The following is a 251,492-nucleotide window of genomic DNA, read 5'->3' as shown; positions in this document are numbered from 1 at the left end:
ACCGGCATGAAAACTATTATTGTTGCTGTTGTCAATATTTATATGCCGCTTTTCGACAAGAGATGCTCAAAGCAGTTCACATACAAAACAACAGCCACAAATAAAACGCTTCCCTGTCTGCAATGGGGAAAGAAACTCTAGGGAGACATCGGCAATGGATATCTCTAGATATGTCACTAGAGGTGGGCTGTAGAGGGACATTTGTCCTCCCCCTGCTAAATAGAAGAGAGCCGCCATTTTGAGAAGGGGCCCCTTGGCCCAGTTAGGACGGAGGGGCGGCTTCACGAGGCCGACCTTGGCCTGAGGGGGCCGCTTATTTATCAGGCATGATTGGAATCGGCCTTTTGGACCCAAAACGGTTACTTTGCAAAAGGAAGAAGAAAACAGCTCCCTGCCCCAAGGAGCTTCCAGTCTAGGAAGGCAGGAGTGACCCCAGCAACAGCCACTGGGGTCTGAATAGGGACAGTTGCTAAAACGTCCTTGCTAAATAGAAGAGAGCTCCCACTGGAAAAGGTGCTTCTCTTGGTTCAGTTAGCAGGGATGATGACACAGGAAGCTGCCAACTATGGAGTCCGACCCTTGATCCGCCTAGCTCAGTATTGCCTACACTGACTGGTAGCGGCTCTCCGTGGTTTCAGGCAGGAGTGCTTCCCAGCCCTACCTGGAGATGCTGGAACTTCTGGAAAGCAGGTGCTTTACCATGGAGCATCCAAAACTATGTGCCACAAGAAGATGGTTCCCTCCCCATAACTCCTGTGGCAGTTGCTGGTGTCTCCCTTAGTTTTCCTTATAGATTCTGATCCCTTTTGCAGCAGGGAGCCATCTTCACTTCTTCTGGCACACACTGAGGGACACAGGAAGCTGCCAGAGTCAGACCATTGGTCCATCTTGCTCAGTACCGTCTACCCAGACTGGCAGCAGCTTCTCCAAGGCTGCAGGCAGGAGTCTCTCTCAGCCCAATCTTGGAGATGCTGCCAGGGAGGGAACTCGAAACCTTCTGCTCTTCCCAGAGCAGCTCCATCCCCTGAGGGGAAGATCTTATAGTGCTCATACTTCAAGCCTCCCATTCAAATGTAAACCAGGATGGACCCTGCTTAGCAAAGGGGACAATTCCTGCCTGCTGCCACAAGACCTCCAGGGATCACCGAGAGAGCCTCCGCTTTAAAAGGCTCCTCTTTCTGCAGTTAGCAGCGGGAAACGAAGCTGTGGGTAGCTTGTTTCTGGGGAGGGATAGAGGGTCCCCCCGCCCTCCGACTGGCCTGGGCCACACGTTGCAGGCAGGTGAGGTGGGAGAGTGCAGAAGGTATGGAGTGGACTGTACCACTTGACACGCCAAGTGGGCACGGGCATTCTGAACACACACACACACACACACCCCTGCGTTAAAGACCCCCTGTGAACAGGAAACCAGCACAGTTGGCCAAGAGCCAGGACGCATCCTGATATGCTACCTTTCTATTTCCAGGGAACCTTTAAATGTGGGGAAAGAAGGAAAAAACACACCTGAAACTCTCCCCCCCCCACCTCCATCACCTGCAGCCTGGAGTGCTAGAGTCCATTCTATTCCACCACTTCATTCTCCTCCATGTGCAGCCCAGCCCAGAGGGATCACCTCTGGGGTGGGCTAGGGGGTGGCGGTGGGCGGTGGGGGGAGAAAGAAGATGCCAGATTCTTGAATCCCCCCCTTTTGAAAATGAGTCGAGGGCGCCGTGCCAAGCCTAAAGCTCCGCCGACTGTTTTCTTGGCTGAGGTGGAGCTGCAGGAATTCCCCAGCCGCGAAAATGTTCTGTTTTTGCTAAGGAAACAATGCCGATCTCTCTCCTGCTCGGCTCCAGATGTTAACAATGTGAGGCTGCAAGGAGGCCGGCGGGGGGGGGGGGGGGAGGCAGAGGAGGAGGTGGCCTCATCCACCCCAGGGGCAGGGGAGATCTTCGGATCCTGCAGCCTCTTGCAGTTGGAACCCAGCCATCTTCACAATGTATCCCGCACAATCACACACACTCCCCACCTAGCTTGCTCCTCAGGGCTCTCCCCGATGCCTTCCAGACATTAACCATGTTTGGACTTTCATGCCCCATTGGCTGCCCAGAACCTTCCGTCCTCGTCCAGTCGACGTTGTCAAGGAAGATCCACATGGTTTGCAAAAGACTTACAGCCCTATTCAGACATGATGCCACCTGGGTGCCCAGGGGGGTCTGTAAAGTTTCACGTTGTGTTTGTGTGAACGATTGTGCCGAGGTTCATTTTGAAAGTGAACCTGGGAGCAGACCCCCTCAGGTGCATGGGACAGGTAAGAAGGGAACTGCTGTACCTGTGCTCAACAGAATGTATGAACAGCTGTTCCTGTGTACGGTGCACATTCATGTTCGAGTGTTGAACATAATGTCTGAACAGGACTTTAGCACCGGGCAAGGCCCCGGGTCCCAAGAACCTAAGAACAGGCCCAAGGTCTAGATAGTCCAGCATCGTATTCTGCTCAGTGGCCCACCAGATGCCTCTAAGAAACCCACAGGCAAGAGCCCTCTCCAGCTCTTGCTCCCCTGCAACTGGGATTTAGAGGCATCCTGCCTCTGAGGCTGGAACTGGCCTATAGGCACCAGACTGGTAGCCATTGATAGACCGGTCCTTCATGAATTTATCCAAACAAAGCCATCCAGGTTGTTGGCCGTCACTACATCTTGTGGCAGAGAATTCCAGAGGTTAATTATGCATTGTGTGGAAAAGTACTTCTGTTTGCTTGGCCTAAATTTCCCTGCAATCAATTTCATGGGATGACCCCTGGTTCTAGTGTTGTGGGAGAAGGAGAAAAATGCCTCCCTATCCACTTTCTCCACACCATGAATGGTTTTATCGACCTCTATCATGCCTCCTATCCCAGTGGGCCTCCAGAAAGATTTCTGGACACTGCCTCGCTACATTGGCAGTGGTGTGGTGTAGTGGTTAGAGCAATGGACTCGGCCAAGGGGAGACCCAAGTTCAAATCCCCATTCAGTCATGAGGATAAATAGGACCATGGGCTTGGAAGACGAACAGGATGTAATTGTAGTAAACAAATAAAAATACAATTTCGGGGGTGGTGGTACAGGGACATTTAATCTGTAATCCCCCAATTTATATCTGAATGGGTACAGCCCAGACACACATGGACCGCCCCCACCAGTGAGGATCTAACTAGACAAGGGAATCCAACTAAAATTCCAGATGTGGTTTCCTTTCCCCAGACAGCAGACTTTACGGCAGGTTTTCAGAAAACAGCAGGTTTTCTGCAAGGCTTTACTGTGAGTTTGAAGTTGCCCCTCCAGAAGATGCAAGAAATAGATTCTTTTACCCCAGATATAAATCAGGCTACACTCTAACGGACGATGAAAAAGAAAAAACCGAATGGTGTGTGAAGTGCTCCTTGATAGTTCCATGGAGCAGTAGACATGGTTATGTTTTTCCTCACAACAATCCTGTGAGGTAGGTTAGGCTGAGAGAGAAGTGACTGGCCCAGAGTTACCCAGTAAATTTTCATGGCTGAATGGGGATTTGAACTCGGGTCTCCTTGGTCTTAGTCCAACACTCTTTCCCACTGAGCTAGCCACCAAATGGTGCAGCGGGGAAGCAACTTGCCTAGGGAGCAAGAAGTTGCCGGTTCGGATCCCCGCTGGTATGTTCCCCAGACTATGGGAAAGACCTCTATCGGGCAGCAGTGAGATAGGAAGGTGCTGAAAGGCATCATCTCAGACGGTGTGGGAGATAGGGCTGCCATATTGTGGCTTCCCAAATACAGGTGCCTAGTTTGCATATTGTGTCAATTGGCTTGAAAATAATTTTTGAACAGAATAGTGACTCTGAATAGTGACTCCGCTTCTACAAGGGCTAGAACGTAGCTTAAAAAGAAAGAAAGAAAGAAAGAAAGAAAGAAAGAAAGAAAGCAAGAAAGCAAGAAAGCAGGAAGGAAGAAAGAAAGAAAGAAAGAAAGAAAGAGGGAGAGGGAGGGGGAGAGAGAAAGAAAGAAAGGAAGGAAGGAAGGAAGGAAGGAAGGAAGGAAGGAAGGAAGAGAAAGAAAGAAAGAAAGAAAGAAAGAAAGAAAGAAAGCAAGAAAGAAAGCAAGAAGGAAGGAAGAAAGAAAGAAAGAAAGAAAGAAAGAAAGAGGGAGAGGGAGGGGGAGAGAGAAAGAAAGAAAGGAAGGAAGGAAGGAAGGAAGGAAGGAAGGAAGAGAAAGAAAGAAAGAAAGAAAGAAAGAAAGAAAGAAAGAAAGAAAGAAAGAAAGCAAGAAAGCAAGAAAGAAGGAAGGAAGAAAGAAAGAAAGAAAGAAAGAAAGAGGGAGAGGGAGGGGGAGAGAGAAAGAAAGAAAGGAAGGAAGGAAGGAAGGAAGGAAGAAAGAAAGAAAGAGGGAGAGGGAGGGGGAGAGAGAAAGAAAGAAAGAAAGAAAGAAAGAAAGAAAGAAAGAAAGAAAGAAAGAAAGAAAGAGGGAGAGGGAGGGGGAGAGAGAAAGAAAGGAAGGAAGGAAGGAAGGAAGGAAGGAAGGAAGAAAGAGGGAGAGGGAGGGGGAGAGAGAAAGAAAGAAAGAAAGAAAGAAAGAAAGAAAGAAAGAAAGAGGGAGAGGGAGGGGGAGAGAGAAAGAAAGAAAGGAAGGAAGGAAGGAAGGAAGGAAGGAAGAAAGAAAGAAAGAGGGAGAGGGAGGGGGAGAGAGAAAGAAAGAAAGAAAGAAAGAAAGAAAGAAAGAAAGAAAGGGAGAGGGAGGGGGAGAGAGAAAGAAAGAAAGAAAGGAAGGAAGGAAGGAAGGAAGGAAGGAAGGAAGGAAGGAAGGAAGGAAGAGAAAGAAAGAAAGAAAGAAAGAAAGAAAGAAAGAAAGAAAGAAAGAAAGAAAGAAAGATGAAATCTGGGAGAATCTGGGTGGGATAAGCAATCTGGGTGAGATGCTCAAAATCCGGGCGAAACCCAGAATTTCGGGAGGCATGGAAACTCTAGTGGGAGATGGCCAGGGTAAACCCCTCCTGTATTCTACCAAAGAAAACCACAGGGCTCTGTGGTGGCCAGGAGTCGACACCAGCTCGACGGCCACAACTTTACCTTACCCCCTCCGAACCTGCTAGGGTGCCCTCCCTAGAAACCGGCCGGCTTGGTGTCCTTGCCACGGAGTGTTAAAAACCAAAAGCCGAGAACACTCTGCAGGATCCAGCCGGCACTGGCAAAGGTGGTTGGTAAGATGACTTCATCCCTTTCCCCCATCTCCTATTTTCCGCCGCTCTGGTTTTTTATTTCATTTTTTGGCAGGGCCATAAAAATCACACCTTTGGGCTCTCTGGTAAAGCCGTTGTTTCTGTTCCGTCAGGAGGCTCCTTTGGTCCAGTGGAACCAGTGGGAAGGGAGTCCTCCAAGCATGGGATCGGATGTCACGCCCTCTTCCCACCCGCTAACCTCCCCTTTTCACCCACGCCAACTCGATTGCGCACATCTTTGGCAGCCCGAAGCCTGACTGTAAAATTCCATTGTTAAAACACGGGGAGTCCAAACCCAGCCAGGATGAAACCGGGCGGCCTTTTCCCGCCTTGCGGGCTGAGCACAGACGAAAGCTGGAGGGACTAAAGAGAAAGGCATGATTTATGAAATAAAAGTGAATGGCTCCTCGGGATCTTTGCCTTCCCCTGTTTTTCTTTCCCAGATTTTTGGGGAAACATTTGTGGGGCGGGGGTGGGGAGACCCCGACGCTTGTTGCAAAGCGGGGAAATGTTCCAATGTTTTGCTCAAGCCTTGCCATCGTTTGCAGGTGTTCTCCAGTAATATATAAAAAGGGAGTTGAGAAATTAAAAGGGATGATCATAACAAGAAGGAAAGGAGGCTTTCTGTAAGAGCATTTCTTGGCGGAGGGAACCAGAACAGTTACGAAAGACGAGAAGAAAGCCAGCTCCGGCTGCCAGTATCTCCAGGAACAGGAGTGGGCAGATTTTAGGTTTGTGGGATCTATTTTCTTTTTGCTGTTTCTAGAAACCTGAAATCCCCCACCTGGGCCCAGGTGCGAAATGGGGTCTCAGGGGGTGGGACTAATTGTTTCCTGTGCCGAATGAGCCATACACTGGGGAGATCTTTACACACAAGTAAAGACCTCCATCTGAATTACTACAGACCAGAAGTTACAATGCAAAGCTCTGAAACTGACCAGCAGGGCAGAAGAAGGACCTGGCCAAAGGCAGCTGGGACATACAGGATGGGGTTGTGGCTCACTGGAAGAGCATCAGCTTTGCACGCAGAAGGCCCCAGGTTCAATCCCTGGCAGCATCTGCAGATAGGGCCGGGAAAGACTCTCGCCTGAAACCTTGGAGAGCTGCTGCCAGTCAGTGTAGACAACAGTTAACTAGATAGACCGTGGTCTGACTCAGAAGGCAGCTGCAGATGCTCAGCAGCAGCATCCGTAGCTTAGAAGTAGAGCATCTGCTTTGGATGCAGAAGGTCCCGGGTTCAATCCCTGGCAGCATCTCCAGCTAGGGCTGGGAGAGACTCCTGTCTGGAACCTCAAAGAGCCGCTGCCAGTCAGTGTAGACAAGACTGAAGGAAACCCAACGCTACTCCAGCGCTGGAACTCCAGACGGGCCATACTAGGAGGAAACTGGACGCATCTGCTGTGGAAATTCGACTGCTCACTTCTACAAGTTAGGGTTGTCCACATTTCCTGCCCATGAGATGGGGCCACAGCTTCTGTGCAGATTCCAGATCAGCGACCCAACTCAACTCCAGGGCTGTGCACGCACACACACACACACACACCCCGCAATCCTCTCGCCCGCCCGCCCCCCCGCTGCCCCGCCCGCCCGCTCGCTGCGTTAGGAGGCCATCTGTTTTTGCGAACTTCTTCGAATGCTGGAGAGAGGACGACGCAGGCCCATGTTTCTGTAGCAAATAGTTTTATTAAATTTACTGCAGATGTTGCTGCAGCTCGGTGGAGATTTACAGAGGCGAGTCAGAAACGGTCTCGGAGTGACGCTGGGAGGCTGAAATTCCGAAACCTCAGCTTGGGTGTGTCAATGAGCGCCAGGCCTTGCCGGTTGTAGACTGACCCCACCCACCCCCTTTCCTTTTAATTGATGGCTGCAATGCAGTTGTGATCCAGGAGTCTGTCTCCGGGGATTGAACTGTTGCCTGGACTCCATGATCCCTGTCCGTTGTGCTGAGATCTCAATTAGCTGACGATGATCCCCAGAACATAACCACATCAGATGTCGCGGGCTGGGCTGAGGCCCTTTGGTTCTGCAGGAGCCTCTTTCACCCCACTCCCAAGTCCAGGAATGTGGGGAGGGGGGCTGAATGTGAATTTGGGATAGGCCAGAGTCAGGCTTGGAGCTGGCCGGGGAACACAGGAAGCGGCCTTCTACCGAGTCAGACCCTTGGTCCATCCAGCTCAGGGTTGTCTACACACACTGGCAGTGGCTTCTCCAAGGTTGCAGGCAGGAGTCTCTCTCAGCCCTATCTTGGAGATGCCGCCAGGGAGGGAACTAGGAACCTTCTGCTCTTCCCAAAGAGGATCCATCCCCTGAGGGGAATATCGTATAGTGCTTGTACATGTAGTCTCCCATTCAAATGCAAATCAGGGTGTCCCCTTTGCTCCTAAGCAGGGCCCACCCTGGTTTGCCTTTGAATGGGGGACTGCATGGGTGAGCACTGAAAGATATTCCCCTCAGGGGATGGGGCCACTCTGGGAAGAGCAGAAGGTTCCAAGTTTCCTCCCTGGCACCTCCAAGATAGGGCTGGGAGAGCCTCCTGCCTGCAGAGGATGCAGCCGTAGCTCAGCGGAACAGCATCAGCATGCTTGCACGCAGGAAGTCCCAGGTCCAATCCCGGGCAGCATCTCCAAAGACGGCTGGCCAAGACTCCTGCCTGCCCCCTTGGAGAAGCCGCTGCCAGTCAGGGTAGAGGATACTGAGCTAGATGGGGCGAGGGTCTGATCCGGTAGAAGGGAGCTTCCTCTGTTCCGGCCGAAAACAAAAAGGTGGGATCCATGCAAAGCTTCCCCTGCAAGTTTCAGCCCCTGCCTTTCCGATCATCGGCATGGGCTTCCGCACTCCTTCCCAGCACCGTCTCCCAGAGCGACCACCCCCAGGAACCAGACACTTCTGGCATATAGCCTACTCCAGCTATGCATATCCCCACCACCACCGGTGCCACCCCCATGGTTTGCTTCAGTAAACAACCATCTCACCCACCGTGGCTTAGACTGGGGCATCTCTTTGACTAGCGCATCCCTCGCTTAGGTTCTTGGCCAACAAACCAGATGGCTATTTATAGTGTTCAATAATAATAATAACAACAACAACAACAACAACCCCCCCACACACACCCCACAACAACCCATGTACCTTACCATGGCAACCACGGTGAGTGTCCATGTGCTACCTCCGAGACAAAAAGGTTCTGCCTTGTAGGGAAACACACACAAGCACACACCGCAAAGGGATGCCAACGTCTGCCTTTGGAACAACGTGTTTCCTGGCTTCGAAGTACATCCCCCTCCCTGCTCTTCCCTGCTCGATCAATGCAGCACACACGTTATTTTTCTGATCCCGCTGCAACGACCCTGCGTTTCCTTCTTTGGATTTTGCCACACTGCCGGGCAGTTCGCGGGGCCGCAAAACTGGGTAGGAGATGTGTTCTACCTGGTTCGGGGAGTTAGCCATTGCGTGATTGTGTGTGAGAGGAAAACAAGGATAGGAGGCAGGGAGTTTGGTCGTCTGTCCGACCCCAGCTTGAGTGGGAACATAGGAAGCTGCCTTCTGCTACCGAGACAGACCCTTGGTCCATCTAGCTCAGTATTACTATTGTCTACACCAGGGATTCTCAACCTTGGGTCCCCAGATGTTATTGGACTTCAACTCCCATAATCCCCAGCCCCAATGGCCTTTGGTTGGGGATTATGGGAGTTGAAGTCCATCAACATCTGGGGACCCAAGGTTGAGAATCTCTGGTCTACGCTGACTGGTAGGGATTTCTCCAAGGTTGCAGGCAGGGCGTTTTCTAGATTAACCCTTACCGCAGTGTCACGACAGATCTGCAAAGTGTGCTTCAGTACTTCTTGTGTTGTGTTGTGTTGTGACACCGCCGTCCCTGCGCCGACAGCAAGGTGCCGTTCGCGTTTCCGATGCCTGACTTCGGATTTTATCTTTGCGGTTTAGTGCTACAATGTTCCCCAGGGTAGGAGTTTGAGATTTGGGGTATCGTTTTCGATACGATCCTGCCAAGCCGAAGCATTTTCCTGCTGTTCTAGGGTGTGATCTGGAAAGTGCCCAGGAGTCTCTCTCCAGCCCAATCTTGGAAGTGTTGCCAGGGAAGGAACTTGGATCCTAGATGCTCTTCCCAGAGCGGCTCCATCCCCTCAGGGGAAGATCTTCCAGTGCTCACACATGCAGTCTCCCATTCATATATGCAACCAGGGTGGACCCTGCTTAGCAAAGGGGACAAGTCATGCTTGCTACCACAAGACCAGCTCTCCCTCACTTAAGGAGAGCTGGTCATAGGGGTGGAGACCTTGTCAAAAATCACAATCCCCCCCCCCCCAATGTGGGACTACCCACTTACCTCTTAGGAACCAAGGAAGATGCCTTATAGCATTGGTCCCTCTAGTTCAGTACTGTCCACCCAGACTGGTAGTGGCTTCTCCAAGGTTGCCCTGTCTTGTAGATGCTACTAAGGAGGGAACTTGGAATCTTCTGCAGGCAAGCAGGAAGGTGTTCTTCCCAGAGCGGCCCCATCCCCGAAGGGGAATCTCATACAGTGCTCACACGTAGTCTCTCATCCAAATGCAAACTGGGGCAGACTCTGCTTAGCAAACTGGATGATTCATGCTTGGTACCACAAGATTAGCTCTCCTCACTTAGAACATGCAGCCCCCCCACCCTACAACTGGGAGCCAGCCCGGCCTGCCTGCCTGAGGAGGAGAGTGGAACGCAGAAAGCATAACTGCATTTTAACAAAGCGGCACATATTGGGGCTCCGAAACGGCTAACAGATCCCAGCTGTGTCGTACTGGCTGAATATTGCCAACAGATCCATGTTTTCCACCCCGATTCGAAGAGAAGGGCTGTTATCTCTCACAGCAGAATCCCATTATTGTCGTGGGTCTCGCGGCTCAGAGGAGGCCCGGCGCGCTGGATCTGGGATGGATTAGTCTGGATATCAGCCAGGGTGATGCCAGACCTCTCCATGGGCCGACAGAGCCCTCATTGTGCCGAGAATGCAGATTTAGGCCCAGATTGTTGACGTTATTATCATCATAGAGCGAGAAAGATGGAGGAGATCTTTTTTAATCTAAAAAGAAAGAAAAGCCTGACAGGATGGGGCATGGCAAGGCTAGCATTCAACCAGATGAAAGAAATGTTTATGGACATCTGTTTTCTTTCTATGTGGCCATTTCTGAAAGTCTTTCACCTACTTTACTCGGCGGGGAAAGCAAAAAAAGAAAGAAAAAGAGGATATTGCCCTGCGTTTGGGTTAATCCCCTGAAAATAGGTTTCGGGAGGAAGATGAGTAAAATATCTGAGCAAAATTTGTCGGCCAAATTCGCGTCGTCTCCTCGACCTTTGGCTAGAAGGCTGGGGCTCCATGTTGGAACTGGCCTCCAGTCTCTGCTCATGCACTTTCAATCATGAGGACTAGCATCTTGCATGAAACAAGATGCCACAAGTTTTTAAGCAGCTGGGTTCTACAGCTATGCAGGATTGGGACGCTTCCATGCTCCTTGGGAACTGTGGGGTACATGCAGTCACTGGTCATAATCCTGGAGGGGTTTCCATCCTGCCCCATGGCCTTTGGGTTGGACCATGGCCAGTGGATCCCTGACGCATCTTTATCAGAGACCGTCAACTCAGCATAAAGCCAGGAAGCTGCTGATAAGAGCTGGCAACGGACGAGGGTCCAAGACTTGTATAAACTGTTGCTTACTCTATTTACTTGTTATCGGTCACTAATAATGTGTTTTTAACTGAACGGGCCTTCTTGAGCAGAAGTCATTGTCATAGCCGTGGAAAAATAGCCACAGGTCTCTCCCATGTTCTCGGCCATCCGGCTGCAAATACCAGCAATAGCGTATGTGAGGTTTCCATCACACGTCTCTGTTTTGGTTCTTTAAACAATCGCGGAGAGGAGGGCAAGTAGGTCTGGCAACAACAGCAGCTGTTTCTGGTCACCGGGAAGTGTACAGGAGAGCATTCTGGGATATTGTCCAGAAATCAGAAGGGGGTGAGCCATCATAATACTGAGACCAGTTTAAAACCACCATCATGCAACTCGACTTCCATCTGCTTTCTATCTAGGGTAAATCTCTAATTTACCCAACTTTTGCCTAATAATAATGACAAGGAGTCGTAGCGGACGCTAAATTTGGCCTCTTGGTTTGCCTTACCGATTCTGTGCCTTCCAAGGGTTCAGCAAGACTCATAGGAACATCGGAAGCTGCCTTCTCCTGAGTCAGACCCTTGGTCCATCTAGTTCTCTATTATCTGCACAGACTGGCAGCGGCTTCTCCAAGGTTGCGGGCAGGAGTCTTTCCCCGTCCTACCTGGAGATGCTTCCAGGGATTGAACCTGTGACCTTCTACATGCCAAGCAGATGCTCTACCACTGAGTCATACTGGATTAATTTAGCACTGTCATCTTTAAGTGCAGACCAGGAGCTTTCCCAGACAGCAGGTTTACTGAGGGGCTTTACTGTGAGTTCAAAGTTACCCCCTCAAAACCGAAGCAAAAAGTGGATTCTTTTTTACCCCAGATATAAATCGGGCTATATTCTAATGTGTGTGTGTAGTCAACATGTGTGTTATGGTTGCAAGGTTTAAAATCCTGCTCTTGCAGATTGATTGATTGATTGATTAATTAAGTGCCGTCAAGTCGGTGTCGACTCTTAGCAACCACATAGATCGATCCTCTCCAGGATGATCTGTCTTCAATTTGGCCTTGAAGGTCTCTCAGTGGTGCATTCATGGCGGTCGTCATCGAGTCCATCCACCTTGCTGCTGCTCGTCCTCTTCTCTTTCCTTCCACTTTCCCCGGCATTATAGATTTCTCAAGGGAGCTGGGTCTTCGCATGATGTGTCTGAAGTATGATAGTTCCTTGCATATAGTCCAGATTAAATGGTGCGGGGAAAGGCAGTGAATTCTCAGAGCATTTGCTGGGGTCGCTTCGATAAACCCCACAATAATCACGGCACCATTAGCAGTGCAGGACAATCACTCTTTTTGAACCAAGAGGGCTGGAGTGCATAGCTAGTATACAAGCCCATCTGCAGGGCTGCACAACTTTGGCCGTTGGGCTGCAACTCCCATCACCCTAGACCACTGGCCACTGTTGCTGAGGATGATGGGAGTTATAGTCCAACCATAGCTGGAGGGCCGAAGGTGTGCACGAATTACGCCGGGTCCTTTCTTGTTGGGGACTGGGAGTACCCATCTCCGAATTCCCAGTGGAAACAGATGCAACTTGTGTCTCTTCCGTTAGAGCACGGGTAAGCAACCTTGGCTCTCCAGCTGTTGTCAGACTACAACTCCCACCATCCCCAGCTGTTCTTGGACTACAACTCCCACCATCCTCAGTGGGGGACGATGGGAGTTGTAGTCCAACAACAACTGGAGAGCCCTGTGCTCGGGAGAGCGCCCCTATGATATCTGCATCCGTTAAGCCACGTTTGCCACATTCAGAACTTCGTTTCCGGTCAACATTGAAAATATCGCACCCTTGAAGGCAACCTGATGTGAAGCCGCCCTTTGTCCGTCTGGGTAAACCAGGCCCTGCAGTTGTTTTTGGACTACAACTCCCATAATCCCCAGCCACAGTGGCCAATAGCCAGGGATAAAGGGAGTTGTAGGCCAACATCTGCAGGAGGGCCAACGTTGAGCAGCCTTGGAAGCCTGCCTCCCGCGTCCGGGGGGGCAACCACGGCCCCAAGTTCTGATGAATAAAGGAGTGTTGAATTCTATCTAGTTATCTTTTAGGTGGTATTGGTGAGAAGTTTCCTCCAAACCTTTCGTTAATCTGCCTAAGATTTCCTTGTGTGTATGGGGGAAGCCACTCTGAAACAAGGTTAAGTAAAGTTGTGCCCTCGAGTCGGTGTCGACTCGTGGTGTCCACAGAGCCCTGTGGTTGTCTTTGGCAGGATACAGGAGGGGTTGACCATTGCAATCTCCCACGCAGTATGAGATGATGCCTTTCAGCATCTTCCTATCTCGCTGCTGCCCGATATAGGAGTTTCCCATAGCCTGGGAAACGTACCAGCGGGGATTCGAACTGGCAACCTCTGGCTTGCTAGTCAAGTCGTTTCCCCATCCACTCTCGCCTTGCAGAAGCGGTGGCTTTTGGAAGCCGCCTCTTCCTGGGATCTTCTGCCAACCCCACATTCTTTTGCTCGGTCTCCATTCTGTAGTGGTACATTTTGGGGGTTTGGGTTTGTTTTTATTTAAGTTTTTAAAAACGTTGTATTAAAAAAAACCCCACCAAAACCCTTTCTTTCCGACACGCAATGCATATTCATAAGGTAACAGCAGATGTTAAGAAGGGCCACCTGGTATTAGCTGCCAGGAGGATTTGGATAAATCTGGAGCCACCAAGGTAATATATCTGCCGTTTCTCTCCAAACTCTGGCGGTGGAGAAGGAAAGCACAGCTGTTATTGCTCACAACTTGTGGCCTTCACCCTGCCGAATGCGGTTTGCTGTTTTACCAGTTATTCTTTCGCGCCTGCCAATGGGCGCGGACGTTTTTGGACTCCGCTCTGGTATTCTGGAATCCTACAGAATCCTACAGAAGCCTCGGCGGAACTGGCAGGCTGCTCGCCATCGAACACAAAGCAAGGAGGGAAGCGATGTGAAAGGTCGCAGATGACGTAAGGCCTCCTCCGTGAAAAGCGGCGAGGGGGACGTCCCAACGGGAGGGAGAGCCTGCCAGCAGATTCGGATCCGACCAGATTCGGATCCGACCAGCTTCAGATCCGACCAGCTTCGGATCTGAACCCCCAGGAAAACTGGCTTTTCAGCGGACCCAGATCTGAAATCTAAAGGCAGGGCGAGGCCACCTTGGCTGACTCTCCAGCTGTTTTCTAACTACAACACCCATCACCCGCGGCTACAATTTATTATGCCTGGTAACGACAGGAAATGTAGTTCAGCCACAGCGGGAGAGCCAGGGTGGCTCACCCCTGATCGAAAAAGACCAGGAGAGCTGGTCTTGTGGTAGTGGGCATGAATTGGTCTCGTTGCTAAGCAAGGTCTGCCTTGGTTTGTGTTTGGATGGGAGACTTCATGTCAGCGCTGCAAGAGAGTTCCCTTAGGGGATGGGGCCACAAATAGCTCAGTGGAAGAGCATCTGCATGCCGAAGTTTCCAGCTTCACATCTCCAGAGAGGGTTGGGGGAGACTCCTGCCTGGAACCTTAGAGAGCCGCTGCCACTCAGGGTAGACAATACTTAGCAAGATGGACCAAAGCCTGACTCAGCATATGGCAGCTTCCTATGTTGGTTACCTCGAAACTGAAACCAAAGCCCTAAGCAGAGAAAGTGGAAACTGGTTCCAAATAAGTGGAGGCATAAGCAAATATGCAGGTTTCACTTTATATTATCAATTGACAATTTTTCTGGTTTTTATCCTGTTTAATTTTGTTTGTTAAAATATTATTTTTGGTGGCATTAATTAATTAATTAATTATTACTATAAAAGCAGTTTTAATTGGTTTTTAAAATAGTCCACTTGTTTCTCCTCAAGTTCAATAGCTATCATGGTATTCTTTTTATACAATACCATACATTATTCTTTTTAAAAAATAAAATAAAATAAAATATCATAAATTAAAATCACGGTTAGTTGTTTTAATTGTGTTTCTGTTTGTTTTATATCAGTGTAAACCTCCTTGAGCCATTTGGGCTCAGCAGGATTACAACTGCAACTGCTCTGGTGGAAGCAAGCATGAATTGTCCCCTTTGCTAAGCAGGGTCTACCCTGGTTTACATTTGGATGGGAGACTACCTGCATGCTTGCATGCGGAAGATTCCAAGTTCCCCTCCCTGGCAGCATCTCGAGATAGGGCTGGGAGAGATTCCTGCCTGCAACCTTGCAGAAGCCGCAGCCAGTCTGTGTAGACAATACTGAGCTAGATGGACCAAAGTCTGACTTGGTAAAAGGCAGCTCTCTATGTTCTTACTACACATGTTTATAAACCACTTTTCAACTAAAGTTTTCAAAACGGTGGACACAGAAACAAACAAACAAATAAAATGGTTATTTTAAATAAAACAAACAAAAATAAAATACAATGCAAAAACATAACAAATAATAACATGATCTCTCTCCTTTGCTACCTAGTATGTATAAAACAATCGCAAATGTCTCTTTAAACGCAGATGGAATTTTTGCCACCACTCGCTGTAACAGACTATCCTTATTTTCAATCTGAAGAAGGGGTTATAACCCACAAAGCATCTGTTGGTCTAAAAGGTTCTACCTTGTTCTGTTGTTGTTGTTCTAATAAAATACTAGATTGCAAGTAAAAGTTGGATATTCTTCTGCATGCTTCGTATCGCAACTTTTTAAGGCTCTAAACTGATTATCAAATCCCATCTGATGTCTAAGTTGGAAGACGGGTGACTCTGTGCTGTCATAGCTTGACATATGATCTCACATAGACCCAGGAGGCTTGGCCTGTGCTGAAATGTGTGTGCACACACTAAAAAGTGCCCCTGTAATTCTCTGCTATGACCAAGGGTTCCTTAGCAGATAAGTTCCCAGATAAAGGATCTTCTCCATCTCAAACATTTGAGAATGGCTGTCTGAATATTTGGGAAGGCTCCCGGACAATTTGGAAGTGCTTTTCATTGTTTTTAAACGTCAGAAAAAGTAATTCATCTGACACACACGCCCGAAAGAAGAACTCTTAATGGACTGAAACTTTTGAATAGACCTGTTTTAGGCAGATCCCATTCTAAATTTTGTCTTCATAAACTCCAGATGTACTGTAACTGGCTCCAATTGGCTTGCCCATCAAGAAAGCTTGGACGCTACAGCCGTTGTTAAATGGGGCATTTCCCCCACAAACAGAGGTGGGCTTCCAAGAGCACACTACACTGGTGCTCTAGAATCTGAACAGGCTTACCAGACATCCTTCCGTACTGGCTTACCATACATCCTTCCGTACTGGCTTACCATACTTCCTTCCGTACTGGCTTACCATACTTCCTTCCAGGGGCTGCCTTTGGCCTATGAACTCTAAACGGCTTCCTTCTTTCAGAAGTCAAAGTGATCCTTTTCAGACCTCCTTTCCTCCAGAGAACCTGTTCCATGTCATCATCTGCAGAGGAACCTGCACATATCAGCTGAGAATGTTCTGCGAGCTGTAGAAGATTCTGCAGCATGTTCTAGGTTACACAGTCTGCTCACAGGAAGCACGGAAGACGTTTTGTGGCCAGCACAACAGACTTTATGCAGGATCTAACCGGGTGCAAAATAGTTCCTCAAAGAATGGGGCTTTGGAGCCTTCCCAAAAGTAAAATTCAACAGTAAAATTGTAGGCATTTTTGCACAGAGGGTTAGGGTGAGGGTAACAAATGGTTGTCCTCACTCCATGGAGTCATCTTTGGAGGACAGTCCTGCCAGTTTTCATTTCCAGTCCTCTAACAACATTGATAACATTTTATAGTATTTTTTGTGTTTCAAAAACTTTGTCAAGCTTTGAAAACCATTGCAGATCTGGATGCTGCAGACCCAATGGTCAGGGCACGATGAGTGTGCAAACACACTGAAACCTGGAAGTCTTGCAATGCAATTGTCTCCCCCCCACCCCCATCTCTAGGAGGGCAGACCCTGTAGAAAACCACAAGGACCCTTCGTCCCCCTGGATGGTACCAACCACCCCTTTGGGCTCCTCTAGTAAGAGTTGGGAACCCCTGTTGTAGGCAATTGGTAACTGGTGGCACCCTTGGGGTCACCATGTTGTACCCGGCTCCAGTTGCTGCGCCTCGGGGGATGATGGGTGTTGTAGTCTAAAAACATAGGAGGGCCCAAGGATGGGAGCCTCTGCTGTAAGTAATTGGTCCCTGTTGTGCACTTCCCTGGGGCCACATTCTCCAAGTTTCTCCCTTCCTCTGCCTCTGTTCATAGGCTGTAGGAGGGGCCTCAGAAGTGCTGGGGAGGGGGTTACTTGTCGCCCTATTCCTCCACCAGCCGCCAGGGAGAGGGATCAGACCGCTCCTCACCGGGAGCCTCTAGGGCCAAGTCACTCCCGTCTCTCCAGACCTCCTCATCCCTGGCCGAACCTTAAATAACAGACAAACTTTCTCCCCTTCGCCACCAGGAGGCAACCTGCTGGCCCACCCAAGGTCTGTTGGTTCCTGGGTGCCTCGGCTCTCCCTGGCAACCGGGGAAGGTACCTGCTGGCTTTGCCTGTACCCAGGAGCTGTGTGACTTCTGTCTTCTCGGCCCCACGACTGGGTGAGTACTCTGGCAACATCTTCAGGGAGGGCTGGGAGAGACTCCTGCCCGAAACCTTGGAGAAGCCGCTGCCAGTCCGGGTAGGCAATCCTGAGCGAGATGGGCCAAGGGCTTGACTCAGTTTGGCAGCAATGTGTTTATCTAAGTTATCTGCCACTCTGTTCTAGTTATATGGTGGCTTCCTATGTTCCTGAAGCGCCACAGTCCCGGAGATCTTTCTCGCGTGCGTCTTCCGAGCCCGCCGCTCTGCTCCCTCTTGGCTCTCGCTGCCATGACACACGATTGAGTCTTCTGCTGCTCCCCCAGCGTGGCAGAGCACGGTGAGTCTCCAACACCGGCTGCTGCCAGACACAAATATGTTCCAAACAGATCCACTCACCACGCCTCCTCCGCCATTACTGCTCAGCTACGTTCCTGGCCCGTTCCGCGCTGAGGCTTTATTTTTGAATCATTAACCCGGCTTTGGATCCTCTCGCGCTGATGACAGGAGACACTGTTTGAGATTGCTGGCAGCCTTCCGTGTGTGCCATCTTGCAGTGGGCGAAGAGTTTTCTTTTCCAGTGTACTGGATGAACAAGAATTCTCTCCCCCCCCCCCCCGCCCGCCCCGCGAGCAAAACGATACAGTCACAAATGTGTTATTAGGGAGGCAAGCGTGGCATCATAAATGTAATCTGTGATCGACGTTCTTGGCCGTTAGCTGACCATCTGGTTCACTGGGTTTTATGGTCCACAGTTATCAGACTAAACTGTTGCACAAACTCCAATTTATTAGGACAGGGTTGTTCGTGTGTGTGTGTTTTTAAAAACAGAAATCAAAGACACAGCTTACTTGGTATAAAGAAATAACGAAAAATACTGCTCGCTAGCAGGACAAAGGTCTTTGGCCTGTATGAATGCAATCTGAGATGTCTACAATTTGTCCCAAATGCTGGCTGACAAACCAATCATGAAGCAGGCTGTGGGTGGGTATTCTGTGTGGCAGCTCCCTTAGAACCAGCTTGTAGGGCTGTTTTCACGATTGACATGAGGGTAAGAGAAGCCTCTCGCCCTAATTCCAAAGCTGGCTGGGATCCTGAGTGGCCACTGTGAGGATTCTACCAGCAAGGCAGGAGGAGGGGAAAATGCTCACCTGTGAGCTGGGTATAGAGGTGGAAGGTGTGGGGTATGCTTCCCCGCAACCCTCCCTCTGGAGCTGGGCTCCAGATCTGGGCTCACCTCTGCCCCCTGCCTCCGCACCCAGCTCTCAGACAATTATTTCCCCCTCCTTTTTCCACGCTTGTAGAATTCGCATGATGGCCACTAGGGGTATGCACGAATTAAAAAATGCAGTTCGGCTCGAATTCGAAACCCGTTCAGTAGAACTAACTGGCCGTTTTGGTCTGTTTGACCAAACCATTCTGGCGGTTCAGCGGCTAATAAAGGGGGATCCTTTTTCGGTATCCAGTTAGGGTTCCCCTTTACAAGTAAAGAGGTGGGGGTCCTGGCTCCTGTGAAGGGGCAGCCGGGGGGGGGGGCAGGGAGGTTGGCAAGAGCGGTAGATAAAAAGGTCTTCTTTTCCTTATTGTCCAATGTGGCTGCTGACACAGCCGCTTGCCCCCGCCCCGTGCAGCCCATATCCAAAGCGTGCGTGGTCCTCCCGTTTTTAACAAGCCACCAGCACAGAGGTCTGCCCAAACCAAGCTTGGTTCGGTTCGATTGCGGACTGAACCTCCCTCGGTTCGGTCCACGATCAAACCTCCAAACTGGCCTGGTTCAAAGCGAACCAGTTTGGCGCCGTACCGTTTGTGCACACCCCTAATGGCCACTTGGGAGCGCGTCCGGTTCTCGAATTAGGTAGGAGGCTTCTCCTACCCTATCTCCAATTGTGAGAACAAGCCACATGTGTCCTGGGAGTGGGATGTGGAAGTTACTGGGGGTGGGTGGGTGGTTACATAACTAATCAATTCTTGTGCTACTCAAAGGACACATACTTCCCCTGAGTTCTGTCGGGAGTTGGTGGTGCTCCGTCTTTCTTTGAACTGCCAAGACCTTGTTGAGTTTCCTCCCCGGAACCCGTGCGTTTGCCTCTCTCTGACAACACCCTCAAGAGCTTGAAAGCAGGCGGGAGACGCCGGCCTAGAAATGGCGGTGAAGTCACGTCACGGACCATAACTACATAGTCTCCTGAAAGATATAATGGGAAAGCAGGAATTAAAGGACAGGACCAGATTGATAAACACACTGTGCATGCTATGGAGTGGGACCCCGATGAATAATTTACCTGACAAGCAACGTCTATGGAAGAATGCTCTTTTACCATGGATTAATCATCATGTGCAAAAGGAGCAAGCTTCCTCTTGTTTTTAGGAACGTCGGCAGCGGCCTTATACCAAGCCAGAGCTCATTACTGTCTACATTGACTGGAAGCAAGGTTTCGGGCAGGAGTCCTTCCCAGTCCTATCTGGAGATGCTATGAGGGATCTGGGGTCCTCTGGGTGGGAAGCAGATGATCTACCACTGGGCAATGCTCCTTCCCATTGTCACACCTGCCAGGAGTTCACTCACTCAGCTCCTTGGCATTTCCTCCAATCACGATGTGCGCTTCCGGCCGCCTCCGGTCCAAGGAGGCAACGGGGAGGAAGGGAAGGACGCTGCCGCCCCACCAGAGTGAGAAAAGGCTCAACATCATCTTAAACTCAGGGCCATCTTCTCTTCGGGTAGATACGGTCTAAAATGAAACCCTGCTGTATAGTGGAAATTAATAACAGCAATTAATTAATTAATGGGGCACAGTTTCCAGCTTGATTGCCTGGGCGCTGGGGGAAACACGTGGGAGCATTTGCGTCTTGGATTAGATGAGAAAGCCCTCGAAGGAAGAGATTTATTTGCCCCACTGTACGGGCTGCAAAATAGCTGGAGGGTTTTCAGACAGCAGGCTTTACTGTGAGTTTGAACTTGCCCCAAAGAGCTCGCAGGGACTTCAGGGCAAATTGGGCCGATGTGTGAAAGCACACCTCCATCCCGGAGGCGAGGCGAGCCAAAAGCCCTGTGTGAAAAACGCCCTGGAGAACATCGGAGTGGCAGGAATGACGCGAAAATAAAAGTAAATAAGAAATAAAAAGCAAGGAGGGAAAATGTTTTGTTGCCCTAGAAACTGTGCAGTCAGTTCTTATTACCTTCCCTTTGTGACCTGTTAACCTTCTGCATATTTTGGCATGGCGCAGATGTAAGAAAGGCCCCACAGACCTGGAATCTCACAGTATGTGGAAAAATCCCAGTAACTAGGGTTAGGGTGACAGCTCTGGCTGGCTTCTAAATGGGGCTATGACGTCTCTTAAGTCTCCGTCCTCCAAGCAGGGACGGGAGCTTGCTGGCACTGGGGTTTTTTGTTTTTTTTTAAATAGAGTCTCCAGACCCTCTGGGGCAACAGGGCAATTGCCCACTTCCTAACAGGCTTTCTAGACGATGTGCATTGTTTGTTACATTTTCCACCCGACTAACTTGAAACGTATAGTTCTCCTGCAATGCTGCGACCAGGTTTGGGCAAAATGGGAGGGGTCTTTCGGGCAATTTTCCAGAGGGGGCAAAATGGTGGCATTATCAATAGCGGTAGTGTCTGTTGCGACCAAAGCCGTTTCCCCCACAGAACCCCCTTGGAAGGATGCTGTATTATGACGTAATATTGTCCTGGAGCTTCCATGGGAACATAGGGAGCTGCCATATACTGAGTCAGACCACTAGTCCATCTCGCTCAGTATTGTCTTCACAGGCTGGCAGCGGCTTCTCCAAGGCTGCAGGCAGGAACCTCTCTCAGCCCTCTCTTGGAGATGCTGCCAGGGATCTTGAAACTTCTGAAACTTCTGCTCTTCCCACCCCCTGAGGGGAATCTCTTACAGTGCTCACACATCAAGTCTGCCATTCATATGCAACCAGGGAGGACCCTGCGGACTAGTTACGCTTGTTCAGCTCTGGATGACCCTACTGAAGCTGCTCACTGAGTCAGACCCTTGGTCCGTCTTGCTTAGAATGGCCTACACGGACTGGCAGCAGCTCTCCAAGGTTTCAGGCTCGGGAGTCTACCCGGAGATGCTGCCAGGGATTGAACCGGGGACCTTCTGCGGACCACGCAGATGCTCTGCCACTGAGCTATGGATGCATCCCCGATCATGAGATCTCTCAGCTGTAGTCTGAAGTGGCCCCAATCCAGAAGACTGTTTCGCCCTGAAGGGATCTCTGCCTCCCAGCTACATTTATTACATCGTCCTAATATACAACTGTGTGAAGGTTACGCTACTCGAGTGACTGTATTGCTCAGGAGGCAACAGGCTTACAAGGCCACTCTGCCCAAGTCATGCACGCATGGGAAGGGCCCGGTGCTTTGTTAAATAAAGCATGCCGGTCTCAGAAATGGCTGCCAGGAGCCGGGTGGGGAGCTGGTAACTCCAGTGATGTCGACGGCCGTTCTGCGGCGGACTGTCAAACTGTCTTACAAAGTGCAGGGTGAGCTCGGGGCTCGAATCAGGCCTCCTCTGGTGTGAAATGCAACCCGGCCGCCGGATCGTGGCCTCAAGGCAAAGAATACTGTAGGCAATCAACATTATACGGGGATTAAAGCGAGGAATATGTTATTACCGGAGCTGGATCCAGGCCAGGACACCTGGGCTAAGAGTCCCTTAACTCAGAGGGGGTGGGAATGCAGTGAGATTTCTCATATTTAGACTAGAGTTAGGCTGCTAAAGGGGACCTCTCAGCAACTGGAGCGGGGGTCGGAAATGTCTTTTCGTTCTGCTCCCTGCAGAATCCAAACGAGGCCAAGAATTCTGCCCAGAATGAAAACAAGCACAGTGGAGTCGCTTGGCTTAAGGTTGCTTTGGCTTGATAGCTGATGGACATAGGCCATCATTGCATCCTATATGCAATGTCTTGGGAGTCAGCTCCACTCAACTCGGTGGTATATACTTTCAAGTAAACGCGCACAGGAGCAGGCTGCCGAAGCACTTTTTGCAAAGTGAAATGGTGAAATGGGTGAGATTCTTGAATCGAATAATTCCAAAAGAATGGGAAATGTTATGTTCCTTACGGATACATAACCAGAATATCTGCGGGTGGGAGGGAAGAACTGGCAGACTTGACGTAACCTGTCGATACATCAGTTTCACAAAAAATCTGGTGGGGGGGGGGGAATGAAGGAGCCAAAAAACTGCCCCGTGTAACTCAATGGAGTGGAATGTTCACAAACCCACAGGACAGTTAACAGACAATCAGGTGGGCGGGACTAATAGAACTCAGCGGTGAGGAGGAAGGAAGGAGGTCTTGAACAAGAGCAGGACATTTCTCAGCTTGAAGAATACTCAATGAAGACTTCAAAACTCCTTCGGTGTCTGAGGGGGGAAACTGCCTACAACTTTTACCATCCTCAGGTACAGGCTCAGGTAACACATGCACACACCAGAGTTATATGCTTGTCTCTGTATATTTGTAAAATCCCTGTCTGCATGCCAAAGATCAATCCTGACTATTTTGCATGGCTGAAGACTCCTCTCTCAGTGCGGTATGCTCTGTTTACAATGGATTAGCCTGTCCTACACAAATTTATAAACAAAGACGTTGCTTGGATAAAGATATATTCAAAATACTTAACCGCCTTGTAAGAGGGCAGAAGGGAGATCAGGATAAGGCTAGATGGGCCAATGGTTTGATATACAATAGTTTCTTAGGCTCTAAGTTAGGGTCTTGCAGCTGCAAACAGAGCAAAGCTTGAGGCGAGCAAAGAGGGGGCAGATAATGTCATTCAGGGAACAAAGATTTTGCTATACTCGAAATACTTATAGAGGTAAGGGAATTCATGTTGTGAATTTATTTACCTGGCTATTGCAGCTTGCTTGGCATTTTCAAATTATTCAGAAAATGGGTCAGATTCCTCTTAGGGTTTTTTTTTTTTTTTAACATTTTATGTCCCGCTCTTCCTCCAAGGAGCCCAGAGTGGTGTACTACATACTTGGGTTTCTCTTCACAACAACCCTGTGAAGTAGGTTAGAGGCTGAGAGAGAAGTGACTGGCCCAGAGTCACCCAGCTAGTTTCATGGCTGAATGGGGATTTGAACTTGAGTCTTCCCGGTCCTAGTCCAGCACTCTAGCCACTACACCATGCTGGCTCTTAGCAAATATTGTCTTTTTGGATTAGGACACACCTTCTCGTCTGCTTTCCAGGTTAGTTTTCTCTTCCTGTCCAAGACCACAGGGCAGGAAAGACTACATTGGGAAATCAGTACTAAGCCAGCTGAAATCTGTAGTGAAGTCAACCCTGCACCCTCCTGCACACGTGGTCTCACCCAGCCCAGTTCCTGGCCAGGAAGGAAGCGAAGGGGCTGGCCTGGCTCCTGAGAGGCTGGCGGCGTCTCCTGGCTCCTGGGAAGCTGGAGGCGTCTCCTGGCTCCTGGGAGGCTGGCGGTGTTTCCTGGCTCCTGGGAGGCTGGCGGTGTTTCCTGGCTCCTGGGAGGCTGGCGGCGTCTCCTGGCTCCTGGGAGGCTGGCGGCGTCTCCTGGCTCCTGGGAAGCTGGAGGCGTCTCCTGGCTCCTGGGAAGCTGGCGGTGGCTTCTGGGAGGCTGGCGGCATCTCCTCCCTACCTGGCTGCACTGGCTTCTAATGCTTGTTCTGGAGCAGAGTAGCGAGTGAATGAGGTTCCTTTAAACAACAGAGGCCATTTAAAACAACAATTTCAAGCTATAGAACCATAATATATTATGGTTGTGAATTGTCTATATTGACTGTATTGCTGCCAAGTTCTGGTCTGGTGGATGGCAGAATGGGAAATATTTAGGCGTGCCCAAGACCCCGTTGAGTCCCGCCTGCAGGAGCACAGTAGGTTGTTGAGTCCTCGGTTTAATTCTCAACTGCAGTGCAACCATTACTTTGGTAAAGGTTCTCACTTGTGGCTTTACATGCTAGGCTTTTAGGAACTGAAGCCAACCTGCTCAACCACTAGCACCACCACCAAATCTTTTCTAGACACGTGGAAACGTGTCCTCTGTTGAGAGACTGAGCGGGCACGCTCTTTCCATCTGCACAACTGTCAGCAGCGTTCGTTCCCCATCAGAGATACTTTCTCCCTTTCCTTCAGTGGGCCTGGATCCGAAAATGCAGACCCGTCCTGGATTTACATTCCTCTCCCTCCCTCCGCCCCCTTTCAACAGAGCCATGAGCTCATTGGCGATCTTATCGAGAGATTGCTTCCACACTTCCATTTGCATTCCCGCCCCCCCCACCCCACCGCTTAATTGATTACATGCACAGGCCTCTTCTGAGATTTTCCTGCTCCACTTGCCACTTTCCTCTTGCCCATAAATAGTCTCCAAAAAATGCTACCAGAGAGGAGAACATTTAAGTTGAGGCCTCAGACGCGTCTCTGGTCTCCCCCACCCCACTGAATTCCTCGCGGTGGGTGAGAACCATCCCCCCTTGGCTTTCACTTTGGGCCCGTTGACAGTACAATCCGATAAAATGGGTTCAAACTGGTTTACAGCATCAGTGCTAGTCTGGTGGTCTCCCCAGTGCTGGGGAGGAGAGCTGGTCTTGCGACAGTGAGCATAAATTGCCCCCTTTGTGAAGCAGAGTCTGCCTTGGCTTGCATGGGTGAGAGATGGATGGAGCTGTAGCTCCGTGAAAGAGCACCCGATCTGCAGGCAGATGGCCCCTGGCATCTCCAGGTAGGGCTGGGGGAGACTCCTGCCTGCAACCTTGGAGAAGCCGCTGCCAGCCTGTGTAGACAATGTTGAGCGAGATGGACCCAAGGCCTGACTCAGTATATGGCAGCTTCCTATGTTCCTTCTACCAAGGGATTTGTGCTGCTAGTTGGGAAGTGAGGACCACATGTAGGCCATTTTAGGTTTGGAGTTGTTTTTCCCTTCCCACATTTGTTTTCAAAAATCTTGCTTGTGGATGCCACCCGATCCTCAAGAACCTCAAAGAGCGCGCAGAGTTTCTTCCAAACGGAGGATGTGTCTGTCGTAATGAGGAACATTTGACAAAGCGGGCTCAGGCACCCAAGCTGTGTGGCAGACGTTTCTCAGAAACCCAGAGATCGCCCATATAAGTGGGCTTCTTCCTCACAATATGGACCAAATGAAGCCTGCGGGCGATATGCAACTCATGGGAACAGCTCTTGCCACAGGTAGACAAGGATAAAGCCCGTGGTCTGGTCTCCTGCGGTCTACCACCCAAACCAAACTCACAGATGCAAGTCTGAAGGTGTGTAAACTAGGTATATTGTTGAAGCCAAGCTGATCTGGTCCTGGAGGTTGCCTGGACAGAGTTTCTTCCTGGAAGCCATATACCTGGGAGCCATATACAAGGTATGCCGGGTTTTTGGAGGAAGAGCCATGCATATGTGAAAGAAACAGCGTCCCTTGGCACAAGCGCTTAAGAGAGCCTGAATTAGTATCTAGGAAGACATTCCCTTAATTATCGTAAGAGGCTGGGTACACTATTTGCTTAGGGGAAGAAGAAGAAAAAAACCACTCTAGATTTTGTGCCAAGAAAAAGCAAAGCGGATTTCTATGACCTCAATAAATTATGCAAAGACACATGTTTAGATTTGCACGCAATTTGCATAATTTATCTTGCTGCTGCTAACCACCGGGAGGAGCAAGCAACGGCGAGATGAGCCAACCTGCATGCCCTGACCATTGGAGGGCCTGCTCAGGTCTGCTTCTGGCTTCGGGCTGTCGGAGATGTCGTGGGAGAGCCCACGAAGTTTCCAGCCAGGCGCTGCAGCTGCAGAAGTCTAGAACGCTTGGGGTCTCCCATGTTGAAATTATCAGAATGGAAGATGCCGAATCGGACAAGGTTCAAAGACAGAAGCATACAGCCCTGGACCAAAGGGAGAGGATGTTCCCCTTGACCCTCTCGAACAGCCGTGCCGGAAACAAAAGATTGGTTTGGATCAGGGGTGGGCAAACCTAGCCCTCCAGCTGTTCTAAAACCACAACTCCCCTCTTCCACAGCCACAATAAATTGTGGCTGGTTTTTGCCTCTAAAGCCCTTAAAGGCCAAGGGTATTTAAGAGAACGCCTTCTTCATGATGAACCCCGCCACCTATTAAGATCTTCAGGGGAGGTTTGTCTGAGAGTGCCTCAGGCTCATCTGGTGACGATTCGAAGGCGAGCCTTATTCATTCATTCATTCATTCATTCATTCATTCAATTTCTGTACCGCCCTCCCAAAAATGGCTCAGGGCAGTTTACAGCAGAAAAATAATAAATAAGTAAGATGGCTCCCTGTCCCCAAAGGGCTCACAATCAAAGAAGAAACATAAGATAGACCCCAGCAACAGTCACTGGAGGGATGCTGTGCTGGGGCGGGATAGGGCCAGTTACTCTCCCCCTGCTCAATAAAGAGAATCGCCATGTTAAAAGATGCCTCTTTGCCTTCTCTGAGGTTGCCCCAGAACTGTGGAACGCACTTCCTGCTGAGATCCCTGTTGGCTTTTAGGAAGCAACCGAGAGACACCTCTCTTCAGCCGAGCTTTTCCGCTAACTGGTAGTTTTTGTGGGTATTTTTGATTTGATCTTTTTATATGTTTCAACTGTTCAAATTTCTTGTCCTGTTTGTATTCCTATGAACCGCGTAGAGACTTTGGTAGTGGGTAGTACACAAATATGCTCAACAAATAGTCCAACAATCCCCGGGGACCCAAGGCTGAGAACTCTTGAGATGTCTAAACCGACATCTCGTTTCCAGTGGCAGATGCTTCGGGGGAGCTTGTACAGGGCAGGAAGGCCAGCGGCCCACTCAGTTCTGGGGGTTGCGGTTGTGTGCTTGCAAAAAGCAAGGTGGGAGGTGGGGAGCAGGATGGTCTGCGGAGGCCCAGCTGGGTAGGGCGGCTCCCCCTCCTACCTGGTTCCGAAGAGGGGGACGGAATCCGAGTCAGAATCCGAGTCGGAATCCGGGTCGGGAGTGCTCCACCTTTCCCGCTGCGGCTTAACATCATACCCGATTTTTCAGGCACACGGACGAAAATCAGGAGTGCACCCGGTGTATGTTCATCTTCCTGCGATTCTTAAATCCACCCTATTTACTGCCTTCCCATCGTATTAACGGGACACCTCATCCCAAGCCCTGCCAGGACCTCCCCCTACCCAATCGATGCTTGGGTTTGATTTTGTTTGTCAGCCGTTTCACCCAACACTCGGAGAAAGGCTGCAGTGAGGATTTTGTGTACGCCAGCCTTCCTCTGCCTCGTTTCCCCACCCATCTGTTCCCCAAACAGGCTGACATTTAGAGGATGGGGAGAGAAGACGTCATGTGGCAGCGAGCGGTGCCAAGCCTGGGCTCAGCCTCTCTGGGCCTTGCAAGGCAGGGCCGTGCGACTTTCCAGACAGGAGCTTGCACAGAGGGGCAAAAGCAGGCTGCCCGCGATGCAAGCGGCGTCTTCCAAGGTGCTCCCGACATGGTGAGGAACGCTGGTCTTGGGGTAGCAAGCATGATTTGTCCCCTTTGCTAAGCAGGGTCCATCCTGGTTTGCATTTGGATGGGAGTCAACATGTGCCAGCATTGTAAGAGGTTCCCCTTAGGGGATAGGGCCGCTCTGGGAAGACCGTCTGCCTGCTTGCAAGCCACAGTGACCTTTGGTTGTGGATTATGGGAGCTGAAGTCCAGTAACATCTGGGGACCCAACACTGAGAATCCCTGGTCTAAAGAATACTCCCGCAACACAGTCACTACCTTTTCTGCTTCTGAGGGTAAAAGATGCCTAAAACTTTCATCAGGCACAGGTTCGGGTGATAGGCTGCAACATTCTGTTGGAAGTCCATACTTTTCATTTATATAAGTTCCAATAGAGTACATGACCTTTGAGGTCCATTTTGCACCCTGCCTGTATTCCTGGATTCCCTCACCTGCATTCTGGAATGGTCCAGGCCCATTCAGACCAGACCATAAGCTTGCCCCCTGCATATGTGAAAAGTCACAGGTCCCCCCTCAGATGAGAGTGGAATTTAATAATGTCCAAGTTAAATGTGTTTAGAATTGAGGTGTTCACTAGTTAGAGCTCTTATTACAATTACTGGAAGGCATTAAAGTGATCTACAGATTCAGTTCCCTACATTATTATCTCTTTTTTTTTCTTCCCATGGACATCTTCTGGGAGATGGTAAATAGTGGTAAAAGTATCATAAAAGAAAATACAGCTGTAGTTAAAGAAAATCATTATGTAAAGGTTTATGAAATTTGTGACCACTAATAGTCAAAGGTAATGGGCCACAGGCTATGCAGAATACGGCATGAGGTTTTATTTTCCCCGACCTACAGATGAAAGTTTTAGAGATGTAAAAAGCTTCAGAGGTCACTAACTTCAGGGGATAAATAGAAAAGGGAAAGGAAAAAAGGGGATATTACAGATTCAAGATAATGTGGGGGGAAGTCCAGTTTTCTTTTGGGGTCCATAAGCCGAACTGTGTGCTTTGTACAAAGAGGAAGAACAAAGAAACAAGATTATGTACCAAAGGTATCAGAATGCAGGGTATTCGTATGGGTTCCATTCTCTGGATACGGAACCCGTGAACAGCGAGTCATTTGGGCAATGAACCAGTTCGGTTCCTGGAAGCCCAAAAATTGCCCCCCCCAATGCCCCAAAAAGGTGTTAAAAGGGCAAAATAAAAGTGCCCCATCATGCTTTGCAGGCCTCCAGTGATCTAGCAATGCCCCCCCTGAAGCCAGAAATCACCCATTTTTTCACCCCCTCCCTGTGGTTTTTCATGGTCCCCCCCCTCCAGAAAATAAGTCATAAAATGGCGGCCAGAAATGATCTCCAAGGTCCACTGTGGATACGAACATCCGCAGATCCTGGATCTGCGAATATTGAGGTTCTGCTGTACTCTAACATGTAAGCCAGTGTGCCATCACCCACAAAAGCTTAGGCAGTATTATAACTTCCATATAATCCTTTCGATTGGACTCTGAGTGCTGACTGTTTCTTTGCAAGTACTTCCTAACCTGTATGAATCATGCAAGTTGCAAGAATGGCTTGGTTCCCACAAGTGTTTGAATCGAGGTCTCATGTGGGTTTACTGACATTAGTGGGATTGGGTGGACCCACACAAAGGCGGGAATCTCAGGTTCTTCTCAGGCCATCAACCACCTCAGGGTGGGTTCACACAATCACAATAATGTGGGTAACCCACATTAAACCGAGATTTGAATGACTGATGACTAATATTGACATGAAAAGCCTAATTCAGGCTAGGGTAGCCCTGCATGGTGCACTGAAGGATTCCTGGAGGCCATGGAAACAAGCAATCCGCGCTGCACAGAGCAGCCCGGACTGTGTGGGTGCATGCCAGCCTGCTGAAGATTTGGGGCAGATCGTCTTGGGATGGGGGATGTAGGTGAAACCATGCCTTCCCCGCAGCCCCCATGAGCATAGCCTTAATGTGTGGACCAGGCCAGCGTGCAGGATTGACTAAGGCAGGTCACATGATCAACACTAGGGTAGGAGAAGCCTCCGATTCTAATTCAGGAGCCCCGTGTGTTCCCGTTTTAAGATCACAGGTTAGGAAAAAAGCAAGGCCGGAGGCTGGGAACCTGAGCGTGAGCTAACTCCCCGCTGGGTCGGATGATTTCCCCTCCTACCTCGCCTCGGAGCTGGGGATGGGATCTGGGTTGGGCGTGCTCATCACACCCAGATGGGCTTCAGCTCCTGATCAAGCTCCCATCCTCCGACCTTGTTTTTATCTCACACACAATCTGAAAACAAGAGTGCACGTGACTTCCGGATTCAGGCAGGCCAGTGTCTACCGTGTGAAATGCCACACTGTGTAGAATGTCTTCTGCGTAGCCATGGGGAGGGACAAGAACCTGAGGCCTGGACAAGGAAACCCCCCACCCTGGAGCCCTGAAAGTCTCAAGAAATTGTGGGAACAGGGTCTCTGCACTTCCAGGAGATCGCCTGCCAGGCTGGTGCTTTCCCATGTGCAACTCGGTTTGCTCCTTCCGATTCGAGGAATAGGAAGTGAACCGGTTCCCACACCCTTCCTTACGATCAGATGCAAGAGAAAATTAAAATCACGGAGAATGCCAAACAAACAGTAATCCAAGAATGAGGGGAATCACGATTCTTGAGCCTAAAATTAACATGGAATGATGAATGAATCACCTCACCAAGACACCGAAACAAAGGCGCTTTGAAGCGAGGGTTGGGGACTGCGCGCGGCAGATGTCGGCAGATTAACACAAACATGTTATTCACCCTCACGTCGTCATGACCTCTGTGACTTTGCTCTGGAAATTAGCCACCCCGCTGGAAAAGCGATCCACAAAACACGGCGATGACGCGGAGAGCGTGAAAACCATACCTGGCAGTGCCCCGAGGTCTCCCGGGGGATCTCGACTCGCGCCGGGGTTGCACCCTGCAGCCGCCACCTTGAACCTGCAAGAGATGATGCAGCAAAGGAGGTCACGCTCCGCCACTTCTGGCAGCAATAACTAGGGTATATTCCCTGCAGCATAAAGGCAGGCCTGCCTGAAGGGGGACCTGGGAAAGGTGGCTGCTTACAGGGCCCCATGATTCAGCAGAGCAACAGAGACTTCTGTAGTTCTGACAGGGCTGGACCATACTGATGAGCTACGGACCTCCATAAAGCAGGGATTCTCAACGTGTGGGTCCCCAGATGTAATTGGACTTCAACTCCCATAATTCCCAATCAAAGGCCACTGGGGCTGGGCATGATGGGAGTTGAAGTCCAGTAACATCTGGGGACCCACATGTTGGGAAACCCTGCCATAAAGTATAACACACAAAATGCGGAAACACAAAGCGGCCGTCAACTGGGCCAGACCTTTGATCCATCTAGTTCAGTCTTGTCTACACTGACCGGCAGTGGCTTCTCCAGGGTCGCAGGCAGGAGTCTTCCCCAGTCCTACATGGGAACAGAGGAAGCTGCCTTCTACCCTTGGTGCATCTCTTTCAGTGTTGTCTACACTGACTGGCAGCAGCTCTCCAAGGTTTCAGGCAGGAGTCTTTCCCAGCCCTACCTGGAGATGCTGCCAGGGATTGAACTTGGAGAGAATCTATCGATGTGGTCACTAAGAGTCAACACCGACTTGACGGCACTTAATCAATCAATCAATCAATCAATGCTAAGTTGACTGAGCAAGGGGAAACTGACCTGCACTGACCTGGGGAAAAGTAAAACAGGCTGGAATGAGCTTACTTGTGAGCAGATTGATAGAAAGATCCTGTATGTAGCACTATATGAAATGTTGCATGGAACCTTTGTTTTAATTCCACTTCTAGCTCATTGCAGAGAAGCAATGCTTAAGCTGCAATATAGGGCCCTAGAGTGGGGTTTCCCTGATTCAGCAAATTCCACCAGAAAAAGTTACTGGAATCTTTTGCTGAACAAAAAGGACACCAAGCCAAACAAAATGAAGGGAAAAAATGTAGATTTTCATTTGCTGTCCTGGGACAAGGCAATGCATCATCACGTCTTTCTTTGTCAACTTCGTTTGAAAGTGAACATGAGCAAATCTCTCTGTGTGTCGATTGCTTTTTGTTTTTGTTTCAAATCGTCAATTCAAAATATGTTTCTCTCCAAGTTCTTACTCAGTGGAGAATTGTAATAATATCTGCAACCACCACCCAACGTTGCTGCATTAAAGAAAATGACTGTGCCGAGTTACAGAAATGGCTCATCGGAGCTGAGCAATCTAATAAAAGGAGTCATCCAGATGGGCCAGGGAAATTCACATATACATGCAGGGCAGGGAGTGATCACCTCCCTTGGTCGCTTCCCCCCAGAACATGCTCATCAGTGTGGGAGGAGAGCTGGTCTTGTGGTGGCAAGCATGAATGGTCCCTTTCGCTTGCTTATTTATTTATTTATTTGATGTCTATGCCGCCCTTGCAAAAAAAAAAAGAAAAAAAAAGGCTCAGATAAATCCAAATAAATAAATATAAATTATTTATTTTTATTTTATTGAAAATATTTATACCCCACCCCTCCAGGGCGGCTCACAACAAAACAATAAAATAGATACAATGTAAAATAAAAGTAATAAAATTAACCAAATTAAGTAAACAAGTGCAAAGTCAGGTGAAAACCACAATCATAATTAAGTTGCATTAAAAAGCCTCTTAAAAAAGAGGTGTTTTTAGTTGTTTTTTAGAAACACTGAGGGAGGGAGCATGGCGAGGCTGTTCAGGGAGGTCGTTCCAAAACCAAGGGGCCACAACCGAAAAGGCCCCGCCTCTAGTCCCTGCCAACCGGATCTCTGTAAGTGGCGAGGTTGAAACATCAATCAGAACGGCCATCGCTGTTTTATAAGTTTCAAATTAAAAGTTATTTAAAAAGCTAAAAACTAAGAACGAGAAAAATGGAAGAATCTGCCAGATATAGCCAAAGATGGAACATTACAAATCCTCTTCTAAAAGATGTGTTTTCAGTTGGTTTTTAAAAAATCACCGAGGGAAGAGAGCATGGTGAACTTCTTCAGGGAGGGTGTTCCTTCCAAATCCAAAACCAAAGGGCCACAACCGAAAAGGCTCTGTCTCTAGTCCTTGCCAACCAGATCTCTGTTAGTGGCGGGGCCGTGAGAAGGGCCTAAGATGATGAGTGGAGGGCCCTGGCAGATTTATATGGGCGGATACGGTACCCTCAAGATCAGCCCTTGTTGCTCACAGCGGCCAACCAGATCCTTCTGGGAAGCCCACAAGCAGGTCATGACAGCACCCCCCTCCGGCAACTGGTATTCGGAGGTAGACTGCTTCCAGACATGGAGGTTCCATTCCCTATAGCCAACCTCTTATGGAAACAAATTCCAGGCATTGATTCAATGGCGTTTCCTTTCTCTTAAACCTGCTACCTACCAGGGGACTATTCCTGAATTTATTTATTTATTTATTTTTGAGAGGAGGGAGAGAGGACCCAATTAACGTTCATCTTCAGAAACTGGGCAAGTGTTGACCTACGGCAAACTCCTCCTTTGCTCGCTGCGAGGCCTGCTTGGTGAACGACTTCAAAAGCCGAGCTGAGATCAAGTGATTATTTGTGTGCTTGGTTTGTAGGGCTCAGAGATTTATTTAGATTCCTTGCTACAGTATGTAACCTTTAAGATGGACTTAATTGCCAGCTACAAATAAACGCATTGTCTTGTAATAAAAACAATTGGGCCTCTATTAGATATTTAATTGCTCTCACAATGTTTGTCCAGCACTTGCTTATAAACCTCCGAATAATACCGCCCTAACTTATCGGATGAAATTCTCAATTCCCTTACGAAAACATACAGAAAGGCCGCATTCCACGTTTAACTTTTCCTGGCGGACAAATTAAATCTTCCAGGGGGCAGACTTTCCCTTTTTTTCTTTTTCTTTTAATTTCGGTTCGGCGATGACCTCTTTTTCTAGCACTCCATCTTGTGCCCTTCGACGGCTACTGTGGCGTGGGGTTAAATTCTGGGCAGCGGGGATTGCAGGAAAAACCCCATGGCTCTGGCCTCCAAACGCAGCTGAGGCCAGTACTGCAGAAAGACAAGCTGGAAGGATTTTGAGCCACGGGGTTGCGAGGCTACAGCTGGGAAATGTCGCTCAGAGCGCCCTCTTCCCGTGCGGACGTTAGGGCCTGGTTCAGAGTCCTGAACGACAGTGGGTCTAAACTGTGAAGCTCACTCCGCAGGGCACATTGGTCCTCATAGCCATATCACACACGATGCGAAGGCCACACCCATGTCCCAGCTCCATCTGCCCTCCAAGGGTTCTTCGAGGACGTCGCTCTTCATTGCGTGGCCCACGGGTCCCGGGCGGCCTGCACAGTGGTGGCCCCTGGCTGCATCCAGTCCCCTCAGCCGCCGTCTCGCTCTCGCTCAGGAGTGGACCCAGCCGAACGGTGGCCTGTGCTCGACCCCGCCCGGCAGACCCGCCAGTGACGCCCCGCGCGTGGGGCTCGGGCTCCGGAGAGTCCCAAGCGAGCTCTCCCTGTCTCGTTTCAGGCACTGTCTGCTGCCCGACAGCATTTATTTCCCTTCCTCTCCCTCGCTAGAGAGAGGAGATAAACGTGGCCTACAACTCCCAGAATCCCCAGAGGCAATGGCTTCTGCTTGGGGATTATGGGAGTTGTGGTCAACACCATCAGGGAATCCCTGTTAGAAGGAACACAGCTGGGGTGGGCCTTCGGGCAATCGGGCCACGCCCCTTTTGTGCGCAATGTCACGTGCAACTGGGGCTCTGGCGGCCCTTTTCATTGGCGGCCCGGGTTCTTTGAACCTGTTCGCTCAATGATGGCTCTGGCCCTGCTCTTGCTCCCCTCCTGCCTTCACGTGCTCTTTCTCTCTCCACCGCTGCCACCTGCAGTCACTGCACAAACTCTCTCTCTCTCTCTTGTTTCCCGCCTCTTGCCCCCTGCTACCATGGTGTCTGCCCCCAGGCTCTTTCTCTTGCCCCCCTCCTTCTCCTGCTGCAGCCGTGTGTTCTCTCTCTCTCTCTCGCCCTGCTACCACTGCCACAAGCACTGAACACGCTCTCTCTCTCCTGCCACTGCAGCAGGGACAACTGCCTTCTCTCTCTCCCTCCCTTCCCCTCCCCTCCCCGGAACGAGCCCCCTCAATGGCTGCAGCCCCCACTTTATACAAAGTGAAGGTCACTGTACTAGGATTCTGTGAGTTGAATCCTTACAATCCATGGCGGCGTGCAGAAGATACCCTTGGCTACACCACCACAACAGGAAATGGCCACTTGGTGATGAGCTGCATAGTAACTACCCCCAGAAGAAGCATCAGATGCCGGTGTAGCCAGGTAGGGAGAAGGCTCCTCCAGCCTCCCAGGAGCCAGGAGACGCCTCCCAGGAGCCAGGAGACATCTCCAGCCTCCCAGGAGCCACGCCAACCCCTTCGCTTCCTTCCTGACCAGGAAGTGGGCTGGGTGAGACCATGTCTGCAGGGGGGAGCAGGATCATCTCCCCTGAAGGTTTCAGCCAGCCTGCTACTGACTGTTTTCCCCACCCTAGTCTTTCTGGCCTCATCATCTTAAGAACATAAGAACAGCCCTGCTGGATCAGGCCCAAGGCTGCTGGAAGCCTACAGGCAGGAGTGGAGGGCATGCCCTCTCTCCTGCTGCTGTGACTCCCTTGCAACTGGTACTCAGAGGCATCCTGCCTCGGAGGCTGGAGGTGGCCTGTAGCCCTCCAACTAGTAGCCAATGATAGACCTCTCCTCCATGAAGTTATCCAAACCCCTCTTCAAGCCATCCAGGTTGTTGGCAGGAAGAGGAAACGAGTCTGGAAAGCAGACTGGAAGTTGGCCTTTTGGGGTTGGCCTAACCCCCAAAGGCAGTATGTCCTAAAGCGAATCCAGTCCATTGAGTTTGAAAATATCAAGAGATAAAATCTCTTTAATGCGGTAATAAACTAACGTTAATTGCCTTACCTCTATAAGTATTTCAGATATAGAAAAACCCTTACCCCCCTAATAACATTCTTTGCCACCCCATAGCTCCTCCAAAGTAGGTGTTTAGAGACGTCCCTGGTTTAGATCCAACTCCGACCATAACGCAGGGAGAGAATCCCACGCGCCCCCGAGATGCCTTCCAGGTTACTATTCAAAAGCTTTTGCTTCTCTCCATAGTTAAGCATCAAAATCCCAAGAACCGACTGACCTTCCCAGGGCTGGGCCCATTCCTAGCTAACTACGTTCAGCCTTCCTTGTAATGTAATGCAGGGTATTTTTTGATCTCCTCCAGATTAATTTTCCTATGGTGGGGCTTAACTCTCCATTAGCATGGCGGGTGTTTGCAAAGGAGTGGTCCCTTCAAGACGCAGATGACTGCAGCTGGCATATTAGCTTCCTAAATCATATTTAAACTCTGGATTAATAGAGGGCTTTATGACACCATACTGCAACTCCCTGAAAAAGGGCTTGAAAGAAATTAAATGGCTTTTCACTCATACGTTTGGCCAAATCCTGACCTCACATAATAGACCCCCACCTCCCTTCCCTCTTGATGAAATCATTCTGGACCCAAAACCAAAATCAAAGGGGCAGTGGTTGAGGGCATTGCACCCCAGAACCCGGGTCAAATTCCAGCTTAGCTATAGGCTAAGGGGAGCAATACTTACAGCGCAAGCCTATACATGTTTACTCGGGAGTAAAGCTCGCCATGCTCAACGGTGTAGACTTCATTGGTACGTACGGATACAGGAAGCTGCCTTATACCAAGTCTGACCCTCTCGTCTGACCCTTGGTCCATCTAGCTCAGTATTGTCTACACTGACTGGCAGCAGCTCTCCAGGGAATCAGGAAGGAGTCTCTCCCAGCCCGATCTTGGTGATGCTTTCAAGGATCGAACCTGGGACCGTCTGTTCTGGAGTATGGGATATAGTATAGGAAGCTACCATATACTGAGTCAGACCATAGGTCCATCTAGCTCAGTATTGTCTACCCAGACTGGCAGCGGCTTCTCCAAGGTTGCAGGCAGGAATCTCTCTCAGCCCGATCTTGGAGATGCTGCCAGGGAGGGAACTTGGAACTTTCTGCTCTTCCCAGAGCGGTGGCTCCATCCCTTGAGGGGAATATCTTCCAGTGCTCACACATCAAGTCTCCCATTCATATGCAACCAGGGCAGACCCCGCTTAGCTAAGGGGAGAAGCCATGCTTGCTACCACAAGACCAGCTCTCCTCTCTATCTCCTTCAATTCATACTTTATTCATATGCAGATGTAGACAGGTTTGGCAGATTAAATAACCAATTCAAACTCATGATTAATTGATGACAGTGTCTATAATTAAAGGACAGCTCTACCTTTAGGCAAGTCACTCTCTTAGCCTCATTGCCTCCTTTGAAACGTTCAGTGAGTAAGACCATAAAAGAACATTACTGAGACAGCATCAATACGGAGGAGAACGTTAGGAAAAGAAGTGACTACAGAGAGACATGATAGAGGTGTATAAATTTATACATGGAGTGGAGCGAGAGAAATTTTTCTCCCTTGCGCACAACACTAGAACCAGGGGTCATCCCATGAAACTGATGGCCGGGAAACTGAGGACCGGCAAAAAAAGGAAAGTACTTTTTCACACACTGCATAATTTATCTATGGAATTCTCGGCCACAGGATGGTGGTGATGGCCACTAGCCTGGATGGCTTTAAAAGGGGCTTAGGCAAATCCATGGAGGTCAGGGCTATCAACGGCTACTAGTCTGGTGTCTGTAGGCCACCACCAGCCTCAGAGGCAAGATGCTTCTAAATCCCAGTTGCAAGGGAGCAAGAGCAGGAGAGAGGGCATGCCCTCAGCTCTTGCCTGTGGGCTTCCCAGAGGCATCTGCAGGGCCACGATGTGAAATAGGATGGTGGACTAGATAGGTCTTGGGCCTGATCCGGTTGGGCTGTTCTTATGTTCTTAAAGTGATACTATATCCATGCTAACCTGTAGTGTCGAGATGAAATGCTCCTCAATTCCAGTGCCCCATTCACAGGTGGCAAAGTGGGGGGTTATATCAATGATTTTCCAGGGCGGGTGGGTGAGAGTCAGTGAGCCTACTGGATGCAGTTGTCAGAGGCGGCCCTTTCATGAGGCGAGGTGAGGCGGTCACCTCAGGCGACAGGATATTGAGGCACCAGTGGGGCAGCAAAATGGCCCTTCAGGGAAGCTCTTTGGGACCAATCCGATTCTTGCAGGCTTTGTGAGGAATGCCTCACTTCGTGAGGCTTGCAAGACAAACGGGGAGAGAAGAAGTGGCTGCTGACAACCACTCCCGGCTCCATTTTCAAAGCTTGTAAGGATTGGCTTCAAAACAGGGTTGGGCCCAACCAGGGGTGTGAGGCAAGGCAGCGGTCTGTGTCCTCAGCCGCTGCAATACTTTGGGCCACCCTTGGTTCTTGTGCTCCACCTCAGTGGTTCGCAGTCGCCATTTTTGTCCACCCAGAATCCTCTTCGGAACAGTAGCTGCCATTTTGTCCACTCAGAATCCTATTCGGAGCAGTAGCTGCCATTTTAGTCCACTCAGAATCCTCTTCAGAGCAGTAGCTGCCATTTTGTCCACTCAGAATCCTATTCGGAGCAGTAGCTGCCATTTTAGTCCACTCAGAATCCTCTTCAGAGCAGTAGCTGCCATTTTGTCCACTCAGAATCCTATTCGGAGCAGTAGCTGCCATTTTGTCCACCCAGAATCCTCTTCAGAGCAGCAGCTGCCATTTTGTCCACTCAGAATCCTCTTCCGAGCAGTAGCTGCCATTTTTGTCCACCCAGAATCCTCTTCGGAGCAGTAGCTGCCATTTTGTCCACCCAGAATCCTCTTCGGAACAGTAGCTGCCATTTTGTCCACCCAGAATCCTATTCGGAGCAGTCGCTGCCATTTTTGTCCACCCAGAATCCTCTTCGGAGCAGCAGCTGCCATTTTTGCCTACCCAGAATCCTCCCCGCCCATGAGATTCGGGTTCCAAGCCAGATACAAGGGGCCGATCGAGGCTCGTTTGTCAAGAGCCACCTGAAGCCTGGAGCCATCCCTAGCTGTAGCTTGGTCATAGAGGACCCACTCTAAAAGCAGTAGGTCCCCGGTTCTCTCTTTGGAACCGACAGTGAGGACAGGAAAAGACTCCTGCCTGAAACCTTGCACACCGGACTGAACTAGACGGATCAAGGTCCTGACTCGCTATATGGCTGCTTCCTTGGCTGGTATCTTTAGGTCGGGCTGGGAAAAGCCCTTGTATGAAACCCTGGAAATCTGCTGCTGCCAGTCCGTGAAGGCAGTGCACTGAGCTAGACACACCAACAGGCGGACGTGAACATAGGAACATAGAAAACTGCCATATACTGAGTCAGACCATTGGTCTATCTAGCTCAGTATTGTCTTCACAGACTGGCAGTGGCTTCTCCAAGGCTGCAGGCAGGAGTCTCTCTCTCAGCCCTCTCTTGGAGATGCTGCCAGGGAGGGAACTTGGAACCTTCTGCTCTTCCCAGAGCAGCTCCATCCCCTAAGTGGGGGAATATCTTCCAGTGCTCACACATCAAGTCTCCCATTCATATGCAACCAGGGCGGACCCTGCTTAGCTATGGGGACAAGTCATGCTTGCGACCACAAGACCAGCTCTCCTTGGTATTGGGCTGCTATATGCTATCCTCAGCCCTAGCTTCCCGGACAGAACCTCTTTCCGCCCGGAGACCTCTGGGGATATGGACACACGGATATGATGGAAAGGCGACTGGGTGGCTCAGAAAGGGTTAACTCAGCCCCCCCACACACACACCCCTGCCCCTTGCCCAGCCATTAAGAGAATCCCCCTCCATATGCTCTGCTCCATTTATTATTTCTGCTTTGCATCAGGGGGGAAGTATTCACACTAAGCCGCGGGGATTAAAGACTGAAGCCGTAGGGAAGTCGGATCACATCCGTCATATCCATCTGTTTTCGATTCCAGCTCTTCACACCTGCTTTTATTTATTATTCCTCACTTAGACAAGACAGGGCTCATTTTTCAACCCTTAAAACCTTTCCTTAACAAAGTCTATGAAGGCAGGAATTATTATGATTCCTCCTGCTTCTTTTTGAAAACGGACAAACTCTACTCTCCCTCCCCTCTTAGGAAAACGGCACGCCCAAGGAGAGATTTACAGATTATTGACATGACAGATCTGGATCTAGTTGGAGGCCACGGAAATCTTAAAGGCTGGACTTCAAAGTACCTCTCGGGGGCGGGCAAAGTCACGGCCACAGAGCAGAAGCTGCGTCCATCAAACGCACGTTTCCATCAGCAGGTATGCACAGAAGAACCCATTCAGCTTCCACACTGAGTCCGGCCACGGCCTGCCTAAGCCAGTGTTGCGTGCTCTGGGTGGCAGCAGCTCTCCAGGGGCTGACAGCCATGCTAGAGGGAGGAGTCAGCTGGTGACTGACCCTGGAGTCCTTCTGCATGAATGCAGCTCTATTGCTGAGCCTTGTCAGTTGCTGTGATGGCGGGGCAGCCCCCTGACCGGCCGGTCTTGGATGAACAGCTCATGCAAGTGAGCCATGCAGCATCTATCCGCATTATGAGTGGAGATGAGGAGGGGAACCAAGTTCGCAACGGCTGGTCCTACCCCCCAGGCGTCCATATATTCAGTAAAAGGCAAGCTCTGGGCATGTACAGAGCTGTATATGCAACGGGGTCCTGCCAGGAACTCCTGGAACTAGAACCGGCAACCTCAACTCTGCGTGCAGGCTGCCCATGTGTGGTCAGCCACCAAGGTATGGGCGGGAGTGTCCTGGGGCAGAGGAAGCTGCCAGAGTCAGGCGCTTGCTCTGTCTAGCTCGGTATCTCCAGCACTGACTGGCAGCAGCTTCTCTAAGGTTTTCAGGCAGGGGTCTTTCCCAGCCCTAGCTGGAAATGCTGCCAGGGACTGAACCTGGGACCTTCGGTATGCAAAGCAGATGCTCTGCCATTGAGCGATGGATGCTTTGACGAGGCTGCCAAATGGAGTCAGACCATTGGTCCATCTAGCACAGTACTGTCTACTCTAACTGGCAGCAGCTCTCCAGAGTTTCAGGCAGGAGTCTCTCCCAGCCCTACCTGGGGGTGCTGCCAGGGATCGAACCTAGGACCCACTGCAAGCAAGCAGATGCTCCAGAAGAACATAAGGAGCTGCCAACCTGAGCCAGACTCTTGTTCCATCCAGCTCAGTATTGCCTACACTGACTGGCAGCAGCTCTCCAAAGTTTCAGGCCCAGGGGCCTCTCTCAGTCTTACCTGAAGATGCTGCCAGGGACTGAAGCTGGTCCTTCTGCGGACAAAGCAGATGCCCAACCACTGAGCGATGGCCCCACATCTTACGTTAGACAGAGCTCCTCGGCAGTCACCCATCCAAATGCAAACCAGGCCAGGCCCCGCTTAGCAAGGGGATAACCCGTGCTCGCCGCCACTGGGCCAGCTCTCCTCCCGAGTCTGAAAAACCCCACATATCCTGAAAGAAGGCAAGGCAGATTGGGTGGGCAGAATCCGGAACCATCAGGCAACGGCCTGAAACATTTTTGCATTTTGGGGGGGTGGGCGGGCGGGATATATATTTTTTTGTTCAGAACAAGAATGGCAGATGGGCAGCCGCACACAACAAGCGCCACTCGCGGGCAAGCCAATGGGGGGGGGGGCAGAACGCCAGGCGAGCATGTCCACTGGCGTCCGCATCGGCTGTTTCCGCAGCATTTCCCCCCCGGTGTCCAGAGGACTTTACAGCTCTCTTTCTCCTTGTTAAATAGAGTAGAACTGTGAGCCACCATCGCAATGCTCCAATTCCTTTCCCCAAGCTCAGCGCCCTAGGCCTCCTTAGGGAACCCTGATGGTAGGGTTTCAGGCCGCCGTTTCCCGACCGTGGGCTGGCTTCCTCCTAGCGGGGAAGAGAGCTGGTCTTGTGGTCGTAAGCAGGAATTGCCCTCCTTGCTCAGCAGGGTCCACCCTGGTTAGCCTTTGAGTGGGAGACCCCACGTCTGAGCACTGGAAGTTATGCCTCCTAGGGGATGGGGCTGCTCTGGGAAGAGCATCTGCCGGCAGAAGCTTCCAAATTCCCTCCCTGGCATCTCCAAGCCGGGCCGGGAGAGCCTGCTGCCGGCAGCCTTGGAGAAGCCGCTGCCAGTCTGTGTAGTAGACAATCCCCCCCCCCCCCAATTTGTAATTTTGCAGGAAATGACCTTGGGCCGTTGCTCTCCTGAAACTGGTATTTAGAGGCATCTTGCCTCTGAGGCTGGAGGTCTTGTAGCCCTCACCCCTTGACAGACCTGTCCCCCATGAATCTGTCTAAGCCCCTTTTAAAGCCATCCAAGCTGGTGGCCATCGCCACATCCCATGGCAAAGAATTCCATAGATTAATTATGCGCTGTGTGGAAAAGTCCTTCCTCTTGGCGGTCCTAAATTTCCCAGCCTTCAGTCTCATGGGGTGACCCCTGGTTCTAGTGCTATGAGAGAGGGAGAAAAATTTCTCTCTGTCCACTCTCTCTACTCCGGCATCGTTTCATACACTTTCATCATGTCTCCCCTTAGTTGCCTCTTTTCCAAACTAAAGAGCCCAGATACAGTAGCCTAGCCTCATAAGGAACGTGCAAAGTTGGACCATTGGTTCATCTAGCTCAGGACTGTCTACACTGACTGGCAGCAGCTCTCTAAAGTTCCAGACAGGAATCTCTCCCAGCCCTACCTGGAGATGCTGCCAGGGATTGAATCGGAGACCTTCTGCATACAAAGCAGATGCTTCTGCATTGAGCAGTGATCCTTCCCTTAACCCCCCCCCAACCCCTGCCCCCTGCTTTATACGACGTCGGACGATTGGTTCATCTAGCTCAGGATCATCTACACAGGCTGGCAGCGGCTTCTCCAAGGTAGCAGGCAGAAGCCTCTCTCAGCCCTATCTTGGAGATGCTGCCAGGGAGGGAACTTGGAACCTTCCGCATGCAAGCAAGCTTCTCATTTCCACAACCCAAAGGGGTGCAAGTGATAACACGATCACATGGCACTTCCCCTTACAGCTCTGCATTGGTTTCCTGGGTCCTGGACAAGTCTCCTATTTGTACCTTCAAACCCTCCACTGCTTCCCCTCTTAAAACTCTGATGTTAGATTTTGACACATTGCTGCCTGCACCTTGCAGGTATAGTGCCTCCATAATGATAACAACAGATTGCGCTGAGCTTGCAGGAACAGCCATGGACGTTGCTCCCTCTCCCGTCAAGAAATCATTCAGGATCCAAACCAGAAAGTCAAATAAAAAAGAGGGAACAGAATAGCCCAGATGAGTTCAGAGGTAAAGTCCAGTCTGGTGTGGCTTGCAGGTATATAGCACTCCAGCCTCTACAGCAGGCCTGCTCAACTTCGGCCCTCCTGCAGATGTTGGCCTACAATTCCCATAATTCCTGGCTATTGGCTGCTGTGGCTGAGAATTATGGGAGTTGTAGTCCAAAAACAGCTGGGGGACCTAAGTTGAGCAGGCCTGCTCTACAGTGACAACAGATTGCGCTGAGCTTGCTGGAGAAGTCATGGATGCTGTCCTGCAAAGCAATCGCTCAGGATCCAACCCAGAAAGTCAAATAAAAAAGAGGGAATAGAATATCCCAAATGAGTTCAGAAGTAAAATGTGGCTTGTGGGTATATAATACTCCAGTCTCCATAGTCATAATAACGGATGGCGCTGAGCTTGCCAGAACAGCCCTGGATGCCGCTCCCTCTCCCAAATATCACTCAGGACCCAACACAGAAAGTAAAGTAAAGTAAAATAAAATAAGAAAATGTGTGTATCATTTTGCAGTAGCATCAAGTGTCTATTCAAGTGTAAAAAAAAATTAATTGACTCCATCTGTATTGGCCTAATGACTGATTAAATGACTAATCAAGGAAGCCTTAATTAAAACACTTTTTTCTGTGCAAGAAGAGCACAAGGGAGGGTGGAAGGGAGAGAGGAGGAAGGCACTCATTAATGCCTCACAATGCGTGTCGGGTTCCGTTTGTGTCATTTGCTAACAGTCGTCAAATGAGTAATTATGCACAAGGTCATTTTCTGTTAAAAAAAAATTTTTTTTTTGCATACATCATCAAGCTGATTGGATTAGGCGTCGGAGCTCGACTGGGTTCTGCAAGTGGCGGCATTTTGCCGGAGACAAAACAGGTAATTAAAGGCTGCCGAGCACGAGAGCATCGGAGAGACGGCGTTTCCTCTGCTGCTGTCAAGAGCCAGGCCGGGGTTGCGGGCAGCTGCGCCCGAGCCGTAGAGGCAGCTGGCCAATCCAGAGGCTTCCCCCTGCTTGTCAATCAATATGGCAGCCTGCATTGGCCATCTCTGTGCTATGGCGGCGGGGCCTAGTCCCCTTTGCTAAGCAGGGTCTGCCTTGGTTTGCATTTGGTGGGACACGATATCTGAGCATTGTAAGGGATGGGGCCAGAGCTCAGAGCAAAACCATTGCATGCAAAAGAACCAGAGGTGCACCTAGGTCATTTTGGACCTAAAGGTCTTTGGAACCGCCACCCCCCAGCTGCAACTTAAGCATCATTCCCCTACACACACAGACACAGACACAGACACACAGTATTTTTAACACATGGATCCTTGAGGGCACAAACAGCAACTGAGCTCGCGAGAAGGTAAGAATATAAAACTGGTACATTTACGCAAACGTGCATTAGCAGAAACCTTTCAACACGCAACTTAACATATTCGGTCTGCCTCCTCCCTTCCAGCCTTTAAAACTTTATTGAAGACATTTCTTTTCCGCCAGGCGGTTGCCTTTTAATTTTGTTTGTTTGTTGGTTTGTTTTCAAAATCTCAGCTAGTTATTTATTATGTATTTATTCATTCGATTTCTATACTGCCCTTCCAAACATGGCTGAGGGCGGTTCAGTTTACACAGCGAAATAATAAAGAAGATAAGAGGCTGTTCTTGTTTGTACACCGCCCTGAGTCATGTGGGTTGGGCGGTATATTAAATCTCTTAATAAATAATAAACAAATAAATTTCCTTCCCACATATTTCTTTCCCCACTCCCCCCTCTGTCTCTAAAGCACCTGGCACAGGTCACAATTACACTCAACCGCCTGGCATAGTGCAGGTCAGTGGTGACCACACCACCCAGGACAAACTAAAGAGGATTTGGGGGACCCCCAGGGGTGCTGAGGCCCTGGATTTTGGCCCCAAAATCCAGGGATAAGAGTGCCTCTGAAAGGGGCCGAGGCTCCCTCCTCGGCATCTCCAGGCACGGCTTGGAAAAACTCATGTCTGGAGCCTTGGAGAGCTCTTGTCAGTCAGAGTAGACAATACTGAGCTAGATGGACCAATGGTCTGACTCTGTTTGGCAGCTTCATCAAAGCAGCCCACCCGCTGTATACTGTTATATAAATCGTGATGTATCTTAAATGTGAAAACCAGGTATTTATTTTCCACTATATATCCAATAACTTGAATAAAAACAAATAATCTAAAATTTATATCAATTCTCATCCAAAAACTGCATAAAATCACAATAATAAATCCAGTGAAATAGAACCACACGGACCAGTCATTCTTCCATTGTTTCCAAATGTCTCACTTTCCACAACGTTCATGTGGAGAAAACACACAACTGTTGTGTATCTTTGACTTTGCAGCATCTCCCGGTAAGGCTGGGAGAGACCTCTGCCTGAAACCGTAGAGAGCCGCTGCCAGTCAGTGTAGGCGACGCTGAGCAACGACAACCAAGTATCTGACTCAGCAGACGGCGGCGTCCTAGGCCCCCATGACGATCCAAGACAGCCGCCTGGCTCAGCAAGAGATTCGTCTTGCTGGGTAAAGCACGGCCTTCCCTCCGACCTCTCCCGATCCGACGCTTATTCAGCCAGCCTCCATCCACAGCAGCTGCGGCTATAACAGCGCTTGGGAACTCGCTGGGTTCTCGATCACATTACAAAAATTCCACGGGACCCAAGGAATCTGCCTGCTTGCATCAGATGGCTGAACTCCGTGTGTGTGTGAGTGTGTGTAGCAAGGGGGAGAGAGAGAGAGAGAGAGATCCCATTTTCATAAATAAAGCAAGATGGCAGCATCAAGCTCAGAGCCGGCTCGGGACTATGATTGCCTCCACATTGCGATGCTTAGCAATCTTTGCTTTGGAAAAAAAAACAAATGCCCTCAGCTGCCACAGCTGACTCCAATTTACTTAAAACAATATATGAAAATAAGGTTGGGAATCATCTCTCTCTTTTTAATATCTGGAGGGGGGAGACAGCACGCCTTGGGGATTGTCCGTGCCAATTTTCCATTCGTCTGCGACTCACCTCTAAAAAGAGGCATGCTTTTGGAACAGGGTAAGTTGCCTTGGGACAGGCGGCTGCCCGGCCAAGAGAGACTTAGTCGTGACTAAACGGCTTGGGGCCCTGTGTGCGGAAGAGGCTGTTTCCGTCCCTCGGCCGCTGGGGCATCGAGATCAAGAGTGCATCGAGATCAAGACTCAAGTCCTGGCCCCATGCATTTCGGCCTGAGGAGAAAAGGCAGGAAGTTTGGAGAACTATCGGATCAGATATGCTTGCTTTCTGGCAGCTCTCATGTTTCTCCCAAGGATCTCCTCTTGGTGACACTCCTGTTCTGAGGAGATGGGGTTCGGGGAGGAAATATGGCCGCTACTGGAAAGAGCATTGGTGCCACCACTGGTAAGGCTCTGTCTTGCAGCCCCCACCCTCCAAAATTGCCAAAATGACACTCACACACCCCAATTTTGCCACTGGTGAATAGGGTGGCGAGGTTGCGGGGGCCATTTTCAGCTCTGATTTTACCAACATCCTCCACACAATGGTGTCAACAAGAAGAAATCTTGTTCGCTCCCGATTTCATGCTCACCCATCTAGTATTGCAGGGGTCTGAAGAACATAGTCGAACAATAAATAAATAAATGAACAGGCAGATAGGACGTTGCCGGCACAATCAATGTCTGCACAAGGAGCCTGCTTCGAAACGTAAAGCACCGAGGGCGCATGATGTACTTGCCACCGTCTGTCGCATGGATCCTCTTCCCCCATCACCTATCGCAAGGTTTATGAGCTTCACCTGCATATCCTTCTTGGCCCGTTTGTTCTTTGCAGACAATGGCAGTGATTGAAAGAGGAGCCCCCACATTCCCGGGGAGATGAAGAGTGACACATCACCCTGTAATTTTGGGCGTTGTGCAATAGATTTCATTTGCATGCAAAGGGTGGGAGGAGATGGCGCTGCATTGTTCCGCGGTATATATATTTTTAAAAAGAGAAAGAGGGGTGTGGGGGGAGAACCCACTTCATTTTAACTTTCGAAAGATCTTCTTTGACTCATAGGTATTACACACTTCTGAGAAGTTATACCGGTGTGATTTTAGAAACACTAACTTCTCTTCTGCAAAACGAAACCTGGTGTCAGAATTCGGTGCACGACGGAGTTCTGTCACTTCACCAGTTTTATACGGATTTATTTTTGCATGTCTGTCCTCTTCCTCCAAGGAGCCCAGAGAGGTGTGTGTGATTATGTTTATCCTCATAAAAACCCTGTGAAATAGGTTAGGCTGAGAGAGAAGTAACTGGCCTAGAGTCACCCAGTGAGTTCCATGGCTGAACAGGGATCTGAACTCGGGTCTCCCCACTCCTACCCCAACACTCTAACCACTACACCACACTGGCTCTCATTCGTTTCAGTGTTAACACTCCGGATTGCTGTATACTTTGTATTAGCAAAGCTATTGTATTTTTATTCTTTAAATGGCTGTGATCCAGAGGCATGCGCACACATCATATTATAAGGCAGCTTTCTCTGTGTGGTGCTGATTGAAGGGTGCTGTTGAAGCAGCAAAGAGCCAGCAAGGTCTGAAGGCCTTTACGGCTTGCAAGGGCCCCATCCCTTCCTGAGCTCCGAGGGCGGCCCTTCTCTCAAGAAGACAACCTGGCCAGTCTCCCGCTCCTCCCAAGGAGACCCATTGGGAGGGAGGCCCCAAGAAATCAGGGATGTGCCCCTCCTTTGGAGCGAGAGTTCCACCCTGGCCTGGTGTCGCCTTTGGGCAACTCCAAGGGTAACGGAATCAAGCATGTTACCACTTTCCCGATGGATGTAGATCTAAGCAAATTTTCAAGCTGATATTATATATACCCACTGGCAAGAGAACGTCTCCTACAAGGCCACATTTTACAAAATGCTTCAATATTACAGATAATGTCTGAAATGTGCCAAAAAAAATGTAGGTAACAGACTCAGAAACAATGTCTCGACATACTGATTCTACCGGCATATTGTATCTACCCGAATTGAAGCCGACAACTGAATTTAAGACAATCCTCTTAAAAAGTAGAGGTTATACCTGCATTTACTTGAAAGGAAAAGGACTCTGAATTTCAGACAACCTCTTGATTTCTAATGTCAAAAAACTTGAGGGGAAATACCTTTTGATTCAGGTAAATACAGTATTTTGCACGTTTCGGACACTACAATATTTAACGGTTTTGTAAAAATGTGGCTGGAACGTGGGAGGTGTTCTCTTGCCAGTGGGTACGTAAGGTACCAATCTGAAAATGTGTTTCTGGCTACAGACAGTGAAGAAGTGGTAACATGCCTGATTCCGTTACCCTTGGAATTGCCCTGGGACTTGGAGGAGGTGGGGATTGATCCTGGGACATTTTGCATGCAAAGCAGATGTGCTACCTTCTCAGCAAAGGCCTCATCCTGGTCAGCTGAGCATTACCTTCTGCCGGTTGCACTCCAGGCTTCTGGGCTCTAGCAAACAACCTCGAGCAACGCACCAGTCTAGATCTAAATGCAGGAAGAGCCGCTAATGGCTTAGTGTTGGTCTTGATGGCTCTAAACCCAACAGCCACCTCTGTTTCACATTGATCCAAGCGAAATGCCAGGTCATCAGGTTTGGGAGGCCAAAGGCAGTCAGCTGACATACTTCTGCACTGTTCTGGGACTTCAGGCTACAGACAATCGTACACCAGCCACGACCCTAATCCGAAAAGTCAGACCCGACCTCAGTTACTCATGCTTTAGTGACACCCAGACTGGACTACTGCAACACACTCTACGTGGGGCTGCCCTTGAAGAACCTTCTGCTGGTCCAGAATGCTGCCACAAGGATGCAGGTGGGCGTGAATTGTTCCAGGAGTATTACACTCATCATGCGGTAGCTTCATTGGCTAACAGCTTGCTGCGGGCCTAGATTCAAAGTGCTGGTCTTGACTTTTAAAGCCCGACATGGTTTGTGCTCGGAGTACCAGTTGGACTGCATCCGCCCATACGAACCTGCCAGGGTCCCTCCGTTCAGCATCTCAGGCCCTGCTCACCGTCCTACCACTAACAGGGATCCAGATGGCAGGGACTAGAGACAGGGCCTTTTCGGTTGTGATCCCTCGGCTGTGGAATGCCCACCCGAAAGAGCTTCATCATTCTCCCGCCCTTAGGATGTGTAAAAAACAGCTGAAGACTCATCCTTTTAGAGAGGCATTTAATCCCCCCCCCCACCAAGATCTGCAGCTCATATCCGGCGAGTTCGTAACTTTTTAACTTGCAAATTTTTAAATGTGGCTTTGATGGGTTCTTGTTTTTCGTTCATGTCGACTGGCGTTCTTCCTTTGATATCGTTTTCTTTGTTTTACTACTTTTGTGAGTCCCCCCGAGCAGTATCGCACTGGAGGGGTGGGGTACAAAGTTTTCAAATAAATAATAAAATGGTGTTCCTTAGTCACGCTCTTCTGTGGGAGTCCGTGACTTCAGGATGCGATTTGACCTCATGTTTCGAAACCAGGCCTAGCTCAGCGATCTCGTTGTGCCCTGAAGCGCTTCAGAAAAACTGAGGTCCACGCGGGGAAGACGCTTGACCCAAGCCCGTCCACACCTCCTGATATCCCACATTCCTGCTTCCGATCTTTTTAAAATGAGATCCATTCTGTTATTTACATTTCCCCCCTTACTGTCGCCTCATCCATCTTCCCAAGTGCCCCCACACGTCTGTATTTCTAAATTCCCTGGTACTTCCAGTCCCTTTTCTAGAGAGACATGCTTCCGCCCCACACCTCATTGCTCGGCTAATCTCTATGTAGATTTTTAAAGTTTCCCAACGATTTTTGATCTTCCGGACCACATTCCGTTGCAACCCGATTCTTCCCCGCAGCGATTGTCGAGGGCTGATGGATTCCTTTTCCCCCTTTGCGCCCGGCTCCTCCACCATTCCTCCTCCATCTGTTGAGCATTATCTCCGCTAAGCAGATTTGCAGCCCCACGTTTTGGCTGGGTTCTGCCGGTTCATTTGTAATATCGGGAAGCAGGACAATAGTTTATGCAAAGCCGAAGTATTTTGGCAGCCCCGCGCCTTAGGATGCGGCTTTTTTCTGCTTCCAACACAGCTCGGGAAGATGTTCTGCAGACGGACCGTGAAGCGCCCGGGAGACAGCATCACTTGGAATGTTGCTCTTCCCTTGGTGTGGGGCTAAAGCTGTGAACTTCGCCCACAGAAGAGGGTTGTCGTGGCAGAGAGCCGGTCTTGCGGTAGCGGACAGGAGTTCTCCCTTTCGCTGAGCAGGGTCTGCCTTGGTTTGCACTTGGGTGGGTGACGACATGTCTGCTATAAGATATATCCCTTAGGGGACAGGCCCGTAGCTTGGTGGCAGTGAATCTGCTTTGCATGCAGAAGCTCCCAGGTTCCATCCCTGGCAACCCTACATAGGGCTGAGGAAAGCTCCTGCCTGAAGCCCAGGAGGGCCACTGCCAGTCAGAGCAGACAATCCTGGGCTAGATGGACCAATGGTCTGACTCAGTAGACAGTAGCTTGCTATATTCCTAATACTCGGAACCAATCTCTCTCAGGGGATGAGCCACCTTTGCCTTCTCATTCGCCAGGGGCTGCTATTCTCCCCTCTGCTCCTGCTCACCTCACCTGCTCACCTGGCCTCACCTGTTCTTTGGGCGTGGCGGCTGCCACCCAGCCTTTCAGGTGAGGCCCATTCGGCCGTTCTTCATCTGATGGGTGAGCAACACCTGGGCACCCTCTTTTTTCGCTCCAGTGCCGGGGACGTCCGATTAGCCCTGCAGAGCCAGAGTTGCTCCAGGTTGAGGACCACCCCGCTTACAAGAGCAAGATCAAGTTGTCCATTGGTCCGCCTTACTCAGGCGAGGAGAGCCGGTCTTGTCATGGTAGCAAGCATGACTTGTCCCCTTAGCTAAGCAGGGTCTGCCCTGGTTGCATATGAATGGGAGGCGACATGTGTGAGCACTGCAAGACACTCCTCTCCAGGGATGGAGCCCTTCTGGAAAGAGCAGAAGGCTCCCAGTTCCCTCCCTGGCGGCATCTCCAAGATCAGACTCCTGCCGGCAACCTTGAAGAAGCTGCTGCCAGTCAGTGAAGACAATACTGAGCTAGATGGGTCTGGCTCGGTAGAAGGCAGCTTCCCATCGTCCTGTCCTGTGGCCTTTGGTACCCAACGCTGATGCTCTTCCTCTGAGCGAAGTTCCTTCCCTCTTCCACTCAACGACAGTCCTGGAATGAAGGCAGCAGGACGATGAGGGGCCACGTTCTCCCCATCACCCGTAGGAAAGAATCAGTGCGGCGCAGGAGGTGCCCCAGTCTGAGAAGAGCGACTTGTAGTGTCTACGGAGTGGAGAATCGAACCAGTCCTTGCTGGCGTCTGTGGATGCTGTGCGCATAACGATCCATCCTGCCTTGCCTAGGAATGGAGATGACCTCCTTCACGGGGCTGTTGAGATGACGACTGGGGGGTGCCTTGCAGAGGGAAAGCAGCAGACGTGACGGATTCAGCACAAATCCATCAGGTGCAACAGGGTGGCAAAATGAAAGCCAAGAGATCGCCGTGTTGTCTCCCCCAAAGCAGGGCTTGCAGGGACCGCTGGACTTGAGGCCCAGAGAGAAAGCCATTTGGGCACCTGCTCCAAAAGGAGGCGTCTTCCACCTCTGTTGCTACGAAGAGAGGCCAGTTCGCTCTGCTTGGGGATTGGTGTGCCTGCGTACGTGTGCAGGCGCTGTACAGAGAACTTAATTGTAGCGTAATTGGAGACGGTCTCGTAAATGTTTAAATATCTATATACATTTATATACATATTCTTCATCATCATCAGAGTTGGGGTGAGGCCATAGCTCAGCGGAAGAGCATCTGCTTTGCATGCAGAAGGTCCCAGAGTCACTCCCTGGCTGCATCTCCAGGTAGGGCTGGGAAAGAGCCCCGGAGAGCCACTGCCAGTCAGAGTAGATCGTACTTAGCCAGATGGACCAAGGGCCTGACTCAGTTTGGCAGCATCATCTGTTCATCAGGAGTACCCACAGCTCCTGCTACAGCATCTGCTTTGCATGGATCTCCATGTTCAACCCCTGGCTGCAACTCCAGGTAGGGCTGGGAAAGACTCCTGCCTGTATCCTTTGAGAGCGGCTGCCGGTCAGAGCAGCCAATCCTGAGCTAGGCGGACCAATGGCCTGACTCGTATACGGCAGCGTCCTATGCTCCGAATTTCTTTTGTCACGGGGCGTCTTCTGCAGCCACAACCAGCAGAGCTGCCATTTTGCACTTTGGAAAACGTGGTGCTCTTGAGTAGGGACCACGTTTTCCAGCACCTTCAAGCTTCAGCAGATGCACAGACCTGTTGATCATGGTGGGGGTGTGCTGTGTGGGCCCACCCGAAAGTTCACTGGCACCACTGCCTTGATCTGAAGCGGCAGCCATTTATTGTATGAAAGCCAGAGTTTCAGAGCAACCAACGCATCTCTCTGCATTCCCCACACAATTGCTCTGCATTTCGACGGGTGGCATGGGGTGCGTTTCCACACACTCGGGACTTCCACACCCACGGTCAAAAGTGAAGTGGGACAACACAGTTGAAGGTGATGCTTTGCATCTGAAACCGAGGGGCACAGATTTCGATCTCGGACGTAAACAAGGGTGCAGGAGGGATTTAAATGTGGGATGAATGATCCAAAGCCCTCCTGAGCTCGTCTGTGGAAAATACACAAGAGAGAGAGAGCGCTGGAAAGAAGAGGGAGGATTTCCGTGAATGAGTCATTGACGAGGAAAGAGCTAAGCAGATCTTCTCCGCAACTATAAATCAAACAAGTAATCGCGTTGGTCTGTTGATGTAAATCAAGTTGCTGCTGCGCAACCTCCAGTAAGGATTAGATCAGGATTGGATGAGGCCTCCTCAGAGTTCCCACCGCTGCCCTTAAGAACCTAAGAAAAGCCCCGTTGGATCAGGCCGACGGCCCATCCAGTCCAGCATCCTGCCTGACGCAGTGGGTGTATCCGGGAAGTCTGCAAGTGGGGAAAAGAGGGCTCTCATTGGTTCATCCTAGCACCTGGAGTTGGGGGTATTCCCCACTGATACAAGGGCTAGTAGCCAGTAACAGGGATTCCCAGATGTTGATTGCAACTCTCAGTATCCCCATCTGTGTCCCCTGCTAACTGAGCAAAGAAGCACCTTTTAAAAGCAGCGATGCTCTTTCTTGAGCAGAGGGGAGAGCAATTGGCCCTCTCCGTCCCCAGCACAGCATCCCTCCAGTGGCTGTTGCTGGGGTCTATCTGCCTTTTCTTTTTCAGACTGTGAGCCCCCTGGGGACAGGGAGGCATTTTATTCGTCTCTGTAAACCGGTTTGGGAACGTTTGTTGAGAAGCAATATGTAAATATTCACCGTATGCGTCTTTGTCATATTCGTATCTGCAGTGGACTTGGGTTGGAGATGCTGGGAATTGTCGTCAAGAACATCTGGGAACCCCTGTAGCAGGGAACACAGCTAGTAGCCACTGATAGACCTCTTCTCCATCAATTTGTCCAATCCTCCACTCAAAGGATTGGCGTAGGTTTTGGGCGGTATAAAAATGTTTTAATAAATAAAATAAAATAAAATAAAATAAAATAAAAAAATAAAACCATCTACCATATTTACCCAAATAGAAGCCGAATCTGAATTTAAGACAATGCCTTAGAAGACAAAGATCAAATACAGGTCATACCTGCATTGACATAAAAGAAAGAGGGCTCAAAGTCAAGACCACGCCCTATATTTAACAGGAAAGAACTGGGGGTGGGGGGACCTCATCTTGGACTTGGGTAAATATAGTAGATTAGTGGCCATCACCACATCCGGCGGAAGTGAATTCCATTGTTTAGAAACACATGGTGTAAGGGAGAACTTCCTTTTGTCTGTCTTGAATCTCTTGCCATTTAGCTTCCACAGATCTAGAGGAAGGCTGCATAACCTTGGCTCTCCAGGGATTGCTGGACTACAACTCCCATCATCCCCAGCCACAGAGGCCAACAGTCAAGGATGATGGGAGTTGTAGTCCAATAACAGCTGGAGAGCCGAAGCTGTGCATTCCTGGTTGGAGGGAGCAAAAGGAGTCAGGGGATGCTGATGAGAACCCTGCCCCAAACCTCCATCCGGACAGATGCCCCCACTGGGAAAGCATCTGTGGGGGGGGTGGTCTGCCACATCGTGATTGTTTCATTTCCTGGCTCCAGGTCCACCAAAACCATCTCTGGGACATTGGAGCAGAGCTAGTAGAGAATGTGAAGAGTGCAGAAGCAAGCATGAATGGTCCCCTTTGCTAAGCAGGGCCTGTCTTGGTTTGCATTTGGATGGGTGACTACATGAGAGCACAGTCTGCTGTAAGATACTCGCCTTAGTAGATGGGACCATAGAGTATCTACTTTGCACGCAGAGGGTCCCAGGTTCAATCCCTGACAGCATTTCCATGCAGGGCTGGGAAAGAGTCCTACCTGAAACCTTGGAGAGACACTGCCAGTCAGTGCAGAAAGTACTAAGCTGGGCGACCCAATGATCGGACTCTGTATTTGGCAGCTCTGTATATGGCAGCTCATTAGGGCAATCTTGCGATTCCTGGAAGCCAACAGCTTGAAATTCCAAGGTCGTTTGTGCGTGATCAACGGAGAGTGTAGGGCTACAGGTATGATGAAGAAAGCCTCTGTCTGAGAAGCAGGTAAACCTCAAACATACCTGGTATCTCCAGCCATCTCCTGGAAGGTTGTCAATGGTTCAAGATGGGCTTGGTCACTTGGATTCGTGTCTCCTTTCTGTAGGGGTGGAAAGTTAGAAAACAGGTAAACGATCTATTTTCGATGCAGTGTTTAGAGGGGCACTCAAATTCCAAAGTGATAATGGGTTTCTTTTGCTCTATTTTCGGGCTCTAGTGTTCAAAGCAGTTGTGTCAGTTAAATTAATGGTTAAAAAAACAAAATCAAACCTCAATTAGAGCACCTAAAAAAGGTGTCACAGATAAACTGGCAGCAGGTTTTTTTAAAAATATGATTTTTAATACAGTTTTGATGGCAACCAATATCTCAAAAAAGGCCTTCCATTTTCTTGTGCATAGGGGGAGTGAGTGCCTCTTTTGAGCAGAGGCCGGTTACAGCACGTGTAAAACCCCTCATCGTTTAAGAGGCTCCTTGCTTCAGAGCCATGGCTTTTATGCCCATGCAAATGGAATTGACTGATTAAGCAAACTCATAAGATTAATCCATGAGATTCAAGAAATCTAGTTGATTAACCTTATGAGCTTGTTGATTAATCAACCAATTCAACATGACTGGGTGAGAGCCCTCCTTTTTCCCCTAACTGGAATGAATAATGGCTCCTCATGGGAACCAAGAATGGCACTGAGAATGGCTCCTCACAGGAACCGAGAATGGCTCCTCACAGGAACCGAGAATGGCACCGAGAATGGCTCCTCGTGGGAACTGACAATGGCTCCTCAATGGCTCCGCAAGGGAACCGAGAATGACACTTTGAATAGCTCATCACGGGAATTGAGAATGGCACCGAGAATGGCTTCTCACGGGAACCGAGAATGGCTCGTCAGTGGCTCCTCGTGGGAACTGAGAATGGCTCCTCAATGGCTCCTCACGGGAACTGAGAATGACTCCTCACAGGAACTGAGAATGACTCCTCAATGGCTCCTCACAGGAACCGAGAATGGCACCTCGAATAGCTCCTCACGGGAACCGAGAATGGCACCGAGAAGGACTCCTCACGGGAACCGAGAATGGCTCCTCAATGGCTCATCACGGGAACTGAGAATGGCTCCTCATGGGAACTGAGGACGGCTCCTCAATGGCTCCTCACAGGAACTGAGAATGGCACCTCTAATAACTCCTCATGGGAACTGAGAATGGCTCCTCAACGGCTCCTCACAGGAACCGAGAATGGCTCCTCAATGGCTCCTCATGGGAACCAAGAATGGCTCCTTAATGGCTCCTCACAGGAACCGAGAATGACTTCCTAAGGTCACCCAGTGACTTCGCAGCTGAGCAAGTATTTACACCCAGGTCTCAATCAGACACGCTGTCCATTAACTCTCACCAGTCCCTCAGGTGTCCGCACCGTGGACACGCTGCCATCCCCAGGCGACTGCTAAAGCAAGTGGGAGTGCCCTCATAGAGCAGAGGGGAGCATCTGGATTGTCTTACTTGGGGGGTCTCGCCCGACGGGACTGTGGGGCGGGGATCCTCCAGAGGAGGTACAAGGCGGATGTTCTTGAAAACAGCACGGCCGCACTCAGTTCTCTGGAAACCTGGAGAGCGGCAGCTTTCATTCCCCACGCCTGTATAAAGCAGAACAATGTGCAATTAAGATCACATCTTTCTTCTCGTTTGGTTTGATAGCAATTAAAAATGCAATACATTATTAATTTGGGGGTTTGTTTTTTTTTTAAAAAAAGGAAAGGAAAGGAACAATGTGCCAGTAACGTGTGCTACTCCTTATGGAATCCAGAAGGCGAAGAGGCACGTAGGGGACGGGGCCGTAACCAAGGGGTCGAGCATCTGTCTGGCATGCAGAAGGTCTCAGGTTCAGTTCTTGGCAGCATCTCCAAGTAAGGCTGGGAAAGACTCCTGCCTACATCCTTGGAGAGCCGCTGCCAGTCAGTGTAGACAATACTGAGCCAGAGGGTTCAAGGGTCTGACTCACGTTGGAACTGGGGCCTCAGTATTCCATTAATGCTATACATTTCTAGCACTTATAGGCACACAGGAAGCTGCTTATACTGAGTCAGACCCTTGGTCTATCTATCTGGGTAGTTGGCAATGAGGGCAAAGCAGAAGGGGTGTTGTGGCCCACAGATCCTGGGTCCGGGCCTGTTCTCTGGGGGTCAGGACCTGCCAGCTCCCAGACGCAGAATTAGGTCAAGACCTCCTTCTCAGAGGACTCTGCTACAGTCCCAGGCATGAGCCAGGGATAAACTATAGCTCGGTGGCAGAACATCTGCTTTGCATGCAGGAGGTTCCAAATTCAATCGCTGGCAGCATCTCTGGGTAGGGCCGGGAAAGACTCCTGCCTGAAACCTTGGAGAGCTGCTGCCAGCCAGTGTAGTCAATACTGAGCCAGACAGACCAAGGGCCCAACTCAGACTGGCAGCTTCATGTATTCATCGGAACCATCCATGGCTCAGTGGCAGAGCACCTGCTTTGTGTGCAGAAGGTCCCAGGCATAATCCTTGGCAGCATCCCTGGGCAGGGCTGGGAAAGGCTCCCTACCTGAAACCTTGGAGATCTGCTGCCAGTCAGTGTAGACAACAGTGAACTAGATAGACTATGGTCTGACTCAGAAGGCAGCTGCAGATGCTCAGCAGCAGCATCCATAGCTTAGAGGTAGAACATCTCCTTTGCATGCAGAAGGTCCCAGGTTCAATCCCTGGCAGCATCTCCGGGTAAGGCTGGGAAAGACCCCTACCTGAAACCTTGCAGAGCCGCTGCCAGGCAGTGTAGACAATCCTGAGCTAGATGGACTCAGTTAAAAGCTTCCCCTGCTCCTAGGACCCGTGGGGGGAGAGGAAGTCCTGGAGACAGACCCCAGGATGATCCCCCTCTCAGGGAATGTGCGGAACTGGGTTCCCAATGATTCCCCCCGAGTGACAGCTACAGGTCTGACTCTCAGCCAGAGCTTGGGTCCAGTGACACAGCACTCGCTGGGCGTAGGAACATTGGAAGCTGCCTCGGTCTGCGGACCCGTCTAGCTCAGGACCGTCTACTCTGACTGGCAGCCGCCCTGCGAGAGTCTTTCCCAGCCCTGCCCGGAGATGCTGCCAGGGATCGAGCCTGTGAGCGTTTGCATGCAAGCAGATGCTCCACCTCTGAGCTGCAGGTCCAATCCACAGCCAGTCCGGAGGGAGCTCAGTCGGGCAGCTCTTCCCTCTCGAAGGGGGCGCCAAGTAGCATGTCGTCTAAATAGAGGGACACAATACGCTGCCTTCTGCTGAGCCAGGCCCTTGTCTGTTTAGCTCAGGACTGTCTGCCCTGACTGGCAGCAGTTCTGCAGGGTTTCAGGCAGGGGGTCTTTCCCTGCCCTACCTGGAGATGCAGTCAGGGAGTGAACCTGGAGCCTTGAGATTGTTTTTAATGAAAGGCGGTATATAAATTTAACAATCAAGCAATCAATATTCATGCCAAGCAGCTGCTCTGCCACTGAGCTATGGTTCATCCCAAAGGCCGCTCATCTCTAAGAATCACCACTTTACTTAGGAACATAGGAAGCTGTTTTCGACCGAGTCAGACCCTTGCTCCATCGAGTTCAGTATTGTCTACACCAGTCCTGCACAGCATAAGGCCTATGGTCAACACTGACTGGCAGCAGCTCTCTAAGGTTCCAGGCAGGAGTCTCTCTCCCAGCCCTACCAGGAGATGCTGCCAGGGAGTGAACCTGAGATCTTCTGCAAGCCAGCCAATGCTCTCCCTTTGAGCCACAGCCCTACACCCTATGGGGAATATCTTACAGCAGACAGTGCTCACATGTAGTCACCTCCCCAAATGCAAACCAGGGCAAATCCTGCTTAGCAGAGGGGACAACCTACTCACTACTGGAAGGTCGGCTCTCCACCCCAGTTTTCTATAATGTACAAAATCAAGGTCGCACCGCAAAACCAGCAATTGGTCGATATACAATAAAAATAGCGAGACAGTTCAACCCAGGATCAAAAACAAGAAGAAGTCAATAAACAGTGGATAAAGTTACCCCTGCTGACTGGGCAAAGAGGCACCTTTTAACGTGGTGATTCTCTTTATTGAGCAGGGGGAGAGTAACTGGCCCTCTCCACCCCCAGCACAGGACCTCCAGTGACTGCTGCTGGTGTCTATCTTATGTTTCTTTTTAGATTGTGAGCCCTTTGGGGACAGGGAGCCATTTTGTTTCTCTTATTTATTTGTTATTTCTCTGTGTGAACCGCCCTGAGCCATTTTTGGAAGGGCGGTCTAGAAATCGAATAAATAAATAAATAAATAATAAAAATAAAGTGTTGGGGAGTCTTAGAAAAAGAGTCAACGTCCTCCCTGGAACCCAACTGTTCCTCTTTCAGAACGTCCCTCCCTCCCAGGAGAACCAAAGCCCTCGACAGAGGGAATTAAAACAAGGACCTTCACAATGCGAAGTGGTGCACTCCTTTTGACGGCGTTCCCCACCTGATCATTAAATAGCCTTATTAAAAAAAGGAAAAGTTTGCCTTCTACTTTTGCAAGGACGTTCTTAACACCTCTCTCTTCATTAGCTTTTGCTGGAGTAGCAGTATTTATGTTCTGAGCAATGAATGGGAACCGGATTGCTTACAGCATAATTTCCAATTTCTTAATGCACTAATAGTTTTCAATAAAGACTTTGCAGCTGCTAACTTCTGACCGCCTCGTCTCGTGGATGGCCGTGCGATATGCTTTTTGTCAAAGCGTCCATACAATGTGGTGATATGAGTGCGCAGAAATCAGGGTGACCCCGTAAATGTGAAGATGGATTGTGAGGAAAACTAGATGTGTGCGAAATCCATTAGGGGTGTGTGAATTGGCATGGTTCGAGCCGGGCTCAACGTCGAACTGGCTCGGCTTGACAAGTTCGGGGTCGAACTGGACCGGTTTGATGCTCTACTGGTAAAGGGGAATCTGGTGAGGATTTCCCTTTACCGGTAAAGGGGCAGGGGGCTTCCCTAAGCCTAGAAGGGGCAGGAGGGAAGTCAAAGGGATATAGGAAGCTGCCATTTACTGAGTCAGACCCTTGGTCCATTTAGCTCAGGATTGTCTACACAGACTGGCAGCAGCTTCTCCAAGGTTACAGGCAGGAGTCTCCCCCAGCCGTATCTTGGAGATGCTGCCAGGGAGGGAACTTGGAACCTTCTGCATGCAAGCAGGCAGGTGCTCTACCCAGAGCAGCCTCATCCCCTAAAGGGAATATCTTAGAGTGTTTACACATGTAGTCTCCCATTCAGATACAAACCAGGGCAGCTCCTGCTTAGCAAAGGGTTAGTCATGCTTGCTACCGCAAGACCAGCTCTCCTCCCAGTTAGTACTTAGAAGTACTATCATCAGTGGCGGCAGTACCGGCTCCCTCCCTAAGCCCCGCCGGCTTCCTCCAGGGTATCAAGAGCCACTTTGGGCCTCTGCGCATAGGCCAGGCTAACACAGAGAGGGGAACCCGAGGTTTGGTTGAACCACTGGAGTCCCTCATGTGATTCCTACTTCCAAATCTTGGGAAGGAGATGCCAAGTTTGGGTATGGCGTGCCGTACGGACCCGACAATCTCAGCATATCGTATTTTACTTGGACCTTCTGCATGCAAAGCAGATGCTCTTCCACTGAGCTATGGATGCACCTGACACATCTATGCAGTTGCCTTCTGAGTCCAACCCTTGGTCCATCGAGCTCAGGTCTGTCCGCACTGACCGGCAGCAGCTAGTCAGGGCTCTGCACATGGGCCTTTCCTTACCCTACTTGAAGATGCCAAGGATTGGGACCGGTGTCCCCTCTGCGGCGTGTGCAAGTGTGCACACACACACACACACACACACACACACACACACACACACACTTTTTAAAACGTCTGCTCAGTTAATTTTAGATCCCACTCAGGTTGAAGCAGGAAGGCCCCACTCTGAATGTTCTTATCGGCTACTAGTCGGAGGGCTACAGGCCACCTCCAGCCTGAAAGGCAAGATGCCTCTGAGTACCAGTTGCAGGGGAGTAACAGCAGGAGAGAGGGCATGGCCTCACCTCTTGCCTGTGGGCTTCCAGAGGCATCTGGTGGGCCACTGTGCGAAACAGGATGCTGGACTAGATGGGCTTCCTTGGGCCTGATCCAGCAGGGCTGTTCTTATGCTCATAAAAACTTAAGAACAGCCCTGCTAGGTTGGTCCCAAAGCCCACCCAGTGAGTAGGATACTGACTGGCAGCAGCTAAGTCAAACATTGGGTCCCTCTAGATCTGCATTGTCTACACTGACTGGCAGTGGCTCTCCCAGGCTTCAGGCAGGAGTCTTTCCGAACCTTATCCAGAGATGCTGCCAGGGTTTGAACTTGGAGCCTTCTGCTTGCGAAGAAGATGCTCTCCTCCTGAGCCACGGATGCTCCAGATGAACATATGACGCTGCCAAACTGAGTCAGACTACGGGCCCATCAAGCTCAGCAATGTGTACACTGACTGGCAGGGTTTCACACGGGGGCTTTCCCAGCCCTACTTGGCGATGCTGCCAGGGATTGAACCTGAATCCTCCAAGCCGATGCTCTGCCACTGAGCTACAAAAGCCCCATGCCTGGGCAAGGGGTTGCTGAGGAAAACCACCCAGCTCTCTGGGTGGCCGAGCCTGGCCTTCAGCCGGCCTGTCTGCCACGCTGGCCCACACGTGGGTCCTGTTTCCCCCGGCCTTGGTAAAGCCAAGCGGAGCTGGCAAACCCCACAGCGGGAGTGTCGCTCCTCAAATCCTCCCTCTGCGTCTATTTTAATTACGGCAATTATGTCTTGATCAGCGCGATAAAGGTCATCCCGTCACCTTGGGTGGGGGAGGCGGGGAGAGGAGCGGGATAGCAGCACCGGTGGCGGGTCTAATGACCGCAGGAGACAGGGCAGTTTGACCTCGCTGGGAGTGAAATGTCAATTAATTATCTCTTTACAACCCACTCAATTACAACATGCTAATCACCTGTGTAGGGCATAAAGACGGGGAGGAGGAGAAAAGGGAAGGAACATCCGTCCGCTATAAGTCCCGACAACTTAGGGCGGCAGAGTCATTATCGTTAAACTGTATAATAACGGGACATAAAGAGTTATTAGCTGTTGATGGGTTGGCCTCGGTGTTGCGATATCTTTTTCCTGGGAGGGGGGGGAAATAAAAAGAGAGAGAAGGGGAGTGGAAGATGTGGCCCATTCAAAGGTGACCAGACACAGTGCGTTAGCCTTTAATGCTCAATTCAATTACCAATTAACGGCAGTAATTAATGAGGGAGGTGAGAGAAGGGGTGGGGAGCGTGGACTTAACAGAGCCGGGAGGCTGGAGGGAAGTAAAGAAGAAAAATTGGCTGGAGCAGACTCCCCTCTTTTGGTTTTTGAGTCGCTGCGGGAAGAATGATTCTTAAAAAAAGAAAGAAAAAAGGACACATTTTTTAAAAATGTTGGGGTTCCCAGCTCTGAGATTTTGTATAACTAGTGTGGGTGTCCCACCCTCACTTGGGCACCGGTGCAAAACTGATCCTGACCACCCTTCAGATCAAGAGTTCTCTTCCCTAGTAGGGCTTTGGCAGAGCTCAATGGTAGAGCGTCTGTTTGCATGCCGAAGGTCGAGGGCCCAATCCTCTGGCAGCATCTCCAGGGAGGCCTGGGAAAGACTCCTGCCTGGACCCTTGGAGAAGCTGCTGCCAGTCATGTCCGAGTGGGCCAGGAACCATGACGATCTATGGGGGTGGGCAATGTAAATTTTTAGTGCATTTTTAATTGCAGTAAAATGAATTTGAAAGATACAAATTGAAGCAATTACTAGTTAGTTGTGCCCTCCCCACCCTTCATGGGCCCACAATTTTAACCAAGAATAGAGGACAGAAAACAAGCCCCATCCTTGCTCATTTAGTGAGCACCTGACATTTCCAGCCCCACACAAATGCCAAATTTTGGGGACTCCTGCTATGGCTGGCTACCTGAGCCATCAAAAATGTCCCCATGGGCTGGATCTGGCCCCTAGGCCTTATGCTGTGCAGGACTGGTGTAGACAATACTGAACTCGATGGAGCAAGGGTCTGACTCGGTCGAAAACAGCTTCCTATGTTCCTAAGTAAAGTGGTGATTCTTAGAGATGAGCGGCCTTTGGGATGAACCATAGCTCAGTGGCAGAGCAGCTGCTTGGCATGAATATTGATTGCTTGATTGTTAAATTTATATACCGCCTTTCATTAAAAACAATCTCAAGGCTCCAGGTTCACTCCCTGACTGCATCTCCAGGTAGGGCAGGGAAAGACCCCCTGCCTGAAACCCTGCAGAACTGCTGCCAGTCAGGGCAGACAGTCCTGAGCTAAACAGACAAGGGCCTGGCTCAGCAGAAGGCAGCGTATTGTGTCCCTCTATTTAGACGACATGCTACTTGGCGCCCCCTTCGAGAGGGAAGAGCTGCCCGACTGAGCTCCCTCCGGACTGGCTGTGGATTGGACCTGCAGCTCAGAGGTGGAGCATCTGCTTGCATGCAAACGCTCACAGGCTCGATCCCTGGCAGCATCTCCGGGCAGGGCTGGGAAAGACTCTCGCAGGGCGGCTGCCAGTCAGAGTAGACGGTCCTGAGCTAGACGGGTCCGCAGACCGAGGCAGCTTCCAATGTTCCTACGCCCAGCGAGTGCTGTGTCACTGGACCCAAGCTCTGGCTGAGAGTCAGACCTGTAGCTGTCACTCGGGGGGAATCATTGGGAACCCAGTTCCGCACATTCCCTGAGAGGGGGATCATCCTGGGGTCTGTCTCCAGGACTTCCTCTCCCCCCACGGGTCCTAGGAGCAGGGGAAGCTTTTAACTGAGTCCATCTAGCTCAGGATTGTCTACACTGCCTGGCAGCGGCTCTGCAAGGTTTCAGGTAGGGGTCTTTCCCAGCCTTACCCGGAGATGCTGCCAGGGATTGAACCTGGGACCTTCTGCATGCAAAGGAGATGTTCTACCTCTAAGCTATGGATGCTGCTGCTGAGCATCTGCAGCTGCCTTCTGAGTCAGACCATAGTCTATCTAGTTCACTGTTGTCTACACTGACTGGCAGCAGATCTCCAAGGTTTCAGGTAGGGAGCCTTTCCCAGCCCTGCCCAGGGATGCTGCCAAGGATTATGCCTGGGACCTTCTGCACACAAAGCAGGTGCTCTGCCACTGAGCCATGGATGGTTCCGATGAATACATGAAGCTGCCAGTCTGAGTTGGGCCCTTGGTCTGTCTGGCTCAGTATTGACTACACTGGCTGGCAGCAGCTCTCCAAGGTTTCAGGCAGGAGTCTTTCCCGGCCCTACCCAGAGATGCTGCCAGCGATTGAATTTGGAACCTCCTGCATGCAAAGCAGATGTTCTGCCACCGAGCTATAGTTTATCCCTGGCTCATGCCTGGGACTGTAGCAGAGTCCTCTGAGAAGGAGGTCTTGACCTAATTCTGCGTCTGGGAGCTGGCAGGTCCTGACCCCCAGAGAACAGGCCCGGACCCAGGATCTGTGGGCCACAACACCCCTTCTGCTTTGCCCTCATTGCCAACTACCCAGCTTCCCTGTCACCCGCTCCTCTCCGCGCGCCCGAGGGTACACCTTGTCTCATCGATCTGACGTGATGCCACCAGAATAAAATTTGCCCCCAGAACAAACAGATCCTGGAGTGACTAATTGCTGTCTGTTTTTCCTTTCCTTTTCAAATCAAGTCATCCATCTGGTGCAAACTGCACAAGAACAGTAGCATAGGGGCCTGGGCTTCGTTTGCCGACAGCCCCTCTTACCAAAATGTAGATTCTGTCTGGGCAGTGGTTCACAAGGCAAAACAGGCATTATATTAAATGTTAATGGATGATACATAAATGCAAGCTACAAAAGGAAATAAAAGGAAGGTGATATCAGAAGCTGCTTCTACTGAGTTGGGCTGGCCCTTGGGCCATCTTGTTCAGCATTGTCCACACTGAATGGCAGCAGCTTCTCCAATGTTAAGGTAGTCTCTCCCAACTCCTGCCTGGAGGTGCTGCCAGGGACTGAAACTGAAACTTCTGCATGCAAGCTGATGCATTTCCCCCTGCTAACAGAGCAAAGAGGCACCTTTTTAAAGTGGTAATTCCCTTTATTTAGTACGAGGAGAGCAACTGGCCCTCTCCGTCCCCAGCACAACATCCCTCCAGTGGCTTTTGCTAGTGTCTGTTTTATGATTCTTTTTTAGATTGTGATCCCCCTGGGGACAGGGAGCCATCTTTATTTTATTTATTTATTTATTTATTTATTTATATCTATGTAAACCGCTTTGGGAGCTTTTGTTCAAAGGTAAAAGGTAAAGGCGTGCCGTCACGTTGGTGTCGACTCCTGGCAACCACAGAGCTTTGTGGTTTTCTTTGGTGGACTGCAGGAGGGGTTGACCACTGCCATCTCCCGCGCAGTATGAGATGATGCCTTTTAGCATCTTCCTATATCGCTGCTGCCTGATATAGGTGTTTCCCACAGTCTGGGAAACATACCAGCAGGGATTTGAACTGGCAACCTCTTGCTCATATTTATATACCAGCGGTATATAAATATTATCGCCGTCTTCTTCCACTAAGCTACAGCCCTATCCCCTGTTTTTTCACCACCATATGAATGGAACAAGCTGCTTTATACCAAGTCAGACCATTGAGCCATCTAGCTCAGTATTGTCTACACTGACTGGCAGCAGTTCTCCAAAGTTTCAGGCAGGAGTCTCTCCCAGAACTGCTTGGAGATGCTACCAGGGAGTGAACCTGAGACCTTCTGCTTGCAAGCAGATGCTCTTCCACTGTGCTACGCCCCCATCCCCTAAGAGGAAAATCTTACAGTGCTCACACGAAGTCACCCATCCAAATGCAAACCAGGCCTGAAGCTGCTTAGCAAAGGGGACAATTCATGCTCTCTACCACAAGACTAGATCTCCTCCCTCAAGCCCAACTCTAGATTTTATGTTTTGATACGAAGTAAGGAGGGCGGGGGACCACCGAGTGGATGTTAAGAAAACAACGTCCACAATCCCTAGAATACGCATGGACCGAGTTGTTCGGCTTTCCACAAGGCAAGCACGCTCCACATTTCCACTAGGAAACCCCAACCTTCCCTTAATGTAAAACACAGGCAAGAGATTTAACCAAATAGCTGGCATTTCAGCACTGGCGGAGAAAGCAGCGAGCGACGCAGGCCGAGATTTCAATCAAACATCTCCCTATAAAATTACATTCCACCGAGTCGGAGAAAGCCAACGTCAATTAACGCACAAAAGAAACCTCAGTGGTACGTCAAAGCAAGGGTGTAACTTTCTTTGATGAAAGCAAGGAAACGTACGGGGCCAAAACTGCCATACCGTCCTTATAAAGTGCGGGTCTTATCTAACATACAAAACTTAAAACAAGGCAAGAGGAGAGAGAGACAAGAATGAATCCGTTATGGGTGCTAATGCAATCGCCGAGAAACGAAGAGAAACGAAGGGTCAATGGAGAAACGAAGATGGAGAAACGAAGGGTCAATGGCACAGTGGGGAAGTAACTTGCCTAGGGAGCAAGAGGTTGCCGGTTCAAATCCCCGCTGGGATGTTTCCCAGAGTATGGGAAACTCCTATATCGGGCAGCAGCGATATAGGAAGATGCTGAAAGGCATCATCTCATACTGCATGGGAGATGGCAATGGTCAACCCCTCCTGTATCCTACCAAAGACAACCACAGGGCTCTGTGGTTGCCAGGAGTCGACTCCGACTCGACGGCACAACTTTAACCCCACCCACGAGCATCGTTTCCTGCACACAGAAATCTAGCTTGTCAGGGAGAAGGGATTTCTGCATGCAGAGAGATTTTGTTTTTCTATCCGGGAGGGGGGAATGCAGCCCTCCCCCCCGCGGCAAACAAAACCGGAAGTAGTACATCATGGCTGAGTCAGAAGTCCTCTGGTAAGAACTCTCAGCTCAAACAAGAGGAGGCAGACAGGGAGGGAAATGTATAAAGCTTCTCACTGAAGAGAAGCCTACGAACGGAGCTGGTGGGGTGCACTGGTTAGAATACGGGACTAGGACTGGGGAGACTCGGGTTCGAATCCCCATTCAGCTGTGGAAGTCACTGACTTTGGGCAGCCATTTCTCTCTCAGCATCGCCTACTTTGCAAGGTTGTCGCGAGTATAAATATAAGCCATGGGTGTTTGGCAGAGAGGAACAGGAGACAATTGGCCCCTTTCCAGATTGAGACAGTCCCACTGAATTTGATAGTCCCACTGGGAATTGACAGACTCCCAGGTACATGGTTATAGGACAGCAGGCTTTGCTGCCCCCCACCCCTGCCAGAAAGAGACCCATGGATGCCCATGGACATAACCAGGTAGGGTTATAAACAAAAACCTGCTCTGGGTTGAAGCTTTGTCTAAGCAGGCTGAAGTCTAAGTATTCAGGCTCAGCTGAGGCTAAATTTATAATCTCGCACCCACCGAAGCAGGTGGGAGTGTGCTGAATAGCCAGTAGCCACCAGCTCCTATGGGCCGTCAATGCTCAATTCGCAAACACCAGGAGCTTTCCCAGACAACAGACTTTACTGCAAGTTTACTGGGAGGCTTTACTGAAAGTTTGAAGTTGCCCAAAAAAAACAGACACAAAAAGTGGATTTTTTTTTTACCACGGATATAAATCGGGCTACACTCTAACTCGCAGTGAAAAACCCGAATTGTGTGTTATGTGCTCCCCGATAGCTCGCCGGACTTCGGGGTAAATTTGGCTGATATGTGAACGCACCCCCTCCATTACGGAGAAGATGGGAACTGAAAGCCAGGTGTGGAAAACTTCCAGTGCTTTGTTCAAGATACGTCTTCTAGTGCCGAGCTGAAAATTCCCAACGGAGAACATGCAGCAGTGAATCTGTGGTGGCAGGCAAAATTCTGGGGGAGGCAAATCGAGGGGTGATTTCAAGGAGGGATCAGAGAACGTTTGGGGGGAAGATTACTGCCGGTTGGTAGAAGGTAGCTGTCCTTTCATCCTCTCCCCGCTCCCGCCCGAACTCATTGCCTTTTGGTGGTGGCTACCCTTGGCAGCCAGCTGCCATGAATTTCCCAGCATGCCACATGAGTGATGCTACATCATGATGTAGTCTTATTCCCAGAGGGAAATGGCAGCTGTGAGGACAGGGGTGGGCAAACTGGACCCTCCAGCTGTTGATGGACTACAACCCCCATCATCCCCAGGCTGGGGATGATGGGAGTTGTGGTCCAACAACAGCTGGAGGGCCACGCTTGCCCACTCCTGTCTTAGGAGGTTGAGAAATCTTTAGAATTTGTCAGCCTCCTGGAAAAATCGCCAACATCCCCCCACACCGTCCCATTCCCACCACCTGAGAATGAAGAAGAAGCATTCTGGATCGGCCTCCATCCACTATTCCAAGAGGAAGCATTCTGGAGAGGAAGTATTCTGCAGAGGAGGCATTCTGGACCAGTCTCTATGTTGGATGACAGTCCCCATCATCCAGGAGCCAAAGTGGCTTCTGGCCATCGTGGCTGGGGACTGGGGATGATGGGAGTTGGAGTCCCATCTGGGGACTCAGGTTGGAGAACCCCTGTGCTATGGGTTTTTTGTTTTTTTAAGGTAGAGAAGAGATCATTTGATGGACCGTAACGCTATTCTAAGAGTGTGTTTTTAAAATCTTGCCGACAACTGTGAGCCCCTCCCGACGGGAATCGAAAATCGAGCCCCTCGCGTGTGGGTGGACTCATCTATCAAAGCCGAGCCAATTTTGTTATGGCTATAAATGCCAAAGGAACTGAGCTGAAAATGCATGTACCGCCTCCCACACACATGAGGGGTTTCGCGTGTTCGCCACATGTGAATTACCCCTTTCTTGCAAGAGAATCAACCAGCGACAGGACCACACCAGAGATGCTCCCCCTCTTTTAAACTGGAAGCTAAAGTTATCTTTAAATTGTGGAATTTCCTCCCCCTCCTAACGGTCTCAAATCCAATTTGCAAGGAATTGTTTGAAATATATTCACCACTGCCAGCAGAACAATTCCAGGCCTCCAATTATCAGCACCTGCATTACGATTCAATGAGCTGAAATTGCTAAGGGGACGTGGCTGATACCCTACTGACAACAATTAGCATTTTTAATTTTTTTTTTTAAAAAAAAACCCTCTCAACATTCTGCAGTTTAAAAGCAGTGGGTGGGAATTACAAAAGGTTAACAGACTAAATATAAAAATCTTTTTGAATATAAAATCAAAGCGTTTTGTTGCTAAAAATCTGGGTACTATAATTTAACCAAAATAGGGTTTAGAGTATCTGGCAAGCTTCCAGATGCAAGAGAGAAAGAGAGAGAGAGAGAGGGAGAGGGAGAGAGAGGTTTCTTTCTTTCTTTTCTTTGAAAGAAAACTCAAAACAACCAATCGGAGAGTTTCTGCCAAGAGGGAGGTAGAGGCAAAGCGGGGGGGGGGGGGGATAGAGGAAGGGGTGCTTTTTTCCTCTTTAAAAAAATGGTGATTACGATCTGCTTATACAGAATTCTCGAGCTGAGATTCCTCCCAGTGCTGGACATCTGATACAGCCAATGCTAGTCTCCCAGTTTGACAGGGAACAGAGGGACGGAGATGTGAATCTGTGCAGGGTTAGCTTCCTTGGTTCAGTGCAAAAACCAAAGCAGCAGAGCTTAGCAGATGCTGCTCTCTTAAGGGGAGGACCAAAGCGGAGGCTGGATAAAGGCTGCTCGGCAGTCCCCCGACCCACCCATGGAAATCGCCCCCCAAATTTGGGCCCCGTGCATGAACTACGAAGAGAGATGTGACAACAGATCAGGTGGGCTCTTTCCTAGTCCATCTGGAGATACCGGGGTCATAAGAACATAACAGACAGTCCTGCTGGATCAGGCCCAAGGAGGCCCATCTAGTCCAGCATCCTGTTTCACAGTGGCCCACCAGATGCCCCTGGGAAGCCCACAGGCAAGAGAGGAGGGCCTGCCCTCTCTCCTGCTGTTACTCCCCTGCAACTGGTACTCAGAGGCATCCTGCCTTGGAGGCTGGAGGTGGCCATTGATTGACCTCTCATCCATGAAGTTATCCAAACACTTCTTAAAGCCATCCAGGTTGTTGGCTGTCGCCACATCTTGTGGCAGAGAATTCCACAAGTTGATTATGTGTTGTGTGGGGAAAGTACCTCTTTGTTTGCTGGTCCTCAATTTCCTGGCAGTCAATTTCATGGGAAGACCCCTGGTTCTAGTTTTATGGGAGAGGGAGAAGCATTTCTCTCTACCCACTTTCTCCACACCAGGCATGATTTTATAGACCTCTATCATGTCACCCTGCTGGGTCTAGGTTGAAACCCAGACCTGACACCTGCTAAGGAGATGCTGTACCTACAATCTCAGGAGATGATTACCTACAATCATCAGCAGGAGATGCCAGCATCATTAGGAGTTGCAGACACCAACAAGAGATGCTTTACTTACAGCATCATTTCCAAAGTCTCATTTCCAAAAGGATAGGGACATAGAAAGCTGTTTTATACTGAGTCAGAATATGAGTCCCAGATTCCCTCCCTGGCGGCATCTCCAAGACAGGGCTGAGAGAAACTCCAGCCTGTAACCTTGGAGAAGCTGCTGCCAGTCTGTGTTGATGATCTTGAGCTAGAGGGACCAACGGTCTGACTCCGTATATGGCAGCTTCCAATGTTTCTATGTTCCTAAAGCTCAGACCTAGCCAGAGTGTTTGGGTGTCTTTTCCTAAATGGCAAAAATCAGCAAAGAAATTAATCACCACTTTATAGCTTTGCTGTTATGGCAGAGGAAAGGAGGTGAACCAAAGTGTCTGAAAGGTCGCAGACCGGGAAACGCTTGCAAATTTGTTTGGATGTTGAGTCAAATGGAGAGAAGACAAAGGCGGGTGCAGCCACTGCTGAAGGTGCTCTGGGCTCCGAGGTGCAGAATCCTTTCAGACAGCTTTGCGGGCCCTTTCCAGACAGAAACCCAGATGCTGAGGTTCTCCTTTCCTCTCTAGACAGATGGTTTGCCTCTCACTGCCCTGCACTGATTTCAACAAATGCTGCGACCAAACCAGCCACAGATGGATGGCGAACTCCTTAACCCTTGAGAAGTCTGAAGGCAAGGAAAAAGGAGAGAGAGAGAGAGAGAGAGAGAGAGAGAGAGAGAGAGAGAGAGAGAGAGAATCCGAAAAGCGTCCACCCTTTGAAATAACAAGTTGTCATGCATGAAGGGAACTTGGAATCTTCTGAAGACATTTTCCTCAGGGGATGGAGATGCTCTGGGAAGAGAAGAAGGTCCCAAGTCCCCTCCCTGGCAGCATCTCCAAGATAAGGCTGAGAGAGACTCCTGCCTGCAACCTCGGAGAAGCCCCTGCCAGTCTGTGTAGACAATACTGAGCTAGATAGACCAAGGGTCTGACTCAGTATACAGCAGCTTCCTGTGTTCCTATGGAACCCTCTCTTCAAAAGTGATTTCCATCGAGTTTATCACATCAAAAATATTTCTGATGTTCATTATTTCTCATTCGGCCTTAAAAGGAGACATTTAATCTACTTGCTTTTTATTTGTTTATTCTCTGAAGAGGATTCTGGGTGGGGGGGAAATGGCAGCTACTGTTCTGAAGAGGATTCTGGTGGGGGGAAAAAGGCAACTGCCAGAAACTTGAGGCACAGCACAAGAGCCAGGTTAGTCCAAGGTACTGCAGTGCCAGAGGCAAGGCACCAGATATTGCCTTGCCCCATCCCTCTGGTACAGTCCATCCCCCTTTCAATGCTGACCCCTGGAAGCTCTGAAAGTGAAGCGGGGGTGAGGAGGAGAGAAAGTTGCCAGCAGTCTCTTCTTCTCTCCTCATGCTTCTTGCAAGCCTCGTGCAGAGAGGCACTCCTTACAAAGCCTGCGATAAGCAGATGGCTGAAAGAGAGCTGTTCTGAGTGCGATGGCAGGAGGCATTTTGCCGCCCTGCTGGCGACTCAATATCCTGCCGCCTGAGGTGACTGCCTCACCTTGCCTCATGGAACAACCGCCCCAATCTTACTGCAGGCTGCCAGAAGGCAGGAGATAAGCTTAGCAGGCAGCCTGGCCCTTGGTGGCATTTCCGATGGTCTTGTTGACTTAGTACTTCTCAGAACTGCTGCCTTTGAAGCCGCTTGCCACATCTGCCCCAAGGCTGGCCCGAATACGAACAAATCTGCATGTTCCGAAGCCCTGGTTTCCACCAAAGGCCGATTTCCCAAGTCTCGTAAATTCCACAGAATTTAAGACATGTAACAGAATAGCCACCTCTGGTCCAGAAGTATGAGAAGTATTTGCGCTGATGCGGCAGAAAATGCAACGAGACCAACCCAAAATATTAAAACAGATGGGTTAAAAGGAGCAAGGGCAGCCAGAAAAATTAGGTTGCTATTGTCAGTGCTTGGAAACGGCCGGCCGTGTTGCACGTTGTTTTGTAAGATACAAAGACCGCAAGGGGAATAGTTCTCCTCGGCCCGTGTGTCTCATTCCACTTGGGCTATGTCAGAATAAAACAAACAGATCAGCATTGTTGCTGGGAGTCCATTTGCGGACGGGGCGGTGCCGCTGTAAACCATAATTTATGGTCGTTTCAGAACTGGAGAGAACAAAACATCCAAACGGCAGGAGAACGCCGAACGTTTCGCTGCTCTTATAAAAGTCAAAGCAGGAATGGGTTGCTTCACGTCCGCGCCAAGGGCCAGCAGCTAGGATCTAACACCAGGATAGAGTTTGCACAGCATCTGGTATCCGGTACAGAACTGGAGACCCACCTGGAAGGCTGATTTTAGAAGGTGGTTCTGGGGAACAGTGGCTAGGCTCTCGGGAAACTGTGCCATGGGACTCCACGGGGTTCTGCACTGCACCCCATGCTTTTTAACTTCTGCATGAAAGCTACCGAGTGAACATATCCAGAGGTTTGGGGTAAGGGGGCATCAAGACGCTGCTGACACCCAGCTCTACCTCTCCTTTACATCTGATTCAGGTGAGGCAGTGGAGATGCTGAATTGGTGCCTGGGACTCAGAGAAGACTTCACAGGGTAGCAGGCACTCCTGCTTTGGCTCCCCCATCCACCAGAGTGAAGCTTTACAGCACAATGTCAGACAATACAGTCCAGTTACTAGACTCTCGTCTATTATGGTCCGATAGCTGGAAATGACTACTTTAAAAGGCCTCCGTTATTTAAAGAGGCCACGTTCACTCATTACTCTACCCTAGAACTAGTAGCAGAAGCTGATGGAGCCAGGAGTGTTGTAGGATTTGTATCTAATCTAAAAAGAAACATAAGATCAATACCAGCAACAGTCACTGGAGGGGTGCTGTGCTGGGGGTGGATAGGGCCAGTCACTCTCCTCCTGCTCAATCAAGAAAATCACCACATTAAAAGGTGCTTCTTTGCCAGGTTTGCAGAGTATGTCCGATTAGCAGGGAATTGGTCCCTTCCAGTGGCAATCAAGTATACACTGGTGGGATCTGAGCTGTCGGTGACTGACCAGGAGAGGGATCTTGGGGTCGTGGTGGACAGCTCATTTTAGGACCCAAGTTCTGGCCCTATCCCTCTTTCATCTGGCCAAGGGATAGATTTCTCCCTTTAATGGAGAAGCTTCTAAGAGTCCAGCAAGGGAATCAGGAGCCCTTTAAGGAAAAGCTTCCTGGAATTGTTAGATGCAACTTCAAGTTCCCTTTCAGGGCCCCGTTGAAATCTCAGTCCCATCGTTCCCCCAAAGTGGCACTGAGAATACACGACGTGGCCACCTCCCTGGCCGCTTTCTCCGCTTCGAGTATTTTCCTAAACAAGGAAACTACATTTTAATTTCTGACCTGAAATATTACTATCAAAACATGCTGGAGGGGAGAATCAAACCCAGAGAGGGCACGTTTATTTACTATCTCGAATCTTTTGGTAATTCAATAGCGGGGGTCAGGTGTTAAATAAGGTCTCTTATAAACATTTATGTTGGTTCAAGGCAAAAAAAGAAAAGAAAAAGAAAAGAGAGAGCAAAACCCAACCCAACTGAATATGATAAAAACAGAGCTGGCCAGTGGGACCAGAGGCCAGCATGACACACATGTGGGGCTATCAAAATAAACGCTCCGGACGCCAAAGATAGACACTATTTTAACTACCGCTCCGTTCCGCTCCGCTTTGTTAGCGAGTGGAGTGTATTAAGATGCAAATGGTGTATTTACAATGTATCAAGTTATACGGGGTGGATTTAATATTACGGTTCACAATAAACCAAAGTGATTAAACTTTGATTCAACTCCCAAGATCTCGGCATTCAGGCTCCTATGAATAATTCCGCGAATAACTGGCCTGTAAAATAATACCGGCATATTTATAAAGAAAGTGTTAGCTCATCTGTTACTCCGTGTCCTCTAGGAAACCAAAACAACAATATAGACTTCAAATGTATATATGTAGAAGATGAGTAGGCAGCTTTGACTCACTGGGACTATAATAAACCTTGAGATACAATTCCGAGTAGGCGGATTTAGCTAGAAAGATCGATGAGACCCTCATGGCGTGGTAGTGATGAGTACATCAAGGGTGTGCAGATCTTTCTGCCACTCAGAAATTTTGCTCAAGTTGTTTCTCTTTGGGTGCTTCTCTTTCTCTCACAACCCCTTTGGTTACTTCGCCAAAAATTTTGCTTTGAATTTCCCATCTCAGCCTTGGGTTTTTGCTTGCTTGGCTGAGGGGTAGATGGTTCCTTTTGTTTCTCAGTGGACTGCAAAAGCCGGGCACTCCAGCTTAAGCCGTTGTTATCTCGACTTACCATCCCGGTCGCCAAGGGCGTCTCCTGCACCATCCCAGGGTTTTGAGCCGGATTTCGGTCCCAGGCTTCCTTCGGGGATTGGCAGCTCCGAAAGGGCAAAGCCAGACGGGCCAACAGCGGGGAGGGAGGCTTGAGGCTCCTGGCTTCCAAACGCGGCCATCTTCAAAGGATAACTAATATGCTCAGATCCACTGGGGAAGAAAACGGGATCGGGTCTTTATTTTGCACGGGTAGGCTTTTATAATCTGAGAGCAAATCATCCAGATAAAGTGGGGACGTCCGTAATCAGGGACGAAAGGAGGGAATCTTGATCTATCTCGCCCAATCTATCTTCACTGTTTTTCAAGTGGGGGTCACTTGGGCAAAACGCCTTCAATGCAAGAGCCATTTCCCAGTGTGCTGGCCACCACACAATCCTGTGCTGCTCTCAGGGCTGGGAGGGCCCTGTAAGAGAGATGGAGGAGTCCTCTCTTAAGAGCTCCAGGAGGAAAGTGCTGGGAAGGGCTACGCTTCCCAGCACTCTGTGCACACCTTCCAAGATGGCGCAGGGGCTCAAGAGGGCTCCGTTTCCCTTAGAGGAGCCCCCCAACCCCACCGGCATTGACCAAAGCACAGCAGTGCATTGTGGGAATGATTACCTCTGCATGGTGCTGGCTACTGTACAGAGTTTTTAGCTTTGGCCGAAGCAATAAGCAGTTAATCAGGAGCCATACTTGGGGTTGATGAAGGCTGCCACTGGCCACCCAGGCCTTACAATGAAGAACACTGATCTAGCGGACTATTTTAATATATTTAGTGGGTGTACCAGCACTTCGAATCTAGCCCAAAAGCGGACGAGTAACCAATGAAGCTGCCGCAGGATGGGTGTGACACTCGTGAAGCGACTTGCGCCCACGCGCATCCTTGCAGCAGCGTTCTGAACCAGCTGAAGCTTCCGAACAGTCTTCAAGGGCAGCCCCACGTAGCGTGCATTGCAGTAGTCCGCTGCGCTCTACGTTGCGACTACTACATAGCGACTACTTTGATTGGCAGCAGCTCTCCCAGAGGCTGGATGTCCCTTCCAGAAGCTGCTACCTGAAGGTCGCCTAACTGGATTTTGGATGTTGTGCCTGCAAAGATGATCTGCCACTAAGTTTTCACCTTTTTACCTGGTGAAAATAAATGAATGTTAGACAGACAGGCAGACACACACACAGAGAAAACATGGTGTGTCTCTCTCTCTGTCTCTCTCTAGCCAGTTAAGGCATGCAGGCCTCACTTTGAAGATCCAGGTTGTTGGGATAACCTGTCTGTTGTGTGTGTGCGGTCCTGGGGACCTGCTGCATAGGGCAACGACTGAGACCAGAGCTGCTAAATCTCCCCTCTTCCCAGCGGATGCATCTACAAATCCTTGCCTTTCGATTTGACAGTGAATTCTGCTTAATAGAGTGGAGTGCTGTCATTTCCTCCGTGGTTTTTGAAGTGCTTTCCAAGTTGATGGCCCTGCTGGTATTCTTAGGGGGGAAATGAGTGAAAGAGGCATTTTTCCAGCGCAGAACAATGTCGCTGGCTTATAAATCCTCTCTGCCTGAGTGCCTGATATTAAAGAACACTGTGATTCACAGAAACTGGAGAGCGACAGTCAGAGGGTTATTGCCATCCTTTCTAGCATGGGACCTCTGAAGGCACTTGTCACGGCTCCATGACTTAGAACATAGGAAGCTGCTTTATACTGCGTCTGGCCCTTGGTTGATCTGGCTCAGTATTGTCTACACAGTTTGGCAGCAGTTCTCCAAGGTTTCAGGCAGGCGTCCCTCACAGCCCTACCTGGAGAGACTGCCGAGAAATTTAGGAGTGACAAAAGCAAGTACGTCTTCACGCACAGTACTTTGTGAAATAACACTTAGGTTCATTCATAATTAGCCTATGGGATTCTCTGCCACAAGATGTGGTGACAGCCAACAGCATGGATGGCTTCAAGAAGGGCTTAGACAGATTCATGGAGGTCAAGTCTACCAACGGCTACAAGTCTGAGGGGACAGGCCACCTCCAGCCTAAGAGACAGGATGCCTCTGAGTCCCAGTTGCAGGGGAGCAAAAGCTGGAGAGAGGGCATGCCCTCATCTCTTGCCTGTGGGCTTCTCAGAGGCATCTGGTGGGCCACTGTGTGAAACAGGATGCTGGACTGGATAGGCCTTGGGTTATCTTGGCTGTTCTTATGACCTTCTACATGTAAAGCAGATGCCCGACTGCTGAGCTATGGTTGCTCCTGATACACATATGCAGCTGCCTTCTGAGTCTGGCCCTTGGTCCATCTAGCTCAGTACCATCTGCACTGACTGGCAGCAGCTCCCCAACTTTTCTGGTGGGAGTCTTTCCTAGCTCTATCTGGAGATGCTGCCAGGGAACTGAACTTGGGACCTTCTGCATGCAAGCATGCAGATGCTCTATCACGGACCTATGGCTCTACCCACTAAGGGGAATATCTTGTAGCACTTGCATGTGGTCACCCATCGAAGTGCAAACCAAGATGAGCCCTGCTTAGCCAAGGGGGCCGTTCACACTGGCGACCACAAGACCAGCTCTCCACTCCTAGTCTCACAGATTTCAACTAGAGAAGGCATTTAGCCACTGAGTCCCAAAACCTAGGACCCAGATTTCCCTGTAACAGGGATTCCCAGAGGCTCTTGGCTACAACTCCCATAATCCCCAGCCTCAGGCCATTGCAGCGGGGGATGCTGGGAGTGGTAGTCAACAACATCTGGGAACCCCGGCTATAGGGGGACACTGCTTGGGACCCAGAATGGGTCCGAGAGAAACCAAACGAGATGGAGGAAGCATTTGGAGCCGTTCAGGGTATTGCTTCTCCGCACCAGAAAACAGAGACTGAGCAAAAGGGTTACTTACAGAGAGCTTTCAACCGGCTGCTCCTTGCTTTGCGCAATGAACTGGGGAAGGCTGTTTCTGCCGATCGCCGGAAGTGGCTCCTTTCGGATCCCGGCGCTGATTTCCAGCAGCCGGCCGCTCTCACCTGCCCAGAAAAGGGAACAGGGGATCAGCTGATTTTCAACCAGCGCCTCGAGAACAGGGGGGGGGGGGGGGGCGAGCCCAGATGGCTGCCTCTGGGGCTAGTTTTCGGCTTGCAAGGCGTTTTTCACGGCAGGGGACACTTCAAAAACGATGCCCAGAATCTCTCCAGCAATGAACAATATTCAGAGTGTCGGACCAGGACCGGGAAGACCCGAGTTCGAATCCCCACTCAACCATGAAACTCACTTGGGTGATTCTGGGCCAGTCATGTCTCTCTCAGCCTAACCTAGCTCACAGGGTGGTCGTGAGGGTAAAAATAACCATGTCCCCCTTTCTGAGCTCCTTATCCCAAGGCGGCATCCCCCGGCAGAGCTGGGAAAGACCCCTGGAGAGCTGCTGCCAGTCAGTGCTGGTAATAATGAGCTCGCTAGAGCAAGGGTCTGACTCCACATAAGGCAGCTTCTTGTGAGGAGGGGCCGCAGCTCAGTGACAGAGCACCTGCAGTGGCAGTGCAGGGGAGAAAACGCAGGAGAGGGGGCAGGCCCTCCCCTCTTGCCTGTGGCCTTCTTGGAGGCATCTGGTGGGAAACAGGATGCTGGACTAGAGGGGCCTCCTTGGGCCTGATCCAGCAGGGCTCTTCTGATGTCCACCTCCTTTATAGGCGGAAGGTCTCAGGTTCATTCCTGGCCTCTGCAAGTTGGGCTGGGAAAGACTCCCTGCCTGAGACCTTGGAGAGCTGCTGCCAGTCAGTGTAGACAGTCCTGAGCCAGATGGTCCAGGGGTCTGACTCAGCAGATGGCAGCTTCCTAGGTTCAGTTGCCAGGAGGGACAAAGGAACGGACGTTTTGCTTTCTGAGGATGTTCCCGCACCAGCTGAGAAGCCAGGAAAGAAGGTGAGCAAGCACGCCTTTCAGAGCTGAGTTTTGCTTGGATTCGGAGGGTTTTTTGTTCGGTTTTTTTGGTGGGGTGGAGGAGGATAAATACAACCAAAAAACCCCCGCAGGTGACATAAATGCTGTCATTTCTGGGAAATGTCCCCGGCGGCATCCATTTAATTACAACGTGCTCCAGGTAGCCTTGACTTCGGCAGCAGCGATTTGAAACGGACGGTGGTGAAGCCCCCAACAGCTTTCGCTTGTAAACAAACAAACAAAAGACCTTTCCCTCTTTGGGTCAGAGCTTTCTTTTCTTTTTTAAAAAAACCCGGAAAAGTTGGCGTTTTAAATAACAGTTTGTTACAATGAACGCGAATATATATAAAGGGCAGAGAGGCCACAGACAGTAAACACCTGGAACAGATGGAGACTCGAGCATCTGATAGCAGGCTAGTTCACACCGGGCAGGATCAGGACAGGAGAGCCGGTGCGATTCTGATCCATGGTCGTGTGAACTCAACAAGCAAGATGGGAGGAGAGGGGAGTGATCGTGTGGCAGGTGGGTGCTTGCTCGGAGGAGCACACGCTCTTCCCAGCGTTTGACCGAGAACTGGCGAAAGACGCAGCTCCCACATGACGGCTCTCCCCTCCTCCTATCTTGCTTTTGGGGGTTTACATGACTCCGGATCAAGGAGCTCTCCGACCCTGTCTGGGCACCCCTCCTGTCTCGATCGGCACTGTGCGAACGACCTGAATCCGCAGCACGGCTGGAGAGACCAGAGAACACACACAACGGGAAGCCCCCAAAGCTTGTAATCATGGGAGGCAGGGGTGGAGAAATGTTGATTCCGTTTATCAGCCAGACCAAAACATTTTACTCGTCAAGCTATGGTGGTACATGGCGCGTCAGGACCTTTTCCACCTGCCAGGTGTCATTTTTCACTCGTCACTGACTAGTAGACTAGTGGATTTCTGCAGCCCTGACAGGAGTGGTATGTGTTTGAATGGAGAGGGGGTCGACAGCAGGATCATGGTAAGTGTCTAAAGAAGTGGGAAATGGAAAGCAAGGCTTGTAAAAAATTGGTGGTTCCCCAAGCCTTCAGCTGTCTGAATCTTAACATGTTCATAGGAACATAGGAGACTGCCTTATGCCGAGTCAGACCATTGGTCCATCTAGCTCAGTATTGTCTTCACAGACTGGCAGCGGCTTCTCCAAGGTCGCAGGCAGGAGTCTCTCCCAGCCCTGTCTTGGAGATGCTGCCAGGGAGATAACTTGGAACCTTCTGCTCTTCCCAGAGCGGCTTCATCCCCTGAGGGGAATCTCTTCCAGTGCTCACACATCAAGTCTCCCTTTTATATGCAACCAGGGCAGACCCTGCTTAGCTAAGGGGACATGTCATGCTTGCTACCACAAGACCAGCTCTCCTTCCTTCATTGGTATGTGTCCCATATTTTAGCCGTACGGTTCCAGAGCAAGAGACTTGGGTGACCCCTCTTTGCCCACCAGTGAAACTTCCACGGCCAGTGAGAAAATGCAAAGAGGCGCCCTACGTGGCAACAGAGGATTTGGAAAGCCAAAAAAAAAAAAAAAAAAAAAATCTCAAAAGGAAACATAGAATGTTAGGATGTGGTATCACTAACAGAAAAAGAAAAAGTCAGGAGTGCATGCATATTATACATTTAAACTAGCCTGAAACCCCACAGGAACACAGGAAGCTACTTTATACCGAGTCAGACCCTTGGTCCATCCATCCAGCTCAGAGAGGTCTACACTGACTGGTTCTCCAAGGTTTTAGGCAGGGGACTTTCCTGGTCACACCTGGGCCCATCTGCATACAAGCAGATGCTCTGCCACTGAGCAGAAGGTCCTGGGTTCCCTCCCTGGCAGCATCTCCAGTTAGGTCTGGGAGAGATTCCTGACTAAAACCTCAGAGGACTGCTGCCAGCCAGTGTAGGCAAGACTGAGCAAGATGGACCAATGGTTGGACTCCGTAAAGCAGCTTCCTATGTTCCAATGAAGCAACATCACCCCCCCTGAAGACAGTCACGAGAGTGCTCTGCCCCCCACAAACAAATGATGGACAAAATATTGTCAACAAAATGCTGACAGACTACGCATCTGCAAAGCCAGTTAGCTTATATGCTTGTTTTTCCTACATGCCAATTCCATTTCAAAAGGGTCCTCTTGAGGGTTGATGGAGAACAGCATGGGTGCCAAGTTGTGTCTTTGAAACGCAAAGCCCCGTAAAAGCCGGAGAACAAAATGTAATAAGTTGATTGCATAGTATCCCCAATGAAGGTGTGTGTGTGGTGGTGGTGGTGGAAATAAATGCGGTGCTCTCTCGTTGGCGTTTTGTTTTCTGCTCATCCTTGGGAGCAATTTTTATACAGCACCACAGACCTATAAAAATGTCCTTACTTTCGGAAAGCTCTCCTTCTTCGTCTTGCAGCTGGACGTGAAGTGTGTGAGCATAGCCTGGAACGGTATCAATGACCTCTGGTCCCAAAATCACGATCTTCTTTGCTTGTCCTACAAAACAGTCAACATTTCTTGGTTATATCCCTGTTAAAAAACAAAACAGAACTGGGACACACACACGTCCTTTCCTTTCTCCACTCAGTCAATTCTGTTTCTTATATCGTACATGTTTCTTATATCGTACATGAGATAACTGGCGGGGGGGGGGGGGGGATACCATCTGGTGATTGGTGATCTGCTCACGCTGATTTTTCACACGGTCTGCCCCCACTACAGATGGAAAAGAGGTGATCGCATTGCCAGACTTTCAGCTTTCAGTGCATTCGCGTGCTACGATTGTCCCGACCTTCGGGCCCGCAGTCGCCAAATTTGCAAGGGTGCTTTAAAGGCTTTGATGAGTTCTTAAAACACAGAGACGACTATAAAATGTGACCAACGTTGTCAAGGGCATGGAAAATGACAATTTGCAGGAATATCCCCCAAAGATTACTCCAGAGAGAGAGCACAACAATAGGGTTCAGTGTTATCCTAACCTTAATCCTTTCCTCTGCAAAAATGACTGCCATTTTGCACAAATTGTTTGGGGGTAGGGATAAAGAAGGGGTTATCACCACTGTACCCTCTAACAGGGATTTCCCGATGTTGTCGACTACAACTCCCAGAATCCCCAAGCACAAGCCATTGCAGCTGGGGATTCTGGGAGTTGTAGTCAACCACATCTGGGAATCCCTCTTAGTGGGAACACTGGTGGATAACCCTTCTTTATCCCTACCCCCAAACAACTGGCGCAAAATTGCCCTATCTTGAGATGCTGCCAGGGACTGAACCTGGGGCCTTCGGCATGCAAAGCCGCGCTACGGCTGTGTTCCCTAAGGGGAATCTCTCGCAACGCTCACATGTAGTTCCCCATCTGGGCACAAACCAAAGCAGGCCCTGCTTAGCAAAAGGGGACCGTTCACACTCTCGGCGACCAGACCGGCGGTGCTCTCGTTTGCGACTCCTTCACCCATTCCCGCCTCGGCCGGCCACCTCCCCAAAGAGTTCGCGGGTGCCTTTATTTCTCCAGACGCCGCATTCCAGGCATCCACAGGGCCCATGCCTCCGCCTGACCGTACTAATCAGCGGGGTGAAAGGCAGCGGGTATTATTCCGAAGCCTCATTATTAACCTGGCCGCATAATCGGAGTACATACCGACGGGGTAGCCATTGAGCCAGCGTCCTGCATAGGTAGCACCCGAACAATGGATTATAGAGCCTTGTCCGTTGAACTTGTCATTCCTCCACTGTCCCTTTGAGGAGAAAAAGGAGTGGGTAAAATAAAAGTGGGGGGGGGGGAGAAGCGCACGGCTTTCAAACGGAGACGGCAAGCTAGAGAAAGGAAGGATTAGGCCCGGCGCCCGCAGGAGCAGAGTGGGTGGCCCGGGAGGGCTCTTTAGAACGGCTCTTCCCAAATTGGTGTGATGATGTCAAGCAGGGGAGGAGAGACGGCGTGGTGGTGCCCAAGCACCAAGGGGACGGGATGATGTTGCCGCTCCGGTATGCCCTCTAAACAGGCAGGGGCTCCCGGAGAACCAAGGCACTTGGGGGTTTCCTGCGGCATGCGACCCGTCAAGAAACGGCCACGGGTTGCGGTGCTGCCCCGCAGGAGGACAAGGCACCCGTGTTGCCGCTCCCCCAGCTTTAGACACGTTCGCACAAAAGCTTGTGGAGAATGAGATATGGGGAGTAGCTGAGATACGGGGAATGTGATACGGGAGCGGATACGGGCAGCGGATACGGGGAGCGGCTCGTTCCACCTTTGTTTTTGGCCTTATACTTTTTATTCAATTTTCACAACACAAAAGGACAAACACAAATGAGACAAGCACTCACCAACACACACAATAAGGACTTCCATCTCATCACTGGAACAAGTGTTGTTAACAATAACCGTATCTTGCCTATAGATTAAACATTCTCTCCCCAATTCCCCCATTCTCTTTCCACCTTTGTGACCTTGAATGCTTGACGCTGCCTTCTGCTGAGCCAGACCCTTTCGTTGACCCCAAGAGAAGGCGACTCTGAATTTAAGACGACCCCCTTAAAAAATAGAGGTGAAATACCAGTTGGACCTCTTCTGAACCAAAAGGAAGAGGCCTCTGAATGCCAAACGACTCTCCAATTTCTAACATCAAAAGCACTTGGGGAGGGCCTGGATTCAGATAAATCCAGCGCGTTCTTGGATTCAGGTAAGCCCAGGACGTTCTGGATGCCCAGAGTTTAGTGGGTTTCCCCGCTCTCTGGCAAACGAACTGGAAGTGCCTGGAGCCGAGAACCTCTCTCTTCGCCAACCGCGGTTTTAATCCTGCTTTGATTGGCTAGTTCTCTCCGCTCAGCTAGATTCAGCCATATGGATTGACAGGGTCTACTCTGGGCCAACGTGATACTGCCCGTTGCCCGTTTTATGACATTTGTTAGTTGCCTCGTGGTGCCACATTGGCGAACGACAGGCAGGCAGGCATGGTCCCCTGGTAAGCATCCGTTTCACGGCACGCGTCCAGGGCCACGGGAGGCGATAACGACGGAGTCCCCAGAAGGGAGAACGCCTTGATATCCTTGGGACCGGGAGACCGCCGTGCCCGTTCAGGAAAGTCAGGCAGCATAACGCTGCGGGGCAGAGGGGGCCAAACACGGAGGCTTTCGAAAGAGGGCAGCCGGGCGCCAAAGCTGTGACAGCTGTCAGAGGAAGCAGCTCAAGATTCCAGCAGCTGGAGCCAACAAAAGCGAGACATCTGGGCGTTGGGGATACACCTGTACAGTCTTTGCCAACCTGAATATGTAACACAATGGGGTGGGTGGGGGGTCGGTGGAGAGCCCTTTGTGGTCATGGTGAGCCCGTGGCGGAAGGTGGCCATCTTACTTACGTATTATAAATTTTTTCTATGTTAAAAAATAGTAATTTTTTGTTCCCCCCCTATGAAAAATGTTTTCTTTCTTTTTTCCCCTCTGAGAACTTTGGGTCGTCATCGTAGGAGGTGTGCCTTTCAGGGAAGAAGGCACTGTGTGGAAGAGGGCAGCAAGTGTGAATGGCCCCTTCTGCTAAGCAGGGCCTGCCCTGGTTTGCATTTGGATGGGAGACTACATGTGTGAGCACTGGAAGATAATCCCCTGAGGGGATGGGGCCGCTCTGGGAAGAGCTCATGCAGTTGAGGTCCCAAGTTCCCTCCCTGGCAGCGTCTCCAAGACAAGCCTGAGAGAGACGCCTGCCTGCAGCCTTGGAGAAGCCGCTGCCAGTCTGGGTAGACAACAGTGAGCTAGATCGACCAAGGGTCTGACTCGGTATATGGCAGCTTCCCATCTTCCTATGCTCTTTCTACCCCTGCAGTACTAGATGGGTGAGCTTAAATGGGGAGCTAACGAGATTTCTTCGTCTTGACACCATGGTATGGAGGAGGATGGAAAAATCAGAGCTGAAAAGGACCCCCTGTCCCCAATGCATGTGTGAGCACTGTAAGATCATCCTTTTAGGGGACGGGGCCGCTCTGGGAAGAGCAGACAGTTCTGTGTCCCCTCCCTGGCAGCATCTCCAAGAGAGGGCTGAGAGAGAGACTCCTGCCTGCAACCTTGGGAGAAGCTGCTGCCAGTCTGGGTAGACAATCCTGAGCGAGACGGGCCAAGGGTCTGACTCTGTATACAGCAGCTCCCTATGTTCCTCTGCCACCACCTTTGCAGGAAGAAAGGTGGCCAGGGGCATCCAGTGGCCCCAGGGCAGCTGGAGGAGCTGGAAGCCTCTCTGCTCTCTTTCATTACGCTCTAAAAGTCTGACGCTCTCTCCCTCCTGCTCTGCTGCCTCAAGAGTCAACGAAAACCGTGCCGTGTGTGTTTGTGTGTCTGTGTGTGTGTGTGGGTCCGCCGGGTTCCTGGCGATGCCGCCTCCTGAGCGGTGGCTTGCGCGGAACAAAGTGCTACTATAACTCTAAATTTATCTGTGCCACCATCAAATCCCAGATGGATCCGGAGACTCAGATGCTGCCACTCGCTCCTTTGCTACACCCTTAGCAACCAGCAATCTGAGAGGGAGGTAGAGAGAGAGACTGACTGCCTGCAGGCCGGGGAAATGTGTTAACCGCGGCAGAGCGGATTCTGCTCTTTCCATCCCGCCTTGCAAGCCTTCCGTGGGAATACTTCTGCTGAGAAGAGCATCGCCTTGCAAAGAGGCGAGCCCGTTTCTCATGTCTGCACAGGCGGCGTGTCCACTCTGCAGGGGTGGATGCTCGGGCGGAAATGCCAACGCTGTTCCTGCCAATGGACCGCAACAAGGGATGGGGTTATGAAGTCTCCTCTTCAGACCCCAAGGCAGGGTCCCTATTTTGGTGAAGGGGAGGGGAGGGGGCGGGCCACAGAGATCCGAGGGAAGGCGGGAAGGCCCTGCTCTCGGGATAGATTCAAGACTGTTTGGGGGTTATTTTGGAAATGCTTTCCAGAAGGGTATGACAACATTAGTAACTCAGGGCAAAGAGGCACTTCTAGGAACATAGGGAGCTGCTTTCTACCGAGTCAGACCACTGGTCCATCTAGCTCAGTATTGTATACACTGACTGGCAGCGGCTTCTCCAAGGCTGCAGGCAGGAATCTCTCTCAGCCCTCTCTTGGAGATGCTGCCAGGGAGGGAACTTGGAACCTTCTGCTCTTCCCAGAGCGGCTCCATCCCTTGAGGGGAATCTCTTCCAGTGCTCACATGTGGTCTCCCATTCATATGCAACCAGGGTGGACCTTGCTTAGCAAAGGGAAGAAGCCATGCTAGCTACCACTAGACCAGCTCTCCTCAACTCTCTCTCCGCTCTAACCACTACACCACACTAGCAAAACAGGGCTGTCCCAAAATGAAGCAGTGATGATTTCTATATACTCACGGGGCCTCTCCTATGTAGGTAGTCAGATTAAAAGAAAAATAAACGGTTGCATGTACACACACACACACACAGAGTCCTATGAGCTCCTAAGACTTTATGTTGAGGGCACAGAGCAGAGCAGATTTGAGAGACAGAAGGTTGAAGGTGTCTGTTGAAAGAAAGAATGTAGAAGGGGGGGGGGGAATCACAGGGCCACATCAGAATGTGCTGTCACTGCAAGCGTGCCTCATCGAAAATCTGAAAAGGCCTGGCCGCTGCCAGTTTGTGCATTCCCTCGCTGCGTGTGGGGCTGCCCCCCCCCCGCCCAATGTGGCCACCGCCTCCTCCTCCTCCTCCTCCTCCTCCGTCTCTCTCTGGCGTGCTTGCCGAGACCAGCCTCTTCTCCCAGATGGCAGGCGGGGGGGGGGGGGGAGTGAGGGGAAAGCGCTTCGGAAAGTTGCTTAGCAATGCAAGGCAGGGAGAGATCTGGGCACACTGACGTTCTCGAAAGCAGCCCCTGGGCCAGCCGCGCGTGGCTACGGGGGGCCGAGCCCGTGAGCAGCCGGAGCAACGGAGGGGCTCCTGGGGAGGGGAGGGGGAGGCAGAGGTGCAGCGGGCGGTTAGAACCTTGGCCTCTTTCCGACGGGTCCTCTGCAGCCCCCATGAAAAACACACAGCCAAGGCCAGGTCAAAACTGCACGCCAGTTGCACGGCCGTGGTCTGTCTGTCCATCTCTCTGAGCCACCTAATGGCGCAGCGGGGAAATGCTGGACTAGCGAGGAGAAGGTCGCCGGTTCGAAGCCCCGCTGGGACCATATTGGGCAGCAGCGATATAGGAAGATCTGTCATCATACTGTGCGGGAAGAGGCAACGGCAAACCCCTCCTGTATTCTACCAAAGACAACCACAGGGCTCCATGGTCGCCAGGAGTGGACACCGAATCGACGGCACACTTTTCTTTCTTTCTTTCTTTCTTTCTTTCTTTCTTTCTTTCTTTCTGCATAGGGCAGGGGCATAGTAGTTCAGGGAGAGAGCATCTGTTTTGCATGCAGAAGGCGCCAGGTTCTATCCCTGGCAGCATCTCCAGGTAGGGCTGGGAAAGACCCCTGCCTGAAACCTTGCAGAGCTGCTGCCAGTCAGTGTTGACAAGGCGGAGTTCGGTGGAGCAAGGGTCTGACTCAACGTGGCAGCCTCCTGTGTTCATCAGAAGCACCCACAGCTCACTGGCTCCGCGTGCAGAATGAAGGAAGAGCTTTATTAAAGTCATCAGTCAGACACAGACATGTCGCACTGGGAGGATGCCTCTGGGTACCAGTTGCAGGGGAGTCACAGCAGCAGGAGAGAGGGCATGCCCCTTTCAACTCCTGCCTGTGGCTTCCAGCGGCATCTGGTGGGCCACTGCGTGAAACAGGATGCCGGACTAGATGGGCCTCCTTGGCCTGATCCAGCAGGGCTGTTCTTATATTCTTATGAGGAAAGGGGAATGATCCAAGGCAAAACAGGAGCTGCCTGGCTCAGAATGGAGGAGATAACTCTTAGTCCCAAACCCCGGCTTCTTGCTCCATCAGTGGTGACCTCCAATCTTCTCTTCTGGGGTCCTTGAAGTAACAGAAATAACGGATTTGCCCAGATAGCAGCCGACTCTGAGTTTAAGACCCCCTCCTTAAAACACAGGAGGTAAAAAGGGGGTTTACCCGAAAGGACGACGACTCTGGATCAGTGTTTCCTCTAAGGCCTGCACACATGCGCATGCTCACAAGGGTTGTTTTCTTTTTAATGTCCACTCGGTTCATTTTAGATCCCGCTCAGATTGAATCAGGAAGGCCCTACGCTGAATGCACATGGTGCGCGCACACTGCCTCGATACTGCCGCCCAGAACAAAACCCATTCCGCACAGAGACGGGGCGGGGGGGGGAATTAGAGGGACCACTGCTCTGGATTTAAGACGGACCCCCAATTTCTGACCTCCAAGAACTTGGGGGGGGGGAATCTAACCTTGGATTCAGGTCAATACGGCACAGCTGTTGTGTACGGCCCTGACTTGCGGAGAGCGACACATACAAGAGCCATCATTTCTCACTCCCTTGAGTTGGTCTTCCTCTCAAGTCTGTTCACCCTCCTCCCCAAAAAACCCACACACCCACCTCAAGTGGCTACCAGCTGCAGCGGAAAACTCACTTCACTTTGTTGGAAGTGAGGCGGGGAGAGCCAAACAAAACCCCGAAACCACGAGAGAGCCTGCAGCGACTCAGGGAGGGGTTCGCAGTTCGCTGAGGCCAAGTCGCAACACACCTTTGCTCCAGAAAGGCTCCCCAAAGCCGGAGGGGTGGAGTCAGACGCTTGTTCCTTCTAGCTCAGTGTCGCCTACACTGACTGGCAGCATCTCCTCAAGGTTGCAGGCTCAGCTCTACCTGGAGAGGCTGCCAGGGGCTGAACCTGCAACCTTCTGCATGCAAAGCAGATGCTCTATCACGGAGCTATGGCCCCATCCCTGTGGATGAGGGAGTCAGACCCTTGGCCCATTGAGGAACAAAAGGAGCTGCTGCATCCCGAGTCACACCATCGATCCCTCTCACTCAGTATTGTCTGCACTGACTGGCAGCAACTCTCCAAGCTTTCAGGCAGGAATCTTTAGGAACATAGGAAGCTGCCTTAGACTGAGTCAGGCCCTTGGTCCATAGAGGTCAGGATTGTCAGGTGGGGCTGATGGGAGTTGTAGTTCAGCAACATCTGGAGGCTCCCAGTTTGGGAACCACGGGTCTACACTGACTGGCAGCAGCTCTCCAAGGTTTCAGGCAGGAGTCTCTCTCAGCCCTACCTGGAGAGGCTGCGAGGGATTGAACCGGGGGCCTTCTGCATGCAAAGCAGATGCTCTACCACTGAGCTATGCCCTATCAGCATAGTACCACCAGACGTATCGGTTACCACCGGTACGTCTGGTGGCGACTCGGAGCCGGGCCTTCTCTGTAGCTGCTCCTGGCCTATGGAATGCCCTCCCGGCAGATATCCGCAGTTAAGGCTCGCTGTTGGCCTTTAAGAGAGCCCTGAAAATTCACTTGCTTGGCCTGGCCTTCCAAGGTTTTAAAATTGTTTTTAAGTATCTTAATTGGATTGAAATGGTTTCGAATGGTTTTAAAATTGTTTTTATGTGGTTTCAATCAGTGTATTTTAAATGAGGTTTGTTTTTATGACTTTTTAAACTTGTTGTGCACTGCCCAGAGCCTTTGGATGGGGTGGTTTATAAATGCAATCAATCAATCAGTCAATCAATCAGAAAGCTGCTTTATACAGAGTCAGAACCTTGGTCCATTGAGCTCAATATTGATCCTAGGACCTGCCATGTGGCAGCAAAGCAGATGCTCTATCACAGAGCTACAGACCCATCCCTATACTGGAGTCCCTTCCAGCTCCACCCGGAGATGCTAAGGACTGAACACAATCCAGGTGATCTCATCAGCTTACTATGACTACTATGAATACTTGTATACCGCTAAGTTCTCAAAGTGGTTTACATAGAAAACCAAGTTACATAAACAAGATGGCCTCCTGTCCCCAAAGCGCTCACAATCTAAATAGAAACATAATAGACACCAGCCACAGCCACTGGAGCGATGCTGTGCTGGGGTCAGATAGGGCCAGTTGCTCCCCCCCTGATAAAGATAAGAGAATCTCCACTTTAAAAGGTGTCTTTTTGCTCATTTAGCAGAGATTACTTTCCTTAAGGAAAGTAGATGGAAAATCCTGAGAGAGAGAGAGAGAGAAAGAGAGAGTCTTCTCCCTATTCCTATCTAGACAGCTCTAGATAATATACAAAACTCTCTTGTTTGTTTGTTTTATTTATTGCTAAATTTGTATACCGCCTTTCATTAAAACAATCCCAAGGCAGTTCTCACGGAAAAAACAACACAAGACTATAAAAGCGACAATTAAAATATTGTGTAACTCTTGTAAGTTTTAGGGCAATGCTACTGATCTCTCCATCTCTCTCCTGCGGTTGGATTTAGTCCGGCTTTTTCAAACATCGCCAGAATGCCGCTAACTTCCAGGAGCGCGTCGAACGAGAAGTGTGTGTGTGTGGGGGGGGGCTTCTGCTTATAAATAAGGCAAAGGTGTTTTGAAATTAACGGCAAGAAACATGTATTTAACTTTGAGGAAGCAATTTCCACTTAATTGATAGTGTTTCTGTTCCTAACTGAGCAGCTATTATACCTCTTATTGCAATTAATTTTGGTTACTTCAGGCTCATTGTGCATGCCTTTGACAGCATATCATTTCCATGCGCTTGGGTTTGATGGAGCCAGAGCCCAAACAACTCCCGTTATCCGGCTTCCGCCTCTTGCTCCGCCTTCCCTAAAAAAAAAAAATCTCCAAAAAACCACACACAACACCCCTGTTTTTGAAGAGGTCCCATTCCGGGCCGGTGAGCATAAGACCCCCTCTGAAGCTAAGTGGGACAGGACCTCCATGGGGTTCAGTCCCTGGCCGCATCTCCAGGTAGGACTCTTGCCCGCAGCTGCCTTATACTGAGTCAGAACTTCAGGCTATCTAGCTCAGGATTGCCTACACAGACTGGCAGCGGCCTCTCCAAGGTTCCCGGCGGCAGTCTCTCGCAGCCCTACCTGGAGGTGCTGCCAAAGAGATGAACCTGGGCCCTTCTGGATGCAATCAGATGCTCTACCCCTGAGCTCTGGATGTGTCTGGTGAACCTCTGCAGCTGCTTTCAGAGTCAGACCCTTGGTCCAGCTGGTTCAGGATTGTCTACACTGACTGGCAGCCGCTCTCCAAGGTTTCAGGCCCAGGAGTCTCTCCCAGCCCGACCTGAAGATGCTGCCAGGGATGGAACCGGGGACCTTCTTCATACAAAGCAGGTGCCCTGCCACTGGGCTATGTGTGTGCCTGACGAATAGACTAAGCTGTCTGTTGAGTCAGGCCCTGGGTCCACCTAGCTCAGTATTGTCTGCACTGGCTGGCAGCGGCTTCTCCAAGGTCTCAGGCAGAGAGCCCTCCCCGGAGATGCTGCCAGGGATTGAACCTGGGGCCTTCTGCATGCCAAGCCGATGCTCTGCTGCTTGAGCGGTGGCCCCGTCTGCCCAGGACGGTTCCAGCCGGCAACCCCCCCAACAATCCTGACCCAGGATTGGTCTCCGGCTTCTGCAGGATTGGTCTCCGGCGGTCTCCGGCTTCTGCACGGCTTCCAGTCAGCAGCTGCCGGGCTGCCGTCTTCCCCTCTCGCTGCCGCTGTGTGTGTGTTTTGGCTGCTTTCAGCATTGTCTCCTTTCCCGGAGGAAGGCCTGCTGCTTGATACACCTGTTAACGGCACCGAACAGGTGGCTCACCTTATGGGCTCTCCCCACCTGCGGAGAAGGCGCTCGGGCGGAAGACCGGCCTCGCTGCCTGCTCCGGCAAAGGGAGCCGGCTCAAGGACAGCAAGCGGGGAGGATTCGTGGGCCGGTAGCAGGCAGGCCGGGGAGGCTTTCTGTGCTTTTGGAGTCGGCCGGAGGGAAAGCGGGGAAAGAGGAGGCTCCCCGATACCGTCAGGTCAGTGGTCCAGCGAGCTCAATTGCACATTCGGAGAGCTGATCTTGGGGTAGCCAGCAGGACTTGTCCCCTTAGCTAAGCAGGGTCCACCCTGGTTTGCATTTGAATGGGAGACCAAAAGTGTGAGCACTGTAAGATATTCCCCCTAAGGGATGGAGCTGCTCTGGGAAGAGCATCTAGGCTCCAAGTTCCCTCCCTGGCATCATCTCCAAGCTAGAGAGACTCCTGCCCGCAACCCTGGAGAAGCCGCTGCCAGTCTGGGTAGACAATACTGAGCTAAGATGGGCCAAGGGTCTGACTCAGTATATGGCAGCTTCCTATGTCCCTATGACAAATGTCACCAAGGCACTTTCAAGATTCCCCGCTACAACAGATGAGTTGATGAGCGGAGGTCATAGCCTAGTGGAAGAGGGGCAAATGCAGTCCGACAGGTACCCTGGCCCCACACCGTGTAGAGCTTCAAAAGTCAAGACCAGCCCCTTGAATCGAGCCCTTCTGGGGTTCGTCCTTCTGAATTTCCTGGGCTTTCCCCCTTATTAGGAAAGGCCCACTCTCCCACCTAATGGCACAGCGGGGAAATGACTTGACTAGCAAGCCAGAGGTTGCTGGTTCGAATCCCCGCTGGTATGTTTCCCAGAAACTCCTATATCGGGCAGCAGCAATCTAGGAAGGTGCTGAAAGGCATCATCTCAGACTGTGCAGGAAGTGGCAATGCTAAAGCCCTCCTGGATTCTACCCAAGACAACCACAGGGCTCTGTGGGCGCCAGGAGTCGACACCAACTCGATGGCACACTTCCCCCCCCCCAGCAGTTTCTCTAAGCGGGGCCTAGTCCTCCCTCAAATCCTTCCCATCACTACAAGCCTATACCCTCAAAAAAGAAAAATACAAGCATTGCTGCCATCACCGCCCCTCACCCCAAAGTATGAGGACCAGAAACTTGCTGAGTGTCTTTTTAAACGGAGAGAGGATCTCTGCGCACCGGCTTCCCTCAATTATCCCGAACGATTATTGCTGTTGACAGACTTGGGAAGCTTTCGATCACACACAGACGCGGCGGTGGAGACGCAAATAGGATGATTAACAGACCCCGGAACACGCAATCCCCAGAATGTTTTTAATAATGTAAATCCATGCAAACACGAGCTAATTTTAACTGAGCAACGTCCTGCCGCTTTAAACAACACTAAGAAACGGGCAGCAAATATTCCGCTCCCCCCCCCACACCCCGCCATATAGAACTAATAAAAGCATCACAGGTGGTGGGCGTTGCTGGAAGGAAGAGCGTGCGCGTTTAGACTGCGAGCGCCTTGGGGCAGAGACCTGAGCGCTAATACTCTGGATATTGGTGAAGGTTCCCTCAGTTGGCTAGGCAATGGCGTGTACTTTATTAGGTGGACGCTTCTTATCTAAATGGGGTTAACGCGATAGAGCGATTGTACTGACTGCACGCTGTTATGAACTGTAATTGCTGTGAATTGCATCTGGTCAAGAACCATCACAAAGTTCTATGTCTGGAGAGCGCCAGGCACACGGCAGGGCAAATGACTACAGCAGGGGCTTTTTACCACCTTGCTGGTCTGCGGAAAAGGCGACGACAGGTCTGCGCAACCCGGGTCCTAAGAAGCAACCTCAGCACCTGGTGTATTAACTCAACTCCCCTTGGGAAATTCCAGATCCCACGGTTTGTGGCCTTTTCCTGCACACTTGAGGGCACATCTATGGGCTGCCACATACTGAGTCAGACCCTTGGTCCACCTAGCTCAGTATGGTCGACACTGACTGGCAGCAGCTCTCTACGTTTTCACAACACTGACTGGCAGCGGCTCTCTAAGGTTTCAGGCAGGAGTCTTTCCCAGCCCTACTGGGAGATGCTGCCAGGGATTGAACCTGGGACCTTCTGCATGCATAGCAGAGGCTCTCTCACTGACCTGTGGCTGATGCTTCTGAATATACACACCTACCTTCTGCCGAGTCAGACCCTTGCTCCATTTGGCTCAGTATGGTCGACTCTGACTGGCAGCAGCTCTCTAAGATTTCAAAACACTGACTGGCAGTGGCTCGCAACATGTAATATTAGCCCTGGAAACCTCAAGTTCCTCCCCGGTTCAATGGTGTCAGTAGTGACTGACTGGACAAAACGATAAAGGGGATGGGTGTGTTAGCTAAGAGAACAGGAAGCTGCCTCCTACTGAGTCAGACGCATGGTCCATCTAGTTCACTGTTGTCAACTCTGACTGGCAGTGCCTCTCCGGGATTTCAGGCGGGAGTGAGCAGAAATTCTGGGTTCTCGAAGCTCAGCCAGGGCTTGCTCATTCTGATGAACCTTTTTAACTAGGAGCCTTGTGGTTGTGCGAACCAAGCTGCAGTAGGGAATATTTCCCAACTCCCTTGCCTGGCCGGGCCTGCTTGTATGCGGTCTGCACATACCCTGTCCAGGCCAAGGCACACCGCCTCTTCCCTGGGACGCCTCAGCCTTTGCTTTCCCCACGACTGCTACCTGCAGGCTGCGAGGTCAGCTATCCAATCCCCACAATGACCTCGCCCCCTTGCTGATCCCGCCCCCGCTCCCGCGACCCCCAAGCTAAGTATGCCCCACTTCGAGGCAGAGGTGCTAAACAAGTCGGAACTGGAACACAGACGGACATGCAAAGGAAATGTTAGAGAGCCATCAAGTGGCAGAAAGCAAGAAGGAACAAGCCATTCACTGCCAGGAACCCAGGAAGCGGCCTTCGACCGAGTCAGACCCTGGCTCCATCCAGCTGGATATGGTCGACTCTTGACTGGCAGCAGCTCTCCAAGGAAACACGGGTTCCGGGCAGGAGTCTCTCCTCCCAGCCCTACCGGGAGATGCTGCCAGGGACTGAACCTGGCCAGCAGATGCTCTTCCACTGTTGTGACCCCCTCCTTTAAGGGGGGCATAGATATTACAGCGCTCACATGGAGTCGCCCATCCAAATGCAAACCAAGGCAGACCCTGCTTAGCAAAGAGGGCCAGCCATGCTCGCGACCACAAGACCAGACACAAACAAAGGAGATGCCGACATACTGCCTGCCAGTCCGTGCCGACAGTGCTGGGCGAAGGTCTGATCCGGCAGGTGGCAGTTTCCTCGTCCCCGACGTTCCGATGTCCGGAGACACCAGCCACCGACTCTGGCTGTGGTAACGCTCTCTTTCAAGCCTTCGGACGCTTTCGAGAGAGGATGCCGGATCTCCAGAGCCGCTGAATTTGGACTTGGATGTAAGATTTTACCCTCCACAGGTGACCACGAGATTATATCTGTTTGGACAGAAATGTCCCGGCTTCACCGTGCCGCGTGCATGTCCGGCAGCCTCCGAATGCATCTGACATCTTAACAGACAGCTCACCGGCAGGGGTCCGGCTTTTAATTTCCGACATTATTACGCATGAGCGCCATTTCTGCGTTTTTCTGAACCACGCAACGGGACAGACATGTGTTGCGATGGGCGGGCGGGTGGAGGGGGGTGGGAACAAACACCGAACCGGGGGACCTAAAGATGGATCTAGGGAACCACAAGAGATGGGAAACCCCGTGACAACATGCCATGAAGAAAGAAGACCCATTCTCCATTTCCAAAAGATCTGGAAAGGTTGTTAGCCTTTTGGACGCATAACCGGAGCACCTGCGGGCAGGAGAGAGATACTGGCAGACTCGAGGTAACCTACAGAAACATTGGCTCGCCATAAAGCGGAAGGAAAAAAACGGCCCCACAACTGCTTCAGTGTAACTCAATGGAGCGGAATGTTCGTGGACTCAGAGGGCAGTTAACAGACAACCAGGTGGCCGCAGCAAAAGGGAAGTGTGGTGGGAAGAGGATTTGAACATAAAGAGCGTGAAATTTCTTAGCTTGAAGAATACTCCCTGCAAGACAACCACAACCCCGTCTGCTTCAAAGGGAAAACAATGCCTAAAACCCTTACCAGCCGCAGGCTCAGGAAACACACACACACACCAGGGATATAATGCAACCTTTTGTTGTGGGTCCACACTTGTTGTGTATATAATGGCCAGATCTGCCTGGGAGGAACAACATCCCGCTGGCATTTCAAACAGACAACATTCACATCCAATAACACATGAAAACTCAATCCAAAATGTTTATAATTAAGGTTGCAATGTTTAGTCAATGAGTTTAGTCAGTGAGACTGCCTGATTATTATTTTTCTTTAAGCAACAAACTCCAAACATCAGCTAAGAGGCACCCTCGGTTAACTGGTCAGCAGATGTTACATTTAAAAAAAAAAATACATTTTTAATGCAAGTACTTCGAAAAACTGCAGATGGTGAGCGCCATTTTAAAGGAGGCACTCTGCCTACATATCCAGCTGTTGTGACAGAAAAGGAAACACAGCAATGTAAATCCGAAAAGGTTTGTTATGGAACTCTTTGTCACAACAAAACGGAAGCCGCCAAGTCATAATTTTCTGATTAAACATCTCCTGAAAACAGAGAATCCGAAGAACTGACTTCGCCTGCTCAAATCGCCAGTTGAGTGGGGTTGTAAATAAGGGGATGGGGCTGCAGCTCAGTGGTGAAGTATCTCCTTAGTAGGGAGAAGGTCCCCGGTTCAATCCCTGGCAGCATCTCCAGGTAGGGCTGGGAAAGGCTCCTGTCTGAAACCTGAGAGAAGCTGCTGCCGGTCAGAGCAGACATAACTAAGCTAGGTGGTCAATGGTCGGACTCAACAGAAGACAACACAGAACTTTTGCTCAGTGGGAGAGCATCTGCTTTGCACGCAGGCGGTCCTAGGTTCAATCCCTGGCAGTATCTTCAAGGAGGGCTGGGAAAGACTCCTGCCTGTCTCCTTGGAGAGCTGCTGCCAGTCAGTGTAGACCAATCTGAGCTAGATGGACCAATACTTTGACTAAACAGAAGGCAGCTGTATATCCTTATTTAATTGTTATTTCCCTGGGACATTTCATGTTTAAAGATCATGCATCTCTGAAATAGGTGCGTGTCACTTTTCCAAGTCACATCTTTGGCACACTTGCTTAGATCAGAGTGTGCAACCTGTGTATGAACAGAGTATGTTTAGACCAGAGTGTGCAACTGAGAGATGGAATTGGCTCTGTGTAAACCACCCTGAGCCATTTTTGGAAGGGTGGTATAGTAATAGAATAGAAATAAATAAATAAATAAAAGATTGAGGACCCGAAGTTCAAAGAAAGAGCATCTGCTTTGCATGCAGAAGGTCCCAGGTTCAATCTCTGGCAGCATCTTCGGGTAGGGTTGGGAAATAACCATCTGAAACTCTGGAGTCACTGCCAGTCACTGTAGACAATATTGAGCTAGATGGGCCCAAGGTCAGACTCGGGAGAAGACAGCTCAATAGACCATAATAAAAATTCCGTTCTATTCTACTTTATTAACACACAGACATTTCCTCCCATGAGGCTCACCGTAACATCCTTAAGGACTAGAAAATTGCTTTCATTTTTAAGTTTTAAAAAAGCTGAGAAAGGCTGCTGAATTATACACCCAAGACCATTTCCTTGCTCAGAATCTCCCATAAGCTGTGTGACGGAGAAAGGACAGAAGACTCCCAGTTATGTAGATCTTCGTGAATTTTCCATATGTACCTCATATATAGTTCCATCAGCACAGCGGAGCACTCCATGGCCCTGTCTCTGATCCAGGATCCAATCTCCTTCATATTCATCCCCGTTTCTAAAAATAAATCGCCAGGAGAAAAAGCTGGCTTAGAGATTTAGCTGGGCCATCGCTGGAAATTCAAGGACTCTAGATGAATACTTATTCAAGGATGAATAAGTGAGGAAGCATGCAAGCTGGCACGGAAATGAATTTGGAGAGACGCTCAAAGTTTGTATCAGAGCAGTTTGCCAATGGACTGGAAGCATGTCAGAGACTTTTTAAAAAAACCCAACTGATTGGAGCGATATTGCTTCTGAAATCAGCATTTGACCCCACAATTTGTAGTGGAATTGAAACATAAAGGTTATTTGGAACATGTTCTCTGGAAGCAAGCTTCCCATGTCTAGAGGAAATGGAGTTCAAAACTGGAAACGCCACAACGTTTGTATTTTCAGTCTAGCAAAATTCCATTCTCCCATAAACAGGCACAACTGAATATGTATACTGTGTTTAATTAATAAGGATCCTTTTTGTATAATTACTCTTCTTCTTCTTCTTAAGTCACACCCTTCAGACAAGCACAGGGCTCTGTGGGCGCAAGGAGTCGAAATTGACTTGACGGCACACTTTATCTTTTATCTAGTTCCTTGTGCTGGCACGCAGCACAGAACAAACAGTTCTCTCTTGAAGTGAAAGCAAAAGCTTTCACTCTTCCTCTCTTGCATGGGTAGAGAGAAGCAACGGAGAGCATGTGAGCTGGACTCATGCTACGGCTCGATGGGGTCATAGTTCAGAGGTTAAGTACCTGCTTGGCACGCTGAAGGTCTCAGGCTCCGTCCCTGGCAGCATCTCCAGGTAGGGCTGGGAGAGACTCTTGCCTGAAACCTCAAAGAGCTGCTGCCAGTCAGTGCAGACAATACTGAGCTAAAGGGACCAAGAGTCTGACTCGGTAGGAAGCAGCTTCCCACGTTCCTAAGAATTTAAACCTGATCCGGGCCTCTGCCGCCTTCAAGGTTCTGCCGCTCTGTCTTGCCCTGGCTAAACCTAGCTCTACTTTCAATCCGTCACAACTTGTCACCGGCCCTGGATGCCGCTGCTGACCTTTGGGATTGGAGAGCACCAATTTCAGAATGGCTGCTGGCAGAGTTACGGGGAAAAACGGGAGAGAGAGACAGTGATTTATAAAAGAAAAGGAGCTTACTTGAAGACCATTTTTCCTCCACCGTGTCTTTTGTTTTTGTGGTATGATCCTTGATACGTTTGCCCATCCTTGTCAGTCAGTAACCCGTGGCCTAAAAGGAAGACAAACCAGAGAGGAGAAACTGAGTGGAAAACCCAGGAGAGGGCATTTGGAGCAAAAGGAAAGAGCCCTTGGACTGAGAAAGAAGTGGCACATTAGAACAGCCCTGCTGGATCAGGCCCAAGGCCTATCTAGTCCAGCATCCTATTCTGCAAAGTGGCCAACCAGATGCCTCTGAGAAGCCCACAGGCAAGAGCAGAGGGCATACCCTCTCTCCTGCTGTTGCTCCCCTGCAACTGGTATTCGGAAGCATCGTGCCTCTGAGGCTAGAAGTGGCCTATAGCCACCAGACTAGTAGCCATGGATAGCCTTGTCCTCCATGAATTGGCCTAAGCCCCTCTTAAAGCTATCCAAGCTGGTGGCCATCACCACATCCCATGTCAAAGAATCCCAGAGAGTAATTATAAGACGTTTTTAAGGCAGTTTTAAAGCCATGTAGGGCCAACTGATCCAGGGTAACTCTCACAGTGCGCTCTCACTCGTCTGTGAGTGAAAACCCTGGCCAAATGCGCCAAAGGTGAGGCACAACTTCGCCAGCCATGATCTGATCTTAGATCAAAAATTCCAGCCAGCTCACACCAGTGGCCCCAGCACATGACCGCTTCCGGGTGAGTTAGCTGGCATTTCTGCTCACAGACGAATGAAAATCAGGAGTGTACCAGGTGAATTATCCTGGGTAAGTGGCAAATTAGCCCAGCTCTCAGTTATGTGAACCGGCCCCAAGGGAATCAACTAAAAATGACAAGTGCTTTTCTCAAGCGAATAAAGGAGCCAGGGTCCCAAGCTGTGATTTTCCAGATGTTGCTGAACTACAACTCCCATCAGTCCCAGTCTCAATAAATTGCAGCTGGGGGGGGGGGATATTCAGGGCTGCAGAAATCCACTAGTCTACTAGTCTGTGACAAGTGAAACATGATGCCTGACGAGTGCAAAAAGAGCTGGGCTCTATGGAAGCTTCCTGTGACCAGAGGAGAGCTGGTCTTGTGGTAGCCAGCATGACTTGTCCCCTTAGCTAAGCAGGGTCTGCCCTGGTCACATATGAATGGGAGACTAGAAGTGTGAGCACCGTAAGATATTTCCCCTCAGGGGATGGAAGCACTCCTGGCTTCTCCAGGATAGGGCTGAGAGAGATTCCTGCCTGCAACCTTGGGGAAGCTGCTACCAGTCTGTGAAGACAATACTGAGCTCGATAGACCAATGGTCTGACTCAGTATATGGCAGTTTCGTACGTTCCTAACATAGCTTGGTGAGCAAAATATTTGGAATGGCTGATAAACAGAGCCAACATTTCTCCACCCATGCTGATGCAGTAATGTGCAGAGGACAGCAGAGTGGGAAACGGCTCTCAGATTGAAGCATGCATTTATTTTCTTTTTTTGCCCCAGTGGGCCCCACGTGAAAAATAGCTACGATCATTGCAATAGAGCGCCATACCTTCGCGCACGCCATAAACGAACTCGCCTTCATATTTCCCACCACATTTCCACTGAAGGACTCCGTGTCCGTGCAACTCTCCGAGGAGGAACTGCCCAGAATAAGTATTCCCTTGAATCAAATATATGGCAAAGTAAAACACGAGGAGGAAAATGGCCCGGGAGACAGCGGCGTAAAAAGCCCTGGTGGTGCCCATAAAAAGATTTTTTGACCAGGCCTTTCTTGCAGGGTAGAGATACAAGACATTACAAGAGAATAATTACCAGCTGCTCTTTATGATCAGGACAGCTTAATGAAGAACAAAGGAAGTGCTTATTGGGTCTTTATCTTGCAAACTAATGGAAGCGTAATCCGTATTCCTCCAGGTCTTTAAAACCCAGGTATCTTAAGAAGACGTTAGTGCCACATTAAAAGGGGGGCGGGGGGGGGAGAAAAAAATCATAGTGCATTCTTTATGGTTAAGGGATGAGTCAGAAGTACTTTCATTTCATAGTCAACTTAACAGCTTTTTGATGGCATGTCATCATTCAAACCTTTCATTATGAGAGTAGGAGCTTGCCCTAGGAATAGAGTGAGTTCTTCTAAGCAGATGTACTGGGAAGCAGTATGGGGAGGTGATCTGGTCTGGCGGTAGAGAGCAGGAATGGTCCCCTTTGCTCAGCAGGGTCTGCCCTGGTTTGCATTGCGATGGGTGACTGCCTGTTAGTGCTGTCTGCAGCGAGCTCTTCCCCTTAGGGGCTTGGGCCCTAGCTCAGTGAGGGAGCACTTACTTTGCACGCAGAAGGTCCCAGGTTCAATCTCTGGCAGCATCTCTAAGTAGGGGCTGAGAGAGACTCCTGCTTGAAACCTCGGAGAGCCGCTGCCAGTCAGTGTGGACAATACTGAGCGAGATGGACCAAGGGCCTGACTCAGTGAGTAGCTTCATATGTTCATCTGCAGCATCCATAGCTCAGTGGGAGAGGATCTGTTTTGCATGCAGAAGGTCCCAGGTTCACTCCCTGGCAGCATCTCCAGGTAGGGCTGGGAGAGACCCCTGCCTGAAACCTGGGAGAGCTGCTGCCAGTCAGTGCAGACAATACTAAGCTAGCTGGACCAAGGGCCCGACTCAGAATCAGGCAGCTTGCTATGTCCCTATGAAGCAAGTTCTCTTGGGCTAAACTTAGAGAAAATCTCCTGTCACCTAAGCCACTTCATGTTGTTTGAGATTTATATATAGAGCCAGCATGGTGTAGTGGTTAAGAGTGCTGGACTAGGACCGGAGGGACCCGAGTTCAAATCCCCATTCAGCCATGAGACGTGCTGGATGACTCTGGGCCAGTCACTTCTCTCTCCGCCTAACCTACTTCACAGGGTTGTTGTGAAAGAAAAACTCAAGTCTGTAGTACACCGCTCTGGACTCCTTGGAGGAAGAGCGGGATATAAATGTAAAAAATAAATAATAATAATAATATTGTAAAAGCCTTTGGCTACTGTGGCAGGGGTTTGTGGTAGCCCCACAACCTCTGGGGACCCAAGTGTGAGAATTCCTACCTGAAGTAGTTTTGGACCGGGGGGGGGGTCTGGAGGACTGCCTGCTCCCACATTAATCTGCTGAGTAAAGAGGCAACTTCTAAAGTGGTGATTCTCTTATATAAAGCAGGGGGAGAGCAACTGGCCCTGTCCAACCCCAGCACAGCACCCCTCCAGTGGCTGCTGCTGGAATCTCCCTTATGTTTCCTTTTTGGCTGTGAGCCCTTTGGGGACAGGGAGCCATCTTATTAGTTTATTAATGCTTTCTCCATGTAAACAGCTTTGGGAACTTGTGTCGAAAAGCAGTATATAAATATTTCTTTGTTTTCCAAGTGCCCCCCCCCCACAGGTGGTAACTAGGGGGCAATTCCAAGGGTAACATAATCAGGCATGCTATTACGATGACAAATATTTATCTACCACTCTTTAAACAAAGTTCACAAAGCGGTTTACAGAGAGAGAGAAGACCATGTTACCACCTTTCCAGTGACTGTGGCCATTAGCAAATTTTCAAACAGAGCGATGGCCCTGCCCTCTAAGTGGAATATCTTACAGGACCCACATGAAGTCTCCCATCCAAATGCAAACCAAGGCAGACCCTGCTTAGCATAGGGGACCATTCACACTCACTACAACAAGACCAGCTCTCCTCCCCAAACCAGTGGCCAGTTGCTTTCCAAGTTCCGCCCAGCTCCCTCCTTTCCTACCCTCTTGCTCAGCCAACGCCTTTGCCCAAGTAACTCAACCTCCTCTGCCCATCTCCAGGAGACAGCAGCACGCAGAGTCCATGGGGATGCAAGAAGCTCATCCCACAGGAGCCAGAAGCCCTTCTGATTTGTCCAGCCCTTCTGTGATATGGAGGCAGGCAAGCCAATCACTGGCAAGGGTTTCATCCACTGCCTACACAAAAGTCCTTTAGAGCATTAGAATACGGTTTCCCAACCAGTGGTTCTCCTGATGTTGCTGAACTACAACTCCCATCATCCCCAGACAAAATAAATTGTAGCTGGGAGTGATTGTCTTTCCCGCCAGCAAAGCTAACCTGTAGATGCCCAGTATCTGAGTCCATTGCCCACGATTTCTCCGTCTGTAAACTCGCCCTCGTAATAACTTCCGTCCTTAAACAGCAACTTCCCGTGACCTAGAAAAGTACAAACATTAAAAGGTATTCCCAGCTGCTCTTTGGAGCTCAGTTGGGTCTGTATTCGAACTTTACCCCTGTGGAGGTTGTCCAAATCAAATTTCTAAGAATGGTTCTTCAAATGCCAACTCAGTCTTAAGGCTGGAGGCTCGGTGAAGACCAGAGTGAATAAGGCAAAGACCAGAGTGAATAAGGCGAAGACCAGAGTGTGACGGGCAGTCCTCAAGTACTGGCTAAAGCTAAAATTTCAACCAAGCAGATTGGCCCCCACTAGTTCTGGAGGATCAGACCCACTCTAAGTGGTTACCCAAGTTAATGGGAAAACTCCAGACGGTCAGACTCCTTTCTGAATCTTTAATTCCTGTGGGGGTTTGATAAGGCAATACAATTCTAGAACAGCGTCTTCTAGATATTGAATCACAAGAAGAGAGAAGCAAACTCCCCAACTGTATTAAGAATTGGTGAGTCACCTCAATTTTAGCTCTGGCAAGCTATCTTTATAATCTGACATGTCCAACCCATCGGAGAGCCTTCACCTTAACTCATTATAATGTTTTCCCATCAGCTAGGTTGGAGTGGAGATATGAAAAGATACCCTATCACCTGCGCCAGTGTTCCTGTGGATCAGACGAAATTGATAATTTGGCTCACATTTTACTTCATTGTAAATTTTACAGCACTCCATGTAGCAAACTGATTTTACCTCTTTTCGTGAACCTTCAGGGAAGACCAACGGACTTTTATATAACCTGTCTTCTTGCAGACAAGACTGTATTTATTTCTTGTGTTGCTAGATTTTGTGCCATTGCATACAAGATCCGTCAAGCAATGGCGAAGGCCTCCCCTCCCATCAGTTAGGTAAGGATGTCCCTGATGGGTAAACTTCCTCAACCTAAATGCAACTGTGATATCTGACAGACTGTACCAACTGCATTGAATATTAGCTTTGTATATAATGCTGAAATCTGGTCAAGTACCGTAATAAAGATATTGTATTGTATTGTATTGTATTCTCAGCAAGAAAGAAGGAATTGTCCAGTGTGATTCTGAGAAACTTGGTGGATCAGGGGAACAGATAATTTTATCGACTGGGTGTTGTAAAGACTGCAGATTAGCAGCATTTTTAGAATCTGGTACAGGATGAAGGCCACCTTAAGTGGCACAGCAGGGAAATGCTTGACTAGGAAGCAGAAGGTTGCCTGTTCGAATCCCTGCTGGTACTATATCGGGCAGCAGCGATCTAGGAAGATGCTGAAAGGCATCATCTCAAGACTGCGCAGGAGGAGGCAATGGTCAACCCCTCCTGTATTCTACCAAAGAAAACCACAGGGCTCTGTGAGTGCCAGGAGTCAAAATCAACTTGACAGCACACTTTACTTTACAGGATGAAGAGCCTTGTATAACTTCAAAACTTGCATGATCAATCACCTACAGAGGAGAATTCATTGAAAAGTTGTCAGCCTCTTCCTTCACATGACTTTCTAAATAGGAGAGTTCTACAAAGCCATCACTCTTCTGCCATCTAGTGGCAAACCCTACAGATACTGTATCCTGCCATGAGATTCATTTCCCCCCATTTGGAAACATGAGAGGCAGAAGCACTCAGTCAGCAAGACTGGGCAATGAAGCAGGAGAGGATTTAAGATGGAAATTTGAAGTCCTCACCTAACTAAGAGGGCCTTCGCTCAAATAAATTAAAGCCAGGCCCAGCCAAAGAAAATTATGGACTTCAGTAGTTCACTCCAGAGCCTGTTTGGCTATGGAAACTCAGCAAGTGGTCCAGGGCCAGCCATAAAAGCAGATGAGGCTGCTTTAAGGGCAGTGCTTTTTGGCCCATCGAGCTCATTACTGTCCACGCTGACAGACAGCAGGACCGAGGATCTCACTGGAAGAGCATCTGTTTTGCACACAGAAGGTCCCAGGTTCAATTATCCCTGGCAGCATCTCCAGGTAGGGCTGGGAAAGACTCCTGCTTGAAACCTTGGAGAGCTGCTGCCAGTCAGAGTAGACAATCCTGAACTAGATGGACCAATGGTCTGACTCAGTGTAAGGCAGGTTTTTTGTTTGTTTGTTTAAAGGGAGGGATCATAGCTCAAGGGGAAAGCATCTGCTTTGTATGGGAAACTCCTATGTCGGGCAGCAGCGATATAGGAAGGTTCTGAAAGGCATCATACTGCCCGGGAGGAGGCAATGGTCAACCCCTCCTGTATTCTACCAAGAAAACCACATGGCTCTGTGGTCTGCAGGAGTCGACACCGACTCAACAGCACAACCTTTCCTTTTTTCCTTTTGTATGCTGAAGATCCCTGATTCCATCCCTGACAGCATCTCCAGGTAGGGCTGGGAGAGACTCCTGCCTGTAGCCTTGGAGAAGCCGTTGCCAGTCTGTGAAGACAATACTAAGATAGATAGACCAATGGTCTGACTCAGTATATGACAGCTTCCTATGTCCCTATGACCAGAATCTATGATGTTTAATAAAGCCTCCCACAAAGCCACATAGATACACCACACATTTCTGGAAAACTACCTTCGTTTTCCTTACCGTGTTTTTTCCCTTGTTTCCATTCTCCTTCGTATCGGAAAAAGGAATTGGGATAAACGTAGACTCCATAACCTGAAAGCAAGAGAAGCAGAAGTATAAGGTTCCCAGCAAGGTGGGAAATCAACCCCTTAATTTTTTGCTCATGCTCAGACCTACCACCATATTTGGGACAAGGAAGGACCTCCCCCCTCCCCTAAAACACTCAACTGGCCTCCTCTTTACAAGCACTCCAACAATCAGGTAAAGCTGTTTCATTTCATCAGGCCTTTGAATTGGAGTAGGTTTTTTTCATCCTGGATTACTGTTTTGACTCCATGCTTCACAGATTTGTTTGGGTTTGGGTTGGAAATGTGTATGCAACATTTGCAACAATATGCAACATTTGTTTACTGATCATTTCATTGTGTTTTTCCGGTATTGCATTGTATACAGCTTTTAAGGCCTCTGTGGGAAACGTATAACCCGCAACAGCAAGAAATAAGGCCCAGTAAAATCTGTTACCCTAAAACCAACGAAAACAATAAAGTCACACTCCTAAGGACACTTATCTGGGAGTAAGAACGCTCCCACCACGCACCCAGCTGACATCCAGTCTAAGTTATGCCTGAGCAGTCCTACTGAAACTAATGGGACACCTCATGAGTAGTTAGCCTGGATGTCAGCCAGTGGAACATACTTTTATGAGCAGGATTGTATTGCACAGCTGTGTGGCCACTCAAATGAGAATTTAGCAAGTCTGGGAAGCACAATGGAGCTCACGATGGTGATCCTGGGCCAGCCATACCCACACACTTTCTCCCTGCCCCAACCTTTCCCCACCTCACACAGTTGTGGTGAGGACAGGCTGGGTGTGGGGCAGTGGACGGGAACCACAAACACAGCCCTGAGCTCCTTCGAGAAGAGGTGGGATAAAAACGTAATACTCGCACATATGTAAATGAGTAATTATCTCCCCCCGAGGTAGACTGCCTCTCTCCATGGAGGCTCTACCTAACTCTAGGCGACCAACAGCCGCTGATGCGCCTCTTCCTGCACGAAAGTATTTAACCCCCATTTAAAGCCAGCTGCAGACAACCACATCCCGAGTCCTCCGTCCTCCTTACCATCCCGCGGCGGCTCCTTCTTTGCCTCGAGGAAAGAACCCACCGTGGAGACCGCCATCTTTCCTCCCCCCACCCCCTGCAGGACGCTACACGCTAGCAACCCATTCCCGCCGCTTATTGGCTCCCTGGTCGCTAAGGGCGGGGCTTCTCTGCCAAGGCCCGGATGTCTTGCCATAGAGGTAGGGAAATGGCTAGAGCGGCTGCTCTCCTGGTCTTCACAGGAAACTTCCGGATGACCTTGGAGGGACAGCCCCTCCCACCTCCAAGATCATGGTTAATTGGTTTGGTGGAGTTAGTAAGCGCTCATTGTGGCTGTGGTGGTTTTTTAATTCGGGACTTTTCATCTGCTGCAAGTTTGTGGATCCCAGGGCTGAGCTAGGTGGATCAAAGGTCTGACTCAGTAGGCAGCTTCATATGTTCATCGGGTGCATTTATAGCTCAGTGGCAGAGCATCTGCTTTGCATGCAGTAGGTCCCAGGTTCAATTATCCCTGGCAGCATCTCCAGGTAGGGCTGGGAAAGACCCTTGCCTGAAACCGTAGAGAGCTGCTGCCAGTCGTTGTTGACAATCCTGAGCTAGATAGGCAAGTTACTCATTCTCAGCCTGACCCTACCTCGCAGGCTTGTTGTGAATATTAAAGGCAGGGCCGTTCTATACACCACTATGAGCACCTTCAAGGACCTGAGTTCAAACCCGCCTTGAAGGGCCAGCTCAGCCTGACTCTACTTTTGGAGCTGGTCTGGTGGGAGCCAATATGGATTGTCTCCTTTGCTAAGCAGGCTCCACCCTGGTTTGCATTTGAATGGGCGACTGCATGTGAGCACTGGAAGATATTGCAGATATTCCTTTTAGGGGATGGGGCCGCTTCGGGGAAGAGCACCTGCCTGCTTCCACGCAGGAGGTCCCACGTCCCCTCCCCTCCCTGGCTGGCAGCCTCTCCAAGATCGGGCTTGGAGAGACTCCTGCCTGCAACCTGGGAGGAACCGCTGCCAGTCTGGGTGCATATAAGAAGGTGATTTCGACTCCTGGCATATAATACTAAGGGGCATCATAATACTGAACGAGATGGGCTGACTCATTCTAAGGCCGCTTTTTTTTTTCTTTTAAAGGGGTAGGGCCGTAGCTCAAATTGCAGAAGAGGAGGGTGGGTGGCTCTGCTGCGCGCGTGCGCATTTGGGGTGGCGCCCGGCTCGCGGCCCTCTCCTGCCTCGCTTCGCCGTCGTCACCGCGCACGCGCGCCCCGGTAGCGGAAGCGCCTCTCCTCCCGCCGGCCTCGCCGCCGCCATCTCCTCGGGAGGAGGAGGGAGGAGGAGGAGCCCGAGAGTCGGCAGCCGAGCAGGGCACAGCAGCAGCTCCGCCTGGGCAGGCCGGGGGCGGGAAGCGGAAGGAGCGAGACCCCGCCGCGGCGGCCTGTAAGTCACCCCCCCCGCAGGAGGGCTACCTTAGCTGGGGAGGCCGTTGCCCTGGCAACCGGGCCTGCCGGGGAAGGCCTGGCTGGGAGGGGCGAGGCCCCAGGATGACGTGGAGGGAGGGATGGAGGGAGGGGGGAATCTCTCTCTACCGCCCTGCCTCAAAGGCTCCTTCATGGGGAGGGGCAGGGCCTGATGCCCCCTCTCTACCCCCCCTACCATTGGAAAATGAGTGGCGGGGGGAGGTTTCCGTGGGGAGGGGGCCTAAATGGGAAAGGCCGGTCTAAATAGCCCCCCCGCACACACCGTTTCCCCTGGGGTCCCCACCAGATGCTGCGGGACCACAACTACCATCATCCCTAGCAGGGGGAGGTGATGGGAGTTGTAGTCCAACAGCGTCTTGGGGGGGGGAGGACTCAGGAGGGAGGGAGCCCTGCTTCAGACCCCCTGTGTGTGTGGTGTGTGTTAGAGAGGGAATTCCCTTCCACTTTTAGAGTTGCCAACTCTCACTGGTGGTGCTCTTTCCTCTCCCCACCCTGCTTAATACCAAGCCCTGCAAATCTTCCTGGGGTGTGTATATTGGTGTGTGTGTGTGTTAGGTTCCTTCTGTCCTTAGAGTTGCTGGCTGTGACTGAAGCTCTTAATCCCCCCCCGCCCCGCGCCACCATTCTCCCCTCCCCAATATCAAGCCCTGCAAATCTTGTTGGGGTTTGTATTTGTGTGTGTGTGTGTGTGTGTGTGTGTGTGAGAGAGAGAGAGAGAGAGAGAGAGTGTTTGTTTGTGTTTCCTTCTGTTCTTAGAGTTGCCTGCTCTGACAAGCTCTCTCTCAAACCCCCCCCCCATCTTCCCCAATATCAAGCCCTGCGGATCTGTTTGGGGTGTGTGTGTGTGTGTGTGAGAGAGAGAGAGTTTCCTTCTGTTCTTAGAGTTCCCTGCTCTGACAAGCTCTGTCTCAATCCCCCCTTCTCTCCCCCACCCCCATCTGCCCCAATATCAAGCCCTTCAGATCTCCCGGCTTGCTTTCAAGAGCCGCCTGGAAGCTGAGCCTTGGAGACTCCAGGCCCGTCCTGGAGAGCTGCTGTTCCTCCTTCCCTACTTTGCAGGATTGTTGTGAGGGTCAGGTACCGGGGAGTGCCTTGTATGCCCTCCTGAGCTGGTGAGGAGGCATGGTGGTAGCAGGACTGAAGCGCTTCCTGGGAGGAACTGTGTTTCCTTCCAATATTGGTTCCCCCACTATATTTTGCAAGAGTGAGCCATTCAGATCTCCCAGATGGCTTTCAAGGACCACCTAGAGGCCTATTCCTGGAAGGTTGGTAACTGTATCTGCTATGGAAGCGAACCCTTGTTCCAGAAAGAGCTGCCAAGTCCGACTGGAGCTCTTCCTGGATGACCCCCACCCCTTTGGTATTCTCCAATATCAAGCCATTCAACACTTCAGACATGCTTTCAGGTCACTTGCAGATTCGATGCCGGTTTCCTGGAAACTCCAGGGCAGTCCTCACAGTTTGGCAACCTTTCCAGGTCCTTTGACATTTCCCTCTCTTGTGTTCATGCTAGCCTAGGTGAAGTAGGCGTCTTTCCTCTCCCTTTTCCTGCAGTGCAAACCTACAAGGGTTATTATTTCCCTTTATCCCTCCCTCAGATCCTGGCTTTGGTAAGCTCTTTAGCCCCAGCCTCAAGGCTCATTTATCCCCCTTTGGCCCAAATTGCCATGGGGGTGGGTGGGTGACTGTTCTTCCCCATAGAAGCTGAGCCCAAGGCAGGGTGTGATCTTGTCCTGAAAGCAGGGTAGGGCCATAGCTCAGTGGCCGAGTCCCCGTTCTGCATGCAGAAGATCCCGGGTTCAGTCCCTGGCAGCATCTCCAGGCCCGGCTGGGAAAGGCTCCTGTCTGAAACCCTGGAGAGTCGCTGCCAATCAGTGCAAATGGTCCTGAGCTCGATGTACGAAGGGTCTGACTCGGCATGAAGCAGCTTCCTATATTCCTCTCCTAGTTTGTCAGTATTATATTTGGGGATTGAAGTCCACTTCTGAAAGCTTGAGCAGGGTGTTGGGCCTTGATGCCATTTCTAAAGAAATTGCTGAAATCATTTTTGCCTCGCGTCTTCCAACCTCAAGTGTCCTCGAAATGGCTTATGATTTTAGGATTAAGGTTGAATGCATGGAGGAGATGATGTTTCCAGGACATTGTGGGTGGGTCAGCTGGAGTGGAGAAGTGTTGGAGCAGGTTAGCTTCCATCTGCAGTGATTTTCGTTTTTACATTTGTGTCTGGCTCTTCTTTCCAAAAAGCCAGAAGTGGCTAATAACAAAAAAGTAATTGTAGGAGAGTGGAGAGTACCATGGAAAGTGACGCCCTGTTCTTGACTTGGCTGTGGGTGTGGGGTGGAAAAACTGGTGTGTGTGTGCGCATGTGTATGGATTTTTTGTGGGGAAGGGTGCCCCTTCAAGTGGTGGGTGGGGCACCCCTACCTCATAAGGAGGTCTTACGGAGGTAATATGGATCAAGGAAGTTGAGGCCATCTTCCGAGGACTGAGAAGGAAGTTGGGCCTGTTATTCCATTGGCTGTTGGAATGAGGGTTGCTCAAGTTTCACTTGTCATCTGTAAGCTGCTGCTGCTCTACCTCCCTTCAAAAGGTTTCTGGATGGGGTGAGTAAGCAGGGCTGTGGACAAACTCTTCAAGCCTGAGAGATTTTTTCAGATCATGTGCTCGAAAACTTTCCAGGGCTCCAGAGAGTTGACCCAGCGTTCTCTGTAGATCAGGGCTATGGCCCTCCTGCAGATGTTGGACTGCAGTTCCCAAAGTCTCTGACTATTAACCATGGTGGCTAGGGATGGGGGGAGTTGTAGTCCAAAAACAGCTGGAGGGCAGATGTGCAGCCCTGCTGTAGAACATGCTTTGCCCAGCTTATCTTCAAAAGAACCATCATAATGTATCTGTTCATATCAGGCCGAATCTCTTGAGTTCTGTAATGTTTTCAGAGTATTGAGAGTGCTACCCTGCTACTATTAGTTCTCCTTCCTCCCTCTACCCGCCCCAAGCACTTTCCTGACATTATGTTGTACAAGTGTACAGATGTTTGTACACTCGTGTGCATTTTTGGCATGAGTGACAGTATCTGTGTTCATGTTAAAGGTGAACCTGGATATAGGCCCCTCAAATGCATGGGACAGATAAGAAGTGTACTGCTCTTCCTGTGTTCAGCATAACATGTGGATATCTGTACCTGTGTATACTGAACACTCGTTGTACAAGTGTTCAACATAATGCCTGAATAAGGCCCGAGAGAGGCACCATAGCTAATTCCCCTCTTCCGCCATTTCAGGTCTTTCTGTTCCTTCTCCTTCTCATCTGAATAATCATAAGAACATAAGAACAGCCTTGCTGGATCGGGCTCAAGGCCCATCTAGTCCAGCATCCTGTTTCTCACAGTGGCCCACCAGATGCGCCTGGGAAGCCCACAGGCAAGAGGTGTATGTACGTGCCCTCTCTCTTGCTGTTGCTCCCCTGCAACTGGGACTCAGAGGCATCCTGCCTTTGAGGCTGGAGGTGGCCTATAGCCCTCCAACTAGTAGCCGATGATAGACCTCTCCTCCATGAAGTTATTCAAACCCCTCTTAAAACCATCCAGGTTGTTGGCTGTCACCACATCTTGTGGCAGAGGATTCCACAAGTTGATTATCCCTTTTGTGAAAAAATGCTTCCGTTTGCTGGTCCAGCTGGATCAGGCCCAAGGCATCCTGTTTTCCACAGTGGTTCACCAGGGCATGGTGGTCCATTCAGGCTATGGGCTGCTTTCATCTGAGCCTCTACCCAGGGCCCCACAAATATAGTTGCTGACCCACACCTTTTGTTGTGTTGATGGCAAGACCGCTTGCGTTTAGTCTAGGCCCCGAAAATGTATGCGGGTGTGGATCCGTGGGCAGTAAATTGCTAGGCTAAGGCTAGCAGAACATACAAGTTCTATCCACTGTAGGAAACACTCTTGACCGAATTTGTGTTTGTGGCAAGCAGCTTGCACGGTTGGTTTGCCGCTCGACCCCCAAACTGGACGCAAGCGGGATCACCTCCATCGTAAGAGTTGTGTGGATTAGTAGAGAGACGAGGGAGAATCACATATAAGGACTGCAGTTGGTTATTCTACTACTACTGAAGTAAGTAGCTGTTTTTGCCTGAACCCAAAGCAAGTGTTTGGGCCGGAAAGGCTATTGCAGTGCTCTCCCCGTTGTGCCTGAAGCTTCGCCTGGCCTCTCCTGGTTATTTTAGTTCTTTATCACATGTATATTTCATCCTCCTCCTAAGGAACTTAGAGTGACAGATATAGTTCTTCTCCCTCCGCACCGCCCACCCTTTTCATTTTAGAGACTCCGAAAGACCCAAATCCACCCCTGATTTCCATCGTTGAGCGGGGATTGGAATCTGGGTCCAGTCCTCTAACGGGTGTTCCCTCTATTCCACCCCCACCCCCCAATCTGTGTAGGTAACGAGTCTTGTTCTGGGCGGCAGTATCAAAGCATTGTGTGCGCACCAACATTCAGAAGGGGGCCTTCCTGATTCAACCTGAGCAGGACCCAAAATTAACTGAGCAGACATTAAAAATACCTTGTGAGCGCTCACACTTGCACACACCTTAGAGGGAGCACTGCAGCACACTGGCTTTCTTGGTGACTGGCAGCCAAACACAGCCTGACTAGCCCCCGTAATGCAGGTTTTGTGACTCCCCCCCCACTCCATCCAAGGCCTCCCACTTCGACCAGCTGGGCCACCATCTGAAGACAGGAGCTTCTGGCTGGAAAAGTGTTTCCAGGAGCTCAGATGTCAGAAGATTTGATTCTGGTGCCTGAGCTTTTGAAATACTACTTCAGGCCTGGGATTTTGGCCTCAGGCTTCCTGGCAGTGTTGACGTCTCCTCCTCCTCTTCGGTCTTGTAAGAAGTGTGTTAAAGGCATTTGTATGCCATTGTTGATCCCCTAGAAAGGGAAGCCTTCCTATGGCATTTTCATCTCTGGAGCCTTTGTGCTTTTGGCTTTTTAAGGTTTTTTTTTTAAGAAATGGAGGTGGTTGAGAACGGAGAGGAAGTTTTTTACAGAGAATTTTCCTTAAGGGAAACTTTATGGTGTTTCCATTGTGCCCTGCAGGGAGAAAGAAAGAAAGGATAAAAAATTCGGATCCTCTCCCCTCTTATGTCAAATTTGCTTTTCTGGTTCTCTTGGAGTGTCTGTCTAATATGTCCAACTATGCCTTTTGGAAATTAGTTTTTTTTCTATGTACATTCGAAGCTGCCACATTCTGAGATTGTCGACTCTGCTCCCCAACATCTCGGGCAGAATGTCTTATTCCAGTCTTGCTACCTGCAATCGTCTTAAGAGGAGTTGGCAGGGACTGAACTTTGGACTTTGTGCATGCAAAACATGTGCTGTGCCCTGAGTAATGGTCCTTTCCCAGGTAGCAGGTTGTCAGCATTTTTATACAAGGAGGGTCAATTCACCTGATTTGCAGACCACTCAGGCCTGGCTGGCTTGACCGGAAACCAGTCCAGTTGCCTTGTTCGGAGTTCAAGAGCGTTCAAGCTGGCTGCGTAGTGAAGTTAAGGATCTGTCTTTTAATGGGTGTTAGCTGTGATAGCTAGAAGGGCAATTCCAAGGATAACGGAATCAGGCACGTTACCACTTTCCCAACAATTGTAGCCATAAGGAAACTTCCAACTATATAGCCAATGGCAAAAGACCGTATTTTTTTTTTTTTTTTTTACAAAACTCTTAAGAATTATAGATAGTGTACCAAGCTCTTAAACAATATAGACCAGGGGTGGGGAACCTTGGCCCTCCAGCTGTTTTTGAACGACAACTCCCATCATAGTTCAAAAACAGCTGGAAGGCCAAGGTTCCCCACCCCTGATATAGACAGACTGAAACATGCAAAAATATGTTAGTAGGAATCAGCATTTTTTGACATCACTTCTGATTCTGTTGCCAACGTGTTTTGCATGTTTCAGACGTTACCTATAATACTTAAGCATTTGGTAAAAATGCAGTCTTATAGTGGGAAATGTTCTGTTGCCAGCGGGTATATATGATATCAACTTGAAGACTTTCTTATGGCTACATTCGCTGGAAAAGGGTAACATGCCTGATTCTGTTACCCTTGAAATTGCCCCAAAGAAAACCGAGACAGTGTCTTGCATTCTCTTGAAATTCTTGCCTTGTTGCTTCCCATCTCCAGTGCACATGGAGTGCGTTAATCGTTTCTTCTCACAGAAGAGGCTGAAAGTTGATCTGGCTAGCAGGGGTGGAGCATCTGCTTTGTAGTCCGAAAGGTCCCAGGTTCAATCCTTGCTAGCCTCTCCAGGTAGGGCTGGGAAAGACTTCTGCCTGAAACCTTGGCGAGCTGCTGCCAGTCAGTGTAGACGCTCCTGAGCGAGATGGGCCAAGGGTCTGACTCTGTTTGGTAGCTGTATGTCCCACAGGTTTATCTGTAGCTCAGTGTCGGGGCATCTGCTTTGCCTGCAGGAGGTCCCAGGTTCAAACCCTGGTGGCTTCTCCAGGTAGGGCTGAGAGGGATGCCTGCCTGAAACCTCAAAGAGCCGCTACCAGTCAGTGTAGGCAAACCTGTCTCTCCAGCGGTTACTGAATTGCAGCTCCTATCATCATAAAGTCGTGGCTGGCGATGATTTGCCGTTGTCGTTCAGCAAGTACAAAGACAGTACTGTTGTAGACAGGGCAGCGCGAGAGGCACCAGGGATCTGTCTCGGTGTGAGGCAGCTCCCTATGTTCCTGCGCCCAGCCGAGCGACCAGCTGTCCTCTGCCACGTGACCAGCGGTAATATTCATTCAGCTTATTGGACAGCCAGAGCTGGTGTTTTGGAGGGGACCCATGCCAGCCAATGCCATGTCCCATTATGTTTCGTGCAAGTCTACTGGTTAAATCTTTGTGCATCACTCGACTAATAGGTTAAAATACTTAATGCTGATCTCAAGACTGCCTCCTCCTCCTCCTCCTCCGTTGCTTATGGCCCCTTCTTTCTTGATTTTCCTGATCGCGTTTCCCTCTCCTGTAGTAGTCCGTTCATGCTGCCTTCAGATGCCCGGGGGGGGGGGGGAGTCGAATTACTTTCACTCTTGCTCCGGGTGGTAGCGCCCTGCCCTCCCGAGATGACACACCAGGAAGTTGTGTCAGGTATTCCTTCTGGTGATGTGGCACAGCCGCGGCCACCCAGAGGCTTCGAAACGCCCGGGGAAGCCCAAGCATTTCCTTCACCAATCAGTATTAACCCGCCTGAGAGCCTGGACTTGGCGTCTCGGTTTGCTCTCGAAGCACTTGCATTTTCGAGTGGTGGAACTCTTGGCGGTGGGAGCGGAGGGCAGGGCAGAGGTTTCCAATTCCGGTGTCGTCCCTCTTTTTGATGGACAGCAAAAACTGTGGCAGCCGGCCGTACTTCAGTCGGACCCACAGACTGCCATGAAGTTGTCTGAATCAGCCCTTTATATTGCGTTACTTTGCCGCCTTCAAAAAGCTGTGAGTGACGCTCGTGTGTGTTTGGTTTTTAACTCGGGTTCCATGCTTCACCTTTGGATCTGAGGCAGCCGGCCATAGATGACAGTAATATAAGGATAAAATGCGAAGCTGTTAGATCAGCTGAAATGGGCAGAAGAACCTCCACGTGGCAATGAGTGCGGTGACACGCTGTTAAAAGTCCCAAGCAAATAAAGCTCTTTTTCACCTGGCACTGAAGAGAATCAAATGGTTGATAGGTGACTGCGTTCGGGGAAGCTGTTCTGTAGCTCTGCGCCCTGGTGCTGCCCATGCAATGATTTCCTGCGCTTGGGGTCCCTCCCTTTTCTCTCTTCACCCTAGATTTTTGCCAGCTTTTAAAAAAAAAACTGGTGGTGGTACTGCTACTACTACTAGCGCCACCAAAGTGGTTTACATAGAGACTTAATTAATTAATTAATTAATTAATTAATTAATTAATTAGATGGTTCCCTGTCCCAAAGGGCTCACAAAGACACATAAGATATGATGTGCTGGGGCTGGATAGGGCCTGTTGCTCTCCCCCTGCTAAACAGAATCACCACTTTTAAAAGGTGCCTCTCTGCTCAGTTAGCAGGGGACTAACTGGCTGGCCCCATGCTTACAACAGCTCGTTTGATAGCAGCACAAACAGAAATCTGTGCAGGTGATGCTTGTTGTGCATAAATTTCGCAAATGAAGCTTCCCGCCTCCACTGATCTCCCAGCAAAAGTACCGTGTTTACCCAAATCCAAGATGAACCCTCCCCCGTCCCCCTGCCATTCTTTCCTGTCAACTATAAGGGGGTCTTCTTGAATGTGAGTCCAATTTCTTGTGCTTGAATCCAGATATAACCTGCATTTAACCTCTGTCTTTTAATGGGATCATCTCAATTTCAGAGACGCCGTCTATTCAGGAAAATACGGTAGTCATGCACAAGATTGAAAGAGCAGTTGAAAAGCTGTTTCCTAGTCCTCGCACCACTGCGCGCACACACACACACACACGCACACACACACACGCACGCACACACACACACACACTTCCTTAAAGGGAGCCCCTGTCTCTTTTCCCCAGCAGGGAGAAAGGTAACTGGGGGTTGGGTTTTGACTGAAGAGAGAGCCGGAGCGGAAAGACTTAAGCAGTCCCTCCCTTCCGAGTCGTGTCTTCAGAGTCTGCTTCTCATGTCACAGCGTAAGTTGGGGGTGGGAAAAGCCATGCAGTTCTGTGTTGTGTCAATTCTGACTCTTTGCTGATGTTTACAGTAAAGAAGCCGAGTCGGCGAGCCATTTTTGACAGCCAGCCTGACCCAGTCGTGTCAGTGTAATGGGCAAACAGCAGGGTTAAGAACATAAGCACAGCCCCGCTGGATCAGGCCCAAGGAAGCCCATCTAGTCCAGCATCCTGTTTCCCACAGTGGCCCACCAGATGCCACACCAGAAGCCACAGGCAGGAGTTGAAAGGGGCATGTCCTCTCTCCTGCTGCTGTGACTCCCCTGCAACTGGTACTCAGAGGCATCCTGCCTTGGAGGCTGGAGGTGGCTCATAGTCCTCCGACTAGTAGCCGCTACTGTTACTGTTACTATTGGTGTGTCCTCAACCCCATTCGTTTTCAACCTCTTTCAGACTCTGAGCTCATTGTTGGCCCCAATCTGCAGTGCAGGACCCACTTCTAATGTTGTTTTTTTTAACCTTAGGAATATAGGAAGCTGCCTTCTGCTGAGTCAGACTGTTGGTCCGTCCAGCTCAGTCCTGTCTTCACAGACTGGCAGCGGCTTTTTTGAGGTTGCAGGCAGGAGTCTCTTTCAGCCCTATCTTGGAGATGCTGACAGGGAGGGAACTTGGAACCTTTTACTCTTCCCAGAGCAGCCCCATCCCCGAAGGGGAATATCTTCCAGTGCTCACACATGTAGTCTCCCATCCAAATGCAAAACAGGGTGCAGCCTGCTTAGCAAAGGGGACAAGTCATACATGTTACCACAAGGCCAGCTCTCCTCCCTCCTTGTGCCTTCCTTTCTTCTTTCCCTTCTCTTTTTCTTCTGCCCATTTTTATTCCTCTCTCCTTTTCCCTTAATAAAAATAATCCTGCACAGCAACAATCCAGCATGTAAGCATTGGGGCATTTATAATATGCCAAAACCTGGTTGTATTTCATTTTTTTGCTTTTTGCTTCCACAGCAACCATGTCAGAAGGGGACAGCACAGGCGAGTCCATCCATGGCAAATCTTCAGTGGTCTATAGATTTTTCACACGGTTCGGACAGGTGGGTTTCACCTGGGTGCCTAAGAAACAGACCAATCCAGGAGGTGGTGCTTCCAGCGTGGTCATTTCAAGATGCTGCTTCCAGGGAGGACCAATGGTTGCATTACCTGTCTGCCCTCCACCACTCCCGTAGACGATGAACCAAGCCCACTAATTTTGCTTCTTATGAGTAACTTAGCATAGATGTGAGCCCGTGAACTGGAGTAGCCTGTTTCATAACTGTAGCATTTAAGTGTGCGCGCGTATGTATACACATATATACATAAAAACACAAATTTGAGTGTTACCGTTCTTGAGACAGGCTACTCCCATCACGGGCTGACATCCACACAAGGTTCCTCATAAGCCATCTTATTGAAATTAATGGGACAGGTTTACTTGACTGCAGCAGACACATCGCTGAGGATGCAGCAGCTTCAGGCCAACACTCCTCAGATGGGGAACTGTGATGGGACGGGGGTTCCTTTGTGCTTTCCTGGGATCTATCAGTTGAGAGATTGCTCTGATCCCAATTTAGGAGCATGCCCCTCTGAGGTAGGCTGCCATCAACTGAAGACGGATCTAAACAACAACAAATATTTATATGCCGCTTTTTAACACAAGTGTCCACAGCGGTTTACATAGAGAAAGAATGAATAAAATAAAATGGCTCCCTGTCCCCAAGCGGCTCACAATCTAAAAAGAAACACAAGATAGACACCAGCAACAGTCACTGGAGTGATAGCACTTACTTACATTTATATACCGCTCTATAGCCGGAGCTCTCTAAGCGGTTTACAATGATTTAGCATATTGCCCCCAACATTCTGGGTACTCATTTTACCGACCTCGGAAGGATGGAAGGCTGAGTCAACCTTGAGCCCCTGGTCAGGATCGAACTTGTAACCTTCTGGTTACAGGGCGGCAGTTTTACCACTGCGCCACCAGGGGCTCCTGGTGATGCTGTGCTGGGGGTGGATAGGGCCAGTTGCTCTCCCCCTGCTAAATAAAGAGAATTACGTTTAAAAGGAGCCGCTTTGCCTAGTTAGCAGCCACTGACCAAGCTTAGACATGGCTTCAACCACCTAGAACTTTCCGGCTTGGGACTTCAGGGACTCTGCACTCTTCCAGCTCTAGACAAAGCATATATCATTCTAAAAACAAACTAGCAGTAGTGCATGACCTTATGCGGGGAAGCAATGGTTCTTAAACCTGGGTCCTCCCCCCCCTTGGACTACCGCTCCCATCATCCTTAGCCACAGTGGCCTTTGGGATGATGGGAGTTGTAGTCCAACAATACTGAGGGACCCGGGTTTGGGAAACGCTAATGTAGAGGATTTCTGCTGTAGTGCATAACTGCATGATGCTAATGCAAATGTGTATCTTTGACCCTTGAGGGAATGTCCCCGATCTAGAATCTGATGCCTGTCTAACCCTTCCTTTCTTCTAGGTTTACCAGTCCTGGTTAGACAAATCTACTCCTTACACTGCCGTGCGATGGGTTGTAACGCTGGGTTTAAGTTTTATCTACATGATTAGAGTTTATCTACTACAGGTAAGAGGTCTGAAGATCCGCTGCTAACCCTGCCAGGTGTTCTGGAGTCCTTCTGCTTATTAGTGGCTCTACTCATGGCTTGTCGTGTTCGAGGATGTCTCTCATTGATGGGAGTGAATGAATGCTTTTCCTGGCTTAGACCAGAGAAATTGAATTTTGTGTCGGCTGCATTGTGGATAATTGTCTGCACAGACAAAAGGTCACAGAACTAATCTGAGTGGTAATGAGAAATAAGAGGATGAATGGAATCGAGGCATAGCTGTAATTACTGAAACAATATCTTATCATGAGAAAGAGATGAGCATAATTAAGCCAATTCTGAGACCTTCCTGGTGCCAGTGAGGAAGAGCAGGCTAAAAAGTACATCAATGATTTTTTTGCGGAGGGTGGTGTTGTAACTGCTATCAAAGGCCTTAATTAATTTGAGGATCTCCAGTGGGATACTGTTGACAGTACAGGACTAGGACTTGGTTCCAAAGCCTCGTTCAGCTCTAGACTTTACATAAGAACAGCCCTGATGGATCAGGCCCAAGGCTATCTAGTCCAGCACCTTGTTTCCTATACTGGTCCACCAGATGCCTCTGGGAAGCCCACAGGCAAGAGATGAGGGCATGCCCTCTCCTCTCCTCTCCTCTCCTCTCCTCTCCTCTCCTCTCCTCTCCTCTCCTCTCCTCTCCTCTCCTGCTGCTGCTTCCCTGCAACTGGTATTCAGAGGCATCCTGGAGGTAGCCTATGGCCATCAAAACTAGTAGCCACTGCTAGACCTATCCACTATGAATTTGTCCAAGGCCCACTTAAAGCCATTCAAGTTCTTGTTTTCCAATCTCCAGTCCCCATCTGGGAAACGATGGTTCTCTCTCTCTAATCAACAAAATCAGATCAACACAGTTCTAAACAAAGTCATAGACTCCGTCACAAAAACAGTCTGTTTCACACCAATGTAAACAAAGCATGTGGATAAACACGGTCAGCAAAGGTTGTATTCTGTCAGCAAACAAAATCCAGTTTCTGCATGTCTTGTCAAGTTTACTTAGTACTAATTTGATATTTCCCCCCCCCCACCCCACCCGCTTTCTCTCTTCCAGGGTTGGTACATCGTGACATATGCCTTGGGCATCTACCACCTAAATCTTTTCATAGCTTTCTTGTCGCCAAAGGTAGATCCCTCTCTAATGGAGGACTCAGGTACAAAGAGCGTTGCCAGTTTCGCTATAACCTTGTACAATCAAGAGTGTCGTATTTGAACCTTAGCTTCAGAGGATTGCTGAAGTAGCATCTCTTTGGGTAGATAGAGAAACCTTGCCTGAAACCTTCGAAGGAACGGCTGGCAGTCAGTGCAGACAATACTGAGCTAGATGGACCGAGGGTCGGACTCAGAAGGCAGCTTCATAAATTCATAAGGAGCAGACATAGTTCAGTGATAAGAGCATCTGATTTGCATGCAGAAGTCCCAGGTTCAACCTGTAGCATCATCTCCAGATAGAGCTGGGAGAGACTCCTGCCTGCAACCTTGGAGAAGCCGCTGCCAGTCTGGGTAGACAATACTGTGCTAGATGGACCAGTGGTCTGATTCAGTAGATGGCAGCTTCCTGTGGTCCAGTGTTGCTTGGGGAAGCAGGAGAGAAGTTAATCTTGCCCTGGAAAGCAGAGAACTGACTTTCTGATTTACTAGTGGATCAGGGGAGATTAGACGGAAGGAGCTGGGGGCGCTCTAGATATCCTTCAGGGCACTGCTGGACATCTATGACATGATTCTGCCATAAGCAACATAGGAAGCTGCCTGAAACGTTGGCGAGCCACTGCCAGTCTGTGTAAGCATTAAGCTAGATGGACCGGGGTCTGGCTTGGTATGCCAGGGGATGATGGGAGTTGTAGTCCAACAGTATCTGGGAGCCCAAGGTCGGGAACCTGGGCTCTCATGGACCCATAAAGAGGTCTCCAGCTGGGCTTATGCAGATGGAAGAGCATCTCTGGTCATTCTTCTCATGCAGTGCTCTTCTGTTGGGGGTCAGAAATGGTCCTCGGAGGCTTTCTGCGAGTGGGAGGAGAGCTTGGGCTGGAAACCAGCATTAGCAGCCGATAAGCCCGCCTGGGAGGGCCCGGCTTCCTGTCACAATGTGCATTTCCTGCTCTCCTCAGACGATGGACCTTCACTGCCCACAAAACAGAACGAGGAGTTCCGGCCCTTCATTCGGAGGCTGCCAGAGTTCAAATTCTGGTGAGCGAGTCTGGATCATTTCTGGGCCGCCTGCCCCATGCCAAAGGGGGCTAAGTCGGCCCAAGCCAGCACTAAAAAGGGGTGGGGATACATGCAAGGGTTCCAGATCCCCGTTGCTTCTCCTCTCCCCCACCTTTCCTTCTCATCACTCCTGCCGCCGCCGCCGCCTCCTGCCTTGCTCACACGAGGCCGCTTCTTGACCCCGAGCTGTCACATTGGGGGCTCAGCAGTCCCTCTCCCCAGTCCCTAGCATTTCCTTCCAGCACCCAGGTCCGGGATGCCGACGTCTCCCTCTAGCTCAGGGCTGCTCCCCTTCGTCCCTGTTGCAGATGTTGGCCCTACAACTCCCATAATCCCTGGCTCTTGGCCACTGTGGCTGGGGATTGTGGGAGTTGTAGTCCAGATAGAGCTGGGGGGCGGAGAGGGGGCAGAGTTGAGCACGCTTACAGTCCCGCTCTTTACAGTAGAGAGCTCCCTTTTCTCTCTCAATGCCTTGTGCTTGATTCTGAGGCCCAGATCAGATGTCACGTGAAACACGCCTCTGGTCTGGCTCGCACCTTCCCTCTTCCAGGCCATTCCGGTTTTTCTCTTAACTAGTACCTGGGCCAGCTGGGATGGTCAATACCATTGGGGTGGGCGAGTGCGGGGGGACGAATCCTAATTGTGATTTTTGAGAAGTTCTACACCCGCTAGAGATGGAAAGTAGCCCTGCAAGACTTATGACTTCCAGTGCCTTGACTATGCTTGGACTGTCCTGGCCATCAGGGCTGCATTGGCCACATTTGCATAAAAAGCTGACAATTTTCTAAAACACAAAGTTACTATGGGAGGAGAGCTGGTTTTGTGCCAGCAAGCATGAACTGACGTCTTTGCTAAGCAGGCTCCACCCTGATTTGCATTTGAATGGGAGGCTACATGTGAGCACTGCAAGATATTTCCTTTAGGGCAGGGCTGCTCCGCTTTGGCCCTCCTGCTGATGTTGGCCTACAACTCCCATAATCCCTGGCTACTGGCCACTCTGGCTGGGGATTATGGGAGTTGTAGTCGAAAAACTGCTGTGGGGCCTGTTGAGCAGGCTTGCCTTAGGGAATGGGGCTGCTTCGGGAAGAGCAGCTGCCTGCTTGCATGCAGAAGGTCCCAAGTCTCCTCCCTGGCAGCATCTCCAGATGGGGCGGAGAAAGACTCCTGCCTGCAACGTTGGAGGAGCCACTGTCAGTCTGTGTGGACAATACTGAGCTAGATTGACCTATGCTCTGACTCAATCTATGGCAGCTTCCTGTGTTCGAGTATAAAATGTCCTCGATGCTTTCAGAGGAGTGAAAACAAAAATTGGCAGGAATGTCCTCCCAAGTTTACTCCATGGAGAGTACAAACGTCTCTTCATTGTCACTCTCATCCTTTGCACTGTGCAAAACCGACTGCAATTTTACCAGCATCGTTTGGGGGCAGGGATCAAGAAGGGGTGGTCACATCCAGAAGGCTGTAAGTGCATTAATACTGTTGCCTATTTTCCATCTCTGGGGCGGGGTGAGGGTGGACGTTTCCAAAAATTACTTTGAACATCCTTACCAAGATGGTAAAGAGTGCTGTCGAGTTGGTTTTGATCCCTGGTGACCACAGAGGGCCATTAGGTGGCCACAAGTTTGTACTGGTGGCCTAAATTTGTGGGCCTGTCTCATGGGAGTTGGCTGGAGCACGTGAAGTGAATGCTTGAAGCCACAGCTTAACTGCTTCTTTCTCCCCCAAAGGCACTCTGCTACTAAAGGCATCCTTGTTGCCATGACATGTACATTCTTTGAGGCTTTCAACGTTCCAGTCTTTTGGCCCATCCTCGTGATGTACTTCATAATGCTCTTCTGCATCACGATGAAGAGGCAAATCAAGGTAAGGCTGCAAGAACTGGGCCCTCCTGCCGTGAGCCCTCCGTCTTTCTGTGCCCAGATCATGACTCTCTGATGCAGGAGAGCTGTTGGGACGTGACGGCAAAACGGTTGCCTACGCAGCTCGAACACGGTGGTTCCTTTCTGAAATGCCCTCCTCATATGTGGAAAAATGTTTGGGGATCTGCCTCGTACAGGAGCAGGGCTTCAGAAATCCACTAGTCTGTGATGAGTGAAAAAAGTCCTGATGAGCAATGTACCAGCATAGCTTGATGAGTTTGTTTTTATTTATAGTATAAACAGAGAAACATAAGAAAAGCAAAAAAGTCAAGAAAAACAAAAAGTGATCAAACAATGCGATTACAATCAGTATACGTCCATCTGAATTCTTTCCACCCCCATCTCCCTCTCCCCTTCTCCAGTCTGAAAGATAAATGGCTGCAAATTTAAAAATATTAACAGTAAGATCAATAATTAGTGCACCTGTTATCCACACAGAGCATTCAGCATTAAATTTCTCTCCAAAAAGAAACCAGATCTTGGATGAGGAGTCAAACCCTGTGATATATTATATTGAATAAATGGCTCCCGTGTCTCAGGGGGAAAAATTGTCCTCAATATATGCAGTAATTTCCATTGATGCATAATTGCAAAGTTTAAGATACCAGTTGTCTAAAGACTGAATCAGATTTGTTTTCCAGCAGGAAGCATAGAGGAATCTTGCCACCGTTATATATAATGAAAGTTGAGCATATCTTGCAGGAATGTGTGGTTTAGTAACATTTAGCATGAAAATCTCTAGGGCGGGGGGAGGAAAATCTATATGCAAAATTTGCTGCATCGAGTAAAATATTTTGTCTGGCTGACAGCCTGAGCCGACGTTTCTTCACCCCTGTCAATGAGCATTTGGTGGATGGGGAATTATTGTGGGTGTGCCCTGAACACTTTGTTTTCTCTTTCATTGCAGCATATGATAAAATACCGATATATACCCTTCACACATGGCAAAAGGAAATACAAAGGGAAGGAAGAAGTGGGGAAGACCTTCGCTAGCTAGAAATCAAACCCAGCCTGCTGACCAACTCCCTACATCATAATTAAAAAAAGAAAAGAAAATGGTTTTGAGCCATTGTAACAATGCCTCTCTTTCCTTCATACTAAATCCTCGATAAGAGGGCAGTGACTAGGAAGCTGCATCCCCCCCCCCCTTCCTGGTTTTATATTGAGGGTTGGGCCCTTTTTTTTGGTGGTCTTTTAATCAGAATTGCAGGAGAGTACTGACACCGTTGCCCCGTTTTTGAGTTTCTTTAAGCAGGCCGGTCTTCCTCCAGCCCCAAGAGTGCTCACGTCTTTTTGCAGACGGAAGACATTGTGTGCCCCGCACACAGGCAAACCCCTCAGAGTTGGCTCCGACATATCCACAAACTCTAGGACTTGGGTGGCGATTTGCAAGCCTTTCAGGGAGCCAGCCTTGGCCACTTCCGACCTGTCCATGTACATGGAGGCAGAGTAATATGGGGAGGAATTTTAAGGCAGGATTCATCTTGAGGCCCACGGTGCAGCCTCGTGTGGGGACTGTGTCTTTTTCTGGCCCTGTATAGTTCTATCCAAAAGTGCAACCTGTACAATTCCAAAAGGCGATCTTGTGTGCAGTCATGGAGGAAAATGAGTCCCACTGATGGCAATTTCCGCTTTGTAACGCCCTAGATTCGGCTAGGAGACCCACTTAAGCTCTAAGTTGATGGGACTTCGATGGAAACTCAAGCAGTTAACATAAACCTACCCTAAATGCTTGATTCTCCCCCCCACCCCGGAAGAGTAACTGATGTCACTTCTGTAGCCAATCTGCTTTGGATTCCAATGCTCGTTTCCCCCAGTGCAGCTTGAAAGAGAGGTTGGTTTTTGATGGGTTTTTTTTGTGACGACTCAATATTATTCTCAGCTATCGGTTTCTGTTTGGTTTTTGGCTGAAGGCCTAGAAAAAAAATATAAATATATATATATATATACCTATAAAATTAGGTGGAGAGTATTTTGTCACATTTCATTGACACTTAAAAGTTTTTTGGGTGTTTTTTTTTAAATTAAGTTTGCTTCAAGTAGTCCCTTCCAAGATGCATCTAGGCTGGCCATGGTGGCCAAGATTTTGTGGATTTTAACACAGCTTCTGATTTTCCTGTGGAGAAAAATACAGAAATAAATGGCCTGCATGTAAAACTTCATTTTTGATGTGACATGACTCTGAACAATTTTATGAAGTGACTTTATAAATTCTAAACTTTATTAAAAGACAGGTGTCCCTTTCTTGGGTTTAGTAGTCCTTTATAAAACCAACTTGAAGGAGTTAAAAGTGTGAATTCTCTCTCACCCTCCCCTCCAAAGAGCATACATAAATCACGGGGAATTGTGTATTTGAGTTCTAATCTGTCAAAATGAATTCTTTGGACTATTATACAAAGTTCGAACTGAAAGCACTGGTAGTGGTTGCTTATAGAATCTTTAGGAAATGTCAACTCTGTATTTTGGCAGAGTGATAACTAGGAAATATTCTGTGCCATATGGATTAATTCTCCCTTCTCAGCATTACGGCACAAAAAGTCTGTTTTGGACTACACCTCCCATCATGCCCACAGCAACTGATAGGAATGATGGGGAGTTTCAGCCCAGCATCAGCAGGAGGGTCCCAGTTGTGCCACCACGATATAAAACATACTGCACAGATGACCAGAGAAAGGGAGTAAACTGTAATTAACAAGCCTGATCTGCAGGACAGTTCTTCAGGTGGGAGCAAGTTCTGGGTTTAATTAGTCAGTCAGGCTTAACTTCATGCGGGTCTGAGCCAAGGTTTTAGGAAAGTACATGCTGTTGCAAGTCTGGGTGTGAGTTGAGGAGTATGTGCATTTACACGCTGGATTTCTGTGTGTGGTCTGCAGCAGGATAGGTGGTTAGTGTAGTTTGCAAATAACCAGAAGGAATTTAATTATCCTCTGAAACGGCTCTCTTAAATCAACACCTTTCTGTAACAGTCTTTGTGTAAATTACTCTAGGACTGCATGAGACAATGAAAAAAGCAGGGATGTGCAAAAAAACCTGACCCAATCGATTCAAATTGGAATTGACTCTGCTTGCACAGAATGGGGTTTGTTCAGACTGAGTTGCGTTCCAGCGAATTCAAAACAAACTTTGCTCAAATTCGAATTCAGACGAATTTGAATCTATTTGAACGGATCCCATTCTGTGCAAGCCGATTCGATTCAAATTGATTCGGTGGAATTCTTTGCACATCCCTAGAGGAAAGTCGGTATGAGAGAGAATATTTTCATGGCAGCTTTGGCTCTTGTATTTGCCACTCCCCTCTCCACAAGGTGTTTGGATTACAGTTTGTATTATTCTATTCCTCATGGCCCAAGTTTAAAGTTATCCACATCTTAAGAGACTACTTCAGAAATTGTTTCCAATCACAGGGTACTTCTTCTGATTCAGAACTTCAGGGTCTTTTTAAAAATTAAAAACAGCCATAGTTTATTTGCTTGATGGTAGAGATCCCACCCTCCCTGCAAAGATAGTTAAGTTATAAATTGATTCCGGCTTCACAATGCTCTGGAAGTTCATTGGTAGCAAAACCACGTAAGTTAATCTTCAGCTGCCTCTCCGGCAGAGAAACACATACATTCCCATTAGCTGGAGAGTCCAGCGGATGCCAGCAAGAGCTAAGAAGGTTTACTGGAGTTTGGGTAGCCTCTTATACTAGGGAGGGAGAAAGAGAGAGGATCAATATCAGGTGTTTATTTTGTAATTGACAAGTTCCTATCTCCTTGTAAAGGCAGAGCAGCAGTGGTGAGCTGCTCCATCTGTTTTATCGCCGTGATTTAATATCAAAATAAAAGTCTTGCACTTGGTCAAGAGGTGTAGCTTTTTTTTTTTTTTGCTGGCTCCCAACGCTTCATAGTCCGGCCTCGAGCTGGGCAAAGCTGTCACCGATAGTGCCGCAGATAAATCAGCTTCTGTGGATGGAATTTCTCTCTGCAGAGTGGGCACTCAGCCTACAGGGAGAAGGGGGGAAATGCACCAGTGTTCGAAAGATCACACTCCTGAAATTTCCTAACATTTATTTATTATTTCTTGTTGACACAGTAAGGTGTTATTGACTGGTTTGTTTTATCCAGACATCGAGTCCTTCCCAAGGACCTGGGATGGCTGAATTTTATTATCAATGTTGTCATATCCCGCTCTTTCTCCAAGGAGCCCAGAGCGGTGTACTACATACTTCGGTTTCTCCTCACAACAACCCTGTGAAGTAGGTTAGGCTGAGGGAGAAGTGACTGGCCCAGAGTCACCCAGCAAGTCTCATGGCTGAAGGGGGATTTGAACTCAGGTCTCCCTGGTCCTAGTCCAGCACTCTAACCACTACACTACGCTTCAAAGTGTTTTGAAGGGTTTACACAAAAGCTACTATGAAATTTCATGTCATAGGAATGGAAATGAAAGTTGGCAGGAGTGTTTTCTAAAGACTACGCCATGGAGGGAACACAGTTTGTCCGGTGTGACCCTAAGCCTGACTCTGACCTTTTCCTCTGCAAAAATGACTGCAATTTTACCCTAATGCAGGGGTTGCCAACCTGTGGTACTCAAGATGTTGTTGAACTACAACTCCCCTCTTCCTGCTCCACAATAAATTGTAGCTGGGGATTATGGGAGTTGTCATTCAGCAACACCTGGAAGACTACAGGTTGAGAAAACCTGCCCTTATGGTTTCTCAAAGGAGGAGTGATCACACAGAAAGTTGTAAGGGCTGTCCATCTGCAGTGCAGTAGATGTTGCCAAACATCACAATGAGCATTTGTTCCCTGAGATACTACCAGCGGCCAAAATGTGTGGGCTGGGCTCACGGACTACTTAAGTCTATCTGAATAAAGTGTCGCTCCAACCTGAGCAATCCCCATGCTGGAATGCTCCCTCTGGGAAAACCAAGTACCTATGATGAATGTTTTTGTTTTAACATCCTTATGAATTGTTTTAATACACGAGACCCAGGGGCTCACCCTTAATTGCCCAGAGATGCAAGTTTGGGGCAGTATACAAAGACACTAAAAAAAATACCCTCCTCTCCTATGGGAGGAGAGCTGGTCTTGTGGTACAAGCATGAATTGTCCCCTTTGCTGAGCAGGGTCCATCATGGTTTGCATTTGAATGGGAGGCTACCTATGTGAGTACTGTAAGTTCTTCCCCTCAGGACGCAGCCGCTCTGGGAAGAGCATCTGCCTGCTTGCATGCAGAAGGTTCCAAGGTCCTTCCCTGGCAGCATCTCCAAGATAGAGCCGAGAGGCTCCTGCCTTTAACTTTGGAGAAGCTACTGCCAGCCTGTGTAGACAATATGGAGGTAGAGGGACCATGGGTCCCCCTTGGTATAAGGAAGCTTCCTCTGTGTGTGTTTTTATACTGCCTGATATGTACATCTCTAGGCGGTGTACACAATGTAAAATATTTAAAAGTCAACCCATTAAAATGCATGACAAGAAAAACAGCATAAAACAGTTATCAAAACAAATCATTAAAAGTAATTCGGGCTAGAAGCTTAACATTCATTCAGTGTTAATGAATGAACAAATAAGAGACTGCCATGTAGGTAGGGCTGGGTCCAGCACCTTGGTGAACCATGACATCAACTATTAACCATTGAAAAAGTAATGGCAAGCAGCAAGAAAAAGGACTACGTTCTGGGCCAGAGACTTTTAACTTTTTCTCCAAAGTTAAAGGCAGGAGCCTCTCAGCTCTATCTTGGAGATGCTGCCAGGGAAGGAACTTGGAACCTTCTGCATGCAAGCAGGCAGATGCTCTTCCCAGAGCGGCTGCGTCCTGAGGGGAAGAACTTACAGTGCTCACATAGGTAGTCTCCCATTCAAATGCAAACCATGATGGACCCTGCTCAGCAAAGGGGACAATTCATGCTTGTACCACAAGACCAGCTCTCCCCACCCCATGGGACAGGCTTATTTTTACTGCAAACTCTTACAGGGCTGGAGCAAATTAGGAATAAGGTGTATGTTGTGAGAAAACACAGGAAAACATCTGTTTGTCCGCAGCACTGACCTTGGTGTTGCACCAGGCCGTGATGCATTCCCAGCAGAAGAGGTGGCCGCAAGGGGTGGCGGTGGCATGCCGGCGTTCCTCTAAGCACAGAGTGCAGCGAGAACGGCGAGGAAGAAGTGTCTCTTCAGTCTGAGCTCTGGGGGGGGAAGAGATGAGGGCCGGTGAGTCCGATGCTTAAGACTGTCCCTTTTGCCACTTGAGCACTGAAGTCCTGCGGTCTCAAAGCCCTCTTTTTTTTTTTTTTTTGCAAACGCAGAAGTCAGACGTTTCAACTATTCCATTTAGCCTCCAGACAGATTCCACACTACAAAAGCTCTACTCGTTCTGAGGATCTAGTTGGTGCTAGAGCAGAGCTGGTCTTGTGGTAGCCAGCATAAATGGTCCACTTTGCTAAGCAGAGGCTACTCTGTTTGCATGCAGAAGGTTCCAAGTTCCCTCCCTGGCAGCATCTCCAAGATAAGGCTGAGAGAGACTCCGGCCTGCCACCTTGGAGAAGCCGCTGCCAATCTGTATAGACCAGGGCTGCTCAGCTTCAGCCCTCCTGCAGATGTTGGCCTATAACTCCCATGATCTTGGGGGGAAGATCCCATGAGTTGGGCGGTGGGGAAGGTTACCTCCCGCTGATGTAGACAATAGATGGGCCAATGGTCTGACATGGTATAAGGTAGCATCTTAGGTTCCTATCCTCTTTCTCCACCTCTGCTAGACTGGCTGATAATATGCAGATATATAAGTACCCAGTTCCACCCCTCTCCCTTCGCTAAACACTGTCCCAAATATCATACTTCTGGTAGGAGAGATTTCGGTGTAGTTTCCATTCGTGTCTGGCCCTCCGCCTCTGCCGGAAGCTGTACGCGTGGATGCCGACGGTCAACACCAGATGCAAGAGGGAAATGATCCCAAGGAGCCTGTAACTCGACCGGACGCTCTGCTCGTCTCCAGCCAATCCCGCAAAGCGCAGCTGGCAAAAGGAACCAAAACAAAACCACCACTTGGTACTGCTACGCTGGGGGCAAAGGTGTACTTTCTGAAATGCTCTCGGGAACCTAGAAAACTACAGGGTTACAGCTGATTTTCTTTTCTTGTTTAATGACCAGCCGTTCCAGCACAGAGGGCTAAAATGTAGCAATGCTGATTCTCAAAGCGGTCTACACAGAGAAATAAATAACAGATAAATAAGATGGTCCCCTGCCCCCTAAGGGCTCACAGTCTAAAAAGAGACATAAGGCTGATACCAGCGACAGCCAATGGAGGGATGCTGTACTGGGGTTGGAGAGGACCAGTTGCTCTCCCCCTGCTAAACAGAAGAGAATCACCACTTTTAAAGATGTCTCTGCTCAGTTAGCAGGGGTTGCCTGCTATTCCCTCTGCTAATGGCAAAGAAGTACCTTTTAAACATGATGATTCTCTTTATTTAGCCGGGGAAGAGTAACTGGTCCTCTCCACCCACAGGACAATACCTTCAGTGACTGTTGCTGGGGTCAATCTGATGTTTCTTTTTTAGATTGTGAGCCCTTTGGGGACAGGGATCCATGTTATTTATTTATTATTTCTCTGTGAAAACAACCCTGAGCCATTTTTTGGGAAGGGTGGTCTAGAAATCGAATAAATCATCATCATCCACTAGAAGTTGTCTGAGAAGCACGTAGTGGATTGTTCCAATGACAAGTCTTCAGATGAAGTGTCATCTCTAATTTTGCTACAACCGACAGTCTAAACTCACTAGTTCAGAAAGCCACACTGGCTTGATGAACAAGCCCTTTCCACTTACATATGTGATCCCTGCCATCCTTTTAGAGAGGTGGTAGAAGAAGCCGTTCATGTAAAAGATGGCCATGTGCAACCGATACAGCAGCGGGATACTTTGCCTGAGGACACAGACAGCCCAAAAGAGTATTTTCTTCTGCTGTTCCGTTAACCTGCCAAGATGATTCTGCAACCAGCTCCTCACTAGAGTCCGGCCCCACGATCCAGCCATGGGTCTACTCTGCAGAATCCCCGTCTCATCCGGATCTGTCTGAAGGCCATGTTCCAGGTGTACTAATCCTTTGTCTAAGAAGTAGGGCAAAGCGGCATGCAAAGAAATCAGGATAGCTCGTCGGAGTACAGAAGGAACTCTTCTCCCAGATGGGTCCACCTGGATGATATTGACGTTTTCTTCACCAAGAGTTTGATAACCTGGATGGGTGGGAGGAAAAGCAAGCTTGAAGAGATGACATTCAAATGAGTGTTATCAATTTTAGACAACAAATTATTGGCCCGGCACAGACCAACACCATGAAAGCATTACCTGAAAGGGTAGTGAGGGTGAAATAGGCCAGATCAGCTAGCAGTTCGACTTCCTTCTGCCATTCCAACCAGGTTTTCGCACCTAGAAAGCCAGAGGCAAATGAGCATCAGTTGAAGGGAGACAGGCATTTGACTCTTGAACCAGCAAACCTCATTTATCACGGAACAGATTGGTGGGCAATACCCGCCATGCAAGCATGTCTTGTCTCCTTAGCTAAGCAGGGTCCGCCCTGGTTGCATATGTATATACCCCTGCTAACTTGGCAAAGAGGCACCTTTTAACATAGTGATTCTCTTGTATTTAGCAGGGGGAGAGTAACTGGCCCTCTCCACCCACAACACAGGACCTCCAGTGACTGTTGCTGGTGTCTATCTTATGTTTCGTTTTAGAATGTGAGCCCTTCGGGAACAGGGTTCCATCTTTGTTTGTTTTTTTAAAATTACTTCTCCATGTAAAGCTCCCTGAGCCATTTTTGGAAGGGTGGTATAGAAATTGAATAAATAAATAAATCTGAATGGGAGTCTTGATGTGTGAGTACTGTAAGATATCCCACTCAGGGAATGGAGCTGCTCTGGGAAGAACAGAAGGTTCCAAGTTCCCTCCTTGGCAGCATCTCCAAGATAGGGCTGAGAGAGACTCCTGCCTGCAACCTTGGAGAAGCCGCTGCCAGTCTGTGTAGAGCAAGCCTGCTCAACTTCAGCCCTCCTGCAGATGTTGACCTACAACTCCCATAATCCCTGGCTATTGGCTACTGTGGCAAGGGGGACAAGACATGCTTGCTACCACAAGACCAGCTCTTCTCCTACAACATAGGAAGCTGCCATATACTGAGTCAGACCCTTGGTCCATCTAGCTCAGTATCGTCTACCCAGACTGGCAGCGGCTTCTCCAAGGCTGCAGGCAGGAGTCTCTCTCAGCCCTCTCTTGGAGATGCTGCCAGGGAGGGAACTGGGAACCTAGATGTTCTTCCTGGAGCGGCCCCATCCCTAAAGGGGAATACCTCACAATGCTCACACTTCTAGTCTCCCATTCAAATGCAACCAGGGCGGACCCTGCTTAGCTATGGGGACAAGCCATGCCCGCTGCCACCAGACCAGCTCCCCTCTTGCAGTCCTGCAGGAGGATGGAAGCCGGGGAGGCTCAGCCGCTCACCCGCCCCGCTCTAGCCTCCCCGCGGGCTGCACAGCGGCCTCACCGGCCAGGCCCCCCACAGCGGCGCCGGCTCCGCTCCTCAGCGCCCCTCGGTACAGAGCATCCTTCTGGGCGGAGCGGACGAGCCGCGCCGGCCCAGCTTCCCGAGACAGCGGCATCACTCCGTCACCCAGTCTGGCCGTCGCACACCTGACGTCACTTACCCCCCGTCTCACACTTGACGACGTCACCTCCCCCACCCTCCCGAGCGCGACGCGAGTTCCCATCATCCTCCGCGGCAGGCGGAGCGGCCGTTCCCTAGTTGGGGCGGGCGTCGTCGCCACGGCAACGCTGCCTGCCGCGGCGCGTGGCTGCGCGCCGCCATTTCCCCCCCTCCCCGCCCGCGGGCGTTGCCGTAGCAACGGTTCGAGTCCCCGAGAGTTCCCTAGGCGGATGAGCTGAGCTAGCCGGTTGAATACGCAGCCTGCTTCTCACACACACACACACCCGCTCCTGGCAGCACTGAGCAGCCCTGTGAGAGCGGGTCAATGAGTGCATTAATTAGTTGGGGGTTGCATCTTGAAGCAAGGCGCTAGGTACGTTTTAGAGAGCTGTCTATCCGGGAGCCTGTTTTTAGAGGAGCCTCGGCAGCCTATGCAACATTTCATATGTGCACACACACCAATATACACACTGGAGTCCAATACTCACCCTATATACAACAATATATATGTACACACACAAAATTCCAAACTCTTCTTCGACTTCCCTTTTCAAGCACATTACTTAAAAATTCTATCACATACATTCAATTTCTTGAACTTTTCCCAGAATGGTAATTGACACAAAATGACTTTGCCTGGTCAATGTCAGGCCTCACATAGTGTGGTGTGTCTGTAATATACTTGTTTGTTTATTTTTTTAAAAAAAATATTTATACCCCGCCCCTCCAGTGCACTACAGACAGACACAGATACAATAAAGCACAACAAGACAGACACAGATACAAATATATATATATATATATATATATATATATATATATATATGAAGTCATCTTAAAAACCACAATTATTAGGTTCAAATTAAAACTGAACATTATAAGACGCTAAAGAACCTACCAGATATAACAAAACAACAATGGAGTATTAAAAAGCCTCCTTAAAAAAGGTGCGTTTTGAGATGTTTTTTAAAAACACCAAGGGAGGGAGCAGGGCGAAGGTCTTCAGGGAGGGCATTCTGAAGCCGAGGGGCCACAACCGAAAAGGCCCCCTCTCTAGTCCCCGCCAACTGGTCTCTGTGCACAAACTTGTGCACAAACACACACATACATATATATATACACTATAGCCCAATACTCTCTATATGTACACACTACACAGACACCCTGCAGGGATGCTGTGCTGGGGTTGGATAGGGCCAGTTGCTCTCCCCCTAAATAAACAGAATCATCACTTTTAAAAGGTGCCTCTTTGCTCAGTTAGCAGGGGCTTATATATGCATGTGTACTGTGTGTATACACATACAATATACATGCACACACACATACACATGCATGTGAGCGCACACAACCACATATTATATACAAACACACACATAACATGTGTGTGTGTGTGTGTATACACACATACACAGCCCTTCATATGTTTTGTTATATATATATATATATATATATATATATATATATATATATATATATACATACACACACACACACACACACACACACACACACACACACATACACATATACCATCCTTCATCCTGGGATGACAGTGCGGTGAACAACAACAAATTAATAAAAAAAACTAATTGAAAGGATTGTAAAATTTTCATTAAAAATACTACTAAAAGGAAGTCAGAGAGGACAGCTACTCACTGACCAAATGCCTCCGTGAAAAATAACTCTTTTGCTGCCTCTGAAAGAGTGGAAGACAGAGATATCTCTGACCCCAAATATGGTTCCTCATATAAAAACAGGCTCCCTTCCTTCTAGGATAAGAGCATATTGCCAACACTCATTTTTCTTCTCTCCCCAGCAACAGGTGTGCGTGCATGGCAGGAAGAAATTGAGGGCACATGCAAAGTGGTATGTAGCAAAGCCCCTAGTGGCTGCTTGGTTTCTTTATTCAGTGTTATCAGCTGTTAATGGAACTGCCCTGGAGTGTTTGCTCAGCACCCCAATGTTCGGGCTTTGTGGGGGGAATTAGCTCTTATTAAGGGGCGTTAGTCCCACCAGTTTTAATCTGTGCAAACGTTTGGACTAAGAAATGACTGGATTGAGACAAGATATAGTTTCAAAATAAAAAGAAGATATTTATTGTCGGAGGGGGTACAGAAAAGAGAATCACATGGTGAGAGCAATATTACTGTCAAAAATATACTTAACTACAATGAGGCATTTTAGCTTAAAATCTAATTAAAATATGTTTCTAAATGAATAAACTGCAATGAGGCGTTTTAGCCAAGAGTCTAATTGTGTAGGATCTCAGGCGGGCGAGTGAAAGAGGCTTGAGAGACAGAGAGATGGGGCTGGATTTACGAAGGGGGAGCAGAGATAGATTCTGGGCCCAAGGAGGGGGAAAGGCTCATATAGAGAGAGCCAGCACAGCATAGTGGTTAGAGTGTTGGACTAGGACCGGGGAGACCCGGGTTCAAATCGCCATGAGACTCGCTGGGTGACTCTGGGCCAGTTATGTATCTCTCAGCCTAACCTACCTCACAGGGTTGTTGTGAGGACAACCTCTAACCTTGTGCTAACCCTGCTCTAAAGGAAAAGAAAGGTTGTGCTGTTGAGTCAGTGTCGATTCCTGGAGACTACAGAGCCCTTTGGTTTTCTTTGGTAGAATACAGGAGGGGTTGACCATTGCCATCTCTCGTGCAGTATGAGATGATGCCTTTCGGCACCTCCCTATATTGCTGCTGCCCGATATAGGAGTTTCCCATATTCTGAAAAACACACCAGTGGGGATTCGAACCAACAGCCTCCTGCTCTCTAGGCAGGTTGCTTCCTCGCTGCACCATTAGGTGGCATACCCCTGCCCTAGCTGATGGTTATTAATGCAGATGCACACCTCTCCCTCCCTCCTTCCTTCCACACTTAAAAACCTCTCTTCCCCAGTCTACATGGTTACATTTATCCCCACAACAACCCTGTGAGGTGGGTTAGACTGCGAGAGAAGTGGCTGTAGGTGCTTCCATGGCTGCACTTCCTTTCTGGCAGAGCTCATGGTGGCTGGTGAGATCTGGAGCTCTGAGCCGTCCGCGGGGCGTCCCGGGCCACATAGGCCACCCCCTAGTGATGGCCACCCTGAATACAATGTGCATGGCGCTGCAGCCTCAAAGCTTCTCAAGCTGCCGGCCTCGTCACCTGAGAGCTTTTGAGCATGTGCAGAGTGCCTGTCCGGCCACTATCCACTGAGGAATTAAAACCCGTGTTTCCAGAACAAAGGAAGGCAGAACGAGGGAAGGCAGGCCTCCAGATCAGAGGGCGCAAGTTATCCCCAGAAGCCTTGAGGCTGTTCATCTGGGGGCCTTGGTGTCTGTGTGGGGGCCATTTGTGGGGGCCATTTGTCTGTGTGGACCATGCACTGCTGAAAGGCAGAAAGACAGCGCCATGATGGCGTGTCAGCGCCATAATCTGCAAATCATCAGGTTCCTGACAAATTACCCTTCTAAATCGCACCTTAATCCCTAGTTTGCTTACACCACTGAGATGTGAATCACTGCGCTCTGCCAGACGGAGGCCACTAAATCAAGTCGTCTGTGATTCATTGGGCTCTCGAGGGAAACGTTTAACAGAACAGCTTGGCTGATGGCCTCGTTTTTGACGTCAGGACGACGATGAGCAGTGAGCGACACATTCGTTTCCCAAGTGGGAGACACTTGAACAACTCATGTTTCCCTCGGTGGGGGGAAATAACCATAGATCCCACTTAGGCAGATGGAAAGCTGGTGAAAAGTGAAGTGAAGTTGGCCGATGAAGCAGATTTTTGTGCATTCACATATGCCGTCACTTTCCTGGAATTCTGATTTGGAGATCTACTGCAGTTCTAGTTAAGAGACCAAAGTTCAAGCTGAGAGTACTTTATCTAGCAAGTATCGTCAACTTGCTTGGCAAATCCCTCAGCTTCAGGGCTTCCTGCTCCCAGTCTGAACTATGAGATAAGATTGGCCTACCAAACAGGGTTGTCGTACAGATAATAGCTAAAGGGCTGTCACACAGAAGGAAGAAAGAGTGGCCGTATTCTCTGCTGGGGCAAAACTTCAAGGAAGCAGATTTAGGCTACACATTCGGAAGGGTTTTCTAACCGTAAGAGCTATTCAACAGTGGAACAGTCCGCCTTGTGTGGTGCTAAAGCAGAGGCTGGATGGCCATCTGTCAAGGATACTATAGCAGTTCCCTGCACTGAGCAAGTGGGGAGTGGACTAGAAGACCTCTAAGGTCCCTTCCAGCTCTAACATTCTGTGATTGTATGAGAACAGGCAATGTCTGTAATATACCTTCAACACTCTAAAGTGCTAAATGAACAACTCCTCCTCCTTCATCTCTTCTTCTTCTTCTTCTTCTTTAGTGCCATGAACAAACCCTCAGTTTGAGTGTAGTTCTGACTGTATATCTAAAGGTAAGGTAAAGTGTGCCGTCAAGTCGATTTCGACTCCTGGCGCCCACAGAGCCCTGTGTTTTCTTTGGTAGAATACAGGAGAGGGTTACTGTTGCCTACTCCTGCTCAGTATGAGATGATACCTTTCAGCATCTTCCTAGATTGCTGCTGCCCAATATAATACCAGCAGGGATTCGAACTGGCAACCTTCTGCTTGTTAGTCAAACATTTCCCTGCTGCACCACTTAAGGTGACGACTGTACATCTGCTTCCTTGTAAAAAGCGAACCTGGGTACAGGTCCCCTCAAATGCAGGGCTCCCTCGAAGCAGAGTGGGATATAAATGTAAAAACAAACAAATACAGGTTATAGATACATTTCAATTGTGCAGGAGGGGAAAGTATACCTTTTGAGTTTCTTCTGGGCAATTTCTCGCCTTCAAACCCCTTATGTCTGCATCTTCTGCCCTCTTCCTCTGTGTTGCCAAAGAAGCTACACATAGGAAGCTGCCAAACAGAAACAGATCCTTGGTCTATCTCACTCAGCATTGTCTACTCTGACTGGCAGCCTCTTTCCAGGGTTTCAGAGCTTTCCCAGCTGTATCTGGTGATGCTGCCAGGGACTGAACCTAGGACCTTCCTCATGCAAAGCAGATACTGTGCCACTGAGTTATGGCTTCTCTTTGAAGCCAAATTTACCCCCAGGAACCTGCGAGCTATCAGGTAGCACTTCACACACGATTCAGGGTTTTCATTGTGTGTTTAAAGCGTAGCCCGATTTATATCCAGGGTTAAAAAAATCCACTTTTTCCATTAAAAGAAAAAAGTATGTTAAAAGTGCCTTCTCAGTCAGAACACCAGGGGTCAGATTTGCTCCAAGAAAGAACTCCGATCTTCTCAATAACAGTTTCCTCCTCTAAGGGGACGGACAGGCTGCATAACCTTGTAGTAAGTTATTACTTTAAACTTTGGACCAGTGACAGGCGGGTGGGATCATTATTGCAATGATTCACAGCAGACCATATTAGGGATCCCATCCATTGCGGGCATAAATCTTTGGAGCAGAACTCAAGAATCCATTTAAGTTTTGCATACACAAATGTGGGTGTTGCCCAACATTAGCCAACAGGCTAATTGACTTTTAGAAGCCTCCTGTCCACAAATGGCTTCTAATAACTAGCCAAGCTTTCATTATCTGCTCTCCAAAAACCATAATAGTTTTTCTTTGAAGGCAAGTCAACAAAATATTAAGCACTGCATGGTATGCTCAGACAAATGGGTTGCTGTTTCGCCTCCCGTGGTCCTAGGGAAGTTTGATGCCTAGCTCGCTCCTGACCCACAAACAAAAAAGTGTGCTGTGTTTTATTTACAGAATTGTGGGTGATGCTTTTGTTTCTATGGGTTTTTTTTAACCATCTCACTAGCTTGTTTCTCCCATGCAAATAGTTGTAAAACATTCTGAATCAGTGTCCTCTCTAATAATTTTGTTCATCTTTGTGCAGAATGAGTTTTGTCCTGGGCGGCAGTATCAAGGCAGTGCGCGTGCATGGGCATTCAGAGTGGGGCCTTCCTGATTCAACCTGAGCGGGATCTAAAATCAACTGAGCGGATATAAAAAAACGTGAGTGCACACATTTAGGCTCACACGCCTTAGAGGGAACACGGTTCTGGATTATAAATTATATGCAGTCATAATCCTTTCCTTTCATAAACATGCCCCTCATCTTGTGAACTTCCCCTTGCAGCAGGGATTCTCAAACTTGGGTCCCCAAATGTTGTTGGACTACAACTCCCATCATCCCCAGCAATGGTGGGACCATAGGAATTGCAGTCCAACAAAATCTGAGGACCTAAGTTCGAGAACTCCTGCCTTAGAGCAGGGGTGGGCAGTCCTGGCCCTCCAGCTGCTGTTGACTACACCTCTCATCATCCCCCACCACTGGGGATGATGGGAGTTCTAGTTCAACAGCAGCTGGAGGGCCATATTTGCCCATCCTGCCTCAGAGCCTAGTCCTAGCTATTTAGGTGGAATCTCCACCTCGTTTAATGGGGCCTTTTCTAAGAAAGCATTCCTAGGACTGTAGCAATCACATAAAATCTCCAAAAGTTGTGATACTTTTTAGTCCATGCTTTTGCGATTTGAGATATTTTCTTTTCTTTTTAAAAATGGCTACATTAGGAGACTTGTGATCAGGGTGTTCTGCACCTTTAATTCTGTACAGAAGCAGGAAATCCATTAGATCATCACTCCAATCATGGCAGAATTTGAAGCAGGTGGTTAGAACAGGCTTCAGCTGAAATCCTTGAGCAGCACACCAACATTTCCCAGGGTCAGGTAGTGGTATCCCTGTCTCCAGTTATGTCTAAAGTGAGATTATAGCCCAGATTATGTTGAGGATTGCCATCTGTTCAGAATGGAACTGCCGAAGATGTTTTCAACAAGGGTTTGGTTTTGCTTTGTTCAGGCTGTGATTTCAAGGGCTCACTTCCAAGTGAACAGGTTTAAGGCAGAGGGTGTTACTCAGCTACAGGCTCCACAACTCCTGCAGTAGCAAGTGAGTAATGCTGGCCCCATTTTACAGATGTCAACACAGAGCCAGAGAACTTAAGCTCTTCTTCCAACGCTGTACCTCTTGGTTCCCAGGAAGATGAGTGACAATGTGGGAGGGAGGGAACAGTACCTCTGTCTCTAGAATCTTGATTTCTTCTTTTTAAAGGTTATTTAGCAAATCTAAAGCAGAAAGGGAGGCAGTAGTGATGGAGGATGGGTATTCTTTCAAAATCCTTACTCATGCCTGCACAACATAAAGCCTGGGGGCCATATCCAGCCTGCAGGGACTTTTTTGATTGGCCCCCAGGTAGGAATAGCTTGCAGTATCCTAGGAGCTGGAAACTGCCTTACAGAGCAGTATGTTTACTGTGAATGTTTATTCAGAAATATGTCCCACGGTGTACCCAGTGAAACTCACTCCCAAGTAAACATGACTAAGATTCCAACCTGAGAATGACAGTGATTTAGGGAGAGGAGAGAGCATTTATTTGGGGCTGGTATGTGCTCCAGGTGCCCCACTTTGCAGGGATAAAGCCTATTTTCTGGCCAATATCCTTGGTTAAAAATTGTGGGCTCCTTAATGGGGGGATCAACAAACAACTGAAACATCTTTTTAATATTTCTAATAATAATTTTAACGTCTAATGCGGCCCCCCACGCACTGTCATGGAGGGTGCTAGAGAAAGGTTACACTTATCGAGAGAACTTGAAGGGTCCTCCTAGGATGCTTGTTTAGGATCCTTGTTCTCAGGAAAGCTTGTAGGGTCAAATAAAGCTTGAGGATGTCCTTCCAATGGGAAGGAGGAGCCTAGCATGCCTTGAGATCCTAAAGGATCCCAAGATGGATTAAATATTTTTAATATGAACAAGAAAAATGTTGACTAATTATAAAACTATGGTTGAAAAGTGGTATACAAAGATTGTAAGTAAAAAATAAAATAAAATGCTGTTCTAGTAAGTGATTTTTAATTTTTTTTAAAAAACCACTTATTGCTAGCTGAGGTGGTGGGGAATTAGAGGCCAGCCTGCTGGGGCCCTGCCCAAATCTGGAGCTAGCCTGGAGTTGCTCCCCATCCTGGTGGTCTCTTAGACTCAATCCCTGGCATCTCCAGGGAAGAAATATGGAATTAAATGAACCAGTGTTCTGACTTTGGGCAAGGCAGCTCCCTATCTGAATTTGGAACTGGGTTTTTTAAAATAGGGGAGGTCCAAAACTCAGTGGGAGTGTGCATGCCTTGCACGCAGAAGGTCTCAGGTTCGATCCTAGGCAGCTGCAGGTGGGACTGGGAAATACCCCTGCCTGAAAACTTGCAATCTGCTGCCCACCATTGTAGACAAGACAGAGCTAGATGGACCAAAGGATTGGCTCGGTAGAAGACTGCTTCCTGTGTTACTTATTCTGAGCCCACGTTCTGCTGAATTCTGTCCGACTTGCTTTCTGTTGGTAATCAGTGCCAGAACATGCAAACTCTTGTACAAATTAACCAAATGTCAGAATACCTCCCTATTCCAGCACCCAGCAATCAGTCTTATGCCTGCCGTTCCTGAAAGCAAGGATATTATTTTTAAATTGTTAAATTGTTTTAAAGTGTTTGTATATGTTTTTAACTGGTTGTATGTTATTGTAAACTGCCCAGAGACGAAAGTTTGGGGCGGTGTACCAACTTGATAAATAAATAAAATAAATCTGAGATACTCTGCACCGTTTCAGACGATTGCGGAGAGCTGGAGACAGAGAAGTAGAAAGCTCTGCTTAAAAATCCAGACCTTGAACTGAAGCACACATTTATTCATCTTAAGAATGTCCATGCTGCTTTCCAGCCAGCAAGGCTCCCAGAACAGCTGAAAGAAATGTGATTAAAAATAGCAGGCCATTAAAGATGGTGGGAGGGGAGCTGGTCTTGCACTAGCAAGCCTGAATTGTCCTACTTGCTAAGCTGGGTCTGGCCTGGTTTGCATTTGAATGGAAGACTGCATGGGTGAGCATTGCAAGAGATGGGGACGGGGCCGCTCTGGGAAGAGCACCTGCCTGCTTGCATGCAGAAGGTTCCAAGTTCCCTCCCTGGCAGCATCCCCAAGATAGGTCTGAGAGAGACTTCTGCCTGCAACCTTGGAGAAGCCGCTGCCAGTCCGGGTAGACAATACTGAGCTAGATGGACCCACTAGGTTTAAAGCAGCTTGCTCTGTTCCCATGACCAAATACTTCTCTCTCCCTTCTTGCCTTCTCCACTTCTCACAGGGATCTGGTGTTCCTGCTGCCCTCTAGGAGGAGAGGTAGGGCCCAGTCCCAGTTGGAGATGTGGCAGGAGGCGGAGATGGCAATAGTGACCCTTCTCCTCTCTCCTCATCCCATCTATAGCACTCCATCAGTTCACAATTCCCATGCTGTCTCATCTCAGGGTTGTGTTTTTGTCTGGGATTTCTAGATCTGCTGCACCCTCTGGAACTTTCCCTTTTGCATTCCCCCCTCTTGATTCCGGCCAGCTGATGTCTTGTTTATGATAGGAACATCCCCTCAGGGGATGAAGCCGCTCTGGGAAGAGCATCTAGGTTCCAAGTTCCCTCCCTGGCAGCATCTCCAAGATAGGGCTGAGAGAGACTCCTGCCTGCAACCTTGGAGAAGCCGCTGCCAGTCTGTGTAGACCAGGGATTCTCAACGTTGGGTCCCCAGATGTTCTTGGACTTCAGCTCCCATAATCCCCAGCCCCAGTGGCCTTTGGTTGGGGATTATGGGAGTTGAAGTCCAATAACATCTGAGGACCCAACATTGAGAATCCCTGCTTGTAGACAATCCTGAGCTCGATAGACCAATGGTCTGACTCAGTATACGGCAGCTTCCTATGTTCCTAAGACCAGCTCTCCTCCAGCCCTTCTAGTGAACAGGTGGGATGAGTGATGGTTCATATAGAAACCAAGGAGGTGAAATCTTGATTTCTTAGGGCCATTAAAAAAGGAAAAGGATCCAGGAAATTCCTTTCTTGAGCTGGAAAGCAAGGCGCCCATAACTCTTTGGTGCCCTTGAGATATATTCGGCTGCAAGCCATTTTTCTTCTTAATTGGATACCTTCTGCATTTCCTTCCGCAGACCAGAGGTTTCTGGTTGTTAAGCAGCTGCTGCCATTCTGTCTTGGAGGCACAGTTATTTACAGCTTGTGTCTGTGCGGTGCTCTTTCAGGGCAGGGCTACAATTTGCCAAGAGGTTTCTGGGGCCCCTGAGCAGTAGCAGATCTAGACACAGGGACACAGGAAGCCGCCTTATACCGAGTCAGACCCTTGGTCCATCTAGCTCAGCGCTGTCTTCACTGACTGGCAGCGGCTTCTCCAAGGTTCTAGGCTCGGGGGTCTTTCCCAGCCCTCCCTGGAGAAGCTTCCAGGGACTGAACCTGGGGACCTTCTGCACGCAAAGCAGATGCTCTTCCACTTGGCTTTGGCCCCATGCCCTAAGGCAGGGGTGGGCAAACCCAGCCCTCCAGCTGTTGTTGACCTACAGTTCCCATCCACTCCTGTCACATTGTGGCTGGGGATGATGGGAGTTGTAGTTCAACAACCTCTGCCCTGAGGGGAATATCTGGCAGCAGAGCATGCTGACATGTAGTCGTCACCACTCCCTGGAACGGGGATTCCCAGATGTTGTTGACTACAGCTCCCAGCAGCCCCAGCTGTAATAGCCGTTGGCTAGAGATTATGGGAGTTGTAGTCAACAGCATCTGGGAATCCCTGTTAGAGGGAGCACTGGTGGTCACCCCCCAAATGCAAACCATGGCAGACCCTACTGAGCAAAGGGGACCATTCGTGTTTACTCCCACAAGACCGGCACTCCTCTCCGGGCCAATATGGATGGCCTGAATTAAGGAGAAGGTGCAGAAGAGGGCAACCAAGATGATCAGGGGTCTAGAGCACCTTCCTTATGAGGCAAGGCTACAGCATCTGGGGCTCTTTAGTTTGGACAAGAGGGAACTAAAGAGAGACATGACAGAGGTGTATCAGATGATGCCTGGAGCAGAGCGAGTGAACAGAGAGAAATTTTTCTCCCTCTCTCACAACACTAGAACCAGGGGTCATCCCATTAAGCTGAATGTTGGGAAATTTAGACCTGACAGGAGGAAGCACTCTTCCACACAATGCACAATTAATCTATGGAATTCTCTGCCACAAGATGTGGTGATGGCCACCTGCTTGGATGGCTTTAAAAGGGTTTGATAGGACAGGCCCATCAATGGCTACTAGTTTGGTGGCTATAGGCCACCACTAGCCTCAGAGGCAAGATGCCTCTAAATCCCAGTTGCAGGGGAGTAGCAGTAGGAGAGTGGGCCTGTCCTCAGCTCTTGCCTGTGAGCTTCCCGGAGGCACCAGGTGGGCGACTGGGGGGAAACAGGATGTTGGACTAGATGAGCCTTGGGCCTGATCCAACAGGGCTCTTCTTACATTCTTAACCAGATTCTCCAGTCTGATCAATGAGCAGTTTATTCGTTGCACACGCCTGGAACTGGGCAGGGGGTGGTGGGGGGCAACCCTAGCCAGCAATCAAGAGCATCCCATCTTGGGTCAGACCACTGGCCCATCTCGTACCGTTCCGTCTGCTCTGGTGGCAGTCCTCTTGGATCTCTGCCCGGGGTCCTCCCAGCCCAGCTCCTTGAGACCCTTGAACCGAAGATGCCGGGGAAGCGTGTTTGCAACATGCAGCCAACGCATGCCCTGTCGCAGAAACACTCCCTTTTGACAGAACTGTATAAAAACCTTGGTGGCGGCTCTGGGCTCCTTGGGGGAAGAGCAGGGTATGAATGTAAAACTAGGCATCGAAAGCACCCTCCACTTGGATGCTAACCAGTGGTCTTCTTTTTCTTGGCCGTTACAGATCCGGAGGCCTTTTCTTCCCCTCTGACCCTCACAGTCCTGACCAAGGAGCTGCCGTACTGGCCAACGGGACGAGGAAGCCCGGAACGCAGAACCCCCGTCTACGTGCTAATGGTTAACCCGGCCGCCCACATGCCCTGCCTGTGAGTTACCGAACACACTCTCATTTACTGGCCTGCCGGTGCCCCAGACGCGCGCGGGGAGAGCAAAGTTGAGAGGTGGCAATCAATGGCCTCCTTTCCGTTCCCAACCTGCAGAACAAGTTTCCCTTTGTCGAAAGAAGGGGCCTGCCGCCGCCGTCCACCTGGGGCCGGGTGCGCTGCCTTTGATTGCCTCTGGCCTCCTCCCTCTGAACTTGTTACCTTGGAGCTGAGCTGTCAGAATGTTAAAAAGAAAAAAGAAAAAAAGAAAAAAGAGTAGCTTTATAATCTCTGGGCCCTCATTATGTAAAATGGCATGGGAGGAGCTTTGCTTCTCTCTCTCTCTCTCTCTCTCTCTCTCTCTTTGAGATTTCTGCATCGGAGAAACTGACTGTACACAAATAAGAGAGGGAGGCAGAGAGAAGCTGAAGCAAAGTTGCTGTCCAGAGAGAGAGAGAGAGAGAGAAACTGAGGTATGTTCTCCCTGCCTTCTCCGCTCTTCTCTTCCCCCCCCAGATCCTTTGCTTTTTGTACTTCTAATGCTTCTTCCCCACTTTGAAGTGCAAGCGAGTTTGGCAACCTCTAACAAGCTCCTACAGGAATAGCTGTGTAGTTTTCATGGTTGCAGAGGAACTTTCCTGGTCTTTGCTCTTCCCCCCAGCAAAACAGCACACACGAAAGCATCCCACCTTGGTGCCTGGGCGCAGGGGCGTAGCTTGGGGGAAAGGGGGCCCACATTCACCCCTCTCCCCGACAGTCCTTGGGAGTGAGGGAGATAATGAAGAAAACCGGGAGGGGTGGAACTGGGGGTCCCTCAGGAGCTGGGGGTCCCGGGTTCTTTGAACCCATCCACTCAATGATAGTTACACCCCTGCCTGGGTGTCCTGGTATTTGGCACATGCTGTTTCTTGCTCAGGAGGGCGATGATGATGGAGAACTTTTAAAAATTCCGCAGCTCTGGGTTCTTCCAAATAACCTTGAGACTGAGGAAGGCTGTGCTGGGGTTGGAGGTTTTTCTTTTAAACCCGTGGTCTGCTGCTTCTGCAAAGAGATCTGGTGCACTTTGAATTCTCCCTGGAAATCCAGGCATTTTGAAGCATATGAGTTCATGGGGGGGACGGGGACCTTTTAAGCAGCCCTCAAAACACGTGAGATCCAGATGGGGTAAGGTGCGGCTACCTTTTTATCAGATCAGCTTCTGGTTGCTTGCTGGCTTCCGAGTTTGAGGCGCTGGTCTTCAGGAAGCTCCGAAGAAGGGAGATCTGGATGGGGCAGTGTGTTTCTCAGGGGATGTTAACCTTCGGTTTAAAATTGCTAATGATACAAGAAAAGCAGGCAAGCAGCCAGTGTGCTCCTGCAGGGCAAGGTTTGGGTGCATCGGGGATAGAGGAGCACTGGCATTTATGTGCCAGTGTGGTAAAAGTAAAGTTGTGCCGTTGAGTCGGTGTCGACTCCTGGTGACCACAGAGCCCTGGGGTTGTCTTTGGTAGAATGCAGGAGCGGTTGGCCATTGCCATCTCCCGCACAGTGTGAGATGATGCCTTCCGTGCTGGATGATGCCTTCCGTGCTGCTGCCCAATATAGGTATTTTCCATACCAGCAGGGACCTGAACTGGCAACCTTTTGCTCTCTAGGCAAGTTACTTTCCCACTGCGCCATTAGGTGGCACAGAGGCGGAATGTTCCAGTGACCCAATTTGGCCCGAGCAAAGATTGGTCCATAATAAATAGGTTGCTCTTAAGCAGAATAGGAAACAAGGTGTCCCCAGGCAAAGGCCTTGAGGGCAGATCTCAGACAATACAAACCCAAATCTGAATTTGGTACGTTGTGATGTAGTCGACAGAGTGCTAACTGGGCAAAGGGGCACGTTTTGAAGCAGCGGTTCCCTTCTGTTTAGCCGTCACTATCCAAGCACAGCATTCCTCCAATGGCTGCTGCTGGTGTCGGCCTTTTTGTTGTTGTTTCCCGATTGTGAACCTTTTAGGGACAGGGAGACATATTATTTATTATTTCCCCAAGGAAACTGCTTTGGAAACATCTGTTGGGAAGCGGTAAATAAATAGAAGGAGTAGCAGAGTGTCAGGCTCGGAGTAGAGAGATCTGGCTTCAAATGCCCTGTGACGGAACCCCGGGAAGTATAGGGCAATCCCCAGTTTGTCACATGCCCACTCAGCCACCAAGCCCCCCCCTCCTTTGGAGCATTAGCAATTGCCATCTCCAGCCAAGGTTCATTTTGCCACCTTCCACTTCATTTTCCTTGGAATGACTCACTGGATGGGTTTCTCCCTGCCCCCCCCCCCCGGGTCTGGCCGATCGCCATCTTTGGGTTGAAGAAGATCACAAGAAAAAGCAGCCCCAAAGAGCGGCATGTATGCTTCGAGGGAGAGGTGAGCCCCGATGAGAGTTTCCATTTTGGATTCGTGTGCTGCAGAGGTGCCTGGCGATATGTCAGCTGGGGCAGAGTAGCAAGAACTCTAGCTAACCCCCAATATTTCCGTTTGCTTTCCACCATCAATTCGGCTCCTGGGTGTCCCATCACAGCAGGGGTGGTGTCAGCATTGTGTCTCCACAGTGGGACACCCGATGCCTCTGGGAAGCCCACAGGCAAGAGGTGAAGGGAAGCCCCCTCTCAGGTCTGGAACATAGGAACACAGGAAGCTGCCTTCTACCGAGTCAGACCCTTGGTCCATCTAGCTCAGTATGGTCTACACAGACTGGCAGCGGCTTCTCCAGGGTCGCAGGCAGGAGTCTCTCCTTCATGCTTGTTGCCACCGGACCAGCTCTCCTCCCTTAGCATGTGGAGGGAGGGTTACTGCACAGCCTGGTGGGACACAGCTTCATAGGCGCCAGCTTTGACCTGGTGGCATGCAGATTCCCTCTCTGACCAGACCTATTCCTGCATTGCACTCCAGGCCAGGCAGAGCTGCAGGATGGTACAGGATAGGCAAGGGCCAGGCTTGATTCTCCAGGGAAGCCCCCAACGTGGGAGGAGAGCATCTGCGCATGGCCAGATCTGTATGCATCTACAGTTAGTCAAACATTATGTTCAACACACACACACCGTAATACGCTACTGGGGAGCTGGCCTTGTGGTAGCGAACATGAATTGTTCCCTTGGCTAAGCAGGGTCTGCCCTGGCGTGCATTTGGTTGGGAGACTCCATGTGTGAGCACTGCAAGATATTCCTCTCGGCATGGGGCCGCTCTGGGCAGAGCTCCTGCCTGCTCGCAGGCAGAAGGTTCCCAGTTCCCTCCCTGGCAGCATCTCCAATATAGGGCAGAGAGAGACTCCTGCCTGCAGCCTTGGAGAAGCCACTATCAGTCTGTGAAGACAAAACTGAGCTAGATGAGTTTCTGACTCAGTAGAAGGCAGCTTCCTATGTTTCTGTCCCTGTTCCCAGATTGAAATCGAGCCTGCAAATGGGCTGCCCAAGGGCAGGGTACAGATAGGAAGTGGAGGAAGCTGCCATATACCAAGTCAGACCATTGGTTCACCTAACTCAGAATTGTCTACGCTGACAGGCAGCGGCTTCTCCAGTATTTCAGGTTGGAGTCTCTCCCAGCCCTACCTGGAGAGTAGTGCTGGGAAGAGATGACTGACCATACTACCATCAAGATCGAGCAAGGGTCACATCTTTCTTGCACTTGGGGCTGTAGAGAAGGGGAAGGAAATAGATAAAGTGAGCGGGAAGGATGAGCATACAGGCCAGGGATTGGACTTTGGATCTTCTGCATGCAAAACAGATGTTCTGCCACTGAGCCACGAATTCTCCAAGTGAAGCTGTCTTAGAGCAGGTCAAATCCTCGGTCCACTTAGCTCGGAATTGTCTACACTGACTGGCAGCAGCTCTCCAAGGTTTCAGGCAGGGTCTCCCCCAGCCCTACCTGTTGATGCTGCCGCCAGGTCTTGAGCCTGGAACCTTCTGCATCCAAGCAGATCATCTACCACTGTCACCCAAGGGGAATACCGTACAGCAGACAGTGCCCACATGTAGTCACCCTCTGAATGCAGGCAGTTCCCGGCTTAGCAAAGGCAACTATTCGTGCTCACTACTGCAAGACCAGTTCCCCAGTAGAGAGTGTGTGTGTGTGTGTGTGTGTGTGTGTGTGTGTGTGAGTGTGTGCGCGCGCTGGACATAATGTTTGGCTAACTGTAGCTGCATACAGATCTGGGCATGCACACACGGGACACAGACGGTACGTGCGTTGGACATAACCTGTGGAGAAGGCAGCAATCAAACGTCGATCTGGCTTGCATCTGGCCTTGAGGTCTTGCCCGGGGGCACCATATTTGCTCCACTGTTCAAGGTGCTTCTTGTCGACTGGGCTTCTCGCCAGCATGCGCCACTGAAAGGGAAAGCAAATCCCTCCCGCCTGTATACTGAACCAACAGTCTGTCCGACACTTGCCTCCAGTTCCTGATCGGATTAATTTCCATTGAGCGTATTGGGAGGGGAGGAAACGGCTAGACCGGACGGAGGGCAAGGCTCGTTATCGCAATGAAGGAAGGCTGGGTACACCCTATTTGCATACTCTCGAGCATTTCACAGAGGGAGAGTGACATCTTTGTGCCCTTACAAAAATGCTCCATCTCTCCCCAAAGATTGCTGCTGGAGCCGTGGAACAGTGGTGTTCCCTGCTTGCTATGTCTTAGGCTGACCGTATTGGTACACTGTAAAAATGTACCAAAATTTTGTGCATTGCTTAACCTTGGGATGGATCGGGTTGCACCTGTTGTTAGGACTGGTCCTAAACCGGCCTCTCCGCTTCACAGGCTGGGAAGGTGGGGCTGATCGAGACCCATTTCTGCAACCGTGGAGCAGCTGCTGGCATTGGTTCATCCTGGCAGCTGCCACGTCCCTCCCTTCACCTCTTCTGCATGATATGATGTCATTATTGCATCCTGCTTCTAGAGGGGGGAAAGATGGCTGCTAATGTGAAGGCTGCTATTTCCCTCTGGATTTCCTCAGTTATGCAGTGCTGCACGTAGCATCAGTCTAAGGCAGGGGTTCCCAACGGGGTACTACTACCCCTCGGGGTACTTGAACGGCTCCTAGTGGGTACTAAGAGCCCTCCTGCTTCCCCACACTGAAGCCACACTATTTGTTCCCCATCTGAGGATTGCTGACTTGAAACTGATGCATCCCCAGTGATGTGTCCAGTGCAGAAAGGGAGGCCAGAGAGTGAAGTTGTTTATTATTTATTTATTACCTTTCTACATCGCCCCCAACTTTTCGTCACTGGTATAAAATAGTATAAAACAAGTTAAAATATATACAAAAACTTGTATTTAGTTGTTGATCAAGTTGTTGATCTTGATTGGCTGGTGAAGCCCCTCCTTCTCTGCTTCCGATTGGCTGGCTACGTGCTGAAGCTCAGCGCCCCCCCTCCCCTCAGCCTGAATGACAGGCTTCAGACAATTAGTCCTGAGTGCTCCCATTGAAAGTTACAGGACAAGTTAACTTGCCCCATTAATTTCAGTGGGCGTACTCATGCGTGACTTGGTGTGAATGTAAGTCTGTGACTGGAGTAGCCTATACACAACATAATTTAAATGTGTGTGTGTGTGCACATGCAACATATCTATGGAATATTTGAATGGACGGTGTGCAACAGAAGGGATACACTTGTTAAAAAGGGATTGGGAACCCCTGATCGTCGGGAGTTTCTGTGAAAGAAAAATGGCGGCCCATGGCTCCTGGGAAGTGCCTCCCATTTCCTCCCAACCACCCCTGAAAATGGCCCAAATTGCTCTCCATTTCACTGCCTGTGAATGGGGTAGCGAAGTTGATCTGAGGAGGCTTATGGGAAATAAATATGTCAGGAGTACCACCACCTTGAAGTGGGGCAGTGGTGAAAAAAGCTAAGCCGTGGGCCCGGGAAAAGGCAATCTTGTTTTGGCCCTCATTTCACCCCCTCTCCTGAAACACAGAACAAAAGTTATCATTAGAGGGCTCCCAACTCAGCACTAGGTAAACGTCAAGAAACTCAAGGGAGGGGAGGCGGACCCCTGAATCATTCCTATCTGTGTACACACAGACGAAATGCTGGAGGTATCCTCCGACAGTTTCTTCAAAGGCAATAAGAGATAAAGTCCAAAGAGCACAAAGCGTAAAGACGTTGCTTTTTGTATAGTTCTTCATTCATTTTTAAAAATGCAAACTGCTCTGGGAGGTTTGCCTGAAGAGCAGTCTATAAATGCCCAAGATAAAGACAGAACAAGGACAGTGCTTTACCAGGGACAGGCACGCACACACAGAGTAGGAGACTGTCTTTGGCGCGAATGCACTGCCTTGTGGGTGTTACAATTCACACAGTGTCTAGAGCTCCCTTGTTGCTTGGAACCAGTATGTGTAGGGAGCACCTCTCTGTCAATGATGTCCTCATTCAGCATCACGATCCATCTCCATTCCACCCCCCACCGAAATGTAAGAACCTTTGTGCACATCTGCGTATGTGTTGATGGTCCCCATTCTTAACCATGGCTGGGCTTACCCGCGTGGAGTGAAAGGAATATCTTGACTTGTCAATGCTGCCTCCTATCCAGATTCCCAGCTGGATAATATGAAGTATCTCTGAAGGGGGTCTGCAGCTAGTGTGTATGTATGAAGATAATTGTGTGAATGGGGACATTACAAGTATGTTAGGCTTCTTGTCGTTTGTGTGGGAGGAGTAAGGCTCAGAGTGTGAGGATGCGATGAAAGGCATCCTATTTCCCACTAATAATAAACTGAAGGCTCCTTCTCATGCTTCTAAACCAGGTCTGCTCAACTTAGGTCCCCCAACTGTGAAGTAGGTTAGGCTGAAAGAGAAGTGACTAGCCGATTTGAACAATAGAAATGCGAATAAAATACCCCTAAAAAAGGGAAGTTTGATTTGAATTTGAATTGATTTGACCATGGTTTAGGGACATTTTGTGCCCTGTTTGGTCAAAAAAGGTGCCAAAATAGGTCAAATTGATTCAAATTCGAATTGAATTGGCCTGTTTAGGACCTATTCAATTAGAATTTGAATTGATTCGGCCAGTTACGATTCAAATAGAACCTGAAAATTGGATTTGTGCACACCCCTAAAAAGTGGGATATGATGACTGACTCCAGGGAATCAAACTGTTAAAATGTTGGGTTGAGGCTTTGAGGGTTGAGGTTTTGATTCAGGCTCATCCGTTTTGTGTGTGTGTGTGTGTTGTTGTTGTTTTTAATTTCTAGTTCAGTCACTAACTGGAAAAGGTGGATCAGTAACTGATTCAGACTCTTGGCCCATCGAGCTCAGTGGTGTCTATGAAGCATCATGGGGCTGGGGACGGTGGCCTATGGGGCATGGGCCTCCAGATAATGATTAGAATCTCAAATCTCATCAGCCACCTCCCTCCCACATGATCTCTTCCAGCGGTGAGAGCAAGGGAGAGAGCGGCTACTACTACTGTCATTATTTATATATCGCTTTCCAACAAACGTTTCCAAAGCAGTTGACATAGAAAATAAACAGGATAGCTCCCTGGCCCCAAAGGGCTCCCGATCTAAAAGGAAACACAAGGCAGACACCAGCAACGGCCACTGGAGAGACGCTGCAAAATTTAAGAAAATTGCCACTTTAAAGGGTACCTCTTTGCTCAGTTAGCAGGGGTTAACCGAGCTCCCGGCCTCGCCTAGCTCTCTGCTGCTTCCACCTTCATAGGTGCTGGATTAGAATGGTAGAGCCTTTAAATAGCATATATCATTAATCTTGCAGGGGTGATGGTGGTGGTATGGTTGTGTTGAGTTATCAAAAGGAGGGCTGTGGGCCCGGGACCCAGATCGTTTAAGGACCTAGCAATGCCACTGTTAGACAGTCCTCCACACTCTTGTGGCCCACCTAAACCTATGTGGCTCAGTGTGTGCATCCCAGGCTTGGCTTTCTCCTTGTGTTTCCTTCCAAACCCAAAGGTTCAAGCCAGCTGCACCACTCTCTCCCTTTTGAATGGCAGCCCTGCCAGCCATCTCTTTCCACCCCTCACCCTTGCCAAATGACCAGAATGCTGATCATCAAGGGCTTCCTTTTTCCAATCAAGGAAATGAGCGGTGAACTTCTGGAGAGGAGGGGTGAGGCAATGCTCTTCTTCCTCTGTGCCTTTTGGCTTACTAAGAAGGGCCCCAGCTCCCGTATTTACATTCCTTTGCTTGGCCCTGACTTTATCTCCACTCTGCAAGGCTGCGGGACTTTTCATTCCCATACCCTAATGAGAGACAATTTACGTTGCCTTGATTGTGTTGTTCGCGCTCTTCAAATTAAAGTAGGAATTAGCACGGCACTTCGCTCTTAATGCCGCGTGAAGAGAATAAATGGCGTGCCTTTGCTCAAGCCGGAAGCCGCGTCCAGGTGGGAGGCAGTGGAACTTGTTCAGCCAGGATCATGTACGCTGCATCTGCCTCTTTTCTCCCTGTATGTTCTCGAAGCCAAGAAACCAAACGTCACGTGTGGAAAACTTGTCAGGATTCTGTTTCCTGAATACTCGACATTTTTCAGACTTTGCTTTGGAAGTGCTGTTTGAGGGACACTTTAAAAAGAGCACCCGGCCAATCCCTTATACCCCAAGTCATTGTTTTTAATGGCTATAATGCTAAGTGTCAGTGATCCAAGTGGAAGTTAAAAGGGGCCAGCATCAGTGCCACAGATCATCCATTAATAGCCCCGGGCGCTTTCCAGACTAGACCCTACAACGGGGTCAGGACGTATCTCGGAAGTGTGCTTCCACACTTCCTGCGCTGGGACCCTGCGGTCCCTATGCGGACAGCGGGGTGCCATTCACATTTCCAATGCCTGGTTGCGAATTTAATCGCTGTGATATAGAGCAAGGACGTTGTATATCTGGCGGGGAAAAGTTGCTGGGTTTTCGGGTTGTTAGTTGCTGTGAGACTGTTTGTTTTTGTTTTGTTTTTTACATTTTATATCCCGCTCTTCCTCCAAGGAGCCCAGAGGGGTGTACGACATACATACGTTTCTCCTCACAACAACAACCCTGTGAAGTAGGTTAGGCTGAGAGAGAGTGACTGGCCCAGAGTCACCCAGCGAGTTTCATGGCTGAATGGGGATTTGAGCTCGGGTCTTGCCCGAATGGGGGCATTTTGCTGCTGATGAGCAGCTAGTCTGGAAAGCACCCTGGAGAGTAAAAAGGTTTGGACCTAGTGCCTAAAATATGCTGATATTGACACCACCCTGATTTAGCTGGAAATTGGCCAATAGCATCTGCTTTGCATGCAGAAGGTCCCAGGCTCGGTCCCTGGCAGCATCTCCAGATAGGGTTGGGAAAGACTCCTGTCTGAAATATTGGAGAGATGCTGCCAGTCAGTGTAGACAATACTGAGCTAGATGAACAAAGAGTTTGTCTTGGTATACGGTAGCTTCCTGTGCTGCTATATTCCTACCTTTCCATAAAAGGGCCTCCACCACCAAGGATGCCAGTTCTCCGCAATCACCACCCACCTCCTCTCTGAAGGTGAGGGCCTCTGAACTTTTGCAGACCTTAAAGACTGAGCCAATATTGTTGCCCTTTCGGTACCCAGGTCTAGAGCCTTTTAGGGCTCTAAAGGTTAAAACAGCCACTTTGAATTTTAAGTGGATAGAAACCGGTAGCCAGGGCAGTTTAAAAAAGCGAACAAACTGCAATATGACAAAACCAGTGGCAACTGAGCAGCTTTATTCTAGAACATCCGAAGTCGCCTTCTGTCTGGTCAGACCATTGATTCATCTAGCTCAGTACTGTCTACACTGTTTGGTAGTGGCTCTCTGAGGTTTAAAGGTGGAATCTTTCCCAGTCTTGGTGGGAGATGCTGCCAGGGAGTGAACCTGGGACCTTCTGCGTGCAAAGCAGATGCTCTGACTCTGAGCCCCATCCCCTAAGGGGCATCTCTTACCACAGACAGTGCTCACATGAGGAGAGGAGAGGAGAGCTGGTCTTGTGGTAGCAAGCATGGCTTGTCCCCTAGCTAAGCAGGGTCTGCCCTGGTTGCATGTGAAAGGGAGACTAGAAGTGTGAGCACTGGAAGAGATCCCCCTCAGGGGATGGAGCCACTCTGGGAAGAGCAGAAGGCTCCAAGATAGGGCTGGGAGAGATTCCTGCCTGCAATCTTGGAGAAGCAACTGCTGCCAGTCTGTGTAGACTTTACTGAGCTAGATAGACCAATGGTCTGACTCAGTATATGGCAGCTTCCTAGGTTCCTATGTAGTCACCCTCCCCAAATGCAACCAGGACAGACTCTGCTTAGCAAAGGGAACATTTCATGCCCATTACTGCAAGACCAGCCCTTCTGGAAAGTCTTCAGAACAGTTACCGGAGCATGTAACCATGGCAAAGCTCTCCCAGCCCAAGATGGGCTGCAGCTGACGCCCCGGCCTAAGCTGTGCGCGAGAGAGTCTTCCTGCTTCTTTTCATCGTGTGTGGTCTGCTGAATCTCGACTACTGAATTCCAGCTTCAGACAGCTGCTGGGCACTGTGCTACGTTATTAACCGGGTTACACGCACCTCCCTGGCAGGGCTCCTGATACAGGCCTGCGGCAGCGTTTCTCCTCCTCTCGAGGAAGAGAGGCAGGGAGAAAGCTGGGTTGTTCCTAAGGGACCCATGCCCAGTTAATTCACTGTGTCTGAATACATAACATCGCTCCAAATTGAACGGAGACAATACAGCACCTGAACAAATCTCTCTCAGCTCCCCCCTCGGCTTTTATCTGCATGCTTGGAGTCCATTGGGTGGAAGAATTCCTAGCATCATTGCTAAGGCCGTGTGCAGTATTTATTAGGAGATCTGTGTGGAATAATAGCTTTGCTTCTCTTTAGAAAAGTTATAAGAAGCTTTTTAAAAACAAAAACCAAAAAACCAAAAACAAACGGGTCAGAATTGCAGTCAGAGCTGCATCTTGCAGCCCAGGGTGGTTTTTGCGGCATGCTTGCCAATCGGAAAAGCAAATGGCTTTTGTTGGGGAAGTCCTTGAGGCTTTTCCTAAACATCTGCCTTCATGATTATTTCCCCCCCCCTCCTCTGCCTTTTAGCGCAGAAAGGTTCATTTTGATGGGAAATGGGAATGAAAAAACAAAGACCAACTGCTTACCTGTAGCCAAAGGCAGCATCCTTTTTAGTCCACGGCAGTAGCTGTATTAGTGAGTTGTCACAAAAATGTGAACCTTCTGCATGCAGAGCAGATACTCCAACACGCAATTATGGCCCCTTCCCTTTAAAATGAACGGAGCAGCCTTATGCTGAATTGGACCACTGGTCTCATCTTGCTCAGTACACCAGGGATTCTCAACGTTGGGTCCCCAGATGTTATTGGACTTCAACTCCCATAACCCCCAGCCCCAGAGTTCTTTGGTCAGGGATTATGGGAGTTGAAGTCCAATAATATCTGGGGACCCAATGTTGAGAATCCCTGGTCTACACTGACTGGCAGCTGCTCTCCAGGGATAGACAGAGCTTTTCCCCAGCTCTACATGGAGATAATGCCAGGAGATCTTCTGCAGGCAAAACACACACTCTACCACTGAGTTATGGGCCAGAAACAACCAATGAAGATGTTTTAGAATAGTTGGGGGTGGGATATGTCTTTTTGATGATCTCCTGCTGCCAACAGATGGGCAGTGACTCTTTCTAATGGCGGTAGTTGCTGAACAGTCTTCAAGGGCAGCCCAAAGAGAACACATTACAGTAGTCTAATGTAAAATCATGAGCCACCTTAAGTGGCGCAGCGGGGAAATGCTTGACTAACAAGCAGAAGGTTGCCGGTTTGAATCCCCGCTGCAACTATATTGGGCAGCAGTGATATAGGAAGATCCATCATCATATTGTGCGGGAGGAGGCAATGGCAAACGCCTCCTGTATTCTACCAAAGAAAACCACAGGGCGCCATGAGTCGAAATTGACTTGATAGCACACTTTACCTTTACCTTTAATGTAAAGTCACCAGGGCATAAAAGACGGCAGCAGGGTCTCCATCTGGATAGGCAGCAGTGGCAAAAGGTGGAAGGAAAAGTAGTGCCTGGGCACCTGGGATTCGTGAGTGCACATCTGAATGCATGAACAGTAGAACCACTAGATTTGACTTTTAAATCCCTTAATGGTTTGCACCCAGACGACACTCAATGCAACATCTCCTCTCATGTGACTCTGCACTGAGACATCATTTTGGAGGTCTAGACTAGTCGCCACTGATAGATCTGTCTTCCATGAATTTGTCTCAGCCCGCTTAAAGCCATCTGTGCCGGTGGCCGTCAACACATCCCATGGCAAAGAATCCCCTAGAACAATTATGCGTTGTGTGAAAAAGAAACTTCCTGGCAAGCAGTTTCATGAGATGACTCCTGGTTCTAGTGTTGTGAAAGAGGGAGAAGGTTGAGCCAGAGGTTGCCGTTTCGAATCCCCGTGGTATGTTTCCCAGACTATGGGAAACACCTATATCCGGCAGCAGCAAGATAGGAAGATGCTGAAAGGCATCATCTCCTACTGCGCAGGAGGAGGCAATGGCCAACCCCTCCTGTATTCTACCAAACAGGGCTCTGTGGTCGCCAGGAGTCGACACCAACTCGACGGCACACTTTACCTTTACCCAAAATGACTCCAGGGACAACTCCTCTGATGCTAATAGCCGCAAATAACTTCCCTTATAATTACAGAATGGTGTTAAATCTCCCGTTATCTTTTTACTGTATGGGAATCCTGATTTGCTCTAAGCAGACTGTAGCAGGCAGGCTTTAATTCTCTCTGTGCCATTGCTAGAGGCCAGCATGGAACATTTAATACGTCTTAAATTTTGTGTGACAAATGTGCGAAATGCAAGTAATGCTTTACTGCTCTTTTTTTATGAGTAGCCATCATTTATTGTGTGTGTCTGTGTGTGGTGGTTTTTGCGTGATGACAAAAGCTCTGTCACGACTGATAGCAAAGCCTTCCAGACAGATTAATACTGCCAGTGCTTTGCCAGTATAAACGCTCTGTCTGCAGCATGTGATACGCTGGAGCAGGCTGGCTTTTGAACGGAGGCTCCTTGCTTGTTGGTACTCAGGAAACTGAATGAATAAAGGCTAACGCTCCAGAATGGTGCCAGGTATTGACTTAGCCCAATGGGGCAAGCAAAGCAATTAACAGAAGTTCATAATTGGCAGTAGTGAAACGTGTGTGCTGAGCAGCTAAGATCTTGTACCATATGCTGCAGTATCTCACAGATGAAAATAAGGATGTGCTTCTCTTGAATCTCTCCCAGCCCGATCTGGAGATGCCAGGGAGTGGACTTGGAACCTTCTGTATAATGCAAGCCTGCAGCTGCTCTTCCACTGAGCTATGGCTTCAGCCCCTAACTAAGGGGAATATCTTGCAGTGCTCACACATATAGTCTCCCATTCAAATGCAAACCAGGGTGGACCCTGTCTGTGTAGCAAATGGGACAATTCATGCTTGCTACCACAAGACCAGCTGTCCTCCTTTAGAAGTTTTTTACACCCGGTATCTATCTATCTATCTATCTATCTATCTATCTATCTATCTATCTATCTATCTATCTATCTATCTATCTATCTATCACATTTATATACCGCCCAAACTTTTGTCTCATCTCCTCTAGAATGGAGGTGTGCTTTCATATATTGGCCAGATTTACCCCCCAGTCCCTGCAAGCCATCGGGGAGCACACACAATTTGGGTTTTTCATTGCGCGTTAAGAGTGCAGCCTGATTTATACCTGGGGGTAAAAAAAACACAAAACCCCACTTTTTGCCTTGGGTTTTTTGGGCAACTTGGAACTCGCAGTAAACACTCACAGTAAACTCAGTGTAAAGCTTGCTGTCTGGGAAAGCTCCTGGGAAGGAACTCAGAACCTTCTGCATGCTAGCAGGCAGATGCTCTTCCTGGAGCAGCCCCATCCCCGAAGGGGATTCTCTTCCAGGGCTCACTCGTGGAATATCCCATTCAAATGCAAGCTAGGGTGGACCCTGTAGGGGAAGGATGGCAGTTCTGTCCCTAGATAGAAAAGCAAAACCAGTTTAGTGAGAAAGCAGCAAAGCAAGACGTCTTGAGACAGTTCTTTAGTATTGGAAAAACTGCAGGGATGTATTTAGAGAAAAGGTTACAAACACATGTGAAAAAGCCTGCCGCTTCATATCAGCTGTAGCTCATGGCTGAAGAGAGAGACCAAAACAAACAGCCATCTCTGGAGAGACAAAATGGAGACTAACACTGGGAGAACAAAGAGGGGAAGAGTCCACCACTTTTATCCGTGACCCTAAACCCACCGCCCACCCCCTTCGCATGGTCACGATGCGACATTGCAGCTGAGTGCTGATATTGCCAGGTTCCTAGCTCCAACAGACCTTGCATAGCAAAGGGGACAATTCATGCTCTTCTCCTCTGATAAGTCCCCCGATTTATTGTAAGACGTACGTGAGACATGTGTCTTTGTTAATTTGCTCTCCACCAACAGAAGGCATTTGGGCAACGGTGAGTTAAATGCAGAATTCCTGCAATTGCCTCCATTTAGGTGAAGTTGAGTAAACACAATCCCGCCTGGCCGTTGTCGTCTGCAAACATCATAATTTAGATGGGCAAAGGCTTCTATGTTATCATAAGGCTGAGCTTTCTCCTCTGATTATATATTCTTTTTCTCAAATCTTTGTTTTGGAACGACTGACACAATCTGTATGTAAATGGCACTGGCAGCCCATGGGACCATGGCTGATGTTTGTTTTTAAGCAGAAACTTAAAAGATCCTTCTTGCGTGGCTGGATATGAAGAGGTCAGAATTAAAAGTAGCTGCCTTGGGTGAATTATTGGGGGGGAAGGAGGGCACAGAGGTTCATGTTTTGATAACATAACAGTTGACTTTCATTGTTGAAGAGGGGCCAAGTAAAATAGTCCCAAGACGCAGGGCATATCCCCACTGCAGAGTTAAATGGCTTTAACAGTCATGCCTTCAGCCTAGGAGACCCTGGGAATTGTAGTTCTTATGGGAGGGAGTAAAGGAGGGGTTCTCAACCTTGGGTGCCCTGCTGTTGTTGGACTACAACCCTCATCATCCCCATTCCCAATGGCCTTTGGATGGGCATGATGGAAGTTGTAGTCCACCAACAGTTGGGCACCCAAGCTTGAGAACCCCTGAAATGAAGCTCTCCGGCAGAGAATTCTTCAGCACACATTGCCTCGTTAGTCTCCCTACCCCCATCCCCCATTGACACGACCATGTATACCTGGGTACATCCTCTGACCTGGGTATGCATGGCTGTGTGGATGGGTACACACATGCCCATTCACACAAGCATGCATACCCAGGTCAGAAGCTTTACCCGGGTGTACATGGTCATGCAAATGGGGTGGCAGCGAATGGGGTGGCTGTGTGTCGATCTTTTCCTACTGCTACCTTCATAAATGTTGTCAGTGCTTGCTCCAGGTTTAAGACCATAAGCACAGCCCTGCTGGATCAGGCCCAAGGATGCCCATCCCGTCCAGCATCCTGTTTCCCACAGTGGTCCACCAGATGCCTCTGGGGAGCCCACAGGCAAGAGATGAAGGCATGCCCTTCCTCTTACCCTTGCTCCCCTGCAACTGGTATTTGGAGAAATCCTGCCTCCTTTTACCACAGTAGCAGGCATGAGTTTATTTCACTTCTGGCAGGCCGACAGTAGCAGCCACAGTGTTTTATTGAGTTATTTTTCAGTATGTGGGTATCCCACCCACGGCAAAAGTCTCACAAACAAAAAAAAGCAGCCCAGGTTTAAAAACAAGCATTGAAACACATGCAGAATCCAGTCTTAAACCACAAATTGGTGAAACCCACCAGTTCTGGCTGCTATGTCTGCCGGTTTTCTGCCCCATCCCACGTAGCTTTGCAATGCTCCGAGGACACTGCGGTGTGAATAGGGTTGTCTGTCAGTGGCAGCCAGAAAAAGGTTGTTGGTTACTAGCTGGGCCTAATCCTTCCCAGCGGGTCAGGACAGTCCCTGGGGCACCGGGCCCTTCAGCAGCTGCGCAAGGATGCCCTGCTTGGGTTTCTATTCCTGCAAGATGTCATCAGTGTTGATTGGTTTGTGTGAGATCTGAGATGCTCGCTCAGCATTGTCAGCTCTGACTGGCAGCGGCTCTCACGGGTTTCAAGCAGAGCAGATGCTCGTCCATTGAGCTGTGGCCCCAGTGGAGAGGTCTCTGCCTCAAGGGGCTTGCAGTCTCCAAATATGTACAACAGAGGAAGGGGAGGGAAATGGCCGGAGTCAATAGGGGAAGAATCGGGTGTTTCAATTGTATAGATCCAGGTTCAGTTTCAGTAGGACATGGAGACTAGCGGGCTGTGCCAAAGGCTTCATGAGAAAAGTGCATTTTTGTGAGGTGAGTGGAACATCGGAAGCTGCCATCTACTGAGTCAGACCCTTAGTCCAGCTAACTCAGGATGGTCTACCCGGGCTGGCAGCGGCTTCTCCAGGGTTGCAGGCAGGAGTCTCTCTCAGTCCTGTCTTGGAGATGCTGCCAAGGAGGGAACCTGGAACCTTCTGCATGCGAGCATTCAGGTGCTCTTCCCAGAGGGGCCCCATCCCCTAAGGAGGATATCTCCCCGTGCTCAGACATGTGTCCCATTCAAATGCAAACTGTGGCAAGCCCTGCTTAGCAAATAAGACCATTCCTGCTTTGCTCCCACAAGCCCAGCTCTCCTCTCCTCTCCAGTTTTGAAGGAAGGAAAAGGATATCGAACTTACATTGTTCTATATTTTACTAACTATATTGCTAACTGCTAGGGGCTAGTAAAGAACGCCCCCACCCCACCCCAAAAAGTACATTGTACTTTTTACCTGTAGATCAAAAAAGGCTCATGAATTACTGCTGTTCCAGCACCCTATTAATTGCATAACCTTTCCCCCCCTTTAAGCTTGTTTTTTTTTTTAAAGCCAACCAGGCTGCATACCCGCTGGGTTCTGATGCCACTCAGTGGCCCGCGTGGCCTGTCCCCATGGCAACGGAGTGCCGCCTTGCACCTCCAGGTGTGGGCTGGCCTGACTGCACCCTTCCGCTTTCCCAACCGCCTGCCTCTTCAGCTCGCTCGGGATGTGGGGCAGCATGTCTGGGCCTGCAAGGGCCCTCCAGCTGGATTGCAGGATGGATGGGTTTGTGGCGCTCTCTGCGAAAGGGACGACCCTGTGTCTTGAGAGCAGCCGCCGCTGGGCTGCAAGGCCCTGGGGGAAGCCCTCCATCCTTTGGCACGCCGGAGCGAATTGTTCTTTTTCGGTCTCCTACCTTTTTGATCTTCCCCCACTTTTGATGTGCTTCTGGATCCGATTAATCAGACTTGCCATCTTCCTTCCCCCGCATCTTCTTGGCGTGCAATGCATTGTTAACTTTTGTATCACTGACGCCGAGAAGGGAAACCAGAGCTGCTCTGAGCCCTTACTAGACTGCATACGGTGATTGTTTAAACACAAACAGCATCTTCTCCCAAGAGCATTTTTAGATAGCAGGAGGTTTTTCCACACGGGGCTTTTAAAGCCCTTTAACTCACATCTCCTCTGGAACAGAGGAGGCAATCTCCTCTATTGGCGGGGGGTGGGGGGTGGGGGAATTCATATATCGGCCAGATTTACCCCAAAGTCCTTGCGAATTATTGGGGAGCAGTTCACACATAATTCGGGTTTTTCACAACGTGTTAAGAGTGTAGACTGCTTTATATCCAGGGCAAACAATTCCACTATTTGCATCAGTTTTTTTACAACTTTGAGTTTGCACTAAAGCCTCCCAGTAAACCTGCAATAAAGTCTGCTGTGTGTGAAAGTCCCACGCTTTACTTGTGAGTTTGAGGCTTTACCGCAAGTTCAAAGTTGCCTCAAAAAACCAACACAAAGAGTGGACATTTGAAAACCCCCAGACATAAATCGGGCTACACTCTAACATGCAATGAAAAACCCGAGAGCTTGCAGGGACTTCATGGTCAATCTGGTCGATATATGGACGCACCCCCTCCATTCCGGAGGAGATGCGAACTAAAAGCCCAGTGTGAAAAAGTTCAAGGAGGCTTTTGCCCTTCATTTTCCCACCGTTCCAAAACAGCAGCCTGGGACTGCAGTTGGGTAATAGGATATGCAGCCTCCTGATCTTGACTGACTAGCACCAAACCTCCTGTGGGTGGAGAGCCAGTCTTGCAGCAAAGTAAAGTGTGCCGTTGAGTCGGTGTCGACTCCTGGCGACCACAGAGCCCTATGGTTGTCTTTGGCGGAAAACAGGAGGGGTTGACCATTGCCTCCTCCCGCACAGTATGAGATGATGCCTTTCAGCATCTTCCTTTATCACTGCTGTCCAATATAGGTGTTTCTCATAGTCTGGGAAACATACCAGAGGGGATTCGAACTGGCAACCTCTGGCTTGCTAGTCAAGTCATTTCCTCGATGGCTACCTGTATGAACTTTGATATATTCCTCAATATGATATATATATATATTGAGGAATATATATATTTGATATATATTTATATATATTCTTTGAGGGATGGGGCTGTTGATTAATGGTAGAGCATTGGTTTGCATGCAGAAGGTCCCAGGTTCAGTCCCTGGCGTCTCCAGAGTGCTTTCCAGATTAAACCGAACTTCCGTACTTCCTGTGTTGTGACACCGCAGTCCCTGCACTGACAGCAAGGTGCTGTTCACATTGCTGATGCCTTCTTTTGGATTTTATCTTTGCCTTACAGTGCTGCAACATTGCATGTGTGTCAAAAGAAGTAGCTGTGTTTTCCCATGGTAGGAGTTTGAAATTCGGGGGATTGCTTTCAATACTACCCTGACAAGCTGAAGCATCTTACCCCTCTTGTAGGGTTTAATCTGGAAAGTATGCACAAGCTTTCCCAGACAGCAGGCTTTACCGCTGGTTTTCTGCAGGGCTTTGTTGCGAGTTCAAAGTTGCACCAAAAAAACCCAATGAAAAGAGGGGATTTTTTTTAAAAAAAACACTGGATATAAATCTGGCTACACTCTAATATGCAATTAAAAACCCAGATTGTGTGTGAAGTGCTCCCCGATAGTTTGCAGGGACTTTGGGGTAAATTTGGTTGATATGTGAATGCACACCTCCATTCCGGAGGAGATGCGAACTAAAAGCCGGGTGTGAAAAACCTCCAGGTAGGGCTGAGAAAAACTCCTCTCCAAAATTAAGGAGAATTGCTCCCAGTCAGTGTAGATGATGCTGTTAGGATGGACCAATGGTCTGACTTGGGTTGGAAGAGTCTTATGTTCTACAGGAGCATCCTTAGCTCAGTGGTAGAGCATCTGCTTTACATGCAGAGGGTCCCAAGTTCAATCACTATTGTCCCCAGGGCATTTTCCAGACTACGAGATTTGCACCGGTTAAAGTGTGCAGAGTGAGATGGTATGAGGCAACGGCTTGAAACTGTGAGTACAGTGTTTCTCGATGTGTTTTTCAATGACAGGGTTTTGGCCGTTCATATTGCCCACCACTGCAGCAGGTTTTCCAGGCAGGGGGTGTCCATATTCCACCTGAATCGCATTCAGTGCCCCTCCTCCATTTCAGGCCAATGGGGGTCACAGAAGGGGCGGGGAACCGCTGACTTAAAAATACATAAATTCTCGGTGCCTTTGCTCAACGCTGCAAGCAGGGGGGAGTGCAGCTAGGGCCGAAAGCTGACACTTGCACAAGAAACAGAGCGATATCTATATTTGAATGGGAAGCTACATATAAACACTGTAAGTTAGTTAGTTGTTTATTTATGATCTTAGATCAAACATCAATAGACACAGAATATACACAGTAAAGAGAGAAAACAGAAACAGAAACAAAATTTAAAATATCATCAAATACATAAAATCAGGAACCTGTAAGATATTCCCCTTACGGGAAGGGGCCACTCTGGGAAGAGCACCTGCCTGCTTGCATGTAGAAGGTTCCAAGTTCCCTCCCTGGCAGCATCTCCCAGATAGGGCTGAGAGAGACTCCTGCCTGCCACCTTGGAGAAGCCGCTGCCAGTCAGTGTTGACGATACTGAGCTAGATGGACCAAGGTAGAAGGCAGCTCCCTCTGCTCCTATAAGTCTTGTGACAGGACAATCCAGGAGGGGTTTGAGGTGGAAATGGAGTGTGAACATCTGCTGGAGAGGAAGCAGTAAGCCAGTATTGGCTGGGGCAGGCAGCATTTGAGGGTTAGTGATATAGCACTATAGGGTTAGCCGGAGCCAGCAGGACCCCGTGGAGATTGGTGCCATTATCATCATCATTATCATCATCATTTTTACATTTATATCCCGCTCTTCCTCCAAGGAGCCTAGGTTGGTGTACTACATACTTGAGTTTCTCTTTCACAACAACCCTGTGAAGTAGGTTAGGCTGAGAGAGGAGTGACTGGCCCGGAGTCACCCAGCAAGTATCAGTTGCTGAATGGGGATTTGAACTCGGGTCTCCCCGGTCCTAGTCCAGCACACTAACCACTACAGCATGCTGGCTCTTGCCATGGCAGGGAGGAGGGGAAGGAGATGCCGCCTGGTGCAACTTCACTCTCCTCCTTCAGCCTATGGTCTGAGTGGAGTCCATGGAAAGAGCTCTGCGGCAAGAACTCTGCCCTATCTCTTCTGTTGCTCACCCTTGGGTTTGAGGATGTTGTTGGCAGAATTCTGTGGGCTTGAGGGCATCTATTTTGTGAGATCCAATCCTGCCAGAGACCCCAGTGGTTAGTTCAAACCAGTATATCACTTTCCGGTTCTCTTCCCGCCCTCCCTAGCATCTCTCGTGCTTCGCTGACCTCTTGCCTTCTTGGCCTGCTGGCTCCTGTCCCTGGATCCCGTGTGATGTCCCTGAATGTGGAATTTGCTTTGCTCCGAGGCAGAACGTTGTTGCTGTTTGCGGACTGCAAGCGGGGTGATTAGAGGCCAAAGTTGGCCGAGTGGCATCTGTGCCTTTCCCCCTGGTGCCCGGAGGACCGTTATCGTCATTCCTGTGTGAACCGCAGCTCAGAAAACAAACATTGCTGTTTGGGATGGGCCCTTGGAGTGAAATACTTCATCCTGATGGAATCTCTTGTTTTCAGAACAAACCTTTTGAGCAAACAGTTGGCTGTTCCGGCAACGCTTCCCCTTCACATTTCCCCCCCTCCCCACCCACCCCGGCTGCTTCCGAGGCCCCCAGGACAGACAGACACACCTGGAGGTGCAGGAAAGGGCCGGGTGGATTGGGGTGGGATCCAGTGGAGAGACCTTAAGCTTTGGGGGAGACGGCCAGAGGAGCTGGTCTCCGGTTTCTAAGGGGCCACTCTCTGCTTCCGCATAACAATGCTTATCTGTGTGATGGTGCAGAACAGTGTGCTCCATTGTCAGAACACGTCATTGCCAGTGGCAGCCCCCACCAGCCCGAAATGCAGCTCTCTGACTAATTGCTCGTTGGGTCTCTGTGAAGCTTCCACCCAAGCTGAATCCGATGCACAGCCCCCCTGGCACCATTCGGAGAGGACCGTTCCCAACATGCAGTGCTGTGCTTTGCCCAGCACCAGAGGGGGCTCCTTGGAGGGAAACGGAGCCCTCTTGAGAGCCCCTACGCCATCTTGGAAGGTGTGCACAGAGTGCTGGGAAGAGTAGCCCTTCCCAGCGCCTTCTTCCGAGAGCTCTTAAGGGAGGGCTCCGTCTCTCTTAAAGGGCCCTCCAGCCCCAACAGAGGTCAAGAACAGAGGGGGATGAAGAATTTTATTTGCCAAAGTGGCCAATTTTTGCCAAAGAATTTTCGCCACAGTGGCGAGGAAGAATTTTTGCCAAAGTGGCTCCCATTTGGAAAATAGAGAAGTTCCCTGCCGTATAACAGTGTTCCTTACAGTGTGTGTGTGTTTGTGTGTGTGTGTGTGTGTGTTTGTGTGTGTTGATTGTATTTGGGCCCTGCTTCTCATCCAAGATGGGCTGTTGTGTGTGGAACAATGATCTCTTCTGGCCCCAACACTTGATGTCACAATTCGGGTTTCGGGCTTCCTTTCCAGACCAGAAGTGCAAGTGGATTCAGCAGCGGGCTTGACAGTACAGTTATCAGCCCACTAAAGCATCCCCTCCATTGATCTACAGGGTCTTTTGGTCCCTGGTAGCTGATGACCTGGGGTCTACGCTCCAGAGGGAGAAGGAGCCAGTGATGGACTTGGGCAGGGAAAACCCTTTCATAGGGCGAGTTAAGGGCAGCAGAGTATTATCTTCTGGTAGCAAGAATGCATTGCCCCCTTTGCTAAGCAGGGTCTGCCCTGGTTTGCATTTGAATGGGAGACTACATGTGAGCCCTGTAAGAGATTCCCTTTAAGGCAGTGGACGTGGGGTCTGTTAGATATTACTGAACTACAGTTAGGGGCATCCCCAGGCACAAGCTTATTGTGGCTGGGAATGCTGGGAATTGTAGTTCAGCAACATCTGGTGGACCCCACATTAAGAACTGCTGCCTGATCTATGACTAAGGAGTCATAGATCAGTGGAAGAGGACCTGCATGTTTGCATGCAGAAGGTCCCAAATCCCCCTCCCCCAGCATCTCCAAGATAGACTCCTGCCTGCAGCCATCAAAGTCTGCCTCGCCTGCACTGACTGGCAGCGGCTTCTCCAAGGTTTCCGGCAGGGGTCTCTCCCATTCCCAACTGGAGATGCTGCCAAGGACTGAACCTGGAACCTTCTGCATGCAAAGCAGGAGCTCTGCCACGGAGTGATGGCCTCATCCCCATCCTGCCTCCAGGACATTTTGGCTCAGCCCTACTAGCAGGGGTGAACTTGAGTTTGGGCGCAGATGTTATTCTGAGAGCCTTGTGAGGCAAGAATGCTATTGTCGCAATATAAAACCAGGCCCAGCAACCGTAGTATTTACTGTGTCTGGTTCCTGGGTCCTAATCACTCCTGGTTCCCTCGGCTGGCACAAACATTTCAGGAGATTTAATAATCTCCACTGGCTTAATATATTCCGTACCTTCTGCATCCTGTGTTCCTAAGAACTTGGGATTCCTCTTTTTGTTTTAGGGATGGCAGTTTGACTTCTTAGGAGAATTAAATGCAGCAGGGTTTAATTTAAAGCCTAGGTAGCTCTTCGGCTGTAGGATAATTCAGTGCAGCCTCAAAAGGAGGGAAATATCACAGCTCTGCTGCAATGAGGAATGATGAGGAACGTCTCCACTGGAGGTGGGGAAAGGCCCACGGGACTGTTGCCTCCTCCCCAGTCTGTCCTAATAGCTCTGCACTGCAGCCAGCACGGCACCCAACCCAAGCTCATTAGTTGCTAACCGTGCCTTCCCCGTCCTGAAATCCAGTTCCTCCCAAGATGCATCTCCAAGACATGTTGGGGCAAGGTTCGGGGGCTTGTCAGGCAGTCAGGAAAGCTGGAGCCTCGGATGGTAACCGTGGCCAGGAAGGAGTCTCTTTGTGCCAGGTTTTGGAGAGGAAGGGAAATCCTTGCAGCTGGGGGGAAAAAAAAGAGAGAATGAAGGGTGTGAATGTGCAATCATATATCATTAACCCCTGCTAACTGGGCAAAGAGGCACCTTTTAACGTGGCGATTCTCTTTACTGAGCAGGGGGAGAGTACACACAGGAACACAGGAAGCTGCCATATACTGAGTCAGACCATTGGTCTATCTAGCTCAGTATTGTCTTCACAGACTGGCAGTGGCTTCTCCAAGGTGGCAGGCAGGAATCTCTCTCAGCCCTATCTTGGAGATGCCAGGGAGGGAACTTGGAACCTTCTGCTCTTCCCAGCGTGGCTCCATCTCCGGAGGGAAATATCTTCCAGCGCTCACACTTCTAGTCTCCCTTTTATATGCAACCAGGGAAGACCCTGCTTAGCTTAAGGGGACAAGTCATGCGAGTAACTGACCCTCTCCACCCCCAGCACAGTACTTCTAGTTACTGTTGCTCGTGTCTATCTTATGTTTCTTTTTAGAATGTGAGCCCTTTGGGGACAGGGAGCTATCTTATTTGTTTGTTATTTCTCTGTGTAAACTGCCCTGAGCCATTTTTGGAAGGGCGGTCTAGTAATCAAATAAATAATAATAAATAATATCATATCGTCTTTCATATCGCATCATTTGTAAAGGTAAAGTTGTGCCGTCGGGTCAGTGGTGTGTCAACTCCTGGCGACCACAGAACCATGTAGTTTTCTTCTGTCAGAATACAGGAGGGGTTTCCCATGGCCATCTCCTGCACAGTATGAGCTGAGATGATGCCTTCCAGCATCTTCCTTTATCACTGTTGCCTGATAGAGGTGTTCCCCATAGTCTGGGAAACATCCCAGCGGGCATTCGGACCGCCAACCTTTTGCTCCCTAGGCAAGTTACTTCCCCGCTGCACCATATCCTTTGTACACCACCCAAACTTCCATCTCTGGGCGCGGTTTACAGCAACATAAAACAAATTAAAACACACATTAAAACCTTTAAACAACTTAAGACCACAAGTCTAGTTAACAAGCTCTGGGTGCTTAAATGCGTCTTTAGAGACGTTTGAAAAGTTGTCAGAGATGGGGAGGCTCTTATTTGCATTCCCGAGTCTCGGGGTGGCAACAGAGAAGGCCCGTCCCTTGTGTAGCCACTGGGCAAGCTGGTGGCAGCTGCAGATGGACCTCTCCAGATGATTTCAATGGGCGATGGGGCTCATAGCGAAGAAGATGTTCTCTGAAATAACCAGGGCCTAAGCTGTTTAGGGCTTTATGGGTTATAACCAGCACCTTGTATTTTGCCTGGAAACCTATTGGGAGCCAGTGTAGTTCTTTTAACAGTTGCGGCCCAATTAAACACAAAGCAGACAGAAAAAAAATGTGGTGGGTTTAATGAAAAATGTGCAATGGTTGGAATACTCAAGCACAAAGCTTAATCGCCTCTTGGATTAATAATCTGCTGGAGGGCTTTGGTGTATATCACTGTCAGCCTTTCCCCGTGTTCCAGAATCTGTCCCTAGTAAATCATGGCCACTTGTTTTGGTTTCAGAGTGGGGGCTTGTTCCATTCCCCACCCCCAAGTTGCTAGAGTCTTCAGAATCCAGCTCTTTACACAGGGTCCCTAGAAGTTCAACCTTCTAGGGACCTTTCCCCAGGAGGCTTTGCAAACAGGGCTGTCACCCCGAATCTCCTTCGGAAGAGAGTGTGTGCGTTCACTTCACGCGCTAGCCTGAAGTCCCTTCAAGATCCTTGGACCCACTCTACACACAAATCGGGCTTTGTCTTGCAAATTCTAGCTTATCTTGTGTTTTTTAAGATGCTGGCACTGACATAGAATCATTAGCATGATAAGAGGGATATTCTCTTTAGAAATGCAGATATAGTTCTTTAGAAAGCTCTCCCCCCCACTTGCATTGGCTAGAAGGAAAACATGGAGGCATGCAATGAGAACTTGAATCAAAACAAAACCCAAGAGCAGAGGGGAGAGCTGCTTCCCTCAATGCCGGCAGTGTGATTCGAAGTGGTTTTGCTCAACTGTTACCCTGCAGCATGAGGCCATGTGCAAATAACTCCCAGGGAAGTTGCCCAAACTCTGACCATGCACTCCTAAATATGTCAGGCTAGCACCGGACTCCTCTGGAGAGCCTTTGCACCCCACTGCCCTGTTCACCGGCCCCTGGGCAATGTATTTTGGTTTGTTGCCAACTTTTGATGTTCGTTCCAATAACTAACTTTGTTCTGATGATGTGTTTGTAACATGGATTGTTTTAAAACATTACTTATGTTTGCCACGTTGAGTTGTTTTGATAAGGAAAGGGAAACACACACACACACACACACACACACACACACACAGAGTGTTCCCTCTAACAGGGATTCTCAGATGTTGTTGACTAGAACCCCCAGAATCCCCAGCTGCAATGCTTTTGCTTGGGGATTATGGGTGTTTCAGTCAACAACATCTGGGAATCAATCCCTGTTAGAGAGAACACGGCACACACATTGCATTTCTCTTCCCACAGTTCCTTGGTGGGAGCTGTAACAGTGTAAAAGTCTTGACACTGGTTTTTTGGGTGCCGGGTGCGCACAAGGCGGCTTAAACATTTAATGAAGAATCCCATATTTCTATAAATATGTGCCCGAATTAGAATTCTGGAGTGGCAGGTGCGGGAAATCTTATTAATGTGTTTTGTTGGTTTGTTCCAGGTGTGTGTCTTGCCCCAGGACCTCTGCTCCTTAAGTGTCTGGTGAACGTGACGGCGTAAATGTTTCTGGCCTGGAGGACGAGGACAACGTGGCTTCTTGCCTACCTCCCACTCTTTTAACAGAAGCCACGGGAGTGAATCGGCTGAGATGTGATCCTATTGTGGCTCTTGGGATTCTGGATAGTAGACTTCCAAATCATGGGAAGAGAGCCCAACCCTGAGCCTCAGGAAGGCCGATAGCTCCGTGGTGGGACGCACACTTGGCATGCGGAAGGACCCAGGTTCAGTTCCCGGCGTATCCCACTAAAACTACCTCAAGTAGCAGAGCTCAGAAAGAGCTCTCCACCTTGGAAAGCTGCTGCCTGCCAGAGTCCTAGATGGACCAATGGCCTGACCCAGTATGAGACAGTTTCATAGATCCACCTTCACGGGATTATGCTATTGCTAGGACTGAATTCTGGGCCAGAATTTCTATGGTGGCTCCTTCTGACAATTTGCACACGTGTCTTGAACGGGTTGAGAGGGCTGTGACCCTCCCGTTTGGCTCCAGCAACTATGGAAACCATGCTCACTGATTCGGGACGGCCAGAAGACCCTTTCCCAGGGAAGGCGAGATGTCCACACTTCCTTTCCGCAAACATCGTTGCGGTTGGTAAGTCAAGCGGATTATTATCTTGCAAATGTCCTCTTGTGTGCTTGTCTGCGTCTGAACAAAAATGGCCCAGGTCACCAGGGAGTGACAGTTCTGGTAAAGTTTTGCTTCACACTTTCAGGCTGTCAAGGTGTGACAACAGACTTGTGTTGGTATTTGCATGCGGACAGGCCAGTTAAAAACTTTGTGGACTAGCATCATGTAGAAACATTTGCAAGCTTGCTGAGGCTGTGCAGTTGTCAGATTGCTTGCTCTTCATTCTGGATGCCAGATTCTTGCGTGGAGGGTGTCTGTGGTCCCACGGGTTGGCTTTTCAGGCCAGTAATGGCAGGGAGGGTACATGGCCCACCCATTGCTCTGGAATGCCCATGCACGAGTGTCAATGCCTTACCCCATCTTTCTTGGGCCCTGAGCCATCTTTGCTAGAGAGAGGGGAGTCTCTGCACTCACCCAGCGAATGCTTCTCCAGACACCTAAATGGTCTCCTGTCCCAGGGGCGACCCTTTTATAAGGCAAGGTAAGGCAGTTGCCTCAAGGAGCAAACTATTAAGGCACCAGCAAGACACCACCCCCTGGCCCTCGAAGCAGCTTTCTGGGGCCGATCCAAGCAGCACAAGGAGGGAAGAGGCAGCAACCCTTCCTCTACCCGGACCTCCGTATTGCTGTCCCCCACCCTCTGTATCACACCTTCCGTATCAGCTTTCAAGAGCTGGTTTTGATATGGGGCTGTCCCCCCACTAGCATTATGGGGCAAGGAAGCATTTTGTGCCCCTCCCCACCAGGCGCTACGCTACTTTGGGTCACCTCTATCGTGTCCTGCAGCAACAGGATGCTGGGCTAGACAGACCTTGGGCCTGGTTCAGCAGGGCTGCTCTTATGTTCCTGCACCAGGCGGGACTTTTATGTGGCTGCATAGCCTCTACATAAGAACAGCCCTGCTGGATCAGGCCCAAGTCCAGCATCCTGTTGCCCAGAGAGGCCCTCCAGATTCTTCTGGGAAGCCACATAACCAGGAGAAGGAGGCACGCCCTCTCTCCTGCTGCCTTGCATCTGGTATTTGGTTTCCTGCCTATGAGCCTGAAGGTGGCCTATAGCCATCAAGACTAGTAGCCATGGATAGACACCCCCCCCCCGTTTAAAGCTATCCCAGCTGGTGGCCATCACCACATCTTGTGGCAAAGAGATCCACACATTCTGAAATATGTGGGAAAGTCCTTCCTTTTGCCATTCTCACATTTCCTGGCCATGGAATGACCCTGGGTTCTACTGTTGTGAGAGAGGGAGGGAACCTTATCTCGGTCCACTGCATTCTCCACATTGCCCAGGCTTGCCTTGGAGTTCATTAACATCACTCTCTGTGTGATGGCGGGATTTGATCCCAGCGTCCTGTGTATTTCATTCAATGCTTTTTGGTCCTGGCAGCCTTGAAACTGGAGAGGCCCCCTTATTTTTTCAATGCTGCACCAAGACAGCTGCCTGCTTTACTGGTGGACTTAGGAGGGGCATGGCCTAGCCCCGTGAATTCTTCTGCCCGATACCCATCGTATTCTGGTGGTATAAAGTGGAGACTCTTATCAGAAAAGGGCAGCATTTCTTAGCCAAAGTCTGCAAGTATGAGCGGCATAGAAAGCATTTCATTTAAAGTGCCCATTGATGTTTTTATGGTGTTTTGAGATGTACTTGATTAAATGGGCAAAGATGCCAATCTGAGTGCGGTGGTTTTCATCAAAGACTTAACGTGCAGCTTCAGGAGAGCTTTGTTTGGAAACTGAGCTTCCTATATTTAGAGAGCTTAGGGCTGGCGGAGCCCTCCTTCTTGGCCTGCTAGCTTTCTGTGCTAGCTTTCTTTCTTTTGGACTGTTGATGACCCTTTTAAACTTTTAACCAAGTGTCCGAGAGCTCGGAGGGGAGATTTGTTTATCTGCCCCAGCTGCAACCGAAATGCATAGGTAAGGGAACACTGCTAATTAATATTGTCTGGAGAAATGGAGTTAAAGTTCTAAATAACGTCGTTTTGTTTTGGAAATACATCGGAGAGACAGGTAAGCTTACATGCCTAGCTGCTTGCTACATTCAGGAAGTGGGGAAGGGAGAAGATGGAAGTCTCTCTCTCTCTTTCCAGGTGAGAGAATGAAACATGAGAGTCTAACAAAGGGGAATCTAAGTAGAGAAAGCCTGGTCAGAGAGGGAATACCTTTACTGGCTGTCTACCCCAATGCTCATTAGGGTTGCTGATGCTAAGTGTCAATGCCGCCAGGAGCTGGGCGCTTTCCAGATTACTCTAGAACAAGGTTAAGAAACCCTGCTCTAGAACAGCAGTAACTCTAGGTTACTCTAGAACAGCAGTGAAATGCTTTGGCTTGGCAGGATTGTATTGAGAACGATTCCCCGAATTTCAAACTCTGCAACGGGAAAATACAGCTACTTTTCTGCCACGGACTTCCAACGTTGTAGCACTATAACACAAAGTTAAAATCCAAAAGAAGGCACCGGAAATGTGGACGGCTCTTTGCTGTCAGCGCAGGGTCTGTGGTGCCACAACACGGGAAGTGCGGGAGCCCACTTCGAAGATCCGTAGTGACACTGGGGTAAGGGTTAATCTGGAAAGCGTCTCACATCTCCAGCAAAAAGACCTGCATATGCAAAACCCAAAAGGCTGGAAATGACCTTTTGAAAACTTTATATAGTCATTGTATGTACAAATATTCCAAACGTGAAAGGAATATAGAGGGATAAAGTGAAGTAGTAATCCAAAGCAGTGTTGGGTTGTGTTTAATTTCTGAGCTGAGTTCTGTTTTGTCGTTTTTCTTTTGTACACTTCCGCCACAATAAAAACTGCTCCCCATTTCAAGGGGAACGCTTGTAGAAGGTCCCATAAAGCAAGGGTTCCCGACCTGTAGTACTCCAGCTGTTGCTGAACTACAACTCCCATCGTCCCCACTCCCCAGCCACGCTGATGGGATTTGTAGTTCAGCCACAGCTGGAGTGCCGCAGGTTAGGAACCCCTGGCTTAAAGCGACAGGGGTTTCATAAATGGCCCGCGAGGTTGATCTCCAGATTTCCCAAGGATGCCTTGGATGGCCATAAATAAAATGCAGGATCTATATTTATCTCGCGCGTCTTAATAGCCAAAAGCCTTCCCGTGCTGGTTTGGGTTTCTGTTTTCCTGACAGGCCTGGCTGGCCTTGAAAGAGTACCTTTGCTAGCATATAATGGAATGGGTGATAAATAGACTTGTGCTTGTCAAAGAGTTGATCTATCAGCCGCCTTTCCGTGTAGGATAATATAGCAGCTGAGATTCCTCTTGCAGGAGCTTAGAGTTCCATAGTGCTTTGCTTCATCTGGGCCCCCCCAAATCCTCTTTAGTCTGTCCTGGGTGGTGTGGTCGCCCGACCAAGCACGATGGTGCTTAATTTGTGTGTGTTTGGGGGCTCCTAAGGCCTTGAGGTCCTCCAGGCTCCACAGTCACCTGGGTGCACCTCTGCATCTGCTTAGTTGCACACAATCCTTGCATGGAGAAGTCTCTCATTACCACAAGGAGCAGGCACCTCTTTGAGCAATGACCTGAAACCAAATAGCACACCAACTCTCCGTTTAGTCAGATGAAGGCCGTTGCCCTAATCCGGTAGGGATGCTGCATGCGTGGAAGCCGGGTCTGTGTGGCAATTCCCCTCCTCTGGGTCAGGTTCCTGTGTGCTCAGAAATTATCCCCTGGGAGTGTGTATGTGGGGAGGAAACCCCATGCCCCCAGCATGTGTGTAGGCTGCCTCGCAGGGTGTGTGTGGGTGTGTAGAACCAGTCGCACCATAATACTCAAGGGGGGTTCTGTGGGGGTGGGGAGGAGAAGGTGGGCTCAGATCCCCCCCTTTCAGAAATCTAACATGATGTGGGGCACAGCTCACCCACCCAGAATTGCACTTTGCCCCTTCTGTGCCCCCCTCTATTTCTTTTCTCATGCCTCCCCCAAACAAGGTTATCTACTCCTGACCTAAGCATTTCATATCACACACACACACACACACACACACACACACACAGACAGACACCCCGCTGCTTTTGTTTTACTGAATTCCCTCCTGCATCTTCTCTTGTTGGGGAGGAGAGCTGGTCTTGTGGTAGCAAGCATGAATTGTCCTCTTTGCTAACCAAGTTATACCTTGGTTTGTATCTGCATGGGAGATTGCATGTGCGAGCACTGGGAGATATCCCCCTTAGGGGATGGGGCCGCTCTGGGAAGAGCATCTGCCTGCTTGCATGCAGAAGGTTCCAAGTTCCCTCCCTGGTGGGATATTATCAGGGATGGGGAACCTTGGCACTCCTGCAGATGTTGGCCTACAATTCCCATAATCCCTAGCTATTGGCCTCTGTGGCTGGGGATTATGGGAGTTGTAGTCCAAAAACAGCTGGAGTGCCAAGTTTCCCACCCCTGTAAAGTCTCCTACCTGCAACCTTGGAGAAGCTGCTGCCCGTCTGTGTAGACAGTGCTGAGCTAGATGGATCGATGGTCTGACTCAGTATATGGCAGCTCCCTATGTCTGTTTCAAACCTAATCACCCATCTCTTCAACCCTGAAAACATATTTTTCTCTGCCACACCACACAGAAGTTTCTTTCCACTGCTGCCCCCCAAAATTTAAGTGAAGAGTGGCCCCTCAAGCTTCTCCTCTGTCTCTACCCCTGCCTAGGGATCGGATCCAAAAGGGAGCCAAATTCTGGCTGAAAAGCAGGGGCATAGCTAGGGGAGAGGGGGCCCCATGTTCATCCCTCTCTCTGGCAGCCCCCCCCCCCGAGTGAGAGAGATAATGAAGAAAATAGGGAGGGGTGGAGCTGGAGGGCCCTCGGGAGCTGGGGGCCCGAGCTCTTTGAACCCTTTCGCTCCGTTATAGCTATGCCTGTGCTGCAAAGCAACAGATACTTTGCAAAAAAAATTTAAAAAGGGGAAATGTTGCAGTTTGTGCCACTAGGAAAGGCATCTCCCTCCTGGCCAGTGGCGCGGTTAGCCCAGTTGCTTGTGGAGACACATAAGCGCATGGCCCCTTTCCTGGTTTTGAAGTTCCATCTCCCTCCGTTTAAACTCTGGTAATGCTTCTTTTGAAGGGAAGGGTTGCCATGGAAACTGCCTGCAAAGGGATGCAGCCGAGAGAGTGCTAAAAGTACACACACACACACACACACACACACGGATGCAAGTGCTGGCATCGGGTTCCTGGCCCTGGGCTCTGTCTTGGCCCCGTGTGGAATGGGGAAATGGAGCGGGGATCATTCATAAAGTTTGCCATGCCTGCAGAGGACGTGAAGGGGGAGAAAGAGGGCGGCACGTCCTGACAAAGTGTGGCAGGGCACGGGCGGGGTTGAGGAGGGAGGTTGGTTGGAAAATGTGGGGCAGGCCCGTGGCAAACAATGGGGACATTGATTCCCCCCCTCCCTCCGTTCACATGGCCTCCTGTTTGCTGCCAGCTTTGCAAAGCACATCTGGGGAGAGTGGAGAGAGGGGAGATGGCCCAGAATAGGCAAAGAGGCTTTGCCCGTTCTGTGCCATCTCCCCTCGCTCTTCCAGATGTGCTTGTTTTCTGTGCCAGTGTGGAGATCTCCATGAAGATTTTCCCATCCGGCTTTTAGCTTGCATCTCCTCCGGGATGGAGGGTGTGCATTCACATATTGGCCAGGTTTACCCCAAAGTCCCCGCGAACTATCGGATAGCAATTCATACATGATTCCGGTTTTTCATATCGGGCGTTAGAGTGTCGCCCAATTTATATCTGGGGTTAAAAAAAATCCACTTTTTGCGTCTTTTCTTTGGCGACTTCGAACTTGCAGTAGAGCTTTGCAGAGCGCCTGCGGTAGAGCTTGCTGTCTGGGAAAGCTCCATGCACACATGCACACATATCTCCACAATCAGGAACGCAGAATCCCGAGGTCCTACGAGTTGCTTCTCAAGCGCAATACTTTTTGTTTTTGTTTTTTGGTCACTGCAAAAGTGGGAGGATGCAGGATTTGCATCGATCTATGGATTTGATTGTTTGGGGCAGTATAGTAATAAAGGTAAAGTTGTGCCGTTGAGTCGGTGTCGACTCCTGGCGCCCACAGAGCCCTGTGGTTGTCTTTAGGAACATAGGAACATAGGAAACTGCCATATACAGAGTCAGACCATTGGTCTGTCTAGCTCACTATTGTCTTCACAGACTGGCAGCGGCTTCTCCGAGGCTGCAGGCAGGAATCTCTCTCAGCCTTATTTTGGAGAAGCCAGGGAGGGAACTTGAAACCTTCTGCTCTTCCCAGAGCGGCTCCATCCCCTAAGAGGGGGAATCTCTTCCAGTGCTCACACATCAAGTCTCCCATTCAGATGCAACCAGGGCAGACCCTGCTTAGCTATGGGGACAAGTCATGCTTGCTACCACAAGACCAGAATACAGGAGGGGGTTTGGGTTAGCACTGCTACCTGGGTTACCCCTACTAATTGGGCAAAGAGGCACCTTTTTAACGTGGTGATTCTCTTTATTGAGCGGGGCAGGGAGAAGTAACTGGCCCTCTCCACCCCCAGCACAGGACCTCCAGTGACTGTGGCTGGTGTCTCTCTCATGTTTCTTTTTCAATTGTGAGCCCTTTGGGGACAGGGAGCCATCTTATTTATTTATTTATCTCTGTAAAACCGCTTTGGAAACTTTTGTTGATATAGATATTTTGTTGTTGTTGTTTACCATTGCCATCTCCCACGCAGTCTGAGATGATACCTTTCAGCATCTTCCTATCTTGCTGCTGCCCGATATAGGTGTTTCCCATAGTCTGGGAAACATACCAGCGGGGATTCGAACCGGCAACCTCCTGCTCTCTAGGCAAGTTAATTCCCCACTGTGCCATTGGGTGGCTAATATAGTAATACCCTATCAATAATTGGTATCCCATTTCTTGATCCAGAAGGACCCCCAAAGTAGCTGACATCAGGCAAAAAAGTGTAATTACATGGATTCTATTTCTATCCTGCCTTGCTCGGGAACAGCATTGCTCGGGAATAACATACTATCCCCTATTAAAAACGGTTCCCGTTCGTTCAGGGGCTTTTCTAGTGGTTTTGTGCCTCTTCCTTTGCTGAGTGGTGTTGATCTTACAAGTCACCCTGTCTATTTTCTTCTTCTTACAAAAGGGAATTCTGAATCTGGCATTAAAGATGCTAATAATTCCTCTTGGAAGAAGAAAGATTAAAAGAAGATGCAGGTGGGAGGGGGAGAGTACAGAAAGCTTTGTATTGCTGTATGAGTGGGTGACACACATTCAAGGGTGCAGAGGAGGCATGAAAACAGCCACGACTGTGTCTCCAAACCAGAACAGCTGGGCCAATTTCCATGAAAGCATTTTGAAAAACAAAATGACTTCTTTGCTAATGAAGCCTGCCTGCGAAATCAGTTAGCCTGGGACTAAACGGAGCGATGCGTTTTGGGGACGCTTCTCACCCCGTTTTGCCATTAGCAAAAAATTGTGATAATGGCCATTTTCTTCTCCCTTCGCTTCTTTAATTCATACTGAAATCTAAAGTGATTGATGGGACTCTTAAAATGTTAGGGAACAATTCCCAGAAGGCTGTTGTATATTTAACAGCCGAGCCTTGGGATATGTTGCAAAATTCCATTGGACGTACATAATATAAAGCTTATTTTAAATATGGATTTGCCTAGAAGTCTTGCATCCACGTCTTATTCCACAGGCATTTCCCCCCCTCTCCTATTAAGCTGTTAACCTAGATTTCTTAAATAAGTCCATGGATCCTCTTGCAGGTCGGTCTCCGTATCTGGTCTCTGTGCAGCAAAGGGCCATGATGGGCGTGCACATTTTGTGTTGACTTCTTCCCACTAACTTTACTGGAAGTTTCAGCTCAGAGTATCCTCTGACGTTCACACGAATCCAGGAAACACTCTTGGGAAAGGATGCTCACACGGTTCTCCTCATTCAAATGTCTTTCTGGATTGCGGGCTTCTGAATTGCCCCATAGTTCTAAAGCGGTCTTATGACCAAATTGTGTATTACGCAGATTTCTGTGAGGCGTCCTCCACTCTTTCAAAAAGAAGTGTGGGAAGGGGCAACGTGGATCAAGGCTGAGGTGTGCGCGCACACATGTGAGTTAATCTTCTGCCCCTACAGCAATTGCCCAAGCTGAATTGCCCCCTAGGAGCTACTGTTTGTTTCGTAATGGGGTGAATATATAAAGTTACCTCGTGATGCTATATACATGTTACAGAATAATAATCGCCTCAGGGAGGGAATTCATGTTCGGGGATCGGCGCAGGGGCAAAGCGTTAACCCTCCCCCACTGTGGCCCCGATCCTTATCACTTCAGAACGTGGCTGCCTTTTGAAGAACCAAATAAATAAATAAATGCCGAGTTCCAATCACCACAGCCTGCAGCTCTGTTTTTAAGAGGTTTCAGCCAGCACTGGGCTCCCAGCCTGGCCGGGAATGCCTCTCTCTGCTTTTGCAAGCTGGGAGAAGCCATCCCGGCCACACTGTGAAGGCAGCGCTGGCCAGAATTTCCTTCCAAATGGGACGCGCGGCCCCGTATGCGAGCGCAGCCACGCCCCCTACATCTGACATCAGAAGCCAGGGGCTTGGCGGGGGTGCGAGGTGCAGCCCCTGAGCATGGCGGTCCAGGTTCTTTGAACCCCCCCTGCACAATGGTGGCTCCACCCCTGCTTCTAGTTTGGAGGCTATAGGTCACCTCCAACCTCAGAGGCAAGATGCCTCTAAATACCAGTTGCAGGGAAGTAATAGCAGGAGAGAGGGCATGCCCTCACCTCTTGCCTGTGGGCTTCTCAGAGGCATCTGGTGGACCACTGTGTGAAACAGGATGCTGGACTAGATAGGCCTTGATCCCGATCCGGCTGGGCTGTTCTTATGATGGGGTCTGTTGTCCAGCAACATCGGGGGACCCAGGGTTGAAAACCCCCTGCTTAAGGGGATGAGACAAATTTCTGAGGGTCAGGTCTATCAACAACTCTGAGGCATGGTAGCCAAATGGAACCCCCATGTTCGGAGGCAGTATATCTCTGAATTACCTGTCAGGGACACATGATGGGAAAGGAATATTGCCTGCTTGTAGGTAGAAGCATTTGACTGGTCACTCCTGGAGGCAGCTGCGATGCTACTTTCGGATTGGTAGACATTGACAGAGGCGAAAACTTGGTGACGGCTGTGCTGAACACAAGTTCACCGCCTTGAAACTGCTTGTAGAGCAATGCCTTCATTTTCTTAACTTCCTCTCCAAATACTGGTGTCAGTTTCTTATTGGGATCTCAACACTGTGTTTCCTTTCCACCAAGTGAAACTGTCAGGTTTTTTTTTGAAAGGCCTCGCCGCCTTTGCTTTCCGAATAGAGGCAAATTTTAGATCAGAGGCAATGAAGTCAAAGCCAGATGATTTTATTACCCGCCATTTCTAGCCTCCTCTTTCTAAAAGTTCTCTTCCAATTATCGTCCCTGTGATGTTACAAAGCTTTCCCCTCGCCTCCGCTGGCGTTCTCTCTCTCCCTTGTAAATTGGGTTTGGGAGGGATTTAAAAGAGATAACAAGATCATAGAAATTTAGAGATGGAATATAAAGCCTTCTTTTCAGACAGCCCTCATCTACTTGCCTAGCAACGGCATGATTAAGAAGATCAATTCGGCCGGTTTCGGCGTGATTTCAATTGCCTTCAGTTCTAAACTTCCAGTTTGCTTATAATAATAATAATAATTAAGCACGGTAGAACAGTTGACACCTTTTAGATACTGGAATACTTTCCAGTAGTCCGTTCTGGACGTGGGTGAAGCATGTAGGAATTGGGCGATGAAAGAGGCCCCACATAAAGGGTGGGGATGAATACACTTTTTGTTGCGACCTCTGTGCATTCCATGAACTGTGGGCAGCGGAGAATGTGGGCCTCCATCAAGGTCTTGTGGCCGCACACTCTGTGATGTGTGTGCACCCTCAAGAGGTTGTGCTTTTCAGATCTCCTCGCCCAAGTAACAGTGTGGGAGGAGAGCTGGTCTTGTGGTCGCAAGCATGCATTGTCCCCTTTGCTAAGCAGGACCTGCCCTGGTTTGCATTTGAATGGGAGACTATATGTACAAGCACTATACGATCTTCCCCTTAGGGGATGGTGCTGCTCTGGGAAGAGCATCTGCTTGCCTGCAAACAGAAGGATCCAAGTTCCCTCCCTGGCAGCATCTCCACAATAGGGCTGAGAGAGAGACTCCTGCCTGTAACTTTGGAGAAGCTGCTGCCAGTCTGTGTAGACAATCCTGAGCTAGAACTCTGTATATGGCAGCTTCCTAGGTTCCTAGTGTTGGCTTTTTTGCAAATTAATTTGTCTCCCTTAGGCATTCAGCAAGGCAAGGGAGTGGGAGGACCCCTAGCTCAGTCACAGAGCACGTGCAAAAGGTCTCAGTTAATAGAATCATAGTGTTTCAGTATTCAAAGCAAAAAAGAGGTGGTGCTACTTTTTATTAGCTGCTTTGGCAATCTCTGCCCGGAGGGGAATAGCCAGACAGATTTTTAAAAACACGAAACAAATACAGTTGAGGTGGGTGATATGTTTTAGGGTGGGTGGCAACAGGCCTATTGCCAGGGTCTTGTCATCTGCTGAAGGGGGTCTCATGCTGTAGCGCAGAGGAAGAGCATCTGCTCTGCATGCAGAAGGTACCAGGTTCCCTCCCCGGCAACATCTCCAGGTAGGGCTGAGAAAAATTCCTGCTTCTAAACCTTGGAGAGCTGCTGCCAGTCGGTGTAGATAATACAGAGTTAGATGGACTAATGGTCTGACTCAGTAGGCAGCTTCATGTTCCGTCAGGCACATCCATAGGGAAGAGCATCTACTTTACAGAAAGTACAAGGTTAACTCCCAGGCATTTCCAGGTAGGGCTGCGAAAGATTCCTGCCTGCAGCCTTGGAGAAGCTGCTGCCAGTCTGTGTAGACAATACTAAGTTAGATGGACCAAGGGTCTGACTCAGTATAAGGCAGCTTCCTATGCATGAACAACTTGCCAACTATAGTCCAGCACTGCACTCAGATGTAACACACCCAGGCAATATAACTAAATTTGCCAGCAAAATTCTAGCCGCTGCCATTGATTCATTTTATTTTATTTTTAAATGTTTAATGCAGGCTTTTCAAAACAAGCAGCCAAAGGCAGTTTATAGCAATGAGAAGAGGTAACAATGAATCAATATTAATCACCATCATCATAAACCTTTATGATTTAGGCATCTCTGGAGGGCAAAAAAGTAGTAACATCTCAATGAGAAGAGGCATGTCACACTGCCTGCTCCTAATTTTTTTAAAAAGTATGTTTTGCAACATGCCAATGGTCGTCTTCATCTCCTGCAAGGTGGTTCCTTTGCAGAGTGGAAACCCGAGCCCACCTGGTGCATTTGGGGCAGAGGAGATGTGCTGGCATCTCACTCCCCATATTGAAGGCTTTCTCCAGGGAGCTGTATTGGCCTCTATTGAATTATTTCTTCTCCCTCTTCTTAGATGTCCATCAAGGCAACAGCTGCTGTTTAGTGCTGCGGTGTCCTGGGGGAGGCAGACACTCTGCTTCCCTATACGAACCACTGCTAACAATTGGGCTGATCCAGTTTGAAGTCTGCATTTGCAAGAGACTTACTTAGTGTCCTGTTCGCTTTACTGACATCCTTCTCGCCGGGCATGCCGGACGTGGCCAAGCCCAAATGCAAAAGAGAGCTGCGACCATGGAAATAAATCAAGCCGTTTCCCCAGAATGCCCTGGCATGTTAGAAATCCCTTCCTTAGCCCTGTAGTGGATCTGGAAAGCATTTAGTATATGAGCCCACTAAGGTGGTAGGTACCATCTGGGGGTGAGGGGAATGCCCATGATGATTCTTGATAAGGGCTGCACCCCCTAGTGAGGGGAAAGAGGCGAGAGCTTTAAGAACACACTAGTCCTACTGGATCAGGCCCAAGGCCTCTCGTCCAGTGTCCCGTTATACACAGTGGCCCACCAGATGCCCCTGAGAACAGAGGTGCACCTGGGTAATTTTGGAGCCTGGACCTAAAGGCCCCTGCTGCAAGTTAAGCATCCTTTTTCACACATAGGTTCTTGAGGGCACAAACCACACCACCCAGGACAGACTAAGGACAATTTGGGAGCCCCCAGGGGGTTTGGAGGCCCTGGACGTGCCTGAGAAGCCCACAAGCAAGAGGTGAGGGCATGCCCTCTCTCCTGCTGTTGCTCCCCTGCAACTGGCGTTCAGAGGCCTCTAAAGCTCTTACAGATTCCTCTGTGTTATCACCCCTTCTCTATGCTCAACCCTCAAACTATTGGTGTGACATTGCAATCATTTCTTTGCACAGAGGAATACTCAGGATTGCGGTCACAATGGACAAAATATGATATGATGGATATTTATAGACTGCTTTTCAACAAAAGTTCCCAAAGTGGTTTACATAGAGAAATCATATCCATATATATAATACAAATTGAATGTCTGTCTTTCTTTCTGTTCCCTATACGTTGCCCCACCCTTTGAGCTATTGGGACCAAACTTTGCACAGTGACTTCCTAGGACCCTACGAGTAACATAGAGCACCCAGGAACCCCGACAACCACCACGCACAGACAGACAGACAGGAATACAGGAGCAGGTATAGCTACAAAACAGAGATGGATGCAATAACAAAGAGAAACGTGCACCATAAAGCCGAGCAACGGCAGGTACTCAAAGCTAGTAATGAATGAATGAATGGCTCCCTGTCCCCAAAGGACTCGCAGTCTAAAAAAGAAACATAAGAGAGACACCAGCAACAGCCGTTAGAATACAAACCACTGGTTGCGTTCTTTCCATGGAATGCAATCTGTGGGTGACATTCCCTGGACAAAATTGAGATACCACAATGTGGTATCTCAACCACATTGAGATACCTCCAAAACCTCTGGATCCCAAGGGTGATCCAACTTATTTGGAGAGATATGTCCAAAACGAGATTAAAACATGTGAACAGGGAGATCTATAGAGATATATATTTTTAAAAGAGGGAGAAGAGGAGAAGCTATCAAGGAAAAGAGGACCACGTGTGTGGTTTTTTTTATAAGTGTGAGGTGCTGTTATTCTTATTCATATCCTGCTATGACCCAGGCTTCATCCCAAAAGAACCCCGACAGCCACATCTCAGCCCCTGAACAAGCCGGGCGGGTGTGTGTGTGCCTTCAGAGGTGACATTTCTCCCTCCCAAGCTCACTCTGGCTCGCCAGACTCCACTGCCTCTCACAGACACGGCTCAGCCGATCACGAGAGAGTTGGTGTAACTCCTTGTCAGCCTGTCAGATTTTCTTCTTTAAAATTTTATTCTCCATCTTGACAGAAATTAGCAGCCTGTTCTTTGCATTCTCCGCACAGCTTCTTCTCCTCCCAGAATCAAATTAAGCACTTCCAAACTGTCTGTCCTGTTACCTAGGAGACATGGCCATGTGGGTTAAAGCCCAGGCTCTGCTCTCCTCCAAGGCAAACAAGACACGGCAACTTCATAACCCAGGAGCTACGATGCTCCTATAAAACACGAGGTGAAGGAGGCAGCAGGTGTAGGGGTGTGCGCGCGCATGCGCACGCTTAACCTTCTGACATTGCGGCAGGGGTGGTGGTGATGGGGGTTGTGGTCCAATAATGTCTGGGCTGCCAAGGTTGGGTACCTCCGTGCTATGGTAGCCATAACTCCCTCGGCAACAAGCAAACCAGATTCGAAATCCATGACCCAGGCTTGATGGGTACACTCCAAGGATCTTGAGAAAACCAATCAGAGCATGAGCCAGGCCCAGAAATTTTGGCCACCGTCAGTGCCGTCCCAGGTGATGAATGCTCATAGGGGTTCTGGGCAACATCTATCCCCCTAGAGATGAAAAATGTGGCCCCGGTTTCCATGTATCTCCAGAGCTTTGTTGTAACTTACAAAGACTTGATTGGTCTTTCCAAGTCTTTTGGAAAGATTTATTTGCCTTTCCAATTGGTTAGAGTGTTGGACTGGGACTGGGGAGACCTGAGTTCAAATCCTCATTCAGCCATGAAACTCACTAGGTGACTCTGGGCCAGTCATGTGTCTCTCAGCCTAACTTACCTCACAGGGTTGTTGTGAGGATAAACATGACCATGTCCTCCGCTCTGGGCTCCTTGAAGGAAGAGCGGGATAGAAATTTAGTAATAATCATAGTCATAAAAGGTGGCCCTGCCCAGAGAGACCCTGAGCATATTTTTGCATCAGAGAGGATATGCAGCCTGAAGGTACCACTAGATGGCAGTGGTGTTCTGCATAATTTGAAAGCTCTGTCGATCTGGTCTGTCACAGTATCAAATCTTCTGTCCCAGTTCCACATCTGGGTGAAATCTGTCCGAATATAAAGTTTGCATGGCTCTGTGTAGTTCAGAAACCATGCCAGCGCAGACGGCAGTACCCGCATTTCAACTGCAACTTGCCACCCTGCTCGGAGTAGGTGAGCTGCCTGTATCTCAAGGTTTGGAGTCTGTTTATGCCAGAGAGTCGGACGAAAATTGAACCCAGCCCCGGAAGCAGTCCAAAGAGGAATTTTTCAGTGAAACAGAATTGAACCCAAACCTAGAATCACTTGCGTTGCTCGAGCCTGTGGCAAAACGGAAGCCTGAAACAGTAACTGTTTCAAAATAAGTGGTTCAATAATTGGGAACTGAAGCTTGCTTTCAATAAAGCGCATTACTTCAAATTACTTCACAGCAATCGCTTAAATTTCATCAATGGCAGAAGAGGCACATAATTATACAGCAGAATAATTAGCACTTAGCTTTTTTGCATTTCTCTTTCTAGTGTCTGAGTAATGTTTTGTTTTCCTGCTTCATGTCCTGTTGTTTGCAACTTTGTTTATTAATGTGATTGAAAAACAATTGTTTCGCTCGGGCAAAATATTATCATTGCGTTCATTTGTAAGCTTTTGATGATACTGAGTGTGAAATGTCTCCAAACTGGTTCAAAACCAGGTCTACTGTATGTATCCGAACCGGTTACTTGAGCCACTTCTTCAAGTTAGTATCTGAGATGGAGAGTTGAAAGCTGCTGATCACGCTGAGTTGAAGTTGAACCCACATTTTTAGTGGTTTGACTCCCTGGTTTATACACTCCAATAGGGAGGTTGAGAACATTCCAAGCTCGGAACGTTCTCACTCGAAATGGGCTGTCGCAAGTGTTCTGTTCGGAAACCGAGCACCTTTCAAATGAAGGGCTCATTCTGTCGGAACCACCAGCTCGACCAGTTGTTCTGACAGAATGTTCCGGGCATTTCCACGGAATGCAAATGCCCGGATCGTTCCATCAGAACAACCCCGTCATTTGAAGGGAGTTCCATTTAGGAACGGAACACTCGCAACAGCCCGATTCGAACGAGAACGTTCCAACCTGAAAGGGAGCCTTTCATGTACTCAGGTGAGGCCACAGCTAGGGATGTGCATGGAACCGGTTCGGAGGCCTCCAAACCGGTTCGAACGGTGGGTGGTTCTTCTGGTTCGAAGGCGGGTCCCCCCTTGCTTTAAGGGTGGAGGAGGGTGTACTTAGCCCTCCCTCCGCTTCCCCCCCATCGGTGCTTCGTGTTTTAAAAGTTCACTGGGGTGGCAGCGTACCTCCCTGCCACTCCATTGCCACCTTTACCAGAAGTGGGATACTTCCCCTACTTCTGGTAAAGGCAGAAACGGGGCGGCAGGGAGGTACACTGCCACCCCGGTGAACTTTTAAAACATGGAGCGCTGGCGGGGGGGGGAAGCGGAGGGAGCGGTGTGTACCCTCCCCCACCCTTAAAGCAGACCCCCCCCCCATCGCCTTCGAGTCTCCCCTGCCCAGTTCCGTGCACTTCCCTAACCACAGCTGGGGGCACGTTTGAGGTGAGCCAGTTCTCCAGCTATCTTGTCCGAGGAGATCTTGGCACAGACTTTAAAGGAGCGTGACAGCACTCTGAATGGAGCCGGGATGTAAACCAGCGAACCAATGCACCTGAAATAGTGCTGGAGTCAAGGGCTATGTTCCATGCAGCAAGCCACAGTGAAAAGCCCGGCTTTTCACTTGGGCTGGCAATTCTGCCGTTGCTGACAAGTCCTTCTTGGCTTCGGTCCCATCTGTAAAATAGGAAGCATAGTGATCCACCTCGCAGGGTTGCTGCGGAAATGCATGTATACTTGCACACACTACTTGTCATGGGTGGCAACTTTAGCAGCGCTGTGTGTATGTGGCACTTGAAAAATTGCAGTTTTATGCCCCCTGCAACTTATTCTGCAGCTCTGTAAACTGGGTATCTTGGCATGATTTCTCTTACCTTGCCTAGTTCTGCATTTGTTTTCCTGTTTGGCCTAATTTATCTTGCTTTTGCTGGTTGTGGGGATGACATATAACCCCACCCTGCGAATATTCAGCCCCACCCCTCTGGCTCCAGAGACGTCCTCACTCTTTTCCCAGCTGCTTTCAAACCCACAACCATAAGGGCTAGAAACCTGTTTTTCCTTTTTTAAACGAGACCTGAAGTTGGCAGGAAAGCCACGCCTTCTGCCCCACGCCCCATCCAACAACTTTCCCATGCTCCTTGTGGAAACATGTCACACACACACAAACATTTGAGCAGTATGTTTGCAAACCAGGTTATGCAATGCAACATTTAAGCACTTTAATTAAACTGGTGCAGTAGGAGGGTTTGTTAAGAGGACGCTGTGTTGGTTTGTTTATCCCCTGCAAGAATTGCATGCATTTTTTTAAACTGACAACCTTCTCACCAGGAGGTGCTAAAAATCTAAAAATCAGCTGCCTGCCTGGGAAGAAGGCCCTGCCTAGCACCTTAATGCCCTGTAGTAGAAAAACATCTTGACTCTCCCCATTTAAGATATTCTGCTCCGCCTGCATTTCTGTTTTCTTCTATTCTCTGTGGATTGCTTTCACTCTCTTCCAGGTCTAGAGGACAAGGGCCCATGCCTAGGTGTGTTTCATTAATTTTAATTAGCACTAATTAGAACCCCTGGAGCAGACTGCTTTGCTTGTCTCTTCCTCGCTCGCGCTCTTAAATCAGCACAGAGCTGATTTTGTTTTGCATTCTCAAAGTCACTTAAACAGCCTACTGCGTTGTGGAAAAATACGGACCGCGGACTGCAGCATAGCCGGGCATCAATGCACCATGGTAACAGGCAGCCTTGGGGAGAGCGCTAGGAAGAAAGATGTGTAACATTCCAGCCTGATGCAAAAATGCCGGGACTTTTTTTTCTCTTGAAAAAAAGAAAAGCGAAATACTGTTGAGTTAAATTTTCTGCAGAGAATTCAGCTTGCCCTTTGAAAACCCTTTGAGAGGGAAATGTGTGCATTCATGCGCTTGGTGCTGCCTTAAACCCGAGGAAGGCCTGAACTTCTAAAGAAGTTGTTTGATGCTGTCTTTTTAAAAAAAAAAAATGTTGGGACAAAAACCACATCCCTGTTTGTGGTCTGGGTTGGGTTGAACTGGTAGAGGTGCCAGGAGAAGGGAAACGTGTTGGATCTCGGGGAAGGGTGGGACCGCTGGGGGCAGGGGTGAGAAGATGTTTGGAAGGGCACTCCAGGGAGAGGCGGGTGGCAGGCTGTTGTGAAGAAAAACCAGTGTGGCTTGGAGGAGGAAGCTTTGAAGCTGGGTGGTTAGATGGCATGTTATGTCAGGGTTGTGCAACCTTGTCCCTCCTGCAGATGTTGGACTACAAATCCCATCATCCCCATGTGGCTGAGGAGTGTGTGGTTTGTCCACTCGGGCAATGCTTTGTCTACCAACACCTGGAAGCAGAGAAGCATTAACCCCCGGATCTTGGGGACCTGGTCTGGTCCTCCAAGGTCTGGGGGGGGGCCCTCCAAATGTACAGGGCAGGCCTTCAGAGGCCACCCCACACCTGCCCCTCCAGACTTCCATTAAAAAAACTACCTCGGCTGTGACGTCACGGGCTTGCAACGATCTCTCAACTGCTCAGGCACACCTCACAGTTGGAAGAAGACATAAGAACACAAGAACAGCCCGGCTGGATCAGGCCCGGCCCAAGGAGGCCCATCTAGTCCAGCATCCTGTTTCCCACAGTGGCCCGCCAGATGCCTCTGAGAAGCCCACACAGGCAAGAGGGGAGGGCATGCCCTCTCTCCTGCTGTTGCTCCCCTGCAACTGGTACTCAGAGGCATCCTGCCTTGGAGGCTGGAGGTGGCCCACAGCCCGATGCTGGCCCGAACGGACAGGTCCAGCATTGCTCCGGCCCCCACCGCTGCCGGGGGAGAGGGGAGAAGGACTGCTCTGCTCCCACCCCCCGCAGACACCCCTTGCCTGCGGTAATGATTTTTTTTTTTTAAAAAATGGAGGTTTGGTGATGGGCCCTCCAAAGGAGGTTTTGGGGGGGGCCTCACATGGGGCCCCCCTCGCGGCTGGGCAGTCCGGGCACCCAAATTCTCTGGTGTGCCCCTGGATGAAGGAGTGCTGGTCTGGTGGTAGCAAGCATGACTTGTCCCCATAGCTAAGCAGGGTCTGCCCTGGTTGCATCTGAATGGGAGACTTGATGTGTGAGCACTGCAAGATCTTCCCCTCAGGGGATGAAGCCACTCTGGGAAGAGCAGAAGGTTTCAAGTTCCCTCCCTGGCAGCATCTCCAAGATAGGGCTGAGAGAGATTCCTGCCTGCAACCTTGGAGAATTCGCTGCCAGTCTGTGAAGACAATACTGAGCTAGATAGACCAATGGTCTGACTCAGTATATGGCAGCTTCCTATGTTCCTATGAAAACACCTGCCAAAATATCCCCCCAGTTTCATTGTCTGCAAAGCCAGCTGTGGGGGCATTTCGGCTCTGTCCTGTTTTGAATATTTACATTCCCCCACTGTGAACTTCAAGGCAGCTTACAAGACAAAACAACAAAAACAATTTACTCTGCAAATCTAATTATAACGAGCAAATAAAAGCATAATTGCAAATAAAATGAGCACAGCAGAAAATCAGCAGAAAAAAAACCAAAGGCTAGAAAGGGAAAGTGGGTAGTCCATTCAGGCATCTCACTAAACCACAGTTCGGGTTTCCTTGGCGTTTTCCAGATTACCCACTATATCTGCGGTAAAATGCTTTGCCTCGGCAGGATCGGATTCACCACGACCCCCAGGATCGAAAAATCCTACAACGGGAAAATACAGCAACCTTTCTGCGACGCACATACGACGTTATAGCACTAAATCGCAGCAATTAAATCCAAAGCAAGGCACCCGAAATGTGACCGGCACCCTGCTGGCGGTGTAGGGACTGTGGTGTCACAACACAGGAAGTATGGGAGCACACTGAGCAGATTTGCCGTGACCCCATTGTAGGGTCTACTTTGGAAAGTGCCTTTCACAGCAACAGGGGATAGAGGAACATAGAAAGCTGCCCTATCCTGAGTCAGACCATTGCTCCATCCGGCCCCATATTGTCTACACCTGGGATAGGCCACCTTGGTTCTTCAGCTGTTGAACTACAACTCCCATCATTCCCATTCGCAATAAATTGTGGCTGGGGGTGACGGGAGTTGTAGTTCAACAGCTGAGGAACCAAGGTGGCCTACCCCTGGTCTCCGTTGACTGGCAGCAGCTCTCCGAGGATTCAGGCAGGAGTCTCTCCCAGCCCTACCTGGAGATGCTGCCAGGGACCTTCTACCTGTCCTGGGACCTTCTGCTTCTGAGTTATGGATGTACCTGATGAACATATGAAGCTGCCTACTGGGTCAGGCCCTTAGTCCATCTAGTGCACTGTTGCCTACACTGACCGGCAGCGACTTTCTAGGGTTTCTAGGGTTTCTCTCCCAGCCCTACCTGGAGATGCTGCCAGGGATGGATCTGGGGGACCTTCTGCATGCAAAGCAGGCGCTCTGCCACTGAGGTAGGAAGCCCCATCTCCATGCGGATGCCTGAGCCGAGGCGATGTCCTCCAAGCTCCTGAGCACTTAAGAGGGGAAGTGAAAGAAACCCTGCATGTGTTATCGGTGCCGGAAGGAAGCCGCTGCTTGGATGTGACCCCAGACTCCGTTGAGCGAGTGAATCTGCAGGGCCCTCGTCGCTGTCTTGCTTGGAGGCGGGTTGACCTCGTTAGTGAAACTTCGGGCTGGGAACAGCGCCGCTTTGCCGTTCACGCGTTGCCATCCGCAGCCAAGGGGCCTGCCCTTTGCCATCCCAGAACACCAGCATAATCGTGTCTTTCAAAAGAGGAAAGAGGCAGCGTGCATGGACAGCATTGCAGAATCTCTCTCTCTCAAATCCACCTTCCCAACCCTGGGAGGATTTCCTTCATTTGCTGCTCTGATAGCGGTCATCGGCTTGTTAGCGGCTATTTTTACGGCCCGCCCACACCGGCGCGGCAGACTCCTGACACGGTGTCGCGCGCCGGTCCAGGGAAGGCAAGCGCTTGGCCCCAGCCGTGAAACCTCTGGGGGGAGCAGGTTGAGGACCGTGGCTTGAGAAGAGCTTCTGGGTTAAAAGAGGGGCCTGTGTCTGAAAGCGAGCACTCTGAGGATCATGGCATTGTGTGTCTGAGGCTGCTGTTGGGCTCCGTCTGTAAAAGGAGGACATGACTTGGGGCCTGGAGCAGCACCTGCTGGTTAGGAAGCGCCCTCCCGCTGGACGCCTTTCCCCTCCTGCTGCCAGAAGAGAGGCTGACCTGCATAGGAACAGAGCAAGCTGCCATATCCTGAGTCAGACCCTTGGTCCATCTAGCTCAGTATTGGCTACACAGACTGGCAGCGGCTTCTCCAGGGTTGCAGGCAGGAATCTCTCTCTCATCCCTATCTTGGAGATGCTGCCAGGGAGGGAACTTGGAAATTATGAAGAGGAGAGTTGGGCTTGTGGTAGAAAGCGTGACTTGTCCCTATAGCTAAGCATGGTCTGCCCTGGTGGCATATGAATGGGAGACTTGATGGGTGAGCATTGCAAGATATTCCTCTCTGGGGATGGAGCCGCTCTGGGAAGAGCAGAAGGTTTCAAGTTCCCTCCCTGGTTTCTCCAAGATAGGGCTGAGAGAGATTCCTGCCTGCAACCTTGGAGAAGCTGCTGCCAGTCTGTGGAGACAATACTGAGCTAGATAGACCAATGGTCTGACTCGGTATATGGCAGTTTCCTATGTTCCTATGTTCCTAGATGCTCTTCCCAGAGCGGCTCCATCCCCTGAGGGGAATCTCTTCCAGTGCTCACATGTCTCCCATTCAAATGCAAACCAGGGTACACCCTGCTTAGCTAAGGAGACAATTCATGCTGCTGCCAGAAGACCAGCTCTCCTCCCTCCCATGTATATCTTTGCACACTATTGGCCCCTTTTATTGGGGGTGATGGGAATTGGATGACATTCTTGCTCCAATTGGGTTTGCAGTGCAACAGTTAAACCCCTGTGTCACCCAACAAATCCTTCCTTGCCAAACTTTTCTCTTCCACATTAGTGAGAATTGGAGACTGAGAGCCAAGATCATTCATAATCAGTTTAAGTCAAGCCTTCACAGATTTCCTTTTGGATTTAGCAGCCAGACAGTGGGTACTTGGCAACATGGCTGGATGTAGTGGCAGACATTGTGAAGTGGGGGAGTAAATGGGCTTCTCTTTATTCCCTTTATGAGTAATACCTGTAGATCAGAAATAGTGCTGCCTGGGAAAAAATATTTTATTAAATAACTCTGTCTCTGAGTATTCTAATTAAGGGGCTACAGTTCAACTTCTAGGCTCCATGGCTCCTTGATGCCTGGGATTTTTTCAATTTCTGGAAGCTGCCTTCTACTGAGTCAGACCCTTGGTCCATCTAGCTCAGTATTGTCTTCACAGACTGGCAGCGGCTTCTCGAAGGTTGCAGGCAGGAGTCTCTCTCCGCCCTATCTTGGAGATGCTGCCAGGGAGGGGACTTGGAACCTTTTGTCCTTCCCAGAGTGGCCCCATCCCCTAAGGGGAATATTTGACAGTGCTCACATATGTCTCCTTTTCAAATGCAAACCAGGGCAGATCCTACTTAGCAAAGGGGACCATTCCTGCTGGCTACCCCACGACCAGCTCTCCTCTGGTTTAAGTCTTGTGTGTGAAAATTCTCCACGGACTGCCCAACGATATTACATGGTAGAGAAGGAATTTCAAGTTCTGTGACCACCTTGGCGTCAAAACACAAAGGGGCTCAGCTCCCCCCACCCCACCCCGGCAATCTGACTTTTATTTGGGTCTTTGACATACATAAATTAATAAGTAAGCGGACTGGCGATGGTCCCCAATGAGCAGAAGATCGCGTTCTCTCCACGCTGGCGGTGCTTTGCTTAATGTAATTGAGCAATACATTAGTGTCTGCGAATAAGCTGTAATTTATTTGCTGTGCTTTGAAACTTGGTGGAGTATATTTAGGAATTTGCTGTACTATTACTCAGCTTCTAGGAATGGATGGGGTGGAGGGAGAAGGAAGAAAGAGTCTGTGACGCTTTGAAAAGCAGCAGCAGTCAAGGTGGCTGGCAGAATGCCTGGGCAAATCGTCAGGATCTGCCAAACGTCGGAGCTGGAATCGGAGAATGACCCCAATGCAGAGAGCTGGTCTTGTGGTCGCAAGCATGATTTGTCCCCTTTGCTAAGCAGGGTCTGCTCTGGTTTGCATTTGAATGGCAAAGAGGCACCTTTTAACGTGGTGATTCTCTTTATTGAGCAGGAGGAGAGTAACTGGCCCTCTCCACCCGCTATCCACCCCCAGCAGGGCTGGAGGCCTTTTTCTTTTTCCTCGTTCCAGAGCAGGCGGAGAACCCATTGCTGCAAATGCTGTGATTCCTGTCCAGATTTGGGTGAAGGTAGAATTCGATCCCATGCTTGCTGATGGCAGCAAGGTCCAGGAATAAACATAGGAATCCAGGAAGCAGCCATATACTGAGTCAGACCGCGGGTCTGCCAAGCTCAGTATTGTCTACTTGGCAGTGGCTCTCCAAGGTTCCAGGCAAGAGCCTCTCCCAGCCCTACCTGGGGATGCTTCCGGGGATTGAACCTGGGACTTTCTTTGGGCAAAGCAGATGCTCGTCCCCTGAATGATGGCCACACATCCAAATGCAAACCAAGATGGACCCTGCTTAGCAAAAATTCATTCTCACGACCCCCATTTATCCCCAGACATCCACTATGGGAAAGTCATGTAGGCAAATGTCTGATCGTGAAGCGTCCTGGATTCCTTCAGAAGAGCATGAGGTTTTTTTCCTTGCAGGACGACAGTTTTTGGGAATGAGAGCTGAGGGAGATTTAAAATGCTATTTACCAGGGTTTAAAATGTAAACCAGGGACCAGTCCATGTTGCAAGGCAGATTTGCTAAGAATAGCTCGGTTTGAGCGGCGTTCGGTGACTTTATGGGACTAAATTCACCAGAACTATCAGTAGACACAAATAATTCATGCATAAGAAAATGTACGAGTCGGGGAAGGCGAGGGATGGCTCTCCTTCCTAATGCTCCTAAACACTGAATTGTTTTGCCAGGAGATTTGATTGACAGACTTATTCCCATTTAATGACCAAGAACTTCACAACTCCTTAGAGATAATGCTAGCTGAGTCCAACTCGGTTGTGCTATAGCGGCCTCTTCCCATTCAGTCATGTTAGATAGGATCACCCAAATAATTGATTAGAAATCATGGCATGTCAGTCTGCACCCCTCGCCAGTGGCTCTCTTACCCAGGGACTTTGGGGCCAAAGTCCAGGGCCCCCACACCCCCTGGGGGCCCTCAAATCCTCTTTACTCTGTCCTGAGTGGTATGGTTGCCTCTGGCCCCGACTGCACCAGGCGTCCGCGTGTGATTATGACCTGTGTCGGGTGCTTTAGAGGCAGAGCGGGGAGTGGAAAAAGAAAAATGTGGGATGGAAATATGTTCAGTTGCGTATTGAAATGTTTGTGCTAATGCATATCTGCATACATGTACACATGCATATACATATTCAAGAGGAGAGCTGGTCTTGTGGTAGCAAGCATGACTTGTCCCCTTAGCTAAGCAAGGTCTGCCCTGGTTGCATCTGAATGGGAGACTAGAAGTGTGAGCACTGTAAGATATTCCCCTCGGGATGGAGCTGCTCTGGGAAGAGCATCTAGGCTCCAAGTTCCCTCCCTGGTTTCTCCAAGATAGGGCTGAGAGAGAGATTCCTGCCTGCAACCTCGGAGAAGCCGCTGCCAGTCTGTGAAGACAATATTGAGCTAGATGGACCTGCAGTCTGACTCAGTATAAGGCAGCTTCCTAGGTTCTGATGTACCTGTTTTGTAGTCTTTCTTTCCTGTGAGTTCAGTTGCTGTTTGTGCCGTCAATAACCCTCATGTTAAAAATACTGTGTGCGTGTGTGTATATGTAGAGGGATAATGCTTAACTTGCAGGGTGGGGGGGCCTCCAGCAAGGGTGGCGGGAGGGCAGCCCCAAAGGTCTTTAGGTCCCGGCTCAAAAATTACCGCGGTGCCCCTCTGCCCCTCGCCCCCAGAGCTGCAACACAGTTATTGGAAGGGATGCCAGTGTCGGGATCGGGGCTTGGAGTCCTCTCCCAGGGCTGGACCTGAGGACAACACAAAATGGTTGCCCGCTGCAGGGTGAAGTCCGTTCCCAGGGGACAGGTTGGCTAGAGAGGAGAGATCTGAGAAGGTGATCAAGGAGGATGGTGGACAAGGCTTGGAAATGGTATTTTGTTGGTTTGTTCTGTCATGTGTCTATACTGCCCTATATAGAATCTCAGGGTGGCTTACCATTTTTATGTTCTTACATTTTTATCCAGACCTTATTCCAGCAAACTCAGAACAGTATACATAGGAAGTAAGATGCCTTATCCTGAATCAGTCCATCCAGCTCAGTTTTGCCTACACGGACTGGCAGCTCTCCAAGGACACAGGCAGGACTCTCTCTCAGCCCTACCTGGAGAGGCTGCCAGGGATTGAACCTGGGGCCTTCTGCGTGCAAAGCAGGGGCTCTACCACAGAGCTCTGGATGCACCTGATGAAGCTGCCTACTGAGCCAGGCCATCAGTCCATCTAGCTGAGTATTGCCTGTGCTGACTGGCAGCAGCTCTCCAAGGTTTCGGGCAGGAGTCTCTCCCAGCCCTACCTGGAGATGCTGCCAGGGACGGAACTTGGGACCCTCTGCATGCAAGCAGATGTTTTACAATACAGCTACTTGAGGGTAGAATGTCTAGCCATTTCTGACCCTTGCTGAGGCCCGGCAGTCTCATGGGAACATGGGACGCTGCCTTATACTGAGTCAGGCCATTGTTCTGTCTAGATTCGTATTGTCTGCACTGACTGGCAGTGGCTTTCAAGGGTTTTGGGCAGGAGTCTTTCCCCAGCCTGTCTGGAAATGCTGCCAGGGAATGAGGATTGACCCTGGGACCTTCTGCATGCCAAGCAGATGCTCTTCCCATGAGCTCAGCCTCGTCCCTTCAGGGGAATATCTCACAGCGGACAGCGCTCACATGTAGTCGCCCACCCAAATGCAATCCAGATGCATGCCTGCTTAGCAAAGGGGACCATTCATGCTTGCTCCTGCAGGACCGGCTCCCATCCCCTTCTGTCATCTCAACAACCCTGTGAGGTAGGTTAGGTGGAGTGAGTGAGAGAGAGAAAGAGAGTACGAACAACCACCCAGCAAAGTTTGTGATCCGATGGGGACTTGAACCTTGGCCTCCCTTGCTCTAAGTCCCAACATGCGAGCGGCTCTCAGAAAAAGACTTGCAGGACCAAGTATTTATTTATTTATTTATTTGACATATTTCTATACCGCCCAAAACTTAAGTTACTGGAGAGTGAAGAGAAGAGCCTGGGACGGAGTTGGCGAGCTGTTCACAGAGATCCTTTGTGGCGAGGACACGAGGGGAAAAGTCCGGAAACTATTTGGTCCCCAGGTCTATGGCTTCTCTGAAGAGGCACAGGGCTGGCCTTCTAGCTAGCTGCTGGAAAGTTGGTGGTTAGAGTCCACGCCTGACTGATAGCCCTGACAGTGTATCTGTGGACTGTCTGCATCATGTCTGTGGTCCCAAGCGGAGATTTGGAGCGGAAGGGGGACCTATGCCAGTGCATCTTCAGAGGTGACAGCTCTTCAGGGCAGAATTTTGTGTCCCGTGTAGTTCTGTGATTCTTTCAGCACCTTGAGGGCTTTCTTTGATCTCTCAGAGACGCTTCAGGCTAAGCAGATGAGTGGTGGAAGCAGGGAGAGCGGGGCTATGAAACCCTTTCCAATCCAAACCCAGTCATTTGTCCCTCGATACTTTTCTCCCTTCGAGGGAAAAGATACAGGAGCATGCCTCTTTTTACTGCTTGAAGAGAAGAGCCACCGATTGTGTTGAATGAACCAATGGCTGAGAAGGAAAAGGTTTATGTATGCCTTCTCCTGCCACTTCCCTGATTCTTTGCTCTGCCTGGAGTCACTGGCAGTTGCTATACAGGATCAAAAAAGCCCTTGGTGGTGGAGAGGTATTGTGGAACTTCACAAGATGTGAGCTTCGCTCTCGGCCCCCGCTACAAAGAGTGCGTCTTGGGAATTGGCGTACTGGTTGTCAGAAGTGCAGAAGCAAGCACAGACTGACAGCTGCTTTTTTGGAAGCAAACCGAAGTGGAGAAGGTTTGCTGCCTATTTAGGTGAATGTGTTGAACGATAATAAAGCTGGGATGAAATCAAAATGAAATCAAGCCGAATCAACACACAACACTCCCTGATCTGATTTTAGCGGTTTCTCTTTTTGTGTCTTCCGAGAATTTGGTTGTACAAATATCTCATTCTTTTGGGCAAAGCAAAGAAGAGCTTGAAAACGAAAATACTCCCCTGGACCGTCAGGTTGGGCCATGTACCTGCAAGAGGGCCAGATCAGGGGTGTAGTGAGGCTGGTGCTGACTCTAGGACAGGCCACCGCTTGCTTTCATGGTGCCCCCCTGCAGTGCGATGCACTCCTTCCACACCTCTTACGCCGACATCGGAAGCATGCCGATACGGGGCACAGCTGACCTTAATGCGGAGTCCATCTCCCAGCCAGTCAGTGCTTTCTTTACTGGCTGGGAGAGTAAAGAGTGAGGGAGAGCTGGTCTTGTGGTAGCAAGCATGACTTATCCCCTTAGCTAAGCAAGGTCTGCCCTGGTTGTACATGAATGGGAGACTAGAAGTGTGAGCACTGCAAGATATTCCCCTCAGCAGATGGAGCCACGCTGGGAAGAGCAGAAGGCTCCAAGTTCCCTCTCTGGCTTCTTCAAGACAGGGCTGAGAGAGAGATTCCTGCCTGCAACCTTGGAGAAGCCGCTGCCAGTCTGTGAAGACAATACTGAGTTAGATGGACCAATGGTCTGACTCCGTATATGGCAGCTTCCTATGTCCCTATGATCCTAAGAAGTACCCAGCCAGTGAGCAAAGGCTCTTGAGTAAACTTAGCAGTCATGGGATAAGGGGAGAGGTTCATGTGTGGATTGGTAACTGGTTGAAAGACAGGAAACAGAGAGTAGGAATAAATAGACAGTTTTCCCAATTTATTATTATAACTTTGTATACTGCCCATGACTGAAGTCTCTAGGCGGTTTACAGCATAAAACAGCCCAAGAATAAAACAAACCAAGAATTTAACAGTTAAAACATATAAAAACCAGATTAAAATATCCGTTAAAAACACCAGCTAACTAAAAAGCTTGGCTGAAGAGATGTGTCTTTAGTTTCCTAAAAGCCAACAGGGATGGAGGAGCTCTAATCTCAGCAGGAAGTGCACGCCACAGTCCTGGGGAAACCACAGAGAAGGGACAAAGGGTAGGAATAACTGGGCAGTTTTCACAATGGAGGGTAGTATGGGATCCCCCCCACCAATGAGTCTGTACGGGGACCAGTGCCCTTCAACTTGTTCCTAAATGATCCAGACGTTGGGTAAGCAGCGAAGAGGCCAAATGTGCAGATGACACTAAACTATTGAGGGTAGTGAAAGTGAGGAGCTCCAAAAGGATTTCTCCAAGCTGGGTGAGTGGGCGACAAAATGGCAAATGAGGTTCAATGTAAGCAAGTGTAAAGTAAGTAAAGTGTAAGGGGGTCCGTGGCTATGGCGGCTGTTGTGGAAAGCGCCTGCACTTCGGCATTTGTGATTGGTCTACAAGGTGTTGGGCAGGAGTCTCTCCCAGCCCTACCTGGAGATGCTGCCAGGGAGGGAACCTGGGACCTCCAGCATGCCAAGCTGATGCTCTGCCGCTGAACTCGGAAATTAGGGCATCCAGATCATTGTATCAGCTGCTGTATGGTGAGTCAGACCACTGGTCCCTCTAGCTCAGTATTCTTGACACTGACTGGCAGCAGCTCTCCAAGTTTTAAGGCTTAGGGGTTTTTCCCCAGCCCTACCTGGAGATGCTGCCAGGGGTGGAGCCTGGGACCTCCTGCATGCCAAGCAGGTGCTCTGCCACTGAGCTATGGAGGTGCCTGATGGGGGTTGTAGTTCAATAACACCTGGGGACCAAGGCTGGTAAACCGCCCCCCCCCTCCTGAATGGAGAACTGACTCATTTGGCATCCTTTGTATCATCCGCTGACACAGCCCTTCAGACTTCTTTGAGCACATTCATTTCTCCCCATTTAAAAGGCCACCAAGTTCAGCAGCTTGAAAGCCCACTTGATGTCTTGAACAGATAGAGCATTTTCCTGCAAAAATAAAAGGATTTTTTTTTTAAAGGAAAGTCCCCAAAGGATAGGTGCTGCTTTGAGGAGAGAGACCTTGCCTCCGCACTCCAGCGGGCTGTGCTTAATCCAATGCTCTCTCGCTCCCCTGCCCTTGGCTGCCTCTCCCCAGAGCGAAATGGCCAGGCAGGGCAATCTGTTTCCCTTGACCCATTTCCTGCCCCCCTTGCAATTCTCCATAAAACTGCACAGCAGGAAAGTGTCACCAAGGGATAGAAGTTGGATTTTTTTTTAAAAAAGAACATTGTCTTTGTGTACACATGAGAGAGAGATTTGGGAGAGCTCGGAGGATTCTCTCGGGTGCTGGGGGCTTACAGCCAGCTTGTCCAGCAGCACCAGACCAGGAGGCTTTATGCCGTTGCTGGTTTATGCCGCCCCAAAGCACTTTTGCAGGTAGCCCTGGTGGATCTGGAAACTTCTCAGTTTTTCTACTGAGTCAGACCATTCATTGACCTAGCTCAAGATTGCCTACCCAGGCTGGCAGCGGCTTCTCCAAGGTGGCAGGCAGGAGTCTCTCTCAGCTTGACCAGGAGATGCCAGGGAGGGGACTTGGAGACCCCTGCATGCAAGGACGCTTTCCAGAGTAGACTAGCTTCTCAGCAGCAACAAAATGCCTCCGTTCAAGCAAGTCGCATTCGGAACGTAAATAGTAGGGGGAGCAGTCTCGCGGAAACTAAACAACCCGAAAAAACAGCAACTTTTTCACGCTGGATATATGACGTCCCAGCTCTAGATCGCAGTGGTTAAATCCGAAACAAGGCATTGGAAACGTGAACGGCACCCCACTATCCACATAGGGACTGTGGCATCACAACGCAGGAAGTGTGGAAGCACACTTCCGAGATACGCCCTGACCCCGTTGCAGGGTCCAATCCGGAAAGCGCCCAGGTGCTCTTCACAGAGCAGTCCCATCCCCTAAGGGGGATATTTCACGGTGCTCATACATGTAGTCTCCCTTTCACTGACAAGGGAAGCTGTTTCACCATTGGTATATTGTGAACCACCCAGGGACTTCTTCTGTATGGGGCAGTATAGAAATGTACTAAATAAATAAACAAACCGGAACATAAGCCGCTGCTGGATACTTAGTCAGACCCTTGGTCCATCTAGTTCAGTGTTGTCTGCACTGACCGGCAGCAGTTCTCCAAGGCTTCAGGCAGGAGTCCCTCTCAGCCCTATCTTGGAGATATTGCTGGGGACTGAACCGGGGACCTTCTGCCTGCAAAGCAGATGCTCTGCCACTGAGCTATGGCCCCCTCCCCGAAGAGAAATATCTTACAAGCAGGCAGTGCTCACATGTAGCCACAGCAGACCTTGCTTAGCAAATGGGACAATTCATGCTCCCTACCACACAGCAGGGAAATGCTTGAGTAACAAGCAGAAGGTTGCCGGTTCAAATCCCTGCTGGTACTATATTGGGCAGCAGCGATCTAGGAAGATGCTGAAAGGCATCATCTCATACTTTGGGGAGAAGGCAATGGTCAACCCCTCCTGTATTCTACCAAAGACAAGCCCAGGGCTCTGTGGGCGCCAGGAGTTGAAATCGACTTGACGGCACACTTTACCTTACCACAAGACTTAATCAATCACTTCACTTAAGTGATCACTTAATCAATCACTTAACCAATCCATCACTTAAGTGCAATCAAGCACTCAATCACTCACCACAAGACCAGCTCTTCTTTCTTGCAGTGACCTTAGGGGGTTAATCCCATGTTGTTCCATCTTACAGTCCCATGACCAAGCTAGACACTGAGTGTGGGGACTGTGATTTATCTCCCAGCGTAATCTCCTCCTCAAAAAGGAGCCACGGCGAGAGGCATTTGGACCAGGTCGGTGGTGCAGAGAAGGCTGTCTTAATTCTTTCCACTAGTCTGTGGCCTCAGTCTAACTCACCCCACCCTTGAGCTGCTATTAACGTGGGGCCATTCAGGCACATTTTCAGAGCTGAGAGCACAGAGGCACACAACTTCAGCTTTTCAGCTGTGGTCGGACTACAATTTAGGAACATAGGAAGCTGCCATATACTGAGTCAGACCTTTGGTCCATCTAGCTCAGTGTTTTCTGCACAGACTGGCAGCAGCTTCTCCAAGGTGGCAGGTGTGAGTCTCTCTCGGCCCTCTCTTGGAGATGCTGCCAGGGAAGGAACTTGGGACCTTCTGCATGCAAGCAGGCAGGTGCTCTTCCCAAAGCGGCCCCATCTCCTAAGGGGAATATCTCCCATCCAACTGTAAACCAGGGCAGACCCTACTTAGCAGAAGGGGACCATTCCTGGTTGCTACCTCAAGACCAGTTCTCCTTCCATCATCTCCAACCTCAGTGGTCAGTCGTCAGGGACGATGGGAGTTGTAGTCCAACAGCTGGAGGGCTGAAGTGGTACAGCCCTGGTTGAACTCGCTGAAGCCGGAGTTGGAAGGCTCCCTATGGTCAAAAATCTCTACAAGAGTCGAGGTCACAGTTCCAACTCCACGCGGCCGGTGTTTGGCAGCCTATTTTGGCCTCCCTGTTGGCAGGCTTGGTGTCATGTCCTCCTCCTCCTTGGAGGACCCCCCTTGTTTTGGCCCCAGTACATATGAGGATCAAGGCAAGTCAAATTCTGACAACTTCACCGTCCCCAAACCCATCGTGTATGTGTGTGTTGGTTTATTTAAAGTATTTATACCCCGCCCCTCCAGTACACTATTGCTCGGGGCAGCTCACAGAGTTAATATAAAAGATACAATGTAAAATAAGACTAACAAAGTTAACCAAATTTAATTTAAGCAATTTAAAAGACCAAGCTAAAACCACGTTTAAAATTACATTACTTTAAAAGTTTCAAATTAAAAGTTATTTTAAAAGCTAAAAACTGGGAATTATAGAAACTAAGGAACCTACCAGATAAAAACAGAGACGAAACATTTAAAAGCCTCTTTTTAAAAGGTTTGTTTTCAATTGATCTTTAAAATCACGGAGAGAGGGAGCATGGTGAAGCTCTTCAGGGAGAGCTTTCCAAAGCCGAGGGGCCACAACCAGAAAGGCTCTGTCTCTAGTCCCCACACTGAAAGATACGCTGCTTGGTGGGGGTCTGGGGAGGAACCCACTGTCTCTTGTTTGGGGGACCTTTAGACCCCCTCCCCAACACCCCTGGGAATCCAGGAGCAGAGACACCAACCCTCACTGAAGCCAAGACTAGAAGCTTCCGTGTCAACCTGCAGCGTGGAGGCTTACCCGCAGTGAGCCCTGGTTGAGAGGAGGACTCTCAAGCTGACCAAGGCTTCAGACGAGGGTGCGGCCGATGCTCCAAGAAGGGCCCTGGGCTTGCTCAGTTGTCCAGCGGACTCCTGCTTTGGTGTGTCTCCTTGACTGGACAGCTCCCCTGCTGCTTTGGCAGGCTTAAGCACAGCTCCCTGGCCTGCTGGACAGCTCCCTTCCTGGCATCAGCCTGCTGGACAGTCCCCTGGTTAAGACAAGGGTGAAAGCCACACAGCAGCGGGGGATAGGAACTGGGCAGGATTCAGGACCAGAACTCAAGGGAGAGTCCTTGTTTGGCGAGCAGGTCCTCCTTATGAAGAGCAAGCCTAGTTGCATCTCCTCCACCAATTGCATGTACATGAGGAGGGGGGACTCTATCCAGCCTGGTTCTTAAGAAGGATAACCACACACACACACACACACACACACACACACACACACACACACACACACACACACACACCCCTTTTGACATGAGAACCAGTTCCGGCAAGTCCTGATCCTGCGTTGAATTAATCACCCAACTCCACACTTTATGGAGCCAAGCCTTTGACCAGAAATCTATTTCTTCCCTCTGTGTGAGAACATTGGAAGCTGCTGTCTACCGAGTCAGACCATCTAGTTCAGTATTGTCTGCCCAGACCGGCAGCGGCTTCTCCTAGGTTGCAGGCAAGAGGCTCTCTGGGCCCTATCGGGAGATGCTAAGAGCGGACTGGGAACCTTCTGCATGCAAGCCTGCAGATGCTCTTCCCAGAGCGGCCCCATCCCTTCAGGGGAATAGCTTGCAGTGCTCACACATGCAGTCCCCCATTCAAATGCAAACTGGGGCGGACCCTGCTTAGGTAAGGGGGCATGTCATGCTTGCTACCCACAAGACCAGATCGCCTCCCTGCTGAATCCTCTGTGGGCTCAATCCTGCAAGCACTTGCATCTCTGAGCAGCAGCAGATTCTGATAGCAACTGGGTGTGTTTCAGGGGAAATTCTCTGCTTGGAAAATGCTGGTTGTTTCCACACACCCCAAAGACCCTGAAATGTTTTCCGCTTGCCCCCCGCACTCCTTCGCCTCCCTCCTCCCCGGCGTTGTTCAGCGCCGCGGCACGCGTAGCATCAGGAGCGAGTGAGCGAGTGAAGGCAAAGTGACAGCGACTCCTCAGTGGCTGCGCTAATAAATGGGATGAAATTTAAACTACCTTCTCAGACAGCGCTGAGTCTGGCACACAAGAGCTCCGGCGAGGGAGAGCGAGAGGAAGAGAATGCCGGAGCATTTCTCTTCTGATCTAGCCGACTGAAGAAAGGAAAGTCTGATCTTTAAGAAGACCATGGATTTAGGAACCCGACCGCAGAAGCACAGTAGGTGGATTTAATCCTTGTTATAGTCTGTCTTTGCCTCCCCCCCCCTCCCCAGAAGCTGGGTTATACTTTTGCTAGGAAGCCGGAGCAGACTACCTCTCCCTTGCCTTTGCCAAGGTTGATAACAGCAACGGAGATACAGATAAAGTAACAAAGTAAAAGTATCTGTGCATCGCCTCGGCTCTGTGATTCATGTCGCTGGCATCCGAGAGCCTGAATATGTGAAGCTTTTCTCGCAGTCAGAGATGGGCCGTTGCCTCCTAAGCTAAAGCCTTCTGAGACAGCTTAAATAATAATAATAATAATGGTTCTGATGGTTGATTTTTAGATCCCACCTTTCAGATCCACCTCTTGCTTAAATAACATGCCGTTTGTGAACTCCAAGAATATAGCTAATTGGGAGCGGAAGTACTAGGGCTTGGAAAGGGATTGAGCTCAGACTTATTTTTACATCTGGGGTTGTCCCCCGTGTGCAATGTAGGCAGCGGCGCACCAAACTTTCCCCACGGGGGGAAGTGGATGAGAACCATGCCAAGGCACGGTGGAGCAGGGAGGCCCGTTTGGTTTTATAACAGCATCCGTGTGCTTGTTGCTGCTGGGGATAGACGGTTTTGTATTGCGGGCGCGGAGCGGGAGTCGCTCAGACGAGAACTGTCTCCTGGGGTTTGCCGGTATTTGGTTCGTACGGCTGATGATGATGATTTGTGACGGCCGAGTTCTTTTTTTCCTTGCGGTTACTCTACAGAACTCTTGAGCTTGCACATTGGATGAGGTTTCTTCTTCCGTGTGTGTGTGTGTGTGTGTGTGTGTGTGTGGTGTGAGGTGTGACACACACACAAACACACACACACACACACACGACGGGGAGGTGGCAGCATCTCCTCACTTCTGCCAATTTTGTCTAGGATTAATCTTTGGCACAGGTTTGGTTTGTAAAAGTGGCAGGCATAATACAGTGCGTTCAGCTGTCTCGGGGAGACATAATTAGCACCGGGGATGACAGACAGGTAAATGGTAGCTGCCACGGGAATTGCATCTGGAAGGGGAGAGGGGGGGACTGCTATCGGTAGGTTCCAGGTGGCTCGTAGCAAAATGTAGCACTGAATAAGCCCCGTGCACCCCTGTGGCCACTTCTGCAGAAAGAGTCGGGATGTGTCTTTGCAATCCTCCAGGCTCTCTCTCTCTGTGTGTGTGTGTGTGTGTTTTTGTGTGTTTGTGTGTTTGTGCGTGCACACACACACACACACACACACATGCACTTACACACTCACACACTCACAAACACATTCTGGTACTCTGTTGATCCATCCCTTTTGAATATAATTCATTATCCTACTACTACCAAAGGTGCACTCCAGGTTAACTTGACGGAAATCTTGGTGGCTCCTCACCAGAGCGGGGAATGTTTCAGGAATTTCCAGAGAAGCCAAATGAGTGTGGATAAGATTTGTGGAACGTCTCCTCCTTCCCCGGTTTTCTTCTAACCCCTGCAAACAGAGTGAGGAGACACCTTTCAAAGTGGCGATGCTCTTAAATTTAGCAGGGGGAGAGCAACTGGCCCGCTCCAGCCCCAGCACAACATATTTCCCAGCAGCTGTTGCCCGTGTGTTTCTTTTCAGACAGGGAGCCCTTGAGGGACAGGGAGCCCTCTCCCTTATTTAATTGGTGCTTGTTTTTCTACATAGACTGCTTGGAAAACTTTTGTGGGAAAGTGTTATATGAATAGTAGTAGTTGCTAGTTCAGGCCTAGTCCTCATTGAGGAGGACAACCTCTGCTATGGAGAGGAGAGGTGTTCTTGTGGTAGCAAGCATGACTTGTCCCCTTAGCTAAACAGAGTCTGCCCTGGAATGGGAGACTTGATGTGTAAGCACTGGAAGATGTTCCACTTAGGGGATGGAGCCACTCTGGGAAGAGCATCTAGTTCCAAGTTCCCTCCTTGGCAGCATCTCCGAGAGAGGGCTGGGAGAGAGACTCCTGCCTGCAACCTTGGAGAAGCCGCTGCCAGTCTGTGTCGACAATCCTGAACTAGATGGACCAGTGGTCTGACTCAGTATATAGCAGCTTCCTATGTTCCTGCTGGGCTGTACCACTTCAGATGGCAGTGTGTGCGCTCGTGTGCATGCATGTATATGTGTGTGTGTTGCAGGGAGCGCCATGTGATTGCATGTCGGGGAGAAAGCTAAGCTAGAATTCTGCTCCCTGTATATGTCCGTATGCGCCCCCCTTTCTAAACGGTTGGACTTGCTTTGCACTCTCTTTGCCTCTGGCTTATTGTTGCAGAGAGCAGCCATTATACGATACTCCTGAAGGGGTACGTAGAGACTTTCCGGGGATGTCTGCATGGTGGCGTGCGTCACCTCTAGGAGGCGGTGCGGTGCGATATTGCTAAGGTGTATTGGCCCTGCCTGCTAGCTGAATATTTACTCCTCATGATCTCGATCTCTGACCCCCCCCCCCCCCCGCTAAGTTCAGCACCTGCCCTAGAAGGGAAAGAGGGCAAGATCTGTGCCGAGGGGGTCCTTGCACCTTTCAGGAAGGAGGAAAGCGGGCAGGTGGGGGCACGCAGGAGACGGAGAGCTGGGAAATGCCGACTACGAGACTGGACAGTCAAGGGATGAGTACAAAATCTGTCCCAGGGGGCTGCCCAATTCCAGCCCGCCAGCTGTTGTTGGGACTACAGCCCCCATCACCCTCAACAGCCACCATAGCTATGTAGCTGGGGATTATGGGGGTTGTAGTCCAGCATCTGCAGGTGGGCCAAAGCTGGGCAGTGCTGATCAGTTCAGGGCAGGCCTGTACCCAGCCTCAAAAAAATAATTATTATGGGGGTGGGATTGCAGAAGTCAGGGGAGGCAGGTTCTAAAATGTCCAGTGAAAACAGTCGGTGAGGCTGGGGAGGAAAGAGGATTTTTGTGGTGCGGCAGGCACACACCATGCCACCGGCTGGCTCCGGTCCTGGTTCAGGGTGGGTCTCCCACGACGTGCGGGATAATTTTGCTCTGTCCCCTGTGGGGAGGGTGACGTCGAGCACGTGCTGAGGATCCGAGTTGGAACGCAGGCCACCCTGGAAGGGAGAGCAGAGAGAGCAGAGAGCAAAGCCAGCATCTAGGAAGGCACCATGATGCAGGAGGGTGGCTTCCTGATAACTTTCAGCAGTAAGACGCCACCGCTTCTCCCATGCATCCAATGCAGGGGTCATAGGAGCATAGGGAGCCTGCCGCCTACCGAGTCAGACCCTTGGCCCATCTAGCTCAGCATTGTCAACCCAGACTGGCAGCGGCTTCTCCAAGGCAGCAGGCGGGAGTCTCTCTCAGTCCTCTCTTGGAGATGCTGCTGCCGGGGAGGGAACTTGGAACCTTCTGCAGGCAAGCAGGCAGTTGCTCTACCTAGAACAGCCCCCCCCCCAGGGGAAGATCTTCCAGGGCTCACACATGGGGTCTCCCATTCAAATGCAAGCCAGGGTGGAGCCTGCTGAGCAAAGGGGACCAGTCATGCTTGCTGCCACAACACGTGGCTCTTCAGACGTTGCTGGACTACAACTCCCATCACCCCCAGCCACAATTTATGTATGTATTTATGTATTGAAGTTTTATACCGCCCTACCCAATTCGGCTCAGGGCGGTTCAATTTAGGACTATAGAGAATGATGGGAGTTGTAGTTCGGCAACATCGGGGGAGTCATACGTTGCCCACCCCTGAATTCTGGTGTGTGGGGGGAGGCAGGAGCAGAGGGTTAATGTGGGAAAAGGGCAGTGCTTCCCCTGAACTTAAGAGGCCCAGAGAGCCCCACTCTTTCCCCACCTTTCACCACAGATGCACAAGGATGGATTGTGGTCCATTCCACCGTGTCCGTCTGCTTTCCGGCTGGCAAAATGCCCTACGTGGCCGACACTCAGACAGCCCGCAGCGAAGACGAAAACCATTCCCAAGCTCCGTGATAGATGGTCCAAAGGATACGTGAAGGTAGCAGCGGATCAGTACCCCCAGAACTGTCCAGATAGGGGGGGTTGCGTCCCTGTCTGTCCTCGGAGTGAGTTGGGCTTGCGTCTGTGCATGAATGAGAGCAAGGGGCACCACCTAGTTCCCCTGGCTGTGTGGGCTCCAGATCTGACCCTGGGCTTCCAAACAGGTCCGGGGGCTCCAAGACCAGGACCGGCCACGGCCCCCCTCTTTCCCCCACATCATTCCCAAGGCTCTGCATTTAACTCGACAAATGTTCAGAAGCGAGGCTGACACCTCCCATAAATCTGAGACAACGGGCTGGAGAGAGAGAACTCATGGCGATGAGCGAGGACGCGGACGGCCGCTCGGAGGTGCAGTCATTGCTCTGGTGCTTAGTTTCCTGCAGATTAATAGAGCCCCCTGACAGAGGAATGGCTCCAAATCTCTTAATATCTCCATTCTCCACTCCTGGCAGCAAATGCCAGCCGCCAAAGAGCATCGGAGACAAAGGAGCGACAGTTCCCTCTCCCCTGTGTCTCTACTGACAGAGCAGTGCCTTTGCAGCAGCCAGGGGAGAGAAATCTCTCTCGAGGGTTGCGAGCTTGAGGGATTCGCTAGGAAGTCTCGGGTTCGAATCTCGCACGGGATGAGCCAAAGAACATCGGAAGACAGGCGTCTCTGTGGATATTTGAAGCTGGTTTAACGGATGCCGAATGGGCAGGAGAGGGGCGGAATGAATGCCGCTTGTATGGATGTGGGAAAGGGATATGCCAGGTCCGCCATTCTGTAAGATGTGGTTGTGGACTTAGGGAGTATCTCTTGGGGTGTGTGTGTGGGAGTGGGAGTGAGAGAGACTCGCTGTACACGTTCTGCCTTTCCTACCCTTACCCTTTAGGGTCAAACTGCATATTACTTTAAGGACGTGATAGTAGCTAGCATGCTTGTTTTTTTCTTTAGTGAAAAGCTGTATTTATTTATTGCATTTATTTATATCTATATAGACCACTTTGGAGACTTTTGTAGAAAAGTGATAGATAAATATTGATCACAGTTGTCTCCCTTCTCCTTGGGGAGGTGGTTCAATTATCGGTCTCAGCCAAGCAAGCCCTGCTCTCCCCCCACCCCCACAACAGGGCTGCTACTTACCCTCAGAAAGAAGCTCCCATTGGCATGGACTGGGGCATGTTTTCCCCAAGGCAAATAACTTGTGGGGGGAAGAAGTGTAGGGACATAAGAAGCTGCCATAGGCCACATTGACCCATCTAGCTCAGCTTTGTCTGCTCTGACTGGCAGCAGCTCTCTGAGGTTTCAGGCAGGAGTCTTTCTCAGCCCTACTTGGAGATGCTGCCAGAGATCCCTCAAATGTAGGACCTTTTGTATGCCAGCATGTCGGTGCTCTTCCACTGAGCTATGGATGCTCCAGATGCACCTGCGCAGCAGATCATGGGCCCATCCCATTCAGTATTGCCTACACTGACTGGCAGCGGCTCTCCAAGGGTTCAGGCGGGGTTCTTTCCCGGCTCTAGCTGGAGATGCTGCCCAGGGCTGAACGTGGGACCTTTTGCATGCAAAGCAGGCGCTCTACCACCGCACTACGAATCCTGCCCTAAAAGGCCTATCAAGGCTGGTCTCTCCAGCTTGATATTATCTACACTGACTGGCAGCAGCTCTTCGAGGTTTCAGGCAGGCGTCTCTCCCAGCCCTACTTGGAGACACTGCCAGGGAGTGAACCGGGGACCTTCTTCAGGCAAAGCAGCCACTGAGCAATGGCCCCCCTCCCTAGCTGTTACCTTCTAGAGCCACTGGGGGCAGGAGAGGCTCGACACACCCAAGAAAGCCACAGCGGCCAGTCTGGGTCTCCAGTGCCAGTGGGTCAGAAATGCCTCTGCGCCCTGCTGCGTGCTGTTGCAGGGGACTCTTTCCCTCCCCCTCCTTGCCTCTTGCCACTCATGAGAGCATCCGGGCAAGGCCGGGCCAGCACGAGGAAGCCGGCCCATGTCTGCGGTTTGTGTCTGTGAGATGTTCCATCAGCCTCTTGGCCGCTTTTTCAGCTGCGTGGCAAGCAGCAGCTGCCCTGAGCGAGGAATGGTGTGTGTGTGGGGGGGAATAAATAAATAAATGGACCCTGTGACAGGAAGAAAAGACCAGCGCTCTGCAGGTCGCTCAGAATTGTATTTGAGCTCCCGCAGGGTTGCCTCGCAGCGTCTCTTCATCAGCCCAGTGCCGGTTTTATCTGCCGTGAGTCTCCGGTAATCTTCCGGCAGTGGGTGCAGTGGTTTCTGGTGTACTTGGCGGAAGATCTAAGGAGGGAGGGGCATCTGGTGTTGCTTTGTGGGTTTGCTCTGCCCGCCGTTCCGCTCTTTGTGCACTCGGGTTTGGGTTAACCAGGGGGATTCCAAAAACAAGGGTGGACCCACAACAAAATGTTGCCGTGTGCATGTATTCCCTGAGCCTGTGCTTGAGCATGGCGGACGCTCTAGGTCCCTATCCCACAAGGAGTCCTGACTCTCTCGGGGGAGTATTCTTTAAGCTGAGTTATTCACCACTCTGTGTATTCAAGCCTTCCTTCTCCAATTCTTGCCACTGAGTCCCATTAGCTCTGCCCATCCTCTTGTCTGTTACCTGCCCTCTGAGTCTGTGAACATTCCGCCCCATTGGGGCTGTTTGGTTTTGGGGGTGTGTGTGTGGGTTTTTTTGGTCCCTGAGGTTTCCCCCCTTCAGATGTCTGTAAAACTGACTTGTCTGCAGGTTATCCCGAGTGTGCCGGTACCTCCCTCTTGCTTGCAGGTGCTCAAGCTATCCGTAAAGGTCAGACCATTTCCAGCGCTTTCAGAAATAAATATAAGCTCGATTTCAAAATTTGAGCATGCACAATTTGAATGGGTGTGTGCTCACCTCAAAACTGCCTTTTCTGGGTGGGTTTTTATTAATGGGCACAAGTGTGCATTGAGGACGTGCTACAATGCCCCCCTCCCCACAATTTCAGTGTGATTCGACATATGATGGCACCTGGAGCCTTTTAGTGTAGTGTCTGGGGGAGGGACCCACAGCTCAGTGGTCCAGCATGTGCTTTGCAGGTAGAAAGTCCCCGGTTCCGTCCCTGACATCATCACATGGGAAAGGATCCTCCACAAAGCTGAAAAGGGCCTCTGTCTGCCTGTGGCCTTGGAGAGATGATGCCAGTCTGAGAAGACCTCACTGGGCTAGACTGACTTGTGCCCCAAGCTAATATCTTGCTGCTGCACACGTGCACTTTTGCACATTGGGGGAAAAAACCAACTAGACAAAAATAAGCTTGATGATGTACTTGTATACAGTACCTAACCACAACAGAATGGCTTTTTGGGCAGTGTTTTTATCAATGCATGCATTGATCAGGTAGGGCCAGTGAAGGGAAGCAGCTGATCTGAAAGTCACCGCGCATGCACATCATTCGGAGACGAATGGAGCCGCTGAGGGGTTCTGATAGGCACCGCTTCAGAGACAAGGCCAGGGGGGGTCTGAACTCTGGTGCAACTTAGATATGGAGATTGTCAGAAGCATGCCTAGCTAGGGATGTGTGTGTGTGTGTGTGTGTGTCCCTTTCACCTGAGTTCATATAAGCGCATGGAACTGCAGGGCCCATTTCTACATGGCAGCTCCATGGTATCTTACTAGCTGGAGAGGAGGCAGAGGAATGACTTGGAGAGACTCAACAGTAACATATTTCTGGTTGTTGATCGAATGGCTGTGAGTGCTGCAATCACTCTGTGTGTGTGTGCGCGCGCATGCGCGTGATTGCGCATGTGTGTGTGTGTGTGTGCGTGTGGGGAGAGAGGGTGTCCACAGGATGCCTAATGACCGGGAAGCTCTGGGAACAGCAGATGCTGCAATCAGCATAAATGTGATTGCGTGTAATTGCACAGTGATGAAAATACCCCTTGTTTGTGTTCTGCCTTTTAATCTGCAGCTTGCCAACAGGAAGCATGAGTGGAAGGGGAAGTGTTTTGCCCTCTCTTGAGGTGGGGTAGACAAATTGGATGGCGTGCCTGGCATCGGGGCTGCCCCTGTTTGGGGCACAAGGCAGATCCACCTTGACGAGGCATCACTTTTACTGTGTTTACCCGAAAAGAAGATGACTCTGAATTTAAGACAGCCCCCTTAAAAAAAGAGGTCAAATATGGGTTCTACCTGTATGTACCCAAATGGAAGACCGCTCTGAATTTAAGATGGCCCCCATTTCTAACAGAAAAGAACTTGGGGAGTCATGGATTCAGGTAAATACAGTATTTAGCTACCTTTGTATATAGTGTTATCCATGAATATATAGTGGTGTAATCACGGATGGGAGGACAGATCCCATCCATCAATCTATTGCAATCTATTTAAAAAAAACAGACACGGGGAGACAGCAGAGGAAGGGAGGGAAAGAGGAGAAACAGATGATGAATGCAGTTAAATGTACTTTGGCTTAGTTACAGTTAGTGGTAAGCGAGCTCTTCCTCTCTAATCTCATATTAGCCTACAAGTGATTATTGCCCAAAACATCGAGAAGAAATTCAATATTTTTCTGAGCCAGTATGAGATTTGAAAAATGTCCCTCCCTCCCCACCAGCTCCCCAGCTTCCAAAAACAAGCCATCAGCTCACTTCTCCTGAGCAGGAGCAATTGGGGAGCGGGGAGTGAGGAGGCATGTTCCCTCCTTTTTGCCCCCACCCTGGTTGTACTGAAGTTCCGCTCCACCCTTGTCCTAACACTCTGGGTCCTCATTGCATCAGGAAGAAAGGGTCATTGGCTGCTGGAAGTTATAGTCCTTTCAGGGGCTAACCAGGGCTGCTGGAAGTTATAGTCCTTTCAGGGGCTAACCAGGGCTGCTGGAAGTTATAGACCTTTCAGGGGCTAACCAGGGCTGCTGGAAGTTATAGTCCTTTCAGGGGCTAACCAGGGCTGCTGGAAGTTATAGTCCTTTCAGGGGCTAACCAGGGCTGCTGGAAGTTATAGTCCTTTCAGGGGCTAACCAGGGCTGCTGGAAGTTATAGTCCTTTCAGGGGCTAACCAGGGCTGCTGGAAGTTATAGTCCTTTCAGGGGCTAACCAGGGCTGCTGGAAGTTATAGTCCTTTCAGGGGCTAACCAGGGCTGCTGGAAGTTATAGTCCTTTCAGGGGCTAACCATGGTTTCAGATCCTGGCTTGTTACCAAACCGTGGCCTGAGCAACCTACAGATCCCCGAGTTTGTGTGAAATGGGGAAAATGTGGTTTATTACCAATGGAACGCTTTCAATCACACGCCAGGGAGGAAGAGAGGAAAAGGAGAGTGTGTGAGACCATGGCTCATGCTTGCTCATGCTTGTCATGGGAAGCCATGGTTTCCCATTATGTCTGAACTGAGCCTCTCGCTTGGCCTAACCTACCTAACAGGACTGCTGTGAAGAAAGAGCTGTGTGTGCTACCCTGAGCTCCGTGGAGGCCGTTAAACACAATGTTAATAAGTTAAGAATGGCTGTCGACCTTTATGGGTACTTGCATGTTCTCGTTGCATAGACAGACTATTGCTGTTCAGATGCTGTCATGCAACACCCCCTCCCCAACAATAATAGTTAATAAATAATTAATAATAAATAAATCTTACCCCACACCAGCTGGAACTTTTAGTCTTCCTTTCATGGTTCAATCAGTAGTAGTATGTCTGTCTCTAATTCTCCTTGATCGCTCACTGCAATGTTCAATGGCCGAATGTGCTCTGCTGTGTTAGGCTGCAGGTCCAGGGCCAATGTGTGAGGTGGCAATGGGGTTGCCTTCAGTTGCCTTCACAAAGCCCCTCAATGAGCCAACATTTGTCTTTTTATCTGCTGTCTTGAAAACATGTCCAGTGCTGAAAAGGGGATTTAATGTTGTTCAAACAATTGTCAAAACCTCCCAGTGTCCATTCTACACTCCTCTCCTAACTGTCCCGGGACAGGTTCCCAAATCACCTTGCGATGGAACTATCCAGACAGAGCTCTGGGTGTGTGGAAGGAGATACAGATATGTGTGTGTGCAAGAATATAAGATTAAATATAAACTTATTTCCATGGGAAGCTGCCTTTTACTGAGTCGGGTCCTTGGTCCATCTAACTCAGCCTTGCCTCCACTGACTGGCAGCAGCCCCCAAGGTTTCAGGCAGGACATCTCTCCCAGCCCTACCTGGGAGTTCTCCACACAGCGGCCTTTACTGCGAGTTTTCTGCAAGGCTTTACTGCAAACTCAAAGTTGTCCCCAAAATCCGATGCAAAAAGTGGATTTTTTAAACCTGCTCTCAGGAACTTTGGGGTAAATCTGTCTGATATGTGAGCACACCCTCTCCATTCTGGAGGAGAGGCAAGTGAAAAGATTTTAAAAGCCCCCTGTGAAAAACGTCCTGGAGATGCCCGGGAGTGAACCTGGGACCTTCTGCATGTAAGCATGAAGGTGCTCTTCCACTGAGCTATGGCCCCATCCCCAACACCAAAGATACATTGGAAGCTGCAGGAGTCAGACTGTTGGTCCATCTAGCAAAGCATTGTCTACACTGACTGGCAGCGGCCTCTCCAAGGTTGCAGGCAGGAGTCTCTCCCAGTCCTGTCTTGGAGATGCTGCCAGGGAGGGAACCTGAAGAAGATGATGATGGATGAAGATGAAAATGATGATGGATGAAGATGATGATGGATGATGATGGAAGATGATGAAGATGAATAAAAATATTTATATCCTGCCCCTTCAGTACAATACTGCTCAGGGCAATGCTCTTCCCCTGAACTATGGCCCCATCCCCTAAGGGGGAATATCTCCCAGTACTCACGCATGTAGTCACCCATCCAGATGCAAACCCAGGCAGGCCCTGCTTAGCCAAGCGGACAATCCATTCTCACTACCCCAAGACCAGATCTCCTCCCCCCAAATTCCTGGGACTTTGGGCTCCTAAGTGCCAGTAGTGTGAAGCGGATCCCGCAACCTTGGCCCAAGGTATGCGATGCCATCTCCCATCTGCTACCTCTGCAGTGTTACCAACGCCTCTCGGCAGGATGGTGGGAGCAAGCCACGGAGCGCCACTTGCAAGCCGTGTTGCGTCTGAACGAGATCCGTTGGCAAAATTTCGGGTGCGTGAATCGACAAAGAGACGCAAAGCTGGCTAACCGGTTCTCCGTTTATCTCGCCAGCCTCTTGGCACAGTTGTTGGTTTACCAGTGATTAAAAAACGCCGAGGGTGATGAGCAGCAAGAGGGAAAGGGGGGAGATGAAAAGGAGGATTATCCCCCCCCCGAAAGCTGAAGCTTCAGCTAGCAATGACCTCTTCTTATCATGGATGTAACCCTCACCAGGCGTTGGAAACAGCTGCCCGGCTCTCTCCCCTGTTCAGAGCCACCCCCCCCCTTTTTGAGGATTGGGAGAAGGCTGTGAATTTCTGCAGCAGGAAATGAGGACAGGATTGATTGCTTTAAGATGAGTGGGCTTTCTCTGTGCAACTGCCAAGGCATGCACAGAGCCCGAGGATGACCTGCGGATTCTCTGGGGACCGCCAGCTGCCTCTGAGGCAGACGGTCTAGATTCTGAACTCTTAATTGCCATCAGTCTGGAAACACACAGAACACAAATGGATAAAGGTGGTGCTTGAAGTTGCGTGGAGGTAATTGTCTGTGTGCGTTCCAAAGCGACGACAGAAAGGCTGCAGCTTATATTTAGCTTTCATTGTGCATTATGTAATTGGAGGCAGCGTGGAAAAAGCTCCATCTTGCCTGGGTGGAATTTTAAAAAGGCCACGCCGTTCCTTGAACCCCGCAGAGCACACACAAATCTGTTGCATTTGGGAGGAGAGCTGGCCCTCACGGGAGGGAGCATGAATGGCTGCCCTTGTGAAGCAGGGTCTGCCCTGGTTTGCATTTGGATGGGCGACTGCACGGGCGCGCTGTGAGTTGATGGCCTCAGGGGATGGGGCCACATCTCCGTGGCCGAGCATCTGTTTGGATCAACGGCCCGATTCGGTATAATCCTGCATTCCCCAAAAATATAACTTTAGGGTCAGTTGACATGATGCTGTGGCAAGTAGGTGGTGATCAGAGACATTTGCTTTAAACTCCGCACATTGCAGGTTTCCTTGGGAGCGAGAGCGGAGAGGGGGCTCCCTGGGGAGACCTGGGCGAGGCGCCTGGGAAAGGCAGAACGAGGAGCAAGACCTGGCTTCCCAGGTCACTAGACTCGCTTCCCAGGTCCCCCGCCCTTTACTCATTGCCGGAGGGTCTCCTCCACCCTCTGTCTGCTGCCTTCAAATGCCGGCCCTCTTTTAACGAAAAGCCAAGCATGCGGTGGATTTGCTTCTAGGCATGGAAGGCAAACACAGTGGCAAGGATACTCAGGGTTCAAGGTCTACGAGGTATATGAAGAAGACGCTATGTTCTCACTAGTTCGAAACATACCTCAGCAGACCCAGTGTGCAGGCTGAGTGCCAGATGCATGCAGAGGCAACAGAGACAGGCTGCACCCTCCCACCAGCCCACCCACTAGGGGTTTGATCTAGGGACCCAGTGGAGGATGCGGAAACCTGAGGAAGGGCAATTCCAGCAGCTGTTTGAGGGGGGAGAGCAGGTCTTGTGGTAGCAAGCATGAATTCTCCCCTTTGCTAAGCAGGGTCCACCCTGGTTGCCTTTGAATGGGAGACTACATGTGAGCACTGGAAGATCTTCCCCTTGGGGGGTGGGGCCGCTCTGGGAAGAGCACCTAGGTCCCAAGTGTCCCGCTATTCTCCCCTCCCCACTGATCCGTGAAAGAGGGCTTGAACTTAAAGGGGTGTCATGCTTGACTTTCAAAACTTCTGTGTTAGGAGAGTTCCACGATTAGCAGCTTATCCCTCTCCGTGCAAAGCAGACCCATTCCTCCTCCCCCCCCACGCCCCGCCTCGTATCCTTTACAGCCTGTTATAAGTGCCTGTTATAAACCCAATCTACAGGAAATAGAGGCAAAGCTCTTAATGGAATCAGGGTTAGCAGGTGGAAAATTCAAACATCAAGTGGCTAGGATGAGGAACTTGCTGGAGGCAGAGTACAGGATTTGTGTTTTGGCAGATCAGATTAGCCAGGGATATATTTGTGGGGGGTGGAGGTGGGCGGGGAGGGGTGCTCAAATGATTAGCTGGGACCACTTGGAGCCAGCCTGAATTAACCCACCGGAGCACTTGGAAATGGCTGTCCTCTTTTCAGGCTACCTACTGAGCCCCAAAGTTTATCTGCAGGAACAGCTCAGCCTTCTTGCTCACAGGAGAAGCTGAGCGCTGCATCACAGCATTTGTACTTAGCGGCCATTAGGTGACGAGGAGAGACCCAGTTAGGGTAACAATGGGGTCGCAACCAGTGTTCTCTCTAATGTTTTTTCCATCTCTGTGTGGAATGAGTTTCGTTCTGGGCGGCAGCATCAAGGCAGTGAGCGTGCACCTGCATTCAGAGTGGGGCCTTCCCGATTCAACCTGAGTGGGATCTAAAATTAACTGAGCAGAATCAGCAAATTTGTGAGTGTGCGCATGTGCACACTCCTTAGAGGGAACACTGGTCAGGACATAGAGAACATAGGAAGCTGCCATCTACCGAGTCAGACTACTGGTCCATCTAGCTCAGTATTGTTTACACAGACTGGCAGCGGCTTCTCCAAGGTTGCAGGCAGGAGTCCCTCCTCAGTGCTCAGTCCTATCTTGGAGATAGCAAGGAAGGAACGTGGACCCTGATGCGCTTCCCAGAGTGGCTCCATCCCCTAAGGGGAAAAATCTTAAAGTGCTCACGCATGTAGTCTCCCATTCATATGCAACAAGGAGGGACCCTGCTTAGCCAAAGGAATAAGTGTTGCTTGTTACCTACAAGACCAGCTCTCCTCCAAGTCATCTTCTGCATAGAACCTTAAACTCGGGAGTCCTCTGATTCTGCAACAGCCATAAGAAGACATCCACTTGGAACTGTGGGTTTACTGCAAGGCTTTACTGCGAACTCAAAGTTGTCCCCAAAAACAGATGCAAACAAATGGATTTCTTTTTCACCTTGGATATAAATCAGGCTACACTCTAATGTGCAGTAAAAACCCTGAATTGTGTGTGAACTGCTCCCCGACAACTCATCGTTACTTGGGGGTAAATCTGCCCAATATGTGAACGCACCCCCGCCATTCCGGAGATGTGAGTTAAAGGGCTTAAAGCCCTGTGTGAAAAACTTCCAGGCACCCAGAAGGTCTCAGGTTCAGTCCCTGGCAGCATCTCCAGATAAGGCTGGCAAAGACCCCTGCCTGCAACCTTGGAGAAGCCGCTGCCAGTCAGTGCAGACAAGACTGAGCCAGATGGACCAAGGGTCAGACTCGGTATAAGGCAGCTTCCGATATAAGGGAGAGACTATTGCTCAGTGGTAGAGCATGTGCTTTGCATGCAGAAGGTCCCAAGCTGAATCTCTGACATCTTCAAGAAGTTTTTCACACGGGGCTTTTAAAGCCCTTTAACTTGCCTCTCCTCCGGAATGGTCACATCCGGTCAGATTTACCCCCAAGTCCCTGTGAGTTATCAGGGAGCAGTTCACACAGAATTTGGATTTTTCACAGCGTGTTAAATTTCACAGCATGTATAAATCGAGTGTAGCCTGATTTATATCCGGGGGCGGGGGGAATCCACTATTTGAGTCAGTGTTTGGGGACAACGTCCAGATCGCAGTAAAGTTTCCCAGTAAGCCTGCTGTGTGTAAAATTCCTAGGTAGGGCTAGGAAAGACCCCTTTCAAGTATTTTCTAAAAGGCTTGAGAGAACTTAGCAGGTTCATAGCAGAAGCGAGATCCGGCCTAAGGGCTTTCTGATTCATAGCGATCCCTTTGCTGTGATGCAACCCCCGCCTGAAGGCCTAGAGGCAACCTGCGGAGGTGCTAAGCCAGTAACAGGGCGGATGAAAAATGGAAAAGCCCAGGCCGTCTTTACATTCCCACCCGAGTGGGAGTGACTCCAGTTAAACAGGAGTGGGAGTGCTCCAGGGTTAAACAGGGTCATTCATCCCGAATTGGAATTGAAATCTGCCCACACTGCAGCTCTGGCGGTGTCATGTGGCAGTGCCAAGGGGTCTCTTCTGGAGATGGTAAACCCACCCCACAGCCTCATTTTGAATCAAATGTATGCATCTTTTCTGCAGAGGAATCTAAAAGAGGGAGGGAGGGAGGCATGGCCATGGGAGAGAGAGGAAAGCTAATCGCATCAAAGGAAGGACTGATGCTACAAGAGCTTTGCTCCTGGTAGCTGGGAAGAAGCGGAGAGTTGTTCAGTGCGGGCCAAAGGAGTGCTTCCGAGGAGAGGCAAAGTGAGAGGATGTCATGCAGATTTAATTGGCCCCTCGACAGCCCTGAGCCCACGTGCCTCCTTTTAAAGCAGACAGGTTAAGCGGTTTGAAGCTGTGGGTTGTATTTTTGTGTGTTGCTTCCTGCCAGTTCTAGTTTAAAGCTGTTGCTGATCACTGTTGGGACTGCACTGTGTGTGTGTGTGTGTGTGTGTGTGTGTGTGTGTGTGTGAGAGAGAGAGAGAGAGAGAGAGAGAGAGAGAGAGAGAGAGAGAGAGAGAGAGAGAGACTGACTCTGTATGTATGCATGCATGCATGCACCAGATGTACTGATGTTCTTGGAATGCAACCCCCCTGTCCCCCCATCCCTGGTAAATCACTGTCCCTATCTTTACATATGAACATAGGAAGCTGCTTTCTCCCGAATCAGACCCTTGGTCCACCTAGCTCAGTATTGTCTTCACAGACTGGCAGCGGCTTCTCCAAGGTGGCAGGCAGGAGTCTCTCTCAGCCCTATCTGGAGATGCTGCCAGGGAGGGAACCTGGAACCTTCTGCTCTTCCCAGAGCAGCCTCATCCCCTAAGGGGAAGATCTTACAGTGCACACATGTAGTCTCCCATTCAAATGTAAGCCAGGGTGGACCCCGCTTAGCAAAGGGGACAATTCATGATTGCTGCCATCAGACCAGCTCCTCCTCCTCCTCTTGGCTGGGTGCGGGTGCCTCAGAAGCCCTATCCACACGTGACGCTCAATGCGTGGGCAGCATTCAGATGCATACCCATGCACAATTATTCACACATCACCCTATACCAGCTCTCCTGCACAGACGTTATGGAAGTTGTAGTCCCATATCATCTGAGGACCTAAGGTTGAGAACCGCTGGTCTTGACACGCAGTTTGCCATGTTCTCAGACTATCCCTGGACTGTGCCACATTTTAATACCGCCAGTATGGAGTTGCACCATTGAATAATTGGAACAACCAAACATGTCGGAGCAAAGGCTAAAATGAAACACTGTTCAGGATTTTCTTTTAATATGGGGGAACATCTGATCATATGTCCCACCCACCCCTTCAGTAAACATGGCGCGGCCCAAAAACAGTCTCCCCCTCCAGTCTGTCATTTGCGCTGATCAGGGCTCCAAAGGTGCTGCTGGCGTGTTTTGCCTCGAGCTGGCGGGGGGTTTGATCACTACTTTAAATGGAGATTGCCAGGATCCTGTTGCAAGTCCTCTGCAGGCTCCGTTTTTATCATACGCTTGATTACTGCTGTGTTTCAAAATATATGTACATGCGTAATTTATCTGTAACCAACACACAGGGCTGAGGTCTTGGGTTGATGTCTGCAGCAACCTGCTTGTAATGGCTTATGAATAAAAATCAATATTTCTCCCGGCTTCGCAAATGAGCATCTTTGGGTGGAAAGAGCCAAATTCTGCCCGCCACAGTTTTTGGAAGGCAGCACATCTGGTGAGGCAGTGCGGTGCGTCAACATGAATGTGCTGCGTCTGCCTGTCAGAAAAAAAGAATGTGCAAGTCTCACAATCTGAGGAACAGACCTTGGCGTTGGCTTCCTGAAAACCAGTTTTCAGAGCTCAAGTTGGTGCGAAGAGATTTAGCCACCCATTTCCTTTTCTAGAAGCCTTATCTTTCTCCCCAGTTTGAGTCCTGGGCATTGATTGTACTTAGCAGCCTGAGTGGATTCACCACAGAGCCCACTTGGTTTAGGGAGGAGAGCTGGTCTTGTGGGTAAAGTTGTGCTGTTGAGTTGGTATCGACTCCTGGTGGCCACAGAGCCCTGTGGTTTTCTTTGGTAGAATACAGGAGGGGTTGACCATTGCCTCCTCCCACACAGTATGAGATGATGCCTTTCAGCCTCTTCCTATATCGCTGCTGCCCGATAGAGGTGACTCTGGGCCAGTCACTTCTCTCTCTCAGCCTCACCTACCTCACAGGGTGGTTGTGAGGAGAAGCATAACCATGTGCACTGCTCCATGCTCCTTGGATCGAGAGATGGATAGAAATGTAGTAAAAAATAACAAATAGGATCACCAGCATTGAAACCATCAACCATCAGTCTCTAATGGGAAGTGACTTCAGATTATTTTATTATTTATTTATTTATTTGATTTCTATACTGCCCTTCCAAAAAATGAAGATTAGAGGTTCGAAGCCTATCATCCCTTTCTAGACCGGGCGTTGGCTGATCCAGTGCTCTAGGCAGTGTTGTGGTTGCACTGGCTAGGGTCCCATCCGGGGATCTGGACCTTGGAGAGCTCTGAGGCAAGATAGAAGTCCAGGCAGCCGTCAGGACCCTGGACAGTTCCAGCGGGAGAGCTTGAGAGGATGGAATCTAATATCAGAGGGGCCCAGGCAAAGCGGGAGCATCTGTGGTTTGGACTGTGAGGGGGTTTGGTCTGTCTCTTCCCCCAAGGTCTCTTCCCCCTTCTCTCCAGATTGGAGGGATTCTGATGGAGGGAGCATGACAAAGCTGTGTGGAATAAGGCTATTTTTATTTTGCATCTGAATACCTATTCTACTTAATACGGGCTGTCATCGGGGCAAAGCTTCTCACGCATAATGGGCATCGAGTGCCAAACCGGTTTAAGCAGGGTCCCGAATTCTCACATCAGTGAAGGTCTTACATATTTACCTTCCCCGGCGTCATATCTTACGCAACTGGCAGTCCCCAAACCTAGCAAGGCATTTGCCTTGCCATGTCCTCTCTTCAGCTGTGCTCAAAGGCTGTTTCAGAAAGATCCCACTCACAGAGCAACAATGCCCCTGCGGCTGCAGGCACATTGGAACGCCTGAGCATGTCCTACTGCACTGTTTGTATCATAGAGATGTTTGCCCTTCCTTTATCCACCCGTTGCAATGCAAGTGCCCAGGACACTCGAGCCATATCTCTGTTTCTATGCTGCTCTCTGACGCTATGCCCGCTAGTATCTACAGCGTTACCAGGTTCTGTGTGGCAGCATCCAAAATCCACCAGACACTGGCAAGCGGTGGGTCCAAGCAGCCCTAATCTGACGACCTGCTTACTCTTGCCTGCTACAATGCGTTCATCCAACCCAGCACCCACACCATCCGAAAGACTTAGGCTCCTCCCACCTTTTTGCGCTTTAGCTTTGTGCTTTTTATACATAGCTATATCGTCTTGCTGTATTTATCACGTAGGCTTTTATGCGATCATGCCTTTTTGTGCCTGTTGTCCTTTTTATGCCTTTTATACCTTTATGTCCCGTATGCCTTGTTATGCTGTCTTATGCCCTTTTATGCATTTAAATGCTTTTAAATGTTTCCTTAGGCCTTTTAATGCATCGTTAAGCATTATACTTTGCACTGTGTAATCATCATTTTATGTGGGTCTGTGACTAATAAAAATGATTGATTGACTGATTGATCAGAATACCACCAAAGAAAAGGAATTTGGGAGTACAGGAAGATGCCTTATACTGAATCATACCATTGATCCATCTAGCTCATGGGAAGAGAGCTGGTCTTGTGGTAGCAAGCATGACTTGTCCCCTTAAGCTAAGCAGGATCCGCCCTGGTTGCATACAAAAGGGAGACTAGAAGTGTGAGCGCTGTAAGATATTCCCCTTAGGGGATGGAGCTGCTCTGGGAAGCGCATCTAGGCTCCAAGTTCCCTCCCTGGCAGCATCTCCAAGACAGGGCTGAGAGAGAGATTCCTGCCTGCAACCTTGGAAAAGCCACTGCCAGTCTGTGAAGACAATACTGAGCTAGATAGACCAATGGTCTGACTCAGTATATGGCAGCTTCCTATGTTCCTATGATTCTCATTGACCCTGACTGGCAACGGCTTTCCAAGGTTGCAGGCGGGAGTCTTTTCCTGGAGATGCCACCAGGGCTTGAACCCGGGAACCCTTCCACATGCAAGCATGCAAATGCTCTTCCACCAAGCTACAGCCCGATCCCCTAAGGCAGGCCTGCTCAACTGCCCCCCTGCTGTTTTTGGACAGCAACTCCCATGATCCCCAACCACAGTGGCCAATAGCCCAGGAGTTATGGGAATTGTAGGCCGATATCTGCAGGAGGGCCGCAGTTGAGCAGCCCCGCCCTAAGAGGAATATCTTACAGTGCTCACATGCAACCTCCCATCCAAATGCAGACCCTGCTTAGCAAAGGGGGCAACTCATGTTCACTACCGCAAGACCAGCTCTCCTCATTGGCACAGGTTTCTAGAGCTGCTCCTGAATGCGAACCCACTGTACTCCCATCTGGCCCCATATTGGTGTTGCTTGACTGGCAGCTGCTACCGGGAGAGGTATTTTCCAGCCTTGATCCCTGAAACCCTTTAACTGGAGGCGCTAGAGATCCTGCATCCATGGTGTTTGCTCCACCCCTGAGCTACGGCTGCTCCCAAAGTCTATATCAGTGTGCCAGGGCCTGTGTTCCAAAGGCTATACCAGCTCCCTGATTCTAGGGTGGTCTTCCAGCGCTATGGCTGTGAGCAATGCGCAGTCTGTAATCGGCACCGTGAGATTCTGCCCAGAGCTGGGGACCCCTCGATGCTGAACGGAGCAATCCTACAGATAGACAGCGCAAGCCGTTGCCTCGGAAATTGGCTGTGATATTTCTGCGCTGTGCTTTTCGGCTGGAATAATGGGCCCCACACAAAATAACTCATTTTGACAATTCAGTCTCATTTTGGCAATTCAGCCTGCAACCTTCTTTATATGTCGTATTGTAGATTTTTTTTTAAAAAAAATTCACCTAGATGTTCAAGTTCTTTTTGGGGGAGAAAAACCACACACAGAAAAAGAGAGCGCGAGAGAAAGAAAATGAATCTGCTAGGATAGAAACTAAAATGATTTGGAATAGATTGAATCTCACTTCTTGGAGACTTTCTCCTTCTGCACTGGTTGTGTTTTGAGTTGATGTGAATTTGTGGGGCGAAAAAATATTGATCTAAAGGAGTCTCTTTTTTGTTTTTCTGTCGAGCCGTCATGATTGAGGCCGTATATAATATATATTCCAACACCATTTTCTGTGCTTTTTCCTCACTTTCTCAAGTTTCAGACTTTGAATGAAATTCCATCTTCATCTTGAATTTGATGCAATCTTCCTCTGAGTCCTGAACGGCCAGAGTTTGTCTAAGCTGAATATTATCTGGGTGGTGTTTTTTGTTTTTTGTTTTAGAGGTAGGATGCTTAGCTGGGCAAAAGGGCACCTTTCAAATTGGGTGATTCTCTGTATTCAGAAGGGAGAGAGCAACTATTCAGCCCCATACCACATCCCTCCCAATGCCTGTTGCTGGTGTCTCTTTTTAGACTGAGAACCTTTGAGGGGCTGTCTTCTGATTTTAATTCTTTTTCTATGTAAACCATTTTGAGAACTTTTCTCTTGAAAAGCAGTATATAAATAATAATGTTTATGATGATTTCTCTAAATGTGGCTAAATTTTGCTATATAGCTTGCAAAATATGCAAAGAGATGCTTACTTTGATGTAGGTTCTTATGGTCTGCCGCAAACTGTATGGTGGCTGTTTATTTGGTTGATGACCATAATAAAGTATCTATCTATCTATCTATCTATCTATCTATCTATCTATCTATCTATCTATCTATCTATCTATCTATCTTCTTCTTCTTCTTCATTATTATTAATAATAATAATAAATATGGAACAGCCTCCCTAGGATTATATCATTTCAGAATGCACATGGACATTAGCATGAAGTTCACTTGCATGCAAAAAAACTTGTATGCAGAAGGTGCCAAGTTCCCTCCCTGGCAACATCTCCAAGATAGGGTTGAGAGAGATTCCTGCCTGCAACCTTGGAGGAGCCGCTGCCAGTCTGTGAAGACAATACTGAGCGAGAAGGACCTATGGTCTGACTCAGTATATGGCAGCTTCCTCTGTTCCTATGAGTACGTGTAATCTCAAACACCCTGCCTTTGGAAAGGCAGTGTATCAAAGTGCAGGGGCCTAGCTTAGTCTTCTTGTTGATATGCTTGTGAGTCCCCCCACCATGCATTCAGATATGCACACCCCACACCCACATTCCGTTATACCCTTCTAGAAGGACTGTTCCACCTGGAACTGCTGAATGTGTAAAGGTAAAGTGTGTCTTCGAGTCGGTGTTGACTCCTGGCAACCGCAGCGCACATGTAGTTGGGCTCTAAGTCTCTCACTCAGTGCTGATGGAAGAAGCTCCTTTTCGTTGAACTCCTGCCCCCCCCCCTTTTTTTTGCTTTGCAGAAGTATGAAATATGCCTCGTCTTCTCCATCATTAATACAATTTTGTCAGGAATTAGACAAGATCTACGTGACTGCATTTGACTGCGCCACTAAGATGTCCTCTGGGGCGCGTTTTTGTGTTTTGCTTCCATACGAACATAAAAGAAACATTTTGTTAATTAAGAAATGCCATGTTATTGTGTGACATAACTGAGGACTGTGAGTTCACTCACGCAGCCACTATGGCTCCCTCAGGAGCATCTGGCAGAGAGATGGTGCGTTACTACATTGGTTCAGCTCAAATCTGAGCATTCCGCATTTTTAAAGAAAGACTCAAAACCTAATTTGTTAATTACCCCTTCAGTTGTTTGCAGTGGTAGAACGTCTGTCCTCATGGTCTTACATGGCAATCTATAACAAATCCATAATTTGGGAACAGTCTCCCTAGAACCATTTGACCAAGATGTCATTGTCATGGTGTCATGGAGGCGGCTGGTGTGCCACCCTTACTCATAGGAACATAGGAAGATGCCTTATACTGAGTCAGACCATTGTCCATCTTGCTCAGGATTGTGTACACTGACTGGCAGCGTCTCTCCAAGGTTGCAGGCAGGAGTCTCTCTCAGCCCTATCTTGGAGATGCTGCCAGGGAGGGAACTTGGAACCTTCTGCATTCAAAGCAGATGCTCTACCGCTGAGCGATGGTCCTTCTCCATAACACATTGCTGCTTAGAAAGTTGCCTTATACTGAGTCAGACCATTGGCCCATTTAGCTCAGAACTGTCTGCACTGACCAGCAGCTTTCCAGAGTTTCCAGAGGAAGTGGTCTTTCCCAGTCCTACTGGAAGATTCTGCCAGAATTTGAACTTGGGACCTTCTGCATGCAAAGCAGATGCTCTACCACAGAGCTATGACCCCTTCCACCAGCTGCCTGGAAGAGTGTTGTTTCAGCTGCGGCAAGAAAGGAATGAAATAAATCAAAGAGTTGGGGTGGGGAGTTTTGTCCCCACGTCCACCCCATTGTCTAAAACTTTGACTGAAAAGTTCTTGAGAACTGTTAGCTTAGCTTTAATGAAATCATGTGCTTCTTCTAAGTGGCAACGGTGACTTCAGTGGAGTCGGTGTGCAGCGTGTTGGGCCAGCTCAGATCCTGTCTTGCTCTTGGCCACAGATTCCTTTGTGCCCTTGCGAATTAATCTGAACACTCTTTTTAGCAAGTGGTGGTTTGTGTTTTGAAGCTTCATCTCAACTTCCACCCTGTATATCAAAATGCTAGTGCTGAGGATCAAAACACTGCGGCAACATCAGAATTCACAGAAGGCAAATTCTGAGAGCTGGTCTTGTGGTAGCAAGCATGACTTGTCCCCTTAGCTAAACAGGATCCGCCCTAGTTGCATATGAATGAGAGACTAGAAGTGTGAGCACTGCAAGATATTCCCCTCAGGGTATGGAGCCGCTCTGGGAAGAGCAGAAGGTTCCAAGTTCCCTCTCTGGCAGTATCTCCAAGATAGGGCTGAGAGAGATTCCTGCCTGCAACCTCGGAGAAGCCGCTGCCAGTCTGTGAAGACAATACTGAGCGAGATGGACCTATGGTCTGACTCAGTATATGGCAGCTTCCTATGTTCCTATGCTCCCACCTTTCTCATGTAATGCTCATCATTTAGTTCATTAACAGCCCCTCTGTGATGCAATGGTTTCAGCTTCCCTAACCCTTGACTTGGTGGTGGAGAGGAGAGCTGGTCTTGTGGGAGCAAGCATGACTTGTCCCCTTAGCTAAGCAGGGTCTGCCCTGGTTGCATATGACCAGAAGTGTGAGCACTGGAAAATATTCCCCTCAGGGGATGGAGCCACTCTGGGAAGAGCAGAAGGCTCCAAGTTCCCTCCCTGGCTTCTCCAAGATAAGGGCTGAGAGAGATTCCTGCCTTCAACCTTGGAGAATTCGCTGCCAGTCTGTGAAGACAATACTGAGCTAGATAGACCAATGGTTTGACTCAGTATATGGCAGCTTCCTGTGTTCCTTTGTTAACATCAGAATTCACAGAAGGCAAATTCTGAGAGTCTGTTTATGGGTTTGGCTTCTCTGTCCCCACAGCTGGTGGCACTTATGCCAGTGCTGATTGGCGGAGGCTTCTGTCTGGGGTGTGGAAGAATCCCCCGCAAAAGATGACCAAACTGGTGGATCTACTTATTGCCCTGAATAATTCAAGCAAGTCTGAAGTTTATGGGGGATGGCATGTACTTTAGCTGCAATTCTATCACCTAGGTAGGCAGGGATGAGAGATTTCGCACTCTTTTCTATACATAATTTACACTGCCTCCTAAATATGTGAATACGTAATTGCGCCGGTATGTCTGTGCCACCCTCCTGAGACAGCTGCATTTAACTGATGGCTGGAGCTTTTATTGTGGTTGTGCATGTTTTCCCCATAAACGACGACAATGCGTATTACCCACCCCAAGCACGGGCTCCCCGATGGGGAACTTAAAAAAAGAAGAAGAAGAAATTATCAGGCTGTAGTAAACTTTGAGGGAAAAGGCAAGAGCCGGGTGTCTGAAAAACAGAAGCTCTTTTAATGTGCATTGGAAAGCCATGGACAGTTGGTTATACTGAGGATGGAGGCAAGTAGCACACGGCCAGTTTTGGGGGCAGAAGTTCAGGGCAGAGAAAGGCCAAAATCGCCCTGCCTCTTCCACCTTTTCAGGATCCGATTGTAATTTTGAGGAGCAGCAGCTGGAGAGCTGGTCTGGCGGCCACGAGCACGAATTGTCCCCTTTGCTAAGCAGGGTCTGCCCTAGTTTGCATTCGGATGGGTGACTACCTGTGAGAGCTGTCCGCTGTAAGATGTTTCCCCTAGGGGATGGGGCTGCAGCTCAGTGGGAGAGCAGGTGCTTTGCAGGCAGGAAGTCCCAGGTTCTCTCCCTGGCAGCATCTTCGGTTAGGGCTGGGAAAGACTCCTTCCTGAAACCCTGGAAAGCTGCTGCCAGTTGGGGTAGGCAATACTGAGCTAAATGGACCAATGGTCTGGCTCAGAATAAGGCAACTTCCTAACTCACCAGGGTGCCTCCTTTTGGATGGTGACTGCTATTTTCTTGAAATCCCCCCTCCCCCTTACAGCCTGTGAATGGGGCTGTGGTGGTGGTGGTGATGGGGGTGGGGGTGGGGGGCACCATATTGGCTCAGCCTTGTCCAGGGGTGAGCTGAAAGCTCTCTCCTATCAAAGTTAGCATTCCACTGTATATAAAGGTTTGGGAGAGACTTGGGCAAGCCTTGACGGATTTTCTCTTTGGATCTAGGAACCAGCCGCAACGTTCAGGAGCCAGACCCTTCACAAAATTTCTGGCCTTGAGTGATTGACAGAATGGAGTGGGAGGCTAAATGGGTTTCTCTTAATCCCTTTTACAAGTAACATCCTTAGAACAGAAACAGGACTGCTAGGTAGGGATGTCCCTGAAATTCGCTTGAATCGATTTGAATTCGATTCGAATTCAAAGAAATCCGAGCGAATTTCATGCACGTCTCTACTGATAAGGAAAAATAAAGATTCAGTGAAATAACTCTCCCTCTGAATATCTTAGTCTAGATGCCATGGCTCCCTGGCACCTGGGATTTGTCAAGTCCTGGACTCGGTTATGTGATCCACATTTATATATATACACAATTTGTATTATTCCGGAAAGATCAGATTCAAGATAATCGTTGGCCTCGGGCACTTTCCTCATTGGCTTTAATATCAGTGCCTTTGAACATGATTTTTGATCTTTTGGGTATGATTGTGGAAAATATCTATCTATCTATCTATCTATCTATCTATCTATCTATCTATCTATCTATCTATCTATCTCTATCTATCTATCTATCTATCTATCTAAACAAACAACAGCAGCAATAAAAACCCACACTGCTGATCTCCATGGCTGGGGCAGAGTGCTGTCAGCTCTGCTTTCTTTCGGGTCAGAACCCAGCAACCTTGTCATTAATCCTCTGCAGCAGGCAGTAGCTACTCTCAATGCTCCAAAGTCTCAAAACCTGGACGAGCAGAATTGGAATCCGCCTGTGACCCTCAGCTTCTCTGGTGGTATACGGCACTCTCAGCTGGGCTTCATTGCTGCACCTGAAGGCCGTGGATTGTCAGTGTGCTTTTGTGTCACTGGTGGATGGGCTGAAGCTGCAACACCCCGCATCTGTGCAAATTGACGATTGTCATGCTGTACATCTTGCCTGGAGAAGGCGTAATCTCCGTGATAGTAAGGGCTGATCTGCCAACTCACCGCTTCCTTTCTGACACTGCTTCTTTCTTCCATTTTTATCTCCATCAGACTTTCCCAGCAAGGCTGAGTGCCCTTAGAATGATGGTCTTGCACAAGGAAAGGATTTGGTGTCTGCTGTGGTGTCTTGAGATTCATTCCTTCATTCCGGTTGTCCCCTCCCCAGTTTCGAGCACCCAGAAGAGACTCCAGAGAGAAGCACTGAAAATGCAGGGATAGTGGCAAGCAGGGGTGGAGCCACCCTGGGGGGGATGGGTCCACAGAGCCTGGCCGGCACTCCCTGCAGCCCCACCCAACCTAGCCACGCCCTCTGCGCCTGACACCCGCCGCAGGGGGTGTGGCTATATGCAGAAACAGGGCCATGTGGCCCCCATTCGCCAGGCGTTTCCACCAGCACTGGGTTTCCAGCCTGGCTGGGAATGCGTGTCTCTGCCTTTTAAGGCAGGGAAAGGGAAACCCAGCACTGGCAGAAGCCCCTTGCGAACAGGGCCCCGCAACCCCGTCTCGCATATGGCCACGCCCCCAGCACCTGAAGTCAGACACAGGGGGTGTGGCTAGGGCGCCTAGGGACTGCCGCCAGTGGGTTGCACCCACGCTGCCAGTGGCTTCCAATGCAACCCTGCTTAGCTAAGGGGACAAGTCATGCTTGCGCCCACAAGACCCGCTCTCCTCTCTCAGTTGCCTACACCTGCCTTAGACTAGGAACATAGGAAGCTGCCATATACTAAGTCAGACCATTGGTCTATCTAGCTCAGTATTGTCTTCATAGACTGGCAGTAGCTTCTTCAAGGTTGCAGGCAGGAGTCTCTCTCAGCCCTATCTTGGAGATGCTGCTAAGGAGGGAACTTGGAACCTAGATGCTCTTCCCAGAGCGGCTCCATCCCCTACTAAGGGGAATCTCTTCCAGTGCTCACACCTCAAGTCTCCCATTCATATGCAATCAGGGCAGACCCTGCTTAGCTAAGGGGGCCAGTCATGCTGGCTCCCACCAGACCAGCGCTCCTCTCTCAGTAGCCATCAGGAGCTCTGTCAGACCCTCCTGCAGGAGCTCCTCTCTCGAACACGCTCCTTCACCAGAGGCCTTTGATCGCCATGTGACTCCTTGAACTCTCTTCCATCCTCAGGTATCATCCCCCCCCTCCTCCCTCTCTCTATCCTTGCTGGGTGTCTGAGGCAGCTGTCTTCCTCCCGGGCTCCCGCTGCCTTGGCACTCGGCTCCGCCGCAAAAGGTTAACTCCCCACCTCAACGTTTTGTCGCCGTTTCTTACCCAACCCCACCCCACCCCAGAGGAAACCAGCTGGGGTCAGACCCGCCAGCAGCGCTTTGATCTCGGCCCCTCGAGCAGCAGCAGCAGAAAAGTTCAGCCCTTTCCAGCCACTGGAGCCTTTGTTTGTTCATGTATTATTTAGGCGGAGATTTGAGTCGCAGATGAAGGGCAGGGGAGGGAGAAAGCATCCATAATTTATCCGGTAGGATGAGCCGTACTGGGGTCTGCAGCTAGGGAAGGAGCACCGAATGGACTCGGGAGGCTGGCATGAGCCAAAAGAGAGAGAGAGAGAGAGAGAGAGAGAGAGAGGATGGATGGATGGATGGATGGATGGATGGATGCATGGAAGGAACTGCAGAACTAAGTTTGCAAGTCTGAACTTTAAAAGCCTGGGAGGAATGATAGGTTGATGGGTGCATTCAAAGAAATGTTGGCACTTGGCCTTTTTTTGGTGTTGTCACAGCCTCAGTAGGAAGCAAGGAATGTGGAGATGAAGATGAGGAATGTGTGTATGTACAGACGTGCTCTTACCCCTGGACTTGGGGGCTGGAGTCCAGCGCCTCCATACCCCCTCGGGCCCCCCAGTCATCTTTGGTCTGTCCCGGTGGTGTGGTTTGTGCCCTCAAGAACCCATGTTTTTAAAAAATGATGCTTAACTTACAGTGGGGGGCAGGACTCCAAAGGCCTTTAGGTCCTGGCTCCAAAATTACCTAGGTGCACCTCTGTGTATGTGTTGAACAAAATAGCTACTTGAGAGCCAGCGTGGTGTCGTGGTTAGAGTGCTGGACTAGGACCAGGGAGACCCGAGTTGAAATCCCCATTCAGACATGATACTCGCTGGGTGACTCTGGGCCAGTCACTTCTCTCTCAGCCTAGCCTACTTCACAGGGTTGTTGTGAAAGAGAAACTCAAGTATGTAATACACCGCTCTGGGCTCCTTGGAGGAAGAGCGGGATATAAATGTAAATAATAATAATAATAATAGTCTGGTGGCAATGGGCCACCTCCAGCCTCAGAGGAAAGATGCCTCTACATACCAGCTGCAGGGGGACAAGAGCAAGAGAGAGGGCATGCCTTCAGCTCTTAGCTGTGGGCTTCCCAGAGGCATCGGAGGGGCCACTGTGGGAAACAGGATGCTGGACTAGATGGGCTTCCTTGGGCCTGATCCAGCAGGGCTGTCCTTATGAGCGGGGCAGGCCTGGCTTAAGGAGCACATGGTGCCTTTGCATGGGTCCCCTGTGTAGCCTGATCTTGGCATTAGAATGCGAAAGGAGCCCATTGCTCCTGCCCATCAAGCCGAGGAATCGGTCTGGCCGGAGCAGCTACTGCCAGTCAGAGCCCTCGGCTTGATGGACCGATGGTCAGACTCCTGATAAGGCCGCTTCGGGTATTCATGTCATATCTCCAGTGGTTCAAGCGGATTTTGCCAACGTGCCTTTCCCGCACTCCTCTGCTGGCTTGGTGTTTGGCCTGTGTTTGAATGGTGTCTTCTCTTTTAATCTTGAGTGATTTGAGCATTACCATTTCATTTTGAACGCTTTCCCTGAAAACAGCATTTTGTAAGATGGTCTAAATAGTTTGTAAATGAATCAGAGAAACCGGCATCCCTATATTTCCACGGGCGATATATGCCTTGACAACATCCTTCCTGCATTGTTTCTAAACTTCTTTTTCCCTACTGGGAGAGCATCTGCAGTGGCATGCAGAAGGTACCAGTTTCACTCCCTGGCAGCATCTGCAGGGAGGGAGAGAGGGCAGGGTAGGGAACATTTTTTTAAAAAAAAGCCCGGCAGAGTTTCTGCCAGTCAGAGTAGACACTGCTGAGATAGAGGGAATAATGGCCTGACTCTGTATAAAGCAACTTCCTGTGTGGCTATTGGGGCAAGGCTGTCAGGCTGAGGGGGTGTAGGAACCAGCCTTCCCTCTAACAGGGAATTCCAGATGTTGTGGACTACAACTCCTAGCATCCCCAGCTGTGATCGCCGTTGGCTGGCAATTATGGGAGTTGTAGTCTACAACAGGGATTCTCAGTGTTGGGTCTCCAGATGTTATTGGACTTCAGCTCCCATAATCCCTAACCAAAGACCACTGTGGTTGGGGATTATGGGAGTCGAAGTCCAATACCATATGGGGACCCAACGCTGAGAATCCCTGGTCTACAACATCTGGGATTCCCTCTAAGAGGGAGGGCGGGTAGGAACACCAGGGGAAAATTCCCTGGGGAAAATTCCTTCCAAAACATTTTGCAGAGCCCATTTTGCAGAGCCCCAAACCTCACTTTGCATCAGGCCCCCAAATCCCTTTGTGTGGCCCTGGAGTGGGGGATACAGAGCAAAGGCGAGGGGGAGGTGGGGGGAGATGGAGGATGAGCGGAGAGCCGGTCTTGTGGTAGCAAGCACGAGTTGTCTCCTTTGATAAGCAGAGTCTGCCTTGGTTTGCATTTGGATGGGAGACGCTATGCAAGCACTCTGAGATATTCAGCTTAGGGGATGAGGCCGGAGCTCAGCGGGAGAGCAACTGCTTTGTGTGCAGAAGGTCCCAAATTCCCTTCTTGGCATCTCCGCGTACAGCTGGGCAAGACCTGTGCCTGAAACCTTGGAAAGCCACTGCCAGTCTGAGTAGACAATGCTGGGCTAGATGGTTGGACGGGTCTAGCTTCCTACATGCCCAAAGGTGTATTATTCAGTAGTGTAAGTAGAAAGAAAATGGAAGTCATGTTGGCGAGGGTCCTGCAGCCCCACCTCCTCCTTTAGCCACACCCATGCCCATTTTTGACACCCAGTCCCACAATTTATTGTGGCTGGGGATGATGGGCGTTGTAGTCCAACAACTACTGGAGAGCCAAGGTTGCCCCCACCTGCCTAAAGGCTGCTGTTGCTGCAGCTGTGGGAATTGAGCAGAGGACAAGTTCAACCGCCTTGCAATCTCCACCCGGCACTGAGTCTAAATTAAAATGAAAGGCCGCCTGTAATAACTGATACCTCCATGAATTTTAATTTGACGTGGCTAACTAATCTTGGTACGGCTTGATTAATGAAAGTGGTATTGGAGAGCTAACAAGTTGATCGCAGCACGGCCATTGACTTGCTAGGATTCCAAACAAATTATACCTGCATTTCCACGAGAGGAAATTGCATGGCCTGTCTTTCTTTATTGACTGGCTGACCTGATCCCCTGCTCTAAAGGGTTTAAATTTGTCCCAGTACCGGTTTGCATGGGGATTGGTGGATGGCGTGGAGATGCGTGTGAGTAAACGTGTTTTGTTTCCCCAACGTTCCTCCTTGTCAGGTGGAAAAGAGTTTTGTGTGTGTTTCAGCTGATGGATACCGTTGGGGAAAAAATGCTGTTGAAAGCTGGAGTGGGGGGGCTGCATTGTATTGCTTTAAGTTAGTGCAGAGCTTCTTATGAAAATCCACCCAGAAAGGAGATACTTGACTTAACAAGTTTTCAAGGCAAAGCTCCCAGAAGAGATGCAGATTAGCCACTGCTTCTATTTTCCCCTGAAGCCAAAATAAAAAAAGTAAACACAAAGCCTTTCATTCCCTTGGAAAAGGGGATGCATACTTTTACTACTTAAAAAAAAAATTTTTTTAAGCATGTTTTTTTGGAACTGGGTCCTTTGTACTCTAGAGAACATAGGAACATAGGCAGCTGCCATATACTGAGTCAGACTATCGGTCCATCTAGCTCAGTGTTGTCTTCACAGACTGGCAGCGGCTTCTCCAAGGTTGCAGGCAGGAGTCTCTCTCAGCCCTGTTTTGGAGATGCTGCCAGGGAGGGAACTTGGAACCTTCTGCTCTTCCCAGAGCAGCCTCATCCCCTAATGGGAATATCTTACAGTGCTCACACATGTCATCTCCCATTCAAGTGCAAACCCAAATGGACCTTGCTTAGCATAGGGGACCATTCATGCTTGCTGCCACAAGACCAGCTCTCCTCCAGCTGTTGAACCCGTTCAGCAACAGCTGGAGAGCTACTGTCACCTGCCCCAGATTTCAACCATGCTTGGTCAGTTTGGATGCCACGCCCAATCGGGGCTGATTTTAACCTAGATGGGAAACAGGCGCTCTGAGGGCATGAAAAGGTGGAGTATGTGCACTCGCAAAGGATCTCATGCAGAGCTCGGCTTTGATGAAGGTTCCACCTTACGGCTGACCCAGACCCAGAGGATGAGAGGCCTTGGAGTGGCAGGTATGAGTTCTCAGGACAGGGGCCTCAGCGGATAGACCTGCACCTGCTTAGACAGCTCGTACAGAGCTTGGAGCTGGATAGGTTCCCCCTATAAAGTGCTACTTTCCCTGGCATAGTCCTCCTAGTCTGCCTTGGAAGCACTGATAGTCCTGCCCCCTGCTAACTGAGCAAAGAGGCATCTTTAAAAAATGGTGGTTCTCTTTATTTCGCAGCGGGGGAGCAACTGGCCTTATCCATCCCCAGCACAGGATCCTTCCAGTGGCTGCTGCTAGTGTCTATCGTGTGTGTGTGTGTGTGTGTGTTTAAAAAAGATTGTGAGCCCTTTGCAGACAGGGAGCTATCTATCTATCTATCTATCTATCTATCTATCTATCTATCTATCTATCTATCTATCTATCTATCATCTATCTATCTATCTATCTGCTTTGGTTTGAAAGTGGTATCTGTTGTATTTGTCTTGGCAGGTCAGAGAAGGCTATGAGAATGCCTGGGGGCGGGCGGGCAGGTGAAGTCACCCCAGAACCCGGGGTCACTGCACCCCCAGGGGACCGCTGGCCCCGGATACCTCACTGGGCAGCAAAAACACAGATCCAGAATGTTGCTGTTCTAGTCTGTTGCTTTGGCTTCCCCCATCTTGCCCCACATCTGCACCACCAACCAAACCTCCCCCCCCCCCGCTGTCGAGCACTGTAAGCCCTGCAGGGCAAAAGAGCCTGCCTGTTTCCTTACGTAACGCCACAAACTGCCCTGCGACGTTGACGAATCAGGCGAAATAATAATGATGATGGTGGCGTAACATTTGTCTCCGTGTGTGTGTGTGTGTGTGCGCACATCCATCCTGCCGAGCCCAGAGCTGAATGTGCCTGATGGGCTGCAAGTAACTCGAATGCCTGATGGACCCGCGCTCGGCGCGAGTGTCTTTCGATCCATGTGCTCCATCTGTGGAGTTCTCCCCCCCACCCCGCTCAAATCCTTAGACTGGGATTCAAGAGAGAGATTCGTCTTTTGCACAAATGCAGCAACCCAGGGAATTGTACCCAAGAATTTGCCACCGTTGCCTTAATCCTCTGGCAAGGACTCCTCACTTTAATCAAGTGCTTTTCCATGTGGTTTGCTGGGCACAGAGCCTTTTCCTTCTTCTTCTAAAATTTAAAGGTGCTTGTGCACTTGCGGTGGTATAAACCTTCCCCAAAGAACAGCAGATAATAGCACCTGGGCTACCACACTTCAAAGTAGATTAGTATAATTTCTGAGCAGTTCAGCCAAACCCCTTCATGGAGAACAATGCATCATCTTATTAATACCTGTAAGCATACCTCAGTCTTTAATTGAAATAGTGATTTTCGCGGTCGGGTTTATTACGAGAAAGTGATTTCTTATTTGGGGAAAGATGTGGGCACTGGTGCATATGGTAGAATTATGGCGATATTTCTAAGCAGGGAAAAGCACAATTTCAGTTTCACCTGGCAGTGTTTAAACTGTGCCCTCCAAAGCACAGTGAGGAGAGCTGATCTATGGGAGGTCTTGGGGCAGTCAACACGAATTGTTCCCTTTGCTAAGCAGGATCCACCCTGGCTGCATATGAATGGCAAACTATGTGTGTAAGCACTGTAAGATATTTCCCGTAGGGGATGGAGCTGCTCTTGGAAGAGCACCTGCTTGCTTGCAGGCAGAAGGTTCCAAGTTCCCTCCCTGGCTGCGGCCGAGAGAGACTCCTGCCTGCAACCTTGGAGGAGCTGCTGCCAGTCTGTGTAGACAGTACTGAGCTAGATGGACCAAGGGTCTGACTCAGTAGGACCATTGTGGACCATTCTTGTGTTCTATACCTGAGAAAGGGAGCTCCTTGCCTGAGATTTTGGGGAGCTGGTGCCAGACAGCATTAGGCTAAATGGACAGGAGACCTGACTCCATATAAGGCAGCTTCAGATATTTGCAATGTGTGGCTCAGTGGTAGAGAATCTGATCTGCATGCAGAAGATCCCAGATTTGATCCCTGGCAGGATCTCCAGGTAGGGCTGGGAGAGACTCCTGCCTGAAACCTTGGAGAAGCCTCTGCCTGTCTGGGTAGACAACACTGAGCTAGACAGACCAAAGGTCTGACTCAGTAGACGGCAGCTTCCCATGTTCCTATGTAGAAGGTAAAATTCATGAAGCTTTTGAGTGCAGGAGCTTATTTCTGCTCAGATACTTGCACAGGGACCCCTAGGTTCCTGCCTGCTAGAACTCCAGATTATACAAGCAAGGGAGTAAACCCTCTGCGAGTTTATCGTGAGCAAACAACATTCCACACATTATGCACTCATCATTTTGATGTTTTCCTTTAATAAATCAATTGCGTTCAATGTATTAGACCCAGGCTGTGTTCAACACCAGCACCACTGGTAACTGCTTAATCAAAGTCAATGAATTTTATTAATTGCTTTAGCCACAGGCCATGACGCTGCCAACAGACAAATGGTAATAAATGGCTCCCAAATTAATAATGCGAGATAAATGCAATAATCCTGCTCAGTTATCATATTTGCATATAGGCAGTCGGGGCGACGATCTCAAGGTTGTTGCTGTTATTCCCCAACCCCCTTCAAACTTCCATTACTTTAGGAAATGTGGCATCATTTAGAAATTATTACTTTGGTTTGGATTCAACCAGAGCAAGTGAGGTGACTGCAAACAGTGTTGAGTGTTGGTACCCAAAGTTGAGAAGCTGTCACGCACCTGAATGTGCAGGAGTGGATACAGAGAGTTCAGAGGATGCGGCCATGGAGTGGGTCCCATACCGCTCGGAGCCGCCACCTCAGCCACATCCTGAAGATTATTATTATTTATTTATTTATTTATTTATTTATTTATTTACACAGTCAGACAGGTATTATTGACTGGTTTGTTTTATCCAGACATCGAGTCCTTCCCAAGGACCTGGGATGCCAGAATTTTATTGTCAATGTTGTTGCTGTTGTTATAGATAGCGTCGCAGAATATAGGCTGTTCCCAGTAAAGCTGCTTTTTGTAATTGGCTGATGGTGATTTCTGTGACTGTGATTATTATTATTACTACTACTACTACTACTACTACATTTTATATCCCGCTCTTCCTCCAAGGAGCCCAGAGCGGTGTACTACATACTTAAGTTTCTCTTTCACAACAACCCTGTGAAGTAGGCTAGGCTGAGAGAGAAGTGACTGGCCCAGAGTCACCCAGCTAGTCTCATGGCTGAATGGGGACTTGAACTCGGGTCTCCCTGGTCCTAGTCCAGCACTCTAACCACTACACCACACTGTTGCTGACGCAAGACCCAGATCCTGTTCTTCTGAGTGAGTAAGAGCTCATGGAGCTCTTCCAGGTGCGTCGCTCGGGGTGGATGGGCTTGTGCCCACCCCTCTCCCTGGTGGCCCTTGTGTGTGCCAGCCAGCTCCCCTGCCTGTGTGGTCACAAATGGCGGGGGGTGGGTGGGCGTGGCCAGCACCCAGAAGAACCCACAGGGCTATTTCCCAGCCGGCTACATTGCCAGCTGGGCGTTTTCTCCGTTGCCTCCCTCACCCAGAGCAAGGGAGGGGTGAGCCCAGCGGCCCTCGGGAGCTGGGTGGCCCGGGTTCTTGGAGCCCACCTGCCCAATTATGGCTCTGCCCCAGCGTTCTTCAACTCCTGATCTACAGCTGACCCACCCTCATTATTGATCCTTGTTTGCGCTCTCCTGACCGACAGGATCAGGCAAGACCTGATCTGCCTTGCTTAACCAATGGACTCCTTGCTCTAGTCCTAACCCTGAGCAGGACAGTAATGGGGACGCAGGAGGGCTATTTGGTGTCCCTACCAGTCCACTGCCTAACCACTTCCCTGCCTGAAACCGTGTGGGTATCCTTGGACATGCCCAAGGCCATCCAGTGAGTTCCTATTGATTACATTTAGGTAAAGTGTGCCGTCGAGTCGGTATCGACTCCTGCAGCCTTGTGGTTGTCTTTGGTAGAATACAGGAGGGGTTGGCCATTGCCTCCTCCCGTGCAGTATGAGATGATGCCTTTCAGAACCTTTCTATATCACTACTGCCCAATATAGGGGGAAACATACCAGCAGGGATTTGAACTGGCAACCTCTGGCTAGGTAGTCAAGTCATTTCCCCGCGGCATCCCCTGCTAACTGAGCAAACTAGTTAGTCCCCTGCTAACTGAGCCAAGAGGCACCTTTTTAAAGTGGTGGTTCTGTTTATTGAGCAGAGGGAGAGCAGCTGGCCCTATCCATCCCCAGCACAGCATCCCTCCAGCGACTATTGCTGGGGGTCTATCCTATGTTTCTTTTTAAGATTTTGAGCCCTTTGGGGCCAGGAAGCCATTTTATTTATTTATTTATTTATATCTACATAAACCGCTTTGGGAGCTTTTGGTGAAAAGCAGCATATAAATATTTGTCGTGCATCTTATATTTTGCCTTTCCTCCATCATGGAACCCAAGCCAGCTGAAATGGGGTTCCCAGGCAGCGGCCCATCTAGGCACAGGACAGGCCTAGATCTGCTTAGCTTCAGCTCGGGAGTGTACCCTGAAAATATGCTCTGGGTCCTGAAGAAGGAGAGCTGGTCTCCCAGTAGCAGCATGAATTGCCCCCTTTGCTAAGCAGGGTCTGCCCTGCCTTGCAGATGGATGGGTGACTACTTGTGAGCGCTGTCTGCTGTAAGATATTCCCCTTAGGGGATGGAGGCATAGCTCAGTGGAAGAGCATCTGCTTTGCATGCAGAAGGTCCCAAGTTTAATCCCTGGCAGCATCTCCAGGTAGGGTTGGGAGAGACTCCTGCCTGCAACCTTGGAGAGCTGCTGCCAGTCAGCGTAGATACTACTGAGCTATATGGACCAATGGTCTGACTCAGTAGGCAGCTTCAAATATTCATCTGGAGCAGCCAGCCATCGCTCAGTGGCAGAGCATCTGCGCTGCATGCGGAAGGCCCAGCTTCAGCCCCTCGCTGCGTCTCCAAGCTCTCATCCTCGGAGAGCTGCTGCCAGTCAGTGTAGACAATACTGAGCTAGATGGACCAAGCGTCTCGCTCTGTGGAAGGCAGCTCCCTAGGCAATAAAGCCGCTGAGAAATCTGAAAGGTTGTCATTCTGGCTGATAGCTCAGTTGCTTAGTCACCATGCTGTCACCTATCTTTTCTTTCTTTCTTTCTTTCTTTCTTTTCCTGGGTTATATAAAAATGCCAGTTTCCAGCTAAGAACTCAGTGCTGTATGTAAAGGGAGGTTGTGCATTGAAGCCCTCTCTTCCCAGCCTCTCCGTCAGTGAGAAGAGCCGCTGGGTCATCCCAATGGCGGCCTCTCTTTCGGCAGCACGCCGGTCTTGTGTCTCCTCTCCTTAATGATTTCCACATCAGAACCTCTTCCCGAATCAAAACGAGGCTCGTGTGTGTGTGCAAGCCCGGTCTGCCGTCTGGAAAATTCAAGCTGTGCTGTCGCTTGCCTTTGTGTCTGAGGAAGAAAGGCTGCTGCTGGCAAAGCTCTCGATGGTTACTACGCCAGCCACGTCACTCTCTCTCTCTCTCCCCCCCCCACCCCACCATCTCGAGTGGCAAGGAGTCACTGCTCTGCAGAGAACCGTAGGCCGGGCTTTGGGAAGATGAAAGGGGCCGGCGAAAGCGTGGAGAATTGAGGATACTTAGGACGGGGGGGAAATAAATGGCTAAAATGTCTTTAACTTAAAACTGAATTTATTAAGCAGGGCTTGATTTATATACATTAAGAATGCAGGCTGAGGAGCTGATGTCTGCCCTGGAGGTGCACCCCGTGATGCCAGTCAGAGATGTGTGGAGTGGGTTGGAGATCATTCAACTCTGCATGCCCTCAGAGGCACATATTTTTAGCTCTTGGCTAGGAGATGGGTGTGTCGACAGGAGGAGGAGAGCTGGTTTCTTGTGGGAGCAAGCATGAATTGTCCCCATTGCTAAGCAGGGTCCGCTCTGGTTTGCATTCAGATGGGTGACGACATGTGAGCTCTCTCTGCTGTACGATATTCCCCTTAGGGGAATATATGGTGCTGTAGCTCAGTGGAAGAGCATCTGCTTTGCATGCAGAAGGTCCCAAATTCAGTCCCTGGCAGTATCTCCTGGTAGGGCTGGAAGAAACGCCTACCTGTGACCCTGGAGAGCCACTGCCAGCCTGTATAGGCAATACTGAGCTAGTTGGACCAATGGTCTGACTCATAGAAGGCAGCTCCCTATGTTCCTATGCCGGAGGCCATCTAAACCATAGAGTTGGGTGACAAGCGGGGCCTACAATCTTCAGGAGGGGCTGAGAGAGACTCCTGCCTGCAACCTTGGAGAAGCTGCTGCCAGTCTGTGTAGACAGTCCTGAGCTAGATGGACAAGGGTCTGACTCGGTAGAAGGCAGCTTCCTAAATTTGTAGGCTAAACATGTTGATCCCATTCTTTGGTTGTGCATGCAGTTGAATGCAACAGCTTCCTTCCAAATTTATGAATGTTCTGTCGATATACCCTGACTTGATTTATCGGTTTCCCTGGTTCTTTTTTAGTAACAATTTTAGTAACAACTTGGGGAACAGTTTGGGCATCTTTGTTCATGGGACTAAAGACTTTCTGATGTATTGTTTCCCCCCACAGCTGTACTGTGAATGGAAACAAACAAACAAACATCAGTTAGAGTTTGGTTTCAGTTTAAAGAACGTTCTCCCCTCCTTTATGTCTACAGCCATGTCATCCACACAGACACATGAAGGATTCAAAAGGGCATTGACTCTCATGTGTAATAAGAGTGCTAAGTGAATTAAGCAAACACAGACCATAAACAAGGAAAACGGTTTAAACAGCAAACCTAAAACAAGAGCAGAATTTGCTCTTATTCGAAGATACATCAATTTCGCATTCATTCTGCAGCGTTAACAGGGTGAGGGGGGAAATGGAGTCTTAACACAGCTCAGCCGTACTTATTCTTGACCTTGTTCTTATAACTGCAGCTAAAAACGTAGCTGTATTTTCAGTAGCTGCAGTGCTAACATCTGCAATTAATATATAAGTATAAAAATCATCAGAATGCTTTGGGTATAAAAGAACAGGAGAGATAAAACGACCTCTAATTGAGCATTAAAATTTATTTCAATGGGGGGAAGCAGTTTGAACTAATAATTGGCCTTCTCCATACTGCTCTTGACTGCCACCAGTGCGGCTGGCCAGAAGGAGGTACTGCAGCTTCCTCTGTGATCAGTGTCATGAGGCACCAATGGGGATTTTCTTGGGTCTCTAAAACCTTGCCTTCTGGCCTGACTGAACAAGTATCGATCAGAGTATATTTCCGCCTGGGCTTTGCAGACTTAGTTGCAGAATTAAGTAAACTAGAGCGAGTTATGAGTTATAATTAACGATGCCCCTCCAGCAACCCCGCGATGCCCATGTGTGTGATGTCACATGCACGGGGGTGTGGCCTGGGGTCAGGATAGTCCGTCCCAGCACTCCCAGTCTCACTTCCAGCCAGCGTTTGCTTCTACCAGTAGAAGGAGAGGAAGGGAAATAAACAGCCAGGCAGCAAACACTGATTGGAAATTTATTTATTTTATGTATTTATTGTTAAATGTATATACCGCCTTTCATTAAAACAACCCCAAGGCGGTTTACAGCAAAAATTTAAACACAAGATGGTAAAAAAAGAGAGACACAATTAAAATATTAAGTGAAAAATATAAAACAAATCTGATTAAACATTTAAAGCAAAAGCATAAAAGCAGTAAAGAGTACAAAGAGCAGCAGCAGAGAATCAAATAAATGCCTGGGCAAATAGCCAAGATTTTATACTCTTTCTAAAAGCTATGATGGAGACCGAGGAGCGAATAGCCATGAAATGAACCCGGGAAGGCTGGCAGGGGTTTCCCCAAGCCTGGGCCCCGCCCCCATGTGTGTGACATCACGTGCAAAGGGGGCGTGGCTCGGGCTTGGGATAGCCCATGCGAACGCTCCCGAGCTCCTTTGCAGCCGGCGCTTGCTGCTCGCTGCATTTATTCCTCTTCCTCTTCCTCCAGCGAGAGAGATGAAGGGAAATACATGATCCAGGCAGCAAACACTGTCTGGAAATGAGATCGGGAGGGCCCTCTGGCGATTGGGCCGTTCCCCCTTTGCTTGCGACATCATGCACAACAGGGGTTCAGCGGCCCTTTTCCTTGGCGTGCCGGGTTCTTTCATATCTGCCCCTGATATTAGCCACATATAAGCGCAATAAAGATAACTGGAAGAAACCTGGGGGCCGTTCACATAGGGCTGCTTTCGTAGGGTTCCTGTCGGTTCTTTCAAAAAAAAATTCTTTGCCCCATTCATACAGTGCACTGTTCAAACCCGTGTAGGGTGTATCACTCTCAGAGAGGTACACTGGGAGTATGCCACTCCCAGTGTTACTTTGTGGTGAGCCTAAGAACATAAGTAGGCTTTTCTTAAAGCCTCACTTTTTGCTATTTGTTTGTTTGCTTGGTGATTGTATGGAACATCGCATGCATACCCCGCACGCCATGTGGGTGCGAGGGCATAAGATGTTACGCAAGTTCACCATGCAAATGGTGTTGTCTTGAAGAAAAAAACAGTTAGGCTTTTAGAAAAGCCTACTTATGTGCTTACCATAAAGTACCACTGGGAGTCGGCTTTTCAGAAGGAAAAACAGAGATAATTTTTTATTAGTAGAGGAAAATAAAATGCACCGTGCGGTTGGATAGAATGATGTTCTGCAAGATCACCAAGCAAATGTTAACAAATCATAGTGAGAAAAGTGAGGCTTTAAGAATAGGCGCTCTATCAGCATGGCCCCTCCGTACTTCTCAGAAGAAACTGGTGTATATTGGAGATATCGAAGTATCCCCAAAAGCCGCTGTAAAAACGGGAACTTTTTAGCGTGGAGATAATGTGGGCTAATCTCCGAGGCGCTGGGAGAAACCCGAATCGTGTATGGAGTGCTCCCCGATACTCTCGCCCAGACTTCAACATAAATCTGCCCAGTGTCTGAACGCACACCTGCCCTTCCCATGGTGACGCAAAGTAAAATTGCCGTCTGGGAATGGCCCTGCCTGCTTGGTGTGTGTCTTCGCCGGGCCTGTCTGTCTGGGGACTTTCAGTCTGTCTCACCCAGATCCGCAGTTCCTAGGCCACTCGCCTTGACAGCTACAGCCTCCTGCCCATCATGGCCGGCGTCAGCCACATTTCCTCCTCCTCCTCCTCCGAGGAGATGGCAATTGGGCATCTCATTTAGTGAGTGCTCTCCTCCGTTGGCAGCTCTGCTGACAAAAGGAGATCGCTGTTCGCACGGCACGGGCTTTGCTTGGCGAGGACGGCGCGCACCCAGAGTCACGCCTCATTAGCTCTGTCCGTCACTCCAGACTCCTATTACTTCTTCCCTCCATCCCGCGCTGATCGGCTGTCACCAGGAGCGTTTTCCAGACAGCAGGCTTGACTGAGAGTTCGCGGTTGCCCCAAAACACCGATCCCCAAAAGTGGATTTTTTTTTAACCCCAGATATAAATAGGGCTGCAATCTAATCAACAGTGAAAAACCTGAATGGTGTGTGAAATGCTCCCTGATAGCTCGCAGGAACTTTGGGGTAAATCTGGCCAGTATGTGAACACACACCCTCCATTCTGGAGAAGATGTGAACTCAAAGCCCTGGAAGCTCCTGGAGGCTTTACACACAGGGCTTCCACCCTGAATCTCCTTCGGGAGAGTGTGTGTGCGCGTTCTCACACCAGCCAAACTTACCCTGAGGTCCTTTCAAGATCCTCAAACCCACTCCACACACAAGTCGGGCTTTGCCTTGCAAATTCTAGCTTATCTCGAGGTATTTCTGGGTTTTTAAAATGCTGGTTTTAAGTTACTTTTTCTGAAAAGGTCGGAGTAAATGGGGAGAGGCACTGATGTAGGATCTTTAGCATGATAAGAGGGATACACTCTTTACAAATGCAGATGTAGCTCTTCAGTACTCTCTCCCTCCCACCCCACACCGTTGGCTGGAAGGAAAACACAAAAGAAAACTTGTCAACTTGCGTCAAAAGCAAACCCGAGAGCAGAGGAGAGGAGCTGCTTCCCTCAATGCCACGAGTGTACTTCGAAGTGGCTTCGCTCAACATTTACCCCACAGCATGAAGCCCTGTGCGAATAACTCCCTGGTTGCTTATCCCAGCCCTTAATTGACTTTCAGTCCAAAGAGCCTCACCTTGATGCCGAGGTGATGGGAGAATGTAGCAGTGTAAAATGTGCCCCTAGTCTCGTCGTCTTATATTTCTCAAGGCCAATATGTCCCCCCTGGGGATAGAGAGGTTGCAGATGGAGAGAAGAGTTCACCGGGACTGGAAGTGAATTAATTTCCCAGCACAACCTGGGGGAGATAGAAATCGGCAGTGTGGCAACCAGGCCGCCCAGTTCAGAAGGTGGATTTCCCCCTGTAGAGGAACCAGTGGGCTTATCTGAATCCTAATGGATTTGGAGTTCCTAAAAAAAAAAAGAAAAAGAAATAAAAATATCTATGCTTCTCATGAGGGTGAAGGAAAGCCTGAGAAGATAAGCCAGTGTGTGCTAAAGCTCACTATTCATAGAGTAGCAGGATAGAACTGTATTGTTGGAAGTGCAGAGTAAGGCTGGAGTGTTTTTCAGGCAGGCAGGTTGTTGTTGTTGTTATTGTTATTATTACATTTATATCCCGCTCTTCCTCCAAGGAGCCCAGAGCGGTGTACTACATACTTGCTTAAACGACAACGAAGTCTTCCAAAAGAGGAGTTGATTCAAAGTTATGAGTTGAGCTGAGGTTCCCTAGCAGCCCTGGAACCAGCATTGCTCCAGCTATTTATTTATTTGTTTGTTTATTTGTTAAATTTGTACACTGCCCCAAACTTTCATCTCTGGGCAACTGGCAACGTTCCTTCCCATGCAGAGATTGCATTGTTGGCCCTCCCAGGAGGACTGTACCAAAATGGGACAGAGTCAGACTTGCAGCTGTGAGCGTGTGAATGGTCCCCTTTGCTAAGTAGGGCTTGCCTTGGTTTGCATTTGGATGGGGGACTACATGTGAGTCTGTTGCAAGATATTCCCCTTAGGGGATGGAGCCATCACTCAGTGGTAGAACATCTGCTTTGCATGCAGAAGCTAGCCAGGTTTGATTGATTGGTTGGTTACGGTCCAAGACCAGCATCCAGGTACCAGGTTGATTCCCTGGCAGCATCTCCATGGAGGGCTGGGAAAGAGCCCTGCCTGGAACCCTGGGGGAGCTGCTGCCAGTCAGTGCAGACTGAGCGAGATGGACCAAGTTCTTGACTTGGTGTAAGACAACTTCCTGTCTTGCTTAAAACAAAAATGTTTAGGTCTTGCTTCTACTTGGGGAGAACTGAACAGTTACTTTCTTACCTTGGAATGGTTGTAATGCAAAGATCTCTAAGCATTTCAGTTAGCCAGACCAAGCGGAAGGTGAACAGAATCAAGCTTGGGCCAAAGACAGTTAGTGGGAGTGCAAGAATCTGAACTTCTGGCTTGTTATCCGTTAAGGCATCCCACAGCAGGAGCAACATGAGGGAAGGTCTGGGAATGGTGACATTTTTAGGTGTTTCCTCCCATAGCTCCCCATGTCTGGGAAGGGACTGTAGCTCCAATGGAGAACATGCCCAAAGTCCCTGATGCCTCCAGTTAAAGGATCTTGGGTGTCAGAGCTTGGAAAGCTCTTGGCTATGAGACGTTGGAATGGTCAGTCTGATCGGGCAATTCTAGGCTGATTGGGCCAATAATCTGACGCAGTAGAAAGCGGCTTCATCTCCAGTATGGCTCTAGAGAGCTACACCGGTGGAGAAGCAACCTGTCCAGAATTAGGAGGAGACAAAAAAAGGAAGTGCAACAGCCAGATCCAGCAGGAAAGGTGCTGGCAACTTGCCGTGGGCCAGACAAGCTGGAGGCGGCGGCTGTTTTTGGAGGCAAGGCCTACCAAGAGCTCTGTGGAGTCTGTCGCTCTCCCACCCTCGCCCGTTGCTAGCTCAGAGCCAGAGCTGGATGAGTGCAGCCCTGGAAGGAGGCACCCCCTGACAATGACCTCCTGCGTTTCTTCCTTTGATTTGCATAATTGGAGTGTAATATCTGGACCTCCTCTGTAGATAACTGCAATCTGAATATTGAACAAGAATGGGAGTTGTCCTTTGTAGTCTGCCGTGTGCTCAGTTAGAGTGTTAGGAAAGGCCCCGTCTTCCGCCGGAGGCTGTTCTGACAAGTGGGGCTAAGCCTGCCTTTTAGTCTTTGTGAGCCGCCTTAATGCAGAGAGAGCCGTTGCGGGTTTTTAAGGCAGCTTCCTATATTCCTATGAACGGGGGAGCAGGAAATATTTTGTGAGGGAAGCTCCTGTTGTTACCACTTGGAGTCATCCCTGCTTCTTATAGTCAACTTTCATATGTGCTAAATACAGAAACAAATTCCAGTGTCATTTATGGGGCACCAAAAAAAAAAAGGCGCCCCAAAGTTGCTTTTTCCTGTGCAAGGAAAAACCCTGTTACCCTAGGACACTCAGCCTCCCCCGTATATACCACCCCAGTTTCATCTTACAGATGTCTCTTTTTATTTTTATTTGTATATATAAATAATCTTTAATCCGTAAGAGAGTTCCAGTGGCTGAGCGATAAATCAAGCTAGATATTGTTGAAAAGTTGTTATTATTTGGCGCGCCTGCAAGTTAAGATTGAAGCAGTGGGATGCGAGAGCGCTAATAAGTGTCAGATGTGGTCGTTGTATTGAAACATTCTAATTACGCCCCGGAGCGGCTCTGCGGCACGGCTAAATCTTATCAAGATGAATTTCCTTGTGCCTTATAATGGTTTTTGGGGTCTAATTTGTGTGTGAAATGAAGACCCAGATTTCCAGATCTTCAGTTCACAGGCAACATTGTTTGAGCACCCAAGGTGGTCACAGCATCGCTGGGGGTAAGAAGGCAGGGAGAAGGAGATGGCAAACCACAGTGTCTGAGAACACAGAACCCAAGAAGAGCCCTGGTGGATCAGGCCCAAGGAAGCCCATCCAGTCCAGCATCCTGTGTCCCACAGTGGCCCACCAGATTCCTTCAGGAAGCTCCCAGGCAGGGTCTGAGGACACACCCTCTCTCCTGCTGTGGCTCCCCTGCAACTGGTATTCAGAGGCATCTTGCCTCCGGGACTGGAGGTGGCCCATTGCCACCAGACTAGTAGTCATGGATTAGACGTGCCATATTCAAGCTTCCCAAATCCGGGTGACCTAATTTACATATTATGCAAATTATTTGCATATTATGCAAATTATGTGACAGGTGATTTGAATTTTATGCATTCATGTGACATTTGTATACTTTCCCCTCCTTCTCTGCCCTCCCATGTGATCGGATCCAATCTGGGCAATCCGGGCAGCGCATTTGAGATCTGTGCAAATCCAGGTCGAATTTAGCAGCCGGGTGGAGGAACCAAAATCTGGGGGCTGCCCTAAACTCCAGGGGACATGGCAACCCTACCATGGATAGACCTTTCCTCCATGCATTTGTCTAAGCCCTGCTTAAAGCCAGCCAAGCTGGTGGCCATCACGACATCCCGTGGCCAAGTATTCCACGGATTCATTATGCACTGCGTGGAAAAAAGTCCTTCCTCTTGCCAGTCCTAAATTCCCTGGCAATCTGTGGAGCCATGGACCCATGGCTGGAGCCGACGCTTTGGCGTGCTGCTGACGCAGCCTGTCAGGTGTCTTGTCCCTTCGCTCCCGGGCTGCCATCCTCTCTCCCCCAGGAGGCTTCAGCAGCAGCTGCCTTTTCTGAGCTGATGGCAGGTCTGCTTGCCAGGCTGGTTACGTAAGAGCTTTTCTTCCCTGCATAGCACCTGGGCGTTGGATGAGGGAAGCCAGTTCCTCCCGGCGCATGCCACGCAGCTGCGCTGAGATGTCCATCTTCCCCAGAGGACTTCGCTCTCCCCGGGGTCACCAGCCACCCTCTCCCGCTCACCGCTGGCGCCTCGGCCCTGCAGGCCTGGCCTGGCTGCCCTCCCCGCAGCGAAGGGCTGCTTGAGGCAAGATGGATCTCCCTGCGCTCAACCGGCTCGTTTATCTCCCGACAGACCCGCTCCCCTCTCCGCCCTCGCTCTCTCTCCTCTCTGCAGAACCCGGAAGAAAGCTCGCTCCCAGCGCTTCCGACACTCAGTAAACCCTGCTGCCTCCTTTGCTTCCTCTCTTCCCTGTTCCAGGGGACCAGAGCTGTCCATGAGAACGGCCTGGCTGGGTCGAGCCTGGCCCTTCTTTTCCCAAGAGGGGCCAGGCGGGTTTTATGGGTTGGACCCTTGCCCGACCCTTCCTCCGAAGGAGCTCAGGGCAGCCTGCATGGCCCCCACCCTCCGCATTTTAGCTGTGAAACCACCCTGTGAGGCTGACGGAGGGTAACTGGCCAAAGCTCATTCAGTAAACCTTGTGGCTGCAGAGGGGATTTGAACCCTGGTCTCACGAGTCCTAGACACTATCGAATTGGGGAGAAGAGCCGGTCTTGTGGCCGTGGGTATGGATTCTTCCCTCTGCTAGGCAGGGTTGGCCTGGGTTTGCATGGGGATGAGTGACGACGTGTGAGTGCTCTCTGCTGTAAGATGCTGCAAGGCCTGCTCAGCTTTGGCCCCCCAGCTGTCTTTGGACTACAGCTCCCATAATCCTCAGCCACAGTGGCCAATAGCCAAGGATTGTGGGAGCTGTAGGCCAACATCGGCAGGAGCCTCCGTCCTCTCGGAGCAACTTGTGTTGGGGTTGAAACAAAACATCCCTGAGCTTATTATTGCTCTGTTCTCAGCCGTGAAATTTGGGAATGGGTGAGGGCAAAACTCTTAGGACCGTAGCAGCACTCCTCCTGGCAACTGATGGCTGGCCATTTTTTTTAAACCCCTAAGCCTGCAGAACAATAACGATACAATGACAGCATCATTCCCCTGGTGGCTTCGGGATTTTTTATTTTTTTTAAACAGTGGCTTCCGATAATGGCTAGGGGGGCTGCCATGTTTTACCCAGAAGTCTGTGTCGGAGCAGCACTGCCTTATCACAGATGAGGGAGATTCGGTTCTTCTTTTGCCCCCCTGGATTCCCCTCCCTATTTCAAGGCCAAAGGTCTCCGCCAATGGCCTAACCTGTGTGGAAGCAAGCCCAGAAGTAGGACCTCACGAGGCAAAGCCTTTCTGGAAACGGTTCTGTGTCCAGTGGTAGCACTGTGGGTGGGGGGGAATTGAGGGGGGGCCATAGAAGGGGCAAAGTGCATTTATGGATGGGTAAGCTGTGTGCACATATTAGATTTGTGAAAGGGGGGCGGTGAGGGGGGGCAAGCCACTTGTTGGGCGGGGGGGGGCTTGCCCTCCACGCAACCCCAGAGCCATCCTTGTCTGTGTCTGGTGCCTGCAGTGGAAAAGAACAAGGAAGGTGCCACTCTGCCATTGTTCGGCATAAGGTGCCCTGGATGTTAGTTGCATACCCCCAGAGCATCCCTTAGCAACACAGGCAGCTGCCTTCTACTGAGTCAGACCTTAGTCCATCCAGCTTAGCCTTGTCTACTCAGACTGGCAGTGGCCTCTGCAAGGTTGCGTTCACAGAGGCCTGAAATCGGTCCAACCTACCTCATTTGGGAGGAAGGTGGGCACAGGAGAGGAGCTCGTCACCGCCTCTCCCACCCATCTCCAGCCAGCGCGCCTGCCCTGACCTCACCAGTTTGGGCCTGGGAGGCGGGCAGAGCTCTCACCGCCATCTCCACTCCCTCGCCGCAGCTTTAGAAGTCAGTCAATCAGAGAGAAAAGGCAGGCAAAAAGCGGGAGAGACTGAGCACTTCTCCCTGGGAAGTAGGGGCCTCCTGCGCAAGGCAGGACCATTGGCAACCCGGAACCTGGCACCATCTGCATGCAAGCAGGAAGGTGCTCTTCTCAGAGTGGCCCCGTCCCCTCAGGGGAATGTCTTCCGGTG

General features: G+C 49.7%; 4 protein-coding genes across 9 annotated transcripts in view; 2 read left to right on the top strand and 2 right to left on the bottom strand.

The window, feature by feature from the left end:
- Positions 1 to 18,185: 18,185 nt before the first annotated feature.
- Positions 18,186 to 106,118, bottom strand: MORN1 (MORN repeat containing 1). 3 transcript variants are annotated; one of them, XM_053281502.1, is made up of 14 exons: positions 106,006 to 106,118; positions 104,903 to 104,974; positions 102,259 to 102,357; positions 99,708 to 99,818; positions 98,175 to 98,265; positions 96,961 to 97,048; positions 82,142 to 82,238; positions 80,890 to 81,000; positions 77,473 to 77,596; positions 74,588 to 74,778; positions 56,318 to 56,451; positions 54,849 to 54,925; positions 30,767 to 30,840; positions 18,186 to 19,601 (listed from the first exon to the last, which is right to left on the bottom strand). In XM_053281502.1, exons 1-14 carry the CDS (start codon positions 106,061 to 106,063, stop codon positions 19,390 to 19,392), a joined length of 1,539 nt encoding a protein of 512 aa, XP_053137477.1. In that variant the 5' UTR covers positions 106,064 to 106,118; the 3' UTR covers positions 18,186 to 19,389. The 3 variants fall into 3 exon arrangements, with proteins under 3 accessions (XP_053137477.1, XP_053137478.1, XP_053137479.1); XM_053281503.1 differs by lacking the exon at positions 99,708 to 99,818; XM_053281504.1 differs by lacking the exon at positions 30,767 to 30,840 and having other exon boundaries at positions 19,433 to 19,601.
- Positions 106,119 to 106,280: 162 nt separating this feature from the next.
- RER1 (retention in endoplasmic reticulum sorting receptor 1) lies at positions 106,281 to 126,716 on the top strand. Of its 2 annotated transcripts, none has more exons than XM_053281057.1 (7): positions 106,281 to 106,395; positions 117,101 to 117,186; positions 118,615 to 118,719; positions 119,805 to 119,904; positions 120,859 to 120,937; positions 122,686 to 122,821; positions 123,785 to 126,716. In XM_053281057.1, exons 2-7 carry the CDS (start codon positions 117,106 to 117,108, stop codon positions 123,872 to 123,874), a joined length of 591 nt encoding a protein of 196 aa, XP_053137032.1. In that variant the 5' UTR covers positions 106,281 to 106,395; positions 117,101 to 117,105; the 3' UTR covers positions 123,875 to 126,716. The 2 variants fall into 2 exon arrangements, with proteins under 2 accessions (XP_053137032.1, XP_053137031.1); XM_053281056.1 differs by lacking the exon at positions 106,281 to 106,395 and adding an exon at positions 107,232 to 107,417.
- Positions 123,083 to 132,643, bottom strand: PEX10 (peroxisomal biogenesis factor 10). 3 transcript variants are annotated; one of them, XM_053281054.1, is made up of 6 exons: positions 132,553 to 132,643; positions 131,198 to 131,278; positions 130,679 to 131,085; positions 129,693 to 129,868; positions 128,908 to 129,043; positions 123,083 to 126,860 (listed from the first exon to the last, which is right to left on the bottom strand). In XM_053281054.1, exons 3-6 carry the CDS (start codon positions 130,883 to 130,885, stop codon positions 126,792 to 126,794), a joined length of 588 nt encoding a protein of 195 aa, XP_053137029.1. In that variant the 5' UTR covers positions 130,886 to 131,085; positions 131,198 to 131,278; positions 132,553 to 132,643; the 3' UTR covers positions 123,083 to 126,791. The 3 variants fall into 3 exon arrangements, with proteins under 3 accessions (XP_053137029.1, XP_053137027.1, XP_053137028.1); XM_053281052.1 differs by lacking the exon at positions 132,553 to 132,643 and adding an exon at positions 132,393 to 132,546; XM_053281053.1 differs by lacking the exons at positions 128,908 to 129,043; positions 132,553 to 132,643 and adding an exon at positions 132,393 to 132,546.
- An 11,885-nt stretch (positions 132,644 to 144,528) lies between these two features.
- The window catches only part of PLCH2 (phospholipase C eta 2), a 310,229-nt gene continuing 203,265 nt past the window's right edge, over positions 144,529 to 251,492 (top strand). The window contains exons 1-2 of the mRNA XM_053280835.1: positions 144,529 to 144,948; positions 170,549 to 171,199. Coding sequence (XP_053136810.1) covers positions 171,103 to 171,199 — 97 coding nt within the window. The 5' untranslated portion in view covers positions 144,529 to 144,948; positions 170,549 to 171,102. The remainder of the gene's footprint in view (positions 144,949 to 170,548; positions 171,200 to 251,492) is intronic.

Source organism: Hemicordylus capensis, chromosome 16 (assembly GCF_027244095.1).
Source record: "Hemicordylus capensis ecotype Gifberg chromosome 16, rHemCap1.1.pri, whole genome shotgun sequence".
NCBI classification, from domain to species: Eukaryota; Metazoa; Chordata; class Lepidosauria; order Squamata; family Cordylidae; genus Hemicordylus; species Hemicordylus capensis.
Note: the sequence above shows the minus strand (reverse complement) of the source record. Positions and strands in the feature narration are given on the sequence as shown.

What these genes read in the sequence shown, in the direction of transcription:
- MORN1 (XM_053281502.1), bottom strand. Translation starts at nt 106,063, where the DNA reads ATGGCGGTCTCCACGGTGGGTTCTTTCCTCGAGGCAAAGAAGGAGCCG. An exon ending in CGTTTATGGCGTGCGCGAAG is followed by an intron (nt 98,266 to 99,707) that starts GTATGGCGCTCT and finishes TCTTCCTTTTAG; the next exon opens with GCCACGGGTTACTGACTGAC. An exon ending in AGACCTCGGGGCACTGCCAG is followed by an intron (nt 19,602 to 30,766) that starts GTATGGTTTTCA and finishes TATATCTTTCAG; the next exon opens with GAGACTATGTAGTTATGGTC.
- RER1 (XM_053281057.1), top strand. Translation starts at nt 117,106, where the DNA reads ATGTCAGAAGGGGACAGCACAGGCGAGTCCATCCATGGCAAATCTTCA. An exon ending in TTAGAGTTTATCTACTACAG is followed by an intron (nt 118,720 to 119,804) that starts GTAAGAGGTCTG and finishes TCTCTCTTCCAG; the next exon opens with GGTTGGTACATCGTGACATA. An exon ending in CTGCCAGAGTTCAAATTCTG is followed by an intron (nt 120,938 to 122,685) that starts GTGAGCGAGTCT and finishes TCTCCCCCAAAG; the next exon opens with GCACTCTGCTACTAAAGGCA.
- PEX10 (XM_053281052.1), bottom strand. Translation starts at nt 132,507, where the DNA reads ATGCCGCTGTCTCGGGAAGCTGGGCCGGCGCGGCTCGTCCGCTCCGCC. An exon ending in CGCTGTGGGGGGCCTGGCCG is followed by an intron (nt 131,279 to 132,392) that starts GTGAGGCCGCTG and finishes CTGGCTTTCTAG; the next exon opens with GTGCGAAAACCTGGTTGGAA. An exon ending in CACCCTCACTACCCTTTCAG is followed by an intron (nt 131,086 to 131,197) that starts GTAATGCTTTCA and finishes CCACCCATCCAG; the next exon opens with GTTATCAAACTCTTGGTGAA.